Genomic DNA, 230,263 nt, shown 5'->3' on the forward strand with positions numbered 1-230,263 from the left:
GAGAGGAAGGGGTTGAAGGCAGTGTTGCTTGTTTTTTTCTCCAGAGATGGGGTGAAAGCCTTGGGCATCTTAATTACCAAGCTCAGGAGGCAAGAGGCTCACTAAGCATCATGGGAAATTCCCTGATCCAGCCAAGAATAGCAGAAGAGCCCTGTCCTAGGGAAGATGATTTGATGAAAGAAACCAGCGTCTATTGCATTGGCTCTGGAGAAGGACTTAACGTCATTTGGGTCAAAAGACCCCTCCCTCCTGGCTCCTCCATGGCCCTCTGCCCATTCTGTTTGGCAAGACTCAAAACCCTTGTGTAATCTAGGACCTTGGTACTCAAAGAGTGGGCCTGGGACCACCACCAGCAGCAGCAGCACCTGGGAGCCTCTTAGAAATGCAGAGTCACAGGCCCCAGCTCAAACCTGTAGCATCAAAATCTGCATTTTAACCAGTCCCCCGGGACTGGTGTGCACAGTAAAGCTTGAGACGTGCTGGCTTAGGCTCCGAATGGCAGGCCCTGGTCCGCCTTGTATTTCTAGGACCTTCACATTGTGAGTTGTCAGAAAGTACCGAGTGATGGATTGATGGCTAGCTGAGGGCTGCTGTAAGGAGACAGAAAGGAGAAGGCGTGTTTGAGAGAGTGAGAAGGTGAAATTGGCAGGACTTGGTGGTTGATTGGGTAAGGGAGTGGGAGAGATGAGGGCCCAGGAGCGTTGATGCTGCCATTTCAGGAGGTAGCTCTGGACACCTGCAACCCCTCTGCGGGCTGGACAAGGTTTCAGCTTTGGAAGGAGGCCAGGCCACAGGTACAGGAGACACATGGGGAATGTGCACGGCAAGGAGAGAGGGGGCCGGCAAAGGGCCTGAGGACTCCTGTGTGCGGCACAGGTAGGTTGAGAAGGAAGAGTCCACTAGAGGATGACCAGTCAGAGGGTCAGGAGGCCAAGGGCACAGAGAGTTCATGGTCAACTATCAGATGCCAGCAGGAGAATCAGAGAGGCAGCCTATAAACCGCCCGCTGCATTTGCTGACAGAGCTGTTGCTATCGAGACATCTCAGTCCCTAGAACTATGTGGACCCTAAAGCTCTTCTACCTCATAAATAAAACTTAAAAATCCAATTTTTCTTGAGTATTCCAACCTTGATTACAAACTTGAATAAGTAAATCCCTGTCAATTTAAACTGCAATTACAGATTTCTTATGGCTGCATCCAAGAACAACACTGTCATAACATTTACACTTAAAACTCTTGTAAAACGTCAAGACAGTGAGCATCACTTCCAACTTGGCTTTTATTTCTTCTTAGGGATTTTGCTGTATTTGTTGTGGTTTCTCCCTGGGGCTTTGTTGATGGAATTTGGATACCCTCTCATGTTAGTGATAATCTCCCAAGATAAGCTGAGGTCACTGCATCTGTATGTTTGACCTTGGTCCTTGGCTAGGAAACAGGGCTTTACTGTCTCTCCTGGGGTGACACTTGGCTAGTTAATCATTGTGGACATTTTCTGTGAACGCTCCTTCTCCTGGACAGCCGAGGGTGACCCCACACTGCGTACCTGAAGGAGCCTCATCAACCCGGTGGTCCTGTGAGACCACCACAAGTCAGCCTTTCCTTTCATGGTGCAGTTTCTGCCTGCCCCCAGCCTCCAGCCCAGGGCTGTGAGTTTACTCTTTTCTGATTACACAGCTAAAGCAAACATGTCCCTCTAATTAGTTAACACCAATAAAAGAGACAAGATAGATAACACAGACTAACACATCCCAACTTAATAAGTTCCATAAAAATTCAAACAAGTCATATGGCAGTCGTCTTTCCTATACTACAACCCTCTCTGAAGGCATTATGGTGATGTTTCACTTTTGAGTATCATTATAGCCATGGCCTTTCACAGAGTGAATTTATTCAAATGAACTATATTTCCATGAACAACTTCTGATGCCTGTATTGTTGTGGGTTGGCCAGCACTGGGGGAGACTTTTGATGGTTCCATCATCTTTCCCCTGCTTTCCTGGTATTTCTGAGGGTGGCCTTACTTCCTGGCCACAACAGGACATTCTGGACTGTCCCCCCACTCCAAATTTTTTTTTAATGTTCCGAGGAACCCTGTTTTCCTTTGGTGAAGAAGGTCTTAGAAACCAAAGTCTGGGCACTGGGGTGTCCCTGAGACTTGGGGGTGGCAGACCAAAGGTTGCTGTGGCTTTTGGGCCTCTCTTGGAGAAACAAAGCTGGAAGTACTGATATTTTTAAGGTTTTAAGTTTACAGTCAATTCTTTCAGTCCGTTGTTTTGTTAACAAAGGTTAACAATACTGTTGTTTATCCTATATTGATGGGATTGGGCCACAGTCAGGTCGCTATGACACTGGCAAAAGCCTCCATTCCCAGTAGGGGACAGGAAGCAGATGACAACAGGCAAGGGGACCTAGGAAGGGAAGGATCAGAAGCGACACGTGGCGGTGACTCTTTGGAGAAACCTGGTTGAAGGCGGGAGAGAACTGGAGGTGATGGGGTGAAAGCGGGGACTTTGCTTTACTGTTTTCTTATCTTTTTCATGAAAATGGGAGAGGTTCCATCTTGCTTATAGGTGGAGCAGAAAGTGCTATAGTGAAAATTGTATCAATTAGGATTCTTCTTTGCACAGGGAAAAAGAATCCAGCTCATCTGGTTAAACCAAACTTTATAATGGGGAAGCCGAGGGCCAGTCAGATCAAGCCCAGAGGCTCCAGTGATGTCAAGTTCCGCTGCATGTGTCTTGGCCTCCCTGGGGGATGGGCTGTGTTCTGAGATGGGTCGTCCCTTCATCTGGTGGTGGCGAGGCACCGTAAAGCTCTGGTCTACACACTCCCCACTCCTCGTCCAGAACAGAGGGTACACCCAGTGCCCACACAGAAGAAAGAGGATACCCTTCCCTCCCAGAGTTCAACAAGAGTCCCTGGTGGCCAGGCTGTGCTTCCCAGGCAGCACTTTACAGATGGGTAAACTGAGGCCAGAGCAGGGCTGGCACCTGGGTGCTTCCATCCCCGTTATCGCCTCCCCCGAAACTGCCCCGACAGCCAGGCCAGGTCAGCCTAGAAGGGCTTTGGCCCCAGAGTCTGACAAGCGCTCCAATTCTAGTCTCTGCCCGTCTATCATATTGGCTCTGTGAGTTCGGGCCAGTTCCCATCTCAGCGTCAGACTCCTCACCTGTAAATGAGGCTGATGACAGCATGATCTCAGCATTGTTGTGAGATTAATTAAGCTGCAAGGAGGCAGATTCCCTGGGGATATCTGAGCACAGCCCAAGAGATGGCTCCCAGAAGAAAGCCATTGCCTTCTCAATTCTGGATTTGTTTTTTATTTCTTTAAGGTCTCTGCTCAGGTCCAGGGGCAGGTCTCTGCTAGGTGCTGGCCTGTCTTTACTGCCTCTGTATATCTTGTGAATCTCACTTCCTCACAGGGAGAAAGCAGGAGCGGGTTCAGCCCTTCGATAGGCCATGGGGTCCCCAGAGCCTTAGAGCATTTGCTTTATTCTCATTTTTACTGTTTCCTTCTATTCTAGGCTAGTGGTAGTGGTGCCTCCTCCAGGGCAGTAATATAAAGTTTCCTTTTAAAATATATTTATTGGAATGAAAAAGCCAATATACAGAAAAAGTATTGTGAATATTACCAGCGGTGAAAGGGTACAGGTTTATCCATTCCACACATGTTGGTTGGGTGCCCAGTTACTGTTCCAGACACTGTTCCAGGAGGGAGTCACAGCAGTGAACAGGTCAGCAGGAACCCCCTGTCCTGTGGAGCTCACATTCTAGGGCAGGGGATTGGCAATAAAATAAATGCCTAAGAGAAATGCGAAGCAGGTCACATGGTGATGCTGATAGGTGTACGGGGGCGGGGGTGGGGGGAAATCGAGGAGGGAAGGCATGGGGGTGTGAATGGAGGTCAGGGAAGCCTCAGAGAGAAGCTGACATTGAAGCTTGAACCTGAAGGAAGTGACAGAAGTAGCTAAGCAGGTATGTAGTCAAGGCTGTTCCAGGCAGAGGAGTGGAAAGAACAAAGGCCCTGGAGTGGGTGGGAGCCAGCAGGGAGGCCAGTGTGGCTGGGCAGGGTCTGGCTGATGGAAAAGAAGGGGATGTGGTCAGAGGGCAGAGGTGGGGCTTCTGAGCTCAATGAGGAACCACTGGAGGGGGTGGGGCGGAGGAGGGATGTGATCTGGACCTAGTTCTACCATCATCTCTCTGGCTGCCGTTTGGACAGGGGTTTGGGGGAGGCAGGGACAGAGTGAGAAGAGGTCTCCGCACTCAGCCTGTGGAGGGGCTGCTGGCTTGGACAAGAGGGTGGGGTGAGAAATGTCCGATTCTGGGTATATTTTCAAGGTGGAGCAGATGGGATTTGCTCTTGGAGTGGATGTGGGGTATGCAGACTGTGGGCAGAGAGAGGAATCCAGGTTTAGGGCCTGAGGACCTAGAACGTGGAGTTTTCGTTAACTGAGATGGGGTAGATGCAGGAGGATGGTTTTGGGGGAGATCAGGACGTTGGACGGCGTGAGATAAGGGAGGTCTCCAGCACACAGTTAGATACGTAAGTTTAGGCAGAGGTCCAGGCTGCAGGCCACATTTGGTGTCATCCGCAGCTAGAAGCCTCCAAAGCCACAGGTTGGGGTGACATTTAGAAGTTGGGGGGGGCTGCTACAAAAGAGAATGGGGGGTCACCAAGGAGGAAGAGGAGAACCAGGCAATGTGGTGTCTGGGAAGCCAAGAGAGGAAGGTGCATCAGCGGGGAGGAAGTGGGCAGCGGTGAGAAATACTGCTGGAGGGACCAGCAAGACAAGGACAGAGACTCAGCACTGCACCCAGCAACGTGAACATCACTGGGGCCCCCAAATGACAGATCTGGGGATTAGTGGGGAGAGGGGCAAGAGCCTGATTACATGGGTTTTAAAGGAGAATGGGGGAGAGAGACTGCAGACAGCCTGGAGAAACAACCCTTGGAGGACTTTTGCTGTAAAGGGAAGGGGAAAATGAGGCAGCCGTAGCTGGAGGGGGCAGAGGGGGTTCGTAAGAGTGTTTTGTTCTTGTTGTTTTTCCTCTCTGGTTTTAGTTTTAGGATAGGAGAAGTAACAGCGTGTGAACTGACAGGAATGATTGAGGAGAGGGGAGAGAGGACAGAATCACTGGATCAGTGTTGGCTTGAAGGGTGGGATCTTGTGGACAAGTGGAGGGGGCTTCCGGGCCAGCTGGGCCAGTTCAGCCTGGTCCCCAGAGGGAAGGGGAGGTTGGGCGCCATCTCAGGAGGTGGACGGATGGGTGGTGGAAGCTGGTGGGAATTTTCTTCTGAGTCGTTCATTCAGCGGCACATACTGAGGCAGACTGTTCCCGGCGCTGGGATGGAGCGCTTGCATTTTCTCCGTGGCCTGGGCGCTGGTCATCAGCTGAGTGAGAGGACGGGCGAGGAGGAAGTGAAGACAACACAGCAAGTGTGCAGTGGACCAGGAGGAGAGTGAGGGGGGAAAGGACAGAGCGGCGAAGGTAAAACACTGCGGGATGCAGGCAAAACGTTTAGCACGGGGCACGCAGTGAGGAGGTACAGTAGCGTCAGGCGGGCCGGAGTTCAAATACCGATACTGCCCCTTCTCAGCTGTTTGAAGTTGAGTTACTTAACCGCTCTGAGCCTCGTTTTTCTCACCTGTTAAATAGGGGAAATGGGATTATAAGCCCATAGAACAGGCAGCAGGGAGGCACGGCGAGCGCACCATACCTGCTGGCCCGCGGCTTGGTGATGGTCCAGCCCTGGGCGCCGGGAGCGGTGAAGATGCAAGGGACCCCCTCAGGGGCGGGGCGGGGCTGACCACGCCCCGGGCCTGAGGGGCGGTGCTCCCGCCCGCCGGGCTCTGGGCACTTCCCTCCCACCGCCTCGCCGACGGCCCGCTGGGACCAGTTGGCCGCCTCCCGGAGCCACGGGAGCCTGAGGTATGAGGGGCTCTGCGGAGGGTGCAGCTGGGCGGGCTCCGGGACACTGACCTGGGGGCTCCCCGGGCACAGGTGGGGAGGAGCGCTCCGAGAAGGAAGGGGAAGGGACAGGGGCTGCGGAGGGGTGGGGAGGGCTCGGCCGCCGCCCGCCCGGGCCACCTGTCCCGGAGGGACCCTTGTGTGCGCACCGACTGGGCGCCCTGGTCCCCCGGCCGCCGCCTCCATCCCAGCTGCGCCCCAAGTTGAGCGCGGCGGGTGAGCCAGGAGCCCGGCCCGCGGAGGGAGGGCGCACCCCGCCCGGGAGCCCTCCGGGCAGCGCCGCCCGGCCCGGGGTCCCTCGGCGGGAGAGAGGGCCCGCGGGGGCGAGAAGCCCGGGTCCGAGTGCGGGCTCCGCCGGCCCGCGCTGCATCCTTGGTCGAGTCACGCCGCTCTGTCTGGGGGCACGGAATCGCCCCGGGAGGCCTCACCGCCCGCTGCGCTCGCCCCTGGCCCGTGAGGGGGCGCCGCTGGGGAGAGGGGTGGGGAGCGGCCGTCTGAAGGGAGACTGCGGGGGATGCGAGGCGTCCCCCCGGGCCTTTAGGGATGTTGAGGCTTTGGACCGCCGACAAGGGGGAAGGGCTCTCCAGATGGAGGGACGGCCTGGGTAGGATCCGGGAAGCGGGGAAAGTCGGGCCTAAGCGCTCGCTCTCAGGGATCCGGAACCTCAGACCACTCCCTCTTTCGGGCGTGCTTGTCTCCCTCCCTCTCCTCCAGATGGGAAACATTGAGTCCCAGTGGGAGCAGTGGTGTGCTTGGGCGAGGCTCTGGCTCGGAGGTCCAGTCGCAGAGTCCACTCCCCTTCGTGCTAGGGGAGTCCCCTGGCCTCAGTTTCCGCATCTGACACCTGCGGGTAGAAGTTCCCACCTCCTCGTCAGACTCAGCTAAGCCTCTAGCTCTGAGAGGGTTAAAAGCCACCCTTCTCTCAGAAGGACACCCTTTTGGTCTCCCCCAAATGCTGAGTGATTGACCGCTCTGTGGAAGCCCCTTGGGGTCTCCGAAATCGATCTGTGCCCTCCTTCAACAAACACCCGGGAACACCTGGTATGCTCCGGCTCTGGCGCTCCCCCCGCCCCTGCCTCCACTCCAGCTGTCCAAGGACTTCCCCTTTGTTACCTCCTCCCAATGAAGGAGTCGTCGTCCTGCTCAGGGTGACAAAGCAAGGCCCAGGCTAGCGGGGACTACCCCCTCAGTGCCCACAGCCAGATCCCCTAGGGGAGTCCCCAGGTCAGGCCCAAATAAAAACAGGAAAAAAAGAAAAGGAGGGTTGAGATGGAACCCTCTCAGTTGTTCATTTTCCTCCCAAACATGTTTCTAGTGCCTCTGGTGCCTGTCCCTCCTTGTCTGCTAGGGTCACGCGATAGATACCAGAGGACAAACACCGAAGTGGAAATTCTGTAAAATGTGTTTTGCTTCCCTGTACCCATCGAAGCCCTATAGCTGCCTAGGCTAGTGGACTTGCTCCTGCTGTGTGCAAGGGTCCCAGGTCCCCAGTGTGTGCAGGGTTGGCAGAATCTTTCAAGGTGACTTACTTGGAACATCAGAAAGTTGTGACTCACCACATTACCTAATCAGCCCCAGCCAGCAGCTCCCAAACCCACGCGGCCATGGCGGTCCAGATCTTCAAGGACCCGGGGCAGCAGGGGATGCAGGTCCCCTCGGGTCTGAGTTGGTACCAGGGCAGAGCGAGACAAGGTGGCTGCCAGGGACATTCTTAACAAGAAGGGGTGGATGAGAAAAGGGAAGCTTGACGTGTGAAAACGGCTCTTCCCCACCACAGCTCGCCCACCCCGCAGCTGCTGCACCTCCAGGTGGGTAGAGGGGATGGTTCCACCTTTGACCTGGCTACCCAGGCTGTGCTCAGGCAGTGCTCTCTGGAATGCACTTCCTTCCAGCCAGGCGCCTCTTAGGTGTGCCCTCACGTCCCGTTGAGCCTTACCCCTTCTCTCCAGATTGGAAGCTCCTGGAGGGAGGAAGCTTGCCTGAAGCCCGGTGCCCGGCCTGACACATAGTAGGCATTCACTACATTTTCCTTGAATGAATTAACTGAAAGAAGTAGGGAAAAAATTCCACATTCACATCACTTGGATATAACTATTGTTAAAAGTTGCCCTTTTTGCCAGACTTCTTAAAAAACACATTGGTACATATTTGAGTGTCTTGTTTATACAAACATCTCAAATGCCTCACCTTTCTCAAATTATTTTTTTATATTTTTCAGTGCTTAGATATTGTTACATCTTATTTAGTTAATGGACCTCATTTGACATTTAGGTTTTGTTGGTTTTTTAAAAATATTTGGCTCTTTTAGATGTTACATTGAGTTCATACATAAATTTATACATTGCCAGATTTTTTTCTGGAAAGGGAATTACTTGGTAGTCACTGGATATGAACCTCTCGGATGGTTATACCTAGAACCAGCAGGCTCTCCAAAGGGACTGTACCATTGCCCACTTCCTTAGGCTATGAGTGTGCGTTTCTTGTTATTTCCTGGAAATGAAATTACTGGGTGAAAGAGTATGAACATCTAGGATCTTTGTGTGTTTCTTACTCATTTGTTTGAGTTCATCAATGAGATGTTTGCCCCTTGTCTGGTCTCTTTGCGGCAAAGATCTTCTCCCAGGTTGTCATTCGGCTTCTGTTTTTGCTGCTGATGGTGTGTGTATTTGAGCAGCACTTTTTATTTTACTTTATCTGTGTGTGTGCTTTTCAATAAGGTAGACTTGACTGTACTTATAAGCTGATGGGAAAGAGCCAGAAGAGGGAGTGGCTGCAGCCCCTGGAGAAGGAGGGGCAGGTCGGTAGAATGAGGTCCCAGAGGATGCAGGAGGTGGGAGGGGTCTGGAACTGGTCCAGAGGGATCTTCTGAGCTGATGAGGACAGCAGGTGGGAGGGAGGGGGCTGGGAGGACATCTTATGAATCGGCTCAGATCTTCCTAGAGAAGGAGGTAGAAAAAGCATCAGTGGAGAGAGGGTTCTGCACCCGAGGTTCCCAGCTCCCTGTTGCTGTTTGCCCCCCCCCCATTCCCTTGAGTCCTCCCTGCTTCCCTGGGAGGTAGCAGGTGTTATCACCTCCACTGACAAACTCCAGAGGGAGGGGAAGTGCCTTGCTTAGGGTCAGTCAGCTGATGAATGGCAGGGCTGGATTCAAAGAAGGCTCTCCCTGCACTAACCACATGCCCTTGAGAATCGCTTTCCTCTCCGAGCCTCCATCTCTAGTAGATATCGGGAAGCGGTACCCATCTTACTCTGTTTGGTGCTTGGTGAGTGAGCGTCCCTTCCTCCCCTGTCTACCTCTGTTTGTCTTCTCTCTGGAAAGACCCCAGTGAGTCCAGGGGCTTCCAGCTCCACAGGGCTGGCCACAGAGCTAGGAGGGCCCCTTCCCCTTCCCTTCCTTGTGGGTGCCTGCACAGTCACCCCTGCGCCCACACTCTCACCCAGCAGGAGCACACAGCCTTCTGGATGTCACACCTGTGCAAAGTCTGAGTTGCTGGGTGAACGTGAGAAAATGGGAAAAGAGATCTTTACGTTCTGTGAGGAGGCTCGATTTGAAAGCACAGAAGCCATTGTCCCAGATACTGATACGGAGCCCAGAGAGGCACCCCTCCCCTCCCAGTTGTCTGAAGTCTTCAATTGCTTCTTCCCACAGGACTCCAAGGCAATCGCCTGAGTTGAGGGCAGGCTTCCATGAACTGAGCCCCCTCTAGGTGCCAGACGCTTTGTTACCTGGTCTTTTTTAAACCCTCTCAGCCATCCTGTGCTGTCAGCCCCATTTTACAGATGAGGGAACTGGGACTCAGACTCAAGCGCCTCTTCTTTACCACAGTGAGATCTGAGCCCCTGGCGTGGTGCAGCCCCAGGTGAACTTGGCTCCTTTCACCTGGCAGAGGGTGTTTGAATCCCAGCTGCGCTTGTTTCCAACTCAAGCTGTAATTGATTATAAGAGGACCTGCCTGGCAGCTAATTGGGAGGATTAAACGAGTTACTGAAGGAAAACCGCTTTGACCTTTGGCTGTGCATGGTAAGCCCTCAGGAAATATACACTCTTGTTATTATTAAACTACATAGCTCCATGCCTGACCGGGAGCTTTTAAAAAATGTTAACTCAGCCACGCCCATCCCTTCCTGCAGTGAGAGGATAGGAAGGTGGGCACGCCCTGACACCGGAGAAAACTTGGACTTTTTAAAACCCTTCCGGAGACAAGTGAATGATCTGTATCTAAAACATTAAATTACATTTCCTTTGACCCAAGCAGCTCATTTCTAGGAGCCAGTCCTATAGAGGTAATTAAGGATGTGTTCAAATACGTAAGTGCTAAGAAACTCACCACAGAGTTGTCTATAAAAGCAAAAGGAAAGAAGCCACATTTCCAGTAGTCAAAGTAGTCAAGATGGGATACAGACGATGAGATACAACGTAGCCCTGGAAAGTTAGGGCATGGAGCTGTGTTTACTGACATAATGGGAAGGCATAGCATATATTTCCAGTTTGCCTGCCAATGTGGGGGGCGCGGGTTCGTGCCCCGGTCCGGGAGGGTCCCGCGTGCGGGGCAGCTGGGCCCGGGAGCCATGGCCGCTGGGCCTGTGCGTCCAGAGCCTGAGCTTCGCGTAGGGAGAGGCAGCAGAGGTGAGAGGCCTGCGTACCGCAAAAAAAAAAAAAAGAAGAAGAAGTGGGTCTGGTTATGTAACTACCACCACCACCTAGTTTTAGAAGACAGGGGCCCCACATATTTTTAAGTGAAAAATAAAACCAGGTGTAAAACAGTGGGTGTAATAGGATCACTTTTTGTGCGTCTCCTGTCCGCAGCTCTGTGTAAACACTGCTCCGTGTGAGTGGAGGCGTCAGAAAAGGACTAGAAAGGGTATAACCAAAATGCTGACATGTCATGTGCCCACACCTCAAGTCTTCAAGATAAAGAGCAAAGAAGGAGGTGTCACTGCAGGGTGGCGACTGGACATCCGCTGCACCTCCACCATGTGCGCGTGTGCGCGTGCACACACACACACACACACACACACACACACTCTAGAAAGACTGGAAGCCCCACCCCCTGTGATCCCACCGTTGGCGAAGTATCTGTGCATGCGTGCTGTGGAAATACAGAGGCAGTACCCAAAGGTACGAAGAGAACCGGGACAGCAATTGTGGCGGATTCTCGGCAAATGGCTCTCATCTTACCTATGATGGTTAGGAGGTTGCCGGGTAGGGGAAGGTGGAGGGACATTTTGGGAAGAGGGAGGAGCATGTTTCAGAAACTTGGAATTCCCAGTTTGAGCAATAGAGAGGAGTTGGTTTTCCTTTCACGGTTTTACCATGGTTTTCAAAGGCATTAAGGGTATCAGATGGCTCTCCTGTGTCCCTCACCACTCAGCCAGTCATCACGCATTTGTGGTGCGTCTGCTATGTGCCAGGCCCTCCCTAATTTAATGTCATTTACAGTCTCAGGCAGGGTGAGCCACGTCTGGCTCATTGCCCACTTTCCTCTGATCCCAGTTCACTCCAAGGCCAAATTCACCCTGGCCCCTCCCCAGAGGACTTACCCACCCGCGGGCTCTGAAGGTCTGCCGCTGGTCTAGGCTGTGGGCGAAGCACAGGGTTTGGAGTGAGGGCTGCTTACACACATGCTCCTTTGGAAGGTAGCCACGAGCTCCTACTGTGTGCTGCACCGGGGACCCAGCCCACGGGCCACAGTGAGAGCTGTGCCAAAATCCAGGTGGCTTCCTGGAGGTGGTGGCTCTACTCAACCTAGGTCAGGAGAGACCGGGGAAGGAAGGCCTGAGACTGGGGAGCAGACACTCCTGGGTGGGTGCAAATCCTGCCTCCCACTTTTACTAGCCAGGTAGCCCCTTTCCTCTGTACCTTAGTTTTGTCGTTTGTAAAAGGGGCCACCGTGGTGGACATGAAGACACAGGACGAGCGGTGCTTGGTAGGGTGCCTGACAAGCGGCGTGTTCTTGGCAAGTGGCAAACTTCCTACCTCTTCTGCTCCGGAAGTTCCTGGGCAGGGGAGTGGGGAGGGACATTTTGGGAAGAGGGAAGAGCACGTTGCAGAAGGCTGGAATTCCCAGAGCCTGATGGTTTGAGCAAAAAGGCAGATGCCAGCTTGGCTGGTCTGGAGGTCGTGGGCCTGGAGAGGGGCAGCGCTGAGGGGAAGTGCCCACAAGGTCTCGGTATTGTGGGGTCTGTAGACCTTCTTGGGGCTGGGGCAGGAAGCCAGGGAGGAGGCTGGGGTAGTGGGTCCCCCGACAGAGACAGAGAGACGACGGGGAGAGCTGAGCTGGGCTGTGGCCACGGCACTGACGGGGCAGGGAGAGGCCTGGGGGAATCTGTTCAGAGAAGCTCTCCCCCTCCTTTCCTGTCTACGCTCCCTCTCCCCTGGATTATCACAAGAGTCCCATAACTGCTTTCTTGTTGCCGCACGTCCCCTGGGGTTTAGTCTTAAAAAGCACCCAGATCTTAAAGATTTCTTTAATACATAAGTCACACTAGGGAATTCCCTGGCGGTCCAGTGGTTAGGACTCCGCGCTCTCACTGCCGAGGGCCTGGGTTCAATCCCTGGTCAGGGAACTAGGATCCCACAAGCCGCAGGGTGCCGCAAAAAAAAAAAAAAAAAAAAAAGTCATGAGTCACACTATAACCCTTCCCTCCTCAAAATCTCCCAACGGCAGCCCCTCCCAACCAGCTGTCGAGTCCTCCCTCAAGGGCCCCCCCCCATGGCCCAGTGTCCCCTTGTCCTTCTGACCTCTCCTGGTGCCCTCATCCTCCCACCTTGCTACTCTGGCAGCACCTCAGGCGCACATGCCTCGGGGCCTTTGCACTCACTGATTTTCCTCCCTGGACACGCTTTCCCCAGACCTCCATACAGCGCGTGCCTCGCCTCCTCTGGTCTCTGCACAAATGTCAGCTTTTCAGAGAGATCATCCCTAACCATTCTGCAGAAAGTGGCACCCCAGCCCCCAGTCTTCCCAGTCCAGTTTCCCTGAGAGCAAATGTGTGGGTGTCCAGATTCATGGTGTCTTATACCTCCCTGAACTGCGCAGAAAGTGACTCCATCCTGCTCGTGAGACGCTGGCCCCAGGCGGCCTGACCTTCAGCCCAGGGAGGGAGGGATGGCCGCGGGGAAGAGAGGAGGTCCGAGACTTGGAGGCAGCCATACCTGAAGCAAACCCTACTCCCCCTCCCCCGTTTACTAGCCTTGCTGAGCTGGGAAGGTCACCTTTTCTCTCCTGGGACAGGTGAGTACTCAGGTACTTCAATATTAAGGGACACAGCCTCTGACCTTATTTTGTACCCTCAGATGGAGAGGCAGAACGTACCAATTACACTTTCCAGCAGTTGTAATCTGCACCCGCTCATGGTTTCCAGTTTGCAGATGCCACTCCCCTAGGTTGGTTACCTCATTCGATCCTGGCTTTCTGGGCAGTTTAGGGATCATTTACTCATTCTTTCAAAAAATATGTATTAAGCACCTATTACGTGCTAGGGTCTGTGCTGGCCATGTGGGACCAGACTAATGAGTAGAAGTGGCCTTGGTCCCTGCCCGCTGGAAGCAGACATTGTTTTTCATGGTGTCAGTGTCACTGAGTAATCAGTCCCTTCAAGAAAGACCTTGGGTGGTTTCTAAGCGTTTGCAGTTGCAAACAAACCTGTGACCAACACAAATATCACTTATCCGTAGGATAAATTCACAGACTGGGATGGCGTGGCGAAAGGGTACGTGTATGTTTAACTTTGTTTTTTTAATTTTATTTATTTTTCTATGTGTTGGGTCTTCGTTGCTGCACGCGGGCTTTCTCTAGTTATGGCGAGTGGGGGCTACTCTTCGTTGCGGTGCGCGGGCTTCTGATTGCGGTGGCTTTTCTTGTCGTGGAGCACGGGCTCTAGGCGCGTGGGCTTCAGTAGTTGCAGCATGTGGGCTCTAGAGCGCAGGCTCAGTAGTTGTGGCGCACGGGCTTAGTTGCTCCGCGGCATGTGGGATCTTCCTGGACCAGGGATTGAGCCCGCGTCCCTTGCATTGGCAGGCGGATTCTTAACCACTGCGCCACCAGGGAAGTCCCACATGTATGTGTAATTTTGATAGATGTTGTTCACTTGCCCTCCGCCCCTGAAACAGGACCATTTGGCTTGCCTGCCAGCACTGTGCAGGGGATGGGGGGCGGCCTGTTTCCTCACAGCCTTGCCAGAAAAATGTGTTGTCAAAGGTTTGGATTCATGCACATCTTATTTGCTGAGTGTTCTGACTTGCATTTCTCTTACTTACAAAAAGCTCCCCTGTCTTGCTTACCTGTTTAAGCATCATTGTGTGTGTGTGTGTGTGTGTGTGTGAACTGTCCTTGGCCCATTTTCTCTTGAATTGTTGGGTTTTTTTCTCCTTGATTTGTGGGATCTCTCTATAACAGAAAAATTAGACTTCTGGGATCTGAGGGACACAGAAGTCATTCCCAAGTTGTCACTTGTATTTTTGACTTTCTTGGTATTTGGCGAAAGGTTTGGGGAAGTTTTGTTTTTTTTTTCCCAAGGAGTCAAGTTTATCCTTTTTTTTTTTTTTTTATGGCTTTTGGATTTCGCACATAATTAAGAAAACCTTTCCAACTCTAAGGTTATAAAGGAATTCACCCATGTTTTGTTCGAAACATTTATTATTTTATATTTGGGGTTTATCCTAGGGCACATTCTGAGGCATGAATTCATCTGGTTCTTTTCCCCTAGTGGCTTCTCTGCTTGCCCAACACCTGTATTAAAAGATCCATTTTTGCTTTACTGATTGGAAACACTGCCTTTACTGGATATGCAAGTACCATATTATTGGAATGGCCAAAATTTCATTCGGGTTTTCTGTAACATCTTATGGAAAACCTGAACGAACTTTTTGGCCAATCCAGTATTTCTGTGATTTCTTTTGTTTCATTTGCCCTGTCTGTTCGTATGCTGAGACTAGGTTGTTTTAATTATTGGTACTTTGTGTTTTAATATCTCTCATAAAAGGCCAGTCCTTCCTCATGTGTCCCTCCTCAGAGTTTTCCTGTAGGTTCTTGCTTGTTTATTTTTCTAGATGAATTTTAGAGTCAACTTGTTGAATTCCAGAATCGCGTGCAATTTATAAATTGGCTTAGAGAAAATCGACATTTTTATGAAGCTGAATCTTCTATCCAAAAACATAGTGCAACTTTCCACTTGTTCAACTTTACTTTGTGTTGTCAGCGGCTTTAAAATTTTGCTCACGTAAATTTTGAACATCTTTTGTTAAGTTTAACCCTGAGTATTGTGGTGGCTGTAGGTGGGAGTCTTTCATTATATCTTCTGCTTCTGTCTGCGCGCGCGCGTGCGTGTGTGTGTGTGTGTGTGTGTGTGTGTCTCCTACCACCTTACAGTATCCTTTTGTTAGTAGTAGTTTTTCAATAGTTTCTCTTGACTTTTCCAGGTATACAGCAGTATCATATGAAAATAATAATTGTTTCAACTTTTTCTTTTCAGGTTTGCTTTTTGTTTTTTTTCCTATTTAGTTTTTATATGTCTAATTTCTTTCTCTTGTCAAATTGCTTTGATGAAAACGTCCAGTGCCCGTGATGGTGCTGGGCCCCTTTGTTTTTCTCCTGTCTTCAACAGGAGTTCCCTCATGTGTGAAGCTGGGTACTCATACCCCCCTATGAAGCTGGCTCTTGGCTTTGATGGTGATATATATAATTTTGTTAAGGAAGTATCCATTGATTCCTAATTTATCCAGAAAGAGTGTTGGAAATTTTATCAAATTTTTTTAGCATTTCTGGGGATGACAGTATAATTTTTCTCCTTAGATCTATGGAATAGGATGAATTATATTAGTGATATCCTAATATGGAACCACCCTTGCATTCCAAGAATAAACCCCACTTGGTTTTGTTTTTATAAATTTATTTATTGTATTTATTTTTGGCTGTGTTGGGTCTTCGTTGCTGTGCGCTGGCTTTCTCTAGTTGCGGCGAGCGGGGGCTACTCTTCGTTGTGGTGTGTGGGCTTCTCATGGCGGTGGCTTCTCTTGTTTCAGAGCACGGGCTCTAGGCACATGGGCTTTGGTAGTTGCAGCACGCGGGCTCAGTAGCAGTGGCTCGCGGGCTCTAGAGCGCAGACTCAGTAACTGTGGCGGGCAGGCTTAGTTGCTCCGCGGAATGTGGGATCTTCCCAGACCAGGGCTCGAACCCATGTGCCCTGCACTGGCAGGCAGATTCTTAACCACTGCACCATCAGGGAAGACCCCGCACTTGGTTTTGATGTTTCATTCTTTTGATGTGCTGCTGAATTCTATTTGCTTGTCTTAGGATTTTTACAATAATATTCATAAGCAATAGCGGTCAGTAGGGTATCTTGTGCAATCTTTGTGAGGTTTTGGTGTCTATGTTATACTTCAAATTTTTTTTTAAGTGTTCCTTCATATATTTTGCTATTTAACACTTTTGAAAGCATTGGAATTTTCTGTTATTTAAGTTTGTAAAATTCCTCTCTAAAAACGTCCTGCCCGGTTGCTTTTGTTTCTTAATGATCTTGTGTAATTCTATTTCTTATGTGAAAGTTGGCCTGTCTAGACCATCTGTTCCAGGCACAGGCTTGATTTATTATATTTGTCTAGAAATTATTTTTTTCCGGTTTTAAATTTTATTTGCAAAGTACTATCTTATGATTTAAAAAAAAGTTTTCCTCTGCTTCTTTGGTTACTCTTCCATTTGGCATGTCTCAGTTTGCATTGGGTGCTCTCTCATCCCTTTCACTTTCTGTTTTCCTTAATTCGGTTAATGGTGATTTATATATTTCATTGAATTTTTTCCAAAGAGCCAGTTTTTGGCCCTGTTTCTTAGTTCTACTGCTTATCTGCTTCCTAACTTTTTCTACTGTAATCTTTCTTTCCTTATTCTTTCTGTTTATTTTGTGGTTCTTTTTCTAACATTTTTAGCCTGGTGCTTTCTTTCTTTCTTTTAAACTGTCCTGTTTTACTTGTCACATGTATCGGAGGCTGTAAATATTCTCTTGAGTATTTCTGCAGCTGTATCGTATAGATTCAGATTCATGATATTTTGATTATGGTTGTTTTCTAGAAATCCTATAAATTCAGTTTGTATTTTCCCTTTTGACTGAAGAATTGTCCAAGAGAGGTTTTTTTTTTTAATTTCCTGACTTTTAAATTAATTTCTAGTCATTCTGCCTTGTGATGATAAAATGTCTGCATTTTTTATGTTTATGGGTGTTGCTAAGGTTTTCAATTTTCATAAATATTCCATCAGCTCTTGAAAAGAAAGTGAATCGAGAGTTTGATACAGAGTAGTACCTTCTGATTATTTTGTAGGTCTTCTGAATTCTTATTTGTGTTTCTTGGGCTGAGAGAGGTGAATTAAAGTCTGTTATTAGTGTGTTTCAATCTAGTTCTTCTGATATCCCTGTAGTTTCTTCTTCCTGAAAATTGCTGCAGTGTTTTTGGTGCATATCGTAAATGATACCACTTAGCATTATAAATGGCCCTTCTTTGTCTCATTCAGTGATGTGTGGCTTTAGCTCCCACTGTCAGATACTAAGATTATGGCCCCAGCTTTGTTTTTGTTTCTATGTGTCTTTAAACCTTTGCTCATTCTTTTACTTGTAACCTTCTAAATCACGTTTTTTGATGTTTGTCTCTCAAGTACAGGATAGAGTTTGGTTTTGCTTGAGATCTAAACTAAAAATCTTTTTCTGTGTAAAGATAAGTGAGTTAAATCTATTTATATTTATTGATATGACTGATGTCTGTTATCTTTTTCCCCCGTGCTGTGAGCAGTATGTGTGTATGTGTCTTTGTGCGTGTGGGAGGGCTATATTCTTTATTCTTTGACTGTGTGATCTGTTTTCTTTGATTTAAAAATAAATAGTCTGATATTTAGGAAAGCTTGTATTTTTGTTCTAGTGGCTGCATTTATATTTATCCTTTATATAATACTCTTAGGGACTTCCCTGGTGGTCCAGTGGTTGAGAATCCGCCTTCCAATGCAGGGGACGTGGGTTCAATCCATGGTCAGGGATCCCACATGCCGCGGGGCAACTAAGCCCATGCACCGCAACTACGGAGCCTGCACACCACAACTAGAGAGCCCACGTGCCGCAACTACGGAGCTCATATGCTCTGGAGCCCATGTGCCACAGCTAGAGAGAAGACTGCGCGTTGCAAAGAGCCTGCCTGCCGGAACAAAAGATCCCACATGCCGCAACTAAGACCCAATGCAGCCAAAAGATTAAAAAAAAAAAAAAACAAAAAAACCTCTTGTTCCTTCTTTCTTTAGATAGTATCTATTATTTGTCTTCTATGAACAACATTAAATTTAACTTGTTTCTTCATCCTCTCCTTTCTCTTGTCACTACCGTGTTTCAGCTGATACCGTATTGAGTGAGTAAGGCATATATTGTTTCCATCCCAGTGCCTTTGGAAGCTCTCAGTCAGGTGGTGTTCATGACAGTTACCACTTCCTGCACATGCAGTGACATGACAACCTGAAGAGGTGTCCACAGCTCAGAAGAAAATTCTGGAGACAAGAGTGAAGCACTCTTTTAAGAGGTGCTGTATCACCCACACTTGATGGTAAGTGTGGCCAGAAATTAATATATGGTTGTCCCCTGGTATCCATGCAGGGAATTGGTTCTAGGACCCTCACAGCTACCCAAATCCTCAGATGCTCAAGTCCATTGTGTAAACTGGACTTGATGGTACCATGTGGGAAAACACAGACATCAGTGACACCGAGTTGAAGTCATTCAGAAGATTCAAGTCTTACGTGTGGTGAAGTTTCAGGAACACCCTACTAAATTTATTTCACTTATTTTCCTTCTTATGTGTGCACAGGTGTGATAGGTGATTTAAAAATATGACTAAGGGACTTCCCTGGTGGTCCAGTGGTTAAGACTCTGCCCTTCCAATGCAAGGATGCAGGGAGTGAGGGTTTGATCCCTGGCCGGGGAACTAGGATCCCACGTGCTGTGCGGTGTAGCCAAAAATGAAAAAAACAAACGCTAAAAAATCTGACTAAAACATTCTTGCAAAAGAAAAATTCTACATAATAAGAAAGCAAAGTAACATTGCTTAATTGGCAGCATTTTAATTTCTTAGTGTTATATGACATAATGATGTATCTTATTCGATGCAATATAATTGGGTAGTGTTATCCTTCTCACTATCACCTTTGTACTTTAAATATGCTTAAACTTTTACTAGTTTAGCTTTTACACCTGGCAGTTAAAGATAAGGCAACCACTGAGCTTGTTCTACTCTCTACCTTCTTTCTGCCTGCCCTACCAACTTTTTTACTTGTATCATTTTTACATTGCCTGACTAGATAACATTGTCATTCCATTATGTCATCCTTATTCCTACCATCTCTTTTTTGGAGGGGTTACTAAAGTTATTCCAATCACCATTTGGTTGGCTGTGCTTATTCCTCAGTTTTCCTCATAATACATTATTGCCTAAGTCCTTATATTTTGAAACTATTGGTGTGTAACCTTTATTTTATTTTACTATTTGTTTAACATCTTTATTGGAGTATGATTGCTTTACAATGTTCTGTTAGTTTCTGCCGTATAACAAAGTGAATCAGCTATACGTACACATATATCCCCATATTCCCTCCCTCTTGCGTCTCCCTTCCGCCCTTTTTATCCCACCCCTCTAGGTGGTCACAAAGCACCGAGCTGATCTCCCTGTGCTATGCGCTGCTTCCCACTAGCTATTTTTTTTACCTTTGGTAGTGCATATATTTCACTGTTACTCTCTTACTTCGTCCCAGCTTACCCTTCTCCCTCCCCGTGTCCTCAAGTCCATTCTCTATGTCTGCGTCTTTATTCCTGTCCTGCCCCTAGGTTCATCAGTACCATTTTTTTTTTTTAGATTCCATATATATATATGTTAGCATACGGTATTTGTTTTTCTCTTTCTGACTGACTTCACTCTGTATGACAGACTCTAGGTCCATCCACCTCACTACAAATAACTCAATTTTGTTTCTTTTTATGGCTGAGTAATATTCCATTGTATATACGTGCCACATCTTTATCCATTCATCTGTCAATGGACACTTAGGTTGCTTCCATGTCCTGGCTATTGCAAATAGTGCTGCAGTGAACATTGTGGTACGTGACTCTTTTTGAATTATGGTTTTCTCAGGGTATATGCCCAGTAGTGGGATTGCTGAGTCATATGGTAGTTCTATTTTTAGTTTTTTAAGGAACGTCCATACTGTTCTCCATAGTGGCTGTTGGTTGCGCCAGGTCTTAGTTGCAGCAGGTGGGTTCCTTAGTTGCGGCTCGCTGGCTCCTTAGTTGTGGCATGCGAACTCTTAGTTGAGGCATGCATGTGGGATCTAGTTCCCTGACCAGGGATGGAACCCGGATGCCCTGCACTGGGAGCATGGAGTCTTAACCACTGCGCCACCAGGGAAGTCCCTCTAACCTTTGTATTAAAGAACAGCTTGGCTGTACCCTCAGCCCTCCATATCTGTGGGTTCCACATTCACAGATTCAACCAACTGTGGGTAGAAAATATTAAAAGGAAAAGAAATTCTAGGACATTCCAAAAAGCAAAACTTGAATTTGCTGCACACATGCAACTATTTATGTAGCATGTCTATCAGTTCTCACCTATCATCCTCATATCTCTTTTTTAAATTTTTATTTGCTTATTTTTTTTTGGCTGCGTTGGGTCTTCGTTGCTGTGCACAGGCTTTCTCTAGCTGCGGCAAGCGGGGGCTACTCTTCGTTGCGGTGCGTGGGCTTCTCGTTGTGGTGGCTTCTCGTTGTGGAGCGCGGGCTCTAGGTGCTTGGGCTTCAGTAGTTGGGCCACGAGGACTCAGTAATTGTGGTGCATGGGCTTAGTTGCTCCGTGGCATGTGGGATCTTCCAGGACCAGGGCTTGAACCCGTGTCCCCTGCATTGGCAGGCGGATTCTCAACCACTGCGCCACCAGGGAAGTCCCCATCCTCATATCTTGCCATCTCTCTTTCTGTCCATTTCTTCTCCAGTTCTTGTATTTCTGCTTTCTGGTCTTTCTTCAAGCCGGAATTACTCTTTCTCAAGGTTTTTATTTTGACTGTTTGAAATCCTGCTGCAATTTTGAATTAGAATTTTTATTTTGTTTTGTGGCAATATTTGTATAGTGAATCTTCTTTATACACGAGGGAACATCAGTGTTCCTTTCCCTCTTCACTCACGTAGCTTATTTGTATGGATGTTGTGTTTATGCCTTTAACAATTTTTTTTCCTCTCTATTTGAATGAGTTGAATTTTCCTGGACTAGCAACTAACAGGAGGTTTTGGTGGAAATTGGGAGAGAGGCCAGGATTGTTCTCTAGATTTCTCTGCTGAAAGACTCCCTCCTCTGTCTTTACATGAATGGATTGTGCCTTTAAAATATGGCCTTTGTCTGCATCCACTCTTCTGTTGCCTCTCAGAACCCAACCCGATTCAAGAGGCTACTGCCGGGGACTTCCCTGGAGGTCCAGTGGTTAAGACTCTGTACTTACACTGCAGGGGGCATGGGTTCGATCCCTGGTCTGGGAACTAAGATGCCACATGCAGCATGGCATGGCCAAAAAAAATAATAAAATAAAAAAAAAAATAAAACTGCCATTATTTAAAGAAAAGAGGCCACTGCCTCCAACCTTGAACCCCCCTGGTTCTTTAAGCCCCCAGCTCCTGTCTTATTCATCTTCCTTTTGTTTATTTATCTACGTTTTTGGCTGAGCCGGGTCTTAGTTGCAGCACACGGGATCCATAGCTGTGGCACGTGGGATCTAGTTCCCTGACCAGGGATCGAACCCGGGCCCCCTGCATTGGGAGCTCGGATTCTTAGCCACTGAACCACCAGGGAAGTCTCCCTCTTCCTTTATTTCTGCAATCTTGCGCTACTGGGCGCCCCCTGCACCCCGTTCTTTCCCCCCCCACCCCGCTCACTGCTGCATCTGCTGGCCTCACGTGCTTTGTGCCACACTTACGTGTAACTTGGAGTTGAGGGGTTTTTCCTGCTCCTGATTTCCCTAATGCTGTAGCTTGTGTTTTATTTTTTCTTTGCCCTGTCGCTCTGACATCAGTAGAAGAGGGAAGATTCAGAACTAAGAATCTGCCTTATTCCTATTGGAAAAAGAGGTCTCCGCCTCTCTAATTTTTCTGTTTGTATATCCCCCAAAGAGCAAGCCATTGTCTGCTTGATTTCTGACTTTGGAATACCTTACAGGCTTTGGAGGGGGAACATTTTATAACCTCTGCTCTGAAAACAGCCACTTTTTTTTTTTAATAAGTTTACTTATTTTATTTTATTTTTATTTTTGGCTGCGTTGGGTCCTCGTCGCTGCACACGGGCCCTCTCTAGCTGCCACGAGCGGGGCCTACTCTTCGCTGCAGTGCGTGGGCTTCCCATTGCAGTGGCTTCTCTCGTTGCGGAGCACAGGCTCTAGGTGTACAGGCTTCAGTAGTTGCGGCACGCAGGCTCAGTAGTTGTGGCTCGCAGGCTCTAGAGCACAGGCTCAGTAGTTGTGGCACACGGGCTTAGCTGCTCTGCGGCATGTGGGATCTTCCCGGACCAGGGCTCGAACCCGTGTCCCCTGCATTGGCAGGTGGATTCCCAACCACTGTGCCACCAGGGAAGCCCCAAAACAGCCACTTTTACAAGGATCACTGACATCTAGTAACTGTCACTCTTAATTCTTGAGCAGAAATCATTTATTTATGCCCTGAAAGAGCGGGGGTAGACAGGACAGCAGACCCTTCAAGTAGGGTTTGGAAGCTCTAAGTATTGATTTTTCACACCCAGGAGGGCCTGAGTTCTAAGACCAAAGAGCCCACCCCCCTCAGCTTTGTGGATGAAAAGGATATGGGGCAGGCACAGGCCCAAGGTCACATAGCCAATTAGTGGCAGAACAGAAGCTGTCAGGAGGGACCTGGGTTTGAATTCTATGCTCCATTTCCTGGCCCGGTGACCTTCCCCTGGATACCTCAATGTATAGCCTCGGGTATCTTATCAAAATGTTAACTTATCAAGGAAGTTGATCAGCACATGCCCTGTGTCCCCACCATTAGAACGTTTGGTTAGCTTTGTTCTCCCCTCCTCATTGTGCAGAAGGAATCTGAGGCCCAGAAAGGGAAAGTAATTTGCCTAAGGTCACACAGCAAATTCAGCAGGGTTGGGTAGACCTGGAAGCAGACTCCAGCCCCAGTGCCACTAGCCATGGTCCCTTGGACAAGTCACCTAAATTTTCTGAAAGTTAAACAGGGGAGCGGGGGCTGCGATTAGCTGGAATAATAGCTGCACCCCTCACTGGTGGTCAGGCTGAACTGAGAAACACACTGACCCCAGCTAAAGCCGGGCCAGGGCCTCCTGACCCCATGAGATGCTTCCTCATCGAGCAGAAGGATGCAGCAGGCTCCCTGTCTCCTCTGTCACCCACTGCATCGCCCCTGGGTCCCCAGCCCCAAACCTCCCAGTACATAATTAATCCTGGTTTCTTCGGCTTGGCATGGGGCACAGGTGCCAGCTGGGGCCTTCGTGTCCCTCGCTCGGGGAGCAGCTTACTTGGGGCGAGGGGAGAGGCAGCTGCCCCTCCAGGTCCTTTCCATCCTGTCAACCTGGTCTCTGGCCGCTGTCTCTCTCTGTGTCTTTCCATTGCAACTCTGCCCCCGATGTGGTGTCGTGGGATCAGGAACCAAACAAAGGCATCGCAGCGTTGGCTGACAGGGAGAGAGATGGAGGGAGAGACAGACAGACAGACCTGGAGGGGCAGCAGGGAGAGGAAGAGGTGGGAGGGACCGAGAGAGAGACCAGGGACAGAAAGCAGGAAGAGAGGTCGAGACGGGGTGGGGTTAGGGCACTGATTAATTGCTGATTGATTGACTGATTGGAGAAATCTTCAGAAGGTGTGATCATTTGCTTTGAGGCTCTCCTCTCCTCTCAGGTTGGGGTCCACCCTCCATTTCAGAGGACAGGGTCCCATCAGCTGCTATCTCCTCAGTCCTGTGGGCCTCCAGGAAGAGAAGGACCCTCTGGCAGTGCCTCTTCTGCCCTTCCTATGCATATCTGCCCACAGGCTTTGGTTTCCAAACTGCCCCCCGCCCCCCAACCAACAGCAGAACCAGCAAGGTCCAAGTGCAGGTAGAAGTGCACGCAGTACCTAGGGCAGACACTGCGCGCCCCTTCCACCGGTGAGGAAACTGAGGCCCCTGGCATTACGTGACCTGTCCCAGAAGTAGAGGACAGGCAGTTGCCTGCATCCCCTGAGGCCACATCCAGAGCTGGTTCCCAGCCTCCAGGGCCCGTGGGAGGGAAACACTGGAGAATTCACAACCCCGATATCCAGTCGCACGTGTGCTGGTGTGAGAGCTGGGTTCTAGTCCCGCCTCGGCTGTGATTCTGTGTGGGTTTGAGCATATCTGAGCCTCAATTTCACCCCCTCTAGCATGAGAGGTTGGGCAGGTTGTCTCTAGTTTGGGATAGCTCGTGGCTCCTAAACCCAGTTACTGCCAGAGGGCTTCTGTCTTGTGTTCACTTGGTCCTGTGCACGTCCTCTCCCGGTGAGCAGGTCACCAGCATCCATGGCACCTTCTAATCTCCGAAGGTAGAGGGTGGGGCCGGGCACTGCGGCTGGAGGAACACGACACAGGCAGTAGCCAGACCTGAATCACGGGGCCACCCCAGAGTTGGGAGTGGACTCTGTGGGGCAGGGGTGGTTCCCCAAAGGAAATTGGGGTGCTGTTATCAGAAGTGGGAATGAGGACTTCCCTGGCGGTCCAGTGGTTAAGACTTTGCCTTCCAAGGCAGGGGGTGCGGGTTCGATCCCTGGTCGGGGAGCTAAGATCCCACATGCCTCCCGGCCAAAAAACCGGAACATAAAACAGAAGCAATATTGTAACAAATTCAGTAAAGACTTTAAAAATGGTCCACATCAAAAAAAAAAAAAAAAAGAAAGAAAAAGAAAAACTTAAAAAAAAAAAAAGAAGTGGGACTGGATGGTGGGCAAGCAAAACCAGCAGACCGCCTCCCCATCTCCCCTGGGAACCCCAGTTACACGTGACTTACAACCCTTTTCTCCTGCCCTGGGCGGGACACAGGAGCCCACCTAGGGTCAGGGGTGGAGCGCCCCTGCTGTGGGGCAGAGGTGGGTGCAGGCCATGAAGGGGTGATGAGCGCCCAGTACGGGAGCCTTTTCTAGGCGCCTGAGCCTGGCCCCTGTGCTCCCAAAGTGGGGTCCACAGAGCTGGTGCCGAGGGCCAGGTCAACAGGGCTCTGGCCAGACCTTTAGCCCTCTGTCTCCACCAGCCATGCCCTTACTTCCAACCTGAGATGGATCACAGGGGATCTTGATGACAGGGAGTCACAGAAGGAGTTAGAGCAGAGATGTGACCACAGTTCTGTGCTAACTGGGAATGCCTCCCCAGTGCAGGGCTAGAAGTGGTAGGCAGGGAGACAGGACGTGGCAGGAACATGCCAGGCTCAACTGACAAAGGCCAGGACTTGGGCTGCAGCTGGGAGGCCTATTTAGGGGACCAGGAGAATGCTTTGGGCCTGAGGTCACACGGGTATTGGGCTGCGGCCAACTTAGCCCCATACACAGTTTCTATTCCCGGGTCTTGGGCTCCAGCACCAAATACGGTGCTGCTGGCGTCTGTCCCCCTCAACCACGGTCGGCCAGGGCTCCCGCCTCCCTGACAGCCTGCTACTGCCCACACACTGGCAGAGCCAGGTCACTCCTGCGCTGTGCACTCATCGGTGTGGTTCATAGTGGATTAAAAATACTCAGGACCGAAATAGCCTCTCTCCCTGCAGGGGAAAACCAGGGCCAGGGGAACACAAGGTTCTTGGTTTACATCATGGCTCTGCCACTCACGACCCTGGCTGCGGGATCCCAGGCAGCTCACCCTCCCTGTGACCCGCAGTTTCCTCACTCACATGCTTACTGGCTCATTTCATGACTCGCTGATTCGCTAACTCATTCATTTTTTCATTCATTAATTCTCTGATCACTCATAGATCTGCTCACTCCTTCATTCACTCACTTGGTCCACACGCTGAGACACTCACTCACTCAATATTTATTTACTACATACCAAGACCCAGGCACTATTCTGGAGGCTAAACAAAACACACCAAACACAAAAAACGACCTGTCCTCCTAAGGTTATGTTCCAAATAAATAACCCAAACAAACAAGTACAAAAACGTACGGTATGTTAGCATAAGTACTAGGGAGAATAAACTAAAGGGGGGAGGCTATGAAGTGGTGGGGGAGCTGGAGTCTTGGAGGGGCTGGGGAGGGCCCGTGGGAAGATGATTCTTGAGTGAAGACCAAAGGGAGGTGAAGGAATGAGCCGTGTGGACACCTGCAGGAAGAGCGTTCCAAGCAGAGGGAACGGCAGGTGCGGAGGCCCTGGGACAGCAGCGTGGGGGGATGGGTTTGAAAGAGCAAGGAGGCCAGGCGGTGATGGGGAGAGAAGTGGGTGTGAGGTCAGGGTATGGGGACACGCAGCACCTCGTGGACTGGGCCTCCCACATCACTCAGGGTCTGAGCAGAGGAGCTACCTGGCCGGACTTGTGGGTTTTTTTATTTTTTTTGTTTTTTGTTTTCTTTTTGTGGTATGCGGGCCTCTCGCTGCTGTGGTCTCTCCCGTTGCGGAGCACAGGCTCCGGACGCGCAGGCTCAGCGGCCATGGCTCACGGACCCAGCCGCTCCGCGGCATGTGGGATCTTCCCGGACCGGGGCACGAACCCGTGTCCCCTGCGCTGGCAGGCGGACTCTCAAACACTGCGCCACCAGGGAAGCCCCCGACTCGTGTTTTTAAAGCGGCCCTCTGGCTGCTGAGTGAGTGAATCAGACAGCGAGTCCGTTTCCTGTGTGGCTGCTGTGTCCCAGGCACTGAGCCGGGTCCTGGGGAGAGAGGTGTGCAGGCCCCCACGGCGCTCATGGAGGCCCATCTGGCTAATTCCCTTCTCGTCAAGCCACCTTCTCCCGCTCTGCTGGTCCCTGTGCTCCATTCAGCCATCATCTAGTTTATTGTCCTTGTCTCTCTCCAAATGGTCTCCCCTTAGGCTGAACGCTCCTCCAGGGCAGGGCTGCACCTAACTCTTCTCTTCTCACAAGCATGTTCCCTAAGGGGCCGAGGGGCCCAGAGAGTGGAGGAATCAATGAACAGCGGAGCCGCAGGCCCAGCCTGCCCGGCCTCACTCTGTCTCTCGCCATCTTTTGCAGATGGATTTGCGGGCATGGAGAGCGTGTGGAAGGACCGAGTCCTTGTTGGCAGAGGAGGTTGGCTGCTGAGCCAGGGCGTGTCTCCAGGAGGCCTTCCAGGCTGCCTGGATCCCCACCTCGCCACCATGGGCCGGCCAGGCTGGTCAGTTTCCAGCCCATGACGTGGTCACGGTTCCCTGCCACAGCCATGGGGAGCAAGTCGCGGGCTCCCGGCACCACCCTCGGGCCGCAAGACGCCTCTGTCCTGGGAGGGGTTGACTCCGGCCCCCCTGGGCCCCCAGGCTGCACCCAGTCCCCCACCGCTTTGCACCCAAGCTTTCTGGCCTCTGAAGGGGAAACTGTGCAGCGGTCCTCTGGGGTGACAGTAAATGGCGGCCAGGACTCTCTTAATAGCGAGCACTGTCCAGGTCAGTGTGTACTGAGTCCCCAGGTGCCAGGAGCATTCACACGGTGGCAAGCTCTGTCTGCCGGGCAGGATGGCATAGTGGAGAGAACACAGACTTTGGAGCCAGGCGGCCTGGGTTCAAACCCCGCCCTGCCACTTGCTGGCCAGAGGAGTCTGCATGAGTTACCAGACTTCCGTGCCTCAGTTTCCTCACCACAGGGTGGCTGCGAGTGTCTAATGAGTTAATATGTGTGAAATGCTGAGAAGGTTGCCTGACACGTGCATGGTGGGTAGTCAGTATTCACTGAATGAATGAATATAACCCTCGCTCCAGTATTACCGTCTTGCTGCTGGTTCAGGCAGACCTGGGGCCCCTCATGTCCCAGGCATTCACACAGTCCCACCGCAAGCCTCTCTTGTTCCTTCCGGCCTCTTGCAAGGCACCCAAGAGTGTTCCTGCCCCTGGCCAGCAGCAGCCTGGGCATCACGAGAGAATGAGAGTCCAAGGGCAGCAGCACTAGTCAAGTCACAGACTATACATAGCACAACCTCCCTGTCCCTTTCCCTCTAGGCAGGGGCTGGGGAAGCCAGGGGCCCAGGACACCCCGTCTTGTCTTGCCCAAGGGCTTCGGGACCCGGCCAGCATGCCCACGTGCCTAGGGTCCACCCGGCCTGCGCCTGAGCGAGCTTGGCTGCCAGCACCCAGGCCCCCCAGAGCCCCAGGCCTCCTGCTAAAAGTCCCTGTGGCTGCTGGCATTTCTTCCTCTTGGACCAGCTCTAGGCCCGGCTGGTGGAACTGAATGGGACCGAGAGGTGCATGCACTGGGCCTCAGATCATAGGCTACCAGCCTGGTAGTTCAAAGGGGACAGGCCTTGCCAGGCCGAGAGGCCAGACCCTGCCCTGGGCCCACGTTGGCCGCACGTCGTAGGTGGTGCTGGCCCAGCCCTTGGGGAGCTCACAGGTATGTCACAGAGTGAAAGGGACCCTGCTCAGACCTCAGTCCGTGGCCCGCTGCCCCCATTTTACAGATGAGGACGGAGGTGGGGCTCTGACCACCTGGCAGGCCCGTGGGCTCTGGAAGCCGGCGTCGGCTGTGGCTGTTTGTAGGAAGTGTCTTTCTTGGGTCAGGGATGCCAGTGGCCTGCCCGAATGCGGTGGTCGTCTCTTACAGACCAGCCGGTTCCTGCTGGAGTCTCCTGATATCATCTGGGGAGATGACGTCCAGGCCCCCCGACTGCCTGCTGCAGCTGCTCCGGGGTGCCCAGAGGCAGTGGGTCTGCACCCTGTTCATCATCGGCTTCAAGTGCATGTTTTTGGTCTCCGTCATGGTCTACTGGCACATTGTGGGAGAGCCCGGGGACCAAGGACAGTTCTCTAACCTGCCTGCTGACATACCCTGCCCGCGCTTGGTCCCGTACACACCGCCCTCCGGCACCCCACCTCCCGGCAACATCTTCTTCCTGGAGACTTCTGACCGGACGGACCCCAATTTCCTGTTCATGTGCTCCGTGGAGTCAGCAGCCAGGGCCCAGCCTGAGTCCCGGGTGGCGGTCCTGATGAAGGGGCTGCCCGGCGGGAACGCCTCCCTGCCCCGGCACCTGGGCCTCTCGCTTCTGGGCTGCTTCCCCAACGTCCAGATGCTCCCGCTGGACCTGGAGGAGCTGTTTCGGGACACGCCCCTGGCAGCCTGGTACACGGCCCTGCAGCAGCGGTGGGAGCCCTACGTGCTGCCTGTGCTCTCCGATGCCTCCAGGATTGCGCTCATGTGGAAGTTTGGAGGCATCTACCTGGACACGGACTTCATCGTCCTCAAGAACCTGGGGAACCTGACCAACGCGCTGGGCACCCAGTCCCGCTATGTCCTCAACGGCGCCTTCCTGGCCTTCGAGCGCCACCACGAGTTCATGGCGCTGTGCATGCGTGACTTCGTGGCCCACTACAACGGCTGGATCTGGGGCCACCAGGGCCCGCAGCTGCTCACGCGGGTCTTCAAGAAGTGGTGCTCCATCCGCAGCCTGGGCGAGAGCCACACCTGCCGCGGCGTCACCACCCTGCCCTACGAGGCGTTCTACCCCATCCCCTGGCAGAACTGGAAGAAGTACTTCGAAGACGTCAGCCCCGAGGAGCTGTCCCGGCTGCTCAATGCCACCTACGCTGTCCACGTGTGGAACAAGAAGAGCCAGGGCACGCGCTTCAAGGCCACGTCCAAGGCACTGCTGGCCCAGCTCCACGCCCGCTACTGCCCCACGACGCACAAGGTCATGAAGCTTTACTTGTGAGGGCCCTGCCTGCCTGGCTCCCTCTCTGCGCCCGGCGTTCTGAAGGAAAGGGCTCGGCCCCCCTTCCTGGGGAGACCGGAGCTGCTGCAGCGCGGGATCTGGGGCAGGCAGCAGGGAGGGCGGGGAACTGTCGGCCCAAGAGCTGTTACTGGAAGGCGTGCTGCTCCCTTCAAGCTAGCGGGAGGCTGGTGGGGTCTTGCAGACAGCAGGCAAGCCTGGCAAGTGTGAAAGCATCTTCCAGGGCAGCGCGGGAAGCAGGCAGGCTGGGGCTGAAGTGCCCACGAGGGGAGCACAGAGAAGCCCAAGGAAAGGGGCTGGGAAGGACGGAGAGGAGGCCGCTTGTGGGGTAGCTGGAATGCACACCCAGCTTCGTGAGCCCAAGTGGGGGCTGCTTCTGGGGTTTGGGTTTCTTTTCCAGGGGGGCCGAGGCCGGCAGAGCCGGCCTGGGGAGCTCTTTGGGGGAGGGCCTGCCTGCCCACTTCATCCTTCTTTCCAGAAATGTTGCAGGAGTGACATGTGCCAGCTGCCCACTCACAGGCAGGGGCCCTGGAGTTCTTGTGGCTCAGGAAAAGCATTTTAAAGGAAACACCCCCTACCCGGCCCGCGATAAACACAATAAAAGTGAGAATAATAAACACAATAAAGGCGACTCGCCAGCATCTAGTGCTTTTTGCTTGACGACACACATCCATTCGCACCGTGAGCCCCACCCTGCAGCTGAGGAGGCAGCTGGGGCCTAGGTCGGGGGGCCCGGGGACCTGGCCACTGGGCAGGCTCACAGCCGCGGTGCGGGAGAGCGACTGCGGTAGGGAATGGGAGAAGCCTGCTTCCCGCCTCACTTTTCAGGGCTCACAGACGGGCTCAGTCAGGCCTCATGCCCACCCCCACCCCATCATGAGCCTGAACCTGTTCTAAACTGAGCCAAATAAGGAGCCCACCACCAGCCTGGGGGCACGTACCTCCCAGCTTAGAGGAGGCCCAGGCAGGGCCCCACGACGCACAAGGCCCTGAAGCTTTGCCGGGAGCTGCTGCTGGCGGAATCCAGAGGCCTCAACACCTCCCCGGGGGCGGGGGGGTGGGGGGTGTGAGGCCTCTGGGGTCTCTCCTGCCTCACCCTGGCTGTCTGGCTGAGAACCTAGGAGAGACAGAAGTACCATGCTGGCAGCCCCAGGGATGGGCAGAGGAAGATCTGCTCCTTGCAGGGTGAGGCCCCAGCGGGTCTGTGTTGAGGACGGAAGCTGCCTATAAGAGCTGGACGTTCCGCCGGGCTGGAGAGACCCTCCCTGTAGGAAGCTAGGATGGGGGATGCTGTCAGGAACTCTGGGGCTCAGCGGGCTGCTCTGTGGCAGCCGAGCGGGAGGTGTTCAGAGGCCTCTGGATTCTGCCAGCAGAAGGTCTCGGGCAGGACTGCCCTGGTGGCGCAGTGGTTAAGAATCCACTTGCCGGGCTTCCCTGGTGGCGCGGTGGTTGAGAGTCCGCCTGCCGATGCAGGGGACACGGGTTCGTGCCCCGGTCTGGGAGGATCCCACGTGCCGCGGAGCGGCTGGGCCCGTGAGCCATGGCCGCTGAGCCTGCGCGTCCGGAGCCTGTGCTCCGCAACGGGAGAGGCCACAGCAGTGAGAGGCCCGCGTACCGCAAAAAAAAAAAAAAAATCTGCTTGCCAACCCAGGGGACACGGGTTTGAGCCCTGGCTCGGGAAGATCCCACATGCCACAGAGCAACTAAGCCTATGCGCCACAACTACTGAGCCCTGCGCTCTCGAGACCGCGAGACACAACTACTGAGCCCGCGCGCCACGACTACTGAAGCTTGCGCGCCTAGAGCCTATGCTCCGCAACAAGAGAGGCCATGACAATGAGGAGCCCGCGCACCACAACAAAGACCCAGCACAGCCAAAAAAATAATAAAATTAATGAATTAATTATTTTAAAAAGGTCTTGGGCAGCCTGGCAGGGAGGTGAGCCCCACGGCTTTGGGGGTATTCAAGAGCAGGCAATGTTTGTGGTGAGACCGTGCGTACGGCGTCAGTTATCTCTCCAAGCGCAGCATCACCTCACCTATCTTTTAAAATTCTTTTAGAATGAGTAGGTCTTACTTTAATAATACAAACAATCTCTCCCTCTCTCTCTCTCTCTCTCTCTCTCTCTATATATATATATGTATATAGTCGAGCAAGTGGGATGACCTCTTAGTGTGAAACATTGTTTTTGTTTGTTTTTTTTTATAAATGTATTTATTTTTGGCGGCATTGGGTCTTCGTTGCTGTGCTCGGGCTTTCTCTAATTGCGGCGAGCGGGGGCTACTCTTTGCGGTGCACAGGCTTCTCATTGCGGTAGCTTCTCTTGTTGCAGAGCACAGGCTCCAGGTGCACGGGCTTCAGTAGTTGCAGCATGCGGGCACAGTAGTTGTGGCTCAAGGGCTTAGTTGTTCCACGGCATGTCAGATATTCCCGGACCAGGGCTCAAACCCATGTCCCCTGCATTGGCAGGCGGATTCTTAACCACTGTGCCACCAGGGAAGTCCCGAAGCATTGTTTAGTCACTTGGCCATCATATCACGAGTGCCTACTAAGTGGTCACGTACAGAGATGAAACAGACATGTCACTCCCTCACCCTAAACTCTTCCATGGCTCCCTGTTGCCTAGAGAACAAAGCCGAACTCCTGGGCCCAGCATTCAAGACCCTCCATAATCTGGCCCAGCCTCTCTCTCCAGCCTTGAGCATTGCCTTCCATTGGCATTAAACCACATTCTTGACTCCCGTCCCCACCCTAATGGCCATGTGTTGGTGTTCTCTATGCTGCTTGCCTGCAGTGCCTTCCAAGCACCTTCACCAACAAACTCCTGTTCTTTTCCATAAGGCTGAGGTCCCCTCTAGGAAGCCTTCCCTGACTGCCCCCTCCTCCAGCCCCACAGCTTTCAGGCATCCTCCATGACCATTGGAGTCTTGGCTCGTCCCTCCAAAGGTGTGAAGGGCAGAGCCATGTCAAGCCTCTCTCAGGGTCTTTCCTGAGGTTGGGCTCAGGCTCATGGCAGGGGGACATCCATGTGGCTTTGCAGAGGCCTCAAGAAGTTCCCATGAGTCCATGCAGAGCTGAGGGCCCAGAGGGACCAGCTCTGTACCCCTCTCTCTGGGAGCATCAGTTAGGGATCCCTGGACCCTCGGCCACCCTGGACACCTTCTAACCCAAAGAATCAGGCCGGGCCAGAGCAGCTTCAGCCAGCTCTGCAGGAGTGCAGGTGTACAGGCCTTCTCAGAGGACCCCACCCTGGCATGGTGGTCAGGGCCCTCCAAGGATGGGAGAACCCTCAGATGTTCCTGGCATCCTTGTCTCCGAGAAGGTGGGCAGGGAGGGACAGAGAGGGGACACAGAGGTTTGGGGTTGACTTTTTTCTCTTTCACATTCTAGTAAGGACCCTCCCTGCATTGGCCAGGATGGTTGTGGGCTGCACCTCACTGAGCCCTCCCCTCACTAAGGCTGCCCCACACCCAGCCTCTTAATGCAGCAAGCTCTACACCAGGCAGGATCCACCAGCCAGAAATAACAGGAGCATCCTCGAGGGTGGGTACAGGCGGAGCCGAGGTAAAAGGAGAAAGGCTGATTCATCTCCAGGCTGTGAGGCCAGACGGTGCCCCTTGCTGCCCTCTCCCCCTAGCCTGGAGGCCCCCAGCCTCGCCTGTCCTGGTGCTGTGTTCTGGTACCTCCTCTGGGCTGGGAGGAACCGTCCTAATGCCCAGGGCAGGGCAGGGCAGGGGGGCCCAAAGGTCACCCTTCCCTGCTTCCTGGCCCTGGCCAGAGCTGTACCTGTGGCCTCTTTTGCAAAGAGGAGACAGATGGTACCCACTCCTAGCCTGCTTGTGACGATCACATGAGCCAGCGCAGCGCCTTGGCATGGAGCACGTTATATACAACACACCTCCGTTTCTACGTGGGGAAACAGGCTCAGCCAGTGCTGTGATTTGAACCCAGGCCTTGGCTGTCCTAAGGAAAAAGCTCAGGGCAGGAAGGAGGCTGGCTGGGGGGCTAGAGAGGGCTCTAGTGCCAGCCTGGGGCGGGAGCTTGGAATCCTCACCACCTCCTTTGTGCAACGCCCACGGACCGGAGCCCAGAGCCCTCCCTGGGCCCCTCTGCCTGGATCAGACACCCTGTGCTTCCTTCTGCCCCATCCCAAGTTCACAGTCGGCCTGATGCCTGGCAGCCTCAGGCTGCCCACCCCACGCCCCACCCCCACCTTTGGAATGGGACCGGAACATTTGTTGGGCATTTGTTCTTAAGTTCTGGGAAAGGAGAAGGAAGGGAGGGGCGGGCTTCGGGGAAGGCTGCCCTGGGGACGGTAATCAGATCCCGGGAACCATGTGATTTGTTTCTGGCAGATGTGTTTACAGATGTTTTTGTCCGGAGGCTGGGGAAGAAGATGAGGACCCGTTCCTTTATTGGGCGGTAGCAAGTGGCGCAGCAGGAGCACAAGGCAGGTTTGCTACCAGTTATTTAATGAACCTTCCCGGCTGGCCAGGCACGGGCGAGCAAGGCAGTGGCTTTTCCAGCAGCTCTGGGGTGGGGGAATGATTCCTCCTTGCTGCTGTATCAATATTCAGCTTCTTGTTTACATGTTCAGTTGGAATGTCCTCTATCTGAGAACGAGGATGAGGTAACTTAGGACCATATTCCTGGAAGTCTGGTTTCATGGTTTACTTATTCCTAAATCTGTTTGTCCTAAAGTGGACCAGCCAGTGCAAGGCATGCTGGGAAGTTTGCTGTGAGGTGGAGGGGTCAGGACTGGACACGGCTTCGGGGCCTGACAACTGACTGTGAACTCAAGTGTGATGTAGGCTCTGCAGTGGGGTGTGGGGAGGGCATCCACCTCCCTGGGCCGGAAGCAGCAGCGGGAGGGAACCAAGGTGGTGGGTGAGACTGAACTCAGTGGGGCGGGGGGGAGGAGACACCCCCAAACAGGAAGACGTTCCTTGTAGCCACATACTCCACCGTCAGTGAAAATCAGAACACAGCCCCAGCCCCCATCAACTTCCAAGGAGAGAAAATGCAGAGAGGAGGTCCTGGCTGCTAGAAACAACTCAGGTGGCTGAAATCAGGAGGGCCTTTATTATCCCACATGATATATTGGCTAAGGTACTCGGGAAGCTGCTGGTAACAAAAAGACCCCAAAGTGAAGTCACTTAAATAAGGTAGAAGACTGTTTCTCTCTCACATCACAGCCCCAAGGTGAGTGCCCCAAGGTGAGTGCTCCAATGGGACCACTGTCATCTCCAGGATGGGGCTTCCAAAGGGCTCCAGCTGCTGCTGTTTTTCAGCGAGTGAGAAGAGGGGAAGAGAGTGACCAAGGCAAACATCTTTGAGAAGATGATCCAGAATTTCCAATGGGATGTTCTGCTCACATCCCATCGGCCCGGACTCAGTCACATGGCCACACTCAGCTGCCCAAGGGTGCTTGGAACTGTAGTCTGCAACTGCGGGGGCGGGGGGGCAGCACATGTCCAGCTAAAACTCAGTAGGTTCTATTACTAAAAGGATGACAGGAAGAATGGACACTAGAGGACCGTTAACAGTGCCTGCCACAAGCAACAAGGAGTCTGGTGGTAGGGTACCTCTAGGGTTGATTAATTCAGTAGCTCACCAACGTATTCATGTCTTCAGGGATCCAGTGTATTGACTTTTAGTCTCAGGCTGGTCCCCTCGTGGCCTCAAGATGGCTGCCAGTACTACAGCATCACACCCTTAGGCACTAATACAAAAAGGCAGAAAAGAGAATGTTCCTCCCTTGTGTCTATGAAAACTTTCTCAGAAGCCCCCTTCTCCAACTGACTTCCCCTAACTCTCCTTGGCCAGAATAGCATCATGCGTCCATTCCTGCTCCAATTACTAGCAAAGGCAGTGGAATGACCAGGATTGGCTTGGGTCGATTGGGAATAGCCCCCCAGGGCATGTGATAGTTCTATGTCATTTCATTTATAAGAACTTAGAGGTAGGTCTGCAGCTGAGATGGCCTTGCAGAGCTGTCCTGAGCTGGGGCAAGGAGCTGGATCCTCACAGGTCACATTGATCAGTCTCTGGATACAGGCTGTCTCTGGAAGAAGAAATGACCTTGGATGAGCCAGTTTCTTCAGCCCAGGCAAATGCTGCTCCCCTGGTGTTGCTGCCTCAGGAGCTTGGAGAAAGGATCCCACTGAGCCAGCCTCAGGCCTCTGAGGATGAGGTGACAGTCAGCTGGTGCCAGAGTCTCTGAGAGGGTGGAATGCAGAGTGTGGAAAAAAATCTAAAACTGGGACTAAGTGCCAATGCTGCCTGAAGAGCCCAGAAACAAACCCTTACACTTATGGTCAATTGATTTTTTTCTAAGACGATTCAATGGGGAAAAAATAGTTTTTTCAACATACGGTGCTAGAAAACTGGATATCCACATGCAAAAGAATGAAGTTGGACCCCCCTTCTCACACCATATATGAAACCCAATTCAAAATGTATCAAAGATCTCAATGTAAGAGCTGAAACCGTAAAACTCTTAGAAGAAAACATAGGATTTATTCGTTACAATTTTGGATTAGGCAATGGTTTCTTAAACATGACACCAAAAGCACAAATAACTAAAGAAAAAAATAGTTAAATTGGACTTCATTAAAATTAAAATTTGGGGGGAATTCCCTGGCAGTCCAGTGGTTCGGGCTCTGCACTTTCACTGCCAAGGGCCAGGGTTCAACCTCTGGTCAGGGAACTAAAATCCCGCAGGCCGCACAGCGCAGCCAAAAAAAATAAAAAAACGTAAGTGTTTTTTTTTTAATGTTTCAAAGGACACCATCAAGACAGTGAAAAGAGAACCCACAGAATGGAATCAATGATTTATCAATCGTATATCTGATAAGGGACTTAATACCTGGAATATATAAAGAATTCTTACAACAGAAAAATTTAAAAATGGACAGTGGATTTGAAAGGCATTTCTCCAGGAAAGATATACAATGACCAAAAAGCACATTAAAAGATGTTCAACAGGGCTTTCCTGGTGGCGCAGTGGTTGAGAGTCCGCCTGCAGATGCAGGGGATGCGGGTTCGTGCCCCGGTCCGGGAAGATCCCAAATGCCGCGCAGCGGCTGGGCCCGTGAGCCATGGCCGCTGAGCCTGCGCGTCCGGAGCCTGTGCTCCGCAACGGGAGAGGCCACAGCAGTGAGAGGCCCGCGTACCGCCAAAAAAAAAAAAAAAAAAAGATGTTCAACGTCATTAATCACTAGGGTAATGGAACCAAAGCCACAGTGAGATACCACTTCACACCCACTAAGATGGCTATAATCAGAAAGACGGACAATGACAAGTGTCAGAGAGATGTCATACATTGCTGGGGGAACGTAAAAACGGTGCAGCGGCTTTGGAAAACAGTCTGTCAATTCCTCAAACAGCTAAGCATAGAGTTACCGCATGACCCAGAAATTCCCTTCCCAGTTATACACCCAAGAGAACTGAAAACACATATCCACGTAAAAATATGTATGTGAATGTTCATAGCAGTACTATTATAGCCAAAGGCATTAACAACCCACATATCCATCAGCTGATGCATGGATAGATCCATACAATGGAATATTATGCAGCAATAAAAGGGAGTGGGGTACTGACACGTGCTACAACATGGGTGAACCTTGAAAACATGCTGAGTGAAAAAAGCCAGACAGAAAAAGCCACATATCGTATGATTCCATTTATATGGAGTGTCCAGAACAGGCAAATCCAAAGAGACAGAAAATAGATGAGTGGCTGCCAGGGGCTCAGGGAGGAGGGAATGGGAGTGACCGCTGATAGGAATGGCAGCTCTTTTTGGAATGATGGAAATGTTCTAAAATTAGTGATGACGGTTGCCTAATTCTGTGAATATACTAAAAAAAAATCACTGGGCAAATGTTATGGTGATAATAATAATATTATTTTAAATATATAATTTAGATTTTATATATATATTTACTTTAGTTATTTATTTTGGTCCCATGGATAAGGGGCCTAACACGGTCCCCTGGCAGTCCCAGCTTCCAATTCAGTGGAACCATTGTTCTGTCCACTGTTGGAAGCATTTCCCCTTGCAAGTTTCAGGAACAGGAAACAAAAATTCCATGAGTGATTACTGGGTGTAGTCATGATTCCTCACTGTGTGTTCTGTTGCGAGATATGCTGGCCTCTGATTCAGCACATACGCTTTATCCTCTAAGTGAGGACCCCATTTTTCAGGTGTTGCCTCCCAACTAGGGACATACCTTGAGTCTTCAGTAGGTCACGCCCCATATTCTTGGACCAGCTGTTTCTGGGTGGTGAAGTACCTTAGAGACAATAGCTTAATAAAGGCTCACTCTGCCCTGGAGGATCCCTTGCTGGGTTGTGGCTGAAGTGTGCCCAGCTGTGCTCTCCAATGCTGCTGAGAAGGGCCTGTGGCAGAGGAAGGGCAGGGGGAGCAGCAGCTTTGACCCCAGCTTGGTCTAAAGCCACGAGATGTGACGCCCACCCCACTCCCAGCTGAAATTTTCAGGAAGAGTTCATTTTACTGGAGTCTGGGAGGAAACGACAAGGATTGAATAGTGAAGACAGAGAGAGATCATTTTACCACCAAGATCCTGCAAGATAATACTCAAAGTGAAAATAACGAGGACTTCCCTGGTGGTCCAGTGGCTAAGGCTCCGCGCTCCCAATGCAGGGGGCCCGGCTTCGATCCCTGGTCAGGGAACTAGATCCCACATGCTGCAACTAAACATCCCACATGCTGCAACTAAACATCCCGCATGCCGCAATTAAAGTTCTATAAAAAACGAAATAAATTAATTAAAAAGAAAAAAGAGGGCTTCCCTGGTGGCGCAGCGGTTGAGAATCTGCCTGCCAATGCAGGGGACACGGGTTCGAGCTCGGGTCCGGGAAGATCCCACATGCCACGGAGCAACTAAGCCAGTGCGCCACAACTACTGAGCCCACACGCCGCAACTACTGAAGCCTGCGCACCTAGAGCCCATGCTCCGCAATAAGAGAAGCCACCGCAATGAGAAGCCTGCGCACCGCAAGAAGAGTAGCCCCCGCTCACTGCAACTAGAGAAAGCCCGCATGCAGCAACAAAGACCCAATGCAGCCAAAGATAAATAAATAAATAATTTTTTAAAAAATGGTTGAAAGGATACATTTTATGTTATGTATATTTTACCACAACCAATTTTTTGTTTTTGCTTTGTCTTTTTTTTGGGCCACGCCACGCGGCATGCAAGATCTTAGTTCCCCGACCAGGGATGGAACCCGCGCCCCCTGCAATGGAAGCACAGATTCTTAACCACTGGACAGCCAGGGTAGTCCCCACAATTAATTTTTGTAAATCATAATAAAAAGGAGATGGGAAATGTGAGGCAAGGTCAGGAAGCACTATGGCGAAGTCAGTGGCTGAACTTGAAAGCCATGCAAAAGATGTGTGTCAAGTTTGTGCTTAAAAGATAGAAATCCCGGGCTTCCCTGGTGGCGCAGCGGTTGAGAGTCCGCCTGCCAATGCAGGGGACACAGGTTCGTGCCCCGGTCCGGGAATATCCTACATGCCGCGGAACGGCTGGGCCCGTGAGCCATGGCCGCTGAGCCTGCGCGTCCGGAGCCTGTGCTCTTCAACGGGAGAGGCCACAACAGTGAGAGGCCCGCATACCACAAAAAAAAAAGGATAGAAGTCCTGAACCTAAATTTCCTCAAATTTCAGGGAAATCGAAGCACCTCCTTATTTGCCTTTAGCAATCCACTGTTTTAATAGCAGCATGGAACTCTCTTATAACAAAACCTTTCTTGGTTTGAAAGAACACAGCTGACTCCAGTGAATAATTTTCTATTAAATGGAGGAGGGGTGATGATGATGACGATGGTGATGATTCATTTTCCAGCCCTTATTCTCAGCCAGGCACTCTCATAAGCACTTTATACATGTTAACTCATCTAATCCTCACACTCACCCTTTGAGGAAGGGTGTATATTGACCCCACTTTGCAAGATCTGGAAGCACCTTCTAAGTCAGGATAATTCATTTGTAGTCAATGCCATTTTTACATTGGTCTTTAACCAATTTCCACTTCCTCCATGTTTGGCCAGTCTGACTCCTGACAAGCCATGCCAGGTGTGCCCGTCCGGATACAAGCACCCCATCAGAAAGAGGCCAGCATGGGGACTGTGCCCCTGGAAACAGCTACCTGGCTTCCCTGCCCTCAGACCTCTGTCCTCAGCCGATGCTGCCCTGTCACCCTCTCCTCCATTTCTGCCACTGCCTGAGCCTCGCCATGGCTAGGGCTCCAGGCTCCATGCCCTGGTAACCCCACCTCCCCTCTCACTTCTGATGTCATCTCCGGTAAGCCCTGGGCCTCCGCATTCTGTTCCCTGTCCCAGGAAAGTCTCTACATGCCCAAAACCTCAGACAAGCCAAACATACCTGAATATTTCTTCAACAGGAAACTCCACATCCTAACCACGCTGGATAAAAAAGTTTGTTTTTTTTTTTTAAATCAGAGTTCATAAAACCCCCGATGACTCTGCGATGTTTTGGTAGAGAAAAAAACAAACAAAAAGCAACATTTCACAAAATGGATTTCTGGCCATTGCAAAATGATGATAAACTGTCACAACTTCCCAGAAAGACTGAAAGGAAGATTCATCTGCAATCAGCTTCTTACTTTCCATTTGGGTTTTAAATGCAGTCCCACCCCCAGTTTGATTACAGAAATTCAGAACTGAGATTGAGGGAGAATATTCACACGAAGAAGAAAAAGAGATGAGCATCCAACGCAGAGCCAAGAAACTGCTGGAAGCCCTCAGCCCAGCCCAACCCTTTCCCATCACAAAGCCACAGAATTTCAGGACTGGGAGGAACTGTAGACCTACCGGCCCAGCTGTTACATCCCTGGATAAGCACTTGCCCTTCCATTTGGATTGTCTATAAATTACTGTACAATCTGAGATGCGGAAACAAACACTGAAATTAACAATGACTTAAAGAAGGTAGAATTTTAGTTCTCTCTTAGGTAAGAGGCCAGAGGTGTGGGGGGGGGGGGCGGTCAGGGCTCAAGGATTTAGCTGCTCCCCAAAGTCATTCAAACACCTCAGGCTTCTGCTGCCCTGTCTGTCCCTCCACACTCAGCTTTCATCTCATGGTCCAAAGCAGTCGCTCCAGCTCCGGCCATTGCACCCATAGTCAGCCAGCAGACCTGACCCAGAGAGCACTCCCATCACTTCTGTTCTGAAGGGGAGCTGGGGAAAAAAAAAAAAAAAGCAGTTGTTATTTGGGAAGCCAGGTGCCCAGCTAAAATGTCTACTGCTACATAAGATAGAGAAATGGGTATTGGGGAGGGACTGGCCACGTCTGCCGCAGAGGGCTCCTAGGGGAAAATGCAAGTCATTCTGTGGCACAAATTTCCAGAATGAGTTGTGCTGAAACATAATGAATGTCACATTTTGTTTTATTTGGAACTCGCTAGCATCTTGGGCACAGTTCCACTTTGTTGTTAATGTCAAAATTGCATCTCAAGAAAAACTGTAATGACTAGTGGACTTTGCTGCTAGTTCAGAGGGTGGGCTCTGGAGGCAGACTGCTCAGGTTTGATTCTGGGCCCTCTTCCTACAAGCCAAATGGCTTTGGGCAAATTACCTACCTGTTTGTGACTCAGTTTACACATCTGTAAAATGGGGATAATCGTTGTTCCTGCCTTACTTGACTGTTGTGAGATTGCATGTGGGAGTACCCGCACCATACTGGGGACATAGGAAAAGCTTGATAAATGCTAGTTGTGGTAGCTAGTCTCCAAAGATGACTCCAAACAACCCCTACCCTCTCTGTACACATATGCCCCTCCTCCATCAAGATGTGGAGCTTACCTGTAACCCCTTGAGTCTGGGTTGGGACTAGGACCCAGTGGAAGTGACGGCCACTCTGGGCCTGACCTTTAAGGAAACAGGCAGCTTTCACTTCCTCCCTCTTGGAACCCAGATGCCATGCTGTGAGGAAGCCCAAGCAGCTGCATGGACAGGCCCACATGGAAGGCAACTAGGCTCCCAGCTCACCCACAGTCTCCACTGAGATCCCAGCCTTGTGAGTGAGCCATCTGGGAAGTGGATCTTCCGGGTAGTCAGCTATCCCAGCTGATGCCATGTGGAGCTGAGAGATGATCCTGCCGAGCCTATGCAATTGCAAACTGTGAGCAAAGAAATGACTGTTGTTTTAAGCTACTAAATTTGGGGGGGGGTGTTTTTTAATGCAGTGATAGATGACCAGAAGGCAATTTGATATGTAGAAGTAGGATGCTATTGAAATAAAAACTTTAGGGACTTCCCTGGTGGCGTAGTAGTTAAGAATCCGCCTGCCAACGCAGGGGACATAGGTTCGATCCCTGGTACGGGAAGATCCCACATGCCCTGGAGCAACTAAGCCCATGCGCCACAACTACTGAGCCTGCGCTCTAGAGCCCGAGAGCCACAACTACTGAGCCTGAATGCCACAACTACTGAAGCCTGTGCACCTAGAGCCCATGCTCCACAACAAGAGAAGCCACTGCAATGAGAAACCCGCGCACCTCAATGAAGAGTAGCCCCTGCTCGCCACAACTAGAGAAAGCCCGTGTGCAGCAATGAAGACCCAATGCAGCCAAAAATAATTAATAAATAAATTAATTAATTAAATTAAATTAAAACTTTAAACGTGTGGCATTAGTTTGGGAACCAGATGGCAGCAAGGGCCTAGAGGAAATTGTGAAAGCTTAAAGAACAGTGAGGAGAGTGCTATTGGATGCTGAAGAAAATAGGACCCCAGTTATGTAGCTGAAGTGGGATAAAAGCAGATGCTTGTTTTAATCCCCTCCTATTCACCTCTTTGGTGAGAGAGGGATCCCCCACCTGAAGGTGGTGGGAATGGCTGAAAACACAACACCCAGCACTGGACAGATGAGACAGCAATCTGTTTATGCATCATATATACTCACAGCCCAGGGAAAGAGGACACTGCACACCATGCAGACCCACACCTAACTTGCCCTCAGGAACAGTGTGAACAACCAGGGGCGGGGAAGCCAGGCTCTGTAGTATCAAGAGGGTGAGGTGCCTCTGGTTCCCATGGGCGGATGTGATGGGGTTTGTTTGTATAATTCCTCGGGCTGCCAGGGGGCTGAAACCCGCTTCCCAGGGATAAGCAGGAATTGTACCAGGTCCATGGGACAAGGTGGGTTGTTTAGCTAGGGGACCTTATCCACAGGAGCAGAGTTCCTGTGCAGGGGACTTGCTGTCAGGCCATTTGAGGTTCTCCCAATTTCACCAGAAGTCAAGGCTGTACATAATACGGGGCCTAAATTTTAGTCTTTATACCACAATGCTTAGCAAAACCGGTGGCTGTGGTGATGTGAAAGATAGAAAAAGTGTCCAGTGACCATGTAGGTCTGGTTAAAGTGACTACCAGGCAGAATGTTGAAAATGCCCAGTATCCTCTTCAAACTATTATGTATTTCATTTCTTTAGGAATGAGGTTGTCAGGATGAACATTTGCAAAAACATCTTGTCTGTCTTTGAGCCGAGGACAGAGCCTGGTATGCTGCTTATCTGCCTTATTATTTGAACGAATGCATTCTGATGCGTCTGTCCTGCCACAGGTCCTGTGTCAGTTTCAGCAAGTTCTTCACCTGCAAATAGTCTGCTTCTGTGAACAGTTTATTTAAGCAGAGCAAGTGACCGGAGCAATAAGCAGGGCACCTGGGGAGCCGAGATGACCAAAAGGTACCAGAAGGTAGTTTTTCCCAGGCAAAGTTAATTTTTTCTGCTTCAACTGCCATAATATTGTTTCCCAGAGGAAACGGTCAGTGATGTCAAATAGGGGACGCAGAGGGCTCAGGGGCTGGTCGCTCTGAGGTTCCTCCAGGGAGCCAGTGGGCATGCAGGAAGTGGGCAGGTGAGGCTGCCACAGGTCCAGTTCACTATGCAGGTTTTCTCACCCACGTTTTCTTGTTTAAGTCACACACCCACCTTACTAAGTTGTCATAAACATTCCCATTTTAGAGATGAGGTTATTGAGGCTCAGAGAGGTCATCAAGATTTGAACTCCTGTCTCTCTGGGAATAAAACTCATGCTCTTTCAACGACACCAGGGAGTCCCAAGCTGTCTCCCAAAGACCCTGCCCTGTGACTACCCAGGGGGCCCACCAGAGTCCCCGATCTCAGATAGGAATGAAAACAGACTACGTGGCAGATCCCATCCTTTGCGTGTTACAGTGCACAAACCTGCAAAGCTCATCTGTGTCAATGAGCAGGGGGTGGGGTGTGGACACCCCCAGACCCCACTCGGACTTGGGCCAGACCCTCTCTTCACAGGGCACTTTTGCAGTGTCACTCATTCAACTATATCATGGACTACCACGCACCAGTCCCTGCCTAGGGCCAGACTGCCTGGGCCTGAATCACATGCAGCTGTGTGATGCTGAGTAGGTGGCCTCAGTTTCCTCATCTGTGGAATGGTGGTAATACAGACACCTACCTCCCAGAGTGGTCGGAAGGAATGGATGATTTAAGGTGTATTGCACGGTGTCAGGCATATAGCAAGCACTCTCCTTTCATTATCATCATCATCATCATCTGATGAATAGATGAATGGAATTCATTGTAAAACTGTAAGATAGACAGGAAAGGCTATAATTAACCCCGTTTGATAGGTGAGAAAATTGAAGCTCAGAGGCATTAAAAAGGTTGCAGAGACAGAATGGGTACAATTATTCTTATTTTACAGATGAGGAAACTGAGGCTCAGGGAGATAAGTAACAAGTTCAAGGTCAAAGTCAGTGTCAAAGGCAGGCCTAAATGCTCTGGCCCAGGCTCCCCCTCTGCCCTCAGTAATATCCCCCTCTTTGGAATTCTGCACTAACACAGCAGGATTTCACAGAGGGCACAGGTAGCCCTCGTCATCAATGGCCAAGAGGACAGGTGGCCTGAGATGGTGTAGGTCCTGCAGTAGCTTGTATCTTCCAGCCAAATCTGCCCGTGGCCTCACCCGTTCAGGTCTCACCTGCTCAGGTGCTGCAGGAAGTCCCCTGGAAAATGTTGGCTCAGGAACCCCCCTCCCCCTCTCCCACTGGGCTCAGCACCTGTGCCTGCCCAGGTGGATGGAGACAGGGGGGCTGGACTTGGAGACCCGCAGTACCTCACCCTCAGCTGGCTGGATCAGAGGGCCCTGGCGCTCTGCCTGAATTGCACCATTATTGCTTCCTTTGGGTTTAAGGTGGTATGTAGCCGGAACTTCCTCACGAAGCAGAAATTACCCTGAGGGGAGACAATTAAGAGTTCTTAAAGAAAGGGAGGGGCTGGGTGTGTTTCTCGATTTTTAGTGAAAGGAAGTAATTTGTTTTGAAGGGAGGGTAGTGGAAAGGGATGGAAGAAAGTTCCAGAGTGTGGAAGTTGGAGGGGGCGTTGACTGGCACTTATGAGAGGTTTGGGGGAGACTGCTGTTAAGAAGCGCTCACGTGGATTAAGCATGTTCTTTTGCTAGGCTCTGTCCTCAGCCCAGACCTGCGCGACCTCATTGAACCCGCCAGGTGGAGACGCCTAGCGTTGAGCCCTCCACACGGCCCGCCCCGCGGACGCCAACTCGGCCTCCATTCAGGCGCTTCATCCAACAACCTCTGGAGCCCCTGGGGCGCAGGAGAACTGGAGGGACAGGGCTAGAAATGCTGAGTGCAGCGGGGAATAAACCGGAGAAACGAAGGCGAGGGAAGGAGCTGGAGACACAGAGGATTATCGTGAGCGCTGGAGGCTCGGTGCTGCCGCCTTGAGGCTGCGCGGGGGACCCAGACGGAGGGCCCGGAGGCTCCAGGGGACACCCGCCGCCCCCCGGGGAGTCTGCGGGCGCCCTCGACCACAGCCACGGGGGTGGGGACGCAGGTCTCGGCAGGCGGACCCCCGACCCCTCACCAGAGCCCCGGCCGGCCTCTCCCACCCTGGGTTTTCGGCGCTCCCAGCATCCCCAGCTCTCCCACCTCCGGGCGCTTGTTCCAGCTGTGCCCTCTGCCTGAAACACTTCCTCCATGCATTAAGCTCCTCGTCCTCCCAGGCCTCCCCAGGCAGCCCCCCTGGCCGTGAACCCCGCCCCTGGCCAGAATTTCTGCTCCTGCCTCCAGTTTCCCCGGAGCCCCACAGCCCTCGGGTACAGCGTCCTCTCCTCCCCACCGAGGGGTCCGCAGGGCTCCGATGGACAGACGCCGAATGAACTGGAATATCTGGAGCAGCGGAGACGCAGGGCGTGGTGGATAAGCGCCAGCGGACTCGCACACCCGCCTCCCAGGGCCGGCTACGTGGCTGAAGGGACAGCAGGACCTGGCGCGGGCGCAGGGAGCCTTTTCCTGGCCCGAGTGCGCCCCCTGGGGGCCGGAGCCTCCCAGCAGGTACGTTCCCTGGCTCGGCGCGCCCCCACGTCTGATCCTCGACCCCCGGCGCCTCTGAGAGCCTCCCCCCACCTCTCCCCAGGGTCCTCCTGGTTTGGGAGGACCGACTGTATCGATAGATCTGTGAGTCAGAGGGTGCGCCTCCTCTATGAATACCCGCGCGACGAGAAGGAGCGGGCGGGAGGGCAGATCCGAATCAGCACCGACCCGGCCTTTCGCCCCGGACTCCCGCCCCGGACTCCCCCTCCTCTGGGTGACACGCGCACACTGTGCGCACACACGCACGCTCCGGGTGCACACGCTTGACGCACGGCCTACCCCCCACATGCGCTCACTTGTGCACACACTGACACACACGACACTCGCGCGCACACACGTAGACACACCGCCCTTTCTGTAAGTGTGGTCCACCCTTCTGCCCACCTCACCTCGCGGGGGTCATCACCAGATGGTGCTCCCCAGGCCCTGCCGCCCCCCCATCCCTCTTGCTGCTCAGGTTAGTTGCAGGGCTGGGGCGGTATCCCCCAGCTTCCCAGAATCCCCGGGTGGTGCCCACCTTCCAGACCAGGCCCTTCAACTCCCCACTCACTCATGACCCACTCATGTGCCGGACCCCCCCACCCCACCCCGGAACAGAGTACGGGATAAGCTAGGCCTGTTGTGAGAGTGGTGTTGACAATGACTAGCGTGACTGCACCTTAACCCAGAGTGAGGAGCTGTGGTGGTGGAATTTTAGGTCATGGGACAGGCGGGCGGAGGGCTCTCAGCAGTCTCCCCCAGCCTCCTTATTGAGTATTCATCATTCCCCCTCCTCAGTTTGAGGTGCCACCTTTATACTTAGGTCTATTTCCGGACTCCAAAGGGTCCCATTGATGTCTACTCTGCATTGCACAGAACCAATTATTCGCGTATAAGGATAGCAACAGGACTTTCCGTGGGGTGGGGGCCTCCTCTCACCGCCTGCTTCCGCTTCTGTTTCCCTGTGTAGGGCAGGAAAACTTCCTGCTACCCTCTTAGGTTCTGTGGCTGAGAATTAACTGACATAAGACAGATTACCAGGAGAAAAGCATATAAACTTATTTAGTATCTTCAGGTGTACAACATGGGAGTCTCCGGAAGAAAAATGAAGACCCAAAGAAGCCACTGGGCCCCAAAGCTTATACACCTTTTTACATAAAGAAGACACTTTGTGGGGATGTGACAGGATGAAGGGGCTGGGGCCCGGGCAGTAAGTTGTAGGACAGTGGCAAGGAAATACATGGGGAAAACTAATAGAAAATCAGGGGTATTTAATTAATTAATTATCTATTTAGCTGCACCAGGTCTTTGTTACCACCTGTGGGATCTAGTTCCCTGACCAGGGATTGAACCCCGGGCCCCCTGCATTGGGAGCGAGGAGTCTTAACCGCTGGACCACCAGGGAAGTCCCAATTGGGGTAATTTTAGCAGTTTGTACAGATCCCCTTCAGCATCGCCCCCCAGTCTCTGGTGATAAGAATGTTCTCTTCCTGGTGCAGGGAGGGCACCTTTCTCTTGGGAAATGTATGACCTGCTTTTAGGTAGAAAGGGGAGGGCAGAGAGTCCCTCCTGCATCTTCTGTTTCTCAAGAACCTTCAGCTCAAAGTAATCAGTATTCCAAAGCAGCATATTCTGAGGTGGGATGTTCTGAACCCTTTTACCTGGAAGGGATTTTTTCCCAACACTTAGATCTCTGATGGTTATGTCACCATCAGAGCATTAGATTTGTTAAAATTGATGACCTAGTGTTGATACACTATTATTTACAGAAGTCCACCATTTACATTAGAGTCCATGCTTGGTGTTGCGCGGTGCTATGAGCCTTGACAAATGTATAACGTCACAGATCCACCATTACAGTGTCACACTGAATAATTTCACTGCTCTGAAAATCCACTGTGCTCCACCTATCCATCCTTCTCCCCACTCCCCCAGAACCCCAGGTGTTGATCTTTTTACTGTCTCTATAGTTTTGCCTTTTCCAGAATGTCATATAGTTGGAATCATATAGTATATAGCCTTTCCAGACTGGCCTCTTTAACTAATCAATAGCATTTAAAGCTACTCCGTGTCTTTTTATGGCTTGATAGCTCATTTCTTTTTAGCACTGAATAATATTCTGTTGTATGGATGTATACTCCACTATCTATTCACCTAGGAAAGGACATCACTGTTGCTTTCAGGTTTGAGCAATTATGACTAAAACTGCTATAAACACCCACGTGCAGGTTTTTGTGTGGACATAAGTTTTCAAGTCAGTTGGGTAAATACCTAGGAGTGTGATTGCTGGATCCTATGGTAAGGCCGTGTTTAGCTTTGTGAGAAACAATCAAACTGTCTTCCAAAGTGGCTGTTTTGCATTTCCCCCAGCAGTGAATGAGAGTTCCTGTTGTTCCACCTCCACGTCGGTATGTGGAGTTTTGTTTGTTGTTTGTTTGTTTTTCAGTTTTTTGGGTTTTAGCCGTTTGGATTTTAACAGGTCTGTAGTGGTATCTCACTGTTGTTTTAATTTACAATTGCTGAATGTATATGATATTGGCCATCTTTTCCTGTGCTTATGTGCCATCTGTGTATCTTCTTTGGTGAGGTGTCTGTTTGGATCTTCTGCCTGTTTTAAACTGGGTTTTCTTATTGCTGAGTTAGAAGAGTTCTTTGTGTATTTTGGATACAAGTTCTTTATCAGATATGTGTTTTTTAAAGTATTTTCTCACAGTCTGTGACTTGTCTTTTCATTCTCTTGAGTTCTACTTTAAAAAGCCCATTGTTGGGCTTCCTTGGTGGCGCAGTGGTTGGGAGTCCGCCTGCCGATGCAGGGGACACGGGTTCGTGCCCCGGTCGGGAAGATCCCACATGCCGCAGAGCGGCTGGGCCCGTGAGCCATGGCCCTAAAACCCTAAGCCCTACTCCTGCAAGTGTTGTAATGAAGATCAAATGGTGTGGTCTTTATAAAGCCCTTGGAACAGGGCCTGGAATATAATATATGTTCAATTACCTTAGGTAATTATAATAACAAGCATTATCTCTTTTAATAGCTAATGGAGTCAGTCCTTCGTCATTACTCTTCCTTTTCAGGATTTTCCTACAGCTATTCTCACACATTTACTCTTCTAGATGAATCATTTGATTAATTTTTAAATATCCTGTTCGAATTTTATTAAATGAATAAGTAATTTAGAAAAAATGGACATTTTAATGACGCTGGGTTATTTATTTAGGCTGCGTTGGGTCTTCGTTGCTGCACGCGGGCTTTCTCTAGTTGGGGCAAGCGGGGGCTACTTTTCATTGCGGTGCGTGGGCTTCTCATTGCAGTGGCTTCTCTTGTTGCAGAGCACGGGCTCTAGGCGTGTGGGCTTCAGTAGTTGTGGCTCACGGGCTCTAGGCGTGTGGGCTCAGTAGTTGTGGCGCACGGGCTTAGTTGCTCTGCGGCATGTGGAGTCTTGCCGGACAAGGGCTCGAACCCATGTCCCCTGTATTGGCAGGCGGATTCTTAACCACTACGCCACCAGGGAAGTCCCTAAAGCCTGTCTTTTAATTTAAGTCTTTATACCCCTTTCTTCACATAGAACGTACACGATCCTTGCTAAAGGATGTTTTCTTAAATGCCATGATGAATGAGGTCTTTTCTTCAGAGACATTCTAATCAATTACTATATATTTATAAATAGACAACTGATTTTTTTTCCATTTTTTAAGTTCTTTTTGACAGTTGATTGTTTTAATAGACTATATTTTGGAGCAGTTTTAGGTTCACAGCAAAACTGAGTGGAAAGGTACAGAGATTTCCCATATACCCCCTGTGCCACACGTGCACAGCCTGTCCCATATCAATGTTCCCCGCCAGAGTGGTACATTTGTTACAATTGATGAAGCTACACTGACACATCATTGTCACCCAAAGTCCATTAGGGTTCAGTCTAGGTGTACATTGCATGGGTTTGGACAAATGTGTAATGACGTGTCCACCATTATAATCTCACACAGAGTAGTTTCACTTGATTTTTAAGTATTAATTTTTTCTAATCTCCTTAAAGTTTCTAATAGTTTTTCTAATTGATTCTCTTAGCTTTCCCAGGTAATAATCTAAACACAGTGAAATTTGGCATCTGTATTTCCAACACTTAATCTATTTTATTTGTGTGTCCTAATTGCCTGGGTTAGCTCCCCCAGAACAGCATTAAATGGTGGTGGTGACAGGAAGTCCTTGCCTTATTCCAGAAGTTAATGGAAATGCATCTACTGCTTCACCAGTGAATATAATACTGGGTTTTAGTGTCATATATTTACATATTTTTATCATGTTAAGGCATAAAATCTGTTCCTATATCAATAAAGTCGTTTTCTAAAATTAAGAATGGATGTTGGACTTTATCAAATACCACCTTAGCATCTACTGAGATGCTTATTTGGTGTTTCTCCCATAATCAATATATTTGGTGAAAGATAGGATTCTCTACAATTCAGCAAACGAGGCTCACAGAGGTCAGGTCACCTGCCCAGGGTCACACAAGGGGCAGGTGGCAGAGCTAGGGTCTCTTTCTTTGAGCCCAATGCTGCCTGCTCTGAATGCCTGTGACCTTGCAGCTCCTGGGACACCCGCACCCCTGGTCGCCTGCCAGGCCTTACCCACCCTTTGCTGGCACAGTCCACAGCTTCCGCGGCGCCCACGGCCCTGCTCTCCTGCAGGAGAAGCTGGGCCAGCTCAGCAGCCACCCGTGTGTCACCTGTGAACACAGCTTAACACAGGAGACTAGCCTTGGTGAGTGGAGAGGTATCGAGCAGGCCCCGGGTCACAAGTAGGAGGGTAAGAGAAAAAGACGTGTCCCTCCTTTCCACTGGGTTTGATAAAGAGGGAGGAGAAGGCCGCTGCCCTCCAGGCAGAGGCAGGATCTAAAGGGGGCAGAGAGAGCAGGTTCCGGTGGGCATGTGGGCTCAGACGAAGAACCTCAGGCTTTATATCAAGTCTACCCTGGTCATCCCAGGTCTCTGGCCCGGCTTTGCTGTGTGATCTGGGCAGGGCCCCAGCCTCTGTGTGCTGACTGAGGCACAGAGACCCATGAGGAGGCCCCTTGGGGGTCCGGGCTGGGACATGAGGTAGGCGGCATGGGAGGAGCTGGCCCACTTTGCTTTCTGCTCCGGGTGCCACCACCAGGCGCTGCCTGCCCACCCCCACCTGGAACAGCTGAGCCTGGAGGTGTCTCAGAGCCCCAGCAGGACGAGCATTTATTACGGTGTCTCTGCCCTAGGAATATATATATTTTGCATGCATTGTCGCATTTGATTTAAATTAACGTATTGCAATTAAATCCTCAGAATAGTCCCACCTGGAAGATGACAAGGTCTTCTCAGTGTTGAGTGTTTTACGTACCATGTCATTTACCCCATTTTACAGAGGAGGAGATTGAGGCGCAGGGAGGGAAAGCAACTTACCCAGGGTTGTTCAGGGGGGTGGTGGCAGGGATGTTAGTATTCCAGCCTTCTGTAGACTTTCTGAGACCTGCAAGGTCACCGCGGGGCTCCGTCATCCTGTCACCACTTGGCCACACCAGTGAAAACAAACGGTGTGAGGGGCAGGAAGGGACTGCCAATTAGCTGAGGGCCTCCTGGGATTGAACCCCTCTTTACAAATGACAAAACTGAGAATTCCAGTGGCCTACCTGAGGCCCCGGAGCAGGTAAGAGGTGGAGGCCAGATTCAGATGGGGTTGCCTGGCGCTGCTCTGCGTGGGAAGTGAGGGCAATGCCAGTTTCCTGTCTCTTCAGGGTTTTCAGTCATTCTCATATTGTCCACCTGGGGGCGCTGGATAACAAGGCTGCGGCGGGAGCTCTGCAGAGAGATCTGCACGCCGACTGGCCTAGGACGCCTCCCCTCTGCGCCGCACTGTTCCCTCCTGCAGCCGCTCACCTGCTCCTCCCCAGCACCTGCCCAGGGGCCCGGGCAGACCACCAGGTGGCATCTTTTGCTCACCCTCCAGAGCCCTGAGTGTGAGAGGCCGGGCCTGTGCTGACCAAGATCACACAGCCGGCCTAGATCAGGACAAGGGCGGTCTGGCCCTACACCTCTGGCCTCTCAGCTAGCCAGCCAGGCCCTGGGCCCTGCTCCCTCACCTCTTCCATCACCAGAACTCCTCCTTTTCCTTCTCCATCTTCGCCCTAAAGCCGAGGGCCCAGACAGGTGGCTGTGACCTCACGGGGCTGCTCACAGGCTCACGGGAGAAGTCTGGCCTTCCCTCCCTTGATGCCCACCCCCATCTACCTCTCCGTCACCACCTGTTTCCAGGCCTGAGCCCACATGCCTGCCGCTCCTAAAGGCAGGCCCACAGGGGCCTCCATGCAATGTGCTGAGTGCACCAACAGCACAGGATCCCCTTGTGGGTAGAGAGGTGTGTCCAGATAGGACAGGGGCTCTGCGGGACAGGACCTCAGGGGCGCTGCCGTGGGATCCTCTGCCCCTGGCCTTCCCAGCAGGAATGGACTGTGGGACTTGACTTTCTGTTAACCGGACCCTAAGAAACTGACCAAGAACCCAGAGCGGCCAGGTCCTAGTTTACACAGAAGGACACACGTGTGGGGTGACCTGCCCAGCTCCCCTGAGTGTGGGCATGTCCCGCTGGGGCCAGGGGGTCCTTAGGTCATTTAGTGCTACATGGATGTGGCATTAACTAACGTGGACTTCCATGGAGAGAAACCTCCTACCTTTCCACGTCTCTTTCCAGCCTTCTGTCTGGGTAGAAGAGAAAGCTTGGTTCAGTGTGAGGACACCTGTCCACCTCTGTGACTCGGGCTGAGCACACTTTATATCCAGAGGAGAGCAGGCCCTGCTCAGGCCTCTGGCCAACCACAGCAGGCAGTTAAAATGTAGTCACAGTATTTCCACTGGGCTTATCTTTATGGTTACTTTCTATTTCTGGCAAGTGATACTTGTTCTCTGCTTCTGATGACATAGTTTCTTTCTTCTTTTTTTTTTTTTTTTATGTTGGGTCTTCATTGCTGCACACGGGCTTTCTCTAGTTGTGGCGAGCGGGGGCTACTCTTCGTTGCAGTGCGCGGGCTTCTTTCCCATTGCGGTGGCTTCTCTTGTTGCAGAGCATGGGCTCTAGGTGTGCGGGCTCAGAAGTTGTGGCGCGTGGACTCCGGAGCACAGGTTCAGTAGTTGTGGTGCAGGGGCTTAGTTGCTCCAGGGCATGTGGGATCCTCCCGGACCAGGGCTCGAACCTGTGTCCACTGCATTGGCAGGCGGATTCTTAACCATTGCGCCACCAGGGAAGTCCCTGACATAGTTTCTTTTTTAAGGAAAAAAGTGAATCCATTTAAAGACTTAACAAAAGAGGTGGGGCTCGGTGGAACAAACCTCTCGCAGGCCCTGGAATGGCTGGAGTTTGGGAAATGGAGCGTGTGCTCTTCTGAGCGTCCCAGACACCTGGTAGGTGGTGTCATCCCTTTGCGCAGATGAGGAAACTGAGGCCCCGAGCAGGGAAGTGACCATGACAGTGAAAGCCTCTTGACTGAGTGGGAATCTGCCTCCCCCCACTCCCATACCCACGCCTGGTGTCTCAGAGCCTGGACTCCTTCTCACAGGGCCAGGAGCCCACACCTTGGCTGGCAGCTGGGTTTGGGGGCTGGGATGGCAAAGCCCTGGAGTGTCAGGGGCCTGAGCAGCAGTTCTGTCTCCAAAGCACTCGCCACTGGCCCTTGTGTTCCTGAGAAGCGCCCCCTTGTGGAGGAGAGAGCACAGACCCACAGAAGGGGTGTATGTCACACCGAGGATGTGTGTGTCATCATCTCCACGCTGCAAATGGGGAAACAGACTCCCGCCTAGCCACGTGCACAAGTCACGCAGCCAGTGGATGGAGGGGCTGGGCCTTGAACCCGGGTCTGTTGGACACCAGACCTGTGTTCTTTCCTGTGCCCAACCAGCTGCACTGAGACTGAATCCTGGAGGCCGACTCCTCAGGGACCCACCCCAGGGCTCTCTCTGGACTCAGCTCTTTTTGCCTGTTTGTTCCCATGATGCTCTTTATTGGGGCCAGAGCCAGAAGCATGAAAGAGCCCTGCACCGCCAGTCCACCAATCAGCCATGGGCAGCTCCCGCGCTGCTGTGGGCCCCAGTCCCGGCCTCTGGGAAATCTCTGCCCGTATCCCACACAGGGCTGCAGTGCGGGACCAGGGAGGTGGCAGGCAAGCTGAAACTGAAACCTGGCCCTCACTGTGCTTCCCTCCTCTCCCTGACACTGGGTCTCTCTCATCCATCCCCCTACACAGGGTGCTGTCATATAGTCAAGCTGTCTCGTTCTCCCCAGCTGGGACATGGATGGTCAGTTAATGAAGAAGCCCATGGACTTAGACGCACACTTGTGCCTTAATATTTATTTACTTATCTATCTATCTATTTATTTTGGCCGCGCCGGGTCTCAGTTGCAGCACGCAGGATCTTTAGTTGTGGCATGCAGGATCTTTTAGTTGTAGGCATGTGGACTTCTTTGTTGAAGCATGTGGACTGAGTTGTGGCATGTGGACTTCTTAGTTGCGGCATGCAGACTCTTAGTGCAGCACACATGTGGGATCTAGTTCCCCGACCAGGGATCGAACCCAGGCCCCCTGCATGGGGAACGCAGAGTCTTACCCACTGGATCACCAGGGAAGTCCCGGCACACACGTGCCTTAAACAGTTTGCTTTAACTGGTGTTAAGTGGACATCCCCTTGGAATCTGTCGATGAGGACCCAGACCTTTCTAGAGGCTGGGGCTGCTGCCTGGAGACAGGATCATGCTTTTGGCCTAACCCAGCCCCATCAGGCAGCATCTGGGGCTTCTAGGCTTGGCTCCCAGGTAGAGGTCAAACCTTCAGAGGCTCGAGAAGCCATCCAAGTACAGAGCCTGTCTAGATTTTGATGATTTCTTCTCAATGTTAAACAGTCATTTCACTCACCTAATTTGCAGATTTCTTTTTTTGTTGTTTTTTGGGCTGCGCTGCGCAGCACATGGGATTTTAGTTCCCCGACCGGGGATGGAACCTGTGCAGCCTGCAGTGGCAGCGCAGAGTCCTAACCACTGGATCGCCGGGGAATTTCCCCATTCCGCAGAATACTGTCAAGCAACTTACCTATATCAAACTTTTCCATGGGATTCAAGTTTATTTTCACAGAAACCTCCACAATTTTTCTGTTTGCCCTCAAGTTTCAGCAGCTTACATAACACTGAATTACTTCAGGGGTTACAATAGCAAAGACTCAACAGGCACAAACCAGTCTGGGGACAAAGGTCCTGGATCTCATTCAGGTGTGGGTGGCCTGGGGAGGAGCCCAGCAGGGCTCCTATGGGCATGGAGGGATGGGGTGCCAGAGAAGGGAGCAAGTTCTGCCTCTGTTTTGTGTCAGCTGTTCAAGAACAGATGCCCCAGTGGTCCCCAACTCCTACAGTTCTACAGGGACAAAGCATGCCCTCCAGCCCCCTCCCTGCTTCACGGAGTTAGGGCCCCTCATCCTCGCGGCTGCCACATTCTCATCACACACCTGGTCGCCAAAACCTCTGGGAATTGATGAGGCGGCCCCCTACCAAGGCCCACTGTGCCCCATTCATTTCTTTAAAATCAAGGTCGGGACTGGAAGAAGCCAGAGAGGCTATCTCCTCAGGCCCAAATGGAAGGGGCACCAAAAAGCAGTAATCAAGACAACCCAATTGACAGTGGGCATAGGGTCTGAATGGACAGTCCTCTGAAGAAGATACACAAATGGCCAAACAAGCGAAAAGATGCTCTTGACACCATTAGCTCTTAGGGAAATACAAGTCAATACCGTTTCTCACCCACTAGCATGGCTGTCATCAAAAAGACAGACAATGACAAGCACTGGTTTGAATGTGGAGAAGCTGCAAGTTCATGCACTGCTGGTGGTTCTGTAAAATAACGCAGCCACTTTGCAAAACTGGCGGTTCCTCAGCCACGTAAACACAGAGTCGTATGACCTCCACATCTAGGTCTATCACCAGGAGACATGAAGACACGTGCCCACACAAAACTTTGTACACAAGTGCTGTTCATAGCAGCATTATTCGTAATAGCCAAAAAGTGGAAAGAGCCTAAACATCCGTAACTAGATGGATGGATACGTATAGATCCACACGGTGGAACGTCACGCAGCCAGACCTCGGTTTCCAATGCCGTTCTCCACTAAAAGGAACCCAGTCTCCTTGGAGGAATGCCTGGTTCTGGAACTAGGGCAGGGGTTATACAAAATGAGCCTGGAGCGCCTTGCAGTGCCAGAAACTAAGGAGGGGCTCAAACACACACATACACACATACACCACCTTAAGGGGACACAGGCCAACTGAAAGAGCTCCCAACAGGCAAAGGTTGAACAATCTGAAAGAAGAGAGGAAGGAAGGAAGGAAGGAAGGAAGGAAGGAAGGGAACAAGGGAGGGAGGGAGGGAGGGGAGTTTCAGAGCAGGAGGGAGGGGAGTTTCAGAGCAGGAGTTTCAGAGGAGGGACTGGGTGGGGCTGGTCCTTGGTCACCGGTCCTCACAGGTTTCTGCTGGTCACCCATCTTCACAAATCGGCATAGGATGGCTGAAACTGAGCAGCTCCCTGTTTCCTCTTCAGCCCTGTGGCGTTCAAGAGGCTTCTCTGGGGAGACTGCCTGGGTCCCAGTGGCCCAGATACACCAGGAAGGCCCCTGCTCTCTGGCAGTGTAGCCCACCCAGGAAGCAGGTGCAGTTAGAACCATCTTGCCCTGTTGTGCAAGAACCCAGCAGAGGTGGGAGTGGAAACCCAGCTTGACACGCAGTGTGGTCACTCACCACGCCCTGGATCCCAGCATGGGGCAGAGGTGGGGGCATCTTCCTCTAACTCACACAAGCCATCCTATTAGCCAGCAGTAGCGCTGGGGGCAGACGCCTTGGCTCCAGGATCTACACTCTCCCTTAGCTGCTCCCCACTTGCTCCAGCCCTGGGTCCACCCCTCCAGTCAGGGCTGGGAGACTTTCCTCCTCCGTGTGCCCTCAAGGAGCTCTGTCCACGCTGGGAGTCCTCCCCCTGCCCCAGGCAGGCTGCTGGCTTTCTGCTCTGCCTCACCCTTCCCCTGGGGCAGCGAGCACAGGGAAAGGGAAGGAGGAAAATACAGGGGAAAACAAGAGAAAGCAGAGCCCAGATCAACACCTCTGATCCGATCTCTCCACGCAGGAAAAGCCCCTGGCCGCTGCCACACGCACAGGGCAGCTCGTGTGGGGCTGGCTCCCTTCCTCCTTGGACAAAATCACACAGTGTTTTGAGGTTCTCAGAGCACCTTCCGATCCTCCCCTCGCCCAAGCCAAGTCAGGGATGGAGCCTTTTCTAGCTCTAGGATCCAGTGGTGACTCCCATTGGGTGCCACCCAGCTCACAGCTCACTTTAACCACCAGCACCACCCACCGTGGTCACAGGCCTGCTTGCCCTTTATCCTGGGAACCCTCCCTGCACCCACCTTGCACCACCCCTTCCATCCCGAGGGGAGTTACCAACTCCCCACTTGACTCCACCTCCCTCACCAGAGTGATTGGCTAAGGGGTAGGCACCTGACCCAAACTGGGCCAATTGGAGAGTGCCAGCCCTTTGGCATCACTCATTGGTCCAAAGATGGGCACGTGGCAAAACAGACCAATCAAGGTCCTTCTCTAGGATTTCTCTACTCAGACCCGCTGTGGGGCAGGAGGTCCACCCCCTGGGAAGGCACCTACTGTTGGCAAAAAGAGGCAAAGAAGTGGGGCAGGGAGACCTGGCAGGGGCCTTCCGTAAACTCCTTCCTGCGCAGGTGGTTTGAATCGGGTTTCCGTCCCAGGCAGTTGCAATCACGTTAAGAACATGGACCCTGGAGCAAGCCAGCCTTGGCTTTGAGTCCCTTCCAGCATCACTAGTGTGTCGCCTTTGGCATGTTACTGAATAGCTCGGTGCTTCAGTTTCCTCAGCATATTGGGGGATTGAATGAGTTACTACAGGAAGCCCTCAATAACACCAGCTCTTCAACCAGGAGCGCTCTGGGTCCTACGCCTTCTCGGGCCCTTGACCCCTCCCATGTGGTACCCATAGTCTTTCCGTCTGTCCATCAGAATACCTGGGTATGGTTTGCTTCCTTCTTGCTGAAGCCTGCACACTGACTGCAGTGGGCAGCCCTTCTTTCACTGGCCTGCTCGGGCTCTTGTTTTCACATGGGTAGTGGCAAGATGGCAGGCAGCCCAGCCCCAGGGATGGCTTAGAGACCAATGCCAATGATGGACACCATGAGAGAGACTCAGAATTGCCCCTTCCCTCGGTGGTTAACTTTGTTTTGGGGTCCAGCTCACCTCACATGGCACCCGAGGAAGTGCCTGGACAGTGCTGGGAGGTGCTCAGGAGGTGCAGGTACTGTCATACGAGGCACCCAGCTCCCTGCTCCCAAGGATAGCTGCCCTCCCAGGGGGCTGCTCAGCCCCTCACACAAACAGCTATGAGCCAGGCTTGCCCCATCACCATCAGGGACTTCCATCCAGACCTGCCCAGATCTGCACAGATCTGTCTGAGCCCTAGCTTGAGCTCAAGTTGGGGATATCCTTTCCTTTTTTCCTTTCTTTTTTAAAATTTATTTATTTATTTATATTTTTGGCTACATTGGGTCTTCATTGCTGCGCAGACTTTCTCTAGTTGCAGCGAGCAGGGGCTACTCTTCGTTGCAGTGCGCGGGCTTCTTGTTGCTGTGGCTTGTCTTGTTGTCGAGCACGGGCTCTAGTGGTGCGGGCTCAGTAGTTGTGACACGCGGGCTCAGTAGTTGTGACTCATGGGCTCTAGAGCGCAGGCTCAGTATTTGTGGCGCACGGCATTAGTTGCTCTGCGACATGTGGGATCTTCCTGGACCAGGGCTCGAACCTGTGTCCCCTGCATTGGCAGGCGGATTCTTAACCACTGTGCCACCAGGGAAGCCCTGGGGATATCCTTTCTACCCCCAACAACCTTTCTAACCAAGGGACAAAGAAAGACCAGGTTTGTAGTGGGTCGTAGTGGGTTCCACATGGAACCTCAGACTGTGACCTTATTGGGAAAAAGGTCTTCACAGATGCAATTGTATAAAGATTTCAAGAATAAATCATCCTGGATTTAGGGGGCCCTAAATCCAGTGACTGGTGTCCTTAAAAGAAGAAGAGAGGGACTTCCCTTGTGGTCCAGTGGTTAAGAATCCGCCTTCCAATGCAGGGGATACGGGTTCCATCCCTGGTCAGGGAAATAAGATCCCACATGCCACGGGGCAACTAAGTACACACCCCGCAACTACTGAGCCCACACACTCTGGAGCCCACGTGCCACGACTAGAGAGCCTGTGTGCCACAGCTAGAGAGAGAAGCCCACGCGCCGCAACTAGAGAAGCCCATACACCCCAACGAAGATCCCAAGTGCCACAACTAAGACCCAACACAGCTAAATAAATAAATAATAAATAAATAAATAAATAAATAAAAAGAAGAAGAGGAGAGGACACAGACACAGAGAGAAGAAGGCCACATGAAAACAGAGGCAGAGGGCTTCCCTGGTGGTGCAGTGGTTGAGAGTCCTCCTGCCGATGCAGGGGACGCGGGTTCGTGCCCCAGTCCGGGAGGATCCCACATGCCGCAGAGCGGCTGGGCCCGTGAGCCATGGCCGCTGAGCCTGCATGTCTGGAGCCTGTGCTCCGCAACGGGAGAGGCCACAACAGTGAGAGGCCCGCATACTGCAAAAAACAAACAAACAAACAAAAAAAAACAGAGGCAGAGATTGGAGTTATGCTGCCACAGAAAGATTTCTCCCTCAGGGCCTCCAGAGAGAACCAACCTTGATTTCAGACTTCTGAGCTCCTGAGCTGTGAGAGAATAAATTTCTGTTTATTGAAGCCAGTAAGTTTGTTGTAATCTGTTATGACAGCCTCAGAAAACCCATACCCACTTACATAATGTACCCACTGGCAGTGTGGCTATATTACTAGGAAGCTTTAAAACTTTGCTCACTCTTTGCCCAAGCAATTCCATGTCTGAGCACTTATTTTTATGAAATAATTGGAACAATGCAGGGATATATGTGCAAGGTGTTCCCCACAGTGTTGTTCAATGCAGTGAAAAGTTAGGAAAGAACTAAATACCTATCAATGGAGCTTGGTCAAATAAATGATAGCATCCCATGTAACAGAACATCGGGCAACTGTCAAACACCATTATGTGTTTAACATCAAAAGATGTTACGTAGTCATATGTGAAAAAAAAAGTTTCAAAATAGTATGTCTGCACAAAACATATTAATCATAAAGAAAATATGGGTAAATTGGACTTCGCTAAGATAAAAAAACCTCCGTTCACCAAAATATAACATGAAGAAGCTGATTTCAAATGCTGGTTCCCCCACTAACTGGCTGTGAGAACTTGGGTAGACGTTCCAACCCTCTCTGCCTCAGTTTCTCGTCTGTAAAATGGGGCGGCTTTCTTCATGAGGTTTGCTCCAGTCAACTATTATCGTGTAACCAACCGCTCTAAAACTTAGTGGTATAAAACAAAACAATAGTCTTTAAATTTGCCTACGGATGTGAAATTTGAGCAGGGCTTGTGGGGGGTGGGTCATCTCTCCACAGGGTGTCAGCTGGGGTGCTTAACTGGGGGCTGGAGGACCTGCTTCCAAGGTGGTATACTCACATGGCCAGCAAATTGGTGTCGGCTGTTGGCTGGGGAGCTCAGCCAAGCTGAGGGTCAGAGACCTTGGCTCCTCTCCACGTGGGCCTCTCTGTGGGCTGCTTGGGCTTCCTCATAGCATGGTGGCTGGGTTTCAAGAGCTAGCATCCCAAAAGACAGGAAGTGGAAGCCACCAATTTCTTATGGTCTGGCTCCCACCAAAATGGCAGTGTCACAGAGCTTCTATTGGTCAAGAAGTTACAGAACCCAGATTCAAGGGGAGGGGACACAGACCCCCATCTCCCAATGGATGGGCTATCAAAGAATTTACAGATATGTTTTAAAACTGCTTTAGGGTTGCTGTGAGGATTAAGTCAAATCATATAATCACAGTCTCAAAGGACCATCCTATGGATGACTTATTAAATAGAGACCTTTACAGGGAGAAGCCTGGCAGACATGGCTTGGCCAAGTGGTCAAAGCTAGCCTCACAGTAATGGAACACACTGACATCATTGCTGCTTCTTAAAGAAGCCAAGTGGGCTTCCCTGGTGGTGCAGTGGTTAAGAATCCGCCTGCCAGTGCGGGGGACACGGGTTTGAGCCCTGGTCCGGGAAGATCCCACATGCCACGGAGCAACTAAGCCCGAGCACCACAACTACTGAGCCCACGCTCTAGAGCCCGCGAGCCACAACTACTGAAGCCCACGTGCCTAGAGCCTGTGCTCCGCAACAAGAGAAGCCACTGCAGTGAGAAGCCCATGCACTGCGACGAAGAGTAGCCCATGCTCGCCGCAACTAGAGAAATCCCATGCGCAGCAGTGAAGACTCAATGCAGCCAGAAAAATAATAATTAATTAATTAATTAATTAATTAAAAAAAAAAAGAAGCCAAGCATACTCCTGCTGCAGAGTCTTTGCACTTGCTGGTCTTCCTTCCTGGAACCCTCTTTCCCCAGTTATCCACAGGGCTTGCTCACTGACTTTCTTTAGGTCTCTGCTAGCATCACCTCAGGAAGGCCTCCCTGGCCCTTACATAAAACAGCAACTCCCACTACTACCTGTACCCTCTGACCCTGCTCTGTCTTTCCTTTTCTCAGCGAAGTTACATGTCTGTTTTTAAAAAATCGTTTCTTGTTTATTCTCCACACTCCATCCCCACTAGAATGTCAGCTTTTCAAAGGCTTTATTTTTTTTTTTTTGCGGTACGCGGGCCTCTCACTGTTGTGGCCTCTCCCGTTGTGGAGCACAGGCTCTGGACGCGCAGGCTCAGCGGCCACGGCTCAAGGGCCCAGCCGCTCCACGGCATGTGGGATCTTCCCGGACCGGGGCACGAACCCGTGTCCCCTGCGTCGGCAGGCAGACTCTCAACCACTGCGCCACCAGGGAAGCCCTCAAAGGCATTTTTGACTGTCTTTCTCACTGCTATACCCCCAGCATCTAGAATAGTGCCTGGAACAAAGTAGGGGCTCAGTAAAGATATGAGGAGTGAATGAATGAATCGGGTGGTAGCAACGCAAATGTCACCTTGATGAGGTCTCCGTTGTCTTCACTCACAAGTGAATGGCCTGGACCCACTGTTTTCAGCTTGGTGCTTCTGCGTGTCTCTGGGGACTGAGCCGCATTCATTTGTGATTCCCCGGCCTAGCCCTCAGCATACCACAGACACTCAGGTACTGGTGCTGCTAGGTCTAATATCCACCTCTCCACACATCCAGCTTTGTAAAGCAGTTTTACACCTGGCATCTCGATTCATCCTCACCACAGCCTTCTGAGATGGGTGTGTTGCCCCTGTTTATAGATGTGACCTGGAGAGGAATGATGGCTGGCCCAAGGTCAGACAGCTGGTTGGGGGCAGAGCCACACCTAGAACCCATCTCCTGCTTCCCAGGGAGCAAAGAGTGTGAAAATTACACTCTATGGGGGCACCTTGGGAAGGTCGTAGAATCAGCTCCACCAGAGGCTGCAAACCCAGCACCTGCAGGGCCTGCCTGTGGGAGCTGGTACAGCAAGAGTCTCAGATTTGTCACAAGAAGCCAGAAATACTCACTTGGCAACTGGTTCAAATGAAGCCAAAACCCAGAACAGACTCTTCCGAGGGCTGGATGCTGACCTTTGGCCAACCGTTTGCAACCTTTGCTCTATTGGATTCTACTAGGTTCTAGATGATCCTCCATTTTACAGCCGAGAAAACTGAGACCCAGAAAGGGGAGTAATTTGCCCAAGGTCACACAGCAAGAGCCAAGATTTGAAAATCTCTGGTCTGGAGAAGACAAGATATGGGGGCAGTAACACAGAACCCTCACCCCCGAGTCAGTCCCTGACATTCTCTGTAAGGTGGCTCAAGCCAACAAGGAAAAGGAAAACAGATGCCTGATTCTGGGGGCAAGTGGCCGTGGGGAGAGCTGAGTTTCAGAAGCAAGGAGAACTGGGTTCAAACTCCAGCCGCAACCCTCACCAGCTGTGTGACCTTGGGCCAGGCCCTTTTTTTTCTGAGCCACGGCCTCTCCGCTATGAGATGGAGACAGGATGCCCTGGTTAAGCGATGACTCACTCTCAGGCTCGGCTGGTCCAGGGGTGCAGGCCAGACTCCACTGGCTCCATGGGTTTTGGATCCTGCAGGCTGGGACTGTGCTGTGAATACTTCTGGAGAACTCTGATGCGGTTGCCACAGCGCACGCGCGGCACCCATTCCTGTTTCATCAACCTCCCAGTTCTGCTGGCACAGAGGTTGCACCAGAGCAGACTGTGGCTTCCAGAAAGGCCTCTGCAGGACAGGCTTGGTGACAGTGGAGCCAACCTCCGGTCCCAGCACCCCCTCCCTGCTGAAGCCCGTTCACAGCCTGAGCAGGTGCCTGATTCTACCAGTAATGCCTCAGTCACCGGCTAAAAAGCTATTCCAGTCCCTGCTGCTGCTGCTGCTGCTGCTGCTTTTTTTTTTTTTAAACAAGCTCTCTCTTCAAATTGTAAATGCCCGAGGGGGTTAATACCTTAGCTTGCAATGAATCATTTCACTGGCCTCTCCTGACACTCAGCTATGACAGGGGGTGGGCAGGTGGCCTGGCTGGTTGGGCCCCTCACCTCCGTCCACCTCCAGGAGTGGGGAGACCCAGCCCTCCCCTCCCAGGGCCCAGAGGTCCAGCCAGCTCCTCCTATGGCAGAAACGCCTCCTAGGAGGTTGCTCCACCGCCCATCGCACTGCCCTACCTCTGAGTCCCTCCTTCCCTGACTCAGGGCCACTCTCTCCTCCTCGGCCCCAGCCCCTGCTGAACTCTAGACACTGGACTCCATTGCTCCTCAGGCTTTCCCCGCCCCCTCCCATGCCAGGCCAGAAGCCTCCCGCCCACTCACACCAGCTGGTGGGCCTCAGGCCCCATCAGTCCTGCCTCCTGAATGCTCTTTTCATCCCCTGACCCCTGGCCTGAGCCTCATGGCATGCCACCAGCCACTGCAGTCTCCCCCGACTGGTCCCTTTCTAGAACTGTCTGGCAAAGGGCCTCCAAACTTAAGTCCCTTCTTTCAATGCTGTCAGCTACTCTCAGAAGGACAGCGCATGCCAGCATTCAAGGCCCCACTGACTTTACCTGCCTTATTTCCTATATCTGATAACACGTGCCATGCATTTTTTAATTCTCCACAGCAGGGAGAAAAAATTATTCATTGTTTCCCTGAAATTAAAATTGAACTGGGTGTTCTATATTTTACCTGGCAACCTAATGTCAGTCCAAACACCCTGGACAACATCATGAGGGTTTTTTTAGCTTAATTTTTTTTTTTCAGCTGCGCCATGAGGCATGTGGGATCTTAGCTCCCGCACCAGGGATCGAACCTGCGCCCCCTGCATTGGAAGCACAGAGTCTTAACCACTGGACCTCCAGGGAAGTCCCCTTTTAATTTTTTAGTATAGCTACATTTAAGTGCAATATCTTGGACATACTTGTACCAAAAAACTGATTCATTGTTTATCTGAAATTCAAATCTAATTGGGCATCCTGAATTTTTATTTGCTAAATCTGGCAACCTAGGTCCTACATAGGTAATAGGGACCAGGGGGACTGGCAAGGGTCGGACAGCCCCAACCTGGACCCTGAAAACTCTACCCTGCAGTCAGCCTGAAAGCCTCCTTTCCAAACCTCTGCCCTGGTACCTGGAAGGGGCGGGAGCCCAGAGACTCCTTGGGAGGAATTATTCCACTGCTGCCCACTTCTCTCCTCTCTCTGGGCCTAGTTTCCTTCTCTATAAAATGAAACTCATGGTTTCTCTGTCCCGTTTCCCAACCTCTCCCAAGGATCAAACACCTCAGTAGAGTAGGGGATTCTCAGCTGACTGGATGTTTGCCTTTGCAGAAGGCAAACAGGCTTGTGAGAGTTTCTGTTCTCTGGCTCACCAAAGGGCCTTGAGGAATAATTAAGACAAAGGTCCTTTTTGGCTTGTTTTTTCCCAAAGTACCTCATAAACCAGTTAGTTAAACTACCTCAATGATAATTGATTCAGACATGATCATCAACTAAAAGCATTGGATGAAAGTTTGTTGGGAATTAGGACATTCACAGGGTATCAAAGTAAAAGTTACCTTTACAATAGGGAGACCAGGCAGGCGCCAACAGGCAGGTGACCCATCACCTGCCCTTTGATCCCATCTGTCTCCAGGCTAAAGGAGACTAAAGACCCCTGGCCAAGTAAAGGCCATGCCTGACCTGGGATTAGAGCCTGGACCGCAAAAAATAATGGCTAGAGAGGACATTATGGGACAACCGGGACAAGGGGAATGTGGACTGGGGATCAGACAACTGTGTTGTTTCAATGTTAAATTCCCTGAATTTGATACTTGCACAGTGGTATGTAGGAGAATGGCCTTGTTCTTGGGAGATGCGTGGTGAAGTGTGTAGAGGTGAAGGGCGACATATCTGCAACTAACTCTCCACGGTGCAGCCAAAGTAAACGGTAGATAGGGAGGAGGGGGGAAGGGGTCAAAGGCTAACAGCTGGTGAATCCGGTGGTTCATTGTACTATGCTTGCAACTTCTCTGTACATTGGACATTTTTCCAAATAAAAAGTCTGAAGGAACACCCACCCAGAATAAAATATCAGAAGTAGAAGGGGTCTTAAAGACCTTGTTCCCTGACCCTTTCCCAGAGAGGGGAAGGCCTTGGCCTGTGCTCACACAGTGAATGGCAGCTGAACCCTCCCCACTTGGTCTGAGTTCCAAGAGCAGGAATGGGCCACCTAACCAATGTCACCTCTGGTTCTTCTTCCCGCTCTCCCTCACCCGCCAACACTCTGCCCCTGGGGCCACCCTACAGTCATACGGGAGATGAGCAGCTCCCGGAGTCTGGGGAGAACTCCGCCCTGCCCCTCCCAAAGAAACTGGACCACAACTCCTTCATGCGAGGCCAAGCCTGGCAGGCGGGATACTTTCTAGGGAAGCTTCCAGATGTAACCAGGAGTGAAATCTCCTTTTGTGCTTTACACACTGGAGTGTTTCAGTGGGGTAAGGTGTAAACACAACAGCTTTTACTGTAGTGAGAGCAAAATGCTTCAATAATTTATATTGTTATAATGTTAATCCTATATACTGCAACAATTATGAAAAGGTTCAGACAGATAAATAAGAAAAGAAATGGACAGTTAATATGATCTTAAGAGAGGCAACAACAGCAGTGATAACTTTAGGAGGAAAGCTATTTCCTTTTTGAGTCTACAAGTGCATGTAATAATTTAAATGACAAGACGAAAAAATAGATTCCATCCTAATTGTGATCTTTTAGGACTATTTGTTGGACTAGCATTTATAGCCTTAGTCTAAATAGTATTTAAGTTTTGTTTATTTAAGGCCATTTAGGTGATGATTAAAAGGAGAAAGGCGGGCTTCCCTGGTGGCGCAGTGGTTGAGAGTCTGCCTGCCGATGCAGGGGACACGGGTTCGTGCCCCGGTCCGGGAGGATCCCGCGTGCCGCGGAGCGGCTGGGCCCGTGGGCCATGGCCGCTGGGCCTGCGCGTCCAGAACCTGTGCTCCGCAACGGGAGAGGCCGCGGCGGTGAGGGGCCTGCGTACCGCAAAATAATAAAATAAAATAAAGGAGAAAGGCAACTTCGTCACCTCCAAATTTCACGAGAAGAAAATCCAACATCAGACATCCACATTCGTGATAACCATCACCAGTCCAGGTGTAACAAAGAACACGGAGAAAACGAGAAGTGACTGGGGGAAATGCTAAGGTTCGGGGTGGCCTGTGGCTCCCCTGGCCTCTGTGGAAGGTGTCTCTGGAGAGGGCACCTGTGCCGTGGGTGGCCTAGGAAGCACCTAGTCATGAGAACTTACTGGCTGCACATGCTCAAGTAAAGCTTTCCTATTTGATTACTTCCTTTGCAATCAAGGCCAGAGAGCCCCGGCGGGCCAGCATGGGCCTACACAGAGCAGGCACCTGCCCACTGTCTGTTGAATTCACTCATTCAACAAGTATTTATTGAGCACCTACTATATGCTACTCTATGTTCTGTGCTGGGTTCCAGGCAGGCAGGGAACTTCAAAGCAGAGTCCTGCTCTCAGGAAGCCCACAGTCCACTGTGATGGGGTGGGGCTGGGGGCAGACCATCCCTGAAGAAACACAAAGGGTGACTTTAGCTTAATGCTAAGTGCCAGGAAGACCACAAGAGGTTGTCTGGAGAGGGAGTCAGGGCAGGCCTTGCTGAGGACGGAACATCTCACCTGATGCCCAAGCAAGAAGCCAGGGCTGACCCTGAGGCAGTTAGGGATGGTGTTCCAGAGAGGGAAAGGTCTGGAGGCGGGACCAAGCTGAGCAGTTTGAGGAACAAGAAGGCCTGTGAGGCCCAGCAACGTGCTCAGGGGCGCAGGCTGAGGTCAGGCCAAGCGGGGCTTCCTCCTGCAGGCCTTGGAGGCCGCGGTGGAGTTTCCGGATTTTATTTTAGATCCCATCAATAGGGGGCGCCATCTTCTCCCCTTTAGGATGGCAAACGAGGCCCAGAGACTGCCAGCGTCCCCGAGGCCACTCAGCGGGTCAGAGCCCCGCCGCAGGCTACCGGGGCGACTGCGCCGGCGCCCGGCTTCGCGTTCTAACGGATCCTCTCCCTTCAACCCTCTTCCCGCGGACGGAAGCGGGCGGGGCGGGGCGGAGCCGGGCCTCTAGCTCGGCCTCCCGCCCCCGCGCCCCGACTGGGCCGCGCTCGGGCCCGCCCCTCCTCCTCGGTGACGCGGCCCGGGGGCTGGCTCGGTGCGCGGCGGTGGCGGAGCGAGTGCAGAGCGGCGCCACCATGGGGGCCCAGCTGAGCACGGTAGGCGGGGAGGGGACGCCGGCTGCCGCGGGCCCGGGGCGTCGCTGCGGACCGGCGGGCGCCGGACCCCCGTCTCGGGAAGCGCCGACTGCGCCCGGCTGCTAGGGGCGGGGGGACCGGGCTCGGACGCGGGGCGCAGGACCCCACCCGGCTCCGCCCCACCCAGCCCGCCGCGCCCCGGTCGTCCCCGTGCGGCCGTGATTCACGCCCGGGCCTCTGCACCCGGGCCCAGCACTCCCGGTCAAGGGGCGTCACCCGGAGGCGGGCGGCCACGCGTTCGGGGCGCCCCGCCCGCCGCCGCCGCCGCCGCCCCCCTCAGCCCGGACGGCCGATGAGTGCGGATGTGTGCGCTAGTGCTGAGCGAGTGCGGGGGTGAACGTGGCCGGTGCCCCCGCGTGTGAGTTAGTATGAGTGCGACTGAACACGTGTGAAGTGTGAAGGAGGGAGCGCGTATGTGTGAGTGTGAGTTTGTGAGGGCGTGTGTGTGACCGGGTGTGTGGGTGTGACGTGTGCGTGTGCAGGAGTGTGTATGGGGGTGAGTGACAGTGAAAGAGTGAGCAGGTGTGCGGGAGTGTGACCGTGAGTACCTGCGAGTGTGTGCGTGTGGAGGGGGTGTGAGGTGTGTGTGTGTGTGTGTGGAGTGAGTGTATGTGGAGTGGGTGTGTGTGGAATGAGTGTGTGTGCGTGTGTGTGCGCGCACACGTGCGGTGTTGCTGGATCGCAGTTTTTACCGACAACAGCCCCTGAACCCTCTCCGTGGGCTGCAAGCTAGGCTCTGGTCTCTCTTAACCCAGCAAACATGAGAGGCCCCAGCCGTTGGCCCCATTTTACAGATGAAGAAATGCCACTCAAGACTTGGCCACGGGCCGGGCTGGCGGAGTCTGAACTTGTGGAGCTGCAAAGTCCATCGTCATGCTGTCACTTTGGTTCGGCCCAGGGCCACCCTCCCTCGCCCTCGGGCCTTTCGAATTTCTCAGAAGCCACAGTGGTGGTGCGTGGCTTGCACTCCACGTTGAGGCTGTGGCCAGAGGGCAGTCCCCACCCACACATGCGGGTGCCTGGGCGCTGGCTGGGGGCACTTGGGCAGGGCTGCCCCTGGGAGGATTAGGCCCAGAGCCTCTTGCCTGGCGTCCTCCTCCACCTCCTCCCTCTGGCTCTGTGGGGCTCCCCCTGGGGACTCGGCAGAAGGCCTCTTGGCCTGGGTGTTGGCTTGTGAATGTGTGACCCAGCCCAGGACTCTGGGTGGCGTTCAGCCCAGGGGGCGGCTTTGCCCAGGGCTAGCCTGGGGGCATCGCCCCAGCTCAGCGTAACGGCCTGACCGTGTTCCCAGCAATCCCCTTCCTCCCTCACTGCTCAGCCTCCGGACCGGAACCCAGACCCCCGCCCCTGCTGTTTTCCCGCAGTGCTTCTCACCTTCTAGCCGTGTTGGTTGGGTTTGCCTCTGTGTCCCCAAGGTCTGGCTGCTCAGTGTTTTTGCCGAGGAGCCCAGGACCCCTTGGAGCCCCTCTATGAGGGGCAGAGCCCCGTCTGAGCGTCAGGAGACCTTCACCAACTCCTAAGCCTCCTCTATCCAAAGGGTGGCAGGGTTGCCCTTTCCTCGTGGGCCCTGCCGGGGTCCCCACTTGAGCCCAAATACCCGGAGCAGACCCCAGGCAGGCCTCCTGGCACAGCGGCTCCACGCCGTCTGCGGGAGGCCAGCACGGGCTCTGGGCACCAGGCGTCTTATCTGAGATGTGCAGGCCCTGAGAGAGGCCTCCTCCCACACACCGGAAGTGGGGACGCCGAGGGGTTGGCACTTGAACCTGCCCGCCACCTGGGGGTATGTTGGGGGCTTAGCCTGCCGTCCCCGACTCTGGCTCCCCTTCCTCCAGCACAGTTGTGAGTGCTCAGTGGACCCTGACAGGCCGCCACCACAGGTAGAGTCCAAGGCTTTTCCCCTGCCCCTGGCAGCTCTGTGCCTAGTCCGTGGTCCAGACACCCAGCCCCTGGGAAGCAGGGCTGGGTCTCCCCTGTGGAGGGCAGCTCCACTGTCCACCTGCCCCTCCTCCTGGGTTCCCTTTCCCAGAAGCGCAGAGCCAGGAGCCCCTCGCTGCAGAGCTTCCTCCACTCCCTCCCACTTGCTCCTGCTTCCCAAGAAGGGGGCCATGAGGGAGGTGGACACGCAGATCCCAGATGGACAGCTGGCGGGCAGCGGGCAGGGAAGCCTCAGCACAGGGGGCTGGCACCTGGGGGGTCCTGGCAGGTCCCTTTGCCCACCCAGACCTGACCTGGGTAGAGCGGATGGCAGGGTCCCGGTGGGGAGTTCCAGGGGGTGAGCAGCTGGCTGGGTGCCACATGGGGGTAGTAGGGCTACCCAGCTCCTCGGCTGTGGTGGGTGAGCTGGGGGCTCCCTGGAGGCATCCTGGGACTCTGGCACCCCGTTTCCCTCTCCCCTTCCTGTGTTAGCAGAGGTGGGGAAAGGCAGGTGGTGGGTTCCCTGGTGGGCACTGTGTGGCCTATGGGGCACCAGGTCAAGGCCTGGCGAAGCAGCTGTCCCCTAGCTCCCCTGGGGAGCTGGGGTGACGTGGTGTGTGTGTGTGTGTGTGTGAGCAGCACAGCTGAGGAGGAGCTGGGGTGGGACCTTGGCTTTGGCCGCCTGCCTCCTGTTTACTCTGCCCACTGCTTGCAGGGGTGGGAGTGGTGCCTTGGACGGGGAACAGGGCATCCCAGCCCCTTGTGAGTCTGGTAAAGCCTCTAGTTTTCCAGAGACGAAGCTTCGCCTTTCCACGGCACCCTTCTCTCTGCCCGTGTCCATCTCCCACACTGGCTTGAGCTCCCCAGGGACGCGGTCCCCTGACCTGTGTCCGCCGCATCCCACATGGGCCCTGACAGCTGTGCCCACTGGGGTTTGTGACCTGAAGGACTGACTGACAGTGAGGGTCGGCTCACAGCTGCCTCCAGAGAGGAATTTGTGCAAAGTCCACCCTTGCTCTCTCAGTGGCCCGACTGTCTGCAGACGCAGAGGGACTGTGCAGGGCTGGGGCTCAGTGCTCGGACCAAGCTGGGTGCCAGTTCTCACCCTGTCTCAGTGTCCTCACTGAAGTGGAGTGGCCATAGTGCCCGCGTCCCGGGCTCAAGGACTGTGCGAGATACGAGAGTGTCGCGTCTGGGAACGCGGACTGGAAGGAAGGCTGGTCACATTATCCACCGCTCACTGGCACAGCTCCTTCCAGCAGCGGCTGCAGTCCCACCACACCTCTGGGAGGCAGGTGTGGAAACAGCCAGGAGTTCAGGATCCAACCCCTCAGCCCTGTGCTCCGTGGAGGGCCGAGCCCCACCCTCCCCCGGAGGCATCTGGTCCCTTGTCCTGGTTGTGGAAACTTTCAGACAAAGTAAGAAAAGTCAGAGAGAGACTGCAGTGCAGGGGCTTGTTCTTGTCCCTTCGTGAATTTATCCACGAATATTTACTGAGTGTCTCTGCTCTGAGTGCTAGAGATGAGACACCAGGTCCCCTGCCTTCCTGGGTCTGCCGTCGCACGTTGTCTGTGACCTCACGTGGGAACCTGGCCCAGCCGTGTGAGCCCAGGGCTGGCAGCCAGGGCACACGAAGCTGGCGCCTGGGATCCGCAAGTTCGGTGTAAGGGCCAAGGCCAGTGTTGAGGACTCATCTTCAGAACTGTTGACAAATGAGTCATTTTCACGGCTCAGCACATAACCATGGGCTGGCATTTGGGGCAGGTGAGAGATTTGGGGTGAACGACAGAAAATTGGGAACCGAAGCCCAGACTCCACCCTGGGCCTCCCTGAGCCACAGTTTCCTCGTTTGTCAAATGAAGAATGCAGTTGGCCTGTCTCCCAGTGCGGAGGGTCAGTGAGGAAATGGAAGGGAAGGTGCTTTGCAGACTGTGAAACGAGCTGCAGGCCAGGGGGTCTTAGTTATTAAACTTGGCTGACCACTTAAACGGCTGTGCTGGGGGGAAATAAGACTCCAGAGAGCACCAAACATAACTCCACTTGGGCTCTTAATGTCGTTGAAGTTTATTTCCAGGACTCCCAACAATGGTGATTTCCTGCAAACGTAGCTTCGCTCAACTTTTTCCCTAAACAATGTTCTCCATGGATATGGCTTCCCTGACTGATGTGGGAGAGGCCTGGAGCAGAGGACTCATCAGAGTCGCCCTCATCCCCGTGGAGTTTGCAGAGGCTGCGGGGGGGGGGGGGGCGCTCCGGATGTCTGCTGAGGGCTTGCTTAGCTAGAGGGTAAGAGTTGACGTTTGAGCTGGGCTCTGGAAGTGGAATAGGAGTTGTTGGATGAGGGAAGAGAAAGGGCATTCAGGGCAGAAGGGAGAGTGTGCAAAGGCCTAAGGCAAGAAAGGCTTGTGACCGGATAGTGGGGACCTTGAGTGTTGGCAGTGGGGAGCCGTGGTGGGTGTTTGGGGGTGGCGGAGCAGCCTGTTAGTCTGGGCAGCTGGGGCTTCACTGCAAGAGCCGGGAGATTGGACTGTGCTGGAGCAAGGGGATTTGGGCTGTGGGCTCCGGGGCATCTGTCCTGGGGGGCGGCTTGGGAAGAGCCACACTTGGGGCTGGACAGGCCTGGGTTGCGTGGCCATGGGTGAGTCACTTAATCTCTCTGAGAAATGGCTGTGAGTCCTCTGAGGACTGGCTTTCCTGATCTGTAACTTGATGGTAATCACAGTACCTACAGCCTAGGATTGAAGTGAGGATTATGCCGGAGAATTCACGTCCCACTCTTGGAGCAGCGCCCGCTCGGGGACACTGGCCAGTTTGCTCTAACATGGCCTGTTGCAGCCTCGATTCCTCCCCAGCCCTAGGTGGGACTGTCCTCATGAACTTGAGGAAGATGGAGCCTGGAGAGGTGAAGATTCTCTCCTGAAGTCCTGAGCTGGGTCTCAAACCCAAGTCTCCTGACCCCAGAGCCCAGGGCTGCCAACGGGCCTTAGATGTGACCCAGGGTGGGTGAAATACCACTTGGTAACCAGGACATGGTAGGTGCGGGTTAAGTGGGCAGGTGGCCAGAGACCCTTTGTGTGGCCCTGTGGGCCGGAGGGGTGCGCTGGGGCGAGCTCCCTCAGGCCTTCTGTTTAGACCCATTGGTTAACAGACGAGGGGCCCCGTGGGGCAAGGCCGTGGCTGCAGCCAGCCTGGAGGCTCTGTCTGCGGGAGAGGCACGGTGTTTTGAGCCCAACAAAAGGCCTGTAACCAAAGCTTCGGCTGGGCAACTTGAAGCAGCTGGGCCGGTTTGGGGGCTGGGCCAGGCCCGGTGTGGGATCTTGGTGCCTCTGCCCTTCCTTCATTTGGGTATTCCGTCTCCTGGGTGATGGTGGCCCCATGAGGGTGGTAGAAGAACCTGTGTGCATGCCCACATTCCACAGGTTATAGACCCTTCGGTGACCTCAGCCCCTCATCTCATCTCATATCCCAGCTCCCTTGGGCTGTTGGCCAGGCAGTGGCCCTCACCTTCCTTCTATAGCCAAGAATACCGAGGCTCAGAGAGGCCTCAGGTACTCAGCCGGAGTGTCCTCCCCAGTTGATAGAGTGGGGGGTCCTGGCAGGGCTTCTGGGAAGGGAGGGAGCAGTGAGGCTGGGCCTTGAGAGGTGAGAATCTTCTCACCTGACCCTCAATAGGGCAGGGGCCCATTCCAGGTCTGTTCTCTGTAGAACATGCTACCTCAAGAGGCCTGCAAAGGAAGCAAAGAGGCCTCCATGCAAGCAAGGAACTTGACTCTGAGCTTCCTGGCAGCCAAGGCAAAAAGGGGAATTTGTAGTGTTATGATAAGAAGAATACACACGGTCATCTGCTGTGAGAACTAAAGTCAGGGAGGTACACTAGGGAGGGTGAGTGAACAAGCTGTGAAACAGTTTTCTTGAGAACCAGTATTTTGGGAGAACTTTTGGTTGTTGACCCCACTATATGAACCACTAGTGTGGACTTCCTTCTTCACTTTTTTTTGTTTGTTTGTTTTTGTTTTTGTTTTTTCGTTTTTTGGTTTTGCGGTACGCGGGCCTCTCACTGTTGTGGCCTCTCCCGTTGCGGAGCACAGGCTCCGGACGCGCAGGCTCAGCGGCCATGGCTCACGGGCCCAGCCTCTCTGCGGCATGTGGGATCTTCCCGGACCGGGGCACGAACCCGTGTCCCCTGCATCGGCAGGCGGACTCTCAACCACTGCGCCACCAGGGAAGCCCCCTTCTTCACTTTTTATTTTGAAATAATTTCAGACTTACAGTAAAGTTGAAAGAATGTATAAAGAGCCCTTATATACTCTTCATCAAGATATACCAGATGTTAACATTTGCTATATTTACTTTATTGTGTGTGTGTGTATTTTAAACTATTTGAGAGTAAACGACAGATATGATGGTTCTTTGCCCCTAAATACTTCAGCATCTATCTCCTAAGAACAAGGACATTCTTTTGCATAATCACAGGACGATGATCAAATCAAGAATGTAAAACTGATACAGTGCTATTGTCTAATCTATGGGCCTTCATGCATATGCCACCTATTGTCTCAAGATTGTCTTTTACAACTGTTCCCCCCCCCCACCCCGGCCCAGAATCAAATTCAGAACCACACATTGTATTCAGTTGTTCTGTCTCTTTGGCCTCTGTACAGTAAGTCCCCTACAAGTTGCAAACTTTCAAAGGTGCGAACGTGTGTGAGTGAAAGACACCAACGTCAGGCGTGAGTGAAATTGCAGCTTGCCCTCCGTCTCCTATGGCTGACGATCCTTCAGCTCTACCGTCTCCCACCTCCTCTCCCTCCTCCAGTCAGTAACTCTTCTTGCCTGTTCACTCGAGGCCAGCCCCTATATGCTAGCTGTTGTACTGTACTACTGAACTTTTCAAGGTACTGTACTGCAAGATTTAAAATGTTTTCTTTATTTTTTTGTTTGTTTTTTTTTTGTGTATTATTTGTGTGAAAAGTATTATAAACCTATTACAGTACAGTACTGTATAGCTGATTGTGTTAGTTGGGTCCAACTTTGTTGGACTTAACAAACAAATTGGACTTACGAACGTGCTCTCAGATCAGAACTCGTTCATATGTAGGGGACTTACTGTATTCGTTTCCTACGGCTGCATATAAATTGCCACAAACTAGGTAGCATAAAACAATGGAAGTTCATTCTTGCATAGTCTGGAGGCCAGAAGTGTGAAATCAAGGTTTTGGCAGGGTGTGCTCTCTGGAGGCCTAGGGGAGGGGCCTTCCTCCTCATCCTGCTTCTGGTGGCTTCCAGCAGTCCTTGGCCTCCTTGGCGTGTCACCACATCACTCCAGTCTCTGTCTTCACACAACCTTCTCCTCTGAGTCTTCTCCTCTGTCTTAGAAGGACACTTGTCATGGGATCTGGGGCCCACCAGGGGGATCCAAGAGGATCTCATCTCAAGATCCTTAGTTTAATTACACGTGCAAAAACCCTTTTCCATCCCCAGGATCTGGGTGGACATGAGTTTTAGGGGAGCACCGTCCGACCCACCAGAGCCTCCTTTAATCTGGACCCATTCCTCGGCCTTCGTTTCTCTCTCTTTTTTTTTTTTTTTTTGTTTTGCGGTACGCAGGCCTCTCACTGTTGTGGCCTCTCCCGTTGCGGAGCACAGGCTCCGGACGCACAGGCTCAGTGGCCATGGCGCACAGGCTTAGTTGCTCCGCGGCATGTGGGATCTTCCCGGACCGGGGCACGAACCCGCGTCTCCTGCTTTGGCAGGCGGACTCTCAACCACTGCGCCAGCAGGGAAGCCCTGGCTTTGACGTTTTTGAAGAGTGGTGCCAGTTCTCGCGGCGAAAGGCCCTCGGTGTTTCCTTGTGTCAGAGGCAGGCTGTGTGCTCCTGAAGGAAGGCACAGTGCGGTGCTGGGCCCTTCTTGCTTCGTGTCAGGAGGTGCACGGTGTCAGCTGGCCCCTTTCCTGTGCTGCTCCCTGGTTAGGGTGGGGTCTGCCAGGTTCTCCACTGTAGGGTTGGTCTGAGCGGTCTTGAGGCTGTTGTTGTTCTCTTCCTGAGTCTCACTTGTGGTCCAGATAGTGGAGGCTGCCCAGGACTCGACTTCCGGATGGCCAAGGGTAGCTGCTGCACACAGATACCCAGTGAGGTCAAGTGCCTGCTGGGGGACGGCCTGGGTTAGCCGATCTCCATCTTCACAGCCAGAGAGTGTAGCTTATGACTCCCATTTCACAGATGGAGAAACAGGGCAGAGAGGCTAAGTGCTTTTCCCAGGGACAAAAATAGCTAGAAAGAGCAGCAGGCTGGTTGTCTTTCCTTGCAAGGGTGTCCTCTCCAGGTAAACCTAAGTAGTTTTATTTGGCCATGGGATGTGGGTTTTCTCTGTTTTTAAAAAATCCAAACCGCCTCTAGGGTCTTTGTGAGGCTGCGATATGTGGGGCAGGGGGCTGGCAAGGAAGAGGTTCTCAGAGCCACGCAAGAGGGTGAGTGATGATGAGGGTGAGGCCTGATGTTTAAGAGTGTGATTGGGGAGGCAGGTGGACTCAGGTTTGAGTTCCAGCTCCCCACCTGCCTGCTGTGTGACTGTGGGTGAGTTGCTTCACCTCTCTGAGCTGTTTCCTCATCTGTAAAGTGGTGGTGATGACAGTGCCTACCCCATAGGGTTGTCATGAGGTTAACCCCTGTGCAGGGCTCTGCATGATGCTAGGAGTAGACTCTCAGAGCTCCAGGGGACCTTGCAGATCACCTGGTCCAGTTCAGTTCAGAGAGGGGAAGGGACTTGTGCAGAGTCACACAGCCAGCAAGGAGCAGAGCTTCCTAGTGTCTAGCTCAGTGCCTTGGCTGCCCCCACATCTGAAGGCAGAACCCCAGGGCTCAGGGGTTTGTCTGTTTGTCTAAATAGAGCTAGCACTTGACATCACTTAATAGGGCCAGGGAAATTGACTAAAGGGAGGGAGGGAGGGAGGGAGGGAGGGAGCACAGATACACAGTGCTCAAGATTAAGCACAGGTACTTGGGAACTTTATGCTGAGCTTCCTGGCAGCCAAAGTGAAAAGGGCTACATGCTCAGTTATGTAGCTTTCTTTGTCCCCATTCCTTAGGGAAAATGGAGCTTTTCCAATGACTCAGTAACACAGTGATAGGTTTCATGAGTCTGATTTTTGTAACTTCTCCCAGCTGGCACCAAAATGGAGCTGGGGTTCCCTGAATGAACATGATGGGGAGAGGGCGTTCCTGGTAGGGGAGAGGCCCGGAGGTGTGTTTGGAGGAAGGGCAGGGGGCAGGCTGACCTCGTGGGTCTGTCCTGTCGTTTCAGTTGGGCCACGTGGTCCTCTCCCCAGTCTGGTTCCTGTATAGCCTGTTCATGAAGCTATTCCAGCGCTCTACCCCAGCCATCACCCTCGAGAACCCGGACATCAAGTACCCGCTGCGGCTGATTGACAAGGAGGTCAGTGTGGGGCCTGAGGGCGTCGTGGGGCATGGGCACCTCTCTGTCCTTGTCAGCATCACAGCATTTCACAGGCACCTACTATGTGCTCAGGGCATGGCCCCTTGTGAAGTAGGTCCCATTATCTGCCCATTTTACAGATGGGGAAAGCAAGGTGGTCCCTTTCTAAGGCTACCAGTAAGCGGCAGAGGGCTTTGAACTCAGGTCTTTGCCCACAGAGCTGGTTCTTTGAACCACACTCACTATTCCCCAGAAGGCCAGAGTGGGAGGGACCCTGTAAGGACTCTTGGGTCCAAGTAACCATTTAATGGCTGTGAAAACAGAGGACAAGAGAGGAGAAACTCAGGTCACACTGTGAGTTAGGGGCAGGACCAGGACTTAGGCCTAGGTCTCGCGGCTCCCATCCCAGTGCCCCTTCCTTAAAGATAAGGTCTCCTCCCCTCCTCCTTCCCCGCCCGCAGGGTCACCCACTCAGGGCCCCTAGAGTCTTTTGCATCTGTCAGATTCCCTGCGGGTGGGCGGGGCGGCTCCATCTGCTCCTCCCACAGGCTTGCTCCTGCCCTCCCCACTTGATGCTTTTCCTTTTCAGACCTCTGATCGTGATTTAAAACCATCCTCTCCCTCCTTTGCCCAGCCGCCCACCCTGTAAGGCTGTTTCCCTCCTTACTCTCTCTCATCAGAGCCCCTCCCATGTGCTATTTCTGGCCACCACAGCTGCCTCAGGAGGGGTGTGACAGGGAAAACTGAGTCATGGGGCAGAGAAAGTCAGTCACTTGCCGGAAGCCTGAGTCCTGGGCTCTAGTCTGCACCCGGGCTCCCCATGAGAGCTGGGGCTCCTGTGACTGTACTTGTAACAGGATTTCATAGAAGTTGAAAACCAGAGAGAGGCAAAAAGAAAAGAAAAAGAAAAAAAAATTACTGCTTCCCAGATGAGACCACACTTATCCTCTCAATATATCTTATACACAATTTTTTCTTACTAAAATGAAATAACAATGTTTTAAAAGCTTTTCCTTTTATAAAGTTCTTTTTCTTTGTTGTTTTTTAATTCCCAAAGTAATGTATGATATATATGTGCTCGCTATAAAAATTTTACTTTTATAAAATAAAAGCACATGTTTATATGTGCCCTGTTCATGAGGTGTGAACGTTCCCCTCCCCCATAACCCCTTTGCAGAGGGTCCCCTTCAAGGGTCACCGTGAGCCGTTCTGGTAGTACATTCCTGTGTACATGATGTGTGGAGGTTCAGGTGTGTGCATACTTAGTTTCTCTTTTTTAATAACTTGAGTTTTTACCCAGCTGTACAATATGGACACCTTTACATGTCTAACCCAAAGCTGATTCATTATTTTTTAAATTTTTTTTTTTTTTTTTTTTTTGCGGTACGCGGGCCTCTCACTGTTGTGGCCTCTCCCGTTGCGGAGCACAGGCTCCGGACGCGCAGGCCCAGCGGCCATGGCTCACGGGCCCAGCCGCTCCGCGGCATGTGGGATCTTCCCGGACCGGGGCACGAACCCGCATCCCCTGCATCGGCAGGCGGACTCTCAACCACTGCGCCACCAGGGAAGCCCTGATTCATTATTTTTGATGACTGTCTGGTATTTTGTCACAGGATGTCACACGGTGGACCCTCCAGGCCCCTTGGATTGATCAGGAGGCACACGTGCTAGCAGTTCCCCTCCCCCATTGTAGCCTAGTGGTGGGCCAGCAGGTGGGCCTGCTCTTGGTTATTTTGCCGTGGCCCAGGGAGGGGTCCCGGCTGTGGGCCCCTCCCCTCTCTGAACGGGACTGGACCAGGCGATCAGCAAGGTTGCCCACAGCTCTGTGAGTCTACTGCTCGGGCCATCACGGCCAGCACCGTGCCAAGCCCTCACACACGTTAGCCTCATGACTTTTGCTGTGCTGGGCTAGTAGTCATCAGTGTCTTTCTCTCACTTCTGTTCTTCCTCCAAAAACATCTGGCACGTGGGTTTCTGACCTTGAGCCCCAGGACCAGTTGATAATCCTGGGATCCGCTTGCGGGAGGCCCTGGGGCTCCGTTTGCAGCTTCAGGCCCGGACTGTGGGGCAGAGAGGCCCACTGGCCGCCGACAAGCACTGCGTCCTAAGTGGTGGCTGGGCACCGTCTCTCCTGAGATCCAGGCCACCTGCCTTGGCTCACACGCTTCAGTGATGCTTAGAGTGACGCTCTGTCCCTTTGGAGAGGTCTGGCGTCTCCCCTCCGGGTGGTAACACTCTCCATCACTGGACCTTGCCTCGTGTGGGCGTGAACATGTGCTGGACAGCTAGCTGCCTGCCTTCCAAACGGCCCCTCGACACCCACCATCCTGCTGCACCTGGTGCAGGGGAGACCTCACAGGGGCCTTCCGGAGCCCAGGTCGGAGTCCGGGCACTGGGTTCGGTTCCCAGCTCTGACACAGCTCACTGTGGGATGCTCGCCTCCCTGGCCCCAGTCAGGACTGGGCTCCTTCCTCAGCCCAGCCTCACTCTTAAGCAGCCTCTGCCCCACCCTGGAGGGGGAATGGCCTTCACCCATTGACCACACCCTGGGTGCACACCCTGTCTTGGCCATGGCCAGCCCCAGCGACCTCCTGGGCAGCAAGGCTGCCATGCCTCCTGCCCTCTGCAGCCCAGCCACGGTCATGCTGTCCCACTTCTCGGGGCGGGGGGCGGCTGTTAGTGTAGTGGCTTCTAGAGCCCCTCTCTTGAGTCCCAGGCCTGGCACATGGGGCCTTGTCTCAGCTCTGCCCCACTGCTGGCCCAGTCCCTGAGCTGTTTCTGCCACCCCAGGACACTTCTCAAGCTGTGGCGGAGGTGGATCCTTTCCTCCTGTCCCTGGAATTTTCTGGGCTGTCTGGCAGCCTCCCTTTGGGATCTTTTTTTTTTAAAGCACAGGCTCTAGGCACGCAGGCTTCAGTAGTTGTGGCACGAGGGCTCAGTAGTTGTGGCTCATGGGCTCTAGAGGGCAGGCTCAGTAGTTGTGGCGCACAGGCTTAGTTGCTCCACGGCATGTGGGATCTTCCCGGACCAGGGCTCGAACCTGTGTCCCCTGCATTGGCAGGCGGATTCTTAACCACTGTGCCACCAGGGAAGTCCCTCCCTTTGGGATCTTGAGCTCACTCCCTGCTCCGACCACCTTGCCCTGTGGCCCTGGGTGGGTCAGTGCCCTTCTCTGGGCCAGTGAGAGCAGAGGCACACCCAGTGTGCACCTGACCTCTGTGCCCTTGCCCACGCGTGTGCAGGTGCTGGGGAGGGGTGGGCACTCTGAGTCTGGGGGCCCTTCTGCGCTGGGTGCCATGCAGCAGCTCACGCTTCGTTGCAGGTCATCAGCCATGATACCCGCCGGTTCCGCTTTGCTCTGCCGTCACCCCAGCACATCCTGGGCCTCCCCGTCGGTGAGTGTGGCCCCAACCCAGCACACGTGGAGCCGGTGCTGGGACAGAGAGGTGGGGGCTTTGCCTTTCAGTTAGTGCAGGGAAGGCTTCAGGGAGGAGGTGACAGCCACCCTGGGCCTTCAAGGGTGAGTGTCAGGATAAGAGGCCAGTTGCTTCAGTGTCCCCGGCAGTGGCACGAGCACGAACAAAGGCAAAGAGATGGGACGTGATGGGAGTCCCTAGGGGTGGCGAAGGGAGCAGTGGGAGCCGAGGTCAGGCTAGGCTTTGAATGCTGGACGGGGTGCAGCGAAGTGGGCTGACAAGACCCAGGGGGCCCTGCAGGGGTAGTCAGCCCACACTCACCCCTGCTGTCCTGCAGGCCAGCACATCTACCTCTCGGCTCGAATCGACGGGAACCTAGTCATTCGGCCCTACACGCCCGTCTCCAGCGATGACGACAAGGGCTTCGTGGACCTGGTCATCAAGGTGAGGTCTTGGGGCCACAGCTGCTTGGCGTGGGGGTGACCACCTCGCAGCCAAGGCCCCACAGTCTGATCTCTGAAGGCCCTGTGCTCGCTGTGCCTGGTTCCCGAGTGAATAGCAGATCATAGTTCTTAGCACAAGCCAAGCTTTGGGGTCTCGGCAGAGGGCAGGGGTCGGGCTCAGGCTGAGCATCTGCAGAAGAGGAACCAGGCAGGCCCACCAGCCCGTGGAGGGCTCACCTTCCTGCTCTCGGACTGGCGAAGCCCAGTGAGCTGGGCACCTGCCCTTCCCCTGGGAAGCATCCCACGGGCCCGCTGGGGGTGCAGTATGAGGAGCTCATGGGACCGTGTCCGGGAGCCGGGGTGAGGGGCTTTCTGGGATCCATCACCGGTCGGGGGCTGGGTGTGCGCTGTGGGAAGATGTAGCCATTAGAGGCAACAGACCAGAGAGACGTAGAACAACCAGCAAGGATCTTAAAAAACAAGATGCTGAACAGAAGGAGAAATGACAACTAGAGCCTGGTACATGTTTATGGAAATTAGAAACACAGACTTTCCAGCAGTGATCCGTGTTCTCTGATTACACACCCACCCAAAAGTGTGAACCAGCCCAGGCCGGTGGGCTGGATGTTAGAGACCCTCCCTAGTCAAGGCCCAAACCTCCATGGCCGCCCTGGCTCAGCACCCCCGGGGATCAGGCTTGCTCTCTCAACTCCACTGTGCAGGCCCCAGGGCCCCCTCACTGGACCCTTGGGTGGGGGGACAGGAGCAGAGACCCCCGCTGGGCCTCAGCTTCAGCCCTGGGTCTTACAGGGTCCTGGGCTGGGCGCTGTGTCTGTGAGGGCAGGAAGGGAGCTGGGCCTGTCAGTCCTGGCTCTGGCCTGGATCTCCTCTTCGCTTGGTGTCATTTAGACCCTGTGCTGGGTGCCCAGGCCCACCGGCCTCGGTATCTTGTCTTTGGCTGGAGAATGGACACTGAACAGGTGGTCACACAGAGGTCAGTGTTTGTTCAGGGGACAAGCACAAGAGACTGAGCACCTAGAATGGGCACCAGAGCTGGGGCGGGGGTGGGGTGATGAGAGCTGCCCCCCTGAGCAGGCAACAGTGAGGCAAGGTCTGGCGGCTGAGGAGGCGGCAGCCAGGTGGAGACGGAGGAAAAGGACCTTCCAGGTGCAAAGGCCCTGAGGTCAGGAGGAGGCTTGAGGACTTGAGGGACCGAAAAGGGAGAGGTCAGCAGGGCCAGGCAGATCCTTGGAGGCCCTGGTAGTCTGGGGCTTTGTCCGGAAGGAAAGGGAAGGTGGTGAGAGTTCAAGCATCTGTTCTTGCTGAAGTCTCTCGAGCCAGATGTGGAGGAGGTGTTGGGGGGATTCAAGTAGCGATGGAATACTCACCAGGACCAGGCCCTTCCTGGCTTGGAGACCTCACTGGCCCCCTTGGCCCTGGCTAAAGGTCAGGCCCCCAGCCTGGCACGCAGTGGGCTCTGCCCACTCTCCCTCCACTCTCCCTGCCCCGCACCCCAGACACACAGACACATCCCCTGTGCTGTAGCCGCAAGCTCTTCTCCCCACCCCACCCCCGAGGCCCCAAGCCCTATTAGACGCCCTGGCCTTTGCCCACGCTGTCCCTCCCCCACTGCCTCTCCCCCTTCTCTGCCCATCACTCCTGCTTGCCCTTCAAAGCCCAGCAGAAATGCCCCGTGGTGCAGCCATCCCAGCCCTGGAGCTCCTCCCCTGTCTGCCCATCTCTCTGTACGAGCGTTGTAGCACATCCCTTTTTCCAAAGCTGAAATCCCAGAGGGCACAGGGAAGGAAATTGTTCCAAGAGTGATGTTTTTATGGCAGCACGAAGTGGAAAGAATTGAACATCCACCAGGAGGGCCGGCTTCCCAGAGCCTTTACTGAGCTGACAGCCATGGGGATCTCCTGCTGGGGGAGGGGGCGGGGGGTGTTCACAGAGATGCTTCCTGGCAGAACATTATGCAGCAGGCCCTCGGGTCGCTGCCTTGGACACCAGGCTGATGCTTTGCCCTCCAAGGGGATGTTATGGGGAGGGCAGACCACTGCGGGGGACGGGACACAGACGGGTAAGTTTTGATGGGTGGAAGGGGCATCGTGTGAGAAGGCCACACACGACCGCAGAAGACCCCAGAAGAGCGTCTTCCCACTGTGGCCCAGAGCTCACCCCGGCAGCCCTGGGAACGGGGAGCTGAGGACTGTGGGTGTCTTGCAGGTTTACTTCAAAGACACCCACCCCAAGTTTCCCGCTGGAGGGAAGATGTCCCAGTACCTGGAAAGCATGAAGATTGGAGACACCATTGAGTTCCGAGGCCCAAATGGGCTGCTGGTCTACCAGGGCAAAGGTGATCCGGGTTGGACTCCCCGAGGACCCAGTGGGGGCGGTGGATGCTGGGTGCAGGTCCCGACTCTGCTGCTGTCTGGATGGGTGACTCTCGCAGGGCAAGCTATCTCCTCTCTGGGGCCTCCGTTTCCCTGGCTGTTAGGAATCAAGGTGGCCGGCACAGGGGTTGCAGACCAGATGCGGCCCACAGACCCGCTTTGCTTGGCTGAGAACAAACAAGGGGTACGGCTGAGCTGGGCCGCCCCGATTCTCCAGCCTCCCTGCTCCCCAGCCATGCGCAGTGAGGAACTCGTCCTCGAGCTCCTCTCTGCATTTGAGCTGGTCCCGGTGCCGCCTTCCCATCCCCCTCACCCTGACTGGCTGGGGGCTGTGGTGGCCGCCGCGCCCGAACCCCTGAGGCGGGGGCAGCTTCTCCAGCCCTTCCGACCCCCAGGCACAGCATGTCTGAGAACTGGGCCTCACCCCTTCTCCTCTCCCCAGGAACGTTTGCCATCCGTCCGGACAAGAAATCCAGCCCTGTCATCACAATGGTGAAGTCTGTGGGCATGATTGCAGGAGGAACGGGTATGTGGACCCGGAGCCCCTCACTGAGTCCCTAGCGGGCGGATGTCGTGGTTCGGGGCCAGGGTGTGGGATGCGGCACAGATTACAAGTGACTGGGAGCTTCCCAAGGTCCCAGTTGTCCTGGCAGCTCTGGGCATCTGCCTGACACTGGGCCTGCGCGTATGCAGCAGGCGCTCACGCGGTGTGTGGGGGGTGGCTGTGTTGCAGGAATCACCCCAATGCTGCAGGTGATCCGTGCGATCATGAAGGACCCGGATGATCCGACCGTGTGCCATCTGCTCTTTGCCAACCAGGTCAGTGGGTGGACCTGAGGTCTGCAAACCCGACTCCTGCTGAGAGGGGGCGAGGCCCAGCAGGCACTGCTCAGGGGTCTGCACAGCTTTGCGGAGATGCTCAGGGAGGCTGAAATGTGAGGGGTGCTCTGAACGTTCTGTGCACAGCAGCCCTCACAGGGGCTGGTGGGGTCAGGCTTTTCAGTGCGGAGCTCAGAGCGTCTCACCTGAGCGGGGCTGCTTTGGTGGAGGGGTGAGGCCCCTGGAGCACCCACAGCTCCTCTGGCTGCTTCCTTGGCACCTCAGGGTTCCCTTCACCGCACACAGAGTTTGGAACCCACCAGTGAAGTGGGAGGAGCCCGAAGGGCCGTTTTCACAGATGACGTGCCAAGGTCCCACCTGCACGAGGTCCCTGAGCTGGGGGAGTTGGGACAGGGTTTGGACCTGGGCTCCCCGGCTCCTGAATGCATGTCCTCCTCCCCACACCCGCTGCCTGCCTGCCCTGGCCTGCTCTGTGGCCTTGGACAAGTCACTCTCCCTTTCTGGGCTTTGCTCCCTCGCCGTGGAATGAGATGATGAAGCAAGGTCATCACAAGGGTCTTTCTAGGTTCAGTGTTTCATGACTGAATACGTGGATCTTACAGTGATGCCCCTTTTGGGGGAAGCTAAGACGAGGCACCCCCTACCTGTGTGGGGGCCGTGCCCAGGCCCCCTGCGCCTCTCAGATGTGGTTCAGGTCAGTTTGCCCCTGGGTCCATCTGGCCCAGGCTCCACTCCGCGTCATCTGTGAGGACATCGAGCCTGGAGGCGGGGGGGCCGGGCTGAGGTCCCCGGGCTGAGGTCCCACACAGCTGCAGAAAACTGCTCTGAGGCCAACTGAGGTGGCCTTGACTAGGGGTGGGTGGAAGCAGCCAGAAATTCCAAGCTGGCTGGTGGGGTTGAGAGGGTGGGCAGCGTTCAGCTTGGTAGTGCTGGGGCAGTCTCTGTGGAGGCCGTCAGCCCTCTGTCACCTGGACGGGCATCTTTGTGCCCGTTAGCAGGGGCAGTGGATTCTGTATCTCTCTCTGCACTTTAGTCAGTGCAGTGTCACGAGTCCTGTAGCCTCTGGAAGCCGTGAGGGAGGAGAGTGAAGAATGCAACTAAGTATCATATGAAAATCGTTCTGACCTCAAGGTCCCTCTGAAGGGTCTCGGGGACCCCAGGGTTCTGCAGGCCACACTGTGGGAACTGCTGCTTTGCTCCAGTTGAGTCGTTGCCCCTCCCTCCCCCGTCCTCAGTGACCTCCGTGCTTGGCTTGGACGGGGGCCGCAGCCCCTCCATTTGCCCATCCGTAATGTAGGATAACGGGGGACCCACCTCTCGGGACGGTTGTGAGGGTTGAGATGGCCTTGGATAGGAGCGTTTAACGTTGCAGACGTGTGCATTCTTCCTGGAGTGACCTAGTGATGGGAGTGGAAGCTGGTGGGGAGGCAGGTTGAGGACGGCATCCTGAGTCCAGGGGAGACCGGGGCTCTGCCCCCAGCCTAAGGGAAGCACGACTTTTCAGAAGGGCATTAGGGAGTGTTAATAAACGGCAGGGCGACCTGGTTCTTGGACAGGGAGACAGATATTCCGAAGGTGTCAGTTCTTCATAAAGTAATACTCGAAGTTCCAGTGGGGATATTTTCTCCCCTTTAATATGACAAAATGATGCAGTATGGCCTGGAAGACAAAGTACACATGCACAGCCAAGAAAGTTTTGAAAAAGGAGAGTGACAAGGAAGAACTTAGCGCACTGGATATTAAAACATACTGAAAAGGAGTGTTGAGTTAGTTGCTATGCACTTGGAAAAAACGAAGTAGATCCCTACCTTACCTGGTACAAAAATGAAGTTTAGGTTAAAGATACACATGTAAAAAATGGAAGCTTTAAAAGTAGAAGGTGAGGGCTTCCCTGGTGGCGCAGTGTTTGAGAATCCGCCTGCCAATGCAGGGGACACGGGTTCGAGCCCTGGTCTGGGAGGATCCCACATGCCGCGGAGCAACTAGGCCCGTGAGCCACAACTACTGAGCCTGCGCGTCTGGAACTTGTGCTCCGCAACGAGAGAGGCCGCGATAATGAGAGGCCCGCACACCGCGATGAAGAGTGGCCCCCGCTTGCCACAACTGGAGAAAGCCCTCTCACAGAAACGAAGACCCAACACAGCCATAAATAAATTAATTAATTAAAAAAAAATAAAGTATGAGTTCAACATATGCCCTTTTCTTAGAAAAAAAAAAAGTAGAAGGTGAGCATTTTTACAGGAAGTATTGATGAATGAGTGAACAAGGATGGTCAGTCTAAGCAAGACACCAGGGAGAGCCCGTCAAGGAGAAGATTGATGGAACCATCTGCTTAAAAATGAAAAGCTCCCCTGAGGAAAAACACAAACTATAAATAAGGTAGAAAGATAAGTAACTGGGGATGAGACATATAATGCATCACCAGTGAAAACTAATATCCTTCATATAAAAAGTTTTTACAAACTAATAAGATATTACTAGACCAGTGACAAACTTACTTATTAATAATAAAAAATAAAACATAAGCTTTACTTTCCATTAACCTGATTGCCAAAGCTTAAAGGGTCATTACCCAGTGCTGGTAGAGGTGTAGGGAGGTGGACACTCCTGGGCACGCTGCTGGTGTGCGCCTTGGTGTAACCCACCCGGGGATTGTAAAGCAGCTGCTGTGTTGAACGCCCTAACCGTGTGGAATTTTCTACCCTGAACTCCACTCCCTCGAGTTTATCCTCAGGAACAGGGCAGTGAGGGCGGTCAGAGAGGCATTGTTCATAAAGAGGGTGCTCAGAGACGCAAGAGGGAGGAGATATGGAGATACATGTATATGTACAGCTGATTCACTTTGTTATAAAGCAGAAACTAACACACCATTATAGAGCAATTAATACTCCAATAAAGATGTTAAAAAAAAAAAGAGGAAAAGAGGTTGCTCAGAACAATCTCCACGCCTCTCCCATGGTCTCCCTCACCCAGCCTGGGGCTCAGGAGAGGTTTGTGACCTTTTCTGATCGACAGAGCTCTTTGGCTCCCAGTTTCACAACAGTCTTATGAGATCAGTCACGCCACCCACTGGCCTGAGGAGCCCTGTCCGTCTGTGAGTGACCTGCAGACATACAGGGCAAAGTCTGTGGTTAGGAATGGAAAGAGGGGCCGTTTCAGGAGCAGATTGCTGATGCTCCCTGGGGGTCTGAGAAGGCTTCCTGGAGGAGGTGACAAGCTGAACTCTACAGGGCCACGTGGGGCTGGCTAAATGAAATCAGTGGGGACGGAAAGTGGGGAGCTGCAGGCCAAGCAGAGGGATTGGCGTGGGCAAGGCTGCGGAGGGCCAGGTGTGATCTGGGGAAGTAGTATCTGTATTTCCTAGACTGTGGACGTACAAGCTGAGACGCCAGAACATAGAAAGACTTGGACTTTCCCTGGAAGCTTTGCCAAGTGTGCGGCCCATGGGTGGGCGGGATGACGAGGGTCTCCAAAGGCAGTCCCTGTCGCTGTCCCTCCTGACCGCTGGGTCCTGTCCCCCTGCAGACTGAGAAGGACATCCTGCTGCGGCCCGAGCTGGAGGAACTGAGGAACGAACATTCTGCGCGCTTCAAGCTCTGGTACACAGTGGACAAAGCCCCTGAAGGTGAGAGCGCCCAGGCGGGTGGGCTGGGTGGAGGTGCCGGCCCATGCTCACCTGGCGGAGCCCTCTGCCGTTGTGGAGGCTTCTGCGTGCATGGTCTCCTTTGGTGCTCACTGTGGCCCTGTGAGAGGAAGGTGATGAGGAAAGAGGGATTAGAGAGGGAACACAGTGGGAAAACCCCAGAGCTAGGGCTTGAATTCACACCCGCCTCCTCCAGAGCCCCAGACCTTCCCCTGCCTGCCCTGCTCTCAGCTGGACAAACAAGGCCAGCGTTCTCCCCTTGGGCCGGGGCTCACTGTGGGGCAGGTCTCCAGGGCCAGTGCTGGGGTGAGGGTGAGTGTTTCCACATTGCAGTGTATACCCTGTAAGGCACTTTACACCCATTTTCTCTCTAATCATCAGCCCTGGAGTGTGGGCTGGGCTGCTGTACAGTTACCTTCATTCTACTTATCCAGGTGTTTAAGCTGTTTGCCAAGGTCACATAGGAGGCGGTGAATGAGGGCTGCCCCTAAAACCTGAAACAAGGTTGCCCTCTGGGAGCTAAACTGTACTCCATTCTCATTCCTTAGGTAGATGTGGTTACAAAAAATATCTTAACTTCTTCTCTGTTGTAAGAAAAGCAGCAGCTGAGGCTTCTTGGTAGATAACACCAGTGATGTTTGGCTTCAGGGTTAGGAGACTATAGGGAGTGGTGGGGACTGTGACGAATTGGAGAGCATCTGCCTGTGCAGAGGGGCAGCCCCCTCCCAGCTGCGGGCAGCCCTGCTGTGCAGGAGTACCGCCCTGGAGGCCAGCCTTTCCATTTTTCAGGGGAAGCTGGGGGCCTGCATTTTCATGGGAAATTTTTAAATATTAGAAACTGGACATTTTCAAAGCACCCACGTGGGCACCAGCTTGCTGCCACACTGCCCTTGCTTTGCCTCCTCCTCCTCACACAGCCACCCGGTCCCCTGGGACTCAACCACCACAGTGTGGGGAACAGGCCACCCTCTGCTTCCCTCAGAAATGAGCAGGCGGGCTCTGGGGGTACCCATCTCAACAGGGTCCATCCCTGAGAGAGGAGCCACCCTCCTGGGTTGACCAAATCGGATCCTGGGCCCCTGGTGGATCCATGGACCTGACAGTCTTGTTCCAGGGCTTCTGGCTGGACCAGCCGTCCTGGGCCCACCCGTGTCTCAGTGGGTCTCCTCCTGGTCGGACCCCTCACTCTGTGTGTTCCCCAAACCAGCCTGGCCCGAGCTGATGTTCTAGCTGGGGAGGATGAACAGGAAACAGGTTTATTAGTAAATTATAAAGTACAGTAGCAGGTGATTAATGAGACCCAGAAAAGACAAAGTGGAGTCATAGAGACTGGAGGTCGCACAGGAGGCACTGGTTCTGGGAGTCCGAGCTTCCAGTAAAGAAAGGATTTTTTTTTTTTTTTTTTTTTTTTGCGATACGCGGGCCTCTCACTGCTGTGGCCTCTCCCATCCAGCTCAGCAGCCATGGCTCACGGGCCCAGCCGCTCCGCGGCATGTGGGATCCTCCCGGACCGGGGCACGAACCCGTGTCCCCTGCATCACCCGGGAAGCCCAAGAAAGGAATATTTATCTTGTACCCACGTCTCATTCAAAAGGGGGAAATGAAAGCTGGTTTAGCTCCCTTCTGGTTGCAGGTTCTAGAGTGTGGTCAGGTAGGCTCATTGGCCACGATGGGAGTGTCCTTGCAGGGGTCTCTACTCCTGTTGCCTGCACACGGCCTGGCCACAGGAGGAGTGGGCACTGCCCTCTGGTGGTGACACCTGGCAACGCCAAACCGACGTGCCTCCTGGGGACAGTTTTAAGAGTAACCAGTTACTGGCCAAGGAGAAATGCCGTCGGGTAGCCCCCCGGTATCCTGCACTTACGTTTGTCATTACCCCGACCACAGTTCGAGAGTAGGTCGGGTATTGCCGTAACATTAGGCATAAGCTGGAAAGGGTAGACGCTGAGGAGGAAAATGGTACCAGGCCAGCAGGCAGTTGTGGAGCTAAGCAAAAGAACAGGGGAGAGGGGCCAGCTGACTCTGTTTCCTCTACAAAGTCACCTTCAGTATACCAGTAAAGAAAAATACACTATCTGAAAACGTCCTTGTGAAACTGAGATGTGTCTTACATACCTGTACATTCATTACACTAGCAAATATGGTTTAGTCCCATGCAGGTTTTTTCAAAGTAATTTTAGATCTGTTAATAAAATGTTATCTACCTACCTATGTCCCGCCTTGTTCCAGAGGGATTTTAGGCACCTTACAAAGACTCATAGAGTGAGTCGGAGTGGTATAAATGGAAAGTGGGAGTGAAAGAAAAACAAGGGCAGGGCCATAGAATGGAATTGGGAATGAGGTTTGTACAGAAGCATGGGCTGTGATGCACACTTGCTGTGGGTGGCCATGTATATCACTCTGAGCTTCCCAGCAGCCAAAGTGAAAAGGGAGATGGGGTCAGTTACTCAGCTCAGTGTCCATGAGGTAAAGAATACCCCCTTGCTCAGCACAGCAGACTCTTCCTCATCCCAAGACCAGCTGGGACTGGCTTGGCCTCTCGCAAGGGACCCCCCCCATGGAGTGTACATGATGTGATGCAGAGAGCATTGTCTGCCGTGATGGGGGAGTTACGGCCCTGAGCGCAGATGTGGAAGCCAAGGCGTAGATCGGAGCCAGAGTGGAGCCGGGCTGGGTGTCGCCTCCTCCGCCTCTCCTCGGGCCCCAGTCATCAGAGCCCCATTCTCCTGGCGGAGCCCTGCCAGCCTGCCGTCCCCGTGGGCCCACCGTGCTCCTGGAACTGGCTGGTTCCCCTCCCTGAGCAGCCCCTGCTGGCAGGTCAGTCCTGAGGGCCTGGGTGGGACGAGAGCCCTGCCAGCCTCGGGGCACCAGGTTCTCGCCGCGGGCACCAGCAGTGACTTGTAGGAATAAAAGGTGGCTCTGGATCTCAGGTGAAACCTGGAGACACACTGCGCATGTACACGTGCGTGTGCGAGACAGGGAGGCCGGCAGGACCTAGAGGAGCTGTTGCTGCCACGAGGGTCCTGCATCTGGAGCTTCAGCCTGGGTCCTGGCCTTGCGGTTTTCAGGCTCACCGATTGCTTATTTGGGACGCATTCCGTTACTCATCATTTATTGCGTAACTACTGTGTATGGGGCTGTCTGGGCACTGGGACTACAGCTGTGGACCAGACACAGCTCCTCGTGGACCGACATGCAGTAGAGGGAAGAGTCAGACAGTGGGCACAGGGCCAGTAGGTAGCATGGAGGGTGGTGGGGCAGGAAATGTCACCCTGACCAGCCTGGCACTGGCTGGGGGACCTCTGGGACCTGGGGCTAACGTCCCAGCCCTGTCCATGCCTTTTTGTGTGACCTGGGACAACTCAACTCTGGGTCCTCTTGGCCTCAGTTCCCACATCTGTAAAACGGGATCAGTAACCCCTGCCCTGTCCGCCCACAGGGCGTTTCTGAGGGCCACATGAGAGGCCAGTGGAAATGAAATGCATTGCACGCTGTGAAGCGTGGTGGGGGAAAGTTGATGGGCTTGCCTTTGTGGCACAGATGAGCCAGGCTTGGGGGCAGGGGATCGGGCTGAGGGTTTACTTGGCTCAGCCTCTTCATTCTTCAGTGTTTGTGGAAAGAAGGGAGGAATTCATGGCACAGGAACTTCGTCACGGAGGAGAGGGTGCTGGGCAGGTGGGCAGTTGGCAGTTGGTCACACAGCCATACTCGGGCTCACCTGGTCTCCCACCCCGCAGCCTGGGACTACAGCCAGGGCTTCGTGAACGAGGAGATGATCCGGGACCACCTTCCGCCCCCAGAGGAGGAGCCGCTGGTGCTGATGTGCGGACCCCCGCCCATGATCCAGTACGCCTGCCTGCCCAACCTGGACCGCGTGGGCCACCCCAAGGAGCGCTGCTTCGCCTTCTGATGGGCGGGCCCTGGCCAGTGGCTCCGCCCCACACTCACCGCGCCCTGTCGCCCTGTCCGTACCCACTCCTCCTGCTGTCGTTTGTTAACACCACTCTCCCCCACGTCTCCTGCTGCAGCCGGGTTCAGCCTGGCCTGCCCATGCCTGGGAGGTCACCCCGCTGGGCTGGCCCCCCGAGGGGCCCCTTTGGGAGCAGGGCTCTGTTACAGGTGGCTGCTGTCGGCCACCTTTAGGGCAGATTTCTGTCTGGGCCTCACTGGAGATGTCCCCCCACACACACAAAACACACACACTACTGGGCCGAGGCTGCCAGCACCATGCTGCCCACCCTCCCCAGAGCATACCACACTCTGGAAATAAACATAAATATACGGGCAGCCCATAGCTGCAGGTGCCAGGCCCCTACCCACTGCCTGCTTCAGGGCCACAGCCAGGCCTCGGCACCTGACACTACGTGGTAGGTAACACCAACACGTCCTGTTGACGGGGCTGCTGGGGTGAGAGGCTGCCCTGACCCCAGGGCACAGGCCCGGCCAGCAGGGAGTTGGGCTCCCCCTGGGGCTGGACTAGGAGGGGGCTGACCAAGGGCCCTTCCATCCGGCACACGGGCCCTCCGGGAGCCTTCGCATTTCCCTGAAACACCAGAACGTTCGGGCAGCTTTGGGAGTTCCAAGCAGTTGACCTCTGATCGACCAGCTTGGGGTCCCGGGCCGCCAGTCCTGATGGGAGAGCTGAGATGATGTGTTTATCCCTCTGTCCCAGACCCCCCTCCTGCTGCCCTCACCCCAGGTGGGGGAGATTTTGAGCAGAGCCTCTTGTCTGAGGGACATTCTCAGTGGCCTCGACGTTGCCTTTAGACCACAGCGTGTCATCCTCTTGCATATCGGCTTTTCAGAGTCATTTATGAGCACACATAACGTTGAAGTAAAACTTTGCTAATCTGAACACTTTTGTAGCTCCTGGAGGCTCTGTGACCTATGTCCTTGTGGGGGAGGGAGGGGGAGAGGAAGGGGCTGTGTAAGGCCTGGCATTTATTTCTGACGTTTGTGTTTATAGTAGAAAACTTGGGGACTTCCCTGGCAGTCCAGTGGTTAGGACTCCGTATTTCCGCTGCAGGGGCCCTGGGTTTGAGCCCTGGTCGGAAAACTAAGATCCCACAAGCTAATGTGGTGCAGCCAAAAAATATATATATTGGGAGAGTTCAGAAGAGTATACACAGGGGAAAAAATGCCGGAAGCTAGAGGCCAGCACTTAGAACTTGGATGACACCACGACATCCACTGTGTGGCCTCTGCTTTCCCCTAATGTCAGATGTGCTTTCCCGCTGTGGTCAGAAACTCGCCGTAGGCCCACATGGATCATGATTTTCTTATGTAGCAAATCCCTGTTGTTGGACAGTTAGGCTGTTTCCAGTTTGCAGATTTTGTAAATAACAGTGGCCATGTTCACCCTCCTTTTTTTAAAAAATTTATTTTAAATTTATTTTTATTTTTGGCTGCGTTGGGTCCTCGTTGCTGCTTGCGGGCTTTCTCTAGTTGTGGCGAGCGGGGGCTACGCTTCGTTGCGGTTCGTGGGCTTCTCATTGCGGTGGCTTCTCTTGTCGTGGAGCACAGACTCTAGGCACGCAGGCTTCAGTAGTTGTGGCACGCAGACTCAGTAGTTGTGGCTCGCGGGCTCCAGAGCGCAGGCTCAGTAGTCGTGGCACACGGGCTTAGTTGCTCCACGGCATGTGGGCTCTTCCCAAGCCAGGGCTCGAACCCGTGGCCCCTGCACTGGCAGGCGGATTCTTAGGCACTGCGCCAGTAGGGCAGTCCTTCACCCTCCTTTCTTATGACTTCTTTTAGGGTAGATTCCTGGGAATAGATGGAGTGTGGACAGTGGGGGTCCAACTTTTAACCCTCCCCTTACACCCAGCCTTATTCACATCATCTCAGCCGTGTTAAAAGGTGTCCCCAGTCCCAACTTTGGACAACCCCGTGTGTCCCCAGTGTTTTCCTTTTTACTCTGTCCTTTGGAGAGCCCTGAGAGAAGTAGAGAGAAGTCAGTAGCACCTATTTCCAACAGAGAGACTGAGGCTCAGGGCAGTGAATGGCTTTCAGGGTGGAGGTCGGGCCTGAGGCAAGGCAGGTGTCGCCCTGTCCTGGGGAAGCTACAGGTGAGGAAGGGAGTGTCTTCATTCATTCAGGCACTCTTCCAGGGCCAGGGCCAGGGCCAAGGCTGCTCCAGACACACCCTTCCCTGCTCCTGGGGTGTTCACAAGAAAGACACTAGACAAGTAAGTGGTGATGGGAAATGCCAAGATGGAAGTTAAAGATGGGACAGTGTGGGGCTTCTCTGGTGGCACGCTGGTTAAGAATCCACCTGTCAATGCAGGGGACACGGGTTCAAGGCCTGGTCTGGGAAGATCCCACATGCCTCGGAGCAACTAAGCCTGTGTGCCACAACTACTGAGCCTGTGCTCTAGAGTCTGCAAGCCACAACTGCTGAGCCCACGTGCCTAGAGCCCGTGCTCCACAAGAGAAGCCACCACAATGAGAAGCCCGCGCACGGCAATGAAGAATAGCCCCCGCTCACCGCAACTAGAGAAAGTCCCTGTGCAGCAACAAAGACCCATCGCAACCAAAAATAAAAATAAAATTAAAAAACAAAAAAAGGCGGGACAGTGTGGGAATGAGGGCTGTTCTCAGAGTTGGGCAGCAGGAACTCCCTCTGAGGAGGTGACCTTTGTGCTGCGATGTGAAGGGAAGGAGCTGGCCCCACTGGGGTAGGTGTTCAAGGCGGAACAGCAAGTGTGAAGGCCTTGTGGCTAGAACAAGCTTGTGGAAGAAACTTCCAGAAACAGATCAAGGAAGGCAGGTGGCTGAGGGGACAGTGAGGATGAGACTGGAGAGGGAGGCAGGGCTAGAGGGGTACTCCAGCGGGAGTGACCAGCAAGTGCGGAGGCCCTGGGACACAGTGAGGGCCAGTGTGGCTGGAGTGGAGTGGGGAAGAGGAGAAGACGGGGGAGTTCACAGGAGGCCTCGGGGCTAGAGAGCCACTCTCCCCTTTCATCTCTCACCTTCCATTCTGTCTCTGGCCCTCACACATCCTGGAGCAGGGCTGGGACTCCTCAGTGGGCAGGGGAAGGACTCAGCCTGGGCCTCTCAGGCCCTGATGGCTCTTCTCTACACCTACCGTCTGCTGAGGACTCTGCTGAGCGCTTGACTCTCCACACCTACCGTCTGCTGAGGACACTGCTGAGCGTCTGACACACATTAGGTCTCCTGGTGCCTGTCCCCATCTGGAGGATAAGAAAACGGGCCTGAGCGTTGAGACTTGCTGCGCACTGCCTGAGCCCACAAGAGGCTGTCTGCTGAAGCTGGGAAGAAGGACGTAAATTGGACCTGGTCCCTACCCTCTTGTAAGTCTGTCTCCCCACCTGTAAAATGGGTGAGTGAATAAGCCAGTGATTCTCCACCCTCTCAGACGTGACACCATTTAAAAACAACATTTATAACAGCCGCTTTACGCTCCTGAAGTCACAGCTGATACCACCCACCTATACAGAATTTTAAAAAAAATCAACACAAAGGGGACTTCCCTGGTGGTCCAGCGGTTAAGAATCTGCCTTCCAATGCAGGGGACGCAGGTTTGATCCCTGGTCAGGGAACTAAGAGCCCACATGCCGCGGGGTAACTAACCGTACGCACTCTAGAGCCTGCATGCAACTACTGACCCCACGCTCTCTGGAGCCCGCGCTCCACAACTGGAGAGGAAGTCCTGAGCGCCACAACGAAGAGCCTACACAACTACGACCCAACGCAGCCGAATAAATGAATATTAAAAACAAAAATGCAAAACCCAAACATACTATAAAAGCAAAAAAGGAAAGGACTTCATAAAATGATGCACATTTCAGCATGTAAATGCTGGTGGCCCCAAGGCCCGTAGACGGAAGCATCAGGAGTCTGCATGGACGCATGGTCCCCGCACTGGCGCAGCCTCTAATGCCGCCCGCCTTCCCCGCTCTGCCGACAGGGGTGCGGTTTTCCCAGGCGGGTCACAATTGTTGGTTAGTCTCCAAGTAAGGCAGGACCCAGTTCCTTTGGCTACAGCGCAAGTGCGTTGCTGGCAATCCCATATTTGTTTACAGCAGGAAAAAAGTCCTGCGTGTTCATACAAGAAATGGAGCGAAACCCAGGATCAAAGAATAGTAACCGGCGCCTCCGCCCCGGGAATGTCCCGAGCGTTGGAAGACCCAGTGGGACGTCCCATCCCGTCCCCGCCTCCACGTGACCGGATCCCTGCCGTCCCGACACCCAAATAAGACCCCACGAAGTTCCGAAACGCTTCTGGAGGAGGGCAATCCGGCAGTCACAGAATTACATGACATCAATGACTCCACTATTGGGGTAGTTTAAGGAAATTATTTAAGCGCTATTTTTACACTTCGCTTTCTTCGCGTGGAGGTGCGAAAGGGCCTTAACTCCCGCGCTCCTCTGGCCCTTTCCTAATCCTGCGCACCTGCCTGCCCTTCGCTGTGCAGCCGGCCAAGGGTTGGTTCCTGGTTTCCGCGTTCTTTCCCGGCACCTCGCGGAGGGAGGAGTTAATGGTCCTGTTTCACGACTGAGAAAAGGAGGGCCAGCCAGCAGCCAATCACGGCTGCGAAGGCGGGGACCTGGATTTCCCTCCTCCGGTGCCCAATCTTCACCAGCTCGTCTCTCCACGGACCTTCTTTCTGATGCCAGGTTTTCATCTGCGGTGTGATGTTCTGTCGAGAACACATAACTCCACTCACCCGTTGTACTTACAGCAGTGATTCATAGGGCACTTAATCTTTGTTCGGCGCTGGTCTAAAACGCGTTGCACGTTTAGTCTTTGTTTTATGTTTCTGTTTGTGGTGTTTCGGCCACACCGCGCTGCATGCGGGGGTTTTACTTCCGCGATCAGGGATCTAACCCCGGGCTCGCTGCAGCAGAACCGCGCAGTCCTCACCACTGGATCGCCAAGGAATTCCGTTTCCTGCTGTTGTTGTATTTTTCATTCACTGGTTCGACATACTGAATCTCCCACCGGGATCAGTGCTGGAGACTGAGATTACATAAATTAAAAAAAAAAAATACAGATTCGGAACACTTCATTTGGCCCTCGCAGCGACGTAGTTCATGTGCCCCATTGTGCAGATCAGGAAGACAACGGTCAGGCTGGCAAAAACATTCGGTTGTAAACGTCCTACGGCCCAGAAGTGTGAGCCGTGGTACGTAAGCACTGCATTATAACCCACACAACGAGGCTCCCGTGTAGTGCACGTTGTCTCCCCCTAACAATTAACTGATAACACTCCCAGTCGACGCCGCTAGTAAGCTCCAAAGAACTGACTGTATTATTTTAACCCAATATTAACCCTTTTACGGGTTAACAACCCCGGATAGGGGCGCGAGGTTTGACCACCACCGTTAATCGACAACGTAATTCCTTAGTTCGTTTATTAACTTTCCTCAAAGGGGTTAATTTCTAAATTCTACCTTTTAAATGCAAGGGGGACGGGCAGATCGCAACACCCAGGCATCCCGCAAAGTAGGCGGGTCACCGTAGGGGCAACCTTTACCCGCTCAAAAATTCGTCTCACATTAGCAGTGAGGATTCGGGCGTCACCCCGAATCGTTATTTTCCTTACTCATAAGTTTAAGGCATAAATCTCTACTAACGCTTACTTCCTAGGTAATGAATCCCATTCTCATTAGCCCTACGGTGAGTGGCAAAGTTGACCGTCGAACCGAGAACCTCTTTCCTTTGAAGATTGTCTTACTCATTTAATTCTTTTCTGTTGCTTTTCATTTTATTTGCTCGTCTGGAGAAAGAGGGAACGGTAGGGCTACGACCCGCCGTATGCAGATAAGCAGCGGACGTCGCAAAGGCTCACGGGGAGAGCCCCGCCCCTTCCGGTTCTTGCTCGGTTTGATCTGTCGCGAGACTTCGTCAGCCGAACGCCGGAAGCCGCTAGTTGCTCCGTAGCGGCCGAAGGGGCGGGCTCCAGGGCTGAGGGACGATTAGCTGCTCGCGGCTCGCGCGGCGGTGCAAGATGGCGGACATCTCCCTGGACGAGCTCATCCGGAAGCGAGGGGCTGCGGCGAAGGGGCGGTGAGCGGCCTTTTCTCCTTTCGGGGTTCACGGCCCGAGTCTTAGCGGGGCTCGGGGCGGAGGAGGGAACGGTCTGGGCGCGACGCGGAGGGCCGTCTGCTCCCGCCCCCTGCCACAGCCGCGCTCCCCATTGGCCCGGCCGCCGCCGCCGCCGCGGGCCCGGCCGCCCGGCTGCCCACTGGCTGCAGGCGCCGTCGCTCCGGCGGGCCGGGGAGAGGCCGGTCGGACCGCTGACGGCGGAGGGGCCGGACTGCGGGGCTTGTGGGAGCGGCCCGAGGGGCGCCCCGCGGGGGGCGGAGCTGCGGTTGTGGAGGGGACGCGCTGTCCGCGGCCCGGAGGGTCTCTCCGGCGCAGCCCCTCGTCTGAGGAGCCGGGCGCTGCCCCACGGTCTCAGCGCGGCCTCAGAGTTAGGACGACTGGAGTTGCGCGGGCAAGTGATTTGCTCAGACTCTGCCGGTCTGTTAGTGCCGAAGCCGAGATCCACACCCAGACCTTTAATTTCCAAATCTTGCGCCTGCTTGTTCTCTAATACTCGACTCCCTTTGTGCGGCATTTCAGGTTCTCTAAGCGCTTTGCTGCCCAGGCGGTCTTTGCTCTTTTCGCAGCCCTGCTGGCCCGCTCTTAATGTTTTCCCCATTTTCCAGATGAGGAGCTGGAGGCGGAGTGAGTTGCCCGAAGCCACGGAGAGCTGAGATCAGTGCCGAGTGCACTTTATGAGCTGGCTGAGTTGGCCTCAGGCTTGGGCAGAGAAACAGGTGGGACGGGGCTGGAGGCCGGCTGTTTCTCGATGGTTCGCAGAGAAGACTGTTCTGTATCTGGGTGAGGAGTCGCGGGGATGGTTCGCAGTTAGGTGCTCCGGACTTCCTCTGGACCTTCAAATGTTGTTAGTCATTTCCAGCCTTTGTGCGCTCCAGTTCACCTGTATGAAAGAGTGGGAACTTAGGCCAGTAGTTTTCCAGCACGCGTTAAATTAGTTCACATGTCCTGTAAACAGCCGGGTGTAAAGGTAGATTTAGTTTTCTCAGATAGTCATTCACTCCGCAGACGTGAGTTTATTAACACTGCCTGCGTGCCTGTGGCTAGAAAATGGATTCTTTTACTCTCTGAAAGGTATCCCCCCACCCTCACCTCTGCACACATAGCCACTGCGCCCGCCACCACGGAATTCACCAGCCAGCGCTTCACCTGGCTTCTGGTTCATGACAGGCACCCAGCATTAATTTACTCTACCATTACGTGTGAGTGGTTCTCTCCTAGGTCTTCCCTCTAGTAACTGGTGTGGAATTGGTGCTGGGTCCTCGGGCCACTTCTAAGCCCATCCAGGTCTCACAGGTTTGCTCGACAGTTGCCGAATGGGCCAGCTTCCCAGGACCTGCGCTTCCTGCAGTCACTTCCCTCAGTTCCTGACTGCAGGCCGTCTGTACTTTTTTTGGTGTTGATGTGTGCAGTCTTGTGTTGGGCATTGGGTGGGCATGCAGGGAAGGGAGGATATGTGGACCCCTGGGAAGAGCAGAGACTGTGCAGCCAGGCAGACCTGGTCCCTTGGCAAGGCCCACTGTTGGGTCTGTGCCTCCCTGGCCAGGTGACTTCTGAGCTGGGCAGTTTCCTCATTTGTAATAATGGTTCCTGGTAGGTGGTTGAGAGAATTAAATGAGAATGTAAGAATGTATATTTTAAAGTTTGTACCAGATAGTAAGGGTTTAGCAAATGACTTTAAAAGAGTAGAAGCCCAGGGCTTCCCTGGTGGCGCAGTGGTTGAGAGTCCGCCTGCCGATGCAGGGGACACGGGTTCGTGCCCCAGTCCGGGAAGGTCCCACATGCTGTGGAGCGGCTGGGCCCGTGAGCCATGGCCGCTGAGCCTGCGCGTCCGGAGCCTGTGCTCCGCAACGGGAGAGGCCACAACAATGAGAGGCCCGCGTACCGCAAAAAAAAAAAAAAAAAAAAAGAGTAGAAGCCCAAATCCCTTCCCCCAGAGGACATAATAGCTAAGCATTGGGGTCCTAGAGTCAGACTGCCAAGTTTCAATCCCTGCTTCTCCCACTTTCCATATGATCTTATGAAAATTACTTAACCACTTCATGCCTCTCTTCCCTTATCTATAAAACATGGATAATATTCACTTCATTAGGTGTTGTCAGGACTTAGTCAGTGTATCTAAAGTACATCAGAAAGCATCTGATGGGTACTGAGTGCCCAATAGATGTTAGTTATCATCATCGTTAAGGAAGGCTTTTAAGTACAGAAGTAACATCCAGTCTTCAGTGTGAGAATATTGCTTTGCTTTTATGTGAAGATTGGATTGGGGGAAGTGCAGGCCAAGAGACAGTGTAGAAGAAACTGGACTGCATGCTGTGTTTGGGTTAAACCTGCTGGAATCTCCATTTTTAGTTTGCTTGCATAGCCAGCAAAGGGAAAAACTAAATGGGGTGGGGAGGGAGTCCCCAGCAAGGACTGAAAGGTCTGAACAAATTTCAGTGAACAAACGTCAGTTCCTACAGTAAACAAATGGGTATTTTACATGCTTTCTAGAAGAAATCACCTTACTGGAAACTTTGATTTAATGTAGCATGGATGTCCCAGGAAGAACTTTGTGCTTAATAATTTAGGAAGAAAGAACCTATGACCATCTCAGAAAACTTCTTTCCTCTTCTTAGTGGAAATAGCAAAGGACTGAGCCCGTGGAAGTGTGAATAACCCCTTTTCACAGGTCATGGAATTTGCTTGTTCTTCAGAGCAGCCATTCTGTTTTGTGTTCATCAGATTGTGTGAGTCAAGAAAGGTGTCATCATCATCGTTATTACCTGGCCCCCAGTTAATCATCAAAAGGTTCCTTGATTAATATGAAATTAGAGAAAGGGGGGAATGATTTCATGGTACTTTATCCAGGCCATGGTGAGGTGCTCTCCTTCCCCACACACAGCACATCTCTAGTGGCTCCAGTTGTTCAAGACCCATAGATGAGTCCTTCCAGGGCAGCACTGGGCACCAGCTGTGGCGTGGGCCTGCCCCTCTTGTCGATTTCTTCCTTTAGATGTGAGAGTATCACTGATTTGGTTAGTCAAGTCACCCCGTCTTTGGTTTGCTCAGTTCACCCCTCACAGGATAGCTATCTGTCACTCCCTCCATGTCGTTAGATGAAGGTGACACGGCAGCCTTAGTAGGGAAGTTGGGCCTTGAGTGTGCTGGAGGTGAGCAGCTCTGGGCCAGATGCATATGTGAGAGTCCTTGGAGCCATGGGGAGAGGAGGTTAGGGAACTTTCGAGTTCAGGCCAGGGCTCTGGTCCTGGTACTCACTACTGGTTTCCTTATTGAAATAAGGTGAAGGAAATTAGATCTAAAACAAGGAGGAGGTAAATGAGTTGCTACATTAGCTTAGAAGGGAAGAATTATAATTTAAAATGAAATATCTGCACAAGACTCTCTTGGAGGGTAAGGGGATCGTGTCTTGTTTTTCCTTGTGTCTCTAAAGCACATAGTTCAGAATTGACCCTCAGTAATTGTTAGAACTAAACTGTGTTTCCTCCCTAAGATGACCTCAACACACACGTTCTAACCCAGAGACCCCCATGGATTAAAATCCACTTTAGAATAGTCCAGGGTCCCCCTTGTGGGCCCGAATCCTTTGGACCGGACATCTGTCCAGAGCCAGCTGCCACTCTGCTCTCCACAGGTAGATCCAAGAGGGTGAGGCATTCCTAGCCTCAGACAGACCCTCCCTGGTCATGTGTATGCCAGGCTCCAGCAGGGGACTGGGGGAGGGGCACAGGCTCCAGAGGGCGTTTGCCCTCTCGCCCACACCACTCTTCCTAGGACCTGGTGGCGTGCCTGGGGAGCGTCTGGAAGCAGTGTACAGTTGTACTGTTTCAGGTGTGATGGGGCCAGGCAGTTAAGAGACTTGCTCAAAACCTCCCTCTCTCCCCATCCCGAACATTTACTGAGACCAGAAGTGCAGAATGTGTTTCAGGAACATCAGATAGTCTGCCGTGGGAGGTGAGGCTGCAGGCAGTGGGGGCCAGACTAGTGGTTCCACTGAGGGATTGGGCTTTGTTAGAGAACTCTTAGCAGTTCTTGGAGCAGGAGGGTAACATAACTGGTTCTATGTTTTAGAGACCTGCTTCTAGCAGGAGTGTTTATTTGAAAAATTCCTGATGACTAATGCCTGCCATATAAGCAGTACTGCTGCTTGCTGGGATGAATGGCTGTCTTTTCATGCAGGGAGAGGAGCAATGATTATAAAAAGCCTGAACACTGAAACCCCCTAAAGCTGCTTATGAAAGGAGTTGAAAGAACTGGTGTAACCAGGGAACTGAATACATGGAATTGAGGGAAAGTAGCTTACTCGTGCTCTTGCGTCCACAGCTGTATCACCTCCCTCCCCAAAATGTACCTTTTTGTGCTGTTCAAATAGATAAAAATACCAGCACGGGACATCTTGGTGGTCTTCCTTGCTAGACAAGCAGTATGGTATGTGGGTCTCTGGTGAGCACCCTGTCCGCCAGCCTCAGTGTGTGTGCTCACCCTCTCGTCTCTAGAGGGTACGCTATATCCCTGGATGTGACTGGAGTCCTAATTTTTTCCTTAGCTTGGGGACAGTATTCACCCTTCCTTAACTCCTTGAGTCCTGTTCTTTATTTTTGACCCACGCTTGATTTATTGGTATTTTAACTAGGTATAGTGAAGTTCAAATCCAGCTTTCACCATCATAGCTCTGTTATTTGGGATAGTTACTCTCCTTGAATCTCAGTTTCCTCATCTATAAAAGGTGGATAATAACCTAATTCTCAGAGTTGTGAGGGTTAAAGGAGGTGGGTCAGAGTTTATGGATTGTAGTAAGTGCTCAAAACTGTTAGTTGAGAGTGCCTTCTTTGTAAAATCTTTCATAAACCGTGGTAGCCAGTTGCCCCTTGTGTGGCCATGGCAGACATTGCTTATCAACCATAGACTTCTGTGAATTCTCAATGCAACACTTCAAACAGCCATTACAAATTATCAGAGAAGGGAAATTGTTGAGGAATATGAATAAATTAAGGTTTCAGAAGCCTCATCTCCCCCGCCCTTCCTTCTGCAAAGGTTTACTGTTCAGATCCAATTGGAATGAACCAGAAAACTTTTGAATCTGCCCCTTTCTTCATTCTCTGTTCAAGGATATGAATTTTGTTTTCAAGAATCTCATTGTTGGGACTTCCTTGGTGGCGCAGTGGTTAAGAATCCACCTGCCAATGCAGGGAACACGGGTTCGAGCCCTGGTCCGGGAAGATGCCACATGCCGCGGAGCAACTAAGCCCGTGCACCACAACGACTGAGCCTGCGCTCTAGAGCCCGTGAGCCACGACGCCTGAGTCCACGTGCCACAACTACTGAAGCCCACGCCCTGCAACTAGAGAAAGCCTGCGCAGCAACAAGGACCCAACGCAGCCAAAAACAAATAAAATAATTGTTTTTTAAAAAAAGAGAGATAAGCTGATAATCCTACATCCATTTAAAAAAGAATCTCGTTGTTCCTTTAATTATTCAAAATAGTTGCTTTCAGTAGCTTTTTCTTTTTTCTTGGCAATAATGTTTAATTGCTTGAATGACTGGTGAAATTGGGTAACTTGACTTTTTGAAAGCATAATTATGCCATTTGGTCTAGATTTGCCCAATTTTATGGTATTGTAAAATCATGGTGTATCACACGATAAGATCATCCCACCTCCTGTAGTTATAAATATCAGGAACCTTTGGTAGGGGTACCCTGGTGATGGGAGGAGGTGGGATTTGGAGAAGACAGATGAAGATAGGAAATCTTCATTCAGGAGGCCAGGCTCAGGTTTGGGTTAGGATGTGTCTGACCTCCACTGTGTGGTGGACCTGGTCATCAATGAAGTATTCCACTGTCAGTGTGTATGCAGCCTGGTTCCCTTTGTAATGTCCACTCATTACAAAGAGACCAGCTGCTTTCTCTTCCGGGAGACCTTTCCTGAAGCTCCTGCAGCTCGGCAAGATCCTTGTGGGTCCCACTTTTGGAGTGAGGGCCAGAGTGGCCCTGTGCCATGGCTGTGTGGGTGCCCCTCTCTCAGCTGGGAGAGCGATTGGTGGCCAGGATCCTAGCAGGGCACTGGACCAGTTGGTGAGGGCTGGGTGGAGGACTGGCTTTGCAGGGGCAGTTTTCTCTAGGAGAAGCCCTTCCAGGGCAGCCACCCCTTCTCCCGTCTTACCTCCCCTGGGGCTTGGAGTAGGAAAGAGAGAAGCTTGGAATCTGTTATAATGGAAAGAGTCTGGAGTCTGGGGTCCAGTCCCAGCCATGCCACTAGCTCTTTGATTTGGTTTCTCCTCTGTAAATTGGAAGTGATGGCAGGTGATCTCAGAGATTGTGAGCCTAAAAGGAGAATGTAAGTTAGTAGCCCTGTAGGATCCCTGACATAGCTCTCTGAGCCTTTGTCATTCCCCTGGGGCACTGTTGACATAGGGGAGGAGCTGTAGGATGTACCGCCTGGGAAGCTCTTAATCCTGTGGATGATGCAGGCTTGTAAACAAATCATTGTGATGCTGCGTGGTAAGTGCTTTAATAGAAGCTTTATTCAGTGCTTTGAGGGCTCCAAGGAGAGAGCCTTCAGCTGTGGAAGTTATATGGGAGAAGTGAAGGAATGCTCTTGAGGGTGGGGAAATGGGGAGAACTTAAACGCCTCCTCAGCTCCCCCCTCCCCCTCTGCGAGAGCAAAGACACTACAAGCTGTGGGCTGTAGGGGGCGCTCTCCACATTTGGTCTGCCTAGGGTGCCTTTTGACACTACTCTTTCCAGAAACCCTGGGCTACCTCTAAGCCCTCCCACGGCCCCACAGACTTTGTTTTGTTTTTAACATCTTTATTGGAGTATTATTGCTTTACAGTGTTCTGTTTCTGCTGTACAACAAAGCTATACATATACATATATCCCCATATCCCCTCTCTCTTGCGTCTCCCTTGCACCCTCCCTATCCCACCCCTGTAGGTGGTCACAAATCACCGAGCTGATCTCCCTGTGCTTTGCGGCTGCCTCCCCACTAGCTATCTGTTTTACATTTGGTAGTGTATATATGTCCATGCCCCTCTCTCACTTTGTCCCAGCTTACCCTTCCCCCTCCCCGTGTCCTCAAGTCCATTCTCTATGTCTGCATCTTTATTCCTGCCCTGCCTCTAGGTTCTTCAGAACCATTTTTTTTTTGGATTCCATATATATGTGTTAGCATACGGTATTTGTTTTTCTCTTTCTGGTTTACTTCACTCTGTATGACAGACTCTAGGTCCATCCACCTCACTACAAATAACTCAATTTCAGTTTTGGGTTTTTTTTTAACATATATAAATTTATTTATTTATTTATGGCTGCATTGGGTCTTCGTTGCTGCACGTGGACTTTCTCTACTTGCGGCGAGCAGGGGCTACTCTTCGTTGCAGTGTGCATGCTTCTCTTTGCGGTGGCTTCTCTTGTTACGGAGCACAGGTTCTAGGCTCGCAGCTTCAGTAGTTGTGGCTCGTGGGCTCTAGAGCGCAGGCTCAGTAGTTGTGTCGCACGGGCTTAGTTGCTTCACGGCATGTGGGATCTTCCCGGACTAGGGATTGAATCAGTGTCCCTTGCATTGGCAGGCAGATTCTTAACCACTGTGCCACCAGGGAAGTCCCCTCAGTCTCCCAGAGTCTCTACCTGAGAAAATAGAGCAGGGATGGACAAGCAGTCCTACCTACCCACCTTAAACCTAATCTGATTGATTCTGTAAATGACCCCTTCCACTCTCTCTTCCACCTGTTTTTTTGTTGTTGTTGTTGTTTTTAAATATTTATTTATTTGGTTGCTCCAGGTCCTAGTTGTGGTATGCGGGATCTTCGTTGATGTGTGTGAGATCTTTCTTTAGTTGTGGCCTGCAGGATCTTTTTTTTACTTGTGGCATGTGAGATCTAGTTCCCTGACCAGGGATCGAACCCAGACCCCCTGCATTGGGAGTGCGGAGTCTTAACCACTGGACCACCAGGGAAGTCCCTTCCACCTGTTTTTTGTATAAACCCACTGGAAAGTACTTAAATCCTAATTTGCCATTTTTCAAAGAAAAATGACGTTATGCATCACTGCCTTAGGTCTGGCTCTGGCATAGTAGTGGCAGCAGGTGTTTTTCCACTATGCTTAGAATAACAAGATGAAGGTCCATGTTTTCTTTTACTGGTGCCAGGAAGACTCACCTTTGGTTGCACTCCTGCTGTTAGCAGAGGAGCTGGTGGACAGTCTCACTTCAGCTGGCTGAGGAAGAAAGATGCAGTAGGAGAACCCAGTGGCTTGCCCACTATGAAGGATGCCTCCTGGGAGGCCTGTGCAGTGATGTGGGACATGGTATAGGAACTTGTTTATTCACTAGTTTTACCTTCTAACTCCAGGTCAGAGATTTTCAACACTGCTGTTCTCCAGGATCACCTGTCGAGTGAAAAATGCATATGCCCATTCACCCAGATTTTGGACTCAGTAGCTCTGGGGTGGGGTTGAGAGAGCTGTATTTTTTTGTTTGTTAGTTTTCTTTCCTTTTTTTAGAGCTATCTATATTTTTAAGAAGCTCCTTAGATGTTTCTGATACTGAGTCAGGGCTCAGCAACACTTACAAAGCACGGGGCAGTGAATCAGGAATGAGCCCCATCCGCCACTTCCCTCCCAGTCCAGGGTAGGGAGAGAAAGGAAGAACACAAAGGATAGTAGACACAAAGGAGGGCTGTCCTGGAAGAATCAGAGAGGGTTTCCCAAAGAGGAGGCGTAGGAGTTGGTGTCCCCAGGCAGGACACCTGCCACAGGACTGTTTGTGTGGCTGGAAGCCTTATGGTGGGGTGGGCAGAAGCCCACAGATCCCAGAGAGGACTTCCAGGATTGGACTAGAAGCGTCTTCTGTTTCCTCGCAAGCCATTAGAAGAGCCAACGAAGGAGCCCCAGAAGAGAATGGGACTTGTTTTATGGAGTTTCGTTCCTTTCCAGTTTTAACAGTTTCTGGATTGACATTTTTGTTGTTGCAGACTGTGATAAGTATATATTTGGTCTTTGTCCTGGCACACAGTTTCTAAAACCCTTGGAATTTCCTGAGTGATAAGAGTGATAGGAGCATCTTTTGTTCTAATGAGGCAGCTCTTGGTAGGCCCCTAGGGAGCTTCAGGACAGGGGCTGGTCACCAGAAAGACCTAGGCATGATTAGCCTGTTGGAACTTGCAGCTCCACCCCACTCCCTACCCTGGACCTCCAGGGAGAAAAGAGGGGCTAGAGATTGAGCTTATCATCAGTAGCCAGTGATTTGATCAATTATGGTAATGGAACCTCCATAGAAACCCCTATACAATTGAGTTTGAGAAACTTTGGGTTGGTGAACACATCCATGTGCCAGGAGGGTGGTGTTGCCATACCCTTTCTCTGTACTTTGCCTTACACATATCTTCTCTTTGGCTGTTCTTGAATTGTATCCTTTGTAATAAACTGGTAATAATAAGTAAACTGTTTTCCTCAGTCCTATAAGGTATTCTAGCAAATTATGTAACTTGAGGGGGGGGGGTCGTGTGAACCCTCCATTTATAGCCCGTCGATCAGATGAACAGGAAGCCCAGGACTTGGAATTGACCTCTGACTTGAGGGCAGTCTTGTGGGACTGAGCCTTTAACCTGTGGAGTCTGTGCCAGCTCTAGGTAGTTAGTGTCAGAATTGAGCTGTCAGACACCCAGTTGGTGTCTAGAGACTTAGAGAATTAGTTGGCGTGAGGAAAAAACCTACACATTTGGGGTCAGAGTATTGTGAATAGAAACAGTTCAGAGTGATTATTTTTCTGTCTACCAAGTCTTTATATCTTAGTCTGTTAGTCCTCTGGCTCCAAGCCAGACCCATGTGTTGGCTTTCTTGGTCCCAGCCCAGTGGGGATATCTGCCTGCCCTGGAGGCAGGAGGCTGCCAGAGGCCAGCTGGGTACCCTTCGTTAATCACTCAAGCTCTCTAAGCCTGTTTCTTCTACTGTAAAATGGGCATAATAATGCCTGCTTCACAGGGTGCTGAGAGTGCTGATTGAGAGCAAGGATGTGGAAGCACTTTGGAAACTGAAGTTGCTCTTCAGGTGTGTGGGGTTTTGATATCTGGGAAATATTCTTATTTTTTGTGGTATTGTTTGGCGGTGTCTATCATACTGTCTAAAAACACCTGGTCTGGGAGCAAAAACAGTCTTACCTGGTGATAGAAACCAGCAGGCCCTCCCTCCTAACGTTGTTTACAGTGCAGAATTAAAAGTCATAAAACTACGGAAGTCTCTATTCATTGTTTCCTCTGACAGGGAGCAGGTTTCTGGTTTCTCCAGGACTTTCTTTGTTTCCGGTATTACCATGGCTCTACTTCCACAGCCTGCTGTTGATATCCAGATCCTCTTAATGTTGCAGTTTTTATTTGCAGGCTCAATGCCAGACCAGGAGTTGGAGGTGTCCGATCTCGTGTTGGGATCCAACAGAGCCTTCTCGGCCAGCCAGCACGCACAGCCACCTTCCAGCAGAGATTTGATGCTCGGCAGAAGATTGGCCTCTCAGATGCCCGGCTCAAGCTGGGAGTCAAGGATGCCCGGGAAAAGCTTTTGCAGAAAGATGCCAGGTTCCGGATCAAAGGGAAAGTGCAAGATGCCAGAGAGATGCTGAATTCCCGCAAACAGCAGAGCACGGTGCCCCAGAAGCCCCACCAGGTGGCTGATGCCCGGGAGAAGATCAGCTTGAAGCGGAATTCCCCTGCTGCCTTCATGAGCCCACCCATCGGGACAGTGACCCCTGCTCTGAAGCTCACTAAAACCATCCAGGTAGGTTGTGGCTCCTGTCACAGATTCCTGGAAACCAGTAACAGCTGTAGTTTCAGGCCAAGGACCAGGAGTGTTTAGGCAAAGTGACAGTTCCCCCAGCTGTTTGTGTAGTAACCATATGAGGTAGGCAAGATATCATCTCACTTTTCTGTAAAAGAAAAGGGTGGGGGGTAGTCCAGAGAAATTAAGTGATTTTCTAAGTGAGATAGTAGTAGAGGGAAGTGAGAGGAAAGGACAAAACATTGACTGAGCTCGTGCTATGTAGCAGGTACTTAACATGTATTCCTCACTGCAACCATGGATTATTACCCAGCTTTATAAAAGAAGAATCTAAGTCTCAGAGATGTGAGTAATTGTGCACAGTTACACAACCGGTCAGTGGGAGGGAGGACCAGGATAGAAGCCCAATCAGACCTGGCTCTTAGTGCAGGGTCTTGGCCACCTGCACAGCCGCTGCCCCAAAGGGAATGGAAACAATATCATTTAATCTTCTCAGCATCTTTGGTAAAAGGAACAGCAGCAGCAGTGAACATTTATTAAGCCAGGTTCATTGAGCCCTGCAAATGCATTGTCACATGGTCTCTGGGATGATGAGTCTTCCTGTCGCTTTCCTGCTTTGGGCATAAGGCGGTCTTGTAGGGCCTTTTACCACAGACCAAAACTGAGTGCCCACCATATTTTAAGTTAAGTGATCCTCTACTCATATAGAGAACACATGCAGGCCCTGTGGGATGAATTGTGACCACTGGGTATTTCTAGGTTCCACAGCAGAAGGCCATGGCACCAACTCATGCCCATCCTGCTGGAATGAAGATCAACGTCGTCAATAACCACCAGGCCAAACAGGTGGACTGTGTGTGTGTGTATACACACGTGTGTGGTTTTGTTTGTTTGTTTAAATTTTTAAATATTTATTTATTTATTTTGCCTGTGCTGGGTCTTAGTTGCAGCATGCGGACTTCTTAGTTGCGATGTGCAGACTCTTAGTTGCGGCACGCAGACTTCTTAGTTGCAGCACGCATGCAGGATCCAGCTTTCCGACCAGGGATCAAACCCAGGCCCCCTGCATTGGGAGTACGGAGTCTTACCCACTGGACCACCAGCGAAGTCCCCCACACTTGTGTGTTTTGATGTGGCCTTCCAAGTGGATTAACTGAGGCCTGGCCCAAGGTTCCAATTTGAAGAGTTGGAGGAGGGATTAATTACATTTGACACTTTTTGCAGTGTATGAGTTTTAAAAAGAAATTTCTTAAATGCATAGGGAGAGAGAGGCAAATTGAAATTTTTTTTATTTTTATTTTTTTTATAAAAGTAGTATGTGCTTATACAGAAATTTTGCAAAACAGAGAAAGGTTAAGGAAGGGGATAAAAAAGTCCTCATGCTCTGGCTCTCTACAGCCAGCCCCTGTTGAAATTCTGCCCTGGTTCCTTCCTGTGTTGTGTATGTGTGTGTGTGTGTGTGTGATTATTATTTATTTAATGCATAGTTGTAGTTGTGATTATGTTATTATCCAGTTTCATGTTGTTTGTTTTCACTTTATAACTCAAGCGTTTTTCTGTTTCACATTTACTGTAAACATTTTAATAACTGCTTGATCCATTGAGTTGACATTCGAGTTTATTTCAACCATTTTCCTGTAATTTCCACTGTTAGAAATCCTTCTATGAACATCTTGGAGGAAAAAAGCTTTTTCTAGAGTTTGGGTTTGTTTCTATAGGCCAGATTGCCTGGCACAGACTTTGTAAGCCAAAGGATATAAACAGACATTTTAGGGGCCCTTGATAGGTAACTACAAGGTATCCACTTGTAGAAAGGTATTTCTGATGTAACTGGAATTGCAGCACTTTCATTGCGCCCTTGGGGGCAGGGAGGCAGCCTGCCAGAACTTGAGCCCCAGTCTCCCAGACCAGTTTCCCCAGGCACTCCCCCTGCACCCACTTCTCCCCCCACCTCACTTACTCCAGCCCTCATCTCCCTGTTGTCCTTACTCCAAATGTCTGTTGAGAGCCTGCATACCACATTAGCTTATATTTCTTTATTTTCAGAATTTATATGACCTGGATGAAGATGATGATGTTATAGCTCCCATTCCTAGTAAACAGATGAAATTCGCAGCCTCAGGCAGCTTTCTCCACCACGTGGTATGACATCTTACCTTCTTCCTACACTCTGGGTGTGTCTGATCAGGTTCATGGGAGAGGTGGTGGAGAGTAGGGCCTTTCAATTCAGAAATATTTCTTCATTTGGGTCATGAGATTATCAAAACCGGAACTAGTCCAACCCCTGGCTTTTATAAATGCTGAGACCAGCAGCGCATCCACTGACTTGTTCAAGATCCCACAGACAGTGAAGTGCAGAGCTGCAGCTCCCAATTGCTGTGTCTGAGTCACTGCAGGGGAAATATGAGTGATCCCACAGGACAGAATCACATTTTATTTCCTTTGTGGCAGGACATTCTGCCTGGTCCCCTTCCTTCCATGGTCAGCAGCTCTGGCTCCATTCTTGAGTCTGGATTCCCTTGGCAGTGTGTTAGCAAGAATAAACTGAGCCTTGCCTGAAGGCTCCACCAGGTGCAGCCTGCATGCAGGGAAAGCTCGATGGACTAGGATGCTGATGCAGAGAAGGAAAGAAAGTAGTTCCTCGGAATATCAGGGACCTCTGAACATCATGCTCAGCTCAGTGCATGCAGCCAGATTACACATAGGGAGGCAAGTGGGTGCCCAAGCTAAGTGCCTTTGTTTGGTCTTCAGAGACCCAAAGACTCAGTTTTGGTCACTGCACTGAATATGTGGACTAATTTCCTGGTTACCGTTGAAGCTCTTAATGTGATGTGTGAAGCTGAATGATGCCAGTTTGTTACAAAGGGGCTGGGCCTTTCCTAACTCAGTTAGTGGCTAACCCTAATTGGAAAAAACCCTGTGTTTATATTAACTTATTTAAGACTTCCTTTCCTTCCGACCCTGTGAGATGGGTACTATTATTACCCCTATTTTACGGATGAGGAATTAGGCACAGAGAGGTGAAATAAATCTGCTCAGCTTGTAAGTAGTGGATCAAGGATTTAAGCCTAAGCAGTCTGGCTCCCAGGCTATGTGTTTAACCACTACACTCACTGGCTCTTGAGACTCAGAAAACAGCTTGAGAAATGTGGGATCCAGCATGAATCTAGATTCACCTGGATTGGCAGAAGCTGGTGAATTGACCCTGTCCCATCATCTGCCTGTCTGGCTGCTGCATTCCTCCTTTTTCCTACGACAAGACCACCTGCCACTTCTGCCTCATGCATTTTTTTTTTCCTCAGACACATTAAAACCAGGGAGTTCACTGGTTTATATTTCCAAGGGATCACATCCGCACTTAGGGGTAACAGGGGAGTGAGGGATGGAGCTGTTTCTGCTTGCTTTGCACATGCTGACTCTGCCAGCATGTCCCTGACAGTCTGGGAGCTGAGGAGGCAGGGCTACACATTGTTCCTCTGTGCAGAACAGGGACCAAAAAGCTGGGAGTCCAGGCCTTCTTAAGAGTGAGTTCCTATTCCCAGCCAGCCCATCGTGATAGAAGCGTATCTAGGAGTGAACCTGACCCCGAGCTTTTGGCCTCTTAACTCCAAATTGTAGGGTTTTTATAAAGTCTAAACGGTATGGGTGAGCCTGTGGCTCCTGTTCAGGACTGCGTGGAAGCTTCTTGGAAAGGGCTTCCCACACTGGAAAGTGGCTTCTGTGAACACACGTGCAGGCCGTTTTTCTCTCCTCCTGCCCCTTCCCTGGCAGCTGGCACCTTTCTGGCTTTAGATCGATAATGGAACTGGGAGGTGGGAGGCCTTGAGATACTGGGGGTTGCCAGCCCCCTGGGGTGTCTGGGTCCCTAGCTTTTCAGATTCCTCTCTTCCTCTTTGTTTAGGCTGGGGTGAGCAGTTCCAAGCTTTCCATGTCCAAGGCCCTTCCTCTCACCAAAGTGGTTCAGAATGATGCATACACAGCTCCTGCTCTCCCCTCCTCTGTTCGAACAAAAGCCTTGACCAACATGTCCCGGACGTTAGTGAACAAGGAGGATCCCCCCAAAGAGCTGCCGCCTGCTGAGGTGAGGTGAAGGTGAAGGAGAGGAAGTGACCACACTAGTTGAGAGTTAGCCTGTGCTGGGTGGGCAGTGTGCTGTGTGCATCCTGTTGGGTCCTCATAGTGCCTTTGAGGTGGGCGTTGCCACCCCTGTTTTACAAATGAGCAAACCAAGATCCAGTGGCCCCTGCCCTCAGAGAGCTCACAGGCAAATAGGGAAAACAGAGCTGCAGACAGAGCACTGTGCCTGGTGATACAACAGAGGGCTGCCAGGAGCACTGAGGAAAGAGCATCTAATTCAACTGAACAGATACGGGAAGGCTTTAAAGAGAAAGCGCCATCTGAGCCGGGCGGGTCGTGAAACGTGAATGGCCTTCCAGGCAGAGGCTCGGCCCGAAAGGGCCCGGCGTATTTGGGAGATGATGAGAGGTTCCATTCCCTGGCATAGGGTGATGGGGGCATGATTAGAGGGGCCCAATTGTGACAGGCTGTCCATGGGGGTTTCCTCTGGGCTTTCCTGGTCGTTTGCCTGAAGTGAGCTCTGCCGTTCACTGACTTCCGGTAACGTTCTTTTGTCTGTGGCAGCCTGTCCTCAGCCCTTTGGAAGGCACCAAGATGACCGTGAATAATCTGCACCCTCGAGTCACCGAGGAGGACATTGTTGTGAGTACTGTGGCCTGCCAGAATTTCAAATCTCAAGCCACTTCTGTTTCAAGGGTCCCCAAGAGCACCCCCCGGTTAGCTGATTCTCTAAGAGGACTCACAGGACTTAGCATAGAGTTGTATCAGGGCTAAGATTCATTACAGGAACAAAGCAAAATCAACAGAGGGAAAATGTTCGTGGGGCAAAGGCTGGAGGAAAGCACACTCAAACTTCTGGAGTCCTCTCCCATTGGAGCCACACAGGATACACTTTATTCCCCCAGCAGTTGGTTGTAATGACATGTGTGAAACCAGGGAAGCTCATTAGAGACTCAGTGCCCAGGGTTTTTATCAGGGACGAGTCATGTAGGCACCCTCTGCCTAACACCAAAATTCCAGACTCAGAAGGAAAGCAAGTGTTTAGCATAAACTGCATTGTCGGCACAAACAATTTAGGCTCAGTGCGCCACTCTTATCAGTTAGGGTTATGGGAGCCCTCCCAGAATCTTAAGTTCCCAGATGCCAGCCAAGGGCCAGCCTTGGAAGCAGACCTTGCAAAAGAGAGCAGTCAGGCCAGGTATGTGAACCCTTTTCCTCACAGCTTCTAAACCAGAGCCAGGGGAATTCCCTGGTGGTCCGGTGGTTAGGACTCGGCACTTTCACTGCTGGGGTCTGGGTTCAATCCCTGGTCGGGGAACTAAGATCCTGTAAGCCATGCAGTGTGCCCCCCCCCAAAAAAAAACCTAAAACAACAAAAACAGAGCCAGGTGCCCAACCTAAATCTCAGGGCCATGGAATTGTGCTAGAATGGGATCATTTAGTCCCACTGTGCAAAATCCAGTGGTTCATATTTTCCTCAGTCTTTGGAATTTCTTCCTCCTTTAGGGGTTTTCATGATAGCTCCAAAGTAAAAGGGATGAAATGGACTGGTGTTACCTAGTGGTTGGCCCCTCTGGATTGCGCTTCTGGTCCATCCTGTCCCACCCTTGGCAGTCATGGGCAAAACCCAATTCAGGTACCTAGTGAAGGGTGGCCCAGACTTAACCAGGACTTTTCTTTTCTTTTTTTTTTTTTTTACATCTATATTGGAGTATAATTGCTTTACAATGGTGTGTTAGTTTCTGCTTTATAACAAAGTGAATCAGTTATACATATACATATGTTCCCATATCTCTTCCCTCTTGTGTCTCCCTCTCTCGCACCCTCCCTATCCCACCCCTCCAGGCGGTCACAAAGCACCAAGCTGATCTCCCTGTGCTATGTGGCTGCTTCCCACTAGCTATCTATTTTACGTTTGGTAGTGTATATATGTCCATGCCTCTCTCTCGCTTTGTCACAGCTTACCCTTCCCCCCTCCCCATATCCTCAAGTCCATTCTGTAGTAGGTCTGTGTCTTTATTCCTGTCTTACCCTTAGGTTATTCATGACATTTTTTTTTTCTTAAATTCCATATATGTGTGTTAGCATACGGTATTTGTCTTTCAGCCAGGACTTTTCAACCTCATTTTCATTCAGGCACCAATAAGACTGTTAAAGAACCCAGGTGTCCTTTTTACTCAACTGTTAGATCACAGAATGAATGCAGCTGGACTCCAGCCTCTCCCTGCAGCTGAGTCCCAGGTTCTATAACAGCCCACACTGGCCGCCACGTTTGTTAATGGTTTTAATTGTGAAATGTGAGTGCTGGGTGATCACTTTGTGAACAGTGCACATGAGAATAGAAATTGTTGCCTACTTTGTATAAGACTTGACAAATTAGAAAGAAAGCAATTTTTTTCCTGATTATAAAAGTAATAATAGCTTTTATTTATTGAGTTAATTATAGCTATTATTATTTATATACTTACTGTGTGGCAGGCATTTTGTATGCAGGATCTTTGAAATTACAGAGGAATGAAAAACAAATTACCTGTAATGATTACTACTCATAGTAAACTGCCAGTAATCATAGTGAACTGCCAATAATAGTCATCCTCACCTCTTTTCTACCCAAATAGGTAATGTTAAAAGAAAAACTAATAGAGTTAGAATCACACTTAGTATTCAGTTCCGTATCTTGGTTTTGATATGTAGCATTTTCCCTTTTATCATTAGAAACAAATCATTTCAACGACCTTTTCGTAAATCTTCTTTTTGTCCCTATAACCAACTTGTGAAGGCAGTTGCAGGTGAAGAAATGGCTTGGGTGCTAGTTGGCCTTTGCAGTCTGTATCCATATAGGATTCCCTCTCTGGCCTCAGTCTGTGAAATGAGGAGGGATTGGAGTTGGAATAAATGATGATGATGACACAGGGGTACAAAGCACTGCCTTGAAAACGATTTCAGTTGAAACCCCTCAATCTAGCCAAACCAGGATGATTGGTCACCCTATATAGAACTCCAGAATTTGTGTTTCTAACTGATTTCCAGATGATATATTAGCCACTGTCTTTGATGAGCCTATATGTCTGTCCATTCTCATTACAGACACTCTTGACAGAAATTCCGTATTCCATAACTATTACCCTTGTTGAGGAAGTGGGCACTGAGGCAGGAGGACTTTGGGGGTGACTTGGAGTCACAGGGACTCCAAGGCTTGTAAGCCCAGACTCAGTTCTCACTGCCAGAACAGCTCTTCCCCTCATCTGGTTCCAGGTTGAGGCCTGTGGGTGTCCCAGGACCACCTAAAATGGAGCCTCCCTGAAATCTTGGCTGCTGGGCATGTTCAGTCAGAGTGCGGCCATCAGTCAACCCAGAGCCCTGTCTGGAGTGTGTGAATGGCAGGCTGGAAGGATGACTGCCCAAAATTCTCCCTCAACCCTAACTAACTCCTCTTGTTCTTCACAGGAGCTTTTTTGTGTTTGTGGAGCCCTGAAGCGAGCTCGGCTGGTCCATCCTGGGGTAGCAGAGGTGGTCTTCGTGAAGAAGGATGATGCCATCACTGCATATAAGAAGTATAACAACCGGTGTCTGGATGGTAAGTCAGGGAGAAAGCAGCCACCTCACCTTGCTGCTCCTCACTGCTCACAGCAGGCCTTCCTCTGAGATGGGTGGTTTGACCTCCTGGTGCATTAAACCCTCCGGGGCCACCTGTGTAGTAAGAGCAAGCAGAGATGTTATGTTTTTAATTGAAGTATAGTTGAATTACAATGTTAGTTTCAGATGTACAGCACAGTGATTCAGAGATAGATACACACACACACACACACATTCTTTTTCAGATTCTTTTCCCATATAGGTCATTACAAAATATTGAGTATAGTGCTATACAGTAGATCCTTGTTGGTTATCTCAGCCTCTGCTTTTTTATTGGATTATTTAATCCGTTCACACTTTATGTGGCTTTCTTTTGCATTATATGAAAATCTAGTGCAGCATTTTAGTTCTTTTAATGATTTTTTTCCACTATATTTTTTGAGTCACTTTCTTAATGGTTGCTCAAGGGTTTACAGTATACGTTGTAGGTTATCAGAATCTATTTCAGGTTAGTATTAACGCAGTTGCAGTGAGATTTAGAAATATTACTCTTATAGGGCTCTATTCCGTCTTCCCCTTTTTTTGTGCTGTTACTGTTACACTTATCACATGCTATATAAAGTGGGAATCCAGTCCTTGTAAGGTTAATCCTTCATGGACAAAGTAGACATCTGAACATAGACTTTGAATCTTTTTTTCACTTAATTTTATACCGTAAGCATTTTCCCTTACTACTTGTTTCACAAACAAGTTTGGATTGCTTCATGCTGAGTCCACTTTTTCCCTTACTTTGACTCTGATCTCCTGCATGAAGCCAGTTCCGTTGCCACTTGGCTTCTTGGTGCCATCATTGGCAAGGTTTCATGGACCTCATAACCCTGGGGTTTTCTTAGTCTCTGGCTTTGCCAAAACCTGACAGCCCCATCCCTAGCTGTGCAGCCAGAGCTGCCAGTGGTGTACGCTTTGACTCCTGGTAATGAAAATGGCAGTCCATGTCCTTTTGTGTGAGGAGCTGAAGTCCCATGGCAGAGCCTTTTCTTTTTTGGTTTTTCAGGGCAACCAATGAAATGCAACCTCCACATGAATGGGAATGTTATCACCTCAGACCAGCCCATCCTGCTGTAAGTTCCAAAGGTGGGGTGCTGGGGACCAAGTGGAGCTTTTCTGCTTGCCTACTCTGCATGATCATCTCTCTGTTCTGAGGGGTAAACTGCCTGTATCACAGCTCCATTCCATGTCCTCTGCTCTGATAGTTGGCAGCCAATCAGGAAGCTTAAATTTGTACAAAGTAGCTTGTCACATCATTTCTGCAGGGGATTGACCCCACAGGGGCTAACATTAAGACCTCGTTCCCAGCCTTATAATTTAGAAACACCTGAGAAGAAAGTGGCGAGCAGGCCAGTTGTGTCCCTCTTTGCATAACTGTGTGTGCGTTGTCTGGGTGAGCGGAAAACCCTGCCTCCTCATGATTGACTCTGGGGGGCAGTGCTGGGTGCTACCCCTTGTTTTGTTACATACCCAGGCATACATTGCCTGGTCCAGGACTGAGGACTTTTTGAAGCCTGAGATGCAGAAAATGTCTAGACTGACATTCAGAAGGAAGTCCTTTTGTAGACAAGGATACACAGACCCAGGGAGAATGTTAGCCTTGCCAAGGTGGGAGGGGTAGTGTGGGGCAGGCCTGAAATAGACTTTGAAATACCGAAAGACGGCACTTTGAACCCTGGATATTGCGTCGTGTGACTTACATAAGTTTCTTAAACCGTGTTCCAGGATTAAGTTGTATTCTGAAAAATGTGCGTTTTATGACCTAGTGAGTTTGGGAACCACTGGGCTAAACCCAGTTAAATCTATAAGACTTCTCAGAAGTGTGTTTGACCATCCCTGAGGGACATGCAGTGTTTCCTAAACTTAAAACTTTAAGTTTTCCTAAACTAAAACTAAAGTTTCCTAAACTTTAAACTTAAAACTTTAAGTTTTCCTAAACTTAAAACCCCAGATCATAGCAGACTGCATCTCAATTGTCTCATCAGCAAATTTAAAAAATGATAGGTTTGCTATAAGAAATGGAGTAAAAGGGTACGGAAAGCATTATGTTTGGTGCTCAGCTTTTGAGAGATCCTCAGCTAACAGTGGGACCTCTCTCTACGTACGGGAAACCCACAAGGACTTTGACTTTTCTCTGCTCTCTACAGACGGCTGAGCGACAGCCCCTCAGTGAAAAAGGAGAGTGAGCTGCCTCGCAGGGTGAATTCTGCCGCCTCATCCAACCCTCCTGCCGAAGTGGACCCTGACACCATCCTGAAGGCACTTTTCAAGTCCTCAGGGGCCTCTGTGACCACACAGCCCACAGAATTCAAAATCAAACTTTGAGCTGGGGAGCGAGACAGCCAGAAGCGGGGGCAGAGGAGGGTGGCTCTGTTTCCCAAAACAAAGCTTGTGACCTATGGGCCATTGGACTGGAGGCCCCTGAGCGTGGGAAGGGTCGCCGGGGATAGAGAGCTTCCTCACTGGATGGTACCCGCCTTTCTGTGTTGTGTTCTACCCTGTGCTCTTCTGTATGTTAACATTTCCTGTAGTATGTCTCTTCTCTCTCCACCTCATCACCAAGGTAAGCTTGTGTTGCTCAGAGTGTCTCCCCCTAAACTCAGCCCTAAATTGTTTTTTTCTATCTATAAATGGTGCCCTGAATTCTCTGGGTGGCCTTCTTGAGGCCCAATGGAATGCAGACCAGGGGCTGTTTGAAGGACACTGCTCTTTCTTCAGGGGTGAGGGTTTGACTCCCCTTTCTCTTTTTTAAACTTTTCGAAGTGGGGAATGGAAGCCCCTACCATCCTAATAGGAACCAGGTCAGCTCAAGATCTCTGCCGCTCACTCTCCTGGTCAGTGGAGGTGGCCTAGGTGGGGATCAGGTCACAGGCCCCTTGTCCTCTCACCGCAGTTGGCTCCAGACCAGTGTGGTCTGGAGAGGATCCTGTGGCAAGGGCAGGGTGAGACTTGCTTCGCTAGGAAGAGTGCACCGCTGGCTCTTGGTTTGGGGGACCTGTACTGTCTCTGTCAACCTAGAGTAAATTCTTGAGTTCACACTCCCCTCTTCCCTTGCATTGTGCCGAGTGCCCCACCCCAGCTCTCTTGGCCTTCTGGGTGTCACTGCTGGGAGGGGCTTTCATCATTAGCCTGCCATTTCTCATGCAGTACAGCATTGTCACACCCTGGTTTTGGTGCAAATGCCAGCTCTCTGCTAGTTGGGTGTTTCAAAGGGTCTGCCTCCCGTTCTGTGACTCTGTGGGTCTGGGGGGTTATTTGAATAGGAGTTGTTGACTTACTGCTAGATTTTTTCTTCTGGCCTTAGGTACAGGAACAGGACAATAGTTAGGGATGCTTAGAGGCGGCATATATCCAGCAGCCACCAGGGGGCACTGCTCCACTGTTGTGAGGGACCCACCCTGACCGGGAGGGTATTTTCCTGCCTTGGCAGTCGGGGTAGGGGAGCGATGGGTGGTGGGGAGGGAGGTGAAAGAGCAAAGCAGCCTTTCCAGGCAAGCTGGTGAGTTGTTCCCTCAGTATGGTTCCAGGCATTTGGGGCAAAACTGTAGAACCTGGGGCAGCCCCAGAATATACCAGCACAGCATCGCTCCAGTGACATTCATTCTCAGTTTCCTGCCGGTTTGTTGGGACTGTAAAGGGAAGCCAGCCTAGCAGAGCTGGCATGTTTTGGGGAGCGGGATTCTGAGAGGGCTACAGATCAGTAGCAGGTGGTATGGAAGGCACAAGCCTAGAAAGCATAAACGGGACCTGAGACACTAAGGATCTCTCGTGACCTACTTGGGGCCAGTCCAGTGAAGAAAAACCTGGAAACTCATGTTTCCACAAAGTTAAATCTGTCAAGCAGGGGGGACCCAGGGTTTGAACCGAGCTCAGTCCTCCAGGTCTGAGGTTGCCCAGGCCTGGGAAGCCCGAGGAATCTGCCTGTTGCTGCTCCACTTTCTAGTACTTTAAAGAAGGCTGCTTTCGTTCCCTTCTCCCTCTTTGAATGGGTGCAAACTTAGTTCTCTTCAGCAGCTGGGAGACACGCCTCCTACACTTTACCCTCCTTGGCCCCAGAGAATGTCCATAAGACACTAGGACCTGGTTTCGCAGGTACTGGAGACAGATCACTGCGTGGACTCTGCTTTCGGGAGGGACGGTACGTATCCCGACTGCATGGCTTTATCTTCCTGTCTCCCCTCCAGTACCATGCCAGGCTGCTCTGCTTATCACAGGGTTTCAGTGAGCCCACCTGCAGCTGCCTGGCCATCTGGGCCCTGTCCTCTGGCTGGCCATATGGTACATTGCAGGGCAGAGCCTGTTTGCCCCCCTGTTCTACAGGATGGCATCGTGGGAAACAGAAGGTGGTAGGCCCGTCCTTGTGTCCTTCACCTCCCACTCCCCTGCATTCCCCATCTGTGTCTCTCTTGTTCAGAAGGAGAGGAAGAGGCATTAAGGGATGGAGGAGACTGTGTTACCCATTTCTGAATAAACATTTGTTATTCCTACTTTAGAGCTGTCATTTCTCAAAAGATTATGCTAAGAGGCCTCATGGAATTTGGCACAAGGAAACGAGGATTTACCTCTGCTTTACGGCTCACCAGCTATGACCTTGGGACAGTTGTTCCCAGGACTCACTGAACTGCAGTCTCCGCAGCTGAGAGAATGTGAGCATCAGTGTATTGGAAGCACCTGGCAGAGGAACTCGGTACCTTCTGGGCCTAAAGTGCCTCACTGTGTATTAAGCATGGTCAGCTCCAACATAGTAAGGTCTGTTCATAGGGAACAGGGGAGCCTTTGCCTTGGAAGTTACACTTACGGGTGAAATTTACTTCTTAGATCAACTATGCATTAGAAAAAAAGAAATTATACACACAAAATTTATCATCTTAACTATGTTTAAGTGTACAGTTCAGTGGTATTAAATACATTCACATTGCTATACAGCCATCACCACCATCCACCTCCAGAGCTTTTTCATCTTGTAGGAGCTGAAATTCTCCCTTAAACACCAGCTCCTCATTCCTCTCCTGAGATCCTCCCCTGCCCCTGGCAACTACTGTTCTATTTTCTGTCTTTATGATTTTGACTGCTCATGTAAGTGGAGTCAGACAGTATTTGTCGTCTTGTGACTGGCTAATTTCACTTAGCATAATGTCCTTAAGGTTCATCCATGTTGTAGCATGTGTCAATTTCCTTTTTAAGGTTGAGTAATATTCCACTGTATGTATATACCACATTTTGCTTATCCATTCATCTGTTGGACACTTGGGTTGCTTCCATGTTTTAGCTGTTGTGAATAATACTATGAACATGGGTGTACAAATATCTCTTCAAAACCTTCAAGACCCTGCTTTCAATTCTTTGGATATATACCCAGAAGTGGAATTGCTGGATCATGTGGCAGTTCTATTTTTAATATTTTGAAGAATCAGCATTCTGATTTCCACAGTGGCTGCACCATTTTACATTCCTATATGGGAAGATGGGATGGAAGTACTTATCCCTATCCTTTCCACTAAATACAACCCTGGATATTTTATATAAAACAAACATAAGACTGGAAGGTGGAGAGAAGAAAGACTGGCTGGGGACCTTGGGACCCAATGAACGACTGGCATTGAGTTCCCTGGGTTTTCTTTTTGCTTCATATAAGCCAAGCTGGGTGCTAGAGAAGCAGACCAACAACCAAAAAACCCAAGTGAGGACTGGAAAGGGGTTAGCTTAACGAAGACGGAAAGAAAACTAGTGAAACACCACGGGAAGAACTGCAGCCCCACCTTCACCAGTAAACGCCAAGTTGGGTCCTAGACTTCCAATCCTTGCTAGGCTGTACTGGGGGCACCCCCAGATCTCTGCAGGGGTGGAGTCAAGAGAAGGCCGGATAGGGAGCTGGGACTTTAAGTTGATGTCCGTGGAGGCCACGGGAGGAGAAATGGGGCACCCCAGGCCCTCCCAACCAGGGTTTTAGTAGAGGTGTGGTGGGATGATGGAGCTCACTGCCACCCACACCTGGCAGTAATGAAGCAGTGCCTTTTCATGCCTGTCAGAGGAGGTGTGCTGTAGGAAGATTTAAATAAGATCCAGAGTCTTCTTCCAATGCAGGGGACACGGGTTCGAGCCCTGGTTCAGGAAGATCCCACATGCCGCGGAGCGGCTGGGCCCGTGAGCCATGGCTGCTGAGGCTGCGCGTCCGGAGCCTGTGCTCCGCAATGGGAGAGGCCACAACAGTGAGAGGCCCGCGTACCGCAAAAAAAAAAAGATCCAGAGTCTTCTTAACATAATACCCAAAATGTCCATGTTTCAGTCAAAAGTCACTCATACCAAAGATCAGGAAAATCACACCCTGAAGGAGAAAAGACAATGGACATCGACACCACGATGACAGAGATGTTAGAATTATTGACAGGGATTTAAAAGTGGCCATCATAAATGTGTTGATGAGCAATTAACACTGCAACAAGTCTCAGCAAGGAAATAGAAAATGTAAAGAACCATTTAAAGTCAAAAAATACAGGGCTTCCCTGGTGGCGCAGTGGTTAAGAATCTGCCTGCCAATGCAGGGGACATGGGTACGAGCCCTGGTCTGGGAAGATCCCACATGCTGCAGAGCAACTAAGCCCGTGCGCCACAACTACTGAGCCTGCGCTCTAGAGCCTGCGCGCCACAACCACTGAGCCCATGTGCCACAACTACTGAAGCCTGCGCGCCTAGAGTCTCTGCTCCGCAACAAGAGAAGCCACCATAATGAGAAGCCTGCACACTGCAACGAAGAGTAGTCCCTGCTTGCGGCAACTAGAGAAAGCCTGTGTGTAGCAACAAAGACCCAACACAGCCAAAAATAAATAAATTTTTTAAATGTATTTAAAAAAAAAAAACAGGGAATGCCCTGGAGGTCCAGTGGTTAGGACTTAGCTCTCTCACTGCTGGGGCTGTGGGTTTTATCACTGGTCAGGGAACTAGGATCCCACAAGCTGTGCGGTGCAGCCAAATAAAGTTGAAAAATACAATTACCGCCCCTCCCCCCCAATGGAGAAGAATCAGTGAACTTGAAGTTAAAAAATAGAAACTACCCAACCTGAACAGCAGAGAAAATAGACTTAAAAAATAATAATGAAGGACTATGGGGACCTATGGTACTAAAACAAAAAGTCTAAAGTTTGTGTCATCAGAGTCCCGGAAGGAGAAAAGTAAGGGTGGGACTGAAAAGCAGTTGAAGAAATAATGGCTGTCAGGAGTTCCCTGGTGGCCTAGTGGTTAGGATTCTGGGCTTTCACTGCTGTGGTCTGGGTTCAATTCCTGGTTGGGGAGCTAAGATCTCACAAGCCATGTGGCATGGCAAAAAAAAAAAACAAAAAACAGAAAGAATGGCTGTGAGCTTCCCAGAAACGGCAAAAGATGAAAACCTGCATGGGACTTCCCTGGCAGTGGTTAAGACTCCACGCTTCCAAGGCAGGGGGCGTGGGTTCAATCTCTGGTTAGGGAATAAGATGCCACGTGTCGCGCAGCATGGCCAAAAGATTAAAAAAAGAAAAAATACCCCTGCAAATTCAGAGAAGCCTAAACAAGGTAAACCTAACGAAATGCACACCAAGACACATCACAGCTAAACTGAAAACTAAAGAGAATCTCAAAAGCAGCAAAAGAGAAATGATATCTTACCTATAAAGGGACAGGAGATTCCTCATCAGAAACCATGAGGCCAGAGGGAAGTGGCACACTTCAAGTAGTGAAAGAAAAGTATCGTCAACTGAGAATTCTATGTCAAGTGAAAAATATCCTTCAGAACGTAGAGGGGACTTAGACATTCTTAGATGTAGGAAAACTAGGAGAATTTGTTGCCAGCAGTCCTACCCTAAAAGAATGGCTAGGGCTTCCCTGGTGGCGCAGTGGTTGAGAACCTGCCTGCCAATGCAGGGGACACGGGTTCGAGCCCTGGTCCGGGAGGATCCCACATGCCGCGGAGCAGCTAAGCCCATGCGCCACAACTGCTGAGCCTGTGCTCTAGAGCCCACGCCTCAACTACTGAAGCCCATGAGCCACAACTACTGAGCCCACGAGCCACAACTGCTGAAGCCTGCATGCCTAGAGCCCATGCTCCGCAACGGGAGAAGCCACCGCGATGAGAAGGCCGCACACTGCAACAAAGAGTAGCCCTCACTCGCGACAACTAGAGAAAGCCCGTGCGCAGCAATGAAGACCCAACACAGCCAAAAATAAATAAATAAATTTATTTATTTATTTAAAAAAAAGAATGGCTAAAGAAGAGCTCTGAACATAAAGGAGAAAATAAAAGAAGAAAACTTGGAGCATCAAAAAGGAAGGAAGAAGGAACAGCAGAAATAGTGAAACTTGGGTAAATATTTTCCTTCTTTTATGTTTTCTAAATTATGGTTGATGGTTGAAGCAAAAATTATAAAATTGATGTTCTCAATGTATGTAAAGGAAATATTTAAAACAATTACTTTATAAATGGGAAAGTACTAAGGGATATCAAGAGAAGGAAGGTTTCTACGCTTAGAAATGTCAACAACATTGATAAAATGTCAACAGTATTCTGTGGTAACTTATGTGTATTTAATGTAATTCTTAGAACAACTTCTAAAAAAAGATAATATACCCCAAAACACTATAGATAAATCAAAATGGAATTCAAAAAAAAAAATTCAAGTAACCCACAGGAAGGCAGAAAAAAGAAAAGAACAGAAAACAAAAAAGATGGGAGACTCAAGCCCTAACATCACTAATTCTATTAAGTGCAAGTGGTCTAAATATATCTATTGAAAGACAGAGATTGGCAAAGTGGATGAAAAAGTGTGACTTAACTACATGCTATCTACAAGAAACTCACTTCAAATATAACTATAAGGTTGAAAGTAAAAGGATAGAAAAATATATCATGCAAACAATCAAAAAAGAAGTAGGTATATTAATATCAGATATATTAGACTTCAGAGCAAAGAAAAGTTACCAGGGACAGGGAGGGACACTATATAATGAAAAAAGGGTCAACCCACCAAGCAGGTACAATCCTAAATGTGTATTTACGAAACAACAGAGCTGCAAAACTGGTACAAGAACTGATAGAATTGAAAGAAGAATAGCAGATCCACACTTCCACTGGAGACTTCAACACCTCTCTCTTAACAATAGGTAGAACAGCTGGACAGAAAACCAGTAAGGATGTAGAAGAACTTAACAACACTATCAACCAACATGATCCAATTAATACAGAATACCTCACCCAACAAAAGAAGACACATTCTTTTCAAATATCCATGGAATGTATACAAAGATAGTCCATATCCTGGCCCATAAAACAAAAGTCAACAAATGTGAAAGAATTGAGACCATACAAGCTCCTTGGTCACAGTGGAATCAATAATCCCTGGGTTAAAGATTGAAAGCTTTCCCTCTAAGATCAAAGGCAAGACAAGGATGTCCACTTTCACCACTTCTATTTAACTTTGTACTGGAAGTTCTAGCCAGGGGGTTCAGTGCGGGGGAAAAAAACATCAGATTGAAAAGAAAGAAGTAAATTCATCTCTATTTGTAGATGGCATTGTCTTGTATATAGAAAATGCTAAGTAATCCACTAAAAGGCAACTAGAACTAATAAACACAGCAAGGTTGCAGGATATCGATACACTTGCAATGAAAAATCTAAAAATCACAAGAAAATAAACAATTCCACTTAGCATAGAATCAAAAAGAATAAACTACTTATACATAAATGTAACAAGTGTTAGAATACTTATACATAAATATAACAAGGGTTAAACGCATAGTCTGAAAACTATAAAACATATTTTTAAAGAATTTAAAGGGACCCTGAGTAGCCAAAAGAGTCTTGAAAAAGAATTGAAGGACTCACACTTCCTGATTTCAAAATTTAAGTACAAAGCTATCAAGACAGTGTGGTAATGGGACTTCCCTGGTGGTCCAGTGGTTAAGACTCCACACTACCAATGCAGGGGATGTAGGTTTGATCCCTAGTCGGGGAACTAAGATCCCACGTGCCGTGTGGCGTGGCCCCAAAAAAAACCCCAACTATTAAAGTATAGAAAGTCTTGAAAACGGAAGAAAATTCTTTTTTTAAAAAAATTTATTTACTTTTGGCTGTGTTGGGTCTTCGTTGCGGTGCATGGGCTTCTCACTGAGGTGGCTTCTCTTGTTGCAGAGCACAGGCTTTAGGCACGCAGGCTCAGTAGTTGTGGCTCACGGGCTCTAGAGTGCAGGCTCAGTAGTTGTGACGCACGGGCTTAGCTGCTCCGTGGCATGTGGGATCTTCCTGGACCAGGGCTCAAACCCGTGTCCCCTGCATTGGCAGGCGGATTCTTAACCACTGAGCCACCAGGGAAGCCCAAGAGAAAATTTAAAAAAAAAATAGTATGGTACTAGTATAAGAATAGACATATAGATCAATGGAATGCAGTGGAGAGTCCAAAAGTAAGCCTCACATATCCGGTAAATTAATTTTTTTTTTGGCTGCGTCTGGTGGCTTGCAGTATTTTAGTTCCCCGACCAGGGGTCGAACCCGTGCCCCATGTAGTGAAAGCGTGGAGTCCTAACCACTGGACCACCAGAGAATTCCCCTGGTCAATCAATTTTTGACAAGGGTGCCAAGACAATTCAGTGAGGAAAAAGAATAGTCTTTTCAACAATGGTGCAGACAACTGGATAGCCACAAAAAATAAATTTCATCAAAATTTAAAAATCTGTGCTTTAAAGGACACCTTTGACAAAATGAAAAGACAACTCAGGAGATACGAGAAGATGTTTGCAAATCATATATCTGATGAGGGAATTGTATTCAGAAAAGATGAATAACGGAAGCTCAGCAATAAAAGGACTGGGATTTCCCTGGTGGTCCAGTGGTTAAGACTCTGTGCTCCCAATGCAGGGGGCCCAGGTTTGATCCCTGGTCAGGGAACTATATCCCGCGTGCTGCAGCCAAGACCCAGCACAGCCAAATAAATAAATATATAGTTTAAAAAATAAAAATAAAAGGACAAATAACCTCCCAAAATGAGCAAAGGATTTGAATAGACATTTCTCAAAAGAAAAAAAAAAAAGATACACAAATGGCCAACAAGCACATGAAAAGATGCTCAAACTCATTAGTCATTAGGGAAATTAAATCAAACTCCAGTAAGATACCACTTCGGTACAGTACCTTCCAGTAAGATACTTCTAATGAAAGATAGATAATAACAAGTCATGGTAAGGATGTGGAGAACTTGGAAACCTCATACATTGCTGGTGGGATTTTAAAATGGGACAGTCACTTTGGAAAACAGTCTGGCTGTTCCTCAAAAAGTTAAACAAAGAGTTACCATATAACCAAGAAATTCCACTCCTAGATATATACCCAACAGAAATTAAAACATGTCTGCACAAAACTTGTACATGAATATTCATAGCAACATTATTCATAACAGCCAAAAGTAGGAACACCCATATGTCCATTGACAGATGAATGGATAAAGAAAATGTGGTATATACATACAATGAAATATTATTCAGCCTTAAAAAGACAGGAACTTCTGATACATGCTACAACATTAATTAACCTTGAAAACATGGCAAGTGAAATAAGATGCAAGAGGACCTTATATGAAGTACCTAATGTAGTCAAACTCATAGAAACAGAAAGTAGAATAGTGGTTAACAGGGACTGGGAAAAGGGGAAAGCAGGTACAGACGTTAAATTTGGGAGAGTGAGAAAGTTCTGGAGGTGGATAATGGGGACAGTTGCACGACAATGTGAATGTACCAAATGCCACTACATTGTACACTTAAAAGTGATTAAAATGGTAAGTTTTATGTTTATTTTACCACAATTTTAAATAAAGGAATGAAGTACTGATACATGCTGCAACATGGATGAACCTTGAAAAAATTATGCTAAGCAAAGGGAGCCAGTCACAAAAGACCACATATTGTACGTTTCCATATATATGAAATGTCCAGAATAAACAAGTCCACAGCAACTAGTGGTTACCAGGGGCTGAAGGCAGAAGGAGAAGACTGGGTGGCTGGTAATGGATATGGGGTTTCTTTTTAGGATTCTCAAAATGTTCTAGAATTAGATAGCAGTGATGGTGGCACAACCTCATGAATATACTAAAACCCACCGAATTACATACTTTGAAACAGCGAGTTTTATGGTATGTGAATTATATCTCAATAAAGCTGTTATGAAAAACGTAGTGACTTAAAACAGCAAGAATAATTTATGTTCTCAGTATTCTGCTACTTGGGCAGGGCTTAGCAGGGATGACTCATCTCTCCGCCACATGGTGTTAGTGGGGTTCACTCCTACAGCTTCATTCCATCAGTACAGCTGGGGCTAGAACAACTGATACAACTTAATTCACACGACTCAGCTGGCAGCCTCCCTCTCTCCATGTGGTCTCTCTCTCTCAGAAGTCTAGGTCAAGTTTCTTTATATGGCTAGATCCCAGGAGGTTGAAGGCTATAAACTTAAATCCTGGGCTTGAAAACCCCAGTATATGACTTCTGTCACAATCTGTTGGTCAAAGCAAGTCACAAGACTGGCCAGATTCAAGTGGGGACATAGCCTCCAGCTCTTGATGAAAGGAGTGGCAGGTATTTACAGGGGTGGGAGGAATTGTTGGCAGCCATCTTTAGAAAAAATCTCCCAGAGATCATATGAAGCTGAAAAAATAGGACCTTTGCTTCCAGCAATAAGCAGAACTAAGTTATATGGAAAACCCTCTCCTTACAAAACACCTAGAAACTCTTCATATAACAGCCTTCCTTTCAGTGCTGTACACCTGTGAAAATAAGGAATATCTCCAGGCACAAAAATGAAGAATCTAGATATTGGAATGTTAAGTTAGCAGTGAAGCTATAGCTACCTTACAGGTATTTGTTGATACAAGGACTTAAATACTGGATTTCAAAGGCTAAAGAGGGAAGAGGAGACAAAGCTATCAGTCTACTCAAGGTGGAGTGTTGGAACTTCCAGCCATGCACTAAATTCCCTAGTGGTGTCTCCTGGGATCACCTACCAAATAAACTACTTGCGCCTGAATCCTTGTTCCAAGGTCTGCTTCTGGGAGAACCCACTCTAGAACAATTGGTACCAGAAGGGAGTCTAAGAAATAGATACTCAGAATTAGATTCTGGAATTGGAAGCCTCAACAGCTAGATGGCAACAAAGATCCAGTTGGTGACAGTAACCGGAGTAGGTATTATGGTGGATTAAAGATAGCTGCAAATTATTTGACACTCTTCCCTTCAAGAGGTGGGGTCTGTGCCCCTCCTGAATCTGAGTAGGCTCTGTAACTGTTTTGACCAGACATGACTCAGCCAGCTTCTGGCCCCAGACTTTGAAAGGTTGGCCACTTCCCCACTTCCTACCCCCGGAACACCCTCTGGTGGCCTTGAGCCACCACGTATGAAGACTCACTACTGAGACCATATATTGGGAAAGCCATGGGTAGGTACTCTAGCTGACAGTCCCACGTGAGCCCAGCCTTCCAGCCATCCCTGCTAAGATGCCACATATGTGTGAACCTAACTTGGCCCCTTCAGACCAGACCATATGCAAACTGAATGACCTCAGTCAATGCCATATGGAGCAAAGGAATCACCTGGCCCAAATTCTTAACCCACAAAATCATGAGAGGTAATAAAACAGCTATTGTTTTGAGCAGTTAAGTTGTGGGGAAATTTGTTATGCAGCAACAGCTAGCTGAAACTTGTTGTGATAACACTTGGCATGCTGAATCTCATAATTACTAAGACTCATCTCTTCTGCCCTGGGATGGGGCACATTGGAGAAGGGGGTACACTGGCTTAGGCAATGTCGCTAACATTTGAGATACATGGGGCAATGGTAATTTATATGGAAAGTGAACTTGATTATTATTAAGTGGCAATGATGTGCTGAGGGAGAAAATAACAGGCTCAGGACAGACATTTATCAATCCATGGCCCAGTGTGAAAGCCAGGAGGTTTCAATATCAGTGTTTAAAGACTCTTGTCTACTGCAGCCTGTACTGGTGAAGGCCCAGAACCTGCCTGAGAAGAGTGGAGTTCTGAAGCAGGCCAAAAAGATGACTCTGCTAAAGCCTGTGTTCCAGTTATGGTCACAGAAGGGAAGGAGTGGGACACTGAAACCTAGCAGGGGGACATCTGGTAGATGGGCTTAAGGATCTTGAACCCCAGATTCCCATTAACCCCCTGAGCCAGTAGAAGTGGCCCATTCCCTCTTGCTTAAGAATAGAAGCCTCTTACCTGGAGACCACGCAAAGTCCCCCCTGTGATGGTTAATTCTTTTTTTTTTTTTTTCCCATGAGGCTTGCGGGACCTCAGTTCCCTGACCTGGGACCAAACCTGGACCCCAGCAATGAAAGCCCAGAATCCCAACCACTAGGCCAGCAGGGAGCTCCCTGTGATTGTTAATTCTGTCTGTCAGCTTGACAGGGATAAGGGAGCCCAGATAACTGGTAAACAAATTCTTTCTGGGTGTGTCTGTGAGGGTGTGTCCAGTATAGATCAGCATTTGAATTGATAGCCTGGATAAGACATGGCCCTCACCAGTGTGGGTGGGCATCACCTAGTCTGTTGGGGGTCCAAACAGAACAAAAAGGCAAAGGAAGGGTAAATTGGCTCCCTTTGCTTGAGCTGGGACATCCATCTTCTTCTGCCCTCAGACATCCGCGCTTCTGGTTCTCAGACCTCCACACACAGACTTAACCAAACCACCAGCTTGCAGACAGCCGATCATGGAGCTTCTTGGCCTCCATAATCACATGAGCCAATTTTTATAATAAATCTCTTCTTTCTATCTATCTATCTATCATCTATCTATCATCTATCTATCTATCTATCTATCTATCTATCTATCTATCTATCTATCTATCTATCTCTATATCCTCCTGGTTCTTGTTCTCTGGAGAGCCCTGACTAATACACCCCCTAAGGTAGAAGACTTGAAGCAATGCTTTCCCTCCTCAAGATCTGCTCCCCTAAATTCCCTCTTTGCTTCTGGACCAATAATTATGATCGAGTCTCCCCACAGCCCAACTGGGGAAGTCCTGCCCCTGCCATGAGAGAACTGAGATGATTCCCCACACTGGCTGCAGAAACTGGCCGAGATGTGCCAGCAGAACAAGACCATGTCCAAGGTGGGTCTTGAGGGCTCCGGTGGGAAGAGAGCAGAATATTAGGTTGGGTGAGGGAGGGTTTACAGACATGGAGCCACTCCCCCGAGGCTCAGGATGTGATCTGGCAAGAGCCCTGGAGCCAGTCCTGACATGCCACTGAGATGGCTCCTTGAAGTGTGGAAGAAATGGTGGCCCCACTAAATAAGAGGGAGGTAACAGGACGATCTTGGCAGGGTATTGAGAAGGGACCAAAAGGCTCAGAGGTGGACGTAAGACCAGAGAACCCAGCTGGCTGCATGCTCAGAGGGCCCACAGGAGCTGCCTTCACTCAAGCACAAGGGATGCACGAGTGAGGATCACTGATGCCACAGGGGGCTCGGGGGGCTGCCTCTGAGGCCAGAGGGGTGGACAGTATCTTGGAGCTGGGTTCCCAGAGGTCAGTGGGGATGACAGGATTCCAGAGAGCAGAGGCTGGGGTTGATGTAACTACCAGAACGGGAGCAAGGCCAAGCGGCGGCCAGGGAGCGTGGGCCTGCAGGGTTCTGTGCTGATGGCTCGCAGACGATGGTATTCCCAGGGACTATGGCAACCATGATATTTCTTGACTTTTATCATCAAAGAAAGAGGGAAAACAAGTAAACAGGAGGCTAACGCCAGCTGCTAATGGAAAAAATTTCAACCCCTCATCCAGTTTCCAGGCCCAAGTCAGTCCTCAGACCCAGAGGTCACTGATTGAAAGGGAGGCTGGGTTCCCTTGAGAAGAATGCTATAATGCCAGAGCAAACATTTGTAGTAGCAATTCCACCAGGCCTTCCACAAAGGGACCCACAGCCACTTCCAAGAAGTAATTGTACACTGGGACAAGGGGAATACTGGAAATTTCAAGGGGAGTTGGGTACATGGTCTGAGTGGGCCTTTGGTCATCAGATAAATAGAGTCCTTGGACTTCTCTCCTCTGTCTACATTCACTCCCTGGGTGATGACACCCTCTCTCATAGCTTTCAATAACATCTGTACATCACTAGCTCCCACATGTATTTCCCAAGTCAGACCTCTTCTGTGATCTTCAGTTTCATATCTCTCTGCCCACCTGACCTCTCCCCTGGGATGTCTAATGGGCATCTCAACGTGGTCCACAGCAAAGTCCAGATCTGCCCACCCTTTCCTGCTCCAAGCCCACCTCTCCTACAGTCTTCCCATCTCAGTAAATGACAACACCATTCTTCTAGTTGCTCAGACACTGAAACCTGGCAGTAGTCCTGGATCTCTCTTTTTTCTCACACTGCATACCCGATCGGTCATCAAATCCCATTGGAATTATTCAGAACATACCCAGAATCCAACTACTTCTCACCACCTCCACTACTACTTCCTTGGTGACCAAGCCATCATCTTTCCCCCAGATTATTGCGATGGTGTCCTAAACAACCCCGCTGCTGCCCTTGCCCCCCACAGTCTAACTGTAATACAGTGACTCCTCTCTTCTCAAAATCCCACAGTGGCCCCCATCACACTTAGAGTAACAGTTAAAGTGCTTCCAGTGGCCTACCCGATCCTACCTGACCCACCAAGCCCCCTACCCCCTGACTTATTCTTCCTCTGGCTCCCTGTGCTCTCTGCTACTTCTCTACCACACCAGGTAGGCTCCAGCCTCAGGGCCCCTCGCCAGTTCCCTCTGCCCAGAATCTCTTCACCTGAACGCCCTGCTCCCCCACCTCCTTCAGTATTTTGTTCAAATGTCACTTCAATGAGGGCTTCGTCTTATTTAAAATGACAACACCTTCTCTCACCACACTCCCCGCACTTTGCACTGATGCGTGTGCTTTATATGTTGCTTCTTAGATGTTTACTGGTTTCTTTTTTATTATTATAATTTTTCAAATTATTTGTTTATTTTTGGGTGCGCCGGGTCTTCATTACGGCATGCGGGATCTTTAGTTGTGACATGCATGCGGGATCTAGTTCCCCGACCAGGGATTGAACCTGGGCCTGCTGCATTGGGGGCGCAGAGTTTTACTCACTGAACCACCAGAGAAGTCCCTGTGGTCATGGTTTCTTTCCCTCGTTAGAAAATAAACTCTGGGAAGGCTCTATTTTATTTCACCCCTGTATCTCTAGCGCTGAGGACAGTGCCAGGAGTATTCACTGCTATTTGTGGAATGGATTAATGAATGAACGGAAAGTAGAGGTCGCACCCGTGAGCGGCCCAGCTCTACGGAATTTACCCCCACATTCACGCGCAGACTTTAATCCGAGCAAATGAAGGTGGCGCCCTGGGAGGACGGCGGGAGGGAGTGGGCGGGGGGGTCGGGGAGTAGGGGCCGGGATAGGCGGGCCTGGAACCGAGGGGCGGGGCCCCCAGGCAGTGCCGTCGTCACGGAAACGGCTCCCTGAGCCGAACTACAACTCCCAGCGGCCGCCGCGGCTTCCGGTTGGCAAGATGGTGGCGCGCGGCAGGAAGCGTGCGGCGCGGGAGTCTGAGAAGGGGATTCTGAGCCCGCCGGGCTACTCAGGTGAGGGGCTGCGGGACGCGGGGCCGGGGGACGGCCAGGCTTCGTCGGCAGGAGGCTCGGGGTCGGCAGTGGCTCTGGGCCCCCAGGAGCAGCCACACAGTTGGACATGAGGCCCGGAAGGTTGTGAGGCCCGGGGCCCCCCAAGACCCGCGCGGCGCCCTGTTCCCATCTGGCTCCACTCGCCCGGGACGAGCCTAGTTTGGTTAACGCTTCCCTTGAGTGAAGCCACCTCTGTCTACACTCTCCCAGGGCGAACCCGCGTCCGTCTACACTCTCCCCCTGAGGTGCGCCCGTCCGCTTACCAGCTCCCCTTTGCAGTTCCTAGTCCAGCCCCCTCAGCGCTCACCTGGCCTGTGCCCTCCGCACTGGTTCTCCTGCCTTCCGTTTTCCACCCAGGAGCCAGAATGTTCTTTCTAAAGTCAGATTTAAATCAGAGCTTGCCTCACACGCCCGTACCCACTGAACTCCCTCCAGAGGCTAAGGTTAGCACCTAAAACAAGGTCCACACTTCCCGCCATTGACTGCGTGGCCCCGCATAGCCTGGCTCCTGCTGACCTACAGCTCTGTCTTTCTGTTCCTCTGAGGCAACAAGCTATTTACACCCTCAGCGTTTTTGTAACTTACTGGGTCTTCTTCCTCAGACCGCTCTGCGCTGTTCCACGGCTTCCTGTCATTCTGGTCTAAGCTTTAATGTTTCTTCCTCGAAGAGCTGGTCCCGATCGATGGCCTGTCCTCAGGCTTCTGCCACCCATCGCCCTGCACTACCTCACTCTGTGTGTTTCCTTCCTATTTGATACGACCTTGTTACATGCTTACTTCTTGTCCTTTTCTGCCTTCACCATGTGAGCTTCCTGAGCGCAGGGGTTGCAACTGTATCCTCACTGTGCTCTGAAGAAGGTGGTGAGAAAAGCAGAACAGTCCTTAGCTTGATGAGGGTTAAAGTTTATGGGAATGCCAGCTATCGGCCTGATCATCGCACAAGGGACTCCCCTGGCGGTCCAGTGGTTAGGACTCCGTGCTTCCACTGCAGGGGGCACGGGTTCGATCCCTGGTCGCGGAACTAAGATACCGCATGCCATGGTGTGGCCAAAAAAAATCACACAAATAGAGACATAGAGACCGTGAGAGAAGGTAAGAAGGCGCAGAGCAGGTGGATCTAACCTGGCGTGTAAGGGTCTCCTGAGGAAGTGAAGTGAAAACCTGAAGGATGGGTGGAAGGACGAGGGTTGATGTTTCAGGAAGGGGAGAGCATGTGTGAGGCCCTGGCTTTTTGGAGGAACAGAGAGGGGGCCGGAGGGGCCAGCATGTGGTGTGGAGGGGGGAGGGTGGGGTGAGAAGAGGCTGCAGAGGCGGCCACGGTAAGGACTTGGCTGTTTACCCCAAGAGCAGCGGAGTTGAAACTTCTCTCCTTTCGCATCCTGTTCACATTCTCTCTCCTGCAAGCTTGGGAGCCCTTTCTGGGCAAATTATCTGTTCACCCTCCCAGCCTGCATAATACTCTGCACAGGCCTTGCCTAGGGGAAGGGCTCAGTGAAGGATGGATGGACAGACAGACACACAGGACTGGAAACAGACAGCCTGAACTTGACTTTCATGCTGTCCCTCCCCGTCCCCATTTTCCTTCCAGCCATTCCCATCAAATTCTCTGAAAAGCAGCAGTCTTCTCATTACCTCTATGTGAGAGAGCACAAAGTTCGAGAAGGCACCAAGTCTTCCTGGCCTCAGAAACGGACCCTTTTTGTCCTCAATGTGCCCCCATACTGCACAGAGGTAAACTGGTGTCTGGGAGGGAGCCTGAGCCTGGGGCGGGGGCTCCAGGCAGAGCTGGGCTCCTATGGGCCCCCCACCAAGTCCTTAGTGGTGCAGTGGAAACAGCTAACTGAAGCCCTGAGGGGTGGTATCTGTAAGGCTGCCTCTCTTGTGACAGGAGATTGGCCTTTTAAAGGTGTGTTGTAAAAAATATAATTCCCTAGGGAACCCAGAGCTTTTTGTATGTTACCCAGAATTGTTTGAGTTATGTATTTTTTCCCCTGATTATAAAATTGATACATGTCCATTGCAGGTACTGTTAATAATACAGCTGAAATGTTCTGTTGCTTAAAGCGATCGATGCATAACTGTCTCTGTCTACCATAATTCCATACGAAGACAGAGACACATGTTCTCAAACATTTTTCTTGAGTATTGTGAAAGTTGTGCCAACTACTTGTGTGACATCTGACAACATAATCATTGTATTTTTTTTAAAAAATTGAGGGACGGGACTTCCCTGGTGGTCCAGTGGTTAAGACTCCATGCTCCCAGTGCAGGGGCCCAGGTTCGATCTCTGGTTGGGGAACTAGATCCCGCATGCCGCAACTAAGAGTCTGCATGCCACAACGAAGATCCCTCGTGCCGCAGCTAAGACCCAGCACAACCAAATAGATAAATAAATGTTAAAAAAAATAAAAATCTGATATATGTCCATAGTAAAAAATAGGAAAAGTAGAAAAAAATAAAATTACCTCTGAGTCTACTATGCAGACATGTCTGTTAATTTTTTTTCACAAAAGCTGTTAAATTTAGTATTTCATTATTTTACAGAAGAGAAATTAAGGGAATTGCTGGATTTTCGATGTTTTTTTACAGAAAAGAAATACTAATTTCTAAAAGATTCCTCTACAGTTAAAGAGAAGAAGTAACAGTGAGAGGAGAGGGTGTCATTTTTAACCTTTCCTGAAGACTAGTGTATGTATGGAGAAGGGCCTGGACCCAAGTGTAGCACTCACTGCATTTCACAAACTGAGTAAACCTGTGTCATCAGTACCCAGGTGGAGAAACAGAACATCACCCGCACCCCCAGAAGTCCCGTCATGCCCCTCCCCCCACCAAGGATAACCAGCATCCTGATTCCAACGGAGTAGATTTAACTCTTTTTTTTTTTTTTTCCGGCTGTGCCTCGCGGCATGTGGGATCTTAGTTCCCCAACCAGGGATTGAACCCGTGCCCCCTGCAGTGGACGCATGGAGCCCTAATCACTAGACAGCCAGGGAATTCCCAGATTTAACTCTTTTTAAATGGCTGATTCAGGTAGTAAAACTTAGTTGGTTTTCGTATAAAATCAGAGTACTCAGAATAAAAGTAAAAATGTCCCACCTGTTCTTGTAATAATTTTTTTAAAAAGTTGAGAACCCACTCCTACTTTACGGATCATTCACTTTTTTTAAAAAAAATTTATTTTATTATTTATCTATTTTTGACTGCGTTGGGTCTTTGTTGCTGCGCGCAGGCTTTCTCTAGTTGCAGTGAGCGGGCTTCTCATTGCGGTGGCTTCTCTTGTTGCGGAGCACGGGCTCTAGGCGCGGGCTTCAGTAGTTGTGGCTTGTGGGCTCTAGAGCGCAGGCTCAGTAGTTGTGGCGCACGGGCTTAGTTGCTCCGCAGCATGTGGGATCTTCCCAAACCAGGGCTCGAACCCGTGTCCCCTGCATTGGCAGGTGGATTCTTAACCACTGCGCCACCAGGGAAGTCCCGGATCATTCACTTTCAAACGGAGAAATCCCTTTCAGGAACAGACCAAGCGTATCCTGGGCACGTGCTTCCAGCAGGGTCCTGTCATAAAGCCAAAAAGCTTATACCTGAATTTTGTCTCACCTCTGTGTCCTCCCTCCTAAGTCCCCGGCCAGTGGACTTTTTACCCACAGCTTTGAACATGAAAATTCACAAGGTTGCTGTCTGGGGCCATGGGGGGCCGGGGTTGTGAGGAGGTGGTGTTGAGGAGGTGGTGGCTTGCCCAGGCCGTCTGTGCAGGCCCCCAGGTTGGACTCCGAGACCTTCTGGGCCCCGGTCCCCTGGCAGTGCTGCCCAGGGCAGAGGGAGGCTCCAGAAAGGCCCTGTAGCCGCTCATACTGTGCTTCTCTCCGGCCGCGGCAGGAGTGCCTGTCCCGCCTGCTGTCCCCCTGCGGCCCTGTCCAGTCGGTGGAGTTACAGGAGAAGCCGGATCTTGCTGAGAGCCCAAAGGAGCCAAAGTCAAAGTTCTTTCACCCCAAGCCAGTTCCTGTGAGCCTCCACTCCTGGGGTCTGCTTGAAGGATGGTGTGGGTCGGGCCAGGGCAGTGTCCCCAGTGTGTAAGGGGAAGGTGGTGTCAGGGGTGGCAGTGGGACTTGCAAGCGTTCCCTGTGCTCAGGCCAGTCCTGGCCTGTGTGGTCTAGGAGGGCTGTCAGGTAAACAGCTTCCACTCCTTTCCCAGATTTGCCGTGTCCTGTCTGGCTCTTTCCAATGTCCTGGGTGAAAGCTCAGGGGCATCTCTGCTCACTGCCCAAGGGGCCTCCCTGAGCCACCCGCTGCGTCCCGCATTGAGGTCAATTCTTTCTTAGGCTTGGTGGCCTGGGCCTCGTTTCCCTGTGTGCCTTGAGTCCACACCTCCTCCCGTTTAGTGGAGTTTGAACTAGTGAGCGCCCCATCTGTCTGTCCACTCCTGGCCCAGGGAGACACGCTCTTCCCTGAGTCCCTCCCACACCTGGAACAAAAGTCCTGAGTGTCTCACCTCTCCCTGGTGAAGAGGTGGGATCGGGTCATTTTTAGCAGAAGTTGCATAACTAGGAGTGTGGCCGCCCCTCCCCTGGATTAGAACAACCTCCTGGTTACCTTCACGTTCAGGAACAGCCCAGCACATCTCCCCCGGCCCCGCGACAAGTCAGGCTGAGGGCAGGGGGGAGCCCTTGGGCCAGGCCTGGGATGGCTGGGAGGATGGGAAGGCTCCTGGCACTGACATCTCTCCCCCTCCCAGGGGTTCCAGGTGGCCTACGTGGTGTTCCAGAAGCCACGTGCGGTGTCAGCTGCCTTGGCCCTGAAGGGCCCTCTGCTGGTCTCAACAGAGAGTCACCCTGTGAAGAGCGGCGTTCACAGTCAGTACCTCGGGTGCCAGCGGGCGCCTCCTTCCTGGGCCCTGGGCCCTGGGTCGGGGAGGGGAGCTTTGTGGGCTGGCGTCTGCCATGTCCCCTCGCCCTCAGAGCAGGTGTGGGAGGCTTGAGCTTGGCACTCGGGGTGGGCATAGGTGAGAGCCCAGCTTGCCACCACTAGGCTCTTCCTCACGCCCCGAACCCTGGCCCACGAGTCTCCCTCCCCACGGCCTGTGCAAGAAGATCCCACCTGGCCTGCAAGGTCCTGGGCGGGGCCCCGAGGGGCGGGCCTGGAATCCGTCTCTCTCGCTCCCTCCTCCCTCAGAGTGGATCAGAGACTACGCAGACTCCGTGCCGGACCCCGAGGCCCTGAGAGTCGAGGTGGACACGTTCATGGAGACGTACGACGAGAAGATGGCTGAGGTGGGGCTTCCACACGGGCAGCTGGTGGAGTCCAGGCTCCTCTCTCTCTGCTGAGCCCTGGGCCTCCTGGCTGGGTAACATCTAGTCTCGGAATGGTCTCTAGGGAAAGGAGGAATGGTCTCTAGGGAAAGGACGGTCGAGGGTGGAGGAGGAGGCAGCGTTGGCACGTCTGCCCCCCGCCCTTCCCCCACACTCAGCCGCTCACAGTGCTGGGTGCGTGTGAGCGGCGCCAGGGCGGTCCTGGGCACGGGAGGGAGAGCGGAGAGGGGGAGATGAGGTGCTCCTGGGGCCGCAGGGCGGCTCCCAGGCACCTGCCCATCCCAGGGCTACGTTCTTTGCAGGAGGAGGCTAAGGCCAAGGAGGAGGAAGGGGTCCCTGACGAGGAGGGCTGGGTGAAGGTGACCCGCCGCGGCCGGCGGCCGGTGCTCCCGAGGACGGAGGCGGCCAGCCTGCGGGTGCTGGAGAGGGAGAAGCGGAAGCGTGCACGCAAGGAGCTGCTCAACTTCTATGCCTGGCAGCACCGCGAGACCAAGATGGAGCGTAAGGGCGCGCCCCAGACCCCTGTCCTTCGGCCCCCTGCCCTGGGCGCCCAGGCTGTGGACACGGTCTTGTGGCCGCTCTGCCAGCCCTGGCCAGACACGGAGCTCCTGACGGCAGGCGCCAGGCCTGCGGGCGGGTAGGGCGTTCTTGGGTGCAGACTTCCTAACAGGCTCTGGGGTTATGGTCCCAGCCTGGCAGCGTCCCCGTGTCGTGGGCTCCCTGTTGCTCCCGAGGCAGCTGCGGGTACCTCTGGGTATTGAGGCTGCACAGGCACCTGGGATATAGGCCCCACCTCCAGGCCCTTGTCAGCCTCCGGCAAGGAGCCACACGCAGAGGGTGGCCACACGCAGAGGGAGCCACTGACCACCTGTGGCTGCTCTCGGGGGCTATGACGCCGAGCTCGCGGCCCGGGCTGCCTGGTCTCCTGCTGGCAGGACGGCTTCCCCGTGGACCCGGGAGAGGGTCCTGGCCTTGCACGGGGGAGGCCCTGACCCCGCCGCCTGGTCACACCACGCCCTCACCTGCCTCACTGCTCCTGCCCACACCGTGCCCACCGCTCCTTCACTCTGCGCTCCTCTGGCCCCGCCTGACGGGCCTCCACCAGCCTCCCCGCCCTTGGGCTCAAAACCCCACACCCGGCGTCCCGACCGGTGACCGGAGTCGCCGCATGTATTCTGTGGCAGTCTTGAGGTGGAGGCCCCTTATTCCTGACACGCGCCCCCGGCCTGATAGCTGCCGTGAGGAGGGGCTGGGAGAGGTGTCCCGGGGGTCTCCCAGCAGCCCCAGAACCTTCTTCCTTCACCTTGGGGGGCGTGTTGGAGGCGGGGTAGTAAGGGGGCAAGTGCCTTTTGGCTTTCTCTGCTTTCTCTTCGACCTGGTGAATTTTCTGCCTGAAACCTCTGGTGTCCCTTCTGCTCCACTTCAGCCTCTGCCCTCCGACTGGGCTGCAGTCTGGTTCCGGTTCCCACCGCAGAGGCGACGGGGGAGGGGGGCGGCCGTGCGGAGCGCCCCCAGCGGGGAGTGGGGACTGAGGGAGGGGCTGCTGCCCTCGTGAGTGGGGGGCAGCGGGGGCAGCTTCCGCCCGGCCTGTCTGATCCCGGCCCTGTCTCGTCTTACCCCCTCTCGCCCCAGATCTCGCGCAGCTGCGCAAGAAGTTCCAGGAGGACAAGCAGAGGATCGAGCTGATGCGGGCCCAGCGCAAGTTCCGACCCTACTGAGCCTCACCCCCCGCGGGCCCCGTGGAGAGGGGTGGGGACTGGGTGGCAGTGCGTGGCCAGCGAGGACACAGGGCCTGCAACACTCATCTCAGCAGCCGTGCCCAGGCTGAGGGACCACACGTCAGCCCCAGAGATCTGAGCCCACGTCATGTGGGGTACAGGACAGTGTCACCCCTTGGCTCCTGTGCTTCGGCAGTCCTGGGGCCCGGCGCAAGGACCTGGACTCCGGAAGCCACTGGCCCAGGAAGTGGCTCCTTCCCTGTCATGGGCTCTGTCCCCAGCCTGTCTCTGGACTCTCCTCTTAGGGCTAAGTGTCTGCTGTGTTCTCCCCTTCCGCCTAACGGAGAAGCCCCATGGGCAGTGAGACAGCCTCAAACGCAGAAGGAATACAAGAACATTTTATTTTTCATCCAGCTGGGCGGCAAGAGAAGGCTACAAAAGGCCGGTGGGCCTATCCCAGCCCCTCCCTCTGCCTGCTACCCAGTCACAAAACAGGTAACTCCCACACCCAGACACCGTCTCCCCCTTGAAGTCACAGATGTTAGCGTCAGAATCTTGTATCCGCCCCCCCGTCCCCCCCGCGCCGGCTCTGCCACAGGATTCTCTTCCGGCCACGCTGGTCTTCAGGACCAGGGGGCCCTGTCCCCACCACGCCTGGCCTGGGCTTGGGAGCTGGGAGTCTGGGGCTGAGCAGGCGTCTGTAGCCCCTGGCCCAGGGCTACAGGTGGGCTGGGATCCTCTCCTTGCTCTGTAAAAAGGAGCTGATGATACCAGCCATGTGCTGGGGTTGGTTCATGTGGACGTAGTGGTTGCCGGGGACTTGCTCGTACTGGAACCTCTGGGGAAGGGAGGGGACACGTGGTGAGATGATCCAGTGGAGGGCTCTGCGGGCCCCTCTGGCGCACTGGGGCTTTCCCACGGCCTGCTGCCTCCCAGTGGTTCCAAGTGTCCACCACAGGAGCCTTGGCAGTGCCTGACCCGTGGCCTCGCGGGCCCCAGTCAGTCACAGCACCCCCTGGGGGGTGTCAGGGCCTGGCTCAAAACCAGTGAGAAAGGCCTGTCTGGGAGGGAAGAGCCCAAACCCTGGGGTTCTAGGCCATTCTGAGCTGAAGTTGTAGAGCTAGGCTGGGGAGGGGGCTGGTAGTCGGGGCTGCTGCTGGTTCTGAGCATCTTATAAGGTCCACTTGCAAAAGGAATAGACCATCAGCCTTTCAAACTCGCCCTTGCTCGGGAGAAAGGCCGACAAGGCAGGAAGGCACTGCAGTTGGCCAGCCAGCCACACGGGCTTCCCTCTAGTGACACCCAGTCGTCTGCACAGGCCCCAGGGTCAGGTGTTTATGGTGGATGATGGTCATAAAATGCCAGGTGCTCCCAGGAACCCAGGCAAAGGGCAAAGTCACAGCACACGTCCCAGCCCTCCAACTGGGAGGCCAGCACCCACTGATGAGACTGGTCATCTGTTCCCGTGTGGGACCCTAGGAAATCGTGGCAGTGCTGAGTTGGGTGTGGCGCAGGGAATATGTGAGGACAATAAAGCCAGGAGATTCTGCCAATGAGAAGTCTGCTTTCTGTGCTGATTTATGTGACCCCCCCCCCAGGTCTCCAGGGACCGCAGCAGGGAGTGAGGTCTGGTAGCTCCTGGGGGTCACCTGTTAGACCTAGGGCCAGACCAGAGGTCCCAGTGCAAGAAAAGAGAAGAGATGGGTGAGCTGGGGCCCGGGGCGGCCTGGCAGCCCCTCCTGGAGCCCAGCTGCCCTGAGCCCTACGTACCCACCTCTTTCAGGGTGGATCTCAGTGAGCTGGTCACGAATAGCACGAGCTCCGTGTTGGCATCATTCTCTCTCCTCAGATCGTAAAACCCTTGGGTTGCTCTGGGAAACGAGAAGAAAGGTTCATCTGGGACCACCTCCTTGCATGCTCTCCCCCAGCCCTGGGCTCCAGGCTCTGAGACCAGCCTGGGCGTCCCTCCAATCTTCCCACAGCTGGCTCCCTTGGAGCCCAGGTTTAATTCAGGATTGAGTTATTCGGTCCCCGCAGGCACTCACAGCTCACTGAGGCCTGCTCAAGTGAAGCAATTCAGGTTTATCTCAGGGGACCTGGCCATGGTCACAGCCACTGAATGGCGGAGCTGGGATCTGAACAGGCTCAGAGTCCGTGCGTTCTCTTTCTCTTTTAGCAGCTTTCTGGAGATAATTTCACCCATTTAAAGTGTACAGTTCCGTGGATTTTGGTATATTCAGAGTTGTGCAAGCATCACCACTGTCAATTTTAGAACATAATTAACCACCTCAACAACAACAGAAAGTCCCGCACCTACAGTTTCCACATAGAGCTCCCTGTCTTACACAACCACTGATCGGCCTTGTCTCTGTATGTTTCCCTATTTGGACTTGCATGTGGATGGAATCATACGCTCCCTGGACTCCTGTGCCTGGCTTCTTTCAATTAGCCTAATGTTGTCAAGGTCCGTCCATGTCACAGTGTGTATCAGTGCTTCATTCCGCTTGCCACTGAACAAGAGTCTGTTGTGTGGATGGAGCATGTTTTGCTTATCTGTCCATTGATGGACATCTGGGTTGCCTCCAACACTATTCGTTCGATCAGGAAAGATGCTGCTGTGTGCCATCAGTACAAGCTGTTGTGTGCACAGATGCTGGAAACACACCTGGGAGTGGAACTGCGGGGTCATGGTAATTTAATGGCTTGAGAAACTGCCAGACTCTTTCAAAGCGGCTGCACCATTTTACAATACCAGGGGCTTCCCTGGTGGCACAGTGGTTAAGAATCCGCCTGCCAATGCAGGGGACATGGGTTTGAGCCCTGGTCCGGGAAGATCCCGCGTGCCACAGAGCAACTAAGCCCGTGCGCCACAACTACTGAAGCCCGCACGCCCTAGAGCCCACGCGCTGCAACTACTGAAGCCTGCGCACCTAGAGCCCGTGCTCTGCAACAAGAGAAGCCACCACAATGAGAAGCCCACGCACCGCCATGAAGAGTAGCCCCCGCTCACCGCAACTACAGGAAGCCCGTGCGCAGCAACGAAGACCCAATGCAGCCATTTAAAAACAACAAAAAAAGTTTACAATCCTACAGCAGCATGCAAGGGTTCTAGTTACTCCGCATCCTCACCGACACTTGTTATCTCACTTTTAGAGTCTGGCCATCCTAGGGGTGTGCAGTGTATCTCACTGTGGTCTGGATCTGCCCCTATCGAGTCCATGCCTTCTAAACCCCTGTGCTCGGCAGATGTGTCCCTGGAAGTCACAGTTCCTGCCAGTCCAGGATGGCTGCAGTGGAGTGGGTGGTGGCACCTAAGCCACACCAAAGGATGTTCACTGTGCTGTGGCACCCAGAGGCAGTGGATGGCTTCTGGCTAGCAGGTGGGGGAAGGGAGGACAGCAGACAGGAGCAGTGTAGGTCTGGGGATGTCAGGGGCCCAGGGTGGCTGGAGGACTGGGGAGGGCAAGGGCCAGACTCCAGTGTCTGCCAGTCTCTCTGCCTTACCTGGGCGTGCTCCCCACAGATACAGACACCTGCTGAAAAGTGTGGTGCAGTCCTTTCCCATCCCCAGCTGCCCAAGCCCTCCCACTGCCTTGCCTGCCTTCCACACACCAGCGGCCGGGGGGCTGCCCAAGAAAGATGGCGGAGAGGTCTCACACCAGGAGACCTGGAGATTCCTGGCACTCACGTCCGTCTGGGGCGCTTGGTTCAGACTTACTTGATGAACAGGACGCGGGCCTGCAGCTTCCTGATGGAATGCACAAACAGCTCCCTGCTGATGAAATTGAAGTAATACTCTGGCTGCAGAGACAAAACCCCAGAGAATTCTCACCACAAGGCTCTGGCATTGCCGGGGGCAGAAACCGGTCTCCCTTGGGAACAGTGGGGGCCCCTTTGGCCACCTAACCAGGACCAAGCCCACTGCCCAACTGTATCACTGCCTCAACAGAGGGCTTTAACTCCCTCAGGCCAGAGACTTCCCCCCTCCACCTCCAAATCTGTTCTCCCTCTTCCTGGGCTCATGGTTGCCCAGCTAGACATGTCCCAGACTCCCCTCAGCCAGGTGTGGCCATGCAACTAAATGCAGACAAGTGACCTGGGCTACTTCTGGGCTTAGGTTTGGGACTGAGGCATGGCCCCTCCACACCTCCTTTCCCGGTCCACGGGCTGCCCTGTAACGCTGCCCAGCCAGCCTGGGCTCTGGACTCTCGGCAAGCACAGCCCACTTACCTCCACCGACTGTTTCCATGAGAAAGAAACCTGCTTAGGCCACAGTGCAGAAAGAGTGCACCTTGGTGTCTCCGCAGCCACTGCTGGCCTCCATCACAGCCCTGACCTCCCCGTCTTAGGACCATTTAAGAGGTCTAGGTCTATACTGTCCACACGGTAACCAGCCGCCATCTGTGGCTACTGAGAGCTTGAAATGGGGCTAGTCCAGCCTGAGACACACTGTAGGTGTAAACTGCACACTGGATTTCGAAGACTTAGTATAAGAAAACAATATGTCAAATATCTCAGTAATTTTTTATGTTGATTACATGCTGAAGTGGTAACACCTTGGATACACTGAGTTAGAAAATATTACTAAAGTTGATTTCACCTGTTTTCACTGTTCATACGGCCACTAGAAGATGTGACATTAACACAAGCTCACATTGTACTTCTATTGGACTGTGCCGCTCTAGGCCAAGAAGCCTCTGAGGGCAGCAGCTCTCAGGATTTTCTCTGTGTTCACAGCTCTAGGCACACGGCGCGACAGAGGCGGGGCTCAGTGAGCGTGTACTGAGCGGGTTAATTCAAGAGAGCTCCCATACGGACCGACTGTCGCGCTGTGCTACAGCATCACGATGAAGCTACGACTCCTGTGAAGACACAGGCACACAGCTGCCTGCTCAGCCACTTACTGTCGTCGTTCTGCACTAACCCCTCCCTCCCAGCCACCTCCTGCTCCTCGGGCCACAGTGACCTCAGGGGCTTTTCCAGAAGCAGAGGCTCCCCTATCAACCACGAGGCCCAATGAATGAGCATTTACTGAGGACCCAGACACGTCACACATTATCTCCTCCCCGAAGGATCAGAAACGCTAAGTCCCTATGTCACAGTCAACAGCTAACAGGAGGTGGTGCCAGGACTCAGCTCAGGCGTGAACTGCCCCTCACCTCCTCCTACCCCAGCTTCTCAGCCTTGTTTTTTTAATTAATTTATTTATGTTTTGGCTGCATTGGGTCTTCGTTGCTGCGCGCGGGCTTTCTCTAGTTGCGGCGAGCGGGGGCTACTCTTCATTGAGGTGTGCGGGCTTCTCATTGCGGTGGCTTCTCTTGCTGCAGAGCACGGGCTCTAGGCGCGCAGGCTTCAGCTGTTGTGGCACGTGGGCTCAGTAGTTGTGGCTCGCGGGCTCTAGAGGGCAGGCTCAGTAGTTGTGGTGCACGGACTTAGTTGCTCCGTGGCATGTGGGATCTTCCCGGACCAGGGCTCAAACCCGTGTCCTCTGCATTGGCAGGTGGATTCTTAACCACTGCGCCACCAGGGAAGTCCCTCTGGCTTCTTTTTTCTCTTCCTCTCTATCTCTCCTTTGACCTCCTTTTCCTAGTCCACTTACATCCTCAGATCTGTATTATTCTTTTGTAATTCAAGTATAACTTACAGCAAAGTCCACAGACCTGGGTGTCAGCCCATTATGGCCTTTGACATACGGATGCGGCCGTGCAGCCATGACCCGGATGAAGGCCTGGAACCCCTCAGCACCCAGCAGGCTCCCTTCAGGGGTTTTCTCCAAGGGCACCCCCCTAGATCAATTTTGCCACTTTTTGAACTTCATATACATAGAATCATTGTGTTCTTTTTTGGTTTGGGCTTCTTTTGCTCTGTAACTGTGCTTTTTTCATTCCTGTGTGGTGTTCCATTGTATGAATGTGTAACAGTTTATGCATTCTATTGTTGATGGACATTTGGGTGATTCCTCCTTTGGGGCTATGATGAATAAAGCTGCCAGGAATGTTCTCATACATGTCTTATGGAGCGCACAGCACACACTGTTGCCGGGCACATATCTAGGACTGGGATTACTGGGCACAGAATTTACATATAGCATAAATATCATACTATGTATATTTTACTACCATAAAAAAAGAAAAAGAAAAAAGCTGACAGGCACACTGTGAAGGGTGGGAAGACAGCAGCACTCACCCTAGTGATCCTCCGATCTCTGTTCAGAAACAGACCTGGAAGGAAGCATGGAGACATGGCCTCAGCGCCGCCTGTCAGGGGGCGGGGGGCGGGGGGAACTCAGCTCGGCTCCCCTGGGACCCTGGGCCCCGTGCAGCCAGGGCTCATTTCTTCAACCTGGACCCGCAGAGACCACTCCCAACATCCTCTTGGGGTTCAGCCAGAGCAGAGCTTGCCCACAGCTACCCTGCCACGGACAGGAACGCCCATGCAGGTGCCTCCCCGGCCATCCCAGAGGGCAGCACAGAATGACGGTGGTGGGACAATTACCCACCCGGCATCGCAGTCTCATCTCTGAGAACCTTAAAATGTTCACTCGGATCTTTAAGCACCAGGAAGTGCCTAAGAGCTAAGGATCGCATCCTCACTTGCTGGAGAGAAATCGAGCCAAAAAAGAAAGGCTGGAGGGGTTGAGAGGCCTGGGTCGTCCCAGCTCCAGCTGGGCTCTCTGCCACGGTCCCAGTGGGGGCAACTTGGCCTCACCTAATGAGGATGGACACCCAGCAGTTCCCGCCTGGGCAATGTCTCCTCAAGGAAGGGCTGCCAGGGGACTTCCCTGGTGGTTTAGTGGATAAGACTCCGTGCTCCCAATGCAAGGGGCCCGGGTTCGATCCCTGGTCGGAGAACTAGATCCCACATGCCTGCCACAACTAAACGTCTGCATGCTGCAACTAAGAGTCCACGTACCGCAACTAAGAGTCCACATACGGCAACTAAGAAGCCCGTGTGCCACAACGGAACTCCCACGTGCCGCAACTAAGACCCGGCGCAGCATGCATAAATAAATAAATACTAAAAAAAAACAAAAAAAAAGGGCTGCAGGGTCTCAGGGAGGTCACAGAATCTCAGACCCTGGAGGCTGCCTGATGTGAGCAGCGCAGGGAGTGAGAAAGGGAGATGATACGGTGACGTGGGTCACCCCAGGAGAACGCGCCGGCCAGGAGAAGCAAGGCTGCTCCCTCCTCCCTACACACCTTTGCTCAAATGCCACCATCCCAGCCAGGCCTCCTGGACCTCCCCTTTACACCCACAAACATCTTACCAGAGCCCCTCCATCCCCCGCTGATTTATTTCTCTCCGTAACTCCCAGCACTTTCTTTCTTTCTTTAGTATTTATTATTTGGCTGCATCGGGTCTCAGCTGCTGCACCTGGGATCTTCATCGTGGTGCGCAGGCTTCTCTCTAGTTGTGACTCACGGGCTCCAGGGCATGTTGGCTCAGTAGTTGTGGCGCAGGCTTAGCTGCCCCATGGCATGTAGGATATTAGTTCCCCGACGAGGGATCAAACCCGCATCCCCTGCATTGGAAGGTGGATTCTTAACCACTGGACCACCAGGGAAGTCCCTCCCGACACTTTCTAATGCACTCTATCATTTACCCTCTGCTAGATCATATCTTCCAGGACAAAAAGGGGTTTGGTCTCTTTTTAATTCACAGCTCTTTTTTTTTAAAATTTATTTATTTAATTTATTTATTTTTGGCTGTGTTGGGTCTTTGCTGCTGTGCGCGGGCTTTCTCTAGTTGCGGCGAGCGGGGGCTACTCTTCATTGTTTCAGTGGCTTCTCTTGTTGTGGAGCACGGGCACCAGGCACGTGGGATCCAGTAGTTGTGGCGTACGGGCTTAGTAGTTATGGCTTGTGGGCTCTAGAGCACAGGCTCAGTAGTTGTGGCTCACGGGCTTAGTTGCTCCACGGCATGTGGGATCTTCCCGGACCAGGGCTCGAACCCGTGTCCCCTGCATTGGCAGGCGGATTCTTAACCACTGCGCTACCAGGGAAGCCCCACAGCTAATTGTTGATAGAGGTTCTTAGACATCTGTGACTCAAAATACTTAGAAGGACCATGTCGTTGGAAGGTTTTCTGGTTTCCACACTACTAGGTCATCTCAGCCTGATCAAACCGCGGCTGAGGCTTCTGGGCTGCCTTCAGCTCCGGCCACGACCTCCCTGCACAGATGACTGGCCCTGCTGCATGTGCAGGACCAGGGGTGACCCCTGGGTGCCCCTACTCCCAGGCTCACTGCCCTCCTCCTTCCTCCAGGCCTGGGTTTCAGGTGCTGAGAGGATGTGAAAAGACTTAAAAAGGGGGTTTTCTTGGGGGTGGGGTGACCCCCCAGGTATTGGGGACCCCCATCGTGCTGTTTTCTCTGCCCTAAGAATTGTTCCTCCCTGTGGTCAAGTCCTCCAGCTCTTTTCAAGCCTGCTTCCACCTGACACATCCTGACGTGGCCCCAGGCACTCCCGCAGCTGGCTGCTTTTCTGTCTGCCTCTCCTGTGACAATGACCTTTATGAGGGCAGGAATGGTGTTTCTCAGACCAGTGGGCCAGCACAGATGTCACTTAAATAAGGAGTCCAGGGGCTTCCCTGGTGGCGCAGTGGTTAAGAATCCGCCTGCCAATGCAGGGGACACGGGTTTGAGCCCTGGTCCAGGAAGATTCGACATGCCGTGGAACAACTAAGCCCGTGCACCACAACTACTGAGCCTGCGCTCTAGAGCCTGCGAGCCACGACTACTGAGCCCTCGTGCCACAACTGCTGAAGCCTGTGCGCCTAGAGCCCGTGCTCCACGACAAGAGAAGCCACCGCAATGAGAAGCCCGCACACCGCAACGAAGAGTAGCCCCTGCTCGCGGCAACTAGAGAAGGCCCGCACGCAGCAATGATGCCCCAACACAGCCAAAAATTAATAAATAAATAATTAAACAAATAATTTTAAAAAATGAAATGGTCTTGAACGCAGGAGATATTATCAGGACCATAGACTCCCCACTTCCCTGCCAACAGTTAGGGACTGTGACACTGTGATGTAACAAAACATATATTTTAGTCCTGGTCCTTGGCTCCTAGCCAGAGCTCCTAAAAACTGTTGTTATTTCCTAAAGTGGTGAAAGTGCAAGAAGCACCTTTTGTCTGAACATTTGATCTCTGACACAGAGCTCCTAAATCCCTTGGAATTTCCTGAGCGATAGGAGTGTCTTTTGTTCTAATGAGGTGACCCTTGGTGGGTTCTTGATGGCTTCAGGATAGGGGCTGGTCACCAGAAAGATCAAGCCATGATTAGGAACGTGGAACTTCCAGCCCGGCCCTTCGGGGAAGGGAGAGCGGCTAGAGCCTGGGTTAACCATCATTCACGCCTATGTGATAAAGCCCCCATAAAAATCTCTGAGTTTGGACAGCCTCTGTGTTGGTGGATACCGGGAGGTATCAGGATGGTGGGTGCACCACCCGCTTCCTCTGCTGGGACCTGCCAAGGTCACGGACTCACCGCAGAGGCTGGGCAGAGTGGGTGCAGCGCCCGCGCGCGCACAGCAGGGTCTCCGCGCAGCTGCTCTTGCCTATGCGGGAGGCAGAATGTGCTGCCAGGTGTTGCCATTTTTCAAAAGAAACCGGAAATCTCCATTTTTACATAAACTCTCTCTATTCTAAATATGAGCAACCTATTCAAAATCCCCGTCGTGCCAAATTGTTGTGTTTAAACTGCGCAAGTCAAAAGAAATCATGCCCACAGCCCCAGGGCAGCCCAGCCTGTGACAGGGTCTGAGCACCCCCATGGTGGGCCGGCTGCAGGCGGTGGATACTGACAACAGACAGTCCTTGGTCATTAACCCCACCCGGAGCTAACGCTAACACGTTGACCTCATTTCGAAGGCCTGGGCCAGGGCTGTGATGGGAACGCAGATAAGAGGTAGATAAGATAGGAGCTGGCCTCCCTCCTCGCCCTGGCTCACAGCCTCGTTTCTCCCACAAGCCTGATGGAGCTCGTGCACCAAGCCCTTGCCGGCAGCTCATCTGCATCATGGGATTCAGGAGTCACCTTCTCCACAAGGCCAACCCAGGCCCTTCTACTGAACATCCTGAGCCCCTTACCCGCTGTTTTTTCTAAAGCGCTCTCACCTCACACTCTGTGAAGACGTGGGGAGAGGGTCACACATGAGCCAAGGAACACCTGAGGCCACCAGAAGCCAGGAGACAGGCACGGACAGCCTGTCACAGCCCTGCCAGCGCTCTGGCCTTGGCTTCTGGCCTCTGAAACAGTGAGACAGTAAACGTAAACGTCTGCTGTTGAAGCTGCCCCATCTGTGGGACTTTGTGACGGCAGCCCTAGGGAAGGAATTCAGAGTTGGGGGGTATGGGGTTGGATGACGGAGGTGTGTGCAGCTCCAGAACGGAATGGGGGCTCTCGGAGGCTCTGGGGCCTGAGGGAACGGGCTCAGGAGGGTCCTGGAATGCCGGCTCCCCCGCTGTCACCCCGCCCACTTGGGTCTGGGAGGCTGCTTGGTCTTCTTTTAGGTTAACCCCGGGCCTCAAAGGGCCACACTGCTGCGGAGGGGCTGGGCCCGACACAACGATCCAGCCGCCTGCCCACTGCCCACCCCTCCCACCCCCTCTGCCCACCCCCTTGACAAGTGGCTCAGCGGACCTCTGCTCACTGTTTCATGTGACCCTGGGCTGGCCAAATCGGCTTCCCAGGCCAGGTGCACGTCTAATTCTGGATTAGCCCACTTCTGCACGGGGGCCCCTCTGGCCCGCCATCTGTACCAGCACATCAGGGAAGCTGGGGCCCACGCCCTCTGCCATCGACCTCCCTCCTCCATGATGGATTTGCAGGAAGGGCCAGACAAACGCTCAGAGACGGTAACCAAGACAAGAACGGGTCTCCAAACTCCTTAGGTATATTGCACTTGACCTAATGGTGTGTTGGCAACTTCTGAGAAACATTACAACACAGCAGGGACTTCCCTGGCGGTCCAGTGGTTAAGACTCCGTGCTGCCACTGCAGGGGGCATGAGTTTGATCCCTGGTTGGGGAACTAAGATCCTGCGTGCCACGTGGTGCGGCCAAAAAAAATATTACAGCACAGCAGACCTCTGGCTCCTTTTGAGCAGCTAGAAATTCTGGCCACAGGAGCCCCGAGTTCCCATGTGATAAGCCCTGGGAGCCGCCCTCCTGCAGGGCGCACGGTCTCAGTGCCACAATCCCCACCACTTCTCACGGCCCCACTCCCAGCAGCCGGCATAATTTCACAACTTGTTCAGCTCCCACAGGCATTTTGGGTTTTGATCCCTGCCTCGTTTGGTTCTTTACAAACTGAAGTCACCTAAAGAAGACCAGGGAGACTGACTGTGGGAAGGAGCTTGCCCACAATCTCTGAGTTCCTGGGGCAGTCGCTGCCAGCAAGGGCGCTTGTGGGTGGCGCCCCCTGGAGTTGTGCTGGCCGGGTACTGGGCCACCAGGAGAGGGCGGGTGTCTGTTCTGGTTCACCATGCTCCTGCAGCCTCGAAAGGGGCAGGGCACAGAGCGGACTCCGAGTAAAAGGTTTCTTCAATGAATATGTTGGGAGATAAAGTGTAGAAAACACAGGCCTGATGCTGCCCTGAAGCCAAGGTGCCCCCACCTCCGCTTCTCCATTCGGAAAACCACCTTCAAAGCCGAGGTGCCCCCACCTCCGCTTCTCCATTCGGAAAACCATCTTCAAAGTCGCTTGCCCCACGGGGAGTCCTCAAAGCCTAGCCTCGGACACCAGGCACCCACCACACAGGATCAGCAGAGCAGGGCTGTGCTGTACCCCAACATTTAGTCCCAAGACCCCTGACCAAGCTCCCCACAGGACGTGGCTTTCCAGGATAGGCAGTAGCCGCCTGACCTGGCACAAGCCGCTTGGCCCTTCTGAGCCTCAGTTTCCCCTGCTTTAAACGGGATGAAAATAGGGCAGTAGGAGCGCTAAAGGAGATACTTTTTGTAAAGCACTAAGTATCATGCCTGGGCCCGAGCAAGCAGCCATAAAGCCCAGCCATCATCATTCCTCAGTAAGCACAGTGCCAATAAGCAACGGCCTTGGACAGCGAGTCCCTTACCTGTGGCCACCTGTGTGGTTCCTCTCTGCAGTAGGAGTTTCCCACACTCTTCTCCCACATGACTGTTGTTCTTCAGGAACCTGGGGGAGACAAGGAGGACACTGGATGCCTTGGGTCAGGGGAGGCCAGATGAAAGGAGAGGAGGGCAGGGAAAAGGCTACCCCACTAGGACACAGGCCTGTACCGATGGGGATGTTCGCATCGGTGTGGGGGTGTGTGTGTGTGGAGAGGGGGGCAGAGAGCATGCGGAGGGGTGGGGAGAACGCAGCTCAAGCCCCAGCTGGGGCGGCTAAGGAGCGCCAGGTGAGCACAGGGAGAAGCAGGCTTGCTGTGGATTTGCCAGTAGGAGAAGGAAGCTTCCTCCGTGCCCCAGAGATCTCTTCCCTCCGTGGTCCAGAGCTCCCCCAGGCCTCTGACGCTACCGGTCTCACCCGCCGGCACCCACCCCTGCAGCATCTCCTCCGGGCTGACCACTTGGGAGGGCTTCTTGGAGGCCTCCACCTGCAGCATGTTCTCTATGGCTTTCCGCTTGTAGCTCAGCATGTTCTCCAGTTCCTAAGGATTCATGGGTTCTGCTGGGTGGGCAGGGCGGGGCTCCCAGCTGCACGCACGCAAAGGGGCCTGCTCCCTCGCCCAGCCCCACCCTCCACCCTCAAGAGCCCCTCAGCTGCACACCCGCCTGGCCCAAGATGCATTCTGACCCAGCGGGCGGCGGCATGGGATCAGTCCCTGCCAGTTAGCCCTGTGACTGCCTCGGTCACAGCCATCCCAGCCCTGCCTGAGGCCCGGGACAGCTGGACGGATCAGGTTGAAGATGGAGGAAGCCCCTGGGGGCACTGTGTGTGTCAACTCAGCGGGTGAAACCGGTAAGGAAGCAAGAGTGGCAGCCACCGCTGTCTCAGTGAATCCTCACAGTAACCTGCGAGCTCTCTGCTCATGCAACGCACGTTTAGCAAGCACTTACTGTGGGCCGGGACTCGGCAGGTGGTGGTGAAGAGACAGCGATGGTTCTTGCCCTTATGGAATCTGAGATCATTTTATGGACAAGAGAACTGAAACTGATGAAGGGCCCATGTGAGGCTGAGCCCTCGGGAACAGAATGACCACCTGTCATAGCTGGAGGGCACCTCCACAGTCCTCTACTCCAACCTCCTCATTTTACAGGTGAGGAAACTGAGGCCCAGAGAGGCAAAGTGACCTGCCTAGGGTCACAGAGCAGGGAAACGGCAGAGCCAGCACTCAGATGCAGAGTTAGCTCTGGTTGTTGTCATTGGTGGTGGTGGCGAGAGGGGTCAGCACTTTTCCCACGGGTCCACACTCAGGTCTACTGTGTGCAGTTGTGCAGTGTGTGCACAGCTCAAAGGTACTTGACTGAGCACAAGTGCAGGTGGGCGCACCCAATCGTGCGCCCCCAGAGCTTCCTCAACCCACTGCTTCTACCCTCTCTCACCCCTGCCGCCTCGTGACCCACCTGGCATCCTGCAGACTCCAGGCCACACACAGGGTTCCCAAGGATGACCCAGGCCCACACGCCCTGTTCCTTGCCCACTCCTAGGGTGTAAGTAGCGTAACCCTGTCCTCTGGGGGGGGGGCCCTGAGGCCCTTTGTCTACCCTCTGCCACCTCCTCCCGCCCCACTGAGGGAGGCAGGGCTGAGGGCACTACCTGGGACCGGACCCAGGTCTTCCCCAGCGACAGCATGCATGAAAAGCCCTGTCCTTACGTTAGTTTCCAGGATAAATGGCGAGGATTCCAGCAAGACAAGTTTATCCACCATCTCAGGGAAGATACAGGAAAACTATAATGTGACACAAAAGGGGAAAGATGAAGGGGAGAGTAGGCAGGGAAAGGGACTCACTTTCCTGTGGGGACACCGGTGTTTTAGGCTGGGGAAAGGGTGCTGCCCAAGAGGCCAGCAAGAATCTCCTGTCCCTTCAGGGCACCCTTCTCTCCCCTACTCCCAGTCTGCATTCAGCATCAAGCTCCCGACCCTGGGGCTGGACTCCAGGGTTCTCTGTGACGGAGGAGATGGGCACTGTTGGAACACTTAACTCCATCAGGAATGCCCTCACAACAGTGATTATCACGGGCCTACAAAGGAAGCTGGCACAGTCACTAAAACGCTGCCTGGAACTCCCGATGCGAGGAGGCACCCCCCTCTCCAGGCAAGTTCCCCTTCGTCGTCCTGCTCTCCCCACCCACCTGGAGCACGAGCAGGGACGGTCACTGTAAGCTACTCACCATTCCACCCACAGTGCCACCTGGGGGGACGAAAGAGTAGTTAGCTGATATTCCCCAGCTCTCAAAGTCCTTCTAAAACTCCTTCCCAGGGGTCGAGCCAGCCCCGAGCCAGGGGCCAGGCTCCTGGCCCCCACCAGCAGGCCGGGCTCTGCATTCACTATCAAACTTGAGGCTCCCTCTCTGGGGCCACGGGCTCCCTGCATCAGACATGACCCTGTTTCCCTCGTCAGATCCGGAGACTGCTATCTACGGGGCCACGTGTCCTTGGGGAGCTACCTGAGGCCAGAGGGCATGGTGCCCAAGGGTCAATGTCTGATGAACCCCCTCCATCTCCCCTTGCGGTTCCAGAAGTGCAAGGGAAAGATACCTGTGTACCAACTCCCCTCCCTTCCTCACAGCCCCACAGCCCAAGACCAGTCAGGTCTTGGCCAAAGCGTACTCACCAAAACTGTGGCCCAGGAGGGAAAAACGGTTCCATTTCAGGGCTGAAAACACATGGAGCCAGGTCTGGATGGGCCCAGCCTCCCCACACCCTCTGTCCTGCAGTCGCTGTGCTCTGGAAATCCCTCCCCAGCATCTGGGATGCCCCACTCAGAAAACCCACTTAAAGGAGTCCCAGTTCCACAGCAGGGGTGGAACTCGCAGGGGGAAGCGAGCTCTTCTTGCCAGCTCTCTCCAGCTTTCCCAAAGTCACCCATGAATTCCTGGCAGAACTGGGGCCAGACCTCAAGTCACGCCCAAGCCAGCGTTGCTTCCTGGCCACCACAACCAACTCCAAGGATGAGGGCATGTCCCAGAGCACCCCCCCACACACAAACACCCACAACACACAGAGATGAACATACAGGCTCTGTCTCTTACTCACCTGCTGCAACCCTTCGGACCTCACTCACAAAGTTTTGGTGGTCATACGGGAAACCTGGGCTATAATGGGATGACAGCCCATGACCCCCGAAATCCATGGCAACGTAATAAAAGTCTGAGACAGAGGGAAAGGGTAGGGGAAGGCGTCTAGGTCAGCCACCTCCCCTTCCTGATTCTCCTGCAGTCCCACTGCCTCACCCCTTGGCTTCCATTCAGCCTCACGCCCACCTTTTGGGAGAAGAGGGATGAGTCTGTCAAAGGAGTTGGCATTGTCCAGCCACCCGTGAAGGCAGAGAACTGGGGGGCTCTTATGGGAGCCCCAGGCTTTGGCAGCAATGTGGCCCCAGGGCATAGCGAGCTTCAGCTCTGAGATTAGACCTGAAACACAAAGCGACCATTCATGGAGCCTGCACTTCCGGAGCCCCTCATCCACACCCAATGTGTCCAGAGCATTGGCAGTACCCAGGGGGCTCAGCTGCCTGCGTTACCCCCAGGGGTTATGGGGAGAGAGCCAGATGAGGAAAGCTAAGCTGGGTCCACTGGGTGAGGAAAACCTTGGGAGGGCTTCACAGCAGAACTTTCTAGAATAGGTTGGGGGGTTAGCTAGGCCTGGGCTCTGCCACTTGCTGGCTGTGTGACCTTGAGCAAGTTAGTAAAACCTCTCAACCCTCAGTTTCCTTTTCTGTCCCTTCGCAAACCCAGAAACTGAGGCACAGGGAGGTGCAGGCCATTCTCCAGGTCACACAGAGAGAATGGGGCGGAGCGAGGATTTAGCGCGGGCGGCACGACCCCAGGCCCCAGTCCCGACCACCGGGCACTACACTGTCTCTGGCCTGCTCAAGTCAGGGCTGCTTCCTCCGTCGCCCAGGGCTAACGTTTTCACCCTTCAGGCTCTCCTGGCCGGGCCTGAGACCTGCCTACCTCCAGACGCCCGCGAATTTGCCTCTCTGACCTGGGGCTCCCGGAACCCTGGGAGGTCAAGTGAGGCCAGGTCCCCGCCCCCCCCGTCCCCCCGCGCCCCCCACCGCCGGTGTGGCTCGGCCTGCTCCAGAGGCTGCGGACGCAGGACTTGCTACCGCCAGGAGGGCGGCGAGCCCCTCCCCGCCGCGGTCCCAAGTAAGTGGGTGGGCGGATGGAAGCGCCCACGTGGCCTCCCCCATCACACTCCGGTCTCGGGGGCCCCGGACTGGGAACCTTCACCCATCGCTCGCGTCCCGCGGTCTCAAGGCGGCCGTCTCTCCATCCAGCTAAGTCGCGCTGGCGCCTAGGGACGCCAGAGTTCCGGGTTCCGCCCTTCAGCGGCCAGACCCCCGCCCCGCCCCGCCCGCCCCGCCCCGCCCGCAGGACTTCCGGCGGGCTGGCTGGATCCCGAAGGTGGTCGGATTTGACCTTCAGCTCCCGCCGCCGCCCGCACGGGGAAAGCCGTCCCCGCCCGCCCGGCGCAGGCTGTGAGCCGAGTGGCTGGGGAACCCGGGGGCTGTGGCCAAACGACCTTCAAAATCTCGGGCTACACCCGGGGCCGCGTCGCAGGGAGCGGAGCCGGCCCTGCTTGACACGTGGGTGGTGGAACCGCGACCCTTGGACAGTCCACATGGCCACCCCTGCCCCTGCGCGGGACCAGGAGCTGGCGAAGGCCCAGGAGCTGCCCCAGCGAGCGGGGCACCCCGTGGGTCCTCACTGACCAGTACCGTAGGCCTAAAGGTGGGGTGACTCTTTATTTAGTGGTTTAATGTCCTCCTGGAAGGAGGGGCTGCGTCCACCGTGTTCTCACTGTGTCCTGGGGTCCTCACCCTGCCTGGCATGAGCCAGCCTTAATAGTTGTTGTATGGGTGAAGGAATGAATGTATAAATTGGGAACATGAGGAACCCCCCAGGTGAGGAAGGGTTATAGACGATTGAGCCTGGAGAGGATCAAGTACCCCAAGGGGATGTTTGGGGTGCTAAATCCTATAATAAAGGCACTGTAGTGTGCATCCGTTGAGTCTCTGGAAGTGGCTAGTCTAGGACAAGTAAGGGAAAATAGTTCCTATTCACTCAGCACCATTTGCTAGTTGGAAGGCCTAGGAGAGAATCCATGTGGTCCCTGAGGGGTCACAGTCCAGCAGAGCTCCTAACTGGAACCAGAATCCAGCCGGCTGAGGGCTGGAGAGAGAGCTGTACAGTAAATTCTCCCTGGGGTGTGTGTATGCCGGGGGGGCGGGGGGGAGGTGATCAGAGACCCTGGTCCTGAAGACAGGGCTGGTGGACATGCTGGGGGGTGGGTCACAATGCAGGGAAAGTTGGTGGCTGGAAAATGTGGGTAAGGGTGAGGATGGGTCTGAGTGTGGAGCTAAGGAGTTTGGACCTTACTGAGTGGTGGGGGTCTGGGGAGGCTGGGAGCTGGGGTTGACGCGACCATCTGTAGGTGGTTACATGCACAGTGGTGTCCATGAGTTCCAGAAATGCTTTGGCTTCCTTGACAAGTTATGCAGGGGGTCACAGATCCTGAGGTGACAGGAGTGATCAATGGAATATTGACCGCCATATCAGTGAACAAAGGATGTCGCAGTTCATCAGCAGTTGCAGCCACAGCCAGTGGTGAGCTGGTGAGTCCTAAGCGGACTTAGGAAGGAAAGAACACCTGCCATCTAGCAGCCATCAGACTACAGCCACTCCCTACGGTGAGCCCTGAGCAAACTCAGGATGTGAAAACACGGGATACTGGCCCCAGATAGCTGAGGTTGTGTATCAAAGGAATAATTTCAATGACCCCAGACTCTTGCATGTTCCCATACACAGAAAAGTACTGAATTCCTTAACTTGAGATATCTGGTTTTATTTTTTATTTTATTTTTTTTAATATTTATGTATTTATTTGGCTGCACTGCGTCTTAGTTGCAGCACGAGGGATCTTCGTTGCCACATGCGCGATCTTTTTTTTTTTTTTCAAGTTGCATCATGTGCGATCTTCCTTGCGGCATGCGGGATCTAGTTCCCCGACCTGGGATCAAACCCGGGCCCCCTGCATTGGGAGCGTGGAGCCCTAGCCACTGGAACACCAGGGAAGTCCCTGGTTTTCTTTAATTAACAATAATCTTTTGATGTTCAGACTACCTGCCCTTTGTTGCAAAACTCCCATCTATCCTGGGTCCCCCCACCCCTCACCTCCTCGGAGCAGTTCTCTCAGGGTTACTTGAGATGCTGCCTCCCAGGCTTGAAGTCCTAAAAAATTCCCACCGAATAAAACATAACTCTCAACTTTTAGGTTGTGAATATATTTTTTTAGCTGACGGAAGTAATGGGGACATGGCCCCTGTGAAGAGGCTCCTTCCTCCTCTGCCCTGGGGACACACTGCCACCTCTTCATGGACGATGCCACATTTATACCTGGCACCAGGCTCCAGCCTAACCTCTGAGTGGGGACTTCTAGCACATTTGACCTCAAATTCCCTCAGCCCAACCGGCCCCTTCAGCACAGACCATATCCGCTGCCTCATCTCTGTCCCTCAGGCTCGCCTCAGTCACCCACCTCCGCCTCCTTCCTCATCCTCACATTCACATCCTGACCGTGATCCCACCGCGGCCTTTCCCTGCCTGCCTCTGCCCCCGTCCATTCCAGTGACCCCCCTGGGCTGGGTGCCCATCACCCCAGGAAGACAAGAGAAATCCCTTCCCCCAGGCCCCCTGCTCCGCCCCACGTATCCCATTGCCACCAGCTCACCCTACAGCATGGCTGCAGCTCTGACCTTCGGCATCACTACCCTCTGGAGGGAGGTGGATCTCCCGCCCAGCACTGGAGGCCCTCCCTGAGGTCACTCTTCCTCCTTTTAACACACATATCCAGCACCAGGAATCCCGGGCTACTGGCTCTCTGCATGTGCCCACATTTTCACGCTGCTGCACCTTTGCTTACACCATTTCTTCGGTCCAGAATTCCGTTCCCCTTTGCCAACCCTTGAAACCCTACCCTTCTTTCAAGGCATGGTTCGAAAGTCACCTGCTCCAGGAAGCCCTCTTCAGTCCTCTCAGGTGGGATGCATCTCCCCATCTCTTGTTTTTGCTGCTGGTATGCTGCCTCTGACCCCCTGTCTGGTGTTGTATTCAACTGGGTCCACTTCCTGGGTGGGTCAGCTCCTAAAATTAGGAAAAGGTCTTACTCAACTCTGTTTTCCCCCTTAGCATCTACCAGAGTGCCTTGCACACAGTTGAGGCTCAGTCAACTTCTGCCGATTGAATTGGCTGAGAATTACAAAGAACATTCCCTCCCAGCCTGTCCCTCTGGGCTCGCCAAAGCAGCAGCACACAGTGCGGGAAGTCAGGGAGTAAGTCTTAAGGTCTTACGTCCTTACTACCTTGCTGTGTTCCTCCGGTTAAAATAGTGACCACATCCAGAGAGGTGGGAAGGGATTAATAAGTGAGAGCCAGAAATGTGCCCAGGAGTTCCTCCTTCATCAGCAAGAGGAAAGTCCCTCGGCTAAGTTTATGAAATAAAAGCAATCCTTGATACTAAATGCAGTGTGGTATCCTGGATTGGATCCTGGAACAGGAAAGGGACATTCTTGGAAAAATCTAAAATCTAGAGTTTAGTTCACAGTAATGTACCAATGTTAATTTCTAGCTTTGTATCATGGTTATGCAAGGCATTAACATCACAGGAAACTAGGTGAAGGGCATAGAGGAAATTCCGTAGTACCTCTGCAACTTTTTCTGTGAGTTAAAATTATACCAAAACTTAAGAGTTTCATTAAAAAAAAACAACCCTGACAAGAAACTTGACTTATAGTTTAATTTGATTAAATATAATATAGCCTGTGTGTTGCACTGTGAAATGTACAGCCATTATTAACAAGCCTGTTTTGCTCTGTTCCAACTTTCTTTAACTAAAAAAAAAAGTTTCCCCCTTGTATCCTATTCAATGTATTTAAAGCTTTAAACTTCTAAAGACAATTTTAGCTGTGTCCCATATAACTCGACATGGTATATTTCCTTCTCATTGAGTTATGCATATTTAATTTTTTAAAGAGATAACACACTCATGTAGTTCAAAGGAGAAACACACAAGAAGGTGTGCAGTGGGGTATCTTGTTTTCACCCCATCCCTGGCCAACCCACTCACTTCAGGAAACTTCTATTAATTTCTTAGTATTCTTCGTGGGGTTTTTTTGTTTTGTTTTGTTTTGTTTTTTTGCGGTACGCGGGCCTCTCACTGTTGTGGCCTCTCCTGTTGCAGAGCACAGGCTCCGGATGCGCAGGCTCCGCGGCATGTGGGATCTTCCCGGACCGGGGCACGAACCCGTGTCCCCTGCATCGGCAGGCGGACTCTCAACCACTGTGCCACCAGGGAAGCCCCGTGGGGTTTTTTGTTTTTTGTTTGTAATGTACGTGTGGGCAAATCTTCCCACTTTTCTGGCACTAGGAATAGCTTGCTATACTCACTATTCTGTGCCTTAGCAGTATATCCTTGAGCTTTGTCCACATTCATTAAAAAAAAAAACATGTTTCCTCATGCTATTTTTATACTTATGTAGTCTTCAACTGTGTGAATAAGCCACAGTTTTATTTATCTGTCCCTTACAGAGAGAAAATTGACTCTCAAAAGAAATGTTTCCCATTTTTTTGCTTCACAGCAATGCTGCATAGTATACCACGGTCAGGGATCACTGTAAGTTAATCTCCCAGAGGAGGGAGAGCTAGAGCAAAGGCTAACACGACCGTGATGTTGCTGGATGCTTCCACATCGCCAGACTGTCTCATTCTGCCCTCTACCTGTGCTGGACAAGCCTGCCTACTCCCCTGTGGCCTTGACAGAGGGGGCCAGTATCCAGCTTTTGAATTTATGTCAGTCTGATAGATGAGAAATTGTATCACAGGGTACTTATAATTAGAAGTTCTCTTTTTGGGTTAATGGGCTTGATCTCTTTATGAACTTAAGGGCCATTTGTGTTTTTAGAATGTGCTGTCTCTATTTTTGCTATTCCCACCGCCCCCCCCCCATTTCTTAGAACTCTTAATTATTTGAGAGATTAGTTCTTTTTTTGTGATATGAGTTGCATATTTTTTTCCTAAATGCTTGTCATTTGACTTTTGAATCTATTGCCACACAGAAGTTTTTAAACTTTTATGTAGTCAAATCAGCCATCTTTTCTTATTTCACTTGTAGATTTGAGTCATCCGCAGAAAGGCCTTTGTCATTAAGTCTTGGGTGGATGGTTACACAGCAGTAGATTTACTGGAACAGCTATGGCACATGAAAGGAGCTTGGAAATTTGTTTGTTAAATGAATTAATAAATGAAAGAATAAGGAATGATACATAACCTCGGAAAACCAGTGCACCTCAAAAATTGTATTTTTCTTTTTAGTTCCTTAGAGTGCCCGGAGAGTGGGCCTCTGGTCTCCAGTTTTGTGGGTCAGTCTCTGTGTGGGACGTTGCGCATATCTCATTTTCAGTCCCCTGTGGGTCAGGTAGTTTCACACCGTTAGAAAAAAACGTTAGAGAGTTCCCTACTCTACACAAATACACACCCTGTCACGGGGGCCCTGACAGAGGGTGACCCTCATGGGCTCAGGGCAGTTCCCCCCTCCACCCCCTGAAGACGGGGCTCTGCGTGGAGGGAGCGCCCGCACACTCCTGAGGCTTCAGGGCAGCAGATCCTCTTTGGTTTGGGCATGGATTCAGGGATGCTGGTTGTAACTTAGGGGACATAGGGTATAGCCAGAGCCAACTGAAACAGTGACGGGTGGTGGCCCAACCTGGTCGGACTGAGGGGCTGGTGTGTCCGGGGTCTCGGCGAGGGGTACTTGAATGCCTGAAGGTGGGGATGGACAGAAATGCTGGGTCCCTGTGGTGTGCCTGGCCCTGGGCAAGTAGCTTCAGAGTAAGTGACATAGTCCAGGGCAGCTTGGCAAACCCTCCGGAGCTATTAAAAGCCTTTGCTGAAACCTGAGCTCGGGGCTGGTAATACACTCTGTCACTCCACTACGTGTAGTCACAAGAGCTGCGTCTGCCCTGCTGTCCTTAGGCTGAGTTGGCTGCCAGCCTGCCCTGTCCTACGGGCCTAAAGCACAGAGGCCTAAGCACCGTCTGCCAAGCCAGCTGTTCCCTCCTCCCCTCCCCTTCCTGCCCTGAGGCAGGGCCTGACCTGTTTCCTTAGAGCCCCAAGGTGACTGATGAGATGGAGGGAATTGACTCTGCTCTCTGTTTCCTTGCCACAAACAAGGCAAGGAAACTTTTTTTTTTTTTTTTGCGGTACGCAGGCCTCTCACTGTTGTGGCCTCTCCCGTTGCGGAGCACAGGCTCCAGACGCGCAGGCTGAGCAGCCATGGCTCACGGGCCCAGCCGCTCCGCGGGATGCGGGACCCTCCCGGGCCGGGGCACGAACTCGTGTCCCCTGCATCAGCAGGCGGACTCTCAACTGCTGCGCCACCAGGGAAGCCCTGGTCCGGGACGATCCCACATGCTACTGAGCAACTAAGCCCAAGTCCCTTCTTTGAGGGGCTAAATAGCAAGCCCCTTCTGAGAATACCCACAGCTTCCCTTTTGCCCAGGGAGTCTGGGTTTTCACCTCATTTCATTTAGACTTTAAAAGTCACAAAATGACATATATCCACTACCAAATGTAAAATAGATAGCTAGTGGGAAGCAGCTGCATAGCACAGGGAGATCAGCTCGGTGCTTTGTGACCACCTAGAGGGGTGGGATAGGGAGGGTGGGAGGGAGATGCAAGAGGGAGGAGATATGGGGATATATGTATATGTATAGCTGATTCACTTTGTTATAAAGCAGAAACTAACACACCATTGTAAAGCAATTATACTCCAGTAAAGATGTTAATAAAATAAAATTACAGGGATACAATGTACAGCATGGGGAATATAGTCAGTAATATTGTATTAACTTTGTAAGGTGACACATGGTAACTAAGCTTATTGTAGTGACCACTTCACAGTGTGTACACACGTTGAATCACTATGTTATACACCTGAAACTAAAAATATTATTGAATGTCAGTTATGCCTCTATTAAAACAAAACAAAACAAGAAGTCACAAAAGACACACTGCTGTATTTAAAATAGATAACCAAGGACCTACTGTATAATTAATTAATCAATCAATTAATTAATTTTAAAAGTCACAGAATAGAGTTCACCCAAACCAACAGATCTTGACTCAGTGAAACTAACTCTCCTCCCAGACTCACCCTTCCGGAGTGATGTTCAAATGTTTAAGCACTCGCCAGGCTGGGGTCCACCTTAACCCCTCAGTGCTGGGGAGGTCTGCAGGGCGTCCCTGGAGGGGCTCACGGAGGCTCCTCAATAGCAGGTGTGAGAACATCTCAGTAGCTCAACAACTGGTCCAGCTGCACCATCAGTGTGGCCACCACTGTCCTCCTGTTGACTCAGGTTAGAAAGGGAAGCCGCTTTCTCTCTTTATCCCAGAATGTCTAACTGGAGGGGATCTTATGGTTCATCTGCCCCCAACCCTTCTGTTTTCAGATCATCAAAGAAACATTTTGTGGGCAGGCAGTTTTCGCCAGACCCAGTGCTGGGAGCTGGAGTAGAGAGATGTGTCAGGAGTCCCTGCAGTCCGCGATGACAGGAGGGAGGAGACAGCCCAGGTTAGAGAGATTTGGAAGGTAGAACAGACAGGGTTTGGGGTGGCTGAGGAGTGGGGAAGAGACTGGAAGAGGAGGGCATCAGGATGGCTCCAAGGATTCTGACCAGGGTGACCGGGTGGATACTGGGATTGAGCCATCGGCTACAAAGAGGTGCTCTCACAAGCTACAGAGAATGTACCAGAAATAGTGACTGTCCTTGCAGAACTGCAGGAACAGCATCATAGGAGGAGCCCCTTCTGTGTTCCCAGAGAATGTCAAGTGCGCCTCTATCAGTTCTGAGCAGCCAGTGTTGGAGGATGTGTCAACCTTCCTCCTGTTGCATCAGCCCTAGGAGCTGTGTCAGCTTCTTGCAATTACTAATCTTGCAGTCTTTCTTAGTTTGCCCTTCCTTCTGTATCAACATTTTTGTAAACAATTTCCCTCATTAAATTCCCTCTGTTGAAATAACTAGTTTTTCTGTTGACTTAACTAGACACTGGTTGCTGTGATTACATACCCACCAGATCAGCAAAAAAAATTTTTTTAAATTTTATCAATTTATTTATTTATTTTTGGCTGCGTTGGGTCTTTGTTGCTGTGCGCAGGCTTTCTCTAGTTGCGGCGAGTGGGGGCTACTCTTCGTTGCGGTGTGCGTGCTTCTCAGTGAGGTGGCTTCTCTTATTGCAGAGCACGGGCTCTAGGCGCGTGGGCTTCAGTAGTTGTGGTGCGAGGGCTCAGTAGCTGTGGCTCGTGGGCTCTAGAGCACAGCCTCAGTAGTTGTGGCGCATGGGCTTAGTTGCTCCGTGGCATGTGGGATCTTCCCGGGCCAGGGCTCGAACACGTGTCCCCTGCATTGGCAGGCATATTCTTAGCCACTGCACCACCAGGGAAGTCTGGCAACATTTTTAAAGTTTGCTAATACCAAGTATTGGGTAGGATGTGGAGCAACTGAAGCTGCTGGTGGCAGGGGTGGGGGGTGTGTGTGTGTGTATAAATTGAGGCACTTTGAAAAACAGTTTGACATCAGCTATTAAAGTTGAAGATTGATACTCTATGACCCAACAGTTTACCTTTTAGGTATAAAACGTAGAGAAAATGGTATACATATGCATTAAGATATATGTACAAGTAGTATTGCTTGTGAAAGCCAAAAGATGAATGATCTAAATGTCCATCAACAAAGATGAATAAATTGTGGTATATGAAATTTGATGGACTACAATATAGCAATGACAAAAAAATGAATGAGTGCTACACACATTACCAGACATGAAAGTTCCAAACATCATGGTGAGTGAAAGAAGCAGTACACAAAAGAGAATGACAGGGACTTCTCTGGTGGAGCAGTGGTTAAGAATCCGCCTGCCAATGCAGGGGACGCGGGTTCGAGCCCTGGTCCAGGAAGATCTCACATGCCGCAGAGCAACTAAGCCTGTACGCCACAACTACTGAGTCCACATGCTGCAACTACTGAAGCCTGCGTGCCTACAGTCCGTGCCCCGCAACGAGAAGCCACCGCAATGAGAAGCCCGTGCACCGCAACGAAGAGCAGCGCATGCTCGACACAACTAGAGAAAGCCCGCACAGCAACGAAGACCCAACGCAGCCAAAAATAAATAAATAAACTTATTTTTTTAAAGAGAGAGAATGACAGTGTAATACACTTTACAAGGAGTTCAAAAGGAGAAAAACTATAAAGTACATTGTAGTAGGCAGAAAAAAGCCTCCCAAAGACGCTCGTGTCCTACTACCTGGAACCTGTGAATGTGTTACTTCACATGGCAAAAGAGACCTTGCAGATGCAATAATAAGGACCTTGAGACGGGGAGATTAATGTGGATTATCTAAGTGGGCTCAAAGAAATCACAAAGGTCCTTGAAAGCAGAAAAGGCGGCAAAATAGAAAAGTCAGAGCGGAACATGTGATTACAGAAGAAAGGCACAGCGATGTGAAATGTTGCTGGCTTAGAAGAAGAAGGAAGCGGTCATGAGCCGAGCAATGTGGGTGGTCTCGAGACGCTGGAAAGGGCCAGCAATGGATTCTCCTCTAGAGCCTCAGACAGAAACACAGCTCTGTGGACACATCGATTTTCAGCTCAGTGAGACCTGTGTCAGGCTTCTGACCTACAGAACTGTGAGATAATACATTTGTGTTGTTTTTAAGCCACTAGGTTTGTTACAGCAGTGATAGGAAACTAATACATATATATTGTTCAATCTTTTTCTGTTTTTCAGATTGGATAATTTTTATTGATCTGTCTTCAGGTTCTTTATTTCTTCTGTCATCTTCAATCTGTAGCTAAGCCCATTCAATGAATTTTAAATTTCAGATATTGTACTTTTCAGTTCTAGAATTTCCATTTGGGTCTTCTTTCTAGCTTCTATTACTCTGCTCAAATTTACTGTCTTTCCAATAGTCATTAGTGTATTTTCTTTTATGTCCTTAAGCACACTTATAACAACTACTTTAAATATCTTTGCTAATTCCAACATCTGGGTTCTCTTGGGGTCAGTTTCCTTTGCTTTTTTTTTTTTTTTTTCTCTTGGTCATATTTTCCTGTTTATATGTTGAGTAATTTGGATTCTGTTCTGGTTATTGTGAATAATACGTGATATGGAGTCTGGATACAGCTCTTCCACAGAATATTGATTTATCTATTTTAGCAATTAACTTGGCTGAACTCCTTCGGCAACTTTGGTCTCCCTTTTAGCAAAAAGCAGCTCAATTTCAGTGTTGCTCTTTTAGCCTCAGCTGGGCTTCTTGGAGTCTACCCCATGCCTACATAACTCGGTGGTCAATCAGAGGTCTGGACAGGATATATATACAGATTTTGGGGCTCCTCAACTCTCGTTCTCTCCTTTGGAACTCCCCTACTTAACTTGCCAGCTTTTGCCACAATCTGTTTTTCAGTTTTCAAACTAGGAAGACTGTGGGGCTCTATTCAGGTTTTAGCTGTCTGTCTACCTCTTTTAGCTGTGAGGATTGGGGCCTGCTTTTAGCCTAAATCTATTTTAAGAAGTGGGAAACTCACTCGGTTCCTTTCTTTTCCAAGTGTCAACCCCCATCCAGTATCTGCTTGTTTCGGTTGCTTTCTGGTGCCTTCAGGTCATTGTTTTTTATATTTTTCCCCAGAATTTACAATTGTTACCTGTGGAAGCTTGGTTCAATAGAAGTGGAATATCTAAAAAATACAGCTTACGGATTAATACATAGTGGTAAACTATAAGGTATAACAAGGGGAGGAATGTTAGTCTTGGGAATGTGATCAGGGAGAGACACATAGGGACCATCTAAAATGATGGCAGTGTTCTAGCTCCAAAACTGTTTGGTGGTTATATAAGTGTTTGCCTTATTTTTATAAATCTTCAAAGTGTTACAGATATCTTACATACTCTTCTATATATGACATACAATTTAAAATACAATGTTTAGTGTCTTTAATGACGGAGATATAGAATTGGAACCATGGGCCTACAGCTGGCAGGTGATGCCATGGAGATGAATGAGGTCTACTTGGAGGGCGTGCAGTGCAGGAAGGGGAAAGGTCTGGGAGATCCTGAGGAGCCCTGGCATTTCCTGGACAGGCAAGGGGACGGGGGCCCACAAAGGGAGTCTTACGCAGTGCAGTCAGACCCTTGGGAGGAGAAGTGGTCTGCCACCCATGGAAGTGTGCGATCTCCAGGAAGCCAAAGGAGGAGACTGTCAAGAAGGGAGTGGTCTAATGTACAGAGCCAAAAAAAAAAAAAAAAAGGAGTGGTCAACAGAATCAAGCACTGCAGAGAGAACAGCACAAGCTGAAGCTGGAGCTGTGCTAATGGGAGTGTAAGGTTAGGGGATGGTTATCACTCGGTTCACTGGTGAGAGGGGGTCAGTATCCTGATACAGTGCATTGAGGAGTGAACAGAAGGTGAGGTGGGAAGGCAACAAGGCCAGGCTCCATCTCAAGGGCAGGACAAGGTACATAGGCACCTGGGAGTATTTGAAAGAAAAGTGTAGTAAAGCTCAAATCAAAACAGTAGAAGAGGAAAGACAAGAGTCACAAAAAAGGGTGAAGTGACATCCCTGCCAACTGAAACTGATTAGGGTCTGTCTAGAGATTGGAATGGAGAAGGAAGAGGAAGCATCTTTGTTGAATTTGTATACTTGTGTTATAATTATGTATTCATACATCCCGGCCACCTGTCTGGAGTGAGTGCAAAGGCTCAGGGAAAAGTTAGTAAGGCTCGGCCTGGCCTCTGCAGTGGAGAGGACCATACTCCACAAGGAAAGGCTTGTCCAAGCCTGTCTCCCCATCACTGAAACAACTGAATGCTTCCAGTTCCTCTGCATGTTCCTTCCAGAGGGCTCCTGGGACCACCATGGCACCCATCCTCACCCCAACATAGGCCCTGGCCCAGGATGGCCTTCCATTTGGGATGTCTCCTCCCCCTTACTGTTGCCTTTAAAGCATCTGAGAAGGAGAAGTGGGTATGGGTGGAGAGGAAATTTGGTGATGGGTTGTACCCAACCCACCTGGGTACAAAAGTACCACCGGGACAAAGTACCACAAACTGGGGGACTTAAACAACAGACATTTATTGTCTCACAGTTCTAGAGGCTAGAAGTCCAAGATCAAGGTGTCAGCAAGGCTGGTCCTGAGGGAGAATCTCTTCAGGCCTCTCTCTCAGCTTTGGGGGTTGCTGGAGATCTCTGGTGTTCCTGGGCTTGTAGATACATCCCTCTGATCTCTGCCTCCATCTTCACATGGTGATTTCTGTGTCTTCACATCTTCTTTCTTCTGTGTGTGCCTGTCTCTGTGTCCAGATTTCCCCTTTTGATGAGGACACCTGTCACATTGGATTAGGACCCACACTTAGGACTTCATTTTAGCTTGATTATCTCTGTAAAGGCCTTATTTCCAAATAAGGTCACATTCACAGGTACTGAGGATTAGAATGCCAACATATTTTTTGGGGGGGACACATTTCAACCCATAACATGGGTATATGGGGGTTTGTTATACTCTGTTTATATATGGGGTGTATGCTCTCTACTTTTGTATACGTTTGAAATTTTCCATAATAAAATGTTAAATAAGCAAAACAAAACAAAACAACCCCCCCATCCCCTTTCAACCCCTTTCTCAATTCAGCTTCATATCAAAATTCCTTCAGAGATGTCTCCTCCCACTGACTTGCCCCCTCTCTGCCCAGCTGTCTTGAACCTACTTCAAACAGGCTTTTTTTTAAAAAAAACATTTTATTTTATATTAGAGTATAGCTGATTAGCAATGTTGTGATAGTTTCAGGTGCACAGCAAAAGGACTCGGCCATACATATACATGTATCCATTCTCCCCCAAACTCCCCTCCCATCCAGGCTGCCACATAACATTGAGCAGAGTTCCCTGTGCTATACAGTAGGTCCTTGTTGGTTAACCGTTTTAAATATAGCAATGTAGGGACTTCCCTGGTGGCGCAGTGGTTAAGAATCCACCTGCTAATGCAGGGGACACGGGTTCGAGCCCTGGTCCAGGAAGATCCCACGTGCCGTGGAGCAACTAAGCCCATGCGCCACAACTACTGAGCCTGAGCGCTAGAGCCCGTGAGCCACAACTACTGAAGCCCGCATGCCACAACTACTGACGCCCGCGTGCCGCAACTACTGAAGCCCATGCGCCTAGAGCCCGTGCTGAGCAACAAGAGAAGCCACTGCAATGAGAAGCCCTTGCACTGCAATGAAGAGTAGCCCTCGCTCGCCACAACTAGAGAAAGCCCGCGCACAGCAATGAAGACCCAATGCAGCCAAAAATAAATAAATAAAGCAGTGTATACACGTCAATCCCAAACTCCCTGACTATCCCTTCCCCTCTGGTAACCATAAGTTTGTTCTCTAAGTCTGTGAGTCAAACAGGGAATTTCTACCAGTATCTATCTGTCAGGGTCCAGGCAGGGGGCAAAAATCATACAAGTGATTTGAACAGGGAAAATTTCAATACAAAGAATTATTAACGAGGTAAAAGATGGTTAACTAGTGGGTGGAATAAAAGAGAAGGCGTAACTGAGGTAGCAACCCAGCAGAGGCGAGCACCTCTGGGGCTGAGGTAAACGTGAATAAGGAAGGATTGGGAAGCTCAGGGCACGAGGCTCCACAAGGCTGAGGTTCAGATTTCTGACGTGAGGCCCCGGCTGGCACAAGAACACGGTATCCCCGTAAATGAAACAAAGGCGGAAGAATGCTGGGATGAGAATTACTGAATGTTTAAAAGTAAATTAATGACCAAAAACTATACACAACACGATACATAGGCATCTCTGGTTTTGGAGCCTGGTCACGGACATTTTGGGACAGGATGATAGCCGCCTGGGCCTCTACGGTGAAGTCCACGTGGTGTGAGCCTCCAGAAGGGCTTCCCGTTACCCATCCTGACAATGAACAAGTGCAAAGTGGGTGAGGGGCTGACCCAAACAGAGTCCTTCCACGAGGAAGAGGGGGTGTAGCCAAATGCACCAGAAACACGTTCTGGGTGTTTAAGTAAAACCGTGTCATTCACGTCACATCCCAGCGACAGACTGCGTTACCTATAGACACTGGCTGTTACCCAGAAACACATGCCCCAAAGACCCCTGCACTTTCCAGGACTAAATGACACAGAGACCCTTGCTGCCACCCGGGCATTACCCATAGACCCTTGCTGCCGCCCGGGCATTACCCAGAGACCCTTGCTGCCTCCCGGGCATTACCCAGAGACCCTTGCTGCCACCTGGGCATTAGCCATAGACCCTTGAGTTGCCTAGGACTGCATAACCCACAGACCTTTGCTGTTGCCCAGGAAATACGATCCTGACAGGCAGTCAGAGATTCTCTCACTTTGGGCTTCTCTTTTTTTCCAAAGGTTACAATTAAGGGAACTGCATTCTAGGTTGTCCTTCCTTCCTTAAAATGTCGTTACAGCTTGGGCTCACGTATGGTCACACATGTGGATAACTGCTTTACCTTTTTAATCACAAAATGAATAAATCCTTGTTATAAAAATCCACATAGTATGGATTATCTTTTATTAAATCAACTGTCTTATAAGAGGCAGGGGAAGAGAAGATAAGCAACCCAGTAGATCCCTAACACCTGATCATAGGGTAGACTAGAAAACGCAGAGAAAGCTCCTAGCCCGATGCATGGCACTCGGTCAGCATTCAATAATAATAGGCAATATCATTATCCTCAAGCCACAGGGGGGAGCTCGGGGAGAGGGACAGGAGTGAGGAGGGCTGACAGATTGTCAATGTAGTTATTGCCAGAGTCAGACAGAGGAGCCCAGGACCCAAATCTTCCCTGAGTTATGAAAGGAGCACAGAACAGGGAGCCCAACTGCATTTAGTTCTTCTGACTCCAAGTCATGTATGCAACACGTTTTCTTGCTGTAAAATGAAGCAGTGTATGGTCTCCGTGTCTCTTAGTTCTAACGTGTTAGCACCCCCCAGTCAGCTTCAGGGAACGTCCTTGCTCTGAATCCTGCATCCTGCCCGCCATGGTGTCTACAGTAAAAGGGGGTAGGTTCTTCCTAGTTGATTAAGCAACCAGAGCAACACAGACTAGAATTCTTCAACTCCTACCATATAACAGAATAAGTGGGGTTTTCTTTCTTTCTTTTTGCTCAATAACTGTGACAAGGGTCAACTCTGCCTACACTACATTATTTTATTTTTTAAAAGATATTTATTTATTTATTTGGCTGCATCAGGTCTTAGTTGCGGCACACGGGATCTTTCGTTGCAGCGCACAGGCTTCTCTCTAGTTGTGGCGTGAGGGCTCCAGAGTGCACAGGCTCAGTAGTCACAGCACGCGGGCTCAGTTGCCCCACGGCATGTGGGATCTTAGTTCCCTGACCAGGGATCGAACCCGGGTCCCTAACCAGTTACTGGGGTGGGCAACCTGATCCAAGTTGGGCCAAGTTGTCCCTCAAATCTGGAATTGGGTTTGATATTCCAGCCTTACTCTAGGCCTGTCTTCAGAATGGAACACATTTTTAAAAAAAATTAGGAGCTGTAGTATGACCATCATCTATCCCTGCAACCTAAGCGGTGAGGAAAAAAAAGAAAATCAGATGTGCATAGAGCAGCAGAGAATGAAACAGGATGCCCTCAAGGCATGGAGGGGGTGCTGTGGTGTGCCAGCCAGATCCTCCGAGGGCCGGGGTGCCATTCCTCCAGCCATCGGCTGTGACAGCTCACAGCTGAGTTCTTCCCTGAGACTTGCCCTTTACTGAAGGGACCATGACCAAGGATATGACCTCCCTAGCGCAGTCCACCACCAACAACTGGTCCATGCAGGGGTACAAAGGGCTGGCCCCCTACCTTGATTCAGGACAACTCTGAAGGACCATCCCAGCTCCTGAGCTCCCTATGGAATTGGGTCAGGCTCCCAGCTGCATTGAAGTTCAACTTTTGTCCAGTGCAGCTTCTCTGATTTACTCAGAGGCTGCCCAATAAGCTGTCTGCATGCACGAATAAGAGACTCCAGCTTTGTTTCCCACGGCGCCCAACCTAAGATAAGAGGCTTATAGTTGAAAGGGACTGGTGGTATAACTGATGGTTGCTATGATGATGCAGTAGTTCCTCCCAATAAGCATCTCTGCTTCCTTGCTGGCTCTAGTGTTGGGTCTTCCTAGATTAATGTTTACTAAATGGAACATAGTTTGAGGGAGATCAGGGTGGTAATCATTTCAGCCTCCAGCATAGCAGAGCAGGCCGGGGGAAAACTTTGCAAGGGAGGTAAAGTCTGGCCTTGGCACTTCATCCTTTTTCCGAACCTCCCTCACACAGCCCATCAGGTCCCCCCACCGTCCTAGGGCGGAGATGTGAGGTGCTTCACCCAGCCCAGCCGGCTTCTCTCTTTCAACAAGGACTGAGGGCCCACAAGGTGCGGGGCTCCTTCCCTTACCCATCTCGCCATCACAGTGCCCTGGACCAGCTCCCATCTCTGATCCCTGCAGTAGGCGACACACACGTGCATTAATTCCCACCAGCTGCATTTTTACCACGGTGCTTTCCCTTGGGTTCCTGTTCCTGGTCTCAAGGAATTTCCTCCTCTGGTGAGACAGCAGCTCAGTCCCCATTTAAAATCTGGAAAAGTCTCCAGGCTGAAGGCGGTGTAGACGCTCAGAGGCCCTCAGATGGGCTCCAGAAAAAAATTTCATCCAAACCTCTCGTATTGCCACTGAGGAAACAGAAGTATTTTAACCAATCCTGCAGGTCGGGACAGGCGGGTGGGGAAATGCTTTTCCAACGACTGAGAGGTTCGTTTCAATTTGATTCTCTCACCACCCAGCACCAGACGCCTCCCGCCCTTTGGATGGTTTCCAGGCGTGAATTTGCTTCCAGGTGCGCAAGGGGCGCGGGGAAGGCGGGGCGCGGGCGGGTACCGTGGGGGAGGGGAGCGGGGGCGGGTGGGGGCCAGAGGAGCCGTTCTGGGGCCGGGGGCTGCCTGCGTGGCTGGGAGGTGGGGTGAAGGGGTGCAGGAGGGAGGGAGAGAGCGAGTGTGTGTTTGTGTGTGTGGTCCTCACCGCCCCCCCCCACCCCCGTTCTCCTTCCTTCTAGAACCCCTTCGGGGGCGGGGCGAGTCTCCATCCCGGCCGCGACTTACGCGACACTTTTTTGGAGAAAGAGAGCTTCCTTAATTGAGGGCAGTGGGGTGACAGGCCGAATGGAAGGGGAGAGAGGCATTTCATCCTTACCGGGACATAGAGTTCGAAGAAGACCCGCCTCCTGCAGACCCGGAATTCGACCCCTCGAGAGCGGCTCGGGCCGCACCGGCACCCGGCCGGTGCGAGGACGCAGGTGGGCGCTGCGGGGTTTAGGGTGAGCGCGAGCAGAAAGGGGGAGACGCATGAGGGGGCGCTGGACGGTCCACGGAGGCCCCGGCCGCCGCGGGACGCCAAACACGCAGCGCCGCGCGGACCTCGGGCGAGGAGGACCTCGTGCGCGGGTCAACCCCCAGGAAGCCGTGCGGCGCTTCCCGGGCGGGACTGGAGCGTCCCCTGGCGGCCTCCCTCCTTATTGCAGCCCTTGCCCGCGTCCTCCCCGGGCGGACGCGGGGACCCGGGCAGGCGCCGCGAGAGCGTCCAGCAGCTTCCTACCAAGGCCTGTAGTCCCTTCGCGCTTAGGTTGCTACTGATCTGGCCTTAATTTAAAGAGAAAAGGGAGGAAGGGTCTTCCTTCCGACCCCTGTGTGAGAAAATGGAGAGGAATACACATACACTCCGGTGGGGTTCTCTAGACGTTTTTGGTTCAAGGACCACTTCGGGGTCAAAGATTCTAAAGCACATCTCCTGCTGCCGCCGTACAAAGTCTTAGGGCGCTTTTAATTGGACAGTCACTGAAAAGTTAGATTTGGCACTTGGGAATGGGGTTTCAGATACGTACAGAAAACAGAATAATGTTTTTACAAATTGTTGATTCGTTTGTGATTTGATTCTTTGAACGTTGCTTCTTAAACTGCCGGGAGGACCTTCGGGGTCAACTCAGAACCAGTATTGGAGAATACTTCCGATTCACCAGGCAGGAATTGTAAGGATCGTCAGTTTGTTTTAGGTTGAATCGATGGTACCAGGGACATTCTGGGACCTCGGAGTATTCTAGAACTGTGCCCACGTTGGGCTAGCGGTTGATAGAGTGCGGTTTATCACAGTAGTGTAAGACAGAAAGGGCTTCCGAATGGAACCGATTTAGTGACAAGACCCACCGCACCTGCATCATTTAGAAGAACGCACTTATTGGTCCATCGATACAGGGCTAGAAAGAAATAGATTTCACCTTCTTCCTTGGTCTCATAACATTTATTTTTCCGAAGTTCTAACTTAAACACTTTCTGTTACACTTTTAGCACACCATCTCTTGTTGCTTTTGGAAATGGAAGGCAATTTATCATTAACTTCTACATGATAAATTTCCAAATAATTGAAGACAATTATTAATTGTATGCGTTTCAACCTTCTTTCCTCCAGGTTAAATAATGAAAGTCTTTAACCTATCTTCACATCATGTATTTTCTGTCTCTTCTCTCTCTAGCTTTTTTCATCCATCTTCAAACATGAAACTGTACAATGATATATAATAATTATAATAATAATGCTCACAAAGAATATGTAAATTAAGCATCCCAAATGCCATCTTTATACATTGCATATATGTCTTCATATCCTTGGAGACAGTGGGAGACCAGCTCATACTGGAAGAATTCATAGTCCTAAGTTTTAGACCAAGTATATGTGGAAATAGCCACCCAACCACTCCCAGCACCCACGACGCTACTCCCTGCCTTCAGCTTGGAAATAGATTGGATATTGTTTATATAGCTGTTTCTCAAAACTGTTTTCAGGTCAAATAATATCTTCAGTTGAAATAAAACTCTGCTTTCCTAACTTGGGATTTTACTAAGACAATGAGGCAAATGCTGTGGGCTTTACCCAAGGGAGCTTTATGCTTTTTTTTGTTTTTTTGGAGCCTTATGCTTTAGATACATAGTTGGAGAGTAAAAGTTTATAACACCAAAAAAAAAAAAAAAAAAAGCCCTCATCTGTTTGGTTCATCCTGGGAAGTTTGTAGTTCATTACTAATTCATGGGGCAGCACACACCTACTCAGTGTCTAAATCTGCCTTGAGGTCTTTGTGTTATCCTTTGCCTCTTATCAATCGCTGTCTGTGGAGACAGCTCCAAAGAAGAATGTCTGGGCATCTACCCTTTGCCCCAGAAGCTCCCAGTTGGAGGATCCTGAAAGCAAACATGAAAAAAAAAAAAAAGGTATTTAACCTAGCAAATGCCGCGCCGCCACCGCCGCCTCCCCCCATCCCTGCCCCGTTCTAGATGTTTCGTTGTCAAGGCACATATAAAACTTTCTTGATACTCTGGCACTTGTCACCCAAGAGTAGAATTTTGTCCTATGAAGTCAAAAAAAAAAAAGAAAGAAAATGTATCCATTCAGTTTACCATTATGGAAAGTGCCGGGTGGATAGGGAAGAAGGAGAGTATATAGCTTCCCTTGTCCATAGCATTTGATTATAAAACATTTGGTAGGAAAAGTATAAGAAACTGCTACCTGAACATCTAAAGTTGTAACTCTGGTCCCCAGCTCAGCACCCTGTTTGCTTTCGTCATCCATCCCCGTTTGCAGCTATTTTCTCTTTGTCTTTGGGCTGTTTTGCTGCTCGTCAGTTAGCTCCCCAGGGCAGTCAGCACCTCAGCATCAGTCCTCTGCCTGGCATAGCGGTAGAGCCCTCTCAGAAGCTGTGTTCAGGGTAGGACCAGGTCTCATTTGTTCTTCTGGCAGTCTCTGCACCCTGTGTTCCCTCTTCCACGGATCTCCTCCAGTTCCCACAGGGAATGAGTCAGTAGTCTCCAGTCCACATGTAATCTACGTTATGCCATGTGTCCGAAATGTACTATATTTTTTGACAAGCCACCAAATCCTTTCCAAGAATGTTCTGAAATCGAGTACGAAGTGAGAAGTGGCAGTGCAAGAAGGGACAAACCTGACCTCGGCTGGGCTCTGCCACGTACTAGATGGGTCACTCTGGACTGAACACAGTGTCCAGATCTGTGGTGGAGCATAATACTCCTTCCCTCGTTAGGAATGATGCGGCATGTGAAGATTAAGTGAGATCATAATGGCCAACATTTATTGAGCACTAGCTATGCCCAGCATGGGTCTTAGAACTTTGTGCAGTGAATCATTTAATCAATGAGATAATGCCAGTAGGGTGCCTGGCTTGGCGTCCTACACAAAATAAATGGTAGATAAAAATAGCATGAAAAATTTATTCAGTGAGAAAAGAGACTATAGATAGAAAACTTCTTAATGCTTCTTTAGCCTATTGGAAATGCAATTTATGTACACAGTCAAAACTCCTCTGTTTTACTGTGTGAAAACGGACATATAAGGTTCAAAGGTTGCAATTTTAACTGCTTTTTAAGCTTCTTGGTGTGATGTATTTTAAGTTTAAGAATGTGTCAAGTTATTGTAAGCTGCATACATTTCATTTGAATGTTTATATTTTGGCATTACTGATTTAAAATGCATAAGTATTTTTAAAAATGGAGCTACATACTTAAAACTTATTGTAGGATTAAAGAAAATACTTATATTTAATTTAACTTTATTTTTATATAAATAATTTTATAAAATATGTAATACTTAGCACAGTTTTGATATAGTATGTGCTCAATTGCAGCTTAGCTGTTATTATCCCTATTACTAGCTGGACCTCTGAAATAATAGTCAAAATAAAAATGTCCATGAGAGAAATAACTTATTTTTAAATATTCTTGAATATTCTTCAGGTACATTCTTTCCGCCGCCTGAGCTTTCTCAGGCAGACATTTTAAAGGGCTTGGGGTCCCCATCCTAGGGACAGCCTTGAGCTGCTGGAAACATGCTAGTGTTTGTTCAAGTCTCGTAGTGTGGGGAGGTGGCTGAAATTGATTGTGCTAAAAGCTGCAGTTCTTGCAGGCCAAGGTTGAGGTCTAGTGGAGAAGAGGACTCAGAGGAACCTGACTGAAGTTTGGTGGAGGACAATCTTTGTCACCTTCCGTAGCAACTGTGCAGAGCTGCCTCTGTCCTTTTGTGGATGATGGTCCCTATTGGTGGACAGTTGAGTACGGTGTGGTGAAGGTTTCATAAACCCAAGCTATTTTCAAGAAAACAAATATTAAATGGAAATTGGTTTTTCAAAAATGATTAATGCAGCATATAAAGAAATGGTATAATAATCAATCTGAGGTTGGGTTGTGTTTTGTTTTTTGTTTTTTTAAGAATCCTGAACTATTATCCCTTTCCTAGGACTAACCTTGCAAAAATGTGTGTGACGAACTGTTTATTACCTAAGATGCCATGGCCTGATGCTTGGGTTTCAATCCTGGTTCTGACACTGATGACCTACATGGTTGTGACATGTAAGTTATCAGTGCCAGATGACTCTGTGTCTCTTTGTCTGCATCTGTAAAATGGGATAATAATCTCATAGGGTTGTTGTGAAATTTAAGCTAATGAGTCCATGTAAAGCCCTTAATAACTGTTAACTAGTTTAATCCAACTTTTTCTCACCTCCCACACCCAGGCCTAGAGAAGTCTTGGGAAGGACCAAGGATGACTATGTGCTTTTGTACCTTTAGTGTACAATATCTGTCCTATTTCTGTATCTTAAAAAGTTCTCCAGCATTCACTGATGATTTCACAGGTACCTATTCCCTAAACCCCTTGCTGATCCCACTGACTTGCCATTAGCATCCTATGTGTATTTTCCATTATAGAATTAACTTTAGCTCTCCATTCATTACAGTTTGGGGTTCTTGTCTAATCTTGGCTACTCATCTTTTGACCCCCACCAACTCAGTAAACCTTTAAGCATTTGCTGAGGGTCTCACCTCATGTGGGATACACAAGCGGGGTGAGATGAAGTTTTCTTTCACAGAGAATATACAGTTCCATTATGGCTGCTAGCTTTCCAAGCTCTATCAAGTGCCAAAAGGTCTAGCAGAGGTAATTGCTTTGTTTTTAATACATGTCCTGGAAACCTAGAGGAGTCAGAATCTTCAGGGAAGGAGGAGTGGGCTTGAGGTAAGTCTTCAAGGATGCTTAGAGTTTGATAGGTGGCCTTGGCAGGAGACAGGTGCCTGGGGAGACTGGAGAGCCAGCCTTGCCTGTGGGGAGAGAATTCCGATTTGGGGTTGGATGGGTAGGGCGGGACCAAATTATGGTGGACTTTGGAAACTGATCACGTCTTTAGATGTGATAAGAGAGGAAATGGAGAGGCCCTGTGTATCTTTTCTTTTTTAAATTAATTAATTAATTAATTAATTTTTGGCTGCGTTGGGTCTTCGTTGCTGCGTGTGGGCTTTCTCTAGTTGCGGAGAGCGGGGGCTACTCTTCGTTGCGGTGCGCAGGCTTCTCACTGCGGTGGCTTCTCTTGTTGCGGAGTGCGGGCTCTAGGCGTGCGGGCTTCAGTAGTTGTGGTGCGCGGGCTCAGTTGCTCCGTGGCATGTGGGCTCTTCCCCAGCTAGGGCTCCAGCCTGTGTCCCCTGCGTTGGCAGGAGGATTCTTAACCACTGTGCCACCAGGGAAGTCCTAGCCCTGTGTATTTTAAACAAAGTCGTAGGTAAATACGGCCCCTACTAAAAGAACCTGCGTTAGGATAATAAAATCAGTGGAATCAATACAGCCTGGGAATTTTTCATGAAAAGCAACTTTTAAGTGTTTATTAACATCTCAGTTTTTGTCCTTAATCAGTAGGAATTGTAAGTGGAATTGAACTTGTGACACGTTGTATTCTCTCTCCACCTCATGAAAAAAAATGCTAACCTCCAATCCCAGTGGCACCTGGCATTGATCTTTCTTTCATGGTGACATTCCCTCTGTGAATTAGGAACCCAGTACATTCTCCCTTTCAAGAACACAGCAATGCATTTGTTCACTAAATATTGATATTCTGCTACATGCTGGATACAGTATTAAGGGCTACAAATAAACAGAGAAGTACAATAAATTCTTGTTTTTGTGGGTTTACTGTCTTGTTGAAAATTGACATCTATATAAATACAAAAATAGAGTAGCCCAGGGACTTCCCTGGTGGTCCAGTGGTAAAGAATCTGCCTTCCAATGCAGGGGATGTGGGTTCAATCCCTAGTCGGGGAACTAAGATCCCACATGCCGTGGGGCAACTAAGCCCACACTCCACAACTACTGAGCCCACACACCTCAATGAGAGAGAAGTCCGCGAGCTGCAACAAGAGCCTGCGCGCTGCAACAAAAGATCCTGCATGCCGCAACTAAGACCTGAGGCAGCCAAAAATTAAAACAACAAAAAAAAGAGTAGCCCAGGGGTTGGCAGACTTTTTCTATAAAAAGCCAGATAGTAACTATTTTAGACTTTGTGGTCATACCGTCTATTCAACTCTGTCACTGTAGCGTGAAAAGCACCCGTGGACCCTAGCTAACTAAGTACACGAGTGTTGCTGTGTTCCAATCAAATTTACTTATGGACTGAAATATAAATTTCATATAATTTTCATGTGTCATGAAGTATTCTCCTTTTGATTTTTGCTCACTGCTTAACAATGTAAAAGATACACCTAGTTTGCAGGCCATACAAAAATCAGTGGCAGGCTAGATTTGGCCCACGGGCCCCGTTTCGTTGACTCCTGGAGTGAGCTCCTGGAGTGGGCTATGACAGACCTCGTACGTACAAAATGCTACAGAATACAGAGCAGGCAGGGGTTAACTATTTCTGCAGGACGGAGGTAGGATTGAGAATGCTTCCAGGAGGAGGGGAATTTGACAGAGGCTTTGACAGTTAAGTATTTGCTTGCCTGGGGTCAGTTGAAGGGGGTGGAGTATATGGACCAGTGGGGAGCTGATTCCAGGCTCCTTGAGCAAAGGCATAAGGACAACAAGGCCTACAGGGCCTGGCGTATTCGGAACCTTGACCGGTTTGCTGTGGCCTGAGCTTGGGTAACAGGAAGCAGGAGACTGGCCCGAAGCAGGCAGAGAAATTGGGCCAAGTTTTGTGAAGGGCCTTTATTGCCATGCCAGAGCGTTTGGGTTTTATTTCATAGGCAGTGGAAACCTTGGAAGTTTCCCAGCAGAGAAGTGATTCAAAGCGTATCAGTGTTTTAGACATTCCAGGGCGGGGGCATGGGGGCCAGGTTAGAGAAGGGGGCCCGGGAGCATTTAGTGGTCGGGTTATAGGCAGGCCGGGTAGGATCCAGGAGTGTGGGCCATCCCCAGATGGTGGGTTGTGGGCACTGCCAGATGGAAAAGAGGCTTTAATGGAGTCCAGGGAGCGAAGCCAAACGCTGAGAGCCAGAAACAGCCTGGAAGGCACTGCCTGGCAGGACTAGGGGGGCAAGGTATTGGGAGAGATGAGACCGAGAGATGGAGGGGGCGGGAACGGGCAGAGATGGTCCACTAGTTCCTGCAAGAGCCGGACAGGACCTTTGGGGAAAAGATCTCATTTTTTCTTATAAAAACAACACTTAATAACTGTAAAAAAGTAAAACAGCACAGAGATCCATACGGTCCTCCCTCTGGACCTCTCTCCTCCCACACCTGGGGGCAGTAACCGTTCCCAATGGGGTACGTGTCCTCCCCAGCTCTCTGTTCTACGCTCATGCAAACATAGATCATGTCTTCTTAAATAAAAAGGGAAAGCGTACATATTTGTATGCAATTTACTTTTACTGAAAATATCTATGTTGCAGACATCTCTGCTGTCAGCACGTATATATCTACCACGTTCTTTTTAACAATTTTGTCAGTTTTCAGAGCATGGATGTACCATAATTTATCTGTGGACGGGCGTTCACGTTGTTGCCGTCCATCTAGGCTTTTAGATAAGGCCACAGCACACACACAGTGAATGCGCGTGAACCCTTGCAGTGGGATCTCGGGCTCGGGTTTGCCTGTACAGTTTGCTCGGCGCCGCTGGATTAGGGCAGGAGGCCAGTGCGGCCAACAGGGGCTGCCCTGACCACTTACATTTGGGCAGAAAAATGGGCCTTGACTGGAGTGAGGCATATGCAGTAGAACCAGTAGGACCTGGCACGGCAGATAAGGTAGTAGCAGGAAGTTTAAAAATGGGTAAAAGTGTTCTAGTTCATCAGCAAATCCCCCTGGCTTTATCTTCAGAATTAATCCAGAGCCGGTCCGTTTCTTCCTCCCCCCACCCCAAAGCCCATCCTGATCTCGACCCCCTCCCGCCCCTGCACTAGGGAAACAGTCCCCAGAGCAAATGGAATGATCCCTTTAAAATGTAAGTGAGACCAGGCTACGTCTCACCTCAGAATCCTTCACCGGCTTCCCAGCCACTCAGAATTAAGTCCAGCTCCCCACCGAGACCTCCAGGGCCCCGAGGGTGCTTGCCCTTATTGCTCCTGCGCCATCCCATCTAAACAGCCCCCCAAGGCTTCCCCGGTGGCGCGGTGGTTAAGATTCCGCCTGCCAGTTCAGGGGACACCGGTTTGAGCCCTGGTACCGGAAGATACCACATGCCATGGAACAACTAAGCCCGTGAGCCACGACTACAGAGCCTGCGCTCTAGAGCCTGCGAGCCACAACTACTGAGCCCGCGAGCCACAACTACTGAAGCTCGCGTGCCTAGAGCCTGTGCTCCGCAACAAGAGAAGCCGCCGCAATGAGAAGCCCGTGCAATGAAGAGAAGCCCCCGCTCGCTGCAACTAGAGAAAGCCCGTGGGCAGCAACAAAGACCCAATGCAGCCAAAAATAAATAAAAATAAAAATAAATTTATGTAAAAAAGTAGGCATGGGCTTCCCTGGTGGTGCAGTGGTTGAGAATCTGCCTGCCAATGCAGAGGACACGGGTTCGAGCCCTGGTCTGGGAAGATCCCACATGCCGCGGAGCAACTGGGCCCGTGAGCCACAGCTACTGAGCCTGCGCGTCTGGAGCCTGTGCTCTGTAACAAGAGAGGCCGCGACAGTGAGAGCCCCGCGCACTGCGATGAAGAGTGGCCCCCGCTCGCCGCAACTAGAGAAAGCCCTCGCACAGAAATGAAGACCCAACACAGCCTAAATAAATAAATTAATTAATTAAAAAAAAAGTAGGCATGCATTAAATACTAATAGAAAAAACAAAAACAAAAAGACTGGCGAGTATGCACCTAAAGTCACGAGTAGGATTTTGTTCATAACTGTTCCCTCCTCCACTGACAACTCAGAGGGTTGCCATGGGCATTTGGGATCTTGTATACCAATAGAATACGATGTTCATTGCCTTCTGTTGAAACGTAACAATATCTTTCATTGGTTAGCATTTTACAATTTACACCACATTTCTTCATGCATGATTTACCAAATATTTACTGAGTGAGTGAATTTTCTCATTGGATCACAGCATCCTTTTGAGACAGGCCAGCAAAACCACATCACCATCTGATGGGGATGAAGGGCTTTTCCAAGGTCACCCTGCTAATGAAGGGCAGACCCAGGACCGTAACCCAGGTCTTCTGACTCTTGTGAGGACACATTCCAAATCCAGCTCCTGTGACGCGCCTCCGTGTCTGACCAAGTAACCACGTAAGAAATTATAGCCTTTCTTCCCCTTCTAGTTGGGGATCCATTCTAAGATAGCATCCAGCTTTGAGGTGAGTAGGAGAATAGTTCAAAGGTGGAGGCTGCTCTCTCTGGAGTCTTAAAATAGGTCATAGAGGCTTCTTGGCTATTTATATATTCATAAACTGGTATTCCTCAGATGTAAAAATGGAGGCTAATTTTTAAGGAGAGTGAAATGGGGTCAAGGACACCGATACGAAGGCTTCCTGGAAGCTGAAGGCGTGGCCAGGTCCCACGTGATTCCTCGCACTTGAAGAAACTCGACAGCAGCTGGTCTCATCTGGTAAAGGGCTCTGGATTACTGCGCAGTAGGACAGGGGATGAATTTTACCCTTTAAAATGTAGTATCTTTTTAGTATGTGCCAAACTGCAATACTGATGGTTGAATTTGGGGTCTTAAGTGAATAGTGGGAGTTTAAGAGCTACTGTCTTGCCCTTGTTTTGTTGCTGCCTTCATGCTTACTTATCTGGGAATGTTTTCTCTTTTCTCTTTATGCTTCCCTTTGCTCCACGTTTTCTGACTCTCCTCAAGTTGATGGGTTTCTCCTTTGTTAATCAAGAAGAGCCATGAGAAGTAGAGTGAGAACTGGGCCTGGAGCCAGAGGGTCTGACTGGAGCCTGGGCAGGTCCTGGAATCCACAGGCTTCACATTCAGAGCCTGGAAGATTGTCAGGCATTCTGTGATCCTCAGCCATCGGGGAGGGTGCTTTCCTAACTCACCTCATGGGTGTTTCCAGCATCAGATCAGATCATGGGTGAAAACTATTAAATGATGCAGCAATGGCAGTTCTGAAATAAGATACTAGTCACATATTCAGAACCTAATATTCAGAACCTAATTTTTATCTTAAAATTATCTTAAAATGCACCTTCCCTGATTTGATGTCAAAACGTTTACAAGCTTTTTGGCCATTTGGAAAGGCCAGCATAATCCTGAGCTGAATAAAATAGACACATAACCCCGACAGCTGACACAACCTAAGATGTCATGTAATGTTTTACGCTTTTAAAAAACAGACAGGAATAGCATCAAGGGAAAGAGGCCCAACAAAGAGCTGCAAGTGTCATCTACTCCACTGTAGCTTGTACTAAATTTATATGTGATAACTTGATTTTCTGTAAAAATCCGAATTAATATACTTAGGATCTTCTGTTTCTTTGAGTGAACATTTATAAATGAACCAGAAATTAATTTTTAAATTTTACCTTTTCTCTCCTTTGGCAGTAATTTCTCATGGCTTTGGTGATGGCTGACAGCTCCCACCTTTCTATCTCTGGCTGGAACCTCTCCTCTCGTGCACCCCGCTGCCTTCTCAGCATCCCTGTGTCCACATCTGTCTCGGGCCATCCCAATCCGCATGTCTCATCTTGGCTTTCAGTCCTGCTCTCTCTGTTGAGTGCAACTCCAGCCCCTGTCACTCAGGCCCAAACCCTTACAATCATCCTTTCTTTCTCTTCTTCTTTCACCCCAGAACCCATCTATCACGAGATGCCGTTGGCTCTGCGTTAAAATAAATGCAGAATCCGTCTCTCCTCACCACCTCTATTGCTGCCAGACAGTTGGAGCCACCCTCATCTCGCATCTGAAATACTGCCAGAGTGCCTCACCCTATATAACCTTTTGTTTCCTAAAATCTATTCTCAACACAGCAGCCGGAGTGATGCCCTGTCCCTACCTTGCAATGGCTCCTCCTTTCCCTCCGTTAAAGCCAGCATCCTTACAATGGATTCTAAAGTCGCAAGTGGGGACTCCCTTTGTGCCACAGTGGATAAGACTCAGTGCTCCCAATGCAGGGGGCCTGGGTTCGATCCCAGGTCAGGGAACTAGATCCCGTATGCATGCCACAACTAACCGGTGGGCTTTAGACAGATTTATTGGCAGGGGAGATAGAGGGGGAAATAGAAGGAGGCAAGGATGTGTGGGACATTTGGTCTTTTTTTAAAAATAAATTTATTTATTTATTTTTGGCTGCGTTGGGCTTTCGCTGCTGCATGCGGACTTTCTCTAGTTGCGGTGAGCGGGGGCTGCTCTTCGTTGCGGTGCGCGGGCTTCTCATTGCGGTGGCTTCTCTTCGTTGCGGAACACAGGCTCTAGGCACGTGGGCTTCAGTAGTTGTGGCTCAAGGGCTCTAGAGCGCAGGCTCAGCAGTTGTGGCACCGCAGGGGCTTAGCTGTGTCACCAGGGAAGTCTGTGTCAGCAGGCAAGTCCCGACATTTGGTCTTGAAGAAAAAAAGTGATTTATTTTTCCCGACATTTCAGTTATTGGAATTAGTAAATCAAAAATTCTAAAACTTCAGATAAACAGAAATTCCTTTAGGATTGAGGAGGGGAGCAAGGCGTATTCCTAATTGGGATCCCATGCACTTTAGATGATCCCACGGACTATGTGAAGTTTTGTGTGTGTGCATCTTGTGCATGTTTGTGGAGAGTGTGCCAGAGCCCTCACTGAAGTCTTGGACACAAAAAGTTAGGGGCCCCTGGCTCAGGACAGCCCCAAATGTGTCTGCTGAATGCTGCTGACTTCTTGCCACCTGGATGCCTGTGAGAGTTGCTATTGGCCCTTTCTGACTCCAGTTCCCCACTTTAAAATGGTGCATGGGACTTCCCTGGTGGCTCAGTGGTTAAGAATCCGCCTGCCAATGCAGGGGACACAGGTTCGAGCCCTGGTCCGGGAAGATCCCACATGCTGCAGAGCAACTAAGCCCGTGCGCCACAACTACTGAGCCTGTCCTCTAGAGGACGCGAGCCACAACTACTGAGCCCGTGCGCCACAACTACTGAAGCCTGTGCACCCTAGAGCCCGTGCTCCGCAACAAGAGAAGCCACTGCAGTGAGGGGCCCGCGCGCCGCAACGAAGAATGGCCCCTGCTCGCCGCCAACTAGAGAAAGCCCGCGCACAGCAACAAAGACCCAATGCAGCCAAAAATAAATAAATACATTTATAAAAATAAAAACAAAAAATGGTGCAGTAACTTTCTCAAGACTAATTTTGTGAGGAGGTGCAGCAAAGGGTATGCGCTCAGGCTCAGGAAGCTGATGGCCTGGGTTTGAATAGTGGTCCAGCCAGTCCCTGCTGTGTGACTCTGGACTGTTACTTCACCTCTCCGAGCCTCAGTTCCTCATCGCAGAGCAGGGATAAGTCATTGCTGAACAAGGTAATTCACACAAAGACTCACACTGTTCTGTGGCTCATGGTAAGCTTGAATATACAATAGGGCTGTCATCACTAATAATGTGATACTGGGGCAAAATATCCTGTAGAAAGGATTTGTATTTCAACCTGGAAGATAACTGAATATTGCATTATAGCATGAGGGGTGAAGGGGCTCCTCAGCAGGGTGCGCCTCGGTTCTGGAAACTTTACAATTAATCCTGTTAGTGTCACAGAGGACTGTACTGTGCCAATGGTGTGACTCTGGGAGTTCAGACTTCAGTCAAAATCTGAGTCAGAAGATTTGGTTCCTGAAAGCCTTTTAAAAATTAGGTAGAAATATGTGTAAAATAGGAAGTACAACATACTTTTCCCCAATGACATAGACAATGTACTTTATACCCTTTTCAGTGATTTTTAGAATGTTTACATTGATCATATCATTGATCAAGAAATACTTTTGGGGACTTCCCTGGTGGTCCAGTGGTTAAGAATCTGCCTTCCAATGCAAGGGATGCGGGTTCGATCCCTGATTGGGTAACTAAGATCCCACGTGCCGCACCGCAACTACTGAGCCTGCACGCCACAACTACTGAGCCCGTGTGCTGCAACTAAGACCCAACGCAGCCAAATAAATAAATAAATATTAAAAAAAAAAAAGAAATACTTTTGGAATTTTTCTTAAAAAGAACACTCGGGCTTCCCTGGTGGCACAGTGGTTAAGAATCCACCTGCCAATGCCGGGGACACAGGTTCGAGCCCTGGTCTGGGAAGATCCCACATGCCGTAGAGCAACTAAGCCTGTGCCCAACTACTGAGCCTGTGCTCTAGAGCCTGCGAGCCACAACTACTGAAGCCCAAGTGCCCTAGAGCCCGTGCTCCACAAGAGAAGCCACCGCAATGAGAAGCCCACACACCGCAACAAAGAGTAGCCCCCACTCGACACAACTAGAGAAAGCCCGTGCACAGCAACGAAGACCCAACGCAGCCAAAAAAAAAAAAAAGACTCAGTCAATAGGTATACCTCGTTTTCCTACTACAGACAGCTCCTCATGTGCCTTTCTTGGACAACCAGAGCAGGTATATACTCGACAGTCTTTGTGGCAAGCGAGATTGGGCTCAGAGTGTCAGTTTCACGATAAACCTTTGGTGTCAGTAGAAGCACACAGAAAGCAGTATGGGTTTTTCACCTCCCACTATTCCTCTCTGTTTCTCCTGGCAAACTCTGCAAGTGAGCCCCAAATAGGATATTACAAAAATATATTAATGCGTAGATAAAAGATGGGAAAGCCGAATTAATTTAAAAGCCCGATAAATGTCCTCTTTAATGACAGTGCTTTATAGGGAGATGGCTGTTCAATTTTCCTCACAACACCGCCATACCGTCGTAATTTGTATGTGTTTTTATAGGATCATTGATTCATTTAGCAAAAATATGTTGAGCCCTTGTGGAGCAGCCTTGTATTGATAGCTGCGTAGGAGGCCCATGGCATGAGGTGTAGGGCCAGGTCACAGAGTCTGGTGTAAGCTGAACCCTGGACCTTGGGGAACAAGAGATTAAGACCTGGAGAAATGGAATGATTTTCCCAGGACCTCCTGACTTCAGCCTGTAGGTTTTCCTTCTAGACTATGCCCATTGTATTCTTCTTTTTTAAATTAATTAATTTTTTATTTTTGGCTGCATTGGGTCTTCATTGCTGCGTGCGGGCTTTCTCTAATTGTGGTGAGTGGGGGCTACTCTTCGTTGCGGTGCACAGGCTTCTCATTGCGGTGGCATCTCTTGTTGCGGAGCACGGGTTCTAGGGCACGCATGCTTCAGTAGTTGTAGCACGTGGGGTCTAGAGCACAGGCTCAGTAGTTGTGGTGCACGGGCTCAGTTGCTCCACGGCATGTGGGATCTTCCCGGACCAGGGATCGAACCTGTGCCCCCTGCATTGGCAGGTGGATTACTTAACCACTGCGCCACCAGGGAAGCCCAGCTATTGTATTCTTGATTTGATTTTTTTAAACTTTGGAGGTAAAGGAAAAAATTTTCATCCTCAAAAAAATTTTTTTTCATCCTCTTAAAACTGGTTGGATTTATATGAAAACACCATTTCCCAAACTATTTCATGGAATAGTAGTTCTATGAGATATTATTATGTATTCCCAATTTAAAAAATTGTTAGCAGTACTTTTTCTAAAATTATAGGTTTAGGGTCCAAACCCTAAAATGCAAGGAAATAGAAACAGCACAAAAGATCACCTGATAAATGAATTGCATGCTGGATCTTATAGTATGGATCTCACACATGGGCATCATTTATCATCTCAACACTTTGTATGTCATTTAGGCACCTGTAAACCTGACTTCTGGTTTCTGGATTATATTTTTCATTAAAACCTCAATATATGGTTGATATTCAATATTTATTTTATATTAAACATCAAATCAGATATTAAAAACTTATTGGAACTGTAGGCAGCCTTTTAAAACAAGTTTGCACTTCGTTACTGAATTGTTCAACTCTATGCATACTCAGTCCTACAGATAGACAAGTGGGTGGGTGTGGAGCCCTCGAGGACCGTGGCTTCTGGTGGAAGAGGACAGCTCATGTGTCTGTGATCAATTCTGTCACTGGTTCAGTGTGTGGCCTCTGTGCTCCAGTTCTTTTGTCTATAAAGTGGGTGTTGACCAAAGAAGCTTGCAAATAGAAAATAAAAGGGACCAAAAAACACACCATGGGGAAGTTAGGTATTGAGGGATGAATTATTCCATAATCTTTATCCAAAATGTCTTAAAAAAATTTTTTTGTTTATTTGTTTATTTTGACTGCTCTGGGTCTTAGTTGCGGCATGAGGGATCTTTACTTGCAGCATATGGACTTCTTGGTTGTGGCATGTGGACTCTTAGTTGTGGCATGCATGTGGTATCTAGTTCCCTGCCTAGGGATGGAACCCAGGCCCCCTGCATTGGGAGTGCCGAGTCTTACCCACTGGACCACCAGGGAAGTCCCCCGAAATGTCTCTTGAAGGTAATAATTTTAAGCCATTTGGCCCACATTTTCTGTAAGCACACAATTATTAGGCACAAGGATTCTGGAAAATGTTTTTTGTGTGTATGAATATGTTTTAAATTAAAAAAACAGAAACATATGCCCCACGTAGGTTGTCTGTGATGCATAGTTTAGTGGACTTAATGATTTTCCCTTATGGGAATTCCCTGCTGGTCTAGTGGTTAGGACTCCATGCTCTCACTGCCAAGGGCCCGGGTTCAGTCCCTCGTGGGGGAAATAAGATTCCACAAGCTGAGCAGCGCAGCCAAAAAAATATATTTTTTTCCCTTAAAGTTATTTAATAAATATTTTGCAACTCGAGGGGGGAGTCCAAGCTCAGTCTTGGTCTTAATTCAGGATTTAAATTTATTTTGAAATTTTTTTGGCCGCCTGGCATGCGGGATCTTAATTCCCCAACTAGGGATCAAACTCGTGCCCCCTGCAGTGGAAGAGCAGAGTCTTAACCACTGGACCACCAGGGACTTCCCATTAACTCAGAGTTGATTTTTGCCTAGTGAACCTTCCTGCAGAACTCTGAATATCACAAGTTAGGTCCAGATCTAAACATTCTTAAAGTCCTAGCTGCAAAGATGGTCAAAGGTCATGGTTAAAATGATTTTTCTGGTATTAGGAACTTTATATTCTGGGTAAGGATATGTTGGCTCCTAAATAGCAAATATTGATTTTTTAAAAAAATGATCATTTGGTCATGTTTTTCGCAGATATTTTATTATACTTTTATTTAAGTATTGTTGATTTTATTATACTGTTTTATAAGTTTAGTTAACGAAAGAAAAACTTTCTTTACTTGGGTGTCTTGTTTGGTGATAAATACTGAATCTTCATTCCTCCTGGGTAGTGACAAAAGTTGAAATGATTTACTTTGGTCCTCAATTGTATTTACAGCAAGAGTCAAAACATTATTTCATTCAAGTATGACTGATAGGGGCCTGCCCCAAATTTACCTTAATAAACCCTTTCTTTATAGTATGCATGAATAATTTATAAATAAGATTGTAAATCAGTCATTTAAAATGCTTAAATTTTATTACACTTTGTCTAATTCAGAACTTTCACTGATTCGGATTGGCCTTTCCCTCAAGTGGGCCAAATTGGCCACGTTGTCACACACCATTGTCACCAGCACCAGGACCAGCATTGATTCCTGACCCAGCAGGTTTGCAGATCAATGGTCAGAAGGACTCTGCTGGTTCAGCAAGACGTTCAGAGCAAGTAATTTCAAGCTCTCCATCTTTGAAGTTCCTGCTGGCTAGAATCTTTGGCGACTTTAAATTTTTTTTTCAAGAGGAATTTTTTAAAGCCTGAGAAATGGATGTTCCTTTGGGATCGCACGTTGGCGACAGGGTAGGGATCCATCCCTCAAGCATTAGCGGGGGTCGACGCGCGCCAGGTCCTCTGTTGGGCACCAAACGTACGCGGAGCCTTAAGGGTCTGTCCAGTGGGGACAGAAAAAGAGGAAAACAGAGCGTGGGGACTTTGCAATCGGGGTCGCCCTCTGCAGAAGGCGGTTCAATGGGAATAAACAGAGGCGCCTTCAAAACAGAAAGGGCCGTGAGCCATTGCAGAGAACGACTGCGTTTAGCGAGCGCGTCCCAACTACACGACCGCTGGGAGCCCGCGCTGGCGACCCCGCCCCTGCGACCTCGGGCGGCGGCCACCGACCTTGGGCGGGGGCTGAGCGGAGGGGGCGCAAGTGGCGCCAACCGCGGGGCCTCATTTTCTTTCCTGGGCCGGTGAATTCCCAGAAGGGTTCCGATGCTTTTGCTTGGCAGAGCAAGGGGAAAAGACGTTTAAAACGTATTCCGTTGTCTTTCCTGGTGACAGAGCGGCCCCCAGCAGCATGTTTCCAAGTGTCTCTTTGTAACCGTGCGAGAGCGGTTACTCCTTTCTCCTCTTAAAGCGCAGCGATAGTGAGTAGGAAGAAAAAGTGCTTGTTGCAAAGCGTCGATTATTCTAGGTCATTGAGCGTTCCGCATCCACCTGCTGAGGAAATCATGGCTTTGCCTGTGGGGGGATTTATTGCGCAGTTCATTTGCATGTTTAGAAAACCTGAAAGATGGGAACCAACTAACGGGGGGTCACTGAACCAGAGCCACCAGAGTGTTTGAAGGGTGAATGCAACAGGGTTTAAACAGCTGGTAAGTTCTTCCTCTTAGTTTCCACTACCCACCCCAGAGGCAGTAATATCCCACGTCCCTTCGGCTGTGGCCCCGTGTGGCACAGTGTAGCTGGCACATTTTCTAGGACCTGAGCTAGCTGGAGGTGGGACCCTTGGCTATTCCAAGCACCAAGTGTAGCTGCTGTCATCTTACAAGACCAGTTGGTGGCAAGTCCTTCCAAGGCTTGGATGCCAACAGGTGGGGGATTGGGTAGAGAAGTGGAGGCATGATTCCAGAGCCTTCCTTTTTTTTTTTTTAATCTAGACATATTATATTAAAACTTCTGAAAACCAAAGGTAAAGTGAGAATCCTGAAGGCAGCCAGAGAAAAAGATACATTACATTCAGAGGAACAAAGATAAGAATTGCATCTTTAAAGAGCTGAAAGAAAATATTGTCAACTTAAAAGGCTATACCCAGGGACTTCCCTGGTGGTCCAGTGGTTAAGAATCCGCCTTCCAATGCAGGTGACGCGGGTTCGATCCCTGGTTGGGGAACTAAGATCCCACGTGGTGCAGGGCAACTAAGCCCGCGCTGCAGCTACTGAGCCTGTGCGCTGCAACTACAGAGAAGCCCGAGTATTGCAACGAAAGATCCCGCATTCTTCAAGGAAGATCCAGCATGCCACAACTGAGACCCGACGCAGCCAAATAAATAAATAAATATTTTTAAAATATATATTTTTAAAAAGGCTATACCCAGTGAAAATATCTTTCAAAAATTAAGGCAAAAATACAGATGTTTTTAGAAAAACAAAAGCCAAGAGAATTAATTCCCAGCAGGCTTGTGCTAGAAGAAACATCAAGGGAGGTTTTTCAGGTAGAAGGTGTATGATACCAGATAAAAACCTGGATTTACACCAAGAAATGAACAACTCCAGAAATGTAACAATGAAGACAAATACAAGATACTTTTAGGGCTTTCCAGGTACACAATCATATCACCTGCAAGTGATAGATTTACTCCTTTTCTCCCCAATTCTTGTACCTCTTATTGATTTCTCTTCTCTCACAAGTAGTGAGATGCCTGATGCCTCCAGTACAGTGTTGAATAGTAGAGGGCCTCTTTGGTTTATTGCTGATCTTATGGAAATGCCCTTAGTATTTACCCATTAAGTTAGATTCTAGCTTTAGGAACAAAGTATATATATTTTATCATATTAAGAAACCACTCATCAATTTCACTCCAGAGCCTTCCTTTTATCACATACTTGCTGTGGCTTTGAGGAAGTCCTGTAAACCTCCAAAACCCCAGTTTCCTCCTTTACCAAATGGAGGATGGCTAGTGGCCTCCTTGGGTTCTACGACCATCTGAGTAACAGGATGCAGCAGTGAGTGTCCACTGGGAGATGATGGAGAACAGCATTCTGACTACAGTGTCACTCAGCTCTTCCTTCCCTGAGCCTCTTTGGCACAAGTCTCCTTTGTACTGTGGCCTGAAGTCAGTCAGCAGCTCAGGATAGCTGTAACCATATAGGAGGGTGAGCCTGTATATACTAATTAGTTGATATAAAGAGCAAACTCAGATTCTTCCCAGATTTTCTAAGATAAGCACTTTACAGAGAGAAATGGACCTGAAAGGAGGTATCTGGAGGATTTAAACTGCATTCAGTCTGCTAGGCAACTGCATTGTAAAAAGACTTACTGATAAAAAAAAAAAAATAGTTGCGGCTGCAGTCAAAATTGGGGGCAGGGTGATAGGGTATGGAGAGGAGAGGCAACATGTATACAAACCCACAAACAGGAAAAGTCAGTCAGGGCTTCCCTGGTGGCGCAGTGGTTGGGAGTCCGCCTGCTGATGCAGGGGACGCGGGTTCGTGCCCCGGTCCGGGAAGATCCCACATGCCGCGGAGCTGCTGGGCCCATGAGCCATGGCCGCTGAGCCTGTGCGTCCGGAGCCTGTGCTCCGCAGTGGGAGAGGCCACTATAGTGAGAGACCCGCGTACCACAAAAAAAAAAAAAAAAGTCAGTCTGATAAGGTAGCTCTGGGCCAGGGCAGCTCAAAGAGAGTGGATTGGGGTGGCCTGGGGAGATAGTAACAGAGGGCCATATGGAACTGGAGGTGGCCTGGGTTGGACAGTGTCCCTCAAATATTCATGTCTACCTGGAACCTGTGAATATGACCTTATTTGGAAATAGCATCTTTGCAGATGTAATCCAGTTAAGTTGGGGTCCCACTAGGGTGGGCCCGAATCCAGTGACTGATGTGCTCATAAGAAGAGGAAAATTTGGACATAAAGGCACTGACACAAAGGGAAGATGGCCATGTGACGATGGAGGCAGAGACTGGAGTGCTGCTGCCACATGCCGAGGACCACCGTGGACTGCCGGCGTCTCAGTCAGTCCAGGCTGCTCTAATACAATACCACAGACTGGGTGGCTTAAACAGACATTTATTTCTCATAGTTCTGGAGGCTGGGAAGTTCAGGATCAAGGTGCTGACAGCTGTGATGTCTGCTGAAGGCTCTTCTTTTGGTTTGTAGATGGCTGCCTTCTTCCTGTGTTCACACATGGCAGAGAGAGGAGGAGAGAGATGAGAGAGAGATCTTGTCTTTCTTCTCATAAAGGCACTAATCCCATTATGGGAGCTCCGCCCCCATGATCTAATCTAAACCCGATTACCTCCCAAAGGACTCGTGTCCTAATACCATCACACTGGGGGGTTAGGGTTCCAACATTTGGATCTGGGGGGACATAGGCATTCAGTTCATAGCAGCCGGGAACCACCAGAAGCTAGAAGAGGCAAGGAAGGATCCTCCTCTAGAGCCTTCAGAGGGAGCGGGGTCCTACTGAAACCTTGATTTCAGACTTCAGGTGTCCAGAACTGTGAGAGAATAAATTATTTTTCTTCTCTTTGAAGGGTAAATCAGTCAGTTCATCAAGTTTAAAAGGTGGCCTTGTCAATGAATAGCAATTATCTGTTTTATACTGTCAGATTGCAAACAACTTCATAGAGCAAACCCACAAGAATCATATTATTAAAATGCAGCTGCCCATGGGCTTCCCTGGTGGCACAGTGGTTAAGAATCTGCCTGCCAATGCAGGGGACATGGGTTCGAGCCCTGGTCCGGGAAGATCCCACATGCCACGGAGCAACTAAGCCCGTGCACCACAACTACTGAGCCTGCTCTCTAGAGCCCATGCTCCACAACAAGAGAAGCCACTGGAATGAGAAACAAACAAGGAGCAGCCCCTGCTCACAAAGAGCAGCCCCGCCTCACTACAACTAGAGAAAGCCCACATGCAGCAACAAAGACCCAACGCAGCCAAAAATAAATAAAAATAAATCTAAAAAATTTTAAAAATTTAGAAATATGCAGCTGCCTCACACACAGAACCTACATGACCTAGCCTGGGAGAGAGAAAACCATGGCATCTGCGCTGACTCCTGCCTCCCTCCCCAGCCTCACCTGGGACCACTCTCCTCCTTGCTCGGTATACTGTAGCCTCTCTGGGCGACCTTCTGCTTCTTGATAAGCCAAGCTCTTCTCTGCCCCAGGGTCTTTGCACATGCTACTCCCTCTGCCTGAAAACCTCTTCTGTCTCTTCACACAGGTGGCTCCTCTTTGTCCTTCAGATCTTGCCTTCAATGCCAACTCTTTAGGGAGGCCTTTCCTGACCGCCTTATCCAAAGAAGCATCCCCACTAGGGCAGAATAATGCCCCTCCTGCAAAGGTATCCATGTCCCAATCCCTGGAACCTGTAAATATATTATGTTCCATGCAAAGGGGAATTAAGGTTGCAGATGGAATGATGTTTGCTAATCAGCTGATTTAATGAGATTATCCTGGATTATCTGGGTGGGCCCAGTGTAATCCTAAGAGTCCTTAAATGGGGATGAGAAAGGCAGAAGATTCAGAACTGAGAGATGGCATCATGAGAAAGACTTGGCCGACCATCAGGCTTTGAAGATGGAGGCAGGTACCCGGAGCCAAGGAATGTGGGTGACCCCTAGAAGCTAGAAAAGGCAAGGATGCTAATTCTCTCTCGGAGCCTCCAGAAAGGAATGAATCTCTGCCAACACCTTGATTTTAGCTCATTGAGATGCATCATGGACTTCTAACCCCCAGAACTGTCAGATAATACATCTGTGTTGTTTTAAGCCGCTAAGTTTGTAGTACTTTGTTACAGCAGCAACAGGAAACCGATACAGACCTTAACTTCAGTGCCAACCCCTCAGACAAGTCGCCTCTGACCACCGTATCCAAAGTAGCATCCCCGCCCTCATCTAGCTACTCTCTCAGGCCCCTCTGTGTGCTAAGCAGTGTTTTCGGCACTAGGGATACAGTAGTGAACAAGACATGAAAAATCTCTGCCCTCACAGAGCCTGCACGGGGGGGCAGGGAGACACAATAAACAAATAAGAAAAATAAACAGTGTGGTGAGAAGTTCTAGGGAGGAAAAGCACGCTCACGGAATAGGACATGTGGGCAAAGACCCGAAGCAGGTGAGGGAAGGCAGCAGCTCTCTGGGGAAGGAGCAGGCCGGGCAAAGGAGAGAAAAAATAGCAAGTGAGCGGCCAGTGCGGCCGTCTAATCCATCATCCAAACCGGGGCCTCTGAGAGTGGAAGTGGCACCATTAATAACCGTGTGCGACCAACAGTCATGAACCTGGCCCCTCTCAACGCAGGGTCCCCCGGCAGCAAGGATGGGTGGCTGGATCACAGTGGCTGAAGGAGGGAGCAGGAAGGAGGTCTGAGAGGCAAGGGGCGGGTTTGGGACGGCCTTGCAGGTCACCGTGAGCACGCTGCCTTTCACTCCAGGAGAGGTGGAAAATTATGTGAGAGTTTTGAGCAGAAAACTATGACTGGGTTTATGTTTTAAAAGGATTTTCCTAGCTGACGTGGTGAGAACTGACCCTCAGGGCAAGAGAGCAGAGGCAGGAGGCCAGTAAAGTCTCCTGGAATCCCCAGGGGCCCCTGCAGAGTGGACTTGGGGAGACCAGGTCTGATGATGGAGCTGAGAGGATTGTCTTCAGACGGGAAGTGGGGTGAGGGAAAGGGAAGCCGAGGATGAATGTTCACCTTCAGAGACTTTCCAAGTCTGCGAGTTTCTGATTTGCTGTGTGTTTATCATCTTCCTCTGTGTAGATGGACGAGTCGTAAGCTCAGCACCCAGCATGTACCGTCTGGCACAGAGGAGCCGTTCAACGTATCGTGAGTGAAATAGTGGAGTGAAATAGCATCTTAATTTTCGTTGCACCAATGTGAAGTCTGAAACAAAAGAAATTAAATACATGGTTTGCCCAGATCATTGTTGACTTGGGCAAAACTGTGCATCCGTCCAGGCCGTCCGACTCCACCCCCGCAGCCCGCGTCTGTGGATTCACGGCCTCCTTGCCTCACATCCTTGGTCCATTTCCTTGCCTTTGTGTGAAATTTGGTACCGTAGTGAAGGAAGGGCCTTGGAAGTGCCCAGGTTGGGAAGTAGAGGCATCAATGATCAGGAACTAATTTCACAAGGAAAAGCTCCGAGTGCTCCTGACATGAGAAAGGGCACTGACCTGGGCTGGCCCCCAGAGAATCAGGAGCACCACCTCTGTTCCCACCATCAGGACTGACGGGACACCAAGGACGGGTCTCCCGAAGTACCCGCTTCATCCCCACTGCGGAAGGGAGGGTGCTCTTGCCAAGCAGAGTCATTTGTCCTAATAATTCAGGAGGAACGCATGCATTTTTCTGAATTGCATTACCAAGCTACTTTTTCCTTTCCTTAATTTTCTTCCTCCATCAGAATTCATCCAGTAGCACTGCCTGGCAAGACGCTGAGGGGGGCCGGGACAGGGAAGGGGGGAAGAAGGAGCTGTCTGAAGCTTTCTAAGGAGCTGCCTTGGTTTTCTCTCCCAATCTAGGTCATGTACGATTTCCACGCTCTTGCCAAACATGAGCTTGGTTCTATGTGTGAGATAGCTGCATTTTGATCACATGTGATTTTTGTGGATTTGTTCAGTGAAGTTGTTTGAGATCTGACAGAATTAAGCGGATTAATTGCTACTCTTTAATAAGGTCACCTTTTAAACTTGCTGAATGGACTGATTTACCCTTCAAAGAGAAGGGATGGACGTATTTGACCCATTCTTACATAATTATCATGAGAGACTGAATATATAAAGACAATGGCTAGACCATATATAAGAATAGAAATTTTACCTACAGCCTGCAGCAACCTGCCTGGGAAACTGACCCCTTCCCAGGAAGCCAGCCCTCTGTAAGTCAGATTTGCAGAGATAGGAAGCCAGATTCCTATCTCTGTGACAATCCAAGAAACTAAGCAACAAATTCTCTAACAATTGACCCCAAATGACCAGCTCTAGATTAATAACCAACAGCTTTCTTAATCTATGTCCTCTCTTCCAGTTTAGGACCAATCAGAGAAAGCCGAATCTGTATCCTTAACCAATCACATAGGACATCCGCTTGTAGTCAGCCCGCCCACAGCTTCCCCAGGCCAACAGCCTCCAATCAGGGCACACCTGAGGCCTTCCCTTTTTTCCGCTTTAAAGCTTTCAACTCTGCCTGCCTTTGAGTCTTTGCCAAAACGCAGGCGGCACTGGCCCACTCCTTCACTATAGCAGGTTCAGAGCAAATAGCCTTGTTTTCCTCATTTGCTTGGTCTTCGTTTATTTCCACAGTTAACCAAAGAGACTTAAACACGTGCAGGTATGCATAAAATATGTATGTGTGTATGTACATACAGACTGGCAGCACAGAGTTAAATATCCTTTCAAAAATTAGTTTTAGGGGCTTCCCTGGTGGCGCAGTAGTTAGGAATCCGCCTGCCAATGCAGGGGACACAGGTTCAAGCCCTGGTCTGGGAAGATCCCACATGCCGTGGAGCAACTAAGCCCGTGCACCACAACTACTGAGCCTGCGCTCTAGGGCCCGCGAGCCACAACTACTGAGCCCACGTGCCACAACTACTGAGGCCCACGCGCCTAGAGCCTGTGCTCCACAACAAGAGAAGCCACCGCAATGGGAAGCCTGTGCACCGCAACAAAGAGTAGACCCTGCTCACCGCAACTAGAGAAGAGCCCGCATGCAACAATAAAGACCCAATGGAGCCAAAAATAAAATAAATAAATTTATTAAAAAATAAATTAGTTTTAATTGGCAAATGACTGAATTTTAATTCCAGGATTCTTTGGCAAATATCTAGGTAAAAATGTGTCTAAACAAAATGCAGGCGCTTTCCCAGAAACTACTGTATCCAAAATGTCATGGTTCTAAATTTGCAGAGGGTTACGTTAAAAGTGTAACCTGTGCTGCGTTGGAGAATGGGTGGCCGGCCCTCAGGAGGGGCAGTGTCTGCCTCCTCCAGACCCTCTTTGGCCCTAAGATGGTGAAACTAGGACAGACCCCCCAGCAAACTTCAGGCTGGGGGAAGCCAAAGATTCTGGGCAGGGCAGATCTTTATCTGTTCCTAGAAAGGGACTGTGACAACCAGAAACCACAGGTGGACAGAAACACCAAAGGCTCCGGGTATCACTGGAGGAGAAATGCAGAGAGGGGCCCTGGGGTCAGATGAGGAAGAAGAGAGCTCTGTGGGATCACTGTCACTGTCACAGTGAGGACAGGAGGGACGAATTAATCAGCCTTGCAAATTGAATTGGGCCCCTGTGGACTGAAAGAAATTAAGGTAACCTTCAAATAAATCAGCTATGGCCAAGTATGTAACATTTTTATTAAAAATGTAAATCTAACCCTGGCTTCTAAACCAACCAGACTGAGCATCTTGACTTTCTGTGACTGGCCTTGTGAGACTAGAGTTGGGGTCTGGGGCGGTGTCAGGTGGTGGAGACACAGGCTGCTCCCCTGGTCCTGTCGAGTTGGGGCCTGGGGCAGAGGTGAGGGGTTTGATGCAGGCTGTCAGATGTATCTGTACCACCAGCCGTCTGACCCCATGTCCCTGATCCCAACTGTCCTCCCTGCCCTTCTGCACCACAAAGGGGACGCCCAACCGCACCCAAGCTCTCCAAACTGGGTGCACTGTCACCATCATGCTAATGAGTCAGTGTTTCCTTTTTGCTGGTAAAATCCTTTCTGGCAGCTTAAACACGTGTTCAGCTACTGCATGCGAGTTTCCAGCACACCGTCTCAGGTGTGACATCTTTTGTTTTATCATTAAATTATCACTTTTTCTGCCTGAGTTCAAATCCTAACTCCATCCCCTGCTCAATCCGTGCCCTCTGTGCCTCTGTTCTCTCATGTGGACGAAAGCAGTGCTAAGTGCGTACTTGGTTGGGTTGACGAGAGGATTCAATGAGTCAAGTGCTCAGGGGGGTCCCTGGCGCATGGCAGGCACAGCGGACATCCTAGCTCCTCATCACTAATCTGTCAGTGGGGACCGGAATCTAGGCACTCAGTGGCGGGCAGTCGCGGGATGTACTCTCGGGCTTTGAGGGCTGCAGACAGCTCCAAAGGCAGCCATCCCAGGAAGGAGAGAAGGAATGTGGCAGAAATCATGTGCTAGCTGAGAAAATAGTACTTGAAAAGAAGTGAGATATCCCTGGAGACGCTGAGATATTTGGTGGAAAGGGCCTTGGAGATGCTGCTGGTGAGGCCAGAGCCTGGCCTCCGTGTTTCTGAAGCAGTAGCCCTGCTTTGATCGTGTGGTTGGGCGAGCCTACCAAGCAGGGTGATGCCTTTTGAGTTTTGACCATCGAGGTGGTCAAAACTGCTACCTGGTGGGCCAGCTTGGCTGAAGGCCTAAGACCCAGCAGACTTCCTTCTGGTAAAGCTTCCCTGAGGCCAGGACCGGCTGCATGATTTGTGGGACCCAGTGTGCAATGAGAATGTAGGCCTCTTGTCTGAAAAGTAGGAAATGGTGCTGTTAAAGATACTAACAATACACAGCTTTTTCCTTTCTTCTAAGCCTGTCGTGATGCTTTTTATTTGCTACCTAATGTCACGCTCCCATCAGGTGTGAGGACAGTGAAGTGAAGGTGCAGACCCTCAGAGGCTGCCAGGATCCCGTTGCCGCCAGCTACTGGACTACAGGGCCCCAGCAGGGGTGGGAAGTCGACCTCCCCTTCCCACGGGCCTGCCACCCAAGCTCATGGTGGAAGGGGAATCCCAAGGGAATGCAGCTTCCGTGCACAGACACACCTGGTGCCTAGATGAGGGGTGGGCCTCCTACAAGTGACCTGCTAAACACGCCACGGCACAGCCAGCCTGGGGCGAGGACGGCTGCCTGCTCTGAGGCTCCTGCTGGGAGCTGAGGGCGCCAGAGACACACTGGCCTCTCGGTCACTCCCCACCACGACCGACATGACCCCGTCACTGGCCTGGGCTGAGGGCAGCAGCAGGCTCTGGTGAGGTGGGCAAGGCCGGGGAGCAGGTCGCTGAGAACCGTCTAGTTCCTGGTCCCAGGAGGCAGTGGGACGCAGGACCCCAAGCCCCCGGCCTCCTATTGCCCCATCAGACTTCACTTAACAAAACACAAATTCAAAGGTAAAATTATTAAGCATTTCAAGACCACGACCACAGAGCATGAAATCCTTAAGTACGGGGCCCTCCTGAGCCTGGCGCCCTGTGTGACTGCCCTGATGCAAGCCCATGGCCCCCTTGACACCCCCTCTCAGCCCTCTGGCTTCTCAGCACCCGGTGCAAGCCTCCCTCATGGGATAAAATCTGCATGCTGTAAGCAAAGGGCCACAGAAATGCAACCGAAAATGGTCTGTAATGGATTCTGTCTCGCTCACAAGTCCCCACTCCTGCTAAGGGCAAAAAAATGAAAAAGAAAAGTTGAACACCGTGAACTTGCTAATCAAAGCTAACTCAGTCTCTTCAGGCTTCAAGAACTCCTTCCGAGTTAACTCAGTCCCATCAAGATAAGAGGAGTTCAAGTACATTCAGGTTGGGGTTTCCTGTCAGGGCTCCTTCTCCCCACGCCTTCCCCGACAGCGTCCTGGCTCCGGCTTCTGCCTCTAAGGCGTGCAGCTAAGGCGGTGCCTGTCCTGGGCCCACTGAGCAGCAGTCGGCCTGGTCCTTGAGCTCTGGCCACAGAACCCTCCGAGACCACCGCCTGGCCTCCCATGTTCTCCAGCCACGCTCACCTTGGGCCTTTCCACTGCTGTTATGACCTGGGGGAGCGAGCCAAGGCCTTTGTATCTGATCTCCTGCCTCTTCCTACCTGATGGGAACTTTCCCAAGTCGTATCCTTTGACCTTGTATCCTGCTTCTGGGTCCAAGTCCACCAGATTCGGTCAGTGTTTCTTAAAGGGGAGCCCTTCGAATTTAGAAAATCCCTTTCTTCTCTGAACCAAGTTCAGTTTCAAGACTGTTATCTCATGTGCACTCAGAGTTGGTCTTAAGACTCAATGGTTAAAGGGTCTTTTTTTTTTCTTCTCTTGTTACATTTCTACTACAAAAATCACAATCCTCCCTGAGACAAACAGGTGCCTCTGGATGAATGAGAGAAGGAAAAGATATTAATATATTAAGATTTTTATTTCTCTTTTACCTCTAGCATAGTACTTACCACAAATGTATTGAAATTGTTTCCTTATCTGTCTTTCCAAATAGAGTGTAGTTACTTAAAGGCAGGGGACAAATATCACTCATTTTCCATGTCAAGGACCTAAATATTGTGCCTGGCACTTTAAAGGCCCTCAGAAATGGATGGATGGATGGATGGATGGATGGATGGATAGGTGTGTGGGTGGGTAGGTGAATGGACAGGTGGGCAAGTGGATGGGTGAATGAATGAGTGAAAGGATGGGTGGTGGATGAATGGCTGGGTGGATAGATGAAAAAAATCTTCAGGGGCTTCCCTGGTGGCGCAGTGGTTAAGAATCTGCCTGCCAATGCAGGGGACACGGGTTCGAGCCCTGGTCTGGGAACATCCCACATGCCGCGGAGCAACTAAGCCCGTGCGCCACAACTACTGAGCCTGCGCATCTGGAGCCTGTGCTCTGCAACAGGAGAGGCCGTGACAGTGAGAGGCCCGTGCACCGCGATGAAGAGTGGGCCCTGCTCACCGCAACTGGAGAAAGCCCTCGCACAGAAACGAAGACCCAACACAGCCAAAAAAAAAAAAACTTCAGGACTTTCCTGGTGGCACAGTGGTTAAGAATCTGCCTGCCAATGCAGGGGACACGGGTTCGAGCCCTGGTCTGGGAAGATCCCACATGCCGTGGAGCAACTAAGCCCGTGCATCACAACTACTGGGCCTGCACTCTAGAGCCTTCAAGCCGCAGCTACTGAAGCCCGCGCGCCTAGAGTCTGCTCCGCAACAAGAGAAGCCACTGCAATGAGAAGCCCGTGCACAGCAAGGAAGACCCAATGCAGCCCAAAATCAATCAATCAATCAATAAATAAACTTTTAAAAAAAATATCTTCAAAAAATGTACCTAAAAAAAAAATGTACCTAGCAAACTCCTACTTGTAACCAAATGGAGTCCCATTCCACCCTGAGACGTAGAGGAAGCTGGGGCTATAGTATTGTAGTTGTGGTTATTTTAATGGGGCATCTTATTATCCTGAACAAAAATTATCGTTCTATTGGTAAGGAAGAAGGGCAGAGTGGATAATGGGTTTCCAGGAACAGCCAGAGGAGTTGCATTTTAGCCGAACCTTTGCAAGTTGTGTGAGAGGGAAAGGGTATTTTGAGCTGAGGAAACAGCCTAACCAAAGGGGTGGAGGCGAGAGAGCCCATAGCAGGTGCAGGGGCTCCTAGTAAGTTCTTTCTAAGTGTTAGCCCATCACTGTTACTATACCCAGGCACAAGGTTCTGTAGAAAAGATTTGTATTTCAACCTACACTGTAAATAAATATTACGTTATAGAATGGGGTATGAAAGACTGACTTGTAAATGTGGGCTGCCATTATTTTTTGAATCTCTATTCTAGCTGGGCTGTGTCCTTTTTGTTCATTCCTAACATGCCTCGTCCCTTCTCCTTCCTGTTCTCAGCCGCTCCTGCCAGAGAGCTGCCTATCAGTCTTCTCAAAGATCCAGCTGCGGTTTTGTTGATCCTCTTCTTTTTTTCTTTAATTTCTGTTCTTTGTTATTTCCTAATTTCCTTCCTTCTACTTTAATTTTGCTGCTTTATTCTATTCTCTTCCTTCCTTCTAGAGTTGGACACTTATTTGGAGTGTTTCTTCTTCTTTTTTTTCTTTTTGGCTACACCGTGCAGCATGTGGGGTCTTAGTTCCCTGACCAGGGATCGAGCCCACGTCCCTTGCATTGTAAGCGTGGAATCTTAACCACCGGACTGCCAGGGAAACGCTCTTCTTTTCTAATGTGTGTGTTTACGGTTATAACTCTCCCTCTGCATAATCCTGCAGTGGGATTCTTCTAGTTTAGCACATAGTGATCTAATTACCTTTCGGTTCTCAATATTTTCTGATTTCCCTTATGATATCTTCTTTGACCCTTATATTGGGTGATTCGTGAATTTGAATTTTAAAACATATGGGTTAAAAAAAAACAATTTTACCTAAAAATAGAGTTGCCATGTGATCCAGCAATCCCACTCCTGGGCCTATATCCAGAGAAAACTATAATTTGAAAAGATACATGCTCCCCGATGTTCATAGCAGCACTATTTACAATAGCCAAGACGTAGGAGCAACCTAAGTGTCCATAGACAGATGAATGGACAAAGAAGATGTGGCATATATATATATATATGTATGTATCCCACTGTAATTTATTAATGGAGAGACATGTAGTTGCTGTTTATTTATTTTTACTGCTTTATATGACCAAGATGTAAGCTATTTATCTTCTCTGCCACCAAAGAATATTTAGCTTATTTCCATCTTTTCTCTATTATACATAATGCTGCTATGAACATTCTTAATAGCTCTAGTGCTCATACTTTTACGTATGAGAAGCAAAACTAGGAGTGAAACTGTCAGGTCATAGCATCACCAGATAATGTCAAATTGCACGCTAGGTACTTCCCTGGTGGTCCAGTGGTTAAGACTCTGCGCTCCCAATGCAGGGGGCAGGGGTTTGATCCCTGGTCAGGGAATTAGAGCCTGCATGCCGCAGTGAAGATCCTGCATGCCACAACTAAGACCTGGTGCAGACAAATAACTAAATAAATATTTTAAAAATTGCACTCTAAAGTGGTTGTCTATCCTCTGTGTCTCTTAATCTCTCTTGAAGTTTTCCCTACATTTTCTGCTCTACTTTGCATTCTGGATTTTTTTTTTTGCGGTACGTGGGCCTCTTACCGTTGTGGCCTCTCCCATAGCGGAGCACAGGCTCCAGATGCGCAGCCTCAGCGGCCATGGCTCACGGGCCCAGCCGCTCCACGGCATGTGGGATGTTCCCGGACCGGGGCACGAACCCGCGTCCCCTGCATCGGCAGGTGGACTCTCAACTACTGCGCCACCAGGGAAGCCCTTGGATATTTTTTTAAAATATCTTCCAGTTCATCAATTCTCTCTTCATCTCTGTCTGATCTGCCATTAACCCTGTCTTGAGCTTTAAATTTCATTTTTTATATTACTCATTTCTAGAAGTTCTATTTGGAGCTTTTAATTTTGTTTGTTTTTAATTTTTATTATGGATATCTCAAATATATAAAATTAGAGTTAATAGAATATGAAACCCCTATGTACTTATGCTTATTCACCTTCCACAAGTGCCAACCCACACAGCTGTCCACTCTGGGATTATTCTGAGGCAATCTCAAATATCATATAATTTCATCTGTAAATATTGTTCAGATCTGCCTATTCTTGTTTTCATGATGTATTGCTATTTTCTTGAGCGTTTGAACCTTTCATTTTGGCCTTGAATCATTATAAGCATTCTTATCGCACAATCTCTTTTGGCCCTGCTGTTGTACTATCTCAGAGTCTTAGGGCTCTAATCCTCCTGTTTGTGGCATCTGCTGTGTTCGAGATGACTTCTTTCTTCATGAATACAGGCATACCTTGGAGATATTGTGGGTTTGCTTCCAGACCACCACAATAAAGCACATACCAAAATAAAATGCATCACACGAATTCTTTGGTTTCCCAGTGCATATAAATTTATGTTTCCACTATACTATAGTCTGGGAAGTGTGCAATAGCAGTATGTCTATAAAAAACAAGGCACATACCTTAATTAAAAAATACTTTATTGCTAAAAAATGCTAACCATCATCTGAGCCTTCAGCAAGTCATAATAGTAACATCACAGATCACTGTAACAAATAGAAAAAGAATGAAAAAGTTTGAAATATTGTGAGAATGACCAAAACGTGGCACAGAGACATGAAGTGAGCAAATACTGTTGGAAAATGCTGCTGAAAGACTCGCTTGGCACAGGGTTGCCACAAACCCTCAATTTGTAGAAAATGCAGTATCTGTGAAGCACTATAAAGCAAGGTGCAATAAAACAAGGGGTGCCGGTACTGGAATTTGATATCGTGAGCTCGTCTTTGGAGGAGCTTGTTTTTCCCAGGAGAACTTCTTGCTACCTGAGTTGTAAGAGTGTCCCTCTAAAGCCATTTTGCAGCTGCTCTGCCAGGTGGCCCAGGGTTATCACCAGCCTGGGACCAATTTTTTCCTTTGGCATGAGAATCTCAGACCATGCATACAATACCACTTTGGGCCTCAAACCCATTCAAAGCACATAGGTGAGGTTTGGATTTTTCAGAGGATCCTTTTGTAAGTAGCCTGTTCTCGCCTGTGCTGTGATAGACAAACTTCTTGTTATCTCCTCATGCCAGGGGATAGGGTTTTCCTAGCTCTTCACCCCTTCACTGAGAGATCAGCCTTCAGAGGAGCCTGGCTTTTCAGGCAATCAGTTTCACCTGTCCACCTCCTGTCCTCTGAAGATCTTACCTTCCATCTCCACATCTCATCCCAATGTGGAGGCCAAAGCCAAGGCCCCTGGGTTACTGGCTCTGATTGCATCCCTCCCTGAGGCAGCTGTGGGGTCAGATCACATGATTAGCACTCTGGTTTCTCCCTCTTTGTTCTGGCCCCTGGGGCTATCCCTTTCTTGCTTGCTAACTCAGCCTGCGCTTAGGTTTCTTTATGTAGTTATATTTTATCCCGCATTTCTATGTTTTTGTATGGAGAGTTTTTTCACCTTACACCGGTCAAGATTTTGTCAGAACTGAGTCCCCTTTATTGTGAAAGCTGGTTTAATTTGTTTCTGCTTTTGTTTCTTACTTGCAATTTAAAAAATAAACCTAGGAACTTCCCTGGTGGCGCAGTGGTTAAGACCCCGTGCTCCCATTGCAGGGGGCCCGGCTTTGACCCCTGGTCAGGGAACTGGATCCCACATGCATGCCGCAACTAAGGAGCCCGCCTGCCGCAACTAAGACCCGGTGCAACCAAATAAATAAATAAATGAACACATATTTAAAAAATAACACACAATTATCATAGCATCATGCTCAGATCAGACCCACCTGCCCCCAAAGCCACTGCAGAGGTGCACCCATTCCCTCTGGTCCTTGCTTTGCTAAGAACTTTGGGTATGAATGGTCTATCTGTACTACACAGAGGCAGGCCTGCTCAAGACTCTGGTTCACGTGACCACACTTCAGTCATCCTACAGAGACTTTGAGGACAGAGTCCCTGCCCTTTTTTTTTTTTGCGGTACGCGGGCCTCTCACTGTTGTAGCCTGTCCCGTTGCGGAGCACAGGCTCCGGACACGCAGGCTCAGTGGCCATGGCTCACGGGCCCAGCCGCTCCGCGGCATGTGGGATCCTCCCGGACCAGGGCACGAACCTGTGTCCCCTGCATCGGCAGGCGGACTCTCAACCACTGCGCCACCAGGGAAGCCCTCCCTGCCCGTTTTTGGGGACAGACCAGCTCTGGTTTTTGCTGTATGAAACATACGAATAGTGCTCTGTGCTGCTCCCATTTTGCAGAAACTTCAGAATTCTGGCTTTTGCTGTGATACGGCCTCTGTCTTTTTTCTTTGTAAGTAGGCGACCATCCATCTAAAATACTGATTTGTATCACTACCACTAAATAACCAGCCAGCAAAAACTAGCCTGAGTGTTCATAACCTAGTTCTTTTCCTGTCAAGAAAGAAGAATCTAAGAGATGGAGTAGGTTTTACCTGCCGCTGCCACAAATCTTTAGCCCCTGGGCTCAGTCCCTGCTGTGCTCCTTGCTCATGTTCTGGGTTCAATGAGGGAGGGGCCAGGCTTCCCCCTCCAAACCCCTCTCTGCCCTGCTGTCAACTGACGTGAGGCAGAATTTGGCCAGGCCCGTATCAAAAACCCCACTGAGAAGGTTCCTCTTTGTGATGATGAAAACGTTCCAAAATTAGATTATGGTGATGGGCGTACAACTCTGTAAATATACAGGAATATTACTCTTTAAATATACGAACAAATTTAAAACCATTGAATTGTGCACTTTAAGCAGTAAATTTATGGAATATAAATTAAATCTCAATAAGACTATTTCTTTTAAGGGCATAAAATTATATGGGGAAAAAAACCTGCTTGGGCACCGAAGCCCTGCTGTGACGGTAACCTCCTCCCATGCACCACCCTGTTCCAGGCACCGTGACTCGGCACAGACCGTCTCCTCCACCTGGGATGCCCTTGCTGCTGACCTCCTAGGTATCCTATACAGCTGAGCTGCAGCGTGGCTTCCTCCAGGAAGTTTCTCTGATGCTCTGTGCCTCCCGCAGTATCCCGGCTTACCTCTGCCGCTGCTGTGGTCCCATGGAAACCAGTGTCCCCAGTTTATTTATTGGTTTGCCTCCTGTGACTACATCTTAGTTATCTCGGCACCTCTCGGGTCTGTCTAGGTGCCTGGCCCCTTGAAGATGCTCAGTTGATTTCTTCAACCAGACCCAGCTGGCTTCCCGGGTCTCCCTACTGAGTACTGAGCCCTCTGCAGTGGTAGGTACTGTAGCGGTGAGCCTGCAGGCGGTTAAAACTCCTGTGGAGCTACCGAAATGCTTGGTTACCCCCCTCCTTGCACTCCTTTTTAGCTTTTTCTTAACCTCTGATTTAGCAATTACCAATTAGCAGTTTTGCAAGAAACACCTTCCTTGTCTTGCTGGAATGCTTCTCTACTAAGGTGCTTTTCCCTTGGGGAGTGGAAAAAAACTAGGGGACTGCATGTATTAACTGAATGAAAGAGCGGAGAAAGGCCAATTAACATTCAGCTAAGAGAGGAACTGATTTCTCCCATCAGCAATAAAAAGTGACAGCTCTATCAGAAAATGAGCTGGGGGAGCCGCAGAGCCTGGCCGGGCAGGTGGGGCGGGAAGGAGTCTGCGGGCCTCCTCGCGAGGGGTAGGGATAGCTGAGGGCAGAGAGTGCTGCGAGTCAGGGAGTCGCTCAGGTATCCAGAGGAGCCCTCGGGAGGCGGCCCGCCCACGAGGTCTTCCACCTCGTCCCTCCTTTCTGAGCTGCCCCCCCCCCTCCCCGGCAAGAAGACTAGCTCTGTTCAGGTTTTAGAGCCGGAGCTCAGAGCTCTGACTCTCCTAGCGGCTTCTCCCTGTGCACTCGTTTCCTCCGACCTTATCATAAAAGGAAGCCACGTGACGTCTATTTATGGTAGCGGCGTGGTCTGGGGGGAGGAGGCTCACAGTACGTGAATTCCAAGGGCTGATGAAATTGTTCTGGCCCTCCGGATCTCTCCCTGCCATGAATGAATAATCGAGCGCGGGGGCAGGGCGGAAAAATCAAACTCCAGGGTTATCTGACAGACGGGTGCCTGCCTGAGCGCTGCGTAGGTAATTTGTTCTAGAAATCAGAGCTTATAAACCAGATAGGAGTCAAAAGCTCCTATCAAATTCAACAGCTTTAATGTGAGAGGAAGTGCAGAGAAAAAAGAGGGGGGAAAGCACCCCCATTTGGCCTGGTGAGGAAGACATTTAGCTTTCAAAAATATAACCACGTTCTATTTTAAATGTAAGTACATTTTTCTGAAAAAGAGGAGGCCAATGAGACAGATACAGCAAACAGCAAATGATACAAAGGAGATCTGAGACTAGAGCAGCTGTTCGTTTCAACTGGAAATACATCAAGAAGCAGTTTGGGGTTGTGTTTTGTAGACGGTTCCGGACCACGTCCTGTCTGATTTACAAAAATGAAACAAATTCAGGAGAGCGGGTTCAGAGCCTAAGAGCATCAGCTCTTCCCAAGGCATCTATGTGCCCATACCATGGGGACATAGGGAGCAGAAACTGTCTGCTGAGACAGTGCAGGGATTCTCATTTCTCCAGACAGCTGTCTTCAGCAGACATTCGTGGGGGAAAGGCAGAAGTCTGGAGCAGCACTGTCAGAGATGATAGCTCTGGGGCTTTGGTTTTCTGAATGGCTCCCAAATGCTTTTGAACTGGGATTTCTGATCGGGTCTCTTGTCCAAATGTTCTACTGTTTTATGTTCTCAGTATAGTAGGTATAACAAGGCAATAAACGGTAAGGCCTTTCATACCCAAGAATTGATTCTGGATGAAATCAATAAGTTCAGGTATATTTATGGATGCCATGCCCTTAACAGGTTATTAAAAGATGTCTTTCAAGTTACACTGCTGATTGTTGAGGTTAACAGCAAGGAAATGCTAGCTGTTGCTAAATAAATCCCAACTATTAAGAGTTTAACACAAAAAGACATGTGTCTCACCCCTATAACAGACCGATATGAGCGTTCACAGTTGGTGGGAGGTGTTTCTCCATTCAGTGATTCAGGGACCACAGCCTTTCCGTCTTTTGGCTCCACTACCCCCTAAGGCTTCATCACCTGCCTCCATCACAGAAAGGGAGAGGATGAAGAAAGAATATTTATTTCTTGACTGCATTGGCTTGGAAGTGGCATACAGCACTTCTCACACTCCATTGGCAAGAACTGTTCATACTGCCTCACCAGAGACAAGGACAACTTGGAAACTCAGTCCCTGGTTGTGTAGCCACTTCCTGGCAACACATCTATGCCGTTGAGGGGAAGAGCGTGCCTTTTGGTAGATAGCTGTCTTTGTCTCCTCCAAACATCTTGGTGCCACTTTAAAAAACAATCCTCTGCAAAGAACTGAAAATGAAAATATGTGTGGGATGCAGGTTAAGTGGAGCTGAAAGGAATATATAGCATGAAGTGCTGACATTTGAAAGGAGGAATGTCTCAAATCAATAACCTAAATTCCTACCTCAAGAAACGAGAAAAAAGACAAACAAGATACACCCAAAGCAAGCAGAAGGAAAGAAATGATAAAGAGTAGAAATCAATGAAATTGAAAACAATACAGAAAGTCAATGAAACAAAAACGGGTTCTTTGAAAAAAAATAATAAACCTCTAGAAAGACTGACAAGGTAAAAAGAGAGAATACACAAATCACCAGTATCAGGAATGACACAAGGGTATCACCACAGATCCTACAGCCATTAAAAGGATAATAAAGGAATACCATAAACAACTTTACACTTATAAATTGATAATTTAGATGAAACAGACCAATTCCTTGAAAACCTCAGACTACCAAAACTCAAGCAAGATGAGATACATAATCTGAAAAGACCTATAACCATTAAAGAAATTGAATTCATCATTTTAAATCTCCCATAAAAAACCCTCTAGGTCCAGGTGGGTTCAATAGAGAATTCTACCAAACATTTAATGAAAAATTAACACCAATATTATGATGCAATCTCTTCCTGAAATAGTAGAGAAGAGAATACTTCTCAAATCATTTTATGAGGCCAGTATTGCCCTGATATAAAAACCAAAGGCAGCATGAAAAAAAGAAAACTACAGACCAATATATTTCACGGACATAGAGAAATCCTCATCAAAATGTTAACAAATCAAATTTATAACAAATATAAAAAGAATTATATACCACAATCAAGCGGAACACATTCTACGTATGCAAGTCTGTCTCAATATTCAAAAATCAATTAATGTAACCCACCATATCAATAGGCTAGAGAAGAAAAATTATACGATCATATCAATGAATGCAGAAAAAGCATTTGACAAAATCCAACATCCATTCATGATTTTAAAATAACCCAGGACTTCCCTGGTGGTCCAGTGGTTAAGAATCCGCCTTCCAACACAGGGTGCTGGGGTTCGATCCCTGGTCGCGGAACTAAGATCCCACACACCACAGGGCAACTAAGACCGAGTGCCACCACTACTGAGCCTGCACGCTGCAACTAAGACCCGACACAGCCAAAAACAAACAAATAAATAATTTTAAAAAATAAAATAAAATAACCGAAAACTCTTAGCAAACTGGGAATAGACGGGAATTTCTTCAACTTGATAAAGAGCATCTGCAAAATATCTATAGCTAATAGTCCCACAAATTTTGTTTTTGTTTTGTTTTTTTTGTTTTTGCGGTACGCGGGCCCCTCACTGTTGTGGCCTCTCCCGTTGCGGAGCACAGGCTCCGGACGCGCAGTCTCAGCGGCCATGGCTCACGGGCCCAGCCGCTCCGCGGCACGTGGGATCCTCCTGGACCGGGGCACGAACCCGTGTCCCCTGCATCGGCAGGCGGACTCTCAACCACTGCGCCACCAGGGAAGCCTATCCTTTTGCTTTTTAGGGGATTTCTTTCATTTCAATTTAATGTATTTATAATTAAATAAGGCAGTTACATGGTTCCAGAGTCAAAACTACAAAACAAGGTATGTTTAGAGAGGTCCCGTTCTACCCCTATCCTCCCTACACTGTTCCCTCTCTCCCACTTCGTGTGATCCTATTTTTTAGGTTTTCTTTCTTTTTTTTTTTTTTTAAAGAACTAGCCTTTTATTTATTTATGGCTGCGTTGGGTCTTCGTTGCTGCACACGGGCTTTCTCTAGTTGTGGCGAGTGGGGGCTACTCTGTTGCGGTGCGCGGGCTTCTCATTGCAGTGGCTTCTCTTGTTGTAGAGCACGGGCTCTAGGCGCGCGGGCTTCAGTAGTTGTGGCATGTGGGCTCAGTAGTTGTGGCTCGCAAGCTGTAGAGTGCAGGCTCAGTAGTTGTGGCGCACGGGCTTAGTTGCTCTGCGCCATGTGGGATCTTCCCATACCAGGGCTCAAACCCATGTCCCCTGCATTGGCAGGCGGATTCTTAACCACTGCACCACCAGGGACGTCCTTGGTTGTTTTCTTCTTAAGAAGGAGAAAATCCAGTGTATTTGCATGTTTGTACACTGATGGAAATGACCCAACAGCAAGCGGGGAATGATGCAGGAGCCAGGGAGAATTTCCAAAGCAGTGGGCTGAGTTGGCAAGAAGGACAGGATACGGCCCCAGGAGAGGTCCCGGGTGGGCGCGGGCAGCGCAGGAGAGCAGAAACTTATTGAGTTCCTGCTATGGGCCAGGCATTGTGACAGTGCTGGGAACTCAGCAGTGGGCAAATGACAACTCACTGGTCTCGTGGAGCTCATGTTCCAGTAAAGGGAGATGGACAGCAAACAAGGTAAAAATAGATAAAAAAGACACTGCAGTAGTGCCAAAGAAGAATACGGGCAGAGAGGGAGACGCAGCTTGGAGAAGGTGCCATTTTAGATGGGGTGGCCTGGGAAGACCTCCCCAGGAGGGGACCCTTTTAGTGAAGCTGGGAAACGGTGACGGGAGGGACTGTCATGGATATTGTTGGGGGCAGGGCTCAAGGCAGAGGGATCAGCAAGTACCAAGGCTCAGAGGGGAGCGAGTTTGGCTGGAGAACCAGCAAGGAGGCCAGTGTGGCGAGTGGGTGAGCCTGAGAGAGAAGGGGAGGAGGCTGGACGGAAAGTAACAGGTGGGGTGGCAGCAGGTCCTAGAGAGCCTGTGAGGGCTCAAGGACACTGGCTTTGACCCCGAGTGACATGAAGGGTGTGCAGGTGTGACGCGACCCGGCTTAGCCCTCTGCTGCTGAGCACAAGTTGGGGAAGGACACGTAGGCAGAGGCGGGCGCTCGGTGGGGAGGCTCCACGGTGAACCGGGTGGGAGACAGGGGCTCGGAGGGGGCCGGTGGCGTGGAGGGGACGTGAGGGGCTGTATTGTGGGGATACTTTCAGATGGAGGGGTGGGGTGTGAGAGGAGGCGGGGACGTGAGGACGACCCCGAGGTTTTAGTCTGCACAAGCAGAAGGGTGGAGGCAAGGGATCTTGAGGGATCCTGAGTTCTTTGCTGGCCGGTTCTCCTTTTCCTCAGGGAAGTACAGCAGGTGGGCGAAGCAGAGAGGGGAGGTGGGGTTATTCCCCAAAGAGCGGGGGCAGGAACTGGACCAGGTGGCAGTGGGGCCCCTTCGGGGTGGGCGATTTGGATCGTGAGTGAGAGTGGTCCATGGGGATGTGTGTTGGCCTCCAGCCACCTTGGGGAGAGTGGGCGTCTGCACAGGTGGGTGGAGGGTGGGATCTAACCAGAGCCGGGCTCTCCCCAGGCAAGTAGGATGAGGATGGAGAGGGGGGTTCCAGGTGTCAGAGTGGCTGTGGTGCTGAGTGAGGATGGGGTGAGGGTAAGATCATGGCTCGTAGGTCCTGAGGTAGCCAAGGATTGTTGGAAGCAGGAATCCGGAAGCAGGAAGTGGATGGTAAGAGGTGGTGACGAAGAAGTGCTAGAGATTGAGGGGCTGAAGGATCTGGGCACAGGTGCAAGGTCCAGAGCGTGCCTTGGGTCCTTGGGCTTCGAGGAGGACAAAGCCATTGGAGGAGAGAAAGTGAAGGACTGAGAGGCCTAAGGACTATCGACACGGATTCTGGAATCACTGAGAAGACAGGAGCAGTTGGTGGATGGGACAGGAGGCCATGCGCTAGGATCTTCAAGGACCGGGGGCGGCGTGGCATGGAGGTCTGGGTACCTGCCGCAAGGAGAGGTAACAGGTGACACGTAAGGAGAGCTGAGGACGGGAGGCGCAGAGGGAGGCTTTGTAAGGAAGAGGGAGGAGAATAGTCCAGAAACAGCCGCGAGAGCAAGGATGGCACAGACCCACCTGCAGGCCCAGTAGCGCCAGAACTAAACAGAGCTGCTCCCACCTCCCCACCCCGGAGGGCTGCAGCGGAACATATGGATTATACCACAAAGCTCGGTTTAGTCCCAGGGCCCGTCGCTGGCCACCCTCCTCCCCACCCTGGCCTGGTCGTTCCAAGAGAAGGGAAGCAGACCTGGAGGAGGCTGAAGTGACAGCAGTGCTCCTCAGTTGGTTGACCTTTGTCATCCCTGAGCTGCGACAGGAACCCAGATCTTCCCAGACCGTGCTCCCCTCTCTACCCTACCTCTGAGCAGGTCTGACTCAGAGGCCATTAGAAACCTGATGGGAACCTGGAACCCCACTCTCAGGTGTTACCCAAGGGAAATGGAAACTCATGTTCACACGAAAACCCAGACATGAATGCTTATAGCAATTTTATTCATAGTCACTGAAATCGGGGAAGAGCCCGCATCCTTCACCTGGAGGGATCAGCCACTGTGGTCATCCACACAGGAGCACACTCGGCGGGAACCCCTCCTCAATACGGGGGAAGCCGCACGACAGCATGGACGGACCTCAGAAACGTATGTCCAGTGAAAGAATCCAGACGCGATAGGCCACGTGCTTGCGATTCCACTTCTATGAACCTCTTTTTGGAAAAGACAAAAGGAGAACAGGCCAGTGGTTCCTGAAGGCTGCGGCGGGGGTCTGACCACAAAGGGGCTGCAGGAGGGAATTGGGGAGGTGATGGACTGTTTTTTTTTTTTTATTATTATCTATTTATTTTGGCCGCGCTGGGTCTTAGCCGTGGCACAAGTTATCTTCGTTGCGGTGTGCGGGATCCTTTTTTTTAGTCGGGCAGGCGGGCTCCTTAGTTGCGGCATGCATGTGGGATCTAGCTCCCTAACCAGGGATCGAACCCCGGCCCCCTGCACTGGGAATGCGGAGTCTCAGCCACTGGGCCACCAGGGAAGTTCCTGGAATGTTCTTTATATTGACTATGGTAGTGGTTACACGACTCTATGCACTTGTCAAAACCCAGAGAATTATATACCCAAGAGAGTGAATTTTATTGTATGTAAATTTAAAAATAAATCTTTCTAAAAGTTAAAAAAAAAAAAAACCTTCATTGTTTCCAAATAAAGGAAGAAGAAAGTTGTGATACATCCACATTTAGGGATTTTAAAATGAACTCAGTCTCATCATTTTGGAGCTTTTTATCAGAGAGGGGGAGGAACCAGTATTCAACAAGCACCTTCCTAAGATTTGGTGAGTAGCCAGGCACGTGCTAGGACCTAGTGTGTATTTTCTTGTTTAATTCTAATAAATTTGGGGGGGGGGCGGGATTATTATCCCCACTTTACAGATGAATAAACTGAGGCTCAGAGAAGTGAATTACGTTCAAGTCAAAAGGAAGATGGAGCAGGGATTTGAACCCAGGTCTGTAGACTCCAAAGGGTATCATGGGATAACAGGTAAATGTGCTTTTCTATTTTCCAGACTTTTCATAAGGTTATGTGGCTTTACAATAAAAGGTTACCGACTTCTCTCTTACTACTCCTTGTTGTAAAAGGGCTGCTCCCAAGTGGATTCAGAGGTGTTTAAAATCCCTTGCCTGCCTCTTCTTCAGGAGAGTCATCATCCTCCCTAATGACCCCTGCTTGGTTTCTTTATTTGGTGGATTCGTTTCCTGAGGCTGCTGTGACAAAGTACCACGAACTGAGTGGCTTCAGACAACAGACACTTGTTCTGGAGGTTAGCGCTCCAAAGTCGAGATGTCGGCAGGGTCATGCTCCTGCTGAAGGTTCTGGGGGAGAATCCTTCCTTTCCTCTCCCAGCTTCTGGTGGCCCCCAGCATCCCTTGGCTCGTAACTACATCACCCCAGTCTCTGTCTCCATCTTCATGTGGACTTGCTTCCTGTGTCTCTGTGTGTCCCCTCCTCTTCTTACAAGGACACCAGCCACTGGATTTAGGGCCGACCCTAAATCCAAGATGATTTCATCTCGAGATGAAAGGAACTAATGATATCTGCAAAGACCCTATTTCCAAATAAAGTCACATTCACAGGGGGTTAGTCTTTGAACATATCTTTTGGGGAACACAGTTCAACCGACTACATTCAGTAAGACTGTCTCAGAGAGGGCGGAGAGAAGCTGGAGCTCTGGTGCTCCCTGGTGGCCCTGTAGCCTTCGCTGCCCCAGGCTGTCCCGCCCAGACCTCGGGCTGGGGCTGCGCCTCCCTCTCCCCTCTCCTCTGTCTGGCAGGCGGGGGGAGGGCAAGCTAGTGTTGCTGCTTAGCAGCAGAAAATCACAAAGTCACCATTCCTAATAAACCCCATTGCTTCTCCCTCCTTCCTTCTCCCAGCAATTTCCCCAGTGGTGTCTGTGGTGAAACAAGGCGACCTGGAGAAATGGGGGGGAGGGAAGTCTGGATTAGAAAAGAGCCTGACGAGAACATATCCTTTTATGATGGGGGCGGTTCTGCCAGTTTTTGCTGGGCCTCCCCTGTTCCCCCTGCCGCCCCACCCCGCCCTAGGAACAGCCTTGATTGTCCTGTGGGGACTCCTGCCCTCTCCAGGTCAGTCAATCGGGCAGGGCTGTCCCCACCGCAGCTGGCTTCTTTCAGTTCCCTGCCCTCTGCCTCTTCCCCCAGGGCCAGTCCCCCCAACCCCACCCCGGGCAGAGCAGATCAACAGATCTTTGCTTTTCTGCAGCCTTGCCTGGCCCTCCCTCCCGATTTAGCTGACCGGCCAGGCGCAGGCTGGAGCAGCCCACACCGGCCTGCCCACCGGCCCGAAGCAAGACGCATTCAGGTGAAAAGGGCGAGGATGGCCCCACCGCAGTAAAAACCAACAAACCCAGTTCCCTGGCTGTGTGTGGCTCTGTGCTTTATTTGTTTGCAGGTCAGAAGAGTGAGGAAGGTTGCAGGTGAGCCTGAGGATGTAGACCCCTTTGGGGGAGAGGGACTGAGGGGTGGGAGGGCGGGTGTGATGAGCTCTGTCTTCATAGATCTTTGGTTATTACACTTTCTGAGCTCTGATTCACTCCGTCCCCAGCATCCTCACTGGGCCCTTGTTTCTGCCCTGCTCTGTTCGTCCTCCTTCCTCACCCTTGGGATTTCAGAGCTTCCATCCTGAGCCCTGGTCCAAGGTCCGCTGCCACCACCCACAACCTTGCCTACCAGGCCCCTGGCTCCCTGCCCTGACGCCCGCAGCTCCCAATCAGGGTACCCCTGGCTTTTCTGTTGCTGGATCAACCTATGAGCATCCTTGACAGTAACTCATGAACTTGCCACAGCTTCTCCGATGCCTGGCTCCCTTCTCTGAAAAGTTGGGGAGCTGCTACCTTACAGGGGTCTGTGCACAAGGGAGAAAAATGGTTGAAAAAGTGCTTTGTAAAACTGGGATTTGTCAAGTGAGAAAGCTTATTACTAAAGATGTGAGATGCAGAACACTTAACCAGCATTGAAACAATCTTTTTTTTTTTTTTTTTTTTTTTTTTTTTTTTTTTTTTTTTTTTTTTTACTGTCACGAAGGCTGAGCAGAGGGGCCGTGGAATCCAGGATGTCAGGACGGAGATGCCACCTTGTTGTATGCTACCCCAACGCCCCTCCCGCCCCACCCCTCCCCTCCCAGCTGACCTGGGGGTGGGGCGGGACAGAGGATCCCCACCCGGTGAGGACACGTTCACCGCCTCTCTGACCCTCTGCTCAGCGCATTCAGCTGACCCTCTGTCCCTCACGGTGGCCCTGGCAAAGAGGAGAGAGCCAGGGGCTGTGGGGGCCATGGCGGGGGCCGTGAGGGGATGAAGGGGCCGTCAGAGAGCAGGGCATCTCCAGTATCAGCTTTGGGGCTTCATCAATATCTTGCCAGGGTGCAACACGTACAGTTCTGCAAGATTCAGAATAGCCTCAAATCACCACATTTTCGGAAAACGGATGAAAAGCTGATCAAACAGACGTTTGGTGCCAGGATGAAGGGGAGCTGGGTCCTGCACGATCGAGTTGGAGGCAAAGTGCGGGCTGGAGTTCTCTACAGCTGGAGGAGGAGCCGTCAGTCATCCGTCAGGTCTGAAAGGGAAAGGAAACGAGGCGGAGCCTGGCTGCCGAGGTGGCCGGGTGGGCTGGTCAGAGCGCCCCCGTGTGGAGGGCAGGCCGGGGCCAGGGCGGGAGGCTGGCGCCCCGCCTGCTGGGAAACCACAGCCTAGTTGGAACTGGTTCAGAATCCTGATCAGAGACATCACCCCCTTCTCCATGCCTGGGGAGACAGAGGAGCTCCCAGAACCGGGCTCCTGGGCCCCCCTGCAGAGCCCCAGACGGCAGCATCCCCGGACAGAAGTGAACAGCCCCGTGTACGTCCATGGGCTCTCACTCACAGGCACTCCCATTCCTTGTGGCTGTTCTTTTCATCGGCCTCATGGAGGAGGAAGGGGAGGCTCAGAGGACCCTCATGACTTGCCCAAGTTCCCGCAGGTAGGAAGAGGCCGGGCTGGGCCTTGAACCCAGAACTCCTGCCTCCAAGTCCAGACTCAGTTTCCTATAAGGCAGAGAGGCCACCCCTACCTGCAAGGGTTATTTCCCAGGCTGCGCCTTTTGAGAGAGACGGAAAACTAGCAGGAGTTTGGCTGCCACATCCTCTTTGGGGCACTTTTTCTGGAACAGCCAAGGAGTGGCTTGGTTCCACCTGCCTGGATGTACCTGCTCAGTCAGTGCCATTCAGTCAAAATACAGGCTTTATTTCGGCCACTGAATTGCAATATGTAACTGCATTGCGTTCACATGACCATAGGTTTCTGTAAGGTTTGCAGATGTGAGACATTTCAACCTCAGTTAGTTAAACCTCTTTCCCCTCGATTCCCTTCTCTTCTCTCTTCCAGGCGGCTGGCGCTGGACTGGCCCTGGGTTATGTGGCTCCCAGTTACCTCCACGTGGAGGCCAGTTCTTGGGCCGTTGAGGGTCCAGATGGCTTCCAGGAATTCTCCCACCGATGAATGAAGAAGAGGACATCCGATGAACACGATGGAATAAGGTTTAAATCTCCTGGTGATTTGACATGAAATATTGACATCAATGAACATAACTCACAATAGGTCGCTGCAGAGAGGACAGCACAGCCACACTGGGTAAGGAGGGTCGTCCATCCAAGGAGCAGGGGAGTCCCCGCGTGAGGAAACTGGACATGCCCTGAATTCTTCCTGCTCATCTATGAAGGAAACTTGGTCGAAGTTTATATTCTCTCGATAGAATATGACGTTCCAGAATCCTTGTCCAACAAAGAGGTGATCAGTGTACAGAATCACAGGGAATGCATTACAGAGGTGGGCGGGCAGTCCATACACAATAGTCTATGTTCCTGGGTTGCTTAATGTTATGGTTTTGTCAGCCTTTTAGAACTTGTAACTTGTGTGTTCTGTTCTCACAAGAAGGGGAAGTTAATATTCACAGTCATACCTAAAATTGGCTTTGCACTTGTAGGGATTTTCTCCAGTGAAAATCCCCTGGAAACCGTAAGCCTCAGACCCCAGTTTCCTCTGTGCTGAGAGCAGGCGGTTTACAGAGAAGAGAGGGGCTTGTTCCTACCACTGCCTCGCTCTGGGTCCTGGCTGGCCGGGTTCCCCAGCTCGGTTCTTTCTCTGTCAACAGGGGGATCGCGTCCCTCCTGGGGGGCTGTGACATCACGTGTGTAAAGTGCCTGCAGGCCTCCTGCGTCCGTAACAGATGCCAGTTCTTAGCCCCTTCCCTCCGTCTTTTCCTGGCGCATGTCTCACAAAGATGGTTTCAGTTCCTCCCATGGGCCCCGCTAAGAGGGTGAGTATTATCTTTGCCTTTGCTCTGAACTTCCGCATAGAGAGCGGATCCCGAGAGCCCGAGAAAGCCTTTTTCTAAATCAAAATGACCTGTGAACAATCTCAGCCAGTGATGTGAGGGGTTAGGATCAGCCTGTCAGGATAAAGAGGGGGTCTTCTGCGGCAGTGCCTCTCCCTTCGGGCCGCCCTAATGGGCCCCTTCAGGGAAGGGCAGGCTTTGCCACGGGAGAGGCAGACGTTAGTCAACATCATGAGTTACTTCAAAAGAGGACCCACGTGGGGGGTGGCCTCTGGGGCATAGAGGGGGCACAGCAGAGGGTCGACCAGCAGCTCAGGGGAAACAGGGGACCCAGAAGGAGGTAGGGGATTCTCAGGAGGCATCTGTCCAGAATGTGGGCAGGGCCATGGTCCCATTGACCTCAGCCCTGGTCAGACCCCAGCTGGGCACTAGGGAGATGCAGGCTGGAGGAGCCCTCTATGGGGAAGGGTCTGGAAGCCGGGTGGGGGGAATGATCAGGACCAGGGATGTCCTGGCCTGAAGAGGGGAGGCAGGACACCACACCCCCCTGTCCTCACCTGTGAGAAGGAAAGAGACCTGCTCGGGAAATGGAAGAAGAAAGACCTGGAGGTGAAAACTCCGAGGGAAAGGGCTTCCCTGGTGGCGCAGTGGTTAAGAATCCGCCTACCCGTGCAGGGGACATGGGTTCAAGCCCTGGTCTGGGAAGATCCCACATGCCGTGGAGCAACTAAACCTGTGTGCCACAACTACTGAGCCTGTGCTCTAGAGCCCATGAGCCACAGCTACTGAGCCTGCGTGCTGCAACTGCTGAAGCCCGCGCGCCTAGAGCCCGTGCTCCGCAGCAAGAGAAGGCACTGCAATGAGAAGCCCACGCACCGCAACGAAGAGTAGCCCCCGCTCGCCGCAACTAGAGAAAGCCTGCACGCAGCAACGAAGACCCGACACAGCCAAAATTAAGTAAATTTAAAAAAAAAAAAAAAGGAGGACTTGTATCCTTCTTAAAAAAAAAAAACAACTCCGAGGGAAAGACATTTCATCCAGGGCAGGGGCGGCTCCGTGAGCCTGAGAGCCTCCCGTCAAGGGAACACAAGCAGAGGGAGGGGTGGGGAGGGGAGGGAGCAAAGCCATAGGGACTCCAGGGAGAGGTGGCAGGAGCCCCAGGCCACCTGCAGACCCCAGGAAGCCCACTGAACCCATCCCCCCTCATCTCCTCCTCCCCCAGTGTGTTCCGCAAACAGCCAAGGCCTCCTGCTCTCACCCCTGCTTCCACCCTTCCCACCTGACCCCAAGCACAGCTGTCCCCTCAGCTGCCCGGACCCCAGCACCATTTGCTAGTCTCCTCCCCTCCCCCTCTGGGGGGGAGGGGGAAGGATGGTGTCAGAGGGGACCCTTGCCTGGGTCCAGGCCCTGGGCCAGGTGACAATGGGCCTCCTGCCTACTCTGAGGTCAGCTGCATCTGGCAAGGAGCCCAGCCCCGGTCCCATGGGCAGCTCAGGGATGGCCATGGCCTGCGCATGGCTCATCTTCCAGAAGGTGGTGACACAAAGATCAGCAGCTAGATTCAGGGAGGGAAGAAAGGAAAAGAAGTGGCCAGCAGGGCGCAGGGATGCGGTGACTCAGGCCCGGGCTCCCAGCCAGGCTGGGCCGCTGCTTAGGAATACTTTCACCCAAGTCCAATGGAAGAAGCCTGAAAATACTTTCCTTTGGGCTCCGTGGGGGTGGGGGAATTTCCTGGGGAGGAGGTTTCTGGGTGAGTGAAATCTTTGGGCTCTCAGGCTGCTGCCCATCTGCTGTGACCTGGTGGAAATTTCACGGCGCAGCATCCAAAGGTCTAGACTCAGCTGACTTCTCCCCTTTCTTTTTCTACTTGGATGAAGGGCAGACTGTGGTCCTTCTCGATCAGCACGCCCCATGAAAATTTCTGGTCCTAAAAAGCCCACCGCCTCTCCTCAGTGTTGCAGGCGGTTTTGTAAAGAACGGGATTTTCACTCCAGTGAACGCAGGAAATCTCTTTACTTCCAAATGAGCTGTGTCTTCTGGAGAAAGTCTTTCCACTCAGAAACCGTGTCATAAATGATGCCGGGCTTCCAGGAACAGCCAGGAATCTGCTTAACTCAGAGTGTGGCTGAAAATCTGTACTGTGAAGTGAAAACAGTAGGAATCTATACTAGTTGCAATACCAGTAATTTTTTAATAGAAAAATAAATGGTTTCATTCATCTGATTGTTGACACTGGAGAGAGAAGGTAGCTTCGTCAGAGGATGGGGGAGGAGGGAGTCCGTCCCAGTCTGGCTCCCCTGGACCCCTGTCCTGTCTCAGCTTCTTAGCCTGGACCTGACGTCCCAGCCCCTCCTGCCAGCCCTCTCTCTTCTACTCCTGGAGCATCTTACCAAGACTCTGTGAATGTTGTGGCCTTGGTTTCCATGGCAGACTCAGCCTGATCTGGGCTTGTGTCCCCTTCACACTGGGTTCCCACTGGGTAGTGACTTAGATGTGTGGGTGTCAAGCTCTGTCCTAGATGGAAAGTGCCCAGGACAGGGCCTGGCTCAGAGCAACGCCCTGGAGATATTTGCTGAATGAATGAATGAGCGAACCAAAGTTCCTTGTGGGCCATTGGAGGGACTTCTGGACTCCTGTAGGAACTAGAGGTGCTGGCTTGGGTTCTTTGCTGTTTGTGGACCTAAGGCCTTCTGACCTTGACCCAGGTCTCCCCAGGCAGAGGGTATGAGGGAGCAGGCCTAGACACAGTTCGATGGGAAGAGAAGTGAGAGGAAAGGTACCTCTGGGCAGGGAGGAGAGGGGAGAGCAGAGCTTTCCTGAGGGGTCAGCTGGTGGGAGAGTCACCGGATGCTCCCCAGCCCCCTGCACCCTGCTCTGGAACCTACCAGGGGTCCAGCTCGAGGACTCCAGGCTGCCTGGAAGGCCTCCCGTCCCGTTCCCACTCTCCAACCTTCCCGCGTGTCTCCCTGCTGCCCCCAGACCCACCCCCCAGGCAGAGTTCCTCATCCATAACCGCATACCTTTCGGGGCTACACCTGCCTCATCTCCTGATGCTGGACGCTTGTTCTCTGCAGAACCTGCTCCCCTCCGAGCCGCCGGCCCACCTCTTGTAAAGAGACCTACTCGAGAGAGGCTCAAAGGCTGAGGCAAAACAGCTACTTCCAATCAACATCTCATTCTTTGCCAAGCACTCTCACCTGTGTTACCACAACTGTTCCTCATCCAATCCGTGCAAGGAGGGTATTCTACCCCCATACTGTAGGTGAGGAAACTGCCCCCACTGGCTTAGGAGGTAAGGCTGGGATGCAAATGGAGGGGGCTTGTTCCAGTTCCACCACACCGGCCTTCCAAGGGGGAGGGAGAAGGGAGGGAGGACAAGTGGAGGAGAAGGGGGGAGAAGGAAGGAAGGAGGGACAACCCAGCCTCTTTGAAGGGTTCCTGCTGGCCAGTGGCCCCTTCAGAGCAGGCCCCCTGGAGAGCTGCCCATCACCCTACCCACAGCCCCTTGGAAATCTGCCTTGGGAAGCACTTCGGGCAGTTTCTCAAGTGTGACAACCAGCATCTGTTAAAACACAGGTCCTCTGGCCTCCGGAAGCCTTGTGGAGCTGGATCGCTGGTGTGGGACCAGGAATCTTTGTAAGGAGTGGCTGCCACACAGCCCGCTCTGCCCACAGGGAGCTGAGGCCCTCTGTCCCAAAGAACCATAAAGCTGTGTGAGGTGCCAGTGCATGAATTAACCTCGGGGGAGGCTAGTTGCTTCCTTAATTGGCTGAACTCTATGGGGAGCCCTGCTGGGGGCCATGGACTGGTTTTCCTGGCGCCCAATAACTGGCTCCTATGAAGCTTTCCAAGAGGAATTTCTAAGGTGTTCCCAGCCAAAGCAGCTGTTAGGACAGAGTGGGGCGGGCTCTGAAGGAGGCTCCTGTGGGTGCCCAGAAAAGACATCAAGGAGGCAGGCGGGCTGGGGCCCTGCAGCCGCATGCCCTGCCCTCTGTTCCCACAGGCCCCCAGCGCATGCCTGGTCCTGCCGGCCCTGTCCACCCCCTGCCCCCTGCGACTTTATCATGTGACCTCTCAAGTCCTGCTCTGACCTTGCTGAGTAGTGGCCTCTGGGCAGCCCAAGACCCCAGAGAGGGAAGAAGTGACCTGGAGAGGAAGACCACAGGTGAGAGCCACATGTGCCACCAGGTGGCACCATCAGCACAGGACAACCCAGGGGCTGTCCTCGTGGCTGGAGGGGGTGGCGGCTTGAGTACGGGACCTTCGAGCTCTGGTCCCCGCCGCCCAAGGACCTCCAGTGATTAGCCTCCTGGTCGGTGCTTGTCTCTGCTGGGGACACAACTGTACCAAGAGCCTAATCCTAACAAGGCCTTGGCACGTGGTGAACATGGAATAAAGGTTGAAAAATGATGCCACCTTTGTTGTTCAGATCTTCAGGATTATTTTCAGTGTGGCAGGGGCTGGGGAGGGGGCACTAGCTCCTTGCTGCCTCCCCCCAACAGAGTTAGCAAGGAGAGTCTTATCTAACTCTGAGTATGTGTCCAATAGGAAAACCCTGCACTGTGGTCCCCTCTGGGACCCCCAAGCAGGCCACTTCATTTTTCTCCATCACTAAATGAGGGTGGTAATACGAGCCCCCCCGGGAGAATCAAATGAATTGCAGGAGAGCATAGTGATTAGAAGTGCAGCCGGGCACTCAAGTCCTTGTTCCACTGCTTACTAGCTGTGTGGACTTAGGTTAAGTGGCTAACAGTCTCTGAACTTCAGTTTCCTCATCTGTAAAATGGGGGCAATAATAGCACCTACCCACATGAGGTTTCTGTGAGGACTGAAGTATTCGATACACGTAAAGCCTTTAGAATGGTGTCTGGCATGAAACAAATATTTCATAAACAGGCCAAAATCGGAGCAGCTTGAACTGAGAAGGGACTTTGGAGATGGGCCAGGTCAGCATTCCAGGCCAGGTAGGCATCTTCCAGCAGCGTGCGGGTGGATGGTTTGCACGGCTACAGCAACAGCGAGCTCGTTCCCTCCTGAGAAAGTTCACAATTAGATGGGTCTCATTCGACTGAGTTATAGCCAGTTCTCAGGCCCCCTGGGCTTGGTGGTCAGGTCCACTCTCAGACTGAGGTCAGCGGTGGGGGGGTCCGTCAGCACCACCCACCTGCAGGCTGCTACACAGTGCAGAAAGGGGGCCTCCAAGGCGAACCTGAGTATTGCTAGGAGAGGAGGGAGGCTGCCCTCCGCACCGCTCTCTCCAGTGTGGGGGTGCTTGAGGGAGAGGATGGAAGGAAACAAGGAGCCGACCCAGCTGCCCCTGGTACCCCGGGCAGTGGGGACGTAGAGGCCCGACAGAGGGGGACATTTTCCATCTCGACCACCAGGCCAGTTCAGAGGGCGTTCTCGGGGGCCCCTCCAACTGGTGGGCTCCTCTGGTGCTGGCGTCTATACCGAGGAAGGAAGTGACTTCCTGCAGGGGGGAAAGGGAGGAGAATGGAAACGCAGAGAAGACACAGAAGATCCTGAGCGTCGGAGCCAAGCGCGGCTCCAGGGGACTCACCTCACTCGATCACTCACCCTCACTCACTTGGGGCAGTTGGAAATCCTGTCTGGGGGTTCTGTTTTCCTCCCTAGACAGGGAGCACCTTAAGGGCAAAAGTAAGATTTATGTTTTATACTCCCACAGCCTGGCATACAGTAGGCACTTAATATGTGTATGGAGGCCAGCAATTGTGGTCCAGTTTGGAAAGCTTTAGTCTTTGTGTGGACAAGGCACCTTAGGACTTTAGGGGATGTGTGTGCCTCCCCATTTCCTCTTCCTTCACAGCTGCCACCTCCTCCATGAAGTCCTCCTGGGTAGCCCCTCCTCCCTCCACCCCAAGTAGTTCACTTCTTCCCCTGCCTCCCTCTTTGCTCTGTACACACTTCTGCCATTGAGGCGGGCTGGAGCAGTGGTTAGGAGCAGAGGCTGGGTCATTTCCCCTGGACACATTTCTTAGCTGTGTGACCTTGAGCAAATTTTATTTTAACCTCCTTGTGCCTCAGTGTCCTTATCTGTAAAATGGTAGTGATTATAGTACCTGCCTCGTAGAATTGCAGTGAGGATTAAATTGATGTGTAGATTAAAATCATTTTGGATGGTGTGTGGCATTGAGTAACTGCTCTGAACTGTGATGTGATTGTATAATTGTGTTGATTATATTATATTATCTGGAGGCCTATATATTAGGCCTCTCTCTCTCTCTCTGTCTCTCTCTCTCTCTCTATATATATATATATATTATAGTTCTCCCCCTGCCCGGAGACATGGGCTCCTCGAAGCTGGGGTCTTTCACTTCTGCATCCTTCTGTTGAGGCCAGTGCCTGGTGAAGAACAGGTGCTCAGCAAAATGTGAAGGGATAGATGGATGGTTGGGTGGACAGGCAGACAGATGACTGGACAAGAGCAGGGGCTGAGTATGCAGGCCCCAGGGCCCTCGCCTGCAGACTCAGCTGTGGAGGCCTGGCCCAAAGGCCACGAAGCTCCTGGCTGCCCACTGGAGATGCCAACAGAGCCTCATGTCCTCTGCTCTTCCTTTCACCCACTTATTCGAAGCTCCTACCAAGGGCAGGGGAGAGGAGAAGCCAATGGACCGAAGTCCAGCAAGTTCATTGCTTGGTGGCCACTTCAGTGAGAGGAGGTGGAGAGTCTTGAAGAAAATGAGGTTTCTGGATGTGCTGTGGTTTCTCTTCCATCACCCTTGTTCCTGAGGCCCAGACAGTACAACCTGGGCCCTCTGGCTCCCCACCCAAGGTCCATGCCTGCCTCTCCCCAGGAGACTGGGTGGCTTCAGAACGTCTACGAAACTCAACAATGACCCAAGACCCCCAGCCACTTCCTTTCAAGTCACATCTGCCCGGGGAGGGCATGGCCCTCCTCCTGCCCCACCCTGGAGTCCAGCCATCCCACGGGGGCCTGAAGGGAGGCTACTATGTGCCAGGCTCGATGTTAGGCACCCACCTTCAGAGCAAGCCTGGGCGGGAGGCACTTTACCCCCGTCTTATGCTCATTCATGCATCATTCATGCACCAGTATTTATCGAGCACATACTAGGTGCCGGCACTGTGCTAGGCTCGGGGGTGTCAGAGGTAAAGAAGACAAACAAGGCCACAGGCAGGCAAGAGGCCGTGGGCTGGACTTGGGCTCAGAGGTGGCAAAGCTCCTGGGGCTCCGAGCGTGCAGATCCGGAGGTGGGCTGCCCCGTTAGGGGGCCCAGGGCCTTGTGTTGATGGCCGAGGGAAGGTAGAGCAGCCCGGGAGTGGACAGGCAGGTGTGGAGGCAGAGCCCGGGTCCGTGTTCCGAGGCTGCCTGGCGCTCGGCTGCCTTCCGATGCCGAGTCCTAAAGAGACCCCAGAGGCACAGACTGATGCCTTTACCGTGCTCCCTCCGTGCGTGGAGGCATTAACATGACGTCTATCACCATGGCATCGAGGTGCTTAGACAACCTGCTCCCCCCAGGAGCTTGGAAACAGCGTGAAGCAGATTATCTGTGTCTCGCTGTGACATATGCTATCATGTATCACTGTGATAGATCAACAGTCAATACCACTGGGGTCCCTGCCGCCCCCCAGCCAGTAGGAAATGTCTTGTGTTCATATGTCTTCCTCACCTGGTGGGCGGGCCCTGCTGCTTGCCATCCTCCTGGCACTCCTGGAGTTGGTGGGAAACGGCTTCTGGTTTTCATTGTTTGTGTGCTAAGTGGCTGAGGGGAAAGCACTCAGACGAAGGGCGGAAACTGGACCCCGTCCTGCCATCCCTGGGGGCCGCGTCAGGGGTGGGGAGAGAGGTTCCGGCTTCACACAGCTGGGCACTGAATGCCCGCCCCAGGTACCCACCCTGATCTCGGCAAGTTGCTTTGCCTCTCGGGGGCGTAGTTTGTCAAATTGGGATAAAAACCTTTATCTTGAGGGTTGATGGGCACTAATGGGGAAAGGAGGGGAAGCGCTCAGCTTGCGCTGAAACACATCACCTTCCATTCAGCCCGCCTTCCTCCCGTGCCAGCTGGCTCCTCTCACCACCTCCCCAGACCCCTTCCCTCTGCCACTCCGGACACGCGGCAGACCTCTGTCCCCCCACATTCGGCCCTGCCCGGTGCTGGGCTCCAGAAGGCCAGGCCGAGCGGCTCCCAGTCTGTGGGGGAAAGGGGCCCAGGCGGCAAAGAATTACCTGTGCTGGGGCCTGTGGAGGGGGGACAGGGGCTGCTATTCTGGCTGGATGGGGAAGACATTCGCGTGTCTCCTGGTGGAGAAGCGGTGGCTCAAGTTTAGGGAAGCTGCAGCGAGGAAGGACATCTCACGTGAGGTCGGTCAGAGGGGGGGCGTTGGCTGGGCCTCTGCGGGGCACCCAGGGTGGCCTTCACTGGACTAATGACGGGCTCTTTGGCCCCGTGGAAAGCTGGGAACTTGTGGCTCCTGCCCTCCCCCTGACGGCCTGCCCCGTCCCATCCTCCCGACCACTTCCACCCCCTGCTCCCACACCCAAAACCCTACTCTTGGAGGAGCACCTTAATCCAACGAGCTCCTGGACTATTTCCGAGGGGAACTTTCTGTGAATGGGGTTGGTTTTTTGTTTTTGTTAAGAGTTTCAGGCGTGAGCAGCTAAACCAGCCCTGGAAATCCCATGGAAATCCTGTGCCCACCTCTGTCACCAGTGTCTTCTGGACAGGCCACTAGCTGGAAAGGGGCTGAGGAGGGAGAAGCCCACCCCCCGGGGGGATTGGGAGGCCTAGCCCCTCCCAACTCTTCCCCTGGACAAGATCCTCACCTGGAGGCCGGCCACCTGGCCTGGGGCTGTTCCCACTACTTGAGTGGAAATTCCGGGGTTATTTTTTTTATTTTTATTTT

The 230,263-nt window shown here is 51.1% G+C and overlaps 5 protein-coding genes, 2 long non-coding RNA genes and 1 other non-coding gene across 18 annotated transcripts; 5 read left to right on the plus strand and 3 right to left on the minus strand.

Moving 5' to 3' along the window:
• Positions 1-5,850: 5,850 nt before the first annotated feature.
• Positions 5,851-30,003, plus strand: A4GALT (alpha 1,4-galactosyltransferase (P1PK blood group)). The gene is made up of 3 exons (XM_060305943.1): positions 5,851-5,933; positions 18,340-18,546; positions 27,191-30,003. Exon 3 carries the CDS (start codon positions 28,707-28,709, stop codon positions 29,853-29,855), a length of 1,149 nt encoding a protein of 382 aa, XP_060161926.1. The 5' UTR covers positions 5,851-5,933; positions 18,340-18,546; positions 27,191-28,706; the 3' UTR covers positions 29,856-30,003.
• A 4,952-nt stretch (positions 30,004-34,955) lies between these two features.
• LOC115852711 (uncharacterized) lies at positions 34,956-46,255 on the minus strand. 5 transcript variants are annotated; one of them, XR_009565432.1, is made up of 6 exons: positions 45,342-46,255; positions 45,028-45,141; positions 44,363-44,493; positions 41,911-42,041; positions 38,109-41,100; positions 34,956-35,938 (listed from the first exon to the last, which is right to left on the minus strand). It is a non-coding gene; the product is annotated as an uncharacterized lncRNA (long non-coding RNA). The 5 variants fall into 5 exon arrangements; XR_009565434.1 differs by lacking the exon at positions 34,956-35,938 and having other exon boundaries at positions 35,971-41,100; positions 45,342-45,596; positions 46,045-46,255; XR_011377759.1 differs by lacking the exon at positions 34,956-35,938 and having other exon boundaries at positions 35,971-41,100; positions 45,342-45,596; positions 45,990-46,255.
• CYB5R3 (cytochrome b5 reductase 3) lies at positions 45,955-93,170 on the plus strand. Of its 2 annotated transcripts, none has more exons than XM_060305944.2 (9): positions 45,955-46,259; positions 77,449-77,580; positions 80,903-80,975; positions 81,334-81,440; positions 83,666-83,795; positions 84,275-84,358; positions 84,566-84,651; positions 88,198-88,297; positions 92,053-93,170. In XM_060305944.2, exons 2-9 carry the CDS (start codon positions 77,497-77,499, stop codon positions 92,223-92,225), a joined length of 837 nt encoding a protein of 278 aa, XP_060161927.1. In that variant the 5' UTR covers positions 45,955-46,259; positions 77,449-77,496; the 3' UTR covers positions 92,226-93,170. The 2 variants fall into 2 exon arrangements, with proteins under 2 accessions (XP_060161927.1, XP_030711607.1); XM_030855747.2 differs by lacking the exon at positions 45,955-46,259 and adding an exon at positions 68,037-68,194.
• A 4,578-nt stretch (positions 93,171-97,748) lies between these two features.
• LOC115853106 (U12 minor spliceosomal RNA) lies at positions 97,749-97,898 on the minus strand. Its single transcript, XR_004039423.1, has one exon. It is a non-coding gene; the product is annotated as a U12 minor spliceosomal RNA (small nuclear RNA).
• Positions 97,899-98,191: 293 nt separating this feature from the next.
• Positions 98,192-129,038, plus strand: POLDIP3 (DNA polymerase delta interacting protein 3). Of its 2 annotated transcripts, none has more exons than XM_030855742.2 (9): positions 98,192-98,345; positions 108,756-109,146; positions 109,906-109,992; positions 111,193-111,288; positions 113,048-113,227; positions 113,788-113,865; positions 116,671-116,800; positions 117,854-117,920; positions 118,995-129,038. In XM_030855742.2, exons 1-9 carry the CDS (start codon positions 98,287-98,289, stop codon positions 119,170-119,172), a joined length of 1,266 nt encoding a protein of 421 aa, XP_030711602.1. In that variant the 5' UTR covers positions 98,192-98,286; the 3' UTR covers positions 119,173-129,038. The 2 variants fall into 2 exon arrangements, with proteins under 2 accessions (XP_030711602.1, XP_060161925.1); XM_060305942.1 differs by having other exon boundaries at positions 117,854-117,933; positions 118,995-119,126.
• A 5,354-nt stretch (positions 129,039-134,392) lies between these two features.
• Positions 134,393-144,324, plus strand: RRP7A (ribosomal RNA processing 7 homolog A). 2 transcript variants are annotated; one of them, XM_060305599.1, is made up of 7 exons: positions 134,393-134,479; positions 136,107-136,249; positions 138,389-138,514; positions 139,254-139,362; positions 139,682-139,779; positions 140,121-140,319; positions 141,451-144,324. In XM_060305599.1, the coding sequence occupies exons 1-7, from the start codon at positions 134,407-134,409 to the stop codon at positions 141,534-141,536; spliced, it is 834 nt and encodes a 277-aa protein (XP_060161582.1). In that variant the 5' UTR covers positions 134,393-134,406; the 3' UTR covers positions 141,537-144,324. The 2 variants fall into 2 exon arrangements, with proteins under 2 accessions (XP_060161582.1, XP_030711608.1); XM_030855748.3 differs by having other exon boundaries at positions 139,245-139,362; positions 141,451-144,323.
• On the minus strand, positions 141,921-175,258 carry SERHL2 (serine hydrolase like 2). Of its 4 annotated transcripts, XM_060305597.2 has the most exons (15): positions 175,006-175,258; positions 174,213-174,488; positions 163,015-163,150; positions 160,696-160,832; positions 156,948-157,097; positions 156,721-156,834; positions 156,299-156,340; positions 155,856-155,875; positions 155,338-155,412; positions 154,061-154,170; positions 153,616-153,695; positions 147,723-147,757; positions 145,255-145,337; positions 143,311-143,407; positions 141,921-142,374 (listed from the first exon to the last, which is right to left on the minus strand). In XM_060305597.2, exons 5-15 carry the CDS (start codon positions 157,069-157,071, stop codon positions 142,255-142,257), a joined length of 900 nt encoding a protein of 299 aa, XP_060161580.1. In that variant the 5' UTR covers positions 157,072-157,097; positions 160,696-160,832; positions 163,015-163,150; positions 174,213-174,488; positions 175,006-175,258; the 3' UTR covers positions 141,921-142,254. The 4 variants fall into 4 exon arrangements, with proteins under 4 accessions (XP_060161580.1, XP_030711606.1, XP_030711605.1 ...); XM_030855746.2 differs by lacking the exons at positions 160,696-160,832; positions 163,015-163,150; positions 174,213-174,488; positions 175,006-175,258 and adding an exon at positions 157,920-158,029; XM_030855745.2 differs by lacking the exons at positions 160,696-160,832; positions 163,015-163,150; positions 174,213-174,488; positions 175,006-175,258 and adding an exon at positions 157,914-158,023.
• LOC132597901 (uncharacterized) lies at positions 174,977-197,978 on the plus strand. Its single transcript, XR_009565321.1, has 3 exons — positions 174,977-175,108; positions 196,310-196,429; positions 197,845-197,978. It is a non-coding gene; the product is annotated as an uncharacterized lncRNA (long non-coding RNA).
• Positions 197,979-230,263: the final 32,285 nt, after the last annotated feature.

The sequence above is a fragment of the Globicephala melas genome, chromosome 10 (assembly GCF_963455315.2).
Source record: "Globicephala melas chromosome 10, mGloMel1.2, whole genome shotgun sequence".
NCBI lineage: Eukaryota > Metazoa > Chordata > Mammalia > Artiodactyla > Delphinidae > Globicephala > Globicephala melas.

Excerpts from the sequence above, each read along its gene's own strand:
- POLDIP3 (XM_030855742.2), top strand. The coding sequence starts at position 98,287 with ATGGCGGACATCTCCCTGGACGAGCTCATCCGGAAGCGAGGGGCTGCG. Across the intron at positions 111,289-113,047 it reads GCAGCTTTCTCCACCACGTG|GCTGGGGTGAGCAGTTCCAA; the intron begins GTATGACATCTT and ends CTCTTTGTTTAG. Across the intron at positions 113,228-113,787 it reads AAGAGCTGCCGCCTGCTGAG|CCTGTCCTCAGCCCTTTGGA; the intron begins GTGAGGTGAAGG and ends TGTCTGTGGCAG.
- RRP7A (XM_030855748.3), top strand. The coding sequence starts at position 134,407 with ATGGTGGCGCGCGGCAGGAAGCGTGCGGCGCGGGAGTCTGAGAAGGGG. Across the intron at positions 139,363-139,681 it reads TGTGAAGAGCGGCGTTCACA|AGTGGATCAGAGACTACGCA; the intron begins GTCAGTACCTCG and ends CTCCTCCCTCAG. Across the intron at positions 139,780-140,120 it reads ACGACGAGAAGATGGCTGAG|GAGGAGGCTAAGGCCAAGGA; the intron begins GTGGGGCTTCCA and ends CGTTCTTTGCAG.
- A4GALT (XM_060305943.1), top strand. The coding sequence starts at position 28,707 with ATGCCAGTGGCCTGCCCGAATGCGGTGGTCGTCTCTTACAGACCAGCC.
- CYB5R3 (XM_030855747.2), top strand. The coding sequence starts at position 68,174 with ATGGGGGCCCAGCTGAGCACG. Across the intron at positions 83,796-84,274 it reads GCTGGTCTACCAGGGCAAAG|GAACGTTTGCCATCCGTCCG; the intron begins GTGATCCGGGTT and ends TCCTCTCCCCAG. Across the intron at positions 88,298-92,052 it reads AGTGGACAAAGCCCCTGAAG|CCTGGGACTACAGCCAGGGC; the intron begins GTGAGAGCGCCC and ends CCCACCCCGCAG.
- SERHL2 (XM_030855745.2), bottom strand. Across the intron at positions 155,413-155,855 it reads GTGGCACTGTGGGTGGAATG|TTTTCCTGTATCTTCCCTGA; the intron begins GTGAGTAGCTTA and ends GTCACATTATAG. Across the intron at positions 142,375-143,310 it reads TGAGATCCACCCTGAAAGAG|AGGTTCCAGTACGAGCAAGT; the intron begins GTGGGTACGTAG and ends TCCCTTCCCCAG.